At 37.3% G+C, this 288358-nt stretch overlaps 1 protein-coding gene across 1 annotated transcript; it reads left to right on the top strand.

Annotated features, from left to right (window-relative positions):
- Nucleotides 1–53773: 53773 nt before the first annotated feature.
- On the top strand, nt 53774–270852 carry TOX (thymocyte selection associated high mobility group box). Its single transcript, XM_041412794.1, has 9 exons — nt 53774–53875; nt 167593–167658; nt 183576–183818; nt 226996–227274; nt 234033–234263; nt 245726–245806; nt 258117–258503; nt 267435–267586; nt 269420–270852. The coding sequence occupies exons 1-9, from the start codon at nt 53774–53776 to the stop codon at nt 269454–269456; spliced, it is 1578 nt and encodes a 525-aa protein (XP_041268728.1). The 3' UTR covers nt 269457–270852.
- The last annotated feature ends 17506 nt before the right edge of the window (nt 270853–288358 follow it).

Genomic DNA, 288358 nt, shown 5'->3' with positions numbered 1-288358 from the left:
ACAAACCTTGAAAATGTACTTGCATTTTTTCTGTATGCATAACCATGAAAACAAAGTATGTAAAACAAGAAGTAGCATTCTAAGTTTAACTTCTTTTTTATTTGATTGTACATGAGAAATATCCTGAGAGAAATAGAGTGGTCATGTGGAGTTTTTTCCCAAAAGGTCAAGCAGTCTTTGAATGGAAACAGTGCAGCAACAGTCTCATATGACTTTCAAAAAGGTTTGGTAAGTAGTTTTTTTCCACTGTTGATCTAAACCAGGTATGGCACCAGCATATGGTATGTTTTTCCCAAGAAGCTTTCAATAGATTTTCATAGTAGGATTGTGCAGAACATGAAGTAAAACACTAGCGCTGCAAAAAGCCCTGTTAAATCTGTAAATTTTCTGCGATTTATTCTTCTCACAGAAAACCATTCACCATTTTTTGTACTGAAGTTTTCTTTCCTACTGTAGATTCAACTGCTTGCATCTACCTCTTCCATGAATATCTCTCACAATGTTTGCAACAGCTTGCTTTTTGTTTGAAATCAATGGTATAATTACTGTTACGCAAAAAAAAAAAAAAAAAATTAAAAAAAAAAAGTAACATCACTTTAATTAAATGTCCCCTCTGGATACTTTTTCATACTTTTTCACTTTTCTGCCTAACATTTGTAGATGATGCTTTGCTCACATCTGCTGAAGTAATTTTTTACCACTTTTTCAGCTCAGTTGCATTTTCCCACCATCTCTCATTCAAATATCATTGGCTGGTTTGCCTTCCACAGATAAAGTTTCCAACAGCTAAATTGCTATGTCACCAGCTGAGAAGCCTGCTGATTTGATTTTTCATGAACACATGGCACATACTCATTTGTATTGAGTGCAAATTAAATACATTCTTATACACACTGGTAAGACTTCAGTTTAAATTCAAAAAGACTGTCACTGCCATTGTAAGATTATAGCTTTGCATATAAATATGTCTCCTTAAAAACACAGGATTTGGCCTTACCTCTTCAACCAGTATATTAACAATGAACAATTATCCAAGTGTTGTCATGTCTTACCCAAATATGTCTTTTATTTTAAGCACTCCCAATTTAGACTTTGACATGTCAATTTCTTTTAAGAATTCATTTTTTTAAAAATTGCAAATCCAACAGAAAAAAAGTCAAGGGATATCAGCAATGTTACACTTAATGATAGTTACTAATCTTGATTTCCTAATTTTACTGAGCTTTCTCTAGTTTCACAACTGCTCTAGGAGGTGATTTTACAGCCCTTTTGCATATCTCACCTTAAAGTACAAGTGTCCAGCAGTAATTTAATCTCATTTTCTAAAGTACAGCAGCCCTACATTCCTCCTTAACTACTTCAAACCATTCACTCACCTAATAAATTACCTTAGCAAGCTTAGGTCTCCCTGTGCTGGTTTTGGCTGTAATGGAGCTAATTTTGTTCATAGTGTCTGGTGTGGGGCTGTGTTTTGGATTTGATTTGGAAACAGTGTTGATAATTCAGAGATGTTTTTGGTTTTGCTGAGCAGGGCTTACCCAGAGCTTAAACCTTTTCTACTTTTTGTACTGCTGTGCTGGTGAGGAGACTGGGAGTGCACAAGGAGTTGGGAGAGGGCCCAGCTGGGACAGCTGACCCCAACTGGACAAAGGGACATTCCACACCATATGGTATTTTTTCTTCCTTCACGAAGACATTTAAAACAGAGGTCTTCAAACATTCCCTTATTCTTCTGAAAAGCTTTGTGGAAAAGCATCTTGATGCCCACCCACTTCAGGATATCATCTATTATATTCTAGCTCAAAACATTTCTTTCTAAATATTTAGTGGGATATATGATGTGGAAATCTTAACATGAGGCAGACCATGTGTACATTACAATGTCACACAAATAAGAATGGCTAAGAATTACTCCTGATCCTCTTTAAAAAGGAAATAAGAGTAAGAATTCAGTATGTACCTTCACAGTTTCATATAGCTTTGCAGTCCTTGGTTTCACTTTCATTGGTTGAGAAGGGTGAGTTATTTTTATTTCTTGAGGCTTTCCGGCTTCTTACATAGGTGAGAATTTACTGCTGTACATCAACCAAAATGTTTTTCATTAGACATGTTAGACTGCTTATTCTAAAATAGAAGCTTTCATAATTTTCTTTTAAAAAATGGGTCTAAGGCTTCTACACAGGTCATCATTTGTTTTAGTCACACTTGCTAAGATTCAGTATTGTAGAATCATTTTTTAATCTTTCTTCCTGAGATTTCTTTATTGGCAAGTCACAACAAACTGTAAAATTTGCTACATTTACCATGAACAGCTTGTGAAACATGTCAACTTTCCCTATAATTTTCACAGGGCTTTAATTATGAATCAATGTGATGTTATGAATAGGGGTATTCATAGTTAATGCTTTCAACATGCAGTAAGCAATATTTCTATTAGTTAAACATTGCTCATATCCACAGGCACTACATTCTGGATTGCTTCTTTTGTGAATACCCAGGCATATGCATTTTACTCAGTCTGATGGTCAGGTTAAAAAGGAAATTATGCATTTTCCTTGGAATTTTACATTGCAAATAAGGATGAATTTTCTAACTGGAGAGTTGCAATTCCCTTGGGACAGTTTGTGACTGACATTATATTTTATCTGCACATTGAAACAACACACTTATCAAATGGAAAAGAAGAAGAAAAATTACAAGAGATTTGATCTTCTTTACAGCTTCTAATAGTAAAATACACTCTATGATTAATGAACCTGTCAACTGTAATGGGAAGAATATGTAACAAGTAACTGTGCATTACTTGTTTGCGATTTTTATCTTTTATAAATGCAGCCATGTGTAGGATGATAAGATTAACTCTTTGTGCTTTTAAGTGAATTATATGCAAGAATAATACAACCTCTGCTGTTTCTTGTCTTTCTGTCAGTTTTCAGTCTTTAGAACTGGAGCTTTCCCTAATTCCAAAATGACCATATTATTATTTCATTTGGCATGTCTACACATCTACTGCTGGATATATTATTCAGAAGGATGAAAGGCAAAAAAGCCCACACAGCCTACCTGTCTCTTTCCATTTAGCTTCTTATGCTCTGTACCCTGCGGCTTTTCTGTGTCAAACAAAAAGATTTTAACAATTACTTCAGGATTTCTATAGGGCCTACAAGGGGAGAGCCCTGGATGCACACTGCAACCTGCCTGGCATTGAGACAGCATGACATGAGGGATATATGTCCTACAGGTCTACATTATTTTTGAGATGCTTACTATGTAATTTTGTATCCTTATGTCTTATATGCCCAGGAATACCATCAAGAAAAAAACCATCTCTCATGTCCCACTAACTTAAAACTTGAGAAGTCCTAATATTGTTTAAATGTATTTCAGATTTACGGCCTTGAGATGGGAAAAAAATCAGGGATTTCTGGCAGTTTTCTCACCAGCTATCAGGAGGGAAAAGGAAGGGCAGGGTTTTTGCATCTAAGATGCAGAAACTTCATCAAATGATGGTAGTCAGATATCTCTAAGGAAGACATGAAAAAAGAAGTTTATGAAATTTTTGTGTTATCAGAACATCGTCATTTAATGTCCAGTGGCATTAATATAAGAGGAAGTTATTTATTGCCCTTCACTTCATATTTATTTTTTGACTTTCAACTATATCATTGTCTTTAATTGCCTTGGGTAACTTGTACCACTGAAAGTAATACACATACGTTCCAGATGTACAGAAATTCTGAAGTAGGAATATGGGAAGCGTTTGCAACTGTAATCAAATCTGAGTCTGTCACTTTGTTGTTCACAAAAGAAAAAAAAATACTTGGGCCGAAAAAAATAATTTAAATATGTTTTAATGCACTTTAAAGTGGGGACACAGTGTAAGAATATTTACAATTCAAGAAATATTTACATTCACAATTTAAGAAAATAATCTCTTTCATTATGCATTTGAGAATTTGAAGTTTTACGTCTCAAAAGAAAGTTCAGACCTGAAGTATATTTTGAAGCCAGACCTGGACATAGAGAAAAGCATTTCGTGTGGTGTGAAAATTGGGAAAAATACCTGTAATTTAGTTGAATATTATTATGAAAAGAATTTGTCACGATATACATTATTTATTGCAAGATATTATTTATTGTAATATCACCGCATCAACTTAGCCTACTAACATTAACAGTACAGTATGATCATATCAACTATATAAAAATCTTTAATATCAGTTCTTATTTTTGTGCTGTATTTACATTCATATTGGGAAAAAAAAAGTCCTATAAAATGAATTACATGTTCAAGATCCAATAATACTTGTAGAGAGGAAAGGTGAAAGTTGTCATCAGTACCGTGATATGTCCATTATACATCTTAAGGAAACCTTCTGCAGTACAACTAATTACACTAATTTTTTATAGCTATCCCATCTCTCTGAATTCAGGCAAAATGTTAAACAGAAGTGAATCATCAAATATGATTTCTCATGGATCTCCTTTCACACACTTTTTCATCTCCAATGAGATTTTAAAGTCCCTTAGAAGTCAAAGAAAAACACAGGCAAATCAGGTCCATTTATTAATGGAAAATTAATCCTATGAAGAAGTTCAGACTGTACTATCCAGTGCCATTTTGCCCAAAAAAGAGGTTAAATATGAAAAGATACTCAACAAAACTTCAACAAAAGAAAAGGTATCAGGACAGAAAATGAAAATAGTAGACTAAAACCAGAAAAGTTAAAGTTAAATAAAGTTAAATAAATAACACTGAAGTTCTATACTTAGAATACTAGAATTATAAAAAAACCAAAACCACTATTAGAGATGCAGAATGATTCCACTTGGGAGGAAATGTGCTTAGTAAAATAAAGTACTCAACTTGCAAAGGGAATGAAGCAGTTTTAGGGTGCTGCTCATGGGAAAAACTAGTGTCTACCATTGTTAGAACACATACAACAACCATTGTTGCTGCCATAATTCTTATACAATCCATCCAAAACTAAGTGTTGAAAGGATAAGTTGACAAGAAACACAGATTTTGAGGAAGTACCAGGTTAAGCCTGTATAATTTTCCTCTGTGAGAGAAAAATGGCTCTTTTTGTTAGTGGAAAGTAATAGATCTAAATTAGTTTGTTATTAGTAAAGCTTTTAAAACTGCCTAAACAATGCATTAATAAACACACAAGAGAAAAGATAACCCAGATGAAAAGACTATGAGACAGAAAGCAATAAAAATTGAACTAAACAAATTAAACTGCGAGGACAGACTGAGGATAATTCAGCAATCTCATCACCCATTAGAAAAGAAAATTAATAAGATATGAATCCAGCAACCAAGAATTGTAAAAGAAGTAGAAAGTATAACATAAAGAAAAGTTGAAAGAAAAATGATTACTTAGCTTGAAAAATGATATTTCTTTTAATAAATAGAAAGAAGACAGTGATCAACTTTCTATGTATCCAGTGAGAGTAGTAGAAATTATAATCTTTGTAACATGAGACATTTATGGCAACTCTTAGGAGATGAAAAAATTGTTCCACCTAGCCTTAAAATAGTTTACCAGCCTTTAGCAGTGAAACACAGTGATTTTAAGAGATCCTCTGTCCTTTAAAAACCAGTTTCAGTGAGCATCTGTTAACAATGGTCTGTGTGTGCATCCCCAGCCTAATAGTAGGAGAAGGAACAAGATCTCTTCAAGGTGACTTGCATGCACAGTGTTTTACATTCTCTCTAACTCCAGATTTATCAATACCAAGAGAGTGGGCATACACCCACTCTTGGTAATGTCTCTTATGAATTAGGACAGTCTTGGACAACCTTGAATAATGACTACCCTGTGGTACCTGTACGCCAGAGGGCAAAGGAACTTAATTCTTTCCAGAACAAAGAATGGCAATGGGAAATTGTAATTGACCTCTACCAGTCTACTTTTGTGCTCACTTCTTAATTCAGAGCAAATTTTGAAGGCCTCATCTAGTTTTTCATTTACGTGAAAAGGAAGTTTCATTTATAGGCCATTCCAAGCCTGTGCTGTGGCCTCTTACAGAATACCAGCTGTACCAGCAGCAAAGGTGTTATGTGTGACAGAATCACTCAAAAGCAGTCCCCACTGCCTAATATAAGATGCAAATATCTCAATCTGTGCCCCTTGGTCTGGGTCAACAGGCAGCAGCTCCACAGACCGATCTCAGCCTCCTCTTCTTTCAGCAGCACATACTGACACTGGTTGCCTTCACAGGATGTTAAACTTGACAAGATATCACTGACATGATTTGTCTGTTGCAAATGTCCTGTAGCCAAACTGTCCTCTTCTGTGTAAATGCTTACTGAAAGAAATGTCTTAAACTCTAAGTGCTGATGTAGCACTTCAGAGGCTCAGAAATCAGACATTTACCAAGTTGTCTGAGTTGGTAAGTAGCAGTTTATTTTTAGTGCCTTCAGAAGTGGCGTGAAATGCCTTCCCTAGTTAATATCCCTGCTCTTACTATACGAGCAGTCAGTTAATATGTTAACATATTACACTTGCCAAAATAAAACTCCTAAACCGCACCCACTGACATTAATGATAGGCTGTGGAAAGGTTATTAATAATCTGAGTTCAAGTTTTGCTACCAACTGTCACATAAAGTGTTATGCTACTGAATTCATAATACAACACTGGAGTGAGGGAATTCTCTACATTTAGAAGATTTATTATTGTAACTATATTAGTTTTCCATTGTGTATTTTATGTCAAACAGCAAAAAGTTCTATTCTCATTTGTACAATTATTTACTGTTCTATCTATTACCCCTGGCAGAAAAAACAAAAGGACTATGAACAACATCTAGCTAATCTTTTGGCTTTAACATGTCAATATGTAAGGAAATTTTTTCTCCCAGTGTCCTCAACTGACATGGCCATTTTTCAATCACTAGCATGTTTAGACATGTTTTTTCTTATGTATGTTCATAAAAAATCTGCCCCTTTACTCCCAAATAAAGCTGGCTGCAATTTGGGGTGGTGTTTTCTGTTTCTTTGTTTTGTTTTGTTTATGATGGCTATGGTGGTTTTTTTAATGAATGGGATCTAGCTGGAAAATGTGCTTTTATGCAAAAGAAGAATTAGTGGTGAAATGCACCGGTTACCAAACATTTAGTTGGGAAATTCTGCAATAGAATGCTTGGCTTCTTAGCTTGGTCACTCATACAAGAATTTGAATTTTCCATCTGTACCACGAGTCCTCAGATATTAGCTTGTTTTGAAGCTGATAGTTAATTCTTGTCCAGTACTCTTCCACTCTGGAGATCACTGACCAAAGTGATTGTCATTACAATTCAGGAGTCACTATGGGACTAAAAGTAGGACTTCACAGTTTGGTTTTCCACACACCAACTCTTCCATCTTTGGGATTGAGCACACAACCACTATTCTGTTTGGAACTGTTTATCCTTTTGACTGCCTGACAGTGTCAATAAATGGTTTTATTTCTAGTGAGTAAAAAGGATTAAGTATTCTTGTTATGATTTTCTGTACTCCTCTGGGAATAAAGCATGAGGTTTAGAGAAAGAACAGGCCATTTTTCAAGTTAGAGGAAGGGTACAGCAAGTATTTTAAGACTCTGTTGCATCAAAAACTTGCTTACTGTATTTTTTCTTGTTTTATAGAAGTTGCAGTTAATTAATTGAGTAAAGGCATCATCTTTGTTTTTCTCTGCAATTTACAGCTTTTGACTCTGAGAAAATCCTTTAAGGAAATGACAGTAGACCTTTGTTGCAACTCTAGATACTGAGGTTACTCCAAAACATTTTTCTTATAAATACTAATGGAAAATTCACCACTACCTGATTCCAACACTGTCTTGGGTTTGTTTCTTACACAAAACAAAACCAAGCTCCCTACGCCCTCTCCACAGCAACTGGGTGCCTGTCAGCTAAAAGAAGTCTGTGGAGATATTTTTAAATCAGAAAAAAATAACAGAATATTAGCTAGAACAAAGAGGATTAAAAATACTTCAATTTTACAAAATTTGTCAGTACTAAATCACTTTTAGTAGTGCAGGTCATGCAGGAGAAATTTCTGCAGGGAAATGTCAAAGTTGGAACTGCAGAGGATGATCATCATTTAAAAGTCTGCCACAGCATTCCTCACCTACTGCACTACAGACGTGGTTAGTACTTGTGGATATTGGCAATTGTTACATGCAATTACTCATATTACTTTATAAAGTGCTCTGTAACTGCACTGTAGTGATTCTGACAGTGTTTTTGTGTCCCTTGGCTGTTTCAGTGTCTTATTGTATAACCTCATGATGTTGTTTTTGGACCAAGCTGTATAACTGCAAAATGCAGCAATGTTCATATACTTAAGGTGACTCTGATGAGTTTGTTTAACTTTCAACACAACTCTTTGAATACAAAACTCAGATTTCAGTGCTGAATACTCATCCACAGCTGTAATAAATTTATTTAATCTCCTGATATTGGTCAAGACTGCAAATTAAAACATCAGAGAAAAAAGTTATTTAATAATTTTTAAGCTGTAACCCGTCATTGTCATCTTAGTTCAAGATTTATAAAAGTACACGATAGAGCATATGCAACTTTGTAACATTTGAGAGGAGAGCATTGGCATTAAAAGGCCAAAAATCACACTGTTGGTTATAAATAAACATATTGTTAATATAGAACAAGTATTGCTTTCACACCTTTGAAAGGTTATAAACATAAGATGTGGATTTAAACAAATGGGCAATAAAACACTTCTGAAAAAATGCATATATAGGCTACATTTATTGCATATGATGAAGAGATGAGAGCATTCTGGCGGATGAAAATGTCCAGGTGTTTCCTAATTCTCCAAGTGGGCATTTTCTGAGCTTAAGAATTTCACACTTGACAGATGCAACTTCCTGAACCTTCTGGTAACACTGTAGATATACTAGGGAACCCCAAGAGGCAACACTGGCTTTTTTTTTTTTTTTCTGCACTGCATGCAGGGTCTTTCAGGTCAGCTGCCTGCTAAGTGCCTCCTCCAGACAGCCTACCAGGTCTGATGCTGTGTACATACAAAATGCAAAAGCTATCTGGGGGTGGAAGACACTGTGTAAAATTGTAAAGGATTATTATAGTTTCGGAGACACCAACTATGAGCTCCAGGATTTTGGTACACAATACTGACTAGTTTCATGGCACTGACTGCTGACAATTGCTACCTAATTAAAACAGTATTACCATAATTTTTTGCTGTGCTATGAACAGGAACTTTTCTGGAGATTTGATGTTCCCCAAGAATGGGTCTCTTTGTAAACCTTATTAAGTGAAAATAAGGATCATCACCAATATACAGTCTACCTAGTAGAAGCTCTTGTAAGCTCTTCTTTACTCCACCAAGGCTGCTATTCTTTCCTCCTAATATAAATAGATCATTTACAGAAAAAAATGTCTAGTTTTTTTGGACTTCAGTTCTGCTGCTACAGCAATAAGACATACATCTTTACACTTAAATGAAGGCTTACTTTGCTCCCAAATTTGCCCCTCAGGGGCACAGACATTAAGAAATCAACAGGAGGGTAATTTTTCTGCACTCTCAGCTTAGAAAATATATGGTCCCTAATAAAACATGAGCAGAGCCTCTACTCTCCTACCATTGTCTGTGAAGACAAGATGACCATGCATTCCAGATTTGTCACTTTGGAACATCATTTCACCTATTTTTTCCCAACTTTTTCATCTTCTCCTTTGCTTGTATGGATCCATGTCCTCTCCTCTAGTCAGTCGTTTCCTTTGGTTGGTTTGTTTTTTTCTTGGGGGGTGTGTTGTGGGTCAGAATTAGCTTAGTTTTTTTAGTCATAAAGACGCAATGTTGCTAAATCTGTGCTTGTGGATATTAAAAATGCCCAGATTCTGTAGGAGATATAGCAAGCAGAGGGCAGCATTTTTGTGACTGTCACCCTCATTTCATCCTAGGAATAGCTCAAATCCAGAAAAACTGATGCCTGAGTACACCAAAAATAAAATTCCCTTATACTACTGCACACAGTTAATAATTTCAGTAGAAACAGTGGCAGAGTAATAAAACTTGACGCCACACCCTCTTCATGTCTGAAAGTTTCACACATGGCAGCTGCATTAGAAAATCAGGGAGTATGCAGTAAGGTATGTACCCTTTTTAATGTATATGTCTTCTTAATGAAAGGTGTGATTATATTCTGAATAGGTCATTGCATTGAATGAGCATAGAGCATTGAATGCTCTGCGCCTGGCATTTCTTCTCTTTTTCCTATGACCTTTTACTAAACAAGTGGGATATTTGCAATCTTTTTGGAACTGTCCATCCATTTGAGACAGTGAATACGAGAGGCACAGTTTGACTATATCAGAATTATTGCAGTGGGTTATTGCAAGGGCAGAAACCACCTACTGCGGGTGGAAATGTTTCTTCCATAACAGCATGTCTCCAATTCAGGTTTAACTTTACTTTGTCTTCTGTTTGTTCATCCACATTTCTAAAGATTTAAATAAATGTGCAGTCACATTTTTTCATGGAAAGTAACAAATGAATAAAACTGCACTGGACAGATTTGAGTTTCACAATGTATGCTGAAACAGATGTCTTCTTTTCAATGGCTCTGGAAAGAATTGTTAATATGGACCTTCCTTGGTTATGAAAGAGACAATTAGGAGCTTTAATCCAATCTCTAATAGTTCAAAAATGTTATTTTTTTATTAGATTTCAGCAGCAAAGAATACCATTTAGATAGATCACCAGAGTAATAAGCAACATGATGCTGGGTTCCACCCCATCTGTGATATTTTAAAAATACAGTCTACTGATGCCAAACTTCAGATTTCCCATGGGAACATTTATAAGAATACAAAGCTCAATAGGCAGCACTGATGCTGTATTAAGGATTTGTGTCGTTTCCACTACAGAATAAACATGTGGTATAAAAGGGCATGTAGGATTTTATTAGTAGAGAACTGAAGTTTGACTTACATGAAAGATTTGATTCTGTTCAATACAACACAGAGCTGTCACATTTTCAGAATTTTTTCTGCTGTACCAAGACAAAGGCTTGGGGAACATTTAAATCTTTTGTTAATGAACCCGATTTTAACCCATGGAGAAATAGTTTTAAATATGGTTTATAATCTGTTCAATGAATATGATAGCTTCAGCTTGGTCCCTACTGGATACTTTTCCATATTTCAAAACCTACTCTGCTTCCCAAATTTGGCACAGTAGCAATTTTTGGTGATACAAAGCCAAGAACTGAAATTCTAGGGTGTTGGAGATTGGGTTTACGGACTATTGGAGAAGCTGTGAAGAGGAGAATATACAAGGTCTGTCACAGCCATCTGTCCCCACCCAAACAATTTAAGGAGCAGAAATGCTAAATGATTTGCTCAAAATGAGCAGGCCTATTCAGGCTGCCATAGAGGGATTCCAGAACTAATCCTGATCTGAGAATGTGCACTTATGTAATCCAGTGTAGGACCACACTAAAGCATCATTGTTCCAGATAAACAAGGTTTAATGCTCATTCTTTCATCTATAGGGCCAAATGCTTAAACAGAGAGTTCTTCATTGACACGTATCAAAACCTACAGTTAAGCCAAGGTTAGGTAGAGTTGGGTAGAGTTAGATTGAAATTGTAATCCTCAAAGCCACAGATCTAACTGCCAGCAGAGTGAAACACTTCAATTTTGTGTCTCCTTTGGATCAACGAGTATTAAAATGTCTTACAGCTCGATCTGTGGTGAAGAGAGTGCCAAATACAATGTGGAGTGTGGACAAATCCTAAGAAATCTTAATTTCTAGAATAAGTGCTGCTCCTGATGGGAAATATCCCTTTGTAAGTTCTCTGGCACAAATGGCTTGCTCATGGGACTAGGATGCAATGACAAAGGTTTGACAGAGCAGAGATTACAGTCACTTGGTTGAATCACAGTGACAAAAATGGGCCTTAACTAAATTCTAGCTCTTAACAGCTAGCTGGCTCCAGCTCTCATCCTAGTTTTTTGCCTCCTGAATAAAAGGAAATAAATCTCTTGTTTTCCTGAAAGGTAAATCTAGCACAACTATAGACAGTGATCCACACATAACTCTCATTTGACCACAGGTCATGAGCAAGAGCCCCCTGTCAGTCAGGTTTCAAGCTCAGAATATCAGACACCAGTGACTTTGGTTGACTTGTGGATGGATGGTCTGAGACTGGGGCCATGTTTGGTTTTCAGAAGACCAGACATGAAAGATCTGGATCTGCCATTAGGTACCAAAAGCTTGAATGCAAACAAGAATCACTCGACAAAAAGGTTTATTGATGAGAGCTTTGATGATGTGGCTTTGTCCCGTTAAGTAGTTAAGTGATGGGTTTTGACAATTTGGATAGAAAAACTGACTTTATAGTATGACTCTTCTAATAGAACTACAAATATTTCTGATGAGGACTGAGGAAATTATATTCCTACAATACCTGCGGCAGGGAGGATTGTTGAGAGCAAAGTAGAATTTTATTAGGGCGCACAAAAAAATTGAAGTTCTTGGTTTTTCTGGGTTTTTCTAGGTCACTTGTTGACTAGGAAGAGGGTTGAGCTTAGTAAGGCTGAATAGAATCTAAAACAGAGCAAGTATCATGCAATATAAGTCTAGGAGTAGGCTGAGGGTCAGGCAGGTGCCAAATAGTTCTGAAATGTGTCACTGGATCTTGAAAAAACGCTATATTTAAGTTGCTCATTCTTAGCAGACAATGAAGATCATTAATTCTAAGAGGCACACAGATCACAGGGCCACACTTTTACATAGGACAACTTGATATCGGGGTGAGTGTTTAGGACACCATGTGAGAACTATATTGATAGAAATTGCTGTGAACTATGTAAAAATTCACTCAGAAGGAAATGCTTACAAAGAGGTATAAAATATAATTGTCCTAGATCACTGATAATGCACCTTTGTCTTTGGTATAACAAGTGGTCTAAACTTGCCACATTTGGTCAGAACTGCTCCTCTCCTTTGCTGCTTGTATTGATTGGTCAGTGCTACCTCCATATATGTAGACAAAGAAATTTGGCAGCACTTACAGTACTTTCTTGGAACAGAAATGAGAACATATTATACCATGGAACCTAGAAAAACATCCCCATGGGTTAGATTGGATCTGTTCTTCCCTCCTCAAATGATATTAGGTTATACCTTTCACCCTTAAAAGCTATACCTCATTAATGTTGAAATAAAATTATATAAGGTTAAGAAAAGTAATCTGCCACCATGCACCATTATGCAGATAAAAACTTCTCACATGTATCTGACCTGCTATATTAGACAAGATTCCATTGCCAAAAATCCCATATTTGCAAGCTTTTTTTCTCAAGGCACAGTAGAAAATTGGCTGTACGTGCTGGGCTCATAAAGCAATTTTCTGTGTACCTAGGACAACTGTATTTTAAGTCTGACTGCCTGTTGCTTCTCTTCTTGTTTCTATTTAGTCTACAGCCAGATTTACTGTTTTTCTTCACATGAAAATTACAGTGATTTCTGTGCACTGCAGAAAGTGTAATGTCCTACAGGTTGGCAGACACAGTAAAAGCATTTCCCTGGAACAGGTCTGACAAAACAGCTGGGGGTATTTGTAAAAGGAAGGGTTTAAATGGTGGGTTTGGCTCTCTGCAACTGTGCCTGTATCCCACACTGAACACAAAGGGAGCCACATTCTCATTCCTAAAGCCCATTTAAGTATTTTTGTAAAATATTAGACACAGGAGAAGTACTAGAGTTGGAAGGCCTCCAACTATGAATTTTTGTCAGGACTGATATATGGCAATGTTCTTCAGTCCTCCTCACCCTACCTTGCCAAAGCTCACAAATGCACTAGAGTCATGTGATGTATTTAAAATATCTCAAAAGTCAAGAGAGGAGAGGGAACTAGTACCAGACTCAGGCTGCCCTGTGCAGGGGAAAATTTTTCTGCACAGACACCTCTACACAGAGCGGTCTGCATCATGTGCACAATACACAATCCAAGTCTGGGAAGTGCACTTGGACTGGGCCACATGCACTTCACAAAAAGCAACCACAGCTACTAGGGCAGAACAGCATACAACAGTGCTTGCTAAGAAAAATAAAACTGGAGGTTAGATTGAAACTATTTCTCTTTTAAATCTCACTTTAGCAAGGGTCTGGCTCCCCTGAGCATGGTGAATTATGTGTGACTGTGTGCATTGATGAACAAAAAACACATTGAGAAACACACAGGAATCACTTGTAACTGCCAAGTCCCACTTAAAATTAAACACATGCAGTGTATCAGTAACATTAGATTAAGATTTTTCTCTGTCCTCCATTTCAAACTATACACACAGTATATGGCTTAGGAATACAGAGTATAAGCAGTTTCTTTTATGCATTTTGCAGGTACTAAATGGTTCCAAGAAGAAAATTGATTTATATTGGAATACTAGATGCAGCTTCTGATGAAGCTTATACCTAGTGAAATATTAATTTTAACTATATATATAAATAATATTAATTTATTTATATGTATATATATAAACCTTCTTGGTTTTCTTTGCAGAAGAGTACATTATACCCGACACTTTACACCAAATCTTTAATGTGAAGGCAAATCCATTACTTTCAAAAGTAAAGTAAGCCTCAAGTACATCTTTTCAACAGTTGAAAGTTGCTTCTTAAAAAATTCTAGACTATGTAACTAATTTGTCTCCTAATATCCGTTTACCCTTCACTGATTCTTGACTCAGAAGGGAGTCGTGAGTGTTTGGTGTTCCAGGAAAGAGCAACTAACAGGCTCTTGACTTCTGTAGCAAGAAAACAAAATTGAATGAACTATTTTGAAACACCTGAATGCTTTCAAAGTGTCAATCTGTACCAAAAAAACCCCATATATATTACAGAATGAATGTTGTGTTTATTTCAATACTATGCACACATTTTGGATGACCTTAATAATCTACCAGCAATGTAAGTTCTTAGGAGTGACCCTCTTTTTCAGAGTCAGGCTACTCAAACTTTTCAGAGTAGGCCCAGTAAAGCAAACAAAGCAGAAGAGCTATTAAAGAATATCCTTGAAACTTGCATTGAAGTGATTTCCTGAATAAAATGAACCTGGAGACAGGCTCGAGGTCTTTCTTGAAAAAGGGGTTACATCACACTGTGCAATCATGGAATCATAGTAAAAGGCTAGAGATACACAAAGAGAGACAGATAAATTTCTACATCATTTATATTAATGTAATAACCATATCAGTGCTTTAGAAGTATCGAACATCTCATCAATGAACAATCAAACATCTCAGACTTTCAGTCCATAAGTCTATAAGTTTCATTTCTAAGCATATTTCTTATTACATTTCTTTCTTAATGCCCATCACCTTATAAAAATTCCATGCCTCAATGAATTTAAAAAAAAAAAAGTAATGCACTGAAAGGAAGAAGAAATATGCTAAATTCCACACTGAACCTCATTGTATTTTCTACAATAAAATAAAAGCTTTATGATAAACTGAAAGGAAAAGAAAGTGAGTATAGTGGGGGTCATATAGGTGGTCCCAATGTGAAGAGTGGAGCGGGGCCAGGGATTATAGGTAGATCACTGGACAGATCCACAGGGATGAGGCAGGTCCAAAGTGGAGCCAGGAAGACACTGGCAGTAGATCCTGGGTTCAGAGGTCTGTGGCCAGGCAGAGACATGGCCACAGCCCAGCTCAGGTGAGTACCATGGGCGGGGGCCAGAGTTAAAACACAGTTAAATGGAGTTAAAATGCAGCTAAAATGTGTTCCTGAGCAAAGCAGAGGAGGGGCCTGAGGAGGTTTTTGAAGGCTGTTTCCCAGCAGGGTGATAACAGTCACAATTCCAGGAGTGCCAAGCCAGAACTCCTGCCTGCAGAAGTGGTTGCTGAGCTTGTGGGTACTCAAGTTTTTTCCTGGATAAATAAGGATGGTGCCAAGGGATGGGATTCACCTAATTACCCCAGATGCCTCATCTAATCAAAAGGAAATGCCAGTGACTGGATGAGTGAGCCTGAAATCTTGCAGAGTAGGCATCTCTCAGAAATTCTGAACTAAGCCTGGTGTATACAATTGAGACTCATAGCGTGCCCCACACCTTATTTTCCTGGAAGGACTTGCTTATGTAACTACATGGCATGGTGACAGTGGTGCAATCTCTCTGATATCAAATTCTGTAGCACATGCTGATATTTCTTACTTCATCTGCTTAAAATGTGCACTATATCCCAGTGATGTCTTTACTGCTGGTTTAGCAGCACATTCCCTCTGCAGTCTAACTGGATTCTTGGATCTTGAAATTCCTCAAGAAACTCATTCTTGGATCTTGAAATTCCTCAAGAAATTTTGGTTGAAAAGTCTTCCATTTGGACTGAAGAGCCATAGTAGACCATTTTTTCATCTCTACTGCCTTCCTGATGGCCTAGGAAATAGCATAAGATTTGAATTCCTGCAGGACAACTTTCCAAGGGAGGAGCAAGGATATATAAACTCTGCCATATCCCTCTCTAAAGCAACGACTGGAAGCAAAAAGCAGCAGAGCAAAAGGTAGTCACCACTGACCCAGTGGCTTCCCTTCGAGCACAAATCTGTTACACAACTTGTAGACTTTATTTCATTGTGAGAAGAGTTAAAAAGAAACCTCTTCATGTTACAAAAAATTCCTACGAAAAAAAGGCCACAAAAAATGTTTGGTAATTCATGATTCATGATGAAGCCAATCTAACAAATGTGTGAGTGCATGGAAAAGAATCTAGGACACTGACAGAAAGGCTTTGGTAGGCCACTTAAAATGAAAGACAGTGCCTTTCTGAAGGCAGGAGCTCACTGGAGACCATCCGAGATGGGCAAAACTACCGCTGTCAAAGAGCAGAACGAAAGGAGTCAGGCACAGCTGGTGGAAATACACAGTAAAATTTCTTGAGGATAATTTTTAATTATATTATGACGGTCACAAGAGAGAGGCTGAACTCCTGTCCTGATGGAAATTGATTACCCTCCACAAGGTGTCCCTAAGAGAGCCTCCAAACAGAGCCAATGTTTCAAAAGACAGTCTGGCTTCTAGTCATAGCAGGTTAGCAATGTCCTGTCCTTCTAGCAGTGTAAAAGCCAATCTAATCAGGTGTGAAGCATTTGATGTATGGAAAAATTAACCAGCATCTAGAGAGAGAACCTGGCACAAGATGAAGAAACCTGGCAGCTGAGACAATAGACCTGGCAAAATCTACAGGAGTTTCATTCCAGTTTTGTTGAAGTTAATTCTTTTCTGCTTTCTATTCTACATAGCTTTTCTTTCATTTTCATTCTAGGCTGTAAATCCACATAAGTAAGCAAGCTATTCTGCTTTGTGCCAAGACACCATTCAGCAGAAAAGCACAAAAAGAACTTTTCATTTATTTATCTCTAAACTCTTTGTTTCAAAACATGGCTCTAAAAAAAATTTTACAATCATCTTTTTATGGAATGCAAATAATATGAGTTAGAATATCTGAGGATATATTAATAACAAAGTAAAAGCAAAGTCTTACTAAATTAAGTAAATGTTCTCACAAGCCAATGGAAAATAGTGTTAATTTTTAATAAGCACTTAGCTAAAATCAGTATCTTGCATATTGGAGAATTGCTGAGGAAGTCAGACAGCTCTTTCATACAATTATTTGTCTACCCAAAGAATGTGTGCTATATTTTGTTTCAAACAAAACCAAAACCAAGTACCCACACTTCAGATTTATCTCACGTTTTACCCAAATATACACTCTAGCTCTTTTTGAGCTTTTCACCCCTTTCTGTATGTCCTTGGATTTATTCCACCTTCTTCCTTGACATGTCTGGGGGTTTTTTATTTTGTTGTGTTTTTTCCTCTATGCACAACACTCCAGAAAAAAGAAAAGAAATTACGCCCATATCACTCATCCCAAACTGTCCTCATACTTTTCACCTTCCTGAGTATGGCCAGAGTTTTGGGAAAGGCTTTGTATTGTGTTGTCTACTTCCCACTCCCCAAAAAAATGAATTTCATTTTTCCTGACTGACTAGTGGCTCTACCACAGCTTGGCCTTACTGGGATTTTCACATAAATCCTAGAATAAGAAGATACATTCGGAAAAAATAACCAGTTTTTAATTGCAAAGCTTACCTCAGCCAAGGTGCTCATTGATAAGTAGTTTAGTTTTATAAACACACAAATGAACATCCACACTGGAGACCAGCATGATTTGTATCCATGTATTTTCCTCCTAAAACAATGACCAATTAACACCTTTAGCAGGATGATTAGAGCATCATTTTTCACACCCTGCTCTAGAAGAAGCTGATGTCCTTTCTACAAAAGCAATAATATAAACTCCAAACATACTTTTCTCAGATACTGCTCTCACCAAAAGAGAATTGTGTTGTACTGTATTGATCCTACACTGGCAGTAATTATTGCAGCTGGCACAGCTGGTCCCACACATGGTAGATGTGCATCCATGTGTGCACCTCATCATCTTGTTACACAGGATGTGTGCTGCTGTATTTACTTACACGTATTGAGGAGACAGAGTGTCCCTGGGGGCGCATGTGTGCCACTGCCATTGGACACTTGTATAAGAATGCCACAGTGTGCATCCAAGGAACACAAGGGTGTGGGAGCAGATAAATATGTGGAAAATGCTGAGAAATCTGAGTATTGCAATCTCTGCATTTGTTCTATTCATACACTAGGAGAAAGTTGTGGCAGGACAATTAAAAGCATGATGATATCATAACATCATTTTGACCAATAAACAGTAATAAGAAATGCTTCCAAAGTTGCTGAGAGACAATTTTAATGAAGTTGTGTAAACAGCTGCCTCTGACCTTCTGCCATACTGAAACATGAATACTCAAGGATATGTCCACCTACTCACAAGCTAGGGACTGCTGATATCTGAAAGCAAGCTCTTCCAAATCACTACAAGGCAGCAGCTGACAAATTCTATACTGACAAGGAAACTGTCAATATTGCGATAACAGAAGGTGGAAGACAATTGTTGATGTGATTTATTTTGAATGTCGAATTTAGCTCACTTTCTCCAAGAAAAAAAAAAAAAAAAAAAAAAAAAAAAAAAAAAAAGAAAAGAAAAATAAAAAGAAAGCAACCATCCCATTTCTGATTCAAGCCTGAGGCCTCCCCACCATTGGTCAGGATAGGTTCAAGGCAGAAAATAAGAATTATGTACATTTTCTTTAATTATGTACATTTTCTTTAATGAATCCAGTCATAGTCATGGAGATGTATGATGTTACAATGGGGAAAAATAATGCTTTGCTGTGTTATCATTAGACTGTGTGTTTGAAATTATTTTCAGAAGAAGCTCTTTTAAACGTACAGATTTTCAATGACATCATGGAATCATAGACTGGTTTGGATAGATGATTTAATTTTAACCCCCCTGTTGTGGACAGGGAGACTTTTCACTAGACCCCCCCTGTTGTGGACAGGGAGACTTTTCACTAGACCAGGTTGCTCAAAGTCCCTTCCAATCTGACCCTGAAAACTTCAAAACATTTCTTCTTAATATCTAATCTAAACCTGCCCTCTGTGACTTTAAAGCCATTGTCCCTTGTCCTGTCATTACATGTGCTTGTAAAAAGTCCCTCTCCAGCTTTCCTGTAGCCTCTTTAGGTACTGGAATGTGCTCTAAGGTCTTCCTAGAGACTTCTCTTTCTAGGCTAAACAACCCAAATCCTCTCATCCTGTCTTCATAGGAGAAGTGTTCCATCTCTGTGTAGCCTCCTCTGGACTTTGTCCAGCAGATTCACGTCCTTCTTTTGTTGGAGAATCCCAGATGTGATTGCAGTACTCCAGCTGGTGTCCCAAGATGAAAAGAGAGGGGACAATCCTTTTCTTCTGCTTTTTCTGCTGCTGATTCTGGTACATAGATCTGTGGTGCAAACTTCATTCAAGTCACAGAATATTTTTGTGACTCTTTCATTTCTTTTTGTGTGGATTGCTATTGCTTTACATTACAGGCTGGGACAGAATGTCCTACCAAAGGTACAGTCATTTCTTCCACAGAAGAAAGAAAATTTCCTCCCTGACATCTTGACAAAGGCAGGCATTGATACTTGTATTCATTTTGTGTGCCTCTATTTCATCCCTGTACAACAACTTCTCAGATACCCTTACAAGTATGGTAGATGGAATTAATTTAAAAGAGGCTGGGACCTGCTGCATTTGGGGGCACTGGATACGAGGACAATGAGCCTCACTGTGTTCTACTGGTTATATTTTAGTTATTTCAGGCTTGAGATGCTCCTTGAAATGTTACATAAGCTGAAGAATCTTGGGCAGTTCAGGCAGCTGTTTCCAAGGCCTTCAATTATAAAGACACTCTGTGAATGAACAACTGGAAAAAGACAGCTATAGGAACAGTGGTAGGGAATCAGCAAGAATCTCTGAAATCTAGAATCCAACCTGTAGAAAAATCCTGAGATTTGACAGCCAGGAGAACAGACTGGTGAAAATAAATAGATTATCCAACCAGCACAGGGAAGTTGTGGATAATAATGCCTTCTCTGTTGCTTGGGCTCCATATCCTGGACAATGTCATGAAACACAATTATTGTGCTACCAACAGAAAGTGCCAAGAGGCCTTGAAGGGACTTTTTCACTTGATACTACCACTGGGATTTATAAGTCAAACCCTTATCCCACCTGCACAAGCAATCCCAAATTCCAGACACTGATAAATCCACTTTTAAAGAGCTTGTGGCTGACAGGTACAATCCAAGGAAAATTCCAAAAGAAGCATGAAAGTAAGTCATAACTGAACAAAACTTCCTTTCTTTCAAATTTCTACTTGCAATATACTTTTAAAACTTGTATTTTCCTTGCTTAACAGTTTCTCTGCTTGCATTGTCCTTTTTGCTCCTTCTTCTCCTAGGACTAGCTAGGAATCCAGAGCACAGCTCAAGAAAAGACAGTAAAATTAGACCATACTTAAGCTTGGTGTGAAAGTGTTTTAAAACTATGCACATCTACAAGAGTACTTAATTAAAATAAATTATACTTTATTGCTCGTTCCAATATCTATACAAAATTTAATAACAATAAGGTTGTGATATCTTCACAACCGCATTTATGTGAAGATTATTATTAGGTACACTACACACAGTGAAGCTTATCAACAAGGGAGAGAGATGTCAGTCAATACCTTTCATGTAAGAAGTAAAAAGAAGCAAATGCAAATATATAGGGTTATGTTTTGTTCTGTTCTACTTAAATTTTCTGGGAAGTCAGTTTCTGGGTGAAAACTGGAATTCAAAGCTTCACTTTCAGAACATTGGAAGTGTCATTGAGGTAAAATGAAATTTTACAGCTCCAACAAGGCCTAAATGTGTCAGTCTGTATAAAGTAAACTGAGCATTGCTATGTCCCTGATGGGGATGTGCTGAGTAGCACATCCACTCCCCACTGCACTGGGTGCTGCGTGCAGCTATGTGGGAGGGGCACAGAAAGAAGAAGGTGCTGTTCCCTTTTTTGCTTTTTCACCCGGATTGTTTAGATTTGAAGATGTCCTCTGAGCATATTACATGCTCAATCTTTTTTTCAGACAGACACAGTTCCTTCAGACACTTGCAGAGGCCCAGAATAGATCTGGATCGATTCAGAGCCCCCATATTTGCCACACTCCTGCAACAAGTGTACACCAGGGTGGGCCAAAGAGGGGCAAGCAGCCCCACAGAGCTCAGGAATTATGTGTGAGGAAGCCTGGGCTTACATTGGGTTTATGTTCTTCAGTCTCCTGCTGTGTGAGCTCCAGAGTGATTTTTTAAGGGCTGCTTCATGGGAATTGTGTTGTCATGGCTGGAGTCAAGGTATGCAGCACTCATCTGTTTGAAGAAACAATGAGGGAGAAATCTCTAGTAGATGAAGCCCTTGAAAGAGAGTTTCTTTTGACACTTCCTAGGCTTTTTAGAACTGAGAAATCAAACTTAATTGGAATTTAAAGATATGATATGGTAGGAATGACCGATGACACTTGATAGTTGAACCTGAATCAAATTTACAGAAAAAGTAATTTATAGGAAATATTTCAACACAGGGCACTTCAATATGTTTAAACATTTTCTCTTAACCCCTCAGCTCTTTAGATCATTATTGATAGTTCATAAATAATAGTCTAATGTCCACTAAAATACATATGACAAAATGTGCTTTTCCATGGGGTTGCAAAACATAATGTATTTTTACATCTAGGTATATTCCTGGAGTAAATTAAATGCTGCAAAATGCCATGTGATTTAATTGCATGTATAAACATACAATCAAAAGAGAAAACAACAGATTTTACTCATCATCTTTATCATGACAGCTGTGGGCAAAAAATCATACTAGTCTAAGGGCAGTCTTACTTTCTTCATCCTTACTAGTTTAATTTTCCATGTCGAAACTAGCTACAAAAAAAGCAACTTAGTAATAATAACTATACTCTTTTAAAAAATCTATTTTTGTTGCAAGCCAGCTAGTCAATTTCTGACAGGTAGTATAAACACAGAAAACTGTTCTGTAAACTGAGAAATAGCCACCCTAATAGCATACAGTCATCATCTACAACTTACATCAGACTACATCTGACAAAACTCACTTTCAAAAGACTTAAACAATCATTACAACCTTGATGAGGTACTGACAAAAAGGTAAATAAAAACACAAAAAAACATTTCCACTGTGGATTATTTTATAAATTCTGTCAGTCCACTATGTATTGTATGTTCTTCAAAGATTATGACTGATCCATGACATTTCTGAGACAGCCCATTGCAGTTGCAGTATTATGGCTTTAAATGTAATATCGGACATCACCATGAGAAAAGAATACCCCCAGGAGTCGAGGACAGAAGGTAATACAGTGGCTCTTTCAGTGGTGTGGGAGACATGGCAAACTGCTGCATAGCTGAACAGTTGCCCTTTGTTCTCTGTTCAGCTATGGATCCGATTTCTCTGAATTAGGCTTATTACAATAAATATAGATGCACAACATGATTATTTATGGGAAGAAAACAGACAAAAGAGGTTGAGTTGCTGGTACCTAAAACCTCATTTTCTGAGCTTCTCCCCTTGAGGCCCTTTTCATTTGTTGCACCATTGTATTCTCATTGTTGCTCAATGATACAAGCCTAAGCTGTTCATCAATTTACCCACTCCCCCAATCTCTTTCTCTCTCATGTGTGCTTCCTCTCTCTTCCCATGTTAATAGTTCCCCTGAAATCCTATCACTTTGCTGGAGGATTGATGTAAGTCTCCAGCAATTAACATAATTACAAGCCTGATTATCTTCTAATTGCATTATGAGTATTTGGTTATTCACTACACAAATTAGAGAAAATTAAAGAGGAGCAAGATCCTGTGGTGTGGGCGGTATGCTTTCTAAACTGTTATGATCATCTGAATGCTGTGAGATAACAAGAAGGTGAACATGTTTTTTATTCCTATTGGCTCACAGCTCTTCTTGTCATTGTGTAATTTCTTTTTCTTCTTTTAACTGTGTTTCCTGTCACTGAAAGATGCAGTCCTAATTCATTTGTTTGGGCGAGTTTACTGACAACTTACAGTAAACTACAGTAAATACCGTATTTTTCTATATAGATTTGGCAGAGGAAAATGATAGAAATTTGAATAAAAGATTCTCAGATGATAGGCTTCTCTACAACTGAGCAGCATCAATAATTCAAATACATAATTAAGGGATACTCTTTGTGGTGACAGGGGAATATAAAAATAAAACCCATCAAGAATTGCACATTCTTGCCTGTCTCTTCTTATGTTTTTGATATTATTGCATTATTAGTTAAAAAATCAGGGATAAATTCAAATAGTGAGTAATTGCTAGAGGGCAGTTTTAAGCCTGAATTAGACTTTGATGCAGCAAAACCAATGGACAAAAGTCCCTTTACAGTCAGCAAGGCCAGCAATGAAAAGGTGTTCTTGAAATGAACAGAATGGAATTTCATGGGGGGAAAATTAAGTAACTGCATATATTTTTACATTATATTTTAAAAAGAAAATAATTGGAGTTTGACCATAACATGGAGAGAAAAACTTATGACAGGGAAAGGGAGCAGACTTACAGAAAACATTGCCACATTTGCTTGTGGCATTGTTGTTTGGGTTGAAGATTGTGAATGCTTCTGGAAAAACAGCCATCTCATGCCTCATGCAGGACTAACCACCCTGTTACACACAAAAAACCAGTGTGGTAGGAGGTAAACCAGCTGAACTCCCCTGAGCAGTGCTTTGAGCATCATGTGCTGACTTCCACCTTAAGTAACTGCCAAATCTTGTGTTTTGGGATAACTCGGTACCTGTCTGGTTATGAGCCAAATCCTGCTAATGTTCTTCATCTTACAGATGTGTTGTCAATACAAATTAACTTGGCAATGCTCAAAATTTGTGTCCCTGAATGAATTTACAGGATAATTTACATATTAGTGATCTAATATGAGTGAATATTACTTTGTCTTCTGTACCAAGGGAGCTGTAGTACCCTCTTGGACATAACATTCCCAGATACAAATGGCACCCAGACACAAGGGAATAAATGGATGACATTTGCTGATTTCAAAAGTGTCAGCACACAGTCTTCAGTCAGAGATTTTGCCTTCTGACCTGGGAACTGCACAGTGTGGAATTCAAACATATGATCTAAGGCTTTGTAGCTGTGAAGTGTTCACTATGAAAACACATTTCTATTCACATAATTTCCTTGAACGTACCTGATGCACTCAACAGCATTCCCCTCTGGGTTTGGCTGGAGAATTAGGACCTAATGAACATAACTTTCTCAGCCAAGAAAAATGTAAACTGCAAAACTCACTGCTATTTGCATGCAAACGGGAAATTTCAGCTTTGATCTCTTCCCTGCATCTCCCTATATATCACCATGTGATTTGCTGTCCAGACTATTCCCAAAGACTTTCTATTAAAAAAAAAAATCACTAATAATACTCTCTGTCTGCAAACATCTCCTATTGCTTAGACAGAAGTTGCAAAACTAGAAGCATGGATCCTAAACAGGGCTGCAATCCTGCAAGCAGGTCTCACTGATTTGTTTGATCTGTCTTATTCTAACTTCTCTATTCATACCTCCTTAGGATGGGCAAGAAATAATGCCATTTTCCCACATACTTTAGGACATAAAAGTACATCTTCCTTTGTAGAGCTCCTAAAGTCCTTAACTTCTGGATATTTACTAATGAAAGAAACTGGCTGTTATTATAACATAAATCTAAGACAAACTTAAAGGAAAAAGAGAACAATCTTAATTATCTATCATTCTACGATGGTCATTAAAAAAATCTCACAACAACAGAAGAATTTTCTTATAAACAGATGTATGCATATTTTCATTTGATGCGGCCAAGTGTATATACAAAACTCTGGGAACCAATCACCATGTGTTTCATTTGATCCATCCAGACAGAAAATAAAGAGAGAAGCCACACACCATATGAATCCTTAACAGGATAATTTTAAAGTATTTTTCAAGTTTGTTTAAAATAGATTCAACATTAAACTGAATTTTTTCAAGTACATTAAATTTAATGTAACTTTTTAAATCTCTATAACTTTAATAGCTGTAGACAGTGGGCCAAATTCAGCTTTAATGTAAAACACCCTGAATTTAATGAAAAGCTTAATTGAATTTACTGGCAATTTGCCCAGTTGCCACAGAATTCAGTTTTGCACCGTCTTTCACATTCCTCCTACTGCTTCTCAAAGCTGTCATATGTATGTAGTCTAGAAGTTTTCAGAAGTCCAGGACTGGTAGTGAAAGTGGATTTAATAGTCTAATATCAAAGGGCCCATGGAGAAAAGCCACCCTGCAATTTTTCCACAGAAAGTAAACAACAGATCACCATTTTCACTGCTGCCTTTATAAAAGGCCATTTTTAAAATTCTACAAATACTTTGCTCTGAATGGCATCCCTGAAATTTAAACTGAAGCCTGGACTCCCAAATGAAACAATGAACTAGAAGGAAATAAATGAGGATTTTTTTTTCTTTTGCACTTGACACTCCCACTTTTACAAGAAATTCTGAGCATCTAATTATGGACAGAAGACACAAGCATTTCCTTGAAGAAATCCTGTGTAGTACATAATAAAATTTCCACAACAGAGTGAAACTGAGACCCAAATAAATTGTCCATATGTGTTCTTTACATGTTATGCAAGCAATTTCTAGGAAGCAATACTCATGACAGGATAGTCTAGAGCCATTTCAGATTTTTTTTAAACAGAAAGCAGGACTTGACTTAGAAGGCAGACAGTAATACCATGCCACAGCTATCCTCAAGTTTGAAGTGTTATCTTCCTCTTTGATATAAAACTCCTCCACCACAGTGAAAAGAAAACAAAATATTGTTTCCTTGCTTCATTACTTTAGTAAGAAGGATTGACGACATGCTTAGGTGACAGGAAAAAATAATTTATTTCACCGTCACCTTATTTGTTCACCTGCTGCAAGGTAAATAAAAGGTAAGTCACTTTTTATTTATTTAGCTTTTGCAAGACACTCATACTGAAATAGCTGGCATTATCTATTATATACAACCACTCTATTATACTGATCACAGAAAATGTGATCAGTATAATAGAAGAAATAGAAGAAAATAAAAACAGTGTGAAACCATCTACAACTCTTAACTTCACTCTTAATAATTAATACTTGGTGAATGCCTTGTTTTTTTCACTCACCACTTTTCCAATTTATAATGTGTTTTGAAAATAACACCAATTTAACTTATTTCATGCTCAAAATGTCCCAGGAAAGTAAACGGTCCAAACGTAGCACTTTCCAGTGTCTGGCTTTTACCTGCTATCACAGAACTATTACTACTAATTAGTAAAATCTCTTTGTCATAACACTACAAAAAAAAATTAAACCAATAAATATATTTGAAAATGCAGTTAGGAGCTGATTCCCATGTTAATTTCTCAGAGAAATTTTCTACTAGGGCGTGGCTGAAAGCAGAGAAAGTGAGTTGGGATTGTACAGAGATTACTATGCATTAGCGTAAATCATATCTTTTCCTGTGAAGTGAAGAATGGTATAAATTCCACATTCAAAATGAGAGTATAAATTTGACTCAAAAAAGCAGCTTGCTTGCAGGAACTTGCTTCACTCTCTCATTTCATAGCACAAATAAAATGCTTTTTTATCCTGCCTTTGGAAACAAAGTGAAACATTTTAAATAAAGTAAAATGTTCTATCAAGGGGACAAGCAAAGAAATTAAGTTTCAGGAGATTGCCTGATAGTGAAAAGAATGCAGGGTAAGAAGGTAATATGGCAAACTCATACAAGGCCACAGGAGTAAACATAGTGGCTTCATTTTTTTTCTCTTTCATGTTGTCTTCAGCCCGTGCAGCCCGGAACTCTTCATTGTCACTTTGGTGGATTAGCAATTGGCTTTGACATTCGGCTGCCTCCTGCATGGGCAGATCTGCCAGAGCTGGCATAGTGGGGTGTGCTTTCCCAGAAGTCTGTAGACAGTATTGAATTTGCGCTCTTCTTAGCCATAACAAGAAGTTGTCACTGCCTCCACAGATTACAAACATGGGCAACATTCTGGTATGCACTGTGACTTTACAGTAAATAACAAGGTTGCTTACTGTTGCAATGTTTACCTATAGAAATACTGCTGTTTCAAGAGTGCATTAGTATCTTTTAAATGTCTTTTTTTTTTTTTTTTTTTTTTTTTTTTTTTTTTTTTTTTTTTTTTTTTTTTGTACTTTCAAACACTTGTTACTTTCAAATTTGTCAGAACTCTGATTTTGGAAATATGCAAAAGTTTTCTGAGAACATGAACATCATTTCCTCCCTTTGAGTTCCCCTGTTGCTATGCTAGAACCAGTTTGAGGCTCCACCTTTCAAATGGTCACTTACATATTTAAAATGATGGGAGCACATTTGGTGGGGGAAACTGAAACTACCAGCAAGAGGGAGGGCATTCACCTAAGTGGAAAATCCAGGTTCAAGCCTCTTATGTAAAAAAGATAGAAGAACAAACTGACCTTTGCTCCCTCTTGGGTCACAGACATCCATTGGCTGGTTGTATGCATTAGGTTTTATTCAGGCTTAACCAGAAAATCCTTCTAGAAACTCAAGTTTTGCTGAAATTGCTATATTTCTGGTAAAAGAAAAAAGGCTTCTCATTTCAGCTAACCAACATTTTCACTGAGAGAGTCTGACACAGTTCTCATGGTAAAAAGGTATTTTTAAATTTTTATTATGATTCAGTAGCGCTATATTTATGTACAGTACATTACATTCTGTGTTTACTTAATCTCAGAAGATATAACAGTAATATATGCAACAGTTATGCACAGTGGGAAGACTTTATGTATACATTTGATATATTAACCTGCTATTGTTGTATGTTTATGGAACAACAGCCTAAAAATATAAAATATTATAACACTTGATCTCTGATGACATTATTATGCTAATAGATCACATTTTTTATCTTCTGAAGAGATTTTTCCTTTCCAATGTAAAAAATCACCACCTCCCATTACTTTTTCAACACTGTTTTATACGCATTTGCCAATAGCAAATTCTTCATTTTCCATAAAATTCTAGGGCCAAAAAGGCAAGATTTGTTCTGTGGTAGACTTGACATCATACTAGACCACACTTACGTGTGCACTGTGAAGAAATATGAGCATCCTCAGCTTTTACCAGCCACGTTTGAATGCTGGCTTTGCTGTATTTTGCAGCCCTGGACCAGCAGCCATGACTTTGGACTATGCTTTCAAGCTAAACCAAAAATGTAGAAAGCTTTCTCCAATGTTTCTGTTGGATAAGTATATAAGCTTGCTTTCAATATTTTTTAAGAAACACTGGATTTTATTATACCATAGTTCTGGACTTGCTGTGGTCTTTCAGGTTAACAGTAAAGGACAAAAATAGACAAATTAAAGAGGTAGTTGAAAATATTTTGGCAGGAAGTCCTTGCACAGGAGACCAGGCAAGAAGTGAGAATTTGATGTTTTCCTCACACTCATAATGTCTTTTCTTGTCAGGAGCTGAAAATCTGGTTAGCTGTCTCCAGAGCAGTTGTCTTGAAGAACATTTAGAGAAACCACCAATGAGCTAATAACAGCTGGGAAATAATATCCTGGCACCCACATTTTATCTGAGGACTGCAGCAGGTGGCAGTCACTGTTGTGCCATAATTTTCCTCTGTTTTCTAGAAAGGTTGTTTCTCCAGCAATCTTTGCAGAATTCAACTTTAGCATCAGTAGTTCTGAGCAGAAATTAATTTTTCTTTGTTCACTGCCATTACCAAGAAATTTCCTATAGACTCAAAAATGCGTCTTGCATTAATGTTCATTGTAAACCACTTCAGGCATATTATTTGTCCACATTTTCCTTATCTCCAGCATCTGGTTGAGATGCAAGAGAAAGCCTGGGCAAAGAACTAGGAACACCTCTATTTTTATTTTTTTTAAATTTTAGTAATTTTAACATAAAGGAAGGCTGCAACTTTTTTCACAAGTTTAATTTTTCTGCCTGCATTTGTTTTCGTGCTGTTTACAGCTTCTTTTTGGGTACTTTTGTTGATTTTTGCCATCCTTAGTTGAGGATTTTTAGAGCTGTTGAAACCCTGGAGGAAAGGCTTATGTAACTGTGGTTGACTCTTTACAGCTTGGTGAAGGAAGCATAAATATTTCTCACATGTGAGATTCTGTTTTTCCATTCTGCCACTTCAGTGGACAAACTTTCTTGCTGTGACACACTTGATAGATGTTGCAAGAGATTAGATGAGGTTCATGGAGGTTAGGGCTACGAGAAGCAACTGCAGAGCTTACATGGCCATATCAAATGAAAGACCATGCTGTACTCATACTGCTTGCTGCAATCTACTTCTAACCTCCATGGGTTATTTTCAGAGACAAAGGGGAAGTGTGTTCCAGTACAGGAATTCTTAAAAACTAAATTTAATATCTAGAAATTTCTTTTCTGTATTTTGAAATTAGCTAGCAAACTTTCCATCTTACTAACTAGGACAGTAGTTTTCTAAACGACATCAGTTTGCTTCACTTTCAAATTTACTTATGGAGAATTACCTAGTGCAACTGCTCCAGTACATTTAGGTGCCTGTTCACTATATTTTCTTTCAAGTTATTTTGATAAATGGACATGCTGACGTTTCCTAACCACAGTACATGATTTCACAGAAAACCTTTGAGGTACAGACCAACAATTTTCACATATGGTAAAGTTCGAGTGAAAAACACAGCATATAATTATTTTATCCTTTGGAGAACACAACTTGGTGGGACTCTGGGCTACAAAAATACAATGTATTTGAAAAACAAGTCACTAGCCCAACTTATACCTACCTCACTGTGGTAAAACACATCCTTTAACACAAAAAAAAAACCCTCATGCATTTAGGATTACTGACAAAAGCCAGTGATAATGACTTCCATGTATTCCTTTTTTTCCCCTCTAAATCTCAACACAATTGTAAAACAGTATTGCTGCTTTCTTCTAGGTACTGTAGTCCTAAGGGAAACTTCAATAATATAATTGAAAAAAAAATAGGAAGGTGAAAAATACCGTCCACCATCATACACTCATGTTTTTGTCTTTTCTCCTGCTTTAAGTCAATTTTCATCACACTGACTAAATTCACTTGAGTCCATATTTCACTCAGATATCTTTAGAGCATCTCTTTTTTCCTCTCCCCCAAAATTTAGATTTTCACTATGTTTGTTGCAAGTTTTTATTTTTAAACCCCACCATTTTGCCTCATTTACTATAGTAATATGCCTGAAAAGAATCACACTAATATTTTAATAAGCATTAATAAATTAATCATACAATCACTTCTGATCATCCACTTGAACTTGTCTGACAAAGAACTGCTGTAATGAAATAGTGACTAAGAACGAGGCTTTATGACATGGCATAGTCACTAATTTTTCTAGAAGAAATGGCATTGGAGGGTATCCTGTGTCTTTCTCATTTCATTTGAGATAACCATGGTGATTTTGTTAGCAAAAGACCTTAGAGTCCTTAAATGGCTACTGGTCCATTACATTTGGAAGCACTTCCCTAAATAGGGTATGAAATCATATATTCATTTTTTACAAAGACACTAATGGGGAGCAAACAATGACAGCTGAACTTAACACTACTCAGCATTTAAATTCAGCTGAGGAATTTCTGTCCTAAATTCAGAAAATATCTTAAAGATAAACACTGAAATATATTGAAGATGCATATTATACATGAACTATTTTATTATTAACCTTGTCTGACATCTAGTAAACACTTCAGAAAAGCTCTTTTGGTCTCTACTTCATTGATTTTAATGGAAACCAGAGACCTATTCTATAAAGTACATATAGAAGGCCATATACCACAATGCAAGTAATTTGGCATACATCCATAAGTCTTGAAAGGAGAGGCACTTAGAAGTGTGAATGTGAATTGCTTTGCAATCTGCAGTGTGGTAATATAGCTGTCAACCATATTTCATGTTGTACAGACTATGGATAGAAAGCATCTCTGAAAGACATGATTTTTAACTAGCAGAAACTCAATGACTGACATTGAAATCCTTTTTTTTTTTCCTACTGGGGTCTAAAAGCCCTGTGAAGAAGTACAGTAAAGAAGACTACCTTCACAGAATGTGAGGAACTTACCTATAATTGGTTGAAATATGAAAAAAATCCTTCTACAGAGTGTGCATACAGTATTAAAGAAAAAGAAGATCAGTGTACTTGCATACAGCCAGAAATGTGAAAGTTGGTGGTTTTGGAATGGAGGGTCTGTGACTCCCTGAAAGGTTTCAATTCCTTCTGAGTTTGCACCCTCATGTTTTACTTTGAGTTATGGGGTGAAAAAAATTATACTCAAAACAATACCTGTCAAGCTACAAAGATGCTCCTTTCTTCAAGATGAAATCACTAAAAACCACCAAGCCTTGGCACCATTTCTACCTGAAATTATCTGTTCTATAAGATTCTCTGGCTATTTAGCTTCACTGAAAAGTCTACCAACTTTGGCATATCTCATCTGAGTTCTAGTTTTTTACCAGATCATGAACACATGAAAATCTCTACTTGCTTCTGCTTTCATTATGAAAGTTTCCCGATTACTTTATACATGGGCATCTGAATCAGACAGTAGTGCTAAATTAATGCATTACAGTAATCTGTAATGTGTTAATTCATCTATAATGCACCTACATTCATCTAAAAAAAGGACAAATTTTACTTCTGTAGCAAAATAACATGATTTATGTTAAAACCTTTATTCTCTTGTACAACTGGTTATCTCACTTTCAACTACTCTTTGATGCATTATGTGTTCTGGCAAGCCATCAGATTTCTCTATGGTGCAGTTTCTTCCTATTCTGGAATATCAGGATAGCATTTACTTACCTCTGTAAAGATGCATAAACAATTTAGAACAAATGACTTAAATACAATTATTACATTGTACTCTAACCACTGTATAAGCCATATATAGGAAAAAGGGTACAGCATTCATAAAACTGGCATTTTAAAATGAGACAGGTTTTAAGCATTCAGATTCTGGAATAAGGGGAGGTTTTGAGTTATATACCTAGTAATATTGCACTGAATGCAATATTGCTGCGTAGATAGAAGTAATCTTTCAAAACCCTCTTCACCTCTAGAAGCCATAGAATTTAATAACCACTTCAAATTAGTCCAATTCAGGATGTAATCCAAATAACTTTCCTCAAGAAATGATAAAGAAAATACTCCTGCATGTTTGTAGCTTCTACCACACACTCAGTATATGTTTCATTTTATATCTCCCTGCTTTTCAGAACTCAATTATAATTTAAAAGAAAAAAAAAGTTTCAAATTGCTATGAAAGTACCCAATGCATTTGATAGTGGATAAAGCCAGGGTCAGTGTCTGATTTGCTGGCGCTTTCCCAGGCACGAGACATGTTTTCCCCTGGGGTCACCAGGTCCAGGCAAGCTGCATTCTTTCTGCCAGGCACTTTGTAATGTGCAATGAACAGTGTCATTTATTTTCATTTCCTCATACTTAATTGCATGCTTCTTGCTTCCAATATTAAGTCAGAAGGCAGGTGGTAGAAGCAGTAAACTAAACTACTACTAGCTGTCGGAGTTACGGACCATGCTACTCTCCTTTTGAAACAACCCGATTGTTTACAATTCAGCAGAAACTGCTGAACTGGAAAAACATTTGCTTCCATTGCACATTCAATAGAGATTTTTTCTTTTAGTCTGAAAAAAAGAAATCCAAAAAATGCTTAGCAAACACACGCTACTTAAATTTATCAACACTTTATCACAGTAGTAGGAAGAAATATATAAAGTTACCAGTTTTTGTAAATGTATCAAAAATACTTTTGAGGCATAGGTGGATGCCTGCTTTAGCCAAAAACGTGTCAGTAATGATACTTCTGGAATTAATTAATTCAGTAGTAAGCTAGTTAAAAATTTAATGATCATGCCTGAATATAGAAAGAAGACATTAATTAGTTACGCAGAATTTACTGTTATTGTATTTGGAATTAAATTATTTCATTCATTGCAGAAGCTAGCATTTATTTAATTTTCACCTCTTATTAATTAACAAAATAAAGTTTTATCGAAGACTTCACTACAGAACTTACTTAACTTCACCTTGATGATGCACCTGGACTTTATTTCTGATGCATTTTACAGATGGATATGTCACCTAGATTTAGGGTGATTTAGTTCAAGTCAGACTTATTGGCATATTTATGTCACTTATTTCATTCATAAGGAGCACTTTATAAGGTACAAGAACTTTTTCAAGTAGCAACTTTTGCAATAGATTTGTGTAATTGTTGAAATATTCTGCTGAAACAGATACTAAAATCACTCCATACTGCTGTTAAAAATGTCATAGGGGAAAAACTAGAGTAACAATAAATATATGTATAATCCTTAAAAAATTACTACTATTTTTATTTTTTATTGTTTATATTTATTTATTAATTACATTATTTATTATATTCAAAATCCTTTTAAAAATTTATCACTCCACTGACTACAAAAGTGTTTTTATAAGAGATGAGGTGCCAGCTATTCATTCTGAAATGATCTAATAATGATAAATCATAAATACAGGATTTCTACAAATATTTGCTTATTTGCATAATAATACAAGTGTTTGTAACATAACCAGCAAAAATGCATTATATCAGAACACGCTCTCCATTTTATTTTGTAAGTTTTTTTATGTACATGTCCTTCTATGCTAATTAATAACTCTAACAGTATACAATTTCATAAACATATCATAAACATAGTGCTGTTCACTTTCTGTAATACCCTACTAGAAGATTACTGGTGCTGTTATCACAGGATAGCATATTTCAGCTGCAAGAAATACAAATACAGCCAAGTTCAGGCTCAACCCTGCTAAATTTTTCATGCAAGGTTCTACATGGAAGACTTTACACCTTAGCATTCCACCCCCTTGAAATCAGTGGAGCTCTGAGCTAATGAAGGATTGCCTTGCTTGCCCATTAAAATGGAATTGTGGAGCTTCATATCACGAGGAATGAGACATCCCATTTAGAAATAGCAGCAACATCACAGCAGGAACACTTTATTAAAGCAAAATCCATTCCTAATCTCTTGTGTCTGAAAAAAAGATATAAGCAGGTGGGCAAAAATTAAGTTACATTTTTAACTTTTCCCACTACCATCTTTTTCTTCATAGAATCTTATCGTGTATCCAGACCATCCTAAACAAACTGAAGACCCTTACTAGGAAATGAATGGACAAAAGTTTAATATTTTGAAAGCTACTAAACTGTCTAAACCATCAAATTTTGATTCTTCTGTATGATGTACCTTTTAATATATTTAGTTTTATTTTTTATAAGTGAAACTCAGGTTTGCAGACATAGTTCCTCAAGGTACTCAGGAACCTCACTAAGTTCCAAAGCATTCATATAGTCCCATTGAAATCAATGGAATTTAAACGTCTTCGGAAAATCCCAATCAGTCTTTTTTTCTTTCCATTCTTTAGCATTAAAATGTCATAGGAAATATGATCTTTAAGGACAGAGTTTTAACCTTATTAAAATACCTATTTCCTAAGTGGCAAGCTAATTTGTTCTGCCTTACAATCAGTGGTGAAGGACCAAGAAAACTTGATGTGGGGTGAACAATTTGGAGTTGTCCACCACTTTCCATATCCAATTGGAAAAATTCAGGGTGACCCCCTTTTTGCCCCTTACCAGGGGCTCCTGAAACTAGGTGAAATGCATCAGACCTCACAGACTAAAAATAATTTCTTTTGGGTGCATCTTCAAAAAATGGAAGATCATTTCCCCATCACTCTGACCAATGTTTTTTGCTCCACCTCCCAGTTCCTCTCTTGTGGTCTGTACTTTATGACAAATTAAAGACAAACCCAAAAAAAAAAAAAAAAAAAAAAAAAAAAAAAAAAAAAAAAAAAAAAAAAAAAAAAGGGAATCCCAACTGAATATAAGGAAAGCTTTTAAATTCTGAAGAAAGGGTTTAAGATGTTTCTCTGCCCGCAGGATTCTCTATTGCCAAGTTCTTGGTAACAGTACTTTTCTATCATTTTGTATTACCAAAGTCCACCCACATAATGAAGAATGAGCATAAGTAGCAATTTCAGTCTTTTCCTACTCCAGTAATGCACTGTATAATAATAACTTTTAGAATATAAAAACATTCCTTTTTTTTTAGTGGGGCAGGGGGTGAGGGAGAGGGGAGGAGACAGGACAGGACAATTTACCACTTAATAGAATTCCTGACATCCAGCTTAGCTAGCAAAATTTCTTAACAAGTACTGGGGAGACCTAGGAATGGCACACACAACAGAAGCTACCTAGTCAAGTCAGTGCACTCAGAAGAAACTAGAAATATCAAAGGGAAGGGACTATTAAAAGTCCTTAGTCTACACATTTATGTTGCATTTAGCATGGATAGGAGAACAGACCTCCATCCACTGAAGAATCACAACATACAGTCTTATTATAAGCACTGTTTTCATAATCCAAAGGGGAATGAGTCTTTCCTCACACCTCACACTTCACACAGTCTTTCCTCCCAAGGACAGCCAGATGCAGAAGTATTTTCCAACTCTTGTCCTGCCAAAAATTTCTTTAAGAAGAGACTGAGAAAGTAAGATGGTAGCAAGGTAAATGACATGATGACAGCCTGCAGCAGGAGAGACCCAGGATCCATCACTTAATTAAAAAAATAAAACAGTAAACTTTTCAAAATTAAATGCCTTATACCCAAAAGACAACTAAGTCTCCCTTTCTGTAAGAGAAGGCCACAGTTACTAAGCTCTTATCCCTGCATACTCAGGAAACCATTAGTTGGGAAACTTTCTGAAGTGGGAATGCTGGAGGGCAAAATTTCCACACATATAATTGACAGATCACTAACAGCTACCAGTTAAGTTATATAGGTTAGCTGGGGAAAAGAATGCTTACTTTGAGAATTCCAATAGAGTTTGAATGTAAAAGACTATGCTGCTCTGCATGGTTAATGCATGGTTAATGCATTTGCATTTCTCCCAGCACTATCCAAAAATGACATGTCTCTGTATTGCAGACATTGATAACTCAGGATGAAAATGCTCCTGGCCTTATCCTGCAGCTGATCAGGGGTATTTTGAAATTAGGCAAGATAAGTACTCACAGTACTAAGCATAAAAGTCTGTCTGCAGAGTCCAGTCTGACATGTTTTTGGAAATTAAGGGTCTTTCCAAAAGGACTGCACTGTTGTATTTTTAAAGTCAATCAAAAGTGTTGATTTTTGCAGACTCAAGACCAAAGCCCTCATGAAAAAAATCATACCATTTAGAAAAAGATACATTTATCAGACTTCATCCAAGAAGTCAGCTGAACATGTTGGCCTGCCTGCAACACAGATTGCTTAGGGCTAATAGAACCAAACCATCAAAAAAAAGGAAAAAAAAAAAATCAAAAGTGCAAAATCCACTTCCTTATACCTTTGCGGACTCACTCAGTATTTTTTGACTGCCACTGTGATACTGCATGTGGAAGCATCCAGAAGTGTTTGAGGGCTGGCTGTAACTAAACATATCTTGAACTTTAAAAGAGACAACTAGCATTTATGCAAAGAAATGCATTTCATGTTTCCATTTAAAGAAGATCCAGTTTGTAATCTTACAGATCACTCATTCACAGGTCATGCCTATGTATCTACAAATTTCCAAACTGCAGTCTATCCAGATGGATACCCCAAAAAACACCACTTACCCTTTGACATGATAAATTACTCTGTGGGGATTTTATGGCTGATATGCAAAACTCTGGAGTCATGCAATCACGCAATCTAATTAGTCTTTTAGATGGTGAAACATCATTCAGTGGAGAGATACTTTACAAATAATATTATCAGGATTGTCTTTTCCCTACCTCTTCCCTAAATTGTCTCCATACAGATAGAGGTATACAAATACACTGCCATACACTATCCAAATGACTGTCCTGGATAAGATAATTTCTGCTTAGACAGACCATTATTTTTTGCTGAATTTCATTTAGAAGGGCTTTTGAGTTGTAGACAGAATCTTTACAGAGTACACATTGATGAGTACATGTTGAAAATGCAGAGAAAAATATTTTTAAGTTCATTCCCTATACTCCATTTCAATTTCATTTTTTATGAAGGAATTTGAAAGCAGTGGAGAATCTAGTTTGAACCTTTATTTTTATTTTAGTTTTCTCATGTCTAAATTATAAAAGGCAGAACCCAGTTCTTTGGGTACTGCAATTTAATTTACCTCCAAAGATGCATTTTTTTTCTACTTTTTGCTTTAGAGTTGCTCACAGCTGAAATTGTTCAGTCATAATGAAAACACACTTACTGCATTCCAAATGCTTACACAAGTATGCATTTGGGAAATAGTTTCCTTTTATTTAAAGTTATCTGTGAGAAAAAATATTGGTAAAATATACCATTCTTGAGAGAGTTTTCAGAAAAAGTTAAGCGGAGTTAAAAAAATATATTTCAGGTGACTATTCCATTGAGCTTAAATTTGAGTAACTCTAATGCAATACTGATGTCTAATTTTGCTATCATTTCTGCTCAGGATTTTCCCCTCCCCTCTTATGGAAGATTACAAGAGTACCATGCAGTTTCATAAGAGGGATGGATATGTTAACTCATCCCTAAATTTCTTACCCTTGCCCCTAGCAAAAGGATTGCAAATTAGATAAAGTAACTACTTTTTTCAGACTGCGATACAGAACACGTTTCAAGCCATTCACTCATTAGAAAAGAGTATGACTTTCTTGAGCTGCATTATCAGAGCCAAATGTTTCATAAACTACAAAATGACATGTTTATTCTGTTTGGGTACTTAATTCTTAAATTTGTCCATTCATTCATGCCTAACAGAAAAACTAGGTCAGTCAGAAAAACTGCTCAGTCAGAAGCAACAATTGAAAAAATAATTACACTGTAGCAAAGGCATAAAATTCTTAAACCATGATGCACCTTCAAAAAATTACCACGAATTTCTCAATTTTCATTTTTCTTTATTCCCCCTCAATCCTTTTCTCAGTATTGCAAGTTCATTTACCAGGAAAATATGTGTGCTGAATGGAAGCAACCACTTATTCTTTATTAACACCTTTGCAGCTAAATTATACTGAGGGTAAGTATACTTATGAAAACACATCTATTGAACAAAATTTGGTTTAAGTACTTTTGTATAATCTTTAAAGTTATATAACTACAAAAGATAATGTTAGTAAATGAAATATATACTTGGCTAATTAATGCAGCAATTAAAAGTACATAATTGTCTTTTCATTCCCATTTAGGTCTCTATTCAAAAAAGCACTTAAGAATATCCTGCTCTTTAATGTGCCTACTGTACTCCATTAGGCATATGACCAACCAAATATTTAAGGATGCACTTGGGCATGTGTTTAAGAGGACTGCTGAAACCAGATGTTAGTGTAGAAGAGCATGCAAAAGAGAGCACTCATCTCCCTTGGATTGAAGAACCTATTAAAAATGCTTCTGAATCAAAAAGAAGCACAGTAAAACAGAGTAAATGTTCATCCCAACTTAAAGGAAAAGCAGGAAATGCTCTCAGAGATTGACAAAATCTGCTGTTTCTATCACCGAGTCCAAAGAAGTAAATCAAAGTAACGAGTAAATACAGAAATTTACAGCACTTGCTGCACAACCCTCTTCAGTTTCTTGAAATCAGTGTTTAAGATCTTCCTAAGTGAAGAGGACAGAAAAAGCTGTCATTACACTAGCTGGTATCACAACTAAGCTCTACATAATTAAAGCCTTTTTTCATATTCACTTTGTTACTTAGAAGACTGTCTGCTTAGTAAACTCATAATGTAGCATAGACTGTTTGTTCATAGTTTTGATTTTTTCACTACCACAACACCATAGCAACCCAAACACCAAATATTTATTTTCTTTCTCAAACACTCCAAGTTATTTTATGAAAAATTGTATGCAAATTGGGCAATATGTTGACTCATTCTGTTTGTCTCTCTTGCATGTATCTCTAAGGCACCTATCACCATGGTGCCTAAATGCTGTGGCACCATAGTTATTTGCCAGCTTTCTTGTATCATAAGTGGTATCATCATTTTTGTCCACTTTTATATAGCCTTTTTATATAAACTCTAAGAAAGCATCAGCTAGGACAGAACAGTCATGGATTAAATGCAAAGAGATGCTTTCTGTAGCAATAAACATTAATCAGTAGCAAAATTAATCATCCAGTTTCCTTCAATCTTCATTTACTCTGAAAATACAGTGGCTATTAGTAAAAGCTGCTCTTTTGATGAAAGCTTCTCTGATTTCAAAAATCCTAGACTCTACTTAAAATTACTTGCATTCCACCTCCAAACCAGCTCTCATAACCCACAGCTGCCCACAGAACACTACACTGTCCTAACAATTTTTGTAGTACATAATTCAACTTTTTTCCCTCCTTAGAACTCATTCAGAGTGCATCATCCCCTAAAACATACTGCAATAATTTTAGCTCCAGACCAATGTCATCCTACAAACAAGTTATGTTATTGTGAGACCCAGGCTGTGTAAACAATCCTGCAGAGCTTCCATGCTACTACAAAACAGATGAGGGACAAGAAACAGTGACATTTGTAAAGATACACCTTCTGCTGATAGTAAAAGTTAAGATATTTTTCCCCCTCCTCCTCCTTTAATAGCAGTCAAATGGAGAGCATAAGAAACTGCAAATAAACTTTATATTTGAAAATAAAAAACAACAACCTAACACAGGCCAAAACATTGTGATGGTGTATTTGGCTCAACTTAAAATAGAATGATTTTTCTCCCAAAATATTAAATGGAAAAAGTATAACAAGAAAAAGAAATGGAAAATTGCTAAAGCTGAAGAACATTACGCACGAAAAAAAGCAGCATCTTTTCTAACAGCTCTGAGATTACATGAGAAAGAGAGAAAGGATGTGGAGGAGGGGAAAAGGCATGGAGAGGTAAGACAAGGGAACATGAAGCAGACTAAAAACAGAATAGAAATAATTGTTATGGAAACAGTAAAGAAATTAAGAGAGAGCACAAAATCAACAGAGGCAATTCATGACTTTAAGTATTCTGTAGAATAGGTTTTCCATAAAAATCTGAAATGTAATTGGACTGTTCATCATTTATAAAACTGGATTTTTTGTAGTTCATCTTGCCACAAGCCAGACTGCTTCCACTTCTCTTACCTACAGCATGTTTTACTCTGTGGAGTTTATTTTCTCTCTGCAATTCTACATCAAAAGATATCATAAGATATAATTTTGAGCCAATGTTTTAATTTAAAACCTTTTTTTAAACCATTGATAAGATAGGATTATTACTGGAAGGCAAGCGCCGCCAAACAGAAAAATGTTTCACTTTTTAGTCGTTCTCAAGGATGGCAACAAAGTTTGACAGCTGAAATTTCAGGAAGCAAAAAAGAGCTTGAAATACTACATTAATAAAGCATATTTTGTCTTTCTTAATGGAACACATACAGGGACATTGTAAAAAATAAAATACTCTCCTCTAACTTTAATATTCAGATTCTTCATTGATCATGATGCTTTATCACCACTGAAATGTACTGCATTTTTAGCACATCCAAACTCATATGAAAGTGATGATTTATATATATATATACAGCACCTCACATCTTCAAAGAGTATGTAAATAGCAACATCTTCATTCTCATCCTATTTCACTAATGCAAAATGTAAGACTTGACATCAGAAATATGTAAAACAAGAAAATTTAGATTTTTCAAAGTACAACTGATATTAGAGAGGTCTAAAATTTCCACTGATATATGAGAAACTCTGCCTAGATAAAAACTAGGTCTCTGTGAATTTCCACTCTGTGGAGGTGGGCACAGGCATGAAACCTCTTCCTTTGCAGAAAATAAATTAACATCACCATTTCTTTTCAGTATTACAATTTTTTTTTTGTTGACTGAACATTCACAGCCTCTGCATTCCAAGGCATCAAATAATATCAATGATCAGATATAAATCAATCAGTCAAACCTGTTCAGCTCATAACCAACCCTTTTTCTGTGTTCTAGAAAAGAGTGGTTGTATTTACGTATAGCCCATGGCTACACATACAAGCATAATGCTAAGGCAATGCTTAAAATCCTGCCACATCATACAGTTTTATATGACTGCATATGCTATATTTCAATACATTTTTGAAATTACTTAACTTGATGTATCTTCTTGCAGCTGGCCTACTGAATTTCAAGATTGCTTGCACAGCCAGTTGCTATGAGAGTTCAACCCTTTTGTACAAGTGACTGATAACTCTGTGACTGCTGTTAAATTCCTGGACAGATTAAATGAAGCTCACCTCCCCCTAGATCTGAAATCTCTTCAAGCTGCTTTTTTAAAGCCACATAACAAGTGTTTTGTCCTTACATTACCATTCCACTTTTTCTTCCTTGTCTTAAAGGAATTTTCGTTCTTCTAGCTCTCATGGGAAATTGTGTTAAAATTCAGGAACCTGACCTTAGGTTGCATTGAATATTCCCATTGACTTCAGGCCATAAAAAAGGAAAACTGTGAAAAAGAGTTATATTCTGTCAGGAAGAATATGGCTCCAAATGCTGGAATCATCCTGACAGCTCTATTTCAGAAGTTACCCAAGGAGAAAGAAAGGGCCAGATCTCTTGAAAATTACATACACATACCTCACACACATGTATACACATACAAAGCATAATGGAGAATAGAAAAGAGAACCTGGAAAGAAGAAACCCTGCCAATTTATCAAGTGGCAGGTGAATTATCCCCAAGACTTTCATAGAAGCAGCAGCCACCCCATTTTAAGGTGAAACTTTATTTCAATCTCAGCTGCAGCATAATCTCAGATCCATCCATGCACATTTCACCCACTCTCCCCCTCCTTTCCCCTCACAGTCCCTCTGTTACCTTCCCAACTCACATGTTGAGTAACTTTCAGGCACCACTTCCTCTCCGGTACCACAGGTTTCATGGGCCTGTTCAGGTAGGAATTGCAGGAAGAAGGATTGGATTGCTTAAAAAAACCAGGTTAGTAAAAAAATTATTTCAGTAAGATTTCATCCCAGTTGAAGCTTATGAATTGTGCATACCTTTTTGATAATTTTTGGTGTGTTTCAGAGTATTTTCAACATTCTCCCACCAAAGAACACTTTAGGGAAAACTAGTGGAGTTATATGGAAAAAAATTTGGAAATCTGGGTCTGTGTGAGGTGTCTAGCTCTTACTATTGTTCCACTCAATATCTACTATTTATTTTTCCTGCATGATGGCTCTGCTTCAAGCTCTCTGGAAATTACACTACACAGAAAGTTTAAAAAAAAAAAAAAAGCATTGGAATTTTCCAGTGTTTGGTCTTCCCTAATACCAGAAGCACATTTCACCTCTGAGTTTAGCAAGCAGACTCTTAGGTGCTGCTTCATTATTGGTTTAAGCTACCTTAAGTATGGAGTGTGCCAAGAGGCAGGCCCACTCACCACCTCCCTCCCCCTCCTCTCCTCAGCCCTAGGTAAACACTCTCATTTCATCATCAGTACTCATGCTGCCTCAGAGTCAGCCAGATCAAAAATACCAAAATGATCCACCTGAGATCTGAACCACACACTAATTTTCAGATGGTTCCTGACACAGCTGACCTTGAAGCCAGAAGTATGCTCATTCTCCCTAGGGAGACAGCAGAATATGCAGCTGGAGCAGGAAGGAAAAGAGAGCAGTACCACCATCTTCAGCAGCAGCACAGATTTAAATTTGCTGAAGCCTACTGCAAAACCACAGCTTTGTTATGTTAGGAACAACTCCCAAATGAACCAAACTGTACAAAAGAAAAAAGCAGACCTTGACCCTTGATTTTAGTGTCCAAGGAAGACAAGAAAACACAGAGATTCTCCTGAATCAGAAATGCCAGATGGCAGAGAGGCACACTTGAGTATATTTCCAAAGCAGAACCAGTAATAACACCCTACACCTGGATGCTGTGCCTGCACTAACTCCTGACTTACAAGCAGAGCTAGTAATTATGGGAGTATATCCCTTAAGCTGTGTGTCAAAACATGTGTACCTCAACAAATTTCTTTCCAATAGGTTAGGGGAGAGATTGTCTGGCCTTCTTGGGTGTGCATGGAGAGCACTTTGAGAAGCTGATGGAAGACACACAATAATACCCACGGGCTGTAGTCCCAGTTTTCAGCAGTAATGATCCCATGATACTGATTGTATTAACACTGCTGGTTTATGCCTTTTGATGCCCAGTCAGCTCAAGTTTATTGCATTCCAATGTTTGAACTGGAATGTTAGGAAACTGCATCTATTAACAATTTGAATAACCACCGCAGCACATTCAAATGTAAGAAATGCCTTTATACCAGCTAAGACAGGCAAAAATCTAGAGAAGCAGGGCAAACACAAGCCTGGTCCAGTCTGATTTGGTTCCCTTAAATTGTGCCAGTGGGCTGTTTTGCTTCTAGGGCAGGAGGAAAGCAGTTAACTGCCCTTGTGCAATTCAATGCCACAAGAATACCTTAGTTTGATGCACAACTATCCAGAGAACATGAAATGCTGCAGAAATACTTCCATTTTTAACAGCTGACAACAGCAACTCTAAGTATTCCATTTATATTTCTGCTATGATACTTCAGAAGATCTTATCCTGGAACACTTGTGTCGGGTGACTAATTACATAAGAATTGTTCATTTTGTCCTTTCTACTGCAGGAGTATGTTCACAAAGTTAGTCCATTATCTGTGGGGCACTTCTGAAAGAGAAAAACAAAAAAGACAGAGAAGCCTGCAGATTTGATTAGTTTCTTCCAAGATATTTAATTGCTATTACAGCCAGAAATATGTAATTCGCTATAATAAAATTTTCTTTTTGAGAGTAAAACTTGGGTTAAATACTAGCACAAATTCCACATGATAGCAAAGTAATCTCAGGAGTTTTAAAAAACAGAACATGGCAAGCTAGACTTCCACTGGTTATTTGTGGTTCGCTTTATAAATTTTGGGCACAGAATCAAACTTTAACATTCTACATAGAAAGCCAGAATCTTTCTATAAAATCTTTTACAAATCAGCAAGACTGGAAACAATTTGATAGAAGACTTACTGTGCATGCTCTTTCAGCCATTTCACTAGAAACTCATTTTAGCTTTCTCTGAGGTAGAGATAAACCACAGCTAAGAGACAGTTATTAAATCTTCTTTATACATTCTGTATGAAATGTATTAAACTACAAAAATACTATATTCAAATAAGGTTAAGGGTCTGACTTAAACCCACAAAGACATGGAAATTCAGAAATATTGTGTCTTCCTACCCTTTACTCTCTTCAGTGTGGCTATGCATTGTAGCAAAAATGACTTGTGCTCAGGTTCCTTAAACCTCTTCTTTATGTCACATTTCTCCTTAAAGGTACTTTCTATTTTAAGGTTATTTCAGTTTGCATTCTCTTTGTGGATTGAATTCTGCCCTGGACAGTCTGTGGGGTTTTATTGTTTGCTTGCTTTTTGTTGTTTTTTGTTGTTTTTTTTTATCATTTCATTTTTTAAAATTATTACAGAAACACAGATGTGAGAAAAATGAAGCAAAAGTATGTATGTATTAGTCTTGGCAACCAGATATTCTTTTATTTTTCAACACGTACCTAAAAAATCACGCTCATGAGAGACAGGCAGGCAGATGTAGGACATGCATGACTCTCAGCAAGTGCAAGCACATGCTTCAGCTCTCTCCCTGCCCCCCATGCAGTTCCACTTAAACATATGTAAATACGTATTACATATTTCTCCAGTGAACTAAATAGGAACCTTGCAGTTGACTCTGTGGGACTTTGTGCCACAAAATGCCTTGGGGCCTTCTTCCATGATGGACTTTTCCCCCTTTTCCTGAATACAACAACGACCAGTGGAGGTCACACTTTATTCAAAAGAAAGCAAGATGCTTGCAGATCCTCCTTCCAGGGGGCTGTCAGCCCTGAAACCACCTCCTACACTGTGGTACAGTAGTTTGGGCCTGCTGACCTCTTGGGCAAATTGCCAATTGTGTCTTCTCAAGACAACTTCAAAGCAAGGAAATTCCACTGCGAGGAGGAGAAGGGTATCTTAGGAGGATGGTGGGGTTTTTTCTCCTATATTCTACAACTGTAAACAGTCTGAGTTTCTTTTCCTTTTATTTCAAATTATTATTTGTTTTTACTTAATTATTGTCACTGTATTATGCAGCCAGGCAACTGTCTCCATGCAGCTATTATAAATCTATATGCATTCAAATTGTTAGAAACTTGATAATTTCAAATGTGGCCTGGGAGTTCCCCTCCACGTGTTTCATAGCATCTGATAAATATGTAAATTTAATTCTGTTATACTTACACATGCTACTGAAGAGTCCATTTTCAAAGACAAACAGCTAACACAGATGATTCATTCCCTTCAACTGATACTCCTGCCAACTGCTAAAGAGATAGGACAATGGCCATTCCAACAAGAAAACAGTGTTGATTGCACTCTGGTAGCCAGAGTAAAGGGAGATGATTTGGAGGATGTCCACAAACATTAATCTTTGCAATCTGACTGTGATAAAAGTAAACCATTCAAAATCCTCAAACAAATAATCCTCAACAAAATAGTGTAAGACTATAAAATAATACCAGTGATGTAGATTTATCTTAAGATACCATAGAATAAGACACAGGGGATTGAGAGAAATTCCTTAAACAGATAATACTTGACAGTAGTAGACAATCTCTGTTAAAGAGTAAGAGAAACAGAAAGCAGTAGCCTTGACCCAGAAAAGGTATTTCTGCCTTATACAGCATAAAAGACAGACATTCAAGAAAAGCTCATCCATGAGAAATGGTGATCTCCTATTGCTGCCAAGGTCAGTCAGACCTGTTGTGATATGTTCTGTAAATGCTGACTCTATCACTTACACTTTTCCAAGGACTTCCTTAACACCCAGAGCTTTTTATTTTTATTGTGGAACAAAGTTATAACACAAAACTGTCAAACTAGAAAGAGTTTTTATTAGACTTAAGAGTGACAGCTCCATTGAGGAAAAAAAAAAAAAAACAAACCAAAAAACCTCATGACAGTTATAAGGAAGGGGATCTGAAGTTCCTAGAGATCCACCAGAAAAATGCCAAAATCTCAGAAAGGAAGGAAATTTTGCTCACAAGTCAGCAGTCCCAACAGTTTACTATGCCCCTTAAAAGCTGACTGCAGATGAGAGGCAGATGGGCATATCTGTTTCAGCCTATCAAGTGTGAATGGGATGGGATTTATTTGCTACCACAGGAAGCTCTAATGGAAACCCCCAACATACTTCTACTATACCTCAGTCACAACCTTTTGCACTTGAAATGCCAACTGTGCCCATTGTGTGTGCTTTTCTGACAGCAATCATAAATCCCAAAGGGAGAAAAATAAATTCAAGTAAGTAAATATTTTTTCTCTGGTTAAAAAAATAAAATGAGATAAAAAAATAAAATGAGATAATGAGATAAACTGTAATACCATCTAGCCCTAAAAATATTTTTTTTTTTACTCTGTGAACTTCACTATACTATACTATTCAGAGAGAACAGAGTTTGGAGCTCTCTATTAACATCTATAATTCTGAGCTTGAAGTACTAATCAAACCCATGTAAAAGAATGCACTTAGAGTACTTTTTTATCCCACTGCTTTGGAGTGAGAGCCTCCTGTTGAAACACCTACCTTGCCTGGAGATTTAAGAAACATCCATCTCTTCACAGAAACCTTGTGAATAAAAATGAAAATGAAAATTTTCTCTAGCAGAAGACATCTGAAACAGAAAAGAAGAGGTTTTAAGCAAGCCTGTAATGATCCCCTCATGTAAGGGGAGCTCATGCAGGGGCAATTCAGCTCTGTTTGGGGGCTTATCAAGTAGGACAATGGTGACATCATTGTTCTGAATTGAAAACTGATTAATCACCTGCTTGGCATCTGTCTTGCAGATGAGAATTCCCTGTTGAATACAAAGGATAAACTGGTGATACAGACTCTTCCTCTGCTTGTGACCAGCCCTCTGTTCAGTCTATTCTTTCTCCTGACCATTCAGCTGACATATTCATATGTACATTGGTAAAATACCTGCAAATACAGGGTATTTTTAATGGTACCAACTATTAATACAGATTTGTTCTCAAGACATCTGTATATGATGCAGTCTCCAGATAACATGTATACAAATTATATGAAACCTCAGTTTTTGGAGGAGAAACCAAAATGCCTTTAGACAGCTTTTAAAACTGTAAAATAAATTGTTGAAAACATAACTTTCCTTCGAAAAAATCTAATTTTCTGAAGTCCCAGTCCAGGCCTCCAGTTCAGAAAAAAAACCAGCATGAAACCAAAAATTTCTGATTCCTTATACTTCTGGATGTTTCACGATTGATCTAACAAGATAAGTGCAAGAGTGGAAAATTGGCAACCTTAGCAGTTGAGTATATTTTGCAATTGAGAACTAGCATACATCACACTGTGATGTTTTTTTGAGCCTTCCTGCCTTCATACCATGTGGACAATGTAGCTCATATAAAAACCTTGATAAGATAGAAAATACAGGAAGATAAGGAACTTCATGTTTCCTTTTGTTTCTCTGACCATAAGAAATAATCTAAAGCCCAATAAAATATTTTCTTTTGGCCTACCTTCCCCATGTCTGCAAGGCCACATTTAATTTGGTAACTTGAATTGAACCAGCTGGCAGTGTCTTTGAGACATATGGGAATGGATCAAAGCTGCAAATATGCAAGGTTAATGTTACATTTTTATATTTCTTTCATGGTAATTTAAGTTCTTGATTCTCTGAGATATTTTGCGCTTAATTCCTACTGTGGGCAATGGCAGATGAGTTGTAAGAATCTTTTCTGAGATGCAAAACACAGTTCAGCTTCAACCCATGTGTCAATTCCTCCTCTAGTGTTAAATTGGCTGTGTATCATTTTTTGGACTAAGAAGACATGGCAATACTCAGGTTTTCTCTCTGCTTTGTAGCAAAGGGAAGTCAGGGGCTTTCTTTAACTTTTAGAAGTGATTTGTATTTCTTTATAGAGAACAATTTATTTTCATACAAGTATGATAATATGGGGCTAATCATTTTCACCACAAATTAAATAGGACAGGAGCAACAGCTAAAATAATAAAATAGCTAGCTCTTTCATTACACATTTGATAACACTTTGTTTGACACACTATCAGGTAGCCTTACAAACTGTTTAAATACTCTGAAACATACATTACACCTATTAAGTTTTTATACCGTATTGAAGATCTCTTTTTTCACATTGATTTATGCTCACTTATAAATGCACACACAGAATGTCAACACTTAAAATTAATCAGTTTCTTAAAGGATTTGAGTTCATTCTGATGAAACAACCAGATTAAATACATTGTTTAAAATATTCTGCAATCTTAATATATTATCGTTTGCATCTTCCCAGATCCAAATGTCATATCCAGTTTAAGAACATGAAACAGGACATCCAGACAAAAGAGACAGACCCTTTGTCCTATTATTATTTAATTAACTACTATCTAGAAATGGATGAGCATTGACCTTTGTTATGAAAGGTAAACAGTCCTGTGAGTTAGTCACAAATCAAAAATTTCAGCAGGAGGGATTTTCTTAGCAAAATCTCATTGGTTCCCTTTTAGCTTATCTTTTCCTCATGGCTACCAAAGTACAGCACACAAAGCAAGAAGCAAAATGATTTTCCAATCCAACTCTTTTTAAAAATATGCAGCAGAAAACTTTTCTTTAAAGAAGAGTCAACTTCATGAAGAGATTCTTGTGGTGCCTAGCCTTTGTATAAAAAATACTAAGCCATCATCACAGTCTCACATTTCCTTCTTTCTAGGAAGACCAGGAAGTCTGCTCTTTGTAATAGATGATCAGATATCTAGTGCTTCCAAATAAAACTGTGTATATATGTGTGAGATTTAAACAAAAAGTTGTTGGACTATTGTTTTTTAAACCAAATACTTTATTTCTCTTCAGCTGAGAACATTAGTTGTGTCTGCTGATGGCCCCCCAACACACTAGACCAACCAGCTGGGTCAGACAATAGAATACATAAGAAAATAACCTGTCATATCAGACACGTTTACTTGTTCCATTGAATTCTGTTCGCCTGACCACTGCAAAGACTGCGCGTTCTCAAATGAGAATGTGCCAATGGCTGGACTGGTTCAGACTCAGGGTGTGCCCTACCAGTACTCTGCCTCCAATGATGGCTCTAGACGTGACAACCCGAACTGAGGGCAAATATCGCCATTACCTACTTCCATGTCCTCTACCTCCAGCTATTTTCAGGCCAGAGGAGTTACTGATCCATTTATGGTTTGTCTATCTAATGACCTTCTTAGATCTCCAGTCTGCTGTGTAAACCTCTTGCATCCACCATGCTGTTTGGCAAGGGTGCCACACGAGTTCTCCGTTGCATGGAGAGTATTTACACTGCACAGTCTAACTCCAGCAGACAGCATTTAAAAGAATAAATTTTTTAGTATTGGCAGATAAAGATTATGTTCCTCAAGGCATTTGTTCCTATTTATACGAGAAAGGCAATAACACTCTTCTCCTATGCTGGTACAGCAACCTTTTTCAAGCCTATTTTGGAGACATTCACTTGAATTTTGAATGGCTTTAAAAACTCAGTGCCCTTCTGAACAAATGTTCCTTCCTTCTGAGCTTCTAAAAATTGATTCATTCTTTTAAATCTGTTTCAAATTTTTTTTTCTTTTTCTAGAAAATGCACTTCCATGAGCTAAAGTGGACAAGTTTGATATACCATTGAATTATCCTGCAAAGGCCCTTGCTTTCTCAGTCCATAGAGGCAAAACCTACAATATTATTAACAATTTCAATTCTGATCTCCACAAATGCATTATTCTAAAAACCCTAGAGAACTTGTTCCCTACAAAACAAAAGAATGTTTTAACAGATTAACATATATAGCTCTTTAATTTTTACCAACTGTACAGATAACTGCCACAAATCTCAGGTGTTTTACTATCTTGATGATTAAATCATCTCTGTAAGTAGCAGCAAAAATTTTATAACTCTCAGGACCTGCATCATTAAGTACTGAAAATAACTTGAAGTGCTGTGCAAAGCAAACAGTACAGTTGTAAACTCCTACAGACTCCGAGGAACCCAAAGCCCTTCCTAAGGCAGTAGTCAGTAATATTTCACAAAAATAAAAAGCCAATTCTCTACTTTTTATTATCAGACATTCTAGTCATTCTGGCATTGACATCTCCAGCTCTGCATTAGCATTTCTGTACCTGCGTGCACTTGTATGCACCTGCATGCACTGGTTGCCTAGAACAGCTCATCTTGAATTGCTGTATCTCTACCACCTCTCACCACAACAGGCTGAAAACTAATCCACTGTCCATGAATAACAAGTTTCTCAACAGCAGCTTTTCAATACGGAGCTTGCAATCTGTCTCCCATTCACTTTGTCAAATTATGGTCCACATATCAGCCATTTGCAGCAGTGATATATCTGTCAGGCGTCAAGTACATCTCTTGCAAAGGAAAATCTTTTTTAGGATTTTTTAACTTTCAAAATGTCTAATCCCAAACATGTAAAATAATGAGTCAGATGCCAAAATAACAAGTGGGTTTGGGATTTTTTGTGTTTTTTTTTTTTTTTTTTTTTTTTTTGTTTTTTTTTGTTTTTTTTTTTTTTTTAATATGTTAATGTCTTTTCCTTTGCTTTCTGGAGCTTTTTCTAGGTCATGTTTTCAAGCTTTTCTCCAAGGCCAGGAGGGTTTCAAACATTATTAAAAAGAAAGCTACTGAGATCCTTTTGTAATTGCATGTTTAAGAAAAACATTTATTGCCATCAAACTTAAATTCTGTTGAAATGACAACCAAGTATCTTCAGAGATGTTTTTGATCAAATAATCCTGAAATAGGAATATTGGTTCAAAACTGTTTTCTCTAGAGTTTCATTTGCATTACTTACATATTTTTTCCAGATAATTAAGCTTTAATGAAAGCAGGTTGTTAGACATAGAAGAAAGTCATGACTTAACACAATCTTGAAGGACTCTACAATATCAAAATATCTGAGGTTCAGATTATATATCTTTGTGTATACATATGTATATCCTCACACAAACAGATTTTTTCACCTGAAATTTGTGATTTGCTCCCCCACAATACTGAGATGCCTTGAAATCTTTACAGTGGGATTTTTTTTTCAGTGATGAGAAGACAGTTTTGTGCGGCAACATGCATTACAAGGCTTCTTAGATCCTAACTGGTTTGTGACGGAAATGTTCTTGAGTATTGATAAATGTAACCATTCTTGTTAATCATCATCATTTCAGCTTGCTTGTGTGGCACTCAGTAATTCGTTTTCATTTAAAGAAGGAAAGGCATTCCTTTCTTTTCATAACACAATTCCTCTGTTGGGCATTATCTAAGCTCAGCATAGTGTCCTTCCTGTATTCTTTCTCTTCCATCCTTTCTGCCCTGATTAAGACTACTGAAGACTCAGCAGGAAACACAGTGGGATTGCTCATGGTGTCTTGAAGTCACCTTTTCTTTCATTGTTTTTGCCTGTTAAACCTTGTTATGCTCATCAATCCCTCTCCTGCATCCCAGTGGATTCTGAACTTTTCTTTGTCAGCACCCTTGTTTGCTCCTAATTGAGCTCCTCTTAATTTTCCTACCCCATTCGCCTGTCGTTCCTTCCTCCCCACACAGTTAGGCCATCTCCTCAAATGTCCCTCCTTCATCCTGTGCCTGGTGTCACCCTGTGCGGCCAGGCCTCAGCACCGCGATTAATGGGGCAGACCCCAGATGCCGAGGTATTTTACGGGCGCGCTTTACTTTCAACTTGTTTCCTGTTTTCTGGGACACATCCATGGATCACAGAGTATGTGTGCCACCACAAACTCTGGGCGATAGCTTCCACTCTGGCGGGACTGGAGACGACGGGCTCTGCTGACAGCTCGACCCACACCAGCCTCAGAGGGCTGCCAGGGCAGAGGGGTCGCCCGACCCCAACTTTGCCAAAGGTCCGCGGAAATGGGTCCGAGGGTCGCACAGAGGCAAAACAAGGGACCTGCCCGCGGCCATACCGGCAGTCTGAGCCCGACCCACCCCAGGCAGCACACCGAGCACCTCTTCCTGCCGCCCCTACCCCCTCCCGCTGCCGCCCGCCCGGGCCCGGCGGCGCGGAGGGGGTGCCATAGTAACGGGCGGGGGCCGGGCGGCGCCGGGGGCCGGGCGGAGGGCGCTGCGCGAGGGCGGGGACGGCGGCGGGATGGCGGGCGCGGGAGCGCCCTCTTTCCGCGGCTCCCGGCCCCGGCGGCCGCAAATGGCTCTTCCGTCGCCGGTCCCTTTGTGTGAGGCGCACTCGGAGCGGCGGCTCCGCGGCGGAGCGCGGTGCGTCCCCTGCCGCCGCCAACCCAACCCAGCCCGGCCGGGCCGGGCCGGGCCGAGCCGAGCCGAGCAGAGCCGAGGCGAGAGAGCCGAGCGGCTCGGGGCGGCCATTGCAGCGCCTGGGCGCCCCGCTCCCCCCGGGGGTGCGCGGGGGGCCCGGCTGCTGTCGCCACCTCCCCCTCAGCCCCCCAAGGCCCTCGGTGTGGTGGGCGACCAAAATACAACTCCACCAAACCAAAGCAAATAAATAATAACAATATTAATTAAAAAAAAAAAAAAGAAAGGAAAGAAAGAAAGAACGGGAAAAGAACAGAGGGAGCGAGCGAGAGGGAGGGAGGGAGAAGCGAACCAACTCCGAGACTCCCATAAAGAGCGGCACGCACGGAGCGAGCGCCCCGGTGCCGATGCGTGGGGGAAACAATAACTACTCGAAGTTACCTGCCCTGCCGTAGAAGAAGGAGGGTTCGTGGGTTCTCTTGCAGACATCTGCAGACCGGTGCTTTTTTGGAAGAGATTTTTTTTTTCCTCTCCTCTCTCTCTCTTTACAAACCACAAACGGATGTGAGGCAGGGAAGGTGTTTGACTACTGAAGTCAGGCACCTCTTTTTTTATTCTTCTCAGTCTTGTGTGTCCCCCCCCTTCCCTCTCTCTCTCTCTCACACACACACACACCCACATACACACACACACACACACACACACACACACTCACACCCCCCTTTTTTGCACCTACATTAACGACCAAAAGAAAAGGAAAGGAGTTTGCTTGATGTTTTAGTGAAATGGACGTAAGATTTTATTCACCACCTCCTCAGCCTGCAGCCGCTCCTGATACGCCTTGTTTGGGACCTTCCCCCTGCTTGGACCCCTACTATTGCAACAAGGTGACTCGTGTTTTTTGTCGTCCGAGGTGTTTTATCTGTGCTGTCGGTGTGTGCTGTTGTCGCGGCGCGTTGCATGAGCGGGCGCTGCGCTCTGGCGAGCCGCGCACCAAGTTCCCCGGCGAGGCGGAGGGAGGGCAGCGGCACTTGCCGGGGTTTGGGGAGCGCAGTGCCGCCCGCCGCGGAGCGCTGCCGCCGGGACACACACCGGATCCCCCTCAGGCACCCCAAATTAAACCCCCGGAGTAGTCTGGGGGCGGGCGGCTGGAGCGGCGGGGGGGTGGGTGGGGGAGGCATTTTCCATAACATCTTTTCGGAGAAACGGCGTGGACGGGGATGTTGGTGCGGGGGACTTGAATTTCCAGGGGGCTTGTTAATGAGGAAGATCGCGTCCGCCACAAACCGGCAGAAACTCTGCCCCGCAGTTTATGTGTTAAAGAGCCGAAAAGCACGTTTGTGTGTGTGTGTGTGTGTGATATATGTATGTGTATACACACACACACACGCATACACATCTCTCTATGTGCATAATAAGTGTGCATAGTGTTTACAAGTCGGTTCAGAACATCGGCTCCACTTTGTCCCGGCTGTGCTACTGCCTTACCAATTTCTCTGTAACTTGATTAAACCTCTGCAAATAGGGTCAGTACCTGAGGAGAGCTAAGTTTTAGGTTCCCCAGCCCTGGGGAAGGAGGAATCGCAGAGGATACACGCGCTAGCCCAAATCCTGAGTCCGGTTCCGAGAGTTTGGCGCTGCGATCCCGGAGCACTTTGCGTGACTTTTGCTGCCGAGGAAGGGGGCTGTGTTTCCTGCATTGTTACTGCCGCTGTAGCCTGAGCCAGCTGGTGCTTTATGTATGAGCTGCACTTTCTCTGCTGTTACGGAATGGGCTTTGCACGTGAATAAAACGCTGGCCGTAGGAAATGATCGGAAAATGCGAGTTACCCAGAGCACAGCCCGGCCAAGGGGAGCAAGCCGGGAGAGAGCGATGTGTTCAAACCTGCGCGCTCGGGCTCTTGCTCAGGAGCCCGCCGTGGCGGCCCGTGGCGGGCTGCAGCAGCAGATGGCTTTTCGCAGCGCAAACCCCGCCGTGCGCAGGCTCCGCGGGGCCGGCCGCGGCTGCGGAGGGCGGCGGCGGGGCGCGGTGGCCGGCGGGGCTCTGCCGCGGAGGAGCAGCCCCTGGCCCGGCCCGGTCCCGCGCCCGGCTATTGTCGAGACGGTCTCACGTGTCAGAAAGACGTTCCGAGCCGTCCCTTTCATCCCGGGCAGCTGCCTCGATTCAGAGATAAACAGAAAAATAGAGTGTGCTTGTGCTGAGGCGCGGAGGCTGCGGCGCCCCGGTGAAGCCCTCTCAGTTTTCAGGAAAGGTTTCCCACATGGTCGCATCTACCAATCACAACAGAAAGGACCAAATTCATCCTGGCTGCATTTCACATATACTCAATGGAGTTATAGAATCCAGGGATAAATCGGGCCCTTTGTGGTGGATGCCCCAGGATATTTCAAGAGAGATCCCAGAGGTATGACTGTTAGCGTTGTTTTAAGTAACTATTTTGCAGCATCTGGCAAATGTGCGCTGTATTTTGGAAGTTTGTGCCAGGAATGAACTTGGTTCAGCAGGAAGAGTTCAAATGCAAAGAAGCATTTAAGTGTTCATTAATTTTCTGTTAGTGCTCTGAGTAATCATGAGGCTATTGCTACTTTTCATCTGTGGTTTGCCGTTATTTTCTCTATTGTCAGTTTTGTAAATTGTAACAGTGAAATGTTGCCACGTGAAAAGCTTGGGCTGATATTAATGCCATAAGAACCAAAGTGTTTGAAGACCTGTTTGGCAGTGAAACTGGACAAACGTTATTAAACCTATCAATGATTTAAAGCTTCAGAAGGAAGGTAATGACTTGAATACACATTTCACTCATCATTCTTGAGATAGTGGCCAGATTTAATTTAAAAGTTAAATGCTTTGGAAAATCAGGAATTACTTTAATATATTAAATCATTTTCCAATTAAGTTCCTTAAATAATTTTTGGTGTGCTGCACTTCACATCCAATAAATTAATTTAGAAAGTCGTTTTCAGAATTTCTTTACTAGCTGGTTAAAGCTTCTTTCAAGTCATGCCATGTATGAGGGAGCAAACTGTTCTTTTCAAATGCAAATGAGACACTCATTCTGTAGACAAGTTGCAACTCTTCTATTTCACTTTGCCTGAACTGATAATGTGCTTAAAAGTGCACAGTCATAAGACATATGTTTTATGCTTGGAAAAGACTTACCAGGAATGTTTCAATATAAGATATTGAGTACAGAACAATTGTCTTTCTCAGATGTCTTTACCACTGACCATTGATAACATTAAATGGACAGTAGATTTGCCAGGCCCCTTGGAGGCATACATTTAGTGAGCATTTCATTTCTCACCCCTTCACTCTCTCCCTTTGCCCAACATGATTAACATTGCTGTGAAAACTTATCTGACTTGTTCTAAGCATGTCATCATGTTACAGTATTGCTCTGTCACTCATTTTCAGGCTGTGTGTATTTAGGGAGTTTGAAGGGTGGGAGGCCTGTAGAATTCTGTTCAGTATGTTTGGTTGAGTGTTTGCTTTTAAACTCTCCCAGGAAAGGAGATGATGGCTGGAGTGTGATAGATCCTTGTTCTGGGCCAGAATGGTTGTCTTCATTAGGCATCTACCTGCAAAACTCATTCAGAACTCATTCAAGATCCTCTGGGTTCTTGTTTCTTGTACAGTTAGTTAAAACTTGCTTTGGGCGCTTACTAGTGGATTTGGCCCTATTTTTCATATCTAGGTTTTGTAGTGTTTTTCCTTTCACAAATTTGCCAGACTTTGATTCTTTACATTTGAAGTCTGCTTAAGTGCTGGTAATTTAGAATGTATTCCACAAATACTTAAGCTTTAAAGTTTTCGAACTGTTCTGTTAGCACGAGTTGTTTTCCATGATCAGATGGTTGTTTGTAGCATACAAGTTCCCAGGCACACGCATGGGAGGTATTGACTGTGCATTTTTCTGTAGCCAGAGGAAAATAATGTAGATTCAGACAATCACCTCTTATCTTACAATTTTCAGTTGGCAGGCTTTGTTTCAGAAGACTGCTTAGATCTTTATTTTATAAACCTAAAATAGCATTCTAAGCATCTTAGCCTAATATTTCTCTATCTGCTGTGAAAGCTCATTATGCTTTGCATATATTGTTATGCAGGCTTTTCCTTGTTTCTCTTGCATTACCCATGGAGAGAGAAAAGTGAAGGAACAATGCAAACAATGTTGGTTATGACAACTGTGAGAGGTATCTCTTAAACAAACAGACAGAATGGACGGTATGCTTTGGTATATGGGTCAGCCTTTGAAATAACATAGTGGAGCTCTTATGCTGGGCAGATTTAGGGTTGGGGTTGTACTGTTCACCCCTTGAAACTTGAAACATAATTGCAATTCAGATATGTTCAGGCTATTGTGAGTAGTCTGTTCAGTTGAAGTTTATTTTAGGAAATGTCACGTTCTGTAATTGAGTTGAATGATATAAAAGAAATAACTTTGATAATCCAAGTGTCTTAATTTGATAGAATATGGCCAGTGATTTCAAGCTGCTTGAAGAAGTCGGATGATAAGTTTAAATGTTTAAGTACAGAGAAGCAAATAACAGCCTCGTGGCTTTCCCTCTTGAAGTGTCACCTGCAAAGACCACTTTGATCAGTACTGTAAGAAGGATAGGTGTATTTTAATTTTCATATTTGCAACTTCACAGTGTTTTCAGATATCTGCTCACTTATAGTGCAGTTATGTAATTGTAGTTTGACACAGCTAATGACAGTGATGCTGACCTCTGCCATCAGTAGGCAGAAAAATAATGGTCTTTACTGCTCCCAATGGTTAGCCTTGCAGAATTATGCGCTGGTTTCTTCTGTGATTTGCTATCTTGTTAAAAAATACAGAAACCTGCAACTCATCTTTCTTGTATTCACTGGTAGTTGTCAGTGCAGTGGAAAAATACAGCCAGGCAGCAGAGGTAAAATGATAGACTGTAGTTGTTTTTGAAAAGAGGAATAAAAAGGAGAAAGGAGGGAGAGGGAAGCATAACCTTTCAAATGAAAAAAGCAAAGTGATGTTGGGTAGAAGTGGATAAGGAGATATAATACAATGCTTTGTAAGCAGGTAACAATCCCGCTTGTAATCAGAATTCCATGGAGCAAAAGTGCATTTATTTATACTCAGCATTTAGAGTAATTTATTGTGTAAACTTAACCCTACCATACAGACTACTCTAAATAAAATGTTCCGTGGCTGTTTGCAAAGTGTACATTATTTCCAGGGGCTTGCTTCCATCCAGTCTCTATCTCAAACTCAGAGTTGTGGCAAGCAGGCTCTCTGAAGGACAGCTCTAAAGCTAAAATACTATGTTACTGTTTTGACAGCGTTTTAGATTATGCTCATGTTGTTTATCCTGAACATATTCCCCCCCCACCCCTTAAAAAAATATCATGTCCTCTGTTGTCTTAGAGTCATACTTGAAATTTGTTACTGTTTCATAAAGGAAAGATTAAACAGTTGCATTAGGGCTGACTTAATTTTCAAGTGTTAAGTCTCTTAGTTTCAAAAATACCACATATGACGAACGGAAATGGTCTTTTCTTTCATATCTTAGTAGGTAGTCTCAGAATTGTGAGCAAGTCTCAAGTGTGCCTCCTTAAATTCCAGTGCTTCAGAAAAGAAGTGGTCCCAATTTTAGTGGAACATAGAAAAGGATTTATGTATGTGCATTTGAGAAATCTTTCTCAAAGATTTCTGTAAACCAAACATTTGCAGAAATTTATTTTTTTCTTTCTGCCAAATATCAGTACCCTGAGAGGAATTATGTTTTATTCTTATACCAGAACGATGTGTTTCATCTCTAGAGCTTTACCCTCAATCAGCCTGTCATGAGGCCTTATGAAAGAGAAGTGAAACCAGTAAATTATTAAGAATGCTGAATTAACTAAACACTACAGCACATGCAGTACCTTTGGTGTTTACATTAAACCAAAGAGGAGCTGGAGCTGATTTTGAGAAGATGATGCTGTGAAAGACTGGGCAGTTCCAGTTTCTGTTGAGTTCGGGATGTGTTGGGGATGATCACACTTTACCATGAAGAACTGAGCACCCTCTGGCCCTCATATTCCTACATTAGCAGGACTTTCTTGTCTTGCTAAAAACATACAGAAACATTTGAAAAATGGACTATGTGTAAAACACAATTTATATTTAAGCAGAAAATTGTCCCAATCGTGGTAGGATTTAGATTAAAATTCTTGGATATTTAAATCCTGTATTGATGGTCGATATAAAAAAAGCTTAGATGTTGGAAGTAAAAAGCTTTCTTTGACTTCACTCTCAGCACTGCTCAAGAGTGACCTGAAAACACCACTTTGCGTGGTGAGAGGGTAGTCCCTAGATCACTGCAGACCTTGGCTTCTGGAACTGACAGCAGAGGCAATTAGTGGCAGCTTTGTTTATCTTTTTGAAGAGGACACATGCTTTTTAAATGTCTAGCATGGACTTCATACAATAAAATACTTACTTTAAATGTAACCTAAATTTAAATGCTTTGTTGTTGCAGTTGGACTGTGTGATTGTTGTAGATCCCTTCCAACTGAGATAGTCTATTCTGCTGTTTTAGCTATGCAACTACATACCCATTTTCTGCCCAAAGAATGATTTCTCATTAAAAACGTTGAGTTATAACTGCTTCAAAACATGGTTTGTAGCAGATTCGCCAAATGACTCTTAATTATAGCAATGCTTCCAAAATACTTTCAGGAATGGAATTCACATCAGCCCAAATGAGATTTTCTTCATCATAATGCTTTTTCCTACAGTGTTCAGTTGGAAAATGGCAGCGTTGCCTTATTCTATGGTTAGGCACAGATTATGTAGCTGTAGCAGCAGCAACAAACTCTGCCCCTCCAAAGTGGTGAGTGCATGTAAGGAACTTGTGTCCCCTCTTCTAATGGAGTATCTGCCATTTATGTTCATTGGTAACAATCAGTTTTCAGTTAGTAAGTTATCAAATAAAACGTTTAGCTCTTGATTTAGACCTTTGAACTTAAAATTGTTTTTCAGCAGGCATCTTGGTGCTACCCATATTTGTAATGTCTGTGGTTTTGTTTTGCTTCTTATGTTTGCAGCAATTTATTTTTAGCATTTGAATTTCATATGGCTCTAATAATATTTATATCTTATCTTTCAGTTGCACATATGCTAACACTGTTCTTGAACTGTTCATTTAGTATTTCTCACTGGGCTGCTATTTGATTTGCTACAGACCCTTGTTGAATGGTTTCCTCCCAAGGAACACGCTGCTTTCTAAGTTTCAAAACATACTTGAATTACATGAGCATCTGACAAATCCAGGTTAGTGGAAATGTCAGAATGTTTTAGCATTCACATTCTTGACTGTTAAACCACTCTCTACCAATCAAAAGTGGCACGAGTGGGTTTTTTCAAAGGTACTGCTGGCTAAGCATGGAAATTGAGCTGCTGTGGTAGTACTTTTGTCTCCTGCTGTTGTTGTTGATGATTATATGGTCTTAAAGGTTAAATAGAAGTTACTGTAGCTGGTATGTATTTTTGTTATATTAAGATAATCTGCAGTGAGCTCCAATTCTTATTCTATATGCAAGAATTCAGAACTCTGAAATCAGGCAGTGATAACCTGTACTTAGGGAAATGGGTCAGTAAAGGAAGTATGAAGCCTGCAATGTGAAGTAAAAGACTTATCTAGACAGTTCCTGCTAGAAGAGAAGATTATGTAAACATATTAATTTCTGTTATATCTATGCTACTCTGTATATATATATACACATGTCGATTTCTGCTTCATTACATATATTGCTGACTTTGAAAGAAGTGAACTTACTCTGAGAACACATAATTTTTATCCTGTACTATAAGTAATTGGCTTTGAAGTCATATTCTGGTCACAGTTGCCAAAAGCGGGTAGGTTTCTGTTCATGAATAAGAGAAAACATTTGTTTCTCCTATGATCATTGTGTTTGCATCGATTTGAAATAATAATAAATAGTAAAAGGAAAAGTAATGGTGAAAAGGGATGATAACCTTTCAAAAACATATAATTGATCATTTGGCAAAGTTGTGAACATTAGTCATAGAAACCTGCAGATAGTAGAGGCTTAATATCAAAGCTAATGATTTATTTTATGTTAATGACTTTCTGCTAGGGCATAAAAGACTGCTCATAATGGACTCTCAGTGCTGTGTTCAGTTGCGAAGGCTAATGGGATAATCTTTCCCAAAACTAAGCTTTTTGAAGTAAATCATGGTGTTATTTTTTTCAAGTTAACTCTTGAAAATGTATTGTCAACTGATTCTTTTAGAACTGCTTGTAGTCTTTATAGAAAAATGTAAGGCGAGTTCTTTTTTCTTCACCAGCAGCTTTCTTAATTGTATTGGAAATGTCTGTGATTTTTTTACGGTTCTGAAAACTAATATTCAAGATATGGAAGTCATTGAGTCACTTCAGTGTTTTTCTCATAGGGAAGTAATTTTTTGTGAGGCACAGTTGTTTTTGCATGTTGAACAAAGGAAAAGAATTATTTTTTTTAGTGGCTTAGCCACTTATTACCTAAATGGCAGTAAAACTCTTAGTTCTGCATTGAGAAGTTTTTTAAATCATGTTTACAATTAGTTATAACCAGCATTATATTTCAATAAGAGATAATTTGCCTACTAAAGTTCACATAATGTGCTAATCATGTGTAGTGGTTAATAAAGGCCTCCTATCTCACTCCCCTGATGGCTATAAAAGGCTATTATGTTCATGGCAGCAGTTCAGGTACAGCTGCTGTGTGTTAATAATGCATCATTGTCCCACTAATAAACACAGCAAAGGTCAGCAACCCTGAGCACCTAAAACACCCATTCTCTTTCCAAAATATTTATTAACACCTTAATGGTGTATCTATTCATTTTGGTTAGGATTATATCAGTTAATGACCCTCACAGAATACTGTGTGCTCAGGTTTTGCAACCTACATGCTGTTGTGGGCTGCTGCACTTATCTTTCCTCCTAAACACTTTTCATCACAACTATGTGTTGTTTTTTGAAGACTAGCATGGAGACTAACACGTCATGGTCACCTTATGATTAACTTGCTTTGTTACGTAGTTTGGCAGTTTTCTTTTTTTTTCCTCAGCTAATTTAAGATTCTGTCTAGAGGCTGAATTTTCATGACTTAAGACACTTTGTAGAAATTCTGTGTGCTAAAAAACTATGTGACTGTGTAATAGACATTGATGCATGCACAGAAACATGCGTGTATAGATTTGTGTACATGAGCACTACTTTCTCTAGGTTCCATGCATAATTTTTATACTAGTTAGTTATGTTTTCCTTTTTAGCATAGATTGCTGTATTCATAAAGGTTTTTTAAAATGCGTTTTCTACAGACAAAGAACATACTCACATGGGATTTCCATTTTGCCAGGGAAACATGCAAATCAATAGGCCAGCACTTATCTACATTAAAATTAGGTACACTGTAATTTATGGGTGTAGTGATATTGTATTTGTCTTGCATAGCCTCAGATATCCTTTAACGTAGCCTGCTTCTGTGTCTGTAGAGAAAAGCAAAAGTGTTAATTGAACAAAATCTCATTTTCTCATCTTGTAGTATTGTCTTTTATTATCTGTTACTCATTTTGAAAACCTGATTTTCTTTTTCTTGTGCTGTGTGATTTACAAACAAATGTTTAGAGGGCAGAAAAATACTACTACATTTCCATCAAGAGCAATGAAAAAACTTAAGTAGCTGAAGGGTTTCTTTTTGGTGTAGCACATAGCTTCAATGACACATTTGTCATGCTTTAAATATATAATACATACAATAAAATATGTACAGGCACAGTTGTGATATATGTGGTGTTTGGCTCCATTGCTATTGTTTGTAGTCTCTACGGTTGTCATACATTGTTCTTTGCACATCATACCATTACAGCAGAATTTGACACAATTTCTAGCTTTCAGTCCTGCACCATTTTCATTGCACAATATACATGAGTTTGACAGGGTGTGTTGAGGACAACTCTGGCAAGCAATTGATATTTTGAAGTGGCAAGCGTTTCAGCAGCTGCCTGCTTGTGAAAAAGGAATGATAAGGTATACTGTATCGTTAGTTTCAGGCAAAGCATTAAGGTTTAAGCTCTGTAAAAATGTACACATTATTCGTCAGTGGTGAAGCAAGCCTTTTATGTTTTTTAGAGCTTAGCTCTCTGGCTGATGTGAACTAGAATGACATTGGTTTAATGGTCAGTAAATGAATAGGAGTACTTTGAATTTGAACCACTGCCAATTTTGCACCAACAAAGAGACTGACAAAAGAAAGATTTTATGTGAAAGCAAAGCACAAGCAATGTTTGGGGAGGTGGGGAGAGGGGCAGAGGAACCCAACAGAAATATTCTCTAACGCAGCCTTGTAATGATTCTAAAATTGTTAAAACACATCCATTTTGCATGGCTCATCGGCTACGAACCTAAGCTGTTTCATCTAATGTTCTTTAAAACCTGTTGTATACACATAGTCTTTTAGAATATATTCATATGGAATTTACAGTGTGTTTTTCTAAATACCACACTGTGCCCTGAAGGCCTGCTGGCAGAACATCAGAGTTGTCCACTGCTGGAGTTCCCAAGTCTCTCTCTATCTGGTAGTGGGAAATTGTAGTTTAATCAGTTGTGGCACTTTCAGTGTGTAACATTCATTAGTAAGGCAATTTGTCATGACTGTTAATAGTCAGGATGCATCTGCTCTCTCTTCAGTTATGGAGTGTGATAAGCAAGAGGGCAAATATAAAATATTAGCAGGTTTGAAAACTGTAATTCAAAGTTAGTGCTCAAAACACAAACATCAGATTATTGACAATCAATGTATTTTTACTGGTTTTACCTTTACAGAGTGGATTGGAAAGTACCCTAATGCTCTTACAACTTCTGTGTTACGTGACTGTGTATTAGAAAGTAAATGTTAACATCTTCAATGTTTGTCAAAGACTTTTCCTCTGTTTTCTTCTGTAAATTAAATGGTAGGATATTTTCACGGAGTTGCAAATACCTATAATTATTTTCCAGTGTATCAGTAATAAATTGTTCACAGTATCATTTTTGGCAGTAGCAGACCTTTTTTCAGTGTTAGTTTTGTGTCTGGGCAGCTTATAATGTCATGTTATAAAAGATATTCGATGCCTACCAGATAGACAACATGCAATTAGAATAATGTTCTCTTCTCACTAAAAAACAGCTTGTAATCATTGTTCATTGTTCTAAATATGAAAGGATAAATTGTTTCCTACAGCCAAGAAAGGTTAGAGAGGTTTTTTTTTTCACATATATCTGATAACCCTTATGTATTACATAATACGATAGCTTCACACACAATAGCTTTGTGACACATTTTAATTTTTAATGAAAAGCCCCCAAAATTTTAACATAATTATTTCTTTGGAAACAGAGCCCAATCTTGGTAAAATCCGTTCTTGCTAGTAACAAAAGCTGTTACTGTTTAAGTTCCTGTTCAGCAGTTAGTTGGTACGCTTCACTGGATGTTGTCAAAAAGGCTTTTCTCTTGATTGACAACCCTGTAGGAATGTGAATGGAGATTTTAATTGCATATCATGTGTGCATATCAGAGTGAGTGGATTCACTGACTCTGCTTAGCTCTGTATCTCTACAGGTCAGCCATGCCAAAATGCTTCTTTTTTTCATAAGCAATTGATATATTTTCCAATGAGAGAGAAAAAGGGCATGCAAGTGAAGAAGGCACTGTAAAGCAAAAGGTTCCTGTGAATTTTGGAAGAAAAATATGTGCAATAAATTTTTAACACAGTTAAGAGGTGTTTTGATGATGTAAATTCATATGAAGTCCACACTGACCAAAGACTGCTAGAAGTTTATCTTTTTCTCTTTTTAAAAAAAATTAAAGTGAGTGGAAAAATTTACTGAGGCTGGCTGCCCTTGAGTCTTGTCCCCTTATAGAGACAAGGGGAAATTATGGGAGTTTTCCTTTATATTGAGAGCTAGTAGGGTTTCTTATTCATACTGTATTTGATACACACTTTTTGGGCAACACTGGTTATTTAGGGGGAGATATATCTCAATAAGAACTTCATTTTAAGTCTGATACTATAACCAAGTTCTGATACCGACTGTAATGCAACTTTAATATTTTTTTTCCTTAAGAACAGTAAGATATATCACTACAAAATAAGATCTGCTAAACAGGCCTCATTATTTTCCATAACCAAGAATGTGAAAGTAGCAAAGCCAAATATTCATTATTATGAATAATAATTATATGTCGATATCTTAAATTAGAGTTCAGGTTTCATCGTGCATCAAAAGCCACAGTATTGGCTGTATTCTTTTTAAAGCTCATAAAGCATCAGCCACTGAAAGCACAGCTACAAGACAGTTGTGAGGAACTTTTAGCTGAGTTAGTGTTTTGTTCCAGTACAGGGACATTAAAATCTAAAGGAGGATGACAGTTGTATTTTTCTGTGAGGACCCCTGGGAAGGAATTGTTACTTAGTAACAAAGTTTCTTTCCTCTTTTCTCCTGGTTTGTTTTGAATGAAAAGCAAATTTTGCTCTTTCACCCTTTGTGTAAGACCAACTGTGACTTTCAGGTTATATTTGCGTAAAAAGTGTAGGAAGAAAGGATGCTCACGACTTGTTGGAGGCATATCAAATGGTCTGACAACACGCTGGCACCTTTATGGAGCCTGTTTGCTACTGTGTTGGATTAAAGTGTATCTCACCCAACTGCATCTTGAACATCAGTAAACCTGCAAGAGTGCTTAAAGTAAGTGAACATCTTAAGAAGAAAACCAATGAGATTTTCTAATGAAGCAGATCATTTCTGACTTAATATATGAAATTGATATATGGTTGGATCTACTAGAATCTGACACTGCTATGTGTTGACAAGATTTGTGAGTAGAAAATAGAGCACCAGGTCCACAAGGCTCAAGGGAAAATTCCAGATTTTGAAACTTTAAACCTGTATGAAATGAAGAATTTTAATTTTTTAATCAATGTTGAGGAAAGAATCTACTTACATTTTGCAACATTTAATACCAGAGCCATTTTAGTAAATCACCATAGTAGCTCTTGAAATAAAGTTTAAAAATTGCAACATTGATGTCATGAGGACTTCATTTTTCAGGACTTTGTTAGGTTACAAAGTCAGACACTTTAATGCTGGGAGTGGCAGATTTAAGGATGCCTTGATTTTGCTCTTTAGTATGTCGTCATTGGCAGGAATTTGAGCAAAACAGAGGATGTGGAACGAATGATCATGCCATTGCAGCTTTATCATTAATGCAGTTGCAAATTGTACCAGAGTAAAACTTTTGGGCAGCCTCAAATTTGCATTTTTTTACATTTTGATCACTCTCTAACCCAAATAATATTGTTTCAAAAGAATTTCTTTGTGTGTTTTGCTGATTCATTTGGTCATATCCATGTCATTCATTGCTATTGTGTCTTAGGAATGTCTGAGTCTTTTCAGCATTGCTGCACAGATTTTTCTGCTGCAGAGGTAACTCCTTTTTATTAGCAGAGAGAATTTTGTCATGGTGAGTGAAGTGAGGACCAAGTCTTGGTGTGGCTAGGAAGATCTTGGGCTCTCTCTTACCAGTCCTTTCTTTCTGATACTTTGGTGCAGGCTGTCATGATTCATGCATTACATTCCACGGGTTTTGGATTGAACATGAGAATACCTGTGTTATTATTTTGTCACAATGCCCCCATTTTGGGCTGAGGAACTCAAGCATAAGTTAAAATCTTAGTATTTTCTAAACTTTATCTTTGAAGAAGAGGCACTTCTCTATCTCAGTGTCTTTTTTTCTCCTGAATTCGAAAGATGTCCTGCAGATAATGGAGCTGGTTGAATTTCCTTAAGGCTAAAAATTCTCCAACTCTAAATACAGATATTTTGACCAAAATTGCAGTCACATGTACTATAGTTAAACCTACAATTGTAAGTAAGAGAAAGTCTATTGTGTATGTATTTATTATCATATATAGAGTTACTATGCCTATGGAAATAATTAAAGAGGTATCTGTTAAATATATGCTTATACTAAACTTTCTAAATTTGTATAAATTATTTCAATTCTGGTAAAACCAGGGGATTTAGTTTAAAAATCCTTAGGGCTCATCCTATAACATTCTTCTTTGGAGCTAGAGGAGCCCGTGTATATAATAATAAAAGCTCAGAGAAAAAGTAATTTTGACTTTACTTTTTAAAAGGAAAAATATGTTACTCAGCAGAATCCATTGCCCTTTTAAGAATGCTTTCTCAGAGGACTTTCTCAAACAGAACACTACAGTGGAAATACTGAAGTAATATTCTCAAACTTGGCTGTGGTTTTATTAACTCTTTTCAGAAATTCAAAATTTAAATGTTAATATTTGCTGCAGAGTAAAATAGTTCTGAATTTAGGAGGAGTTTAGAAGGCTTTGGCTGGAGCAGATGACTGCAGACTTTGTAGGAACAAGTTTGTTACAACAGAGCCCTCAACCTGCTGCTTCCTACATGGTTGTCTGGGATTCTAGCAATGCTGGAAGGTCTTTGCTAGAGGTGTAAGCATATTCTGAAGCAATGGGGCACACCGATGTACCAGCCCTTGAAGATAATTTTCTACCATTTTCCACTCGTCAGAATCTTTCCTTATTATTACTACTTAGCTTGTACAAAGCTTAGTAGTTAAAAAACAAACAAACAAACAAACACAAACAAAAAAAATATAAATCACAGAATATTCTGAATTGGTGAGTGTCATAATCTTCAGGTCCTACTATCCTGGGTAAGGATGAAATGTTTTGAGGAAACATGAGCTTTTCACACACACTGGTAGTGAGTGTTCAGTCAAGTGTGGGAGAAGAAATCAGGGAAGGGGAGCACTGAGTGATTAAGGAACTCATCTAAGCAGAAGAGCTGGGTCTGTGATGCTTCATGCTGCTTCAAGAATGTGTTTTGATTTCACCATTTCTGAACACCTGGCAGTTTCTGTTCTGCCAGGACCCTCCTTTCTCCTTTTATGTTTTGAGTATTCACCCTACACAGAGGCTGAACTCTGAAAAGACAGGTGAATTGCAATCTCAGCATATCTGTCACTTGGAGATTTAGGAATTTATACCAGAATAGAAGAAAATATGGAGATATTCTGTAAAAATAAGATTTTCTGTCTGGTCTTGGCTAAAGCTGGATACCATTTCCACCAGTAGGGAGACCTAAACTATCTCCAGGGACAAGCTGACCAGCTGACTCCTAGATGAGCAGGGACATCACCGCAGGGTCCTGATGTACCTGTACTGACAGTGGAGAAGGGGTGTGTGAAGTCTGCCCAGACAGACTGATTTTCACCCTGAGTTCTTTGGGGTGAATCAAAAGTCTCAGGTTGACAGACCTAGTGGGGCAACATCTGCTTTAAGGAAAACAGCCAAATTCAGATTTAAATGACAGCAGCACTATTAGGATCAGGACAGATCAACTGAAGTAGTACTGGGTAATGTTAAAGGTCATGTGAATGTGGGTTTGCGGAAGTCTTTGTGGTACAGATATTGCTTTTTCTGTGAACTTGCATGACTCTAGGCAATATTTGCTGGCTCATGGGATAAACCCCCCATGCTGCAGGGGTTTATTTGTGAAGTGCTTTTTGTCTTAGTCCATGAAATGTCATATTAGCTATTCCACTGCTGCATTCATCTGCTACTTTCCTCACTCATGTTCTGTAGAAAGTCCTGACCTCCTTCAACAGAGACTGATTTACCATTTTCTACCAGGAACTTTCCTTTAAGAAGGTAAAATCCAAAAAATCAGGATATCTTTTTTTTTTTTTGACCATTATATAGAAGAGATCTCGTAAGAGAAATGGGGAAAAGTAGTATAACCAAAAATAGATCATGGTGAGAGAAAGAGCAGTCTCCAAAAATGGATGTAGAGATTCTTCAACACAAATATAATTGTGGAGCAGAGCTAGAGAAACACTGTAAGATGCTATGTCATATCCTGTCCCATTCCCCGCACCTCTTCCTCTTCCATTTCTGAAAAAAATCACTCTTCTCCACATCACAATTTGCTATCTCATAACTTGGATGAGAACCTTGTTCTTCCTCAACAACAGATCTTATTTCAGTCCTTATCTGGTGGTTCAATAACTTATGCCTCTAGCCCTTAAAAAAAAAAAAATTCTGATGAGTTTGAAGTAGAAGGAGCAGACTGCTCAGATATGTGAATTCTTGTTCCTTCAGGGTCACTCCACAGTACTCCATAAAGATAATTACACTATTTGGATTTTGGTTTTCCCTCTTCTTGGGGTTGACTGTTTATCTGAGAAACTGTCAAAAAAATTCCGCTACACAGCAATAGTTAAAAAGCATTAGCCTAAGATTATTAATCACACAAGTGCTGAAGAACTTGAAAGGACTTGTTTATACCCATAAAAGTAGGGAAGAGAAAGGTAAGAATTAGAGCTGGAATTCCATATTTAGTTTGAAATTTCTAGTGATGGCAAAATATTTTGTATATAGGATAATTACTTTTTGGCAAGCCCTGCTATATCTAAACACTTTCGGGTGGGCTAAGGATGAAGTTTCATTTTAACTCTTAACTTAAAGAATTTCCTTGCTTTGTGGTTTTATGCTTTAGATTATATTAACATTTCATGAGCATCAATTTTTATGGTAGAGTTCCTTTGTAGAAGATACTGTTTTTACACAGAAGTAGTGCTAAGTCTGTTGCATTAGATTTGATAAGGTAAACTTCATTATATTTATCCTGACAAAGATTTGTATCATCTAGGATACAGAACTGTGACAAGATGTTTGTGAAAGAATTAAAGAAATCTTGTATTTCCTTACCATTTTTTCCCGTTATCCTAGGAAGTAATACCACCATGTGAAAAACTTTACCGTCTTGGTGCTTTATTATATGGGCTGAAATACACTCATGAATATCTCATTACATTCTGTGTGCACCACTTGTATAGGACTGCCAGCGTCTGTCACCAGTCCTGCCCTTAATACAGTTCCCTATTCTTAGTATCTTGTGTTTAGACTCAGTGCAGCACAAGTACAAAGCTGCTGCCTTTTTAGTGTTGAATTTTTAATGTTTTTCATCCTTTTCAATGATTTTGTTACTGAGCAGAATTGGACTTTATTTTTGCAGATACCACTGTATTTGAAAAAGTCCCCATTCTTTCCTCCCTTGAAGTGTTTATAGTACATCGTGTACTTCTCTATGTATCCAAGTCTCCAGATTAGTTCTCAGTATATCTGAGTCTCCAAATTAGTTTGCATCACCTCTGTTATAAAACTCCTTTTCTTCCACCACTACTCTGAAATTGCCTTTCATACTCAGTGTAACCTATGAATTGGTCCTGCAAGTGAGTCATTCCAAGGTTGTTATTCTTCCCTTATAACTATATTTAATAGAAAATACTGTGCTCTGTTTTATGTCCATCTTGTTCAGATAGAACAGTGTCTGCTGAGATGGAAAGGCAGAATGCAATATCAGAATACATTTAAATGTAATAACATCTCTGGAAAATTTCTTTTTATGGTACAGAAATAACAGCTCTTCTGCCATTATCACTGCTTTGGCTTTTAGAGCCTTGTGGTATCAGAGTATTTCAGTGACTGGCTTGGCCTTGCAGCTTTTACCCTAGGAAGAATGCTACTGATGTCCAGAGGCGTTTTGCATACTTCAAGGACTGTGATTTGGCCTCTGGTGGGCTATAAAGCCCTGTCTTAGGAACCCTTTTTCCCTGCATAAAACATTACATAAAATTTAGTGGTTTATCTATCCTGCACATTTCTTCTATTAACAAAATGATACACCTGGGGTTAATTTTCAAGATTATTGCATTTTATACTTACTGACCCTAAAGAAATCTTACTGAGAACATAAAATTCATTTCTACTGAGTGTTGTTTTTCCTATAAGTACATTAACCCAGTATTAGTTATCACACTTACAACATCACTTTTTATCTGGCCCTCCTGCAGTTGCAAAACTGTGACTGAAGTTCATTTGAGTTACTCTTTCCTCAAAAAACAATCAGTTAGTTTTATTTTTCCTGTGTAGTGGGTCAATTCAAAGGGAATTTCATTAGTAAGACAGAGGCCCACACAAGCTGTGCATCTGCGGTAAGAAACAAATGTACAAACCCACAAACCTGCTGCCTCTGCAATAGTCCCTGTAGGACCCCCTCCAGGTCCTTTTCCTGTTAAATAGGATAGAGTCTTGGTAGTTCTAAGGGAACTTGCACTTAACTTCAGTAGATGAGGAAAACTCATGCTAGAAATCTTGTTTTTGTTGTAAAATAATTACACATCTTTCCATCCACATGTTCTCACCGGATCTTTCAGAAACATGTGACTCACACTTAGCTGTGATGCTCTCACAGTGTGATTCAGGCTGCTGCCTGCCTGGGACATCTCGAAGACCAACTGTTACTACTTGTAAAAATTTGCTTTTAATGTTTCCTTTAAATCCCCGTTTCAGAATTCAAAATTCTTGCATAAGTAGATACATGTAATTGAAGAATCAGTGTATTTTCTTGATACAGGGAATTTGTTCACTGTTCCTTTGATCTCTTTCTTGACCTTGTTCTACAAGGTTGTTACAGTTTTGTTGCTGTGATCTACAGCAGACTGTGGGTGTGGTTGAGTGCTGGGTAATGTGAATTTATGCTACTCTGCCTGTTGTAGAGTAGCATTCCATACAGATAGTTCCATGCCCACACAGGATGCCTTATGGAACTATACTCTGCTTCGAAAGCAAATGGACATTACAGCTTTCTAGTCTTACTTACTAAGTTCTTGTTGTAACTGGTGGTCTGCTCTGGTTTGTCATGTGTCTGCAGGGCAAGTACCAAGCAAAGAGGGGACAGAATTCACATTTAGTTACAATTTTACATGGATTTTAGCCAGTTCTGAGGCTGCACCCTAAAGTTACATGGGAATTTTTCAAAACAGAGGATGTGCTTCAAATTCATATGGGTGCTAATGTGTTTCTGTGTGCAAATCCCATGTATATGTGTACCTTAGGCATATTTTGAAAATAACCTATATATGCACTATTAGTGCAGATAATTCAAGAATGAAATATCCTAAAATTCACCAGTGGATGTTATTCCAGTGACTAGCAGTTCTACTTAGAAAGTGAGATTGAATATGGTTCAGCGTTGGCAGGCTTGGCTAACTGGAGTGTATAGCAACCGTTCTAGTTTGCAGTAGTTCTAAGTCTGGCTTTAAAAGTGTTTCAGGAATCATTTTGAAGTAGAAATCTGAGAATATGAGATACACAGAAGGAAATGTTTCTGTCTGTCATGAAAAATCTGTATCTAGCTAGAGGCTGCAATGATTGTGAAGAATGATAGTATCTCAGATATGCAGTATGCATTTTTGACTGTCAAAATTTGCATATATTTAATGCATTGAACTGTTTTAAAAACACTATTCTTAGAATACTTGTCAAAATATTTTCTATAATGGATGAATTTAAATCTAATTAACATATTCATGTTTTAAACTTATTGGCATTCTTTTGTCCAAAGAAGTGCATAATTTATACTCATATATAAATATCTTATACATACTATATTCAGAGGTAGTATATAGCTCAGGTTTAAATTGAACTTGGATGATGTTCAGTCATAATACATCTTACTCATCAATACAATTTTCTGTAGTTGTTCATCAGTATTCTCTGAAAGAAGAGGGTAAATGTTTTATACTTTCAACCTATCTCTTGTAGTTGGAATAAAACCTATATCTTTTAGTGGTGGAATAAAAAATTTGAGGTAAAGCTGCCTCAGATACTTGTTTTGTGCAAAACTTGTTCTGTGTGTGCAAACACTTAGAGGTGCAGGAGCAAATAGTTTAGATGTCAGGTAAGATGACATCTGTGTAAGCTCTCTGCTGAGTTCTGAGTAATCTTTTGTTAGTTCCCCCAATAACTCAGTCTAATCTAATACAGGGATGTAAGTGATATCATGTAATAGGTTTTTGGAATCAATAAATATGCCAAGGTTTTGAATTACTAGCAGTGTAGATGTGGCTGATAAGCTCAATTGTTGGAAAACGGATCCCATAAAAGTGAAAAGTGAGATCTTTAAAAGAAAAAAAATCAGATGAAAGCCAAATCTTTTATGAAACAGAAATAAAATGTGGCCAAGTTTATGTTGCACAAATTTGGACAAATAAGTAATGATATGTTAGAAAGAAATATGCAAGTTTAGCAGTGATATTGTTTAGGATCCAGGTTGTTAACAATGGATAAAAGAATTCTGGGTTAAAGAAATGAGATATCAGTTTTCTCAATCTTCAAAACATCTTCAAAATACTGCCTTGGTGTTAATATTTAAATTAGAGACTTTGATGTGATTGTGCCAAAGGTCTGTTTTCTAAAGCTTAAATACAGGCAAAGCTTTGGGGCAGGAATCCTCCATAGAACTGGCATGGATGGTTTAGCAGTAGAGATAGGTAACATATGTTTCCTCAAAGTATCCTTTTCTTTGTTCATCTGGCTTGCCAGTGTGCCTTAGTTTGTGACTGCCAAGCATCTAAAATTAATGTAACTTCTTATTAAAAAGATGGTGAAGTTTATGCATGATATGCTAAGCTTGTGCATAACCACTGGTACATAAATTCCATATTGAAGGCATCTATGTCTAGCAAAGATTTTTCTAATGTTAAACACCTGGGATTGCTGGTGTGTGCTACTGGTCTTCCTTGTCTGAGGTTCCTTGTTGTAACATCCCATTCTTTACTGGATATGGATTGAACTTTGGGGCTTTTGCCCCACAGTTTACCAATGAGTTCACCATCTGTTCCATGGGTGCTGATATTTCTGTGTTGGTGATTTTATTTGTACCAGTGAATGATGTGGAGGCTGACTGAGAGGGGAGCTGTTGGGATTGAGTGTGTTGTCAGTGCATTTGTTGTGGAGAATGGATAACAGTTCCTCCATGGTATATATTTTACTGGAAACTCAGTGCATAGTGGGCTTTGTAGCACTGAGGCATATTTAATGAAGATAATATATTTTGTAACTTTGACCATTTTGGTTTGGTACTCATCATTTATTTATATGTTGGTAGCATCCATATTTAGTGCTGTATAAATTAATAACACTATATTTAGTAAATATGAACTATAATCATTGCGCTATTTAATTTGGGTCTAATAAGTACTTGCCAGACTAATGTGTAGTCATGTAGTTGGGCAGATGTACAAAAATGTCATTAACTTGTTTTGATTTGCGGACAGTGATGTATGTGGCAATGTCTGTGAATACTCCTGCTTTTCTTACACCACAGCTACCTCATTTGCCAAATATGGCTATGATCCTTTGTCCATGTTAATTGAGAATGGCATCCTTATTCATCATGTGCAGGGTTTTTTTCAGCCATTAAAATGCTGTCCAAAGACTACTCAACTGAGGAAAACTACAGAATAATACAGAGTGCTTGTTTATCTGTTGTTGTAAGCCGTCTGTTTTATCCCATTGTAATGAATGGGAAAAGGAACTCTCACATGTGAATGTAATGGTGTTGCTAAAGAGCACAAATTCCTTTTGGAACATCAGCATTAATAATTGGACTGGGACTTGCTTGAAATATTTTCATCAGCCATGTCTCTGTTCAGTGTTTCTTCTTCTTTTCTTTGACCTTCTGAAAAATAAGTGAAAATGGATTAAGATAATTTACATTAGTTGTCAAAAACTGTGTTTATTTCTTTGATAATAAAGGTTTCCATTCCTTGATTAAATTTATGTTTATATTTGACATTTTCCAGGGATGCATAAATTCATATGACAGTTAAAGTCTACATACTCCCAGTACCTAGTGCCAGGTTGAGTTGAATTTGGACACTTCACATAAATAAAAGTGGTTTTATGTTTCACCTTCATCTGGTAGGTGAGCACTCCACCTTTTCTTGTGAAACATAATCGGTTTTGACATGGCAAAATTAGATCCTGGCTATTTATTATCTGCTGAAATCAAAAACCATAACTGGGAAAGCATGTGGTAAGTCCATTGGAACAGCTTGCATGCAGAGAAGAAAAAAGGAGGCATTCCAGTTTTATAAGCTCAAGGTGATTTTCTCTAACACCTAAACCGTTTTAATTAATTACCCTGAAAGATTGAGTAAATTATTATTTGAATACTTTATGGCATTACATGTTAACATTTCAAGGACAAAGTGCTGTACTTAGCTTTTCAACAATGCTTCATCTGTCAGAATATATCTTCTGAATTTATGTAGTATGCTGCAGTGTAAAGGGTAGTCAGAATTTGAGTACTATGAAACATTACAAGGAACTGAAATGGGAATCCTAATATTTATGGAGACCTGATAGGGACCTACAAATTAAGAAAATCAATAATTAAGATTTAAAAAAATATTTTCCCTACATTTTTTAAAATGTGAAAGTAATAATGGAATGCTATTAAAATGTTGATAGTATTGCGGGCATAGGCTTTGCTGCTAACGGCATGCCCATGGAGTACAGCCCTGCATATTTGCAGGGTGAGATGCTTACACAATATGCAGAGCATCTATGTTTTCTCTTCCTTTATGACTTCCACTTTTGACACTTTTGCTTTAGAAAGAAGGTTTATGATATGAAACCGGTTCCTTCGTGGTGGATATACCTACATGTTTGATATAACCTTTTTGAATCAGTGGAGTATGTGAAATGTGATAGGTTGTTTAAATGGTGTTTGTAACCAAAACATCAGCTGTGCTCCACAAATATAATCCTTCCTCCACTGGAAGATCATACAGCCTTTTAGTAACTTCAGCCTAGCATCAGTAGATTAGATCAAATCCCCATTTACTGCATTATATTAATATTTTCAATGGCACACTAATCCAAGAAATAAATGTGTCAGTTTCTATGGCTACGCTGTAATGGCCATGGCCATAAGACTGTGCCTTAAGGCCACATAAAAGACTTAATGTACAGATTGAATAGAAGCACATTATTTATTACTAAGCTATCAAGCTGAGAAAATTTAGTGATCTCATTTTTTAGATTTGCTCATTTGACCTGGGCCAATTTGCTTGGATGATAATACTGAGTATTTAAAACCACAATGTTTTCTCAGTTTTAAGGATAAAGTGATTCACACTAATCTTTCAGAACAATTTTGTGGAATTAATGATTTTTATGTTCCTATGATACTTACTGATGGATCTTTGCATTTTTTCTGGTTTGAAAATTAGGCAAAACTCTTTCAGACTTTGAATGAATGCATTGGAATTCAAGCGTACTTGAATTATAAGAAGTAAAAAGTAAGGGAGATGTTTCTCTTCTCACATCTGCCCCCAGCCCCATGATATGTTGAGACATTTGAGCTGTCAATGACTTGAAGATGGGGTGACCAGCAAGAATCACAGGGCTTCCCCTGATCCTAGAGAGTCTTTGCTTCTTCAAAGATGGAGCACTGGGACTGCAATATGCAGTATATTTCCCTACTTGGGGACCCACACATGCAGCTTAGCTCCCTGAGATGTCTGATGCAAATCTCTTCCCCCTCTACCTGGGATGACTTTAATACATTGCTCATATGGCTAAAAAACCAGTCACCTTTGGTGCACATTAATCCCCACCACAGCTTGGCTTCCAGAAGCAGGGACCGTGCATGCAAGTAGAGGGAGAAGGCGCAATCCAGGGCATTTCTGTGCTCATTCATATTAGGAGCATCAGAGTCCTTAGAGATGGATTACAGGACTAAAACACTCAGGAGACTCTTTGGCTGCAAACGAACATAAAATGACTGGAGGGGCTGTTATTAGAGAAGGTCTGGGGTCAGAGCCCTCTTACCTGGCAGATGGGAGATGGTGAGAGAAAGGAGGCAGCGTGTTGTGAGGATGGTTTCCTTCTCAGAGTTTTACTCTCCCTAGCAATACTTTGAGAAGTGGTAATTGTATCAACTTGAATGCAGACTATTGAGTCACCAAATAATATAACTTTTCTAAAAAATTGTTTCTTAAATATGATTTGAGGAATGTACAGTTTATTTTCTTTCCTGTGCAGAATTTGTGGTTATCACATCATTTCCAAAAGGTTTGTTGAAAGACAAAATTGTTCTTATAAAATACTCCTTTACACTTCCTAAGAGAACTACTAATAACACTTTTAGACTGTGACACTTGCCAAGAGCTGACATTTTCAGAATTTCAAATGTCAATAAAACTGCTTAAAACCTTGTAAGGAGGCTGAGTGAAGACAAGAGAGACTTAGCAGAACATATTAGTGGTTTTAACACGTGTCTGCTTAAGCCTTAAAATTTATGTTCTGAAAAGGCCCATTTCTACTAAGTTACAATAACCTTCACGACAAGTTTTATCAACATAAATGCTAAAGATGAGTGACAGATATGTATAGCATATAGCTTACATGGAATGTAAATAAAAGCTTTAACCCATTGCAGAAAAAAAAAAAAAATGTGTTCATGAAGTAATATAGACCTAGGAAAACAGAAGGTAACATTTTTGTCACCTCATAATGACTAGCATTTACACGGGATTTTTGGTGCATGTTTGCCATTACAAACACTACATTTGCTCTTAAGTATGTTTGTCCATTCAGGCACACCTAGCATAACTAACAAATGGTTATTACAAAGTCTCACTTGAGGTTAGAATATCTGATAGGAAAATATCTGGAACTATTTACAGTGTAAATGTTAGAGGAGAGAGGAGACTTCTGGGCCTATATGTGTTGAGCAAAAAACCTAGTAATGTAGGTAGTTTGTGTTATGAACCAGCCCCTGCACTGTGTGAGATGTACTGTTTCCAAACACTAAATTACTAGAGACAAATGTTTTGTCCCTCCCATGCAACACCTTTATGCAATGTGTTCTCTACATGGAAAGCACCTGGTGTGCTGAGTAGGTCATTATGTTAGGGACAAAGGCTTATGCAGCAGTGCAGTTTGAACTGCTATAGCTTCTCAAATTTTGTTTCTTGCCTCAAGAGAAAAAATATTCAAGATTTCATCAGCTGCCTGTAAAGAACTAGCCTTTACATTCAGTCCAGTAAAGTGCTATTATCAGGGCAGCCTTTCTGAAAGAGTTCAGGGTACAGTACGAATTTACGGTCGCAGCCATTTTGGCAGTGCTTTTCACAATTAGTTCAGATGCTGTCTTTTACTTTCTAGTTTAGCAGTGTTGGTAGAGAAATGAATGGCAAAGAAAACAATCTCAGTTAAGGCCTTCTCTTTGAAAAAAATGTAATGCTGCTAGGAACAAAATTATTTACCATGTGGACTAAGTCATCTTGTTGTATTAGTGTATTCTGTAAAATACTGTGTATAGCATTATTATAAGCAAATGAGACTTTCCAAGTAACAAGTGCCCTCTGTTTAAACAAACAATTTTCTATGCAAAGGTTAAACACTGAGATATTTTTCTTGTTCGAGTCATCCTCATGACTTTGGAAAGTCACCAAGCAAGTATGCTTAAAAAAGAAAATGTGAATGGAAAATTCTGAAGCATTTTGCCCTTTTGGTTTCTAAGAGTGAGCTATCGTTTCTCTCCACTGTGGTCATTAATAATGACAGATGTATGTGGTGCAGAGTTCACCTACATTATTGTCAGTAACAGGGATAGAGAGGGAATATTTATTACACAGAAGGAGGGAGGGGAAAGACATGATGTTGAACCAGAACACGAGCAGAGTTCAGTGTTTCTCGTTTGGGTGGGGAGGAGGGTTAGCAGAGAGCATGCGCAAAGCTTTCTTAGAGACTGACACAGCTCTCAGTGAAATCAGCTGAAATACTGCTACAGGCTGCTGTGAGAGGTGGATTGATTGAATCTTTAATCTATTGTGCTTTACAGTACTTCAGTAACACAGATTTATTTCACCTCAGCAAAAGCGGTTATCTCTTTGGGTTTGCAAACAAGTATGGTAGCAACATATTATTTATTTATTTACTTACGGTAAACTGGTCAGGCATTAAATTGTGATCATAAACTGTAAAATAAAAGGACACACAGCTTGACACCTGTTAATTCTGAAAATATAAGGAAGTACAATTTTGGGTTGTGCACCTGTTTTGTAGCACAACTTACTTTTTTTTAATTGTATTTTTGTTTTTTTATTATATTACCCCTTAAAGAAAAGAAAAGAAAAAAAAAAAAAGAGTTTCTCTCTTTTTTTGCTACATGAAAAACAAACATGTCATCCCCCAGATTGGTGGGGAGACTCATGACCTGACAGTATGTGGGCATCATGCCCACATGACCTACATTTCATGCAACCCATCTTTTGTCATTTAACTGTGTCTTCAAGAATACTTGAAAGTCAAGGAAGAGAGGTTGGATATCCAAAGTAGCCATTTAAATATTAGGAGCTTGAGTTGGTGACTGAACTTGGCCTGCAGGTTGGCATACAATTTAAAAATGTATTGAGGAGATGGGCAATTTGGTAGCGAATGATGTCTGGATAGAAAGTTTGAGAATATGAAAGCATGGCGTAATTTATTTATCACATGAAAAATTATGTTCTACTTAAATTATTCACAGATTAACTTAATGTAGCATGAAAGACAAATAGATGAAACTGGGATGTCTGACTTCTTGCAGAAGATTGGACCATTGTATCTCACCCTTTAAGGGATTTATAAATTGCCCACTTTAAATACAGCCTTCAACTAGTGACTGTATCACAGAGTTTTTTTATAGCAAGTAACAATATTAAGTTACATCAAGTGTGGTCTTATTTTAATATGCAGACATAGAGTTTTGGACCTATGAAGGGGAAAAAACATCCTTGGGACCCATTTTCCTGATGGTAAGCTGTTACTCAATGTGTGAAACTTTGAAGAGACCCACAGGGATGATGGAAGTCCAACTCCTGGCCCTGCATGGGACTACTCCAAGAATCATACCGTGTACATGAGAGCATTGTCCAAGCACTTCCTGAACTCTGGCGGGATGGTTCTGTGACCACTTTCCTGGGGGTCCTTCTGAATGAAAAATATTTAACAAATACTGAATCTAGATCTTCCTGACACAGCTTCATGCCATTCACTCAGGTCCTGTCAATGGTCACCAGAGAGATGAGATCAGTGCCTGCCACTCCTTTTCCTCTTGTGAGGAATATGTAGACTGCAGTGAGGTCTCCCCTCAGTGTCTTCTTCTCTAAGCTGAACAAACTGAGGGATCTCAGCCACTTTTCATATGGCTTCCTGTCTATGCCCTTCACCCTCTTCAAATCCCTCCTTTGGATGTTTTCTAACAGCTTTACATCCTTTTTGTATTGTGGCACCCAAAACTGCACACAGGACTCGAGGGGAGGCCACACCAGTGCAGAGTAAAGGAGGACAATCACCTTCCTCAACCAGTAGGCAGTGCAGTGCCTCAAGCACCCCAAGACATGTCTGGCCTCTTCATAAACAACTTGGATGCAGGACTGGAAGGGATACTAAGCAAGTTTGCAGATCATACAAACCTGTGAGGAACTGTTGACTCCCTCAAATGCAAGAAAACCCACAGAGAGACCTCAACAAATTAGAGGGCTGGGCATTCACCAGCTGTATGAAATTTAGCAAGGGCAAGTGTCAGAGACTGCACTGGAAATGGGACAACCCTTGATCTATGGACAGACTGGGAATGAGAGGCTGGAGAGCGGCACTGAGGGATGGGACCTAAGGGTCCTGGTTGATGGCAAGTTGAATGTGAGTCAGCAGTGCCCTGGCAGCAAGGAGGCCAACTATTTAAACTATAACTTTTCAATCTTTTAAACAGGAGTCTGAGACCTGCTTCAGACTACTTTTTCACTTTCTCTAGGAAAATTACTTATATCCAAATGGTGCTTTCTAATGTGAGACTGTTGGCTGAGGTGAATTCTATGAATCAGTTCTCATTAGTACAAGTACTTCACTTTGAGTATTTTTCAAACTATAGTAATACATAATTTCTGACAAAATGAATGAGTTTTGAATTTTCTAGTGACTATTTAACGGAGAATAACATAAGGAAAGAAAATTATAGTGCTTCATCTTTTATTAATGACAGTGTAAACAATATTATAAATGAAAACAACATTCAGAATAAATACTAGAAAGGGGCTGCATGAAAAAAATAAGTAGATCTGTTACATAAGAATTCTCTGAAAGAATTTTGAACAATTGTAAAATATTTCTTATATTTCATGCATTTGAAAGAACTGTGAGTAGTTCTAGAAATTGAAGAGCAAGAATTGAGACACACTTCAAAGATTGAATTGTACTCTGGTTTGTAAGGAAGCAGTAAGAGTAGATCTTGCCTATAGTACAGATGACAATAGTTGGAGATCTTGAAATCCCCAGGGTAGATAGTTGAAAACATCCTAAAACCTGTCACTGACACTGCTATAGACCTTCTCAGTTTGAATATTCTTACTAAAAACAAGGCTGGTGAGTGTGCGGGCTGTGTGATGGATTTGTCTTTTCATACCTTAACAGGGCCCCCATCAGGTCTGTGTAGTAAATGCGGCTCTATATGTAGTAATGTGTAGTAAAAATAGCTCAAGAAGGGACTTCTGCATTCAGTTCTCAACTTGGTGCCATATCAGCTCTATTTTCACGTACCAGGGCAGCAATGGATTTCTGTCTCCTTTTGTACCTTTTATCTTGTGTGGTTGAGCCCACTTATTTTCATTTATCTTAGTCATGTTTTACAATTCAAAATGTTTGCTTTTCTTTGCTGCTTCTTGACAATCAAAGATTATTTCCTAAGTTGAGTGAATAATGAAATAATGAATTGAGAGTTATGGTGATGATACAAGAAAAGTTAACAGAAGATCTACAGTCATTACAGAATCAGCTTTGATATAATAAGCTTTGTCATTTACACAGTTCTGATAAATCTGGAAACGTGTTAATTGTAATTTCTTTTAATTTTGGAGAAAGATCTAATGTAAAGATGTTATCTTCTTTCTATTAAAGAGGAAATACAGAGGTAAAGTAATTCTTCATCTCCATGAAGTGCATACATGTTCTCATATTTTACTGAAGTAAAAAGGCATTATTTTCTTTCACTGTTAAGTGAAAACCTGCTATAAGGTGTCTTGCCAAGCTGTACTAGCTTTGTTAGTAGTTCTAAAAGCCTATCATCACAAGGTTTTGCCAAGAGTAGGCATAGTATGCATAGGGCAGATCCAAATGAGTAAGCAGATCTTGTTTTCAGGAACTTAAAAGATCAGAATAGATACAGAAGAGAAGGGAAGAGTTATCTGACCTTCTCTATGTTTTTTTTGGTTAAATTTGTGTACTGACATATATTTACACTGCATTCAATAGGAAGAATCTCCAAAGTAATTTAATATACAGAAACCCATATAAACTGTAACCAAACATTGTGTTACATTATATCTACAAGGGAAAGGTAGCGAGTTCCAATTCTGGAGGAGTCACCTTCTATTAGGGTTTCTTTCTATTCTTATTCTGTATGTCAGATGGATCGCTACATTTAATTAAGCAGTAACAATTGAGGTGCAGATTATTTCCTGGGGATTAATGACCAGCTGGACAGAGTTGATAGCCCAAGGTATTGGATAGATTATGCTGCATAGCCTCATGGATTAAGTATGAGCTCTATATTGTAGATGTAGTAGCTTTGAATAGTGTAGGAGAAAGCATCACATTGAAGATAAAGTCTATATTTTTTAACTTTTATTCTTTCAGCACCAAATACATCAGTACATATCCAGTTCTTGATCATGCCTTTTTTTCTGAAATAACCTGTGTTTAAAATGACTCTTTTTTCAGCAATACAAACTACTGATTTAGTTTCACATTGTCCTGTTGTGGCTAGAAGTGACTAAGGAAGTGACCTAGAAGCTTGCAGAGAGATTCTATCCTTTTTTGAAACATCCCACAAGCTTTTTGGTGCAGAAGTGATTTTCCAAGTTTATTCCAGTTTGCTGGTGGCTTAGGAATAATTTTGTCCTTGTTTTGCACTACAGAATAAATTTAAATTAAGTTTTGTACTTTTTCCTGTACATTTTGATGTAGCTGTTATTTTCATAAGAATGTTGCATCTTGACTGTAACTATACACATCTAGATGCCTTTTACTGGCCACCAGCGTTTGAGGGAGAAAACTTATACTGAGTCCTTCCATTTTTGTTCACATTTTTAGTTTGCCTGGAGTTTGGGATGGGGGTCATTCAGAACATATAAGCTGGAGATCCAGTGGCAAAATCACTACATGCTGTTTTGTGCCTCCACATGCTAAAGAAGAGAGAGCATATCTAAGGATGGCCCAAAGACCTGGTTCATATTTTAGGGACCTGATGGAAGATCCACTCCCCTCTTTTCTGTAGATTTCCCTACAGGTTCATTCCATGAGCTGGGAATTGGTGACACTCATCTGTCTTTCCACCTTGAAGCCAGGACACGTTTGAAGGCCTGCACTGAGATGCACAGTGGAGCACACTTTCTTTTGTATTTTGTTGTACCCAGCAAAAATTGGCCTTCTGCTATTTGCAGTTGTACCCCAGATTAAATTGATCAGACCTGGGAGTTCCTTCTGGACTGTTTGCTCTCCATGATGGGCTCACTCATCATCACTTCTCCTGAACCATACTTTCTTAGTTATATCCATAGTTAGATATTTATTGCTGCTGAAAAGAGGTAGTTGAGTTCTCAGAGTCACACATACCATAGTGCATGTAATTTTCTGTCTGTGTCCTTGGAAGAATTAACAGAAATGGGGGATATAACAAAATGTCAGAATGTTGATAAAAACAATTTTTCCATGAATACTTCCCTCTCATTCCTTTCATATTGCAGTTGTACTGTCAGCATGATGTCTAGGCTCAAAATGCAATATGTAAGAGAAGCACATCAGTTGCTGTCTGTAAATTAATGATTTTCTTCACTTATTCCTTGATAGAAAATAAAAAATTAATAATGTCCTAAATATGTCATAAAATATTCGCAGCACTTTTTCCGACTTGAAAAAAGGAATATAGTATGTAGTAGTTCTTGTCAGCTGGTGTCTGTCCTGTTCTCATTTATGTTATAGTGGTAGCAATGGTGTAGAGGCCTTAGATGGTCTGAGGCAGGATCAGCTGTGACTCCAGCTCTTCCTCTTGCAATATGCCTGGGACACTTCTCATCCAGGGTACTCTGGAGACACTGCTGTGGCCCTCTGCCAGCACATTGCCATGGAACAGGGAGTGCCTCATGCCCCATGACTTTCAGTCTCTCAGTGCCCAAGAGCAGTTGAGACTACGCATTCTCAGGGCATAAGGCCATTTATCTTTTATTGTGCTTTCTGTAAAAAAGCACACTTGAGCCTATGTTACATATGAGTAATTGGCTGTAAAGTGCAGGCTTCTGAATTGTGCAAACGTGAGAGCCTCCATATTGCCAAGCAGTAGGGATTGAATTGCAGACTGCCAGAGCTGAAAACAAAATACTGCTGGAGTGAATCAGTCAGGATCTGATACCACATACTGGCCAATGTTCAGAAGAAAATTTCATTAAAGAAAACACTGAAAAAATGAAAGGAAAAGGCTTTGTGTGCCTTAATGATTTTTCCCTGTGCTGGGTTTTTGTTTTTTGTTTTTTTTTTTTTTTTTCACATACAGTATATAAGCCACTTTTTTTTTCCTTATTTAATACATGGTAACTTAATTAACCAAAGTCTTAATTTTAGTTTGCTAAGTGCATACCTGTTGGGGAAAACCACATTTTTAAAATTTCTGGTTTCTATATGAAATAAACATTGGACATTGCATTATTTACTTTAATATAGTGATAATTCAAATAAATAAATGAAGTGACTGAGTGCATTATTTCTCTGCATAGAAATTGAAGTCAACTTGCTGTACAGAGAATATGTAAGTATGCTCATTCAGGCATTAAGAGACCTTATGTAATCATATTTCATTCTCTATGTGAATTTGTTTAAATTGACTTTCATTGTAGTTTATACGATACATTTCAAAATCCAAAACACATCAGACAAATATCAGATGGATGCATTGGCTAATTAAAACATTCCTCTGTCTGAACATTTGAATATTCAGGCATGCTTTAGTTTAGCAGTGAATAAATTAAACACAGCATTCTGAAAAGTAAGGTCCAAAGCAATGAAGACTCCTAATTGTAAAACCTGTGCAACAAAAGAGATGAGGAATGAAAGTCCATGCCCGTGTGCATGGTAGTTCAGATGAGGATGTGAAGGTGTGATGAAAAAAAAGGGAGATATTTAAGCTGCATGAGCATCTACAGATCTGCACTTGTCTAATGGGCAAAAGTATCTGGAGGGACCAGATTTTCTGGTTGCAAAGAATGACCCCCTAGCAAAGCAGAGGAAGAACTCTTATAATGGGGAAGAAATAAAACTAAGATAGGGACTTGGTGTACTGGAAATAAAAAAGAGAAATGAACAGTCAAAAGATAGCTGCTCTGCAGCAATTTTTTGATATACTATCTCTAGAAAGCAAGACTGAGATAATAGAGGGGCTGGGAGCCAGAAACAGCTAGAAATTGCACAAGATAGGAGACTGTAAGCTACAGACTGCTAGATGATCTCCACCAGCATCTGAGAAAGGCATGACATGCAGTTGGATGTTCCTTCTTGAAAAGAATCAATGCATTTGGCACCAAAGGAGCTAAAAACAATCTACAGACTAGAGTTCATTTTGAGACAGGTAATTCTGTCGTCTGCCATAAATCCCTGCCATGGTCTAGGGAAAAAACTCAGAGAAGACAACATTTCAGTAGAACAGCAGTATTGACTGGATGGTCATTGGTAGAGTCAAATTTAATTGAGAGATCAGAGAAAGAAGAGGGTTTTTTTCCTTAAAGAAACTTAGAAAAACCCAATGAACCAGTGAAATTTTGCTGCAGAGTGAGATTAAACTACAAAGTCTATAAATATATGTATATATAGCCTATAAATAGCCTATATTTGTGTACAAGTAGTAGTCTGTATGTACACATACTCATACACCTAATGTACCTCTGTACACTTATTTTCAAGTCTTATTCCTGAATTTATTTTTTCCAATTTGGAAATAGGAAGATTGATAAGAAAAGAAATCAAACCATGGTTAAAGAACAATTGCAGCCAGAAGCAATAAGGAAAATCCAGAAAAGCAGAAAGCAAAGCAGTATGTTGAGCAGTTATAAGCTGGTAAATTGGATTGCTTGGCTTTTTTTCTAAAGAAAGAAATACTGTGTTGTTACAAGGATTTATTTGAATAAGAGAAGTATGTGGAGACAGGAGTTCTCGCTTCCCATTTTGATAGGAGAAAGAATGTTTTGTAGTATCTTTGAAACACATCTCAAAATAAAGACCTGTGAATTGAAAAATTAAATGAAACAGAAACTGGGACATTTTTGCAGTCAAAGATGTAGACATTGAGCTTTATTTCTAAAGCAGAAGCTTTAAAAAAAGAGGTTTTAAGTTCTGAGAACTCTGGGCCTGACAGAGAAATCATAGACTCATACAATACCCTGAGTTGGAAGGCACCCACAAGGATCGTCATCCCCGAGTCACACCATGTGCCTGAGAGCACTGTCCAAATGCTTCTGGAACTCTGTCACGCTTGGTTGTGACCACTTCCCTGGGGAGCCTGTTCCAGTGCCCAGCCACCTTCTTGATAAAGAACCTTTTCTTGATATCCAGCCTAAACCTTCCCTGACACAATTTCAGGCCCTTCCCTCGCACCCTGTCACTGATCATCACAGAGAAGAGATCACTGTCTGCCTCTCCTCTTCCCCTCGCGAGGAAGCTGTAGACTGCTACGAGTTCTTGCCTCAGTCTTCTCCAGGCTGAACAGAACAGGTGACCTCAGCCACTCCTTTTATGGCTTCCACTCTAGGCCCTTCCCAAATCATTCCAAGAAGACTGATGCCACAAGGAGAAGTAATAAGAATTGAAGTCTTGTTAGGGGGGAGAAAATGGTTAAAAAATAAAACATGTTAGACTTTGCAAATGATATGATGATCAAGAGTCAAGGTTTTTCAACTTTATAAATAAAAAAAGAACTAGGAAAGAAGTATAGCAGCTGTGCAGTACAGATAGGTAGAGAGTAGAAATTGTTTATAAGCATCTCAACACTTGAACAGAACATGTTATATTCAGTCAAGAAAAATAATGTTGAGTAGTTGGGTAGAGGAGTATGGAAATACACAGCTGTGCAAAATAATCTTAAGAGAGGTTAGGGGATCGCAATCAAGTCAATAGGATTCTGAAAGGACTGGTGAAAGAAATCACAGGACCTGTTGAATTGATTTTGAGATCTTATTTAATGTTTTCTCATTGAATGCTATGATGAGTCATACAAATAAGAGTGCCTTAATTTTGCTGATAACCAAAAATGGAGAGACAGTGTTGTTACAAAAACTCACAGCATATCAAGAAGAGGTGTGCAGCACTAAAGGTTGGAGTGTCAGGGGTGCTGTGAAAGGGTGGGTCCATGGAGTTGCTTGCACCCAGCTGAGCAGCAGAGCTGGCTGAAGGGAGCAGGGAGAAGAGCGGGCCATCTGCTGAAGGATAAAAACTGCCAACATGAGCCATGACAATAATTGCAGCAAACGTACACAGATTTGCCTGGGGAAAATTTCAGGTGAAGATGGATAAGGTGTTATGTGAGACACTGGTGTAATCACTTGTATCTGATCACCTGGATTCAAGTGAGATAAGGTTTGAATGAAACAAGTATAGGGATGAACTGTTAGGATGATCATGGGAAGGAACAGGGAGCAAAAATTGTCTATTTTTATGTTGACAGCTGTGTCTAACAAGGGTGCTTTGATCCAATCCCCAAGAGCAGGGGACATGTTGTGGTTCCTGAGCAAGGCAGTGTACGCTGCACAGAAAGTGGCTGAGGTGCTACCACATCTGGACTGAACCTGACACGAGCTCATGGGGCATGCAGGAAACATCTCTGTGTAGTCTGCCAAAAAAGAAGGATGAGGGAGGAGATTGTTTCACTCATAACTGTATGAGGGAGGAAAAACTCTAGAGAGGGGAAAAGAGAAATTTAAGTGAAAGGACAATATTGACATAAGGGCAAATGGTTATCAACTGCTGGTGAATAAATTTCCAGTCATCAGAACAACAATGCCTTACCAGCTGGAGTAATGGTGAGCAAATTAGCGAGGCCTTTACAGATAGAACTGAAGACACTGGCTTCTGTGCCTCTGTTTCCTGAAGTTTTGCCATGCCTTCTCTTCCTTTCTACAAGCAGTGAACTAGTTAAATTGCTGAGTAACTCTAGAAACAGTACAAACAAGCAGCAGCTGCACTATTGTTTCCAAATAAATATATTTGAATGACCTGGTGAAGGATGAGATTGAAATGATAAAGCAGTTGGATGGTGAACATGTAAAATAGAAAGTGTTACTGTAGACTGTGTAATTTTTTCCATTCCAAAGGTTTCTTAATAAGTATTAAAACTAATCAATGACACATGCCTAAAACTGATCTGATATATTTTATCCCCATGATGAGGACCTCAGGAATGTAGGCATAGGTTTTAAACTAAGGTAGCTTGCCAGCACCTGGATTGAATGATCATGACCATTTCATGGAAGGATAATTAGCTTTTTGTTCTGTTCTGTTTTTAGCTGCTTCTGTTATTTTAAATGTATGTCGTCACCCTCGTGTTGACAGTGAAACCACTTCCCTGTCTCTGACCTCATTGCTGCACAAAGTGCTGAGAGAAAACCTTCACAGCCAGTCTTTGATTGCTGTGATGTAGTGGCCAGTGACAAGGGTCTTACAAGAAAGTGTCTTTCTCTTCTTTCTCTTTACACTTTCAAGAGCAGAATGAAATAAATTAAATCTTCTTTTCTAAAGTACAGTCCAGCACTTTTGTTGATAGGTGGACATAAAGAAAAAACATGTGTGATGGGAGCAAGAAATTTTATTTAGAAGGAAAAAAAATGTATCCAGTACAACAACAGTTGTAAACTGTGTACGGGTTTCAATGATTTCCAAACAGAAGTTAATTTCTTTGAGTTACTGTGACTGCATTGCATAGGCTTGCCCAGCATAAAAACCAGACTATCGGCTTTTCCTGACTCATGTCCCATGTTAGTCAGACAGATTTATTCACACAATTACATGTTTTCTCCATATATTTTATCTTGCTGTGCTTTTTGTAGGTCTTTAAAATGAATTGGTTATTTTTTCTTAATTATGAAAATGTTATTGCACTAAATGCAATTTAATTAAATAAGAATTTCTGCCAAAGCATTTAAATAAATACAGTATTCTTTTACAAGTATGAAAGGAGTTACTATTTGCTGTTTCATTTCCTCACTAATATGCTGGCATGTTTGGTTTGAACCTGAGCTTGTGGAAGTTTATTCTTAACCAAAGCAGTTCCTTTTTCATGTAAGTAGGTTAAATGTGAGTTGTAGAGCCCTAGGGCTCTTTTTGTTCAGTTTTAAAGCCGCCTCAAGTGGGCCTCTTTTAGAAACCTGGAATCATATGTTTGTAAGGTTGATCCAAATTACCATTAGAATAGCTCTTTTCAACTTTTTATTTATACAAAGAATCGTAAAAAATGCACCAAACTGACAAGGTATTAAATCAAGCTGAATGAAGACAGTTAATTTTCTTTTTGCTCAACAATTTTTTTTTTTTTGTCTTTTAATGGAAACTCTCAAATTGAAAAAATTGTCTGTACAGTATGTTAAGGTGCCATGCAGTATAATAAATTGCTATTACTGTCAAAGAGGTACATGATAAAGTGCATTTGCACAAAAGGCACATATTAATGTCAATCATTTTTGCGTGATTTATATACTATCTGCAATGTTTTAAGAAGATCAATATTCTTTGTTTTGACAACATTTCAGAGCTTTGTACTTTCCTGACAGTATTAATATTTCTACCATAGTATGCTATAATAATTTTAGTAGTTAGTGAGTGGTCAGCTTTGTGAAAAGGTACATCGTAAGACTGCATTTTAATATAGCCAGGCAAAAAGCATAATGCATTTTTCAGTAAGAAAAACATGGTAATAATTCTAATTTTTGTTGGAATATAATGTCATATAATTAGTAAAACTTCCTAAAGTGGTGATATTTTTCCATCCCCTTAGATGCATCTTCTGTGTATGTATAATAATTACTCCCATTGCAATATTATCAGTATCCCCTAAGACATAATAATCGACAGAATTACAGTAGTTTGACATGTAATTTTCTGATCTAGTTCTCAGAAGGGCTCAGAAATACTTTTAACTTTTTTGCTTTATTTTCTTTCCTTTCCTCATTTTCAACTTCTATGTTTTTTTCTTTTTGTGTTTGTTTAACTGTTTTGTTTGTCATCCGTCTTTTCCTTAAAGTTCTTTTTTTTTCTTCTTCTTTTTTTTTTTTTTTAAAGTACTAGAGTGGCTAAGCAAAAAAAAAATATGCTCTTTCTTATCTTCTCTTGTGAAGAATTATTAGCTTTCCTCTCTGCTTGTAAAAACCCATCACTCATTCTTACTTGTTTAAGAAGTTCCACAGCTCCTGGAGAGCTCTCAGAAAGTTACCTCCACAAAAGAAGAAATCCTGAAGGTATTTTTAGAGATTTCTGAAGAGGTACTGAAGAATTGTGCTTTTACTACAATCTGCTTTCACCATTGCTTACCTGTAAGGGCCTGGTTCAGCTGTCTTTCACATCATATACTTCTAATTTATGCAGGATGCTCAGTGTCTGTACCACTAAGGCGCTAGCTTCAAAAATTGATAGCAGTAATTTTCAAGACTTTTCTTGACTTTTAGTCCTAGTCTATTTTAAAAATAACTTGAGACACCATTTGGTAAGCATCTCCAGTACTACAGTTATTTTCTTATCTAAATAACTGAAGTAGAAGTGCAGCGGAAAACTGCTGTCCAGTGATTTGGTCTTCATGATAACAGCTGTAACAGCTTTGGAAAAGCCAGGTCTATGTTCTATATTGCATAACCTAACATTCACTCTTAACATTGTGGATATTTTGTAAATTTTTAGTAATAATACTAAAAATATTTCTAATAATAAAACTCATTGTAAACTACAGCAAAGGCTGTGGAGTTAATTACAGCAAGCAATGATGTGCTTCTCCCTTGAACATTTCCTCCCATTACAAATAATTGCAAATTAGATATTATAAATAACAAAATTTACATACACAGGCTTTCATCACAGCCTTGATGGCCAGGCTTAGATTGCCTACCCTATGTGTCCTGATTCCTGAAGGACAAACTCTTTTGTAGTTTGCAGTTTTATGGCAGCACATTAACAGGCAGACTGACAGCTGCATTTTAGGGCTTATCTTCAGCATGCAAGTTCCCCTTAGGCTGGGTCAGAGTGGGTCTCAGTGCCTGGGCTGCAGCAGCTCAGCCACAGTGCAGAATAGAGGGAGAGGAACCAGAGAGAGCAAAGGGTGTCTGTGCATTTGGGGAAGAAATGATCCTCTGTGTGCACAACAGAAGTTCATGCTCAACAGCAAATTGTGTATTTCATTAGTGACTTGTGAAAGCAACTTCTGCCTGTGGTGGAAACTTCATAGGTGGAGAATTCATAGAGAAGAGTAACCACTTGTGACATATTAAAGATGAGCAAGGTTGCCTTTTCAGCCCTGAGAACATAGCAGAGCTTTTGTGAAGTGTGATGAATATTGTAGGGTTCTATGAAGAGCCACTGTGTTAGGATGGGGACAACACAGGCAGCAGAGTTTGTCTGGAGCATGATGCTGCATAGGATTTCCCATGGGTTGTGCAATTTGTACCTTGTGGTTCTGCTTAAAAGCCTGATCTCACTCTACCATGTTTTATTATTTCCTAAGGTTTTATTTCTCATCTTGGAGCAAGGAAAGTTGAAGGATAATCTCTTCGTTTTTCATAGTGAGTTGTATAGTACTCTATGCGATATGCTGAACTGGTGATGTGATTCAGGCTTTTAAAATGATTGGGAAAAAAAAGAAAACACAAATACTTTCAACTGGCAGCTAATGCCCTATCTCAAATAATTGGCTTTTATGTTACAAAACTGGAAAAATATCATGAACAATTAAATGACTACATGCCTTTATAATTTTCCTTAAAATTCAGCTCATCAGCTTTCATATGCCTGTGAACAAATGAAAGTTGATGAGGGTATAAAACTAAGTATACTGGATAATATTCTTTTTAAACATTTTATCTGATAAGCAAAAATTCACTACATGGTAAAAGTCAATCACTGTAAATATGTCTTGTTAGAGTTAAAATCTCTATCTTACATTTAGTTCATTTATTTAGCTAAAGAAGATTAAAGGTTAAGTTTTAGACATTTTTATGACTGCATTCATGGAAGTTTTTCTTCTTTCTGTTTGAATTCTGGCAAACAGAGCACTTCAACAGCACTTTTCACAACCATGCACCTGTTCATTTGTATGGTTAGGGGAAAAAAGCTTAAACTAACACCAAACTCCTTGGGAGGGTGTTTTCTTTCTAATTTAAGATTGGTGTCCTACATATAGCAGTCATATCACTTAAATTTTCATATCAGTTATTGCTGGTAAATTATTTTTCAAGGTTATCTGCTACTGTCTAGTACTGCTTATACCAGCCTATTCAGTAATTCCAGAAAAGGCTGTGATTTTATTGTATTCTGTAAAAAAAGCTTCCTGGTCTCATTAGGATTGCTGGGAGCTAGAACACATCCCTACTTTTCTAGTTAGGCTTGTGTCTTCTGTGCTTCAGAAGTTCTATTTAAGTCCTTTGCTGGAAATGGACTTTTTTTTTTTTTTTTTTTTTTTTTTCTTCTAATAGAAGTATAGCTACAGTATTATCTATCTATCATCTATCTATCTATCTAGCTATCTATCTATCTATCTATCTATCATCTTTTTATTTGGGTTGCAAGTCTTGACTCCTTTCCTGTAAGGTTGATCATGATTTTTTTCTGCAGTAAAGCCATTGCTGATTGCTTGGTTAACCAATTGCTTGGTTAGCTGGTCTTGGCTGATAAGATCAGCTGAATTGAAGACAAAAGTCACATGTTCTAGGTATAATACAGTCTAAAAGAACATTTTAAGTTCAGGCTTATTATGTGAGAAACAAAACAGTTCTGGAAATTACCTGTTGGAATCATTGCACTACCACGGAAGTGTAGTCGCATTTTGTATGATGTTGGTACTGTATAATAATCTCACCTAAGACACAAATGCAGTCATGTGCATTTAAAGCTAACAGTTTTCAGTACCAAAGCTGAAATTTGTCTGCAGTAGTATGGACTGCTTGCTTTACTAAAATTATTCACATGAAGGAATCTGATTTAGCCCTTGGATTATGAGCTTTGTTAAATCATACTTTGACAGTATCAGTTTAACAGAGATGTTTCAGTGGTTTTCTTTGTTGAGCAAAAAATCATATCACAATGTCCTGGTGAATTTAGAAAAGTGTATTCTGTATTTCTAAAATAAAAAATATTTCTTCAAGTGCAGATGAAATTCTTTTTCATATTCATATTTATGAAATTCATATTAATATGAAAATTCATATGCATTCACATAGTTCAAGCTTGACAAACACATAGAAGTCCAAGGATCTGCTGTAAGGCTTGAAAAGCAGCTTCCCCAGATAACATCAAGCCCCCGACTTCATCTTATCTGCAGTTTACTTCATTTGCAGAAACACTAGTTAGAACAATATTTGAAACATGCTTGCAGAAGAGGTTGCAAGACTGAGGCCCCAAACAAATCACCTTCAGCTGTTAAAACTTATCACCAGCTCAAGCAGCAGAGCCTTCATAATCCACTATCCTGCCATCAGGGCAACCATCAATAAAGGACAATGCCGTGAACACAAATGAAAACTTGTCACCCTGTGAATCGTTATTTCATGGAGCTCTGGCATTTTCCAGATTTTGCAAATTACAAAGGCCTGATTAGTCTGTATCATTTGGAAGTTAATGTTGGAAAGGGTAAATGTACTTAGATTGGTTTCAAAATTACTTGTTCATACTAGACTTTTTTTTAGAGTAAACTTTATCAGGAACTAGCTGCCTGAAGAGATATGCAGGCACAGAAGAAATAAGTCATCAAAGACAAATGCCAATCTGAGGCTGACCAGACCCAAGTCTCCATTATCAGGTTTAAAAGAGGCAGCAGACAATTGGAGAAAAAGTCCTTTGAAATGGAGCCCAGGTTTAGCCCGTCTAGGACCACATTTAGATTTCCTGCATTTTCTTAAGCACTCTAATTTGACATACACTTAGAGATGACATGAGGGCATGATTATGTGTAATTCAGCTTCTGTTTTCTTCCTCTGCTTAAGTTTCTAAAAATTTCTCACTAATTTAATTCTATGTATCCTAACTAGTTCCTCATGTATTTAGGTAATTAGTGAGTAGTTCTTATGTTTAATTTAATTTGAGGTGTTCTGTTTACATTTGTTGTTTTTTTGCCTACTTTTTTTGTTTACGTGATACTTCACTTCGGGATAGTTTACAGAGTGAAGTAGGATGTTTTTTGCTTGGGAGCAAATTGGGTTTGCTGACAAGAAGAAAGAAATGCAGTGTATTTCCTCCCCTTTCTTGGCATGAGTGTTTATCCATTGCGCAAGGTTGCATGTGAAAGCCATTGAAGTTTGTGAAAGCAAGCTTCCAGGAGCCATTGTTTTTCCCCATCCTGTTGGAAGGAACCAGGACTGCCCCATTGTGGGGATGGAGGGCATAAAAAGTTCCAAGTCTGCCTCTCACTGATTTCTATCCCTCTCTTACACTGTGGGAGAGGCAGAAAGGAGCTGCAGTTCTTGAGTAAGCATTTATTTGCAGCTATGCACTGCGCTTCACATGCAGAAAGGGGCTGAGTTAATTTCTAGCCTTAATTTGAATTCAGTAATCATAAATAGCAGCAAATGTTAAATTCATAAAACATACTCAGGGAACTTGAAGAAAAATAATAACTCTGGTGTGTATTATTCACATTTTGTAATGAACAGGGGTGTGTAATGTCTGTAGGTCTATTAATTCCTCTTGCTACAATAATTATAGATTTTTTAAAAGACACTCTTTTTTTTTCTCCATTAAATATGTGCCAATTCCTTAAGGTGCTAGATCTCTTACGTATGGAATCACGAATTCTGGAATCTGGAGAAGACAATTATGTAGGTGAAGTATCATCAGTGCTTTGAAGTCAATGTAAAGACTCCTGACAAGTTCAGAATCCTATGCTTGGATTTTATAAGAGCACCTCTCCAACCTTCTGTGCAGGCAAGCTGACTGCCGCCAGTGCATAGAGATGGGTTAGTTGTTTTTTTAGATACCACAGCTGGTAACAGTAAAATTTTCATGCTTATACTTAATATATTATATTGTACGTAACTCTTGTCATAGAAAGCAATGTCATGGATGTTATTGGGTTTTGAAATTTAAAGCCATTTATAGTGTTCAATACTAACAGACTGAAAACATGAATTCCATATGTTTTAGAACAAAATACAGTGTGAGTGAGCAGTTTTCATAATGCCTTTCATTTGCTGTGCACTGTCCGATATTGCTCTTTTTCTTGTGCTACCATTTTTTAAAAACTATTTTTGGTGTTGTGATCACGGTGTTTCTACCACTTTTAACTTGCTTCTTATACTTCCTTTTTAAACTTCTTTGTTTCTTAGACTTCCGTCCCTCTCCTGAAAATATTACTGAGGTCTTTTACTGAAACAATAAGTCTTGTGGTGTCCTCCACTTAGCATAAAGGAGTTAATTAACTTCAGTTTTAGGCAATAAAACTTTGTAATAAATATGTTGATCTTATACTTGCCTGAGTTGCACTATGTAAACCAGAGAAACTTTGAAGTCGACAGAAATATTATCTGAGAAAATTGTAGCTGGGCTTTTGGAGATAATTTGAGACTGAAAATAGCTCACAGTATATCAAAGCAGGAATTATATGAGCTATAATGATAAGATTGCTAGTTGGGAAGACTAAGTGAAATAGAAGGAATATCCTGATATCATTGTATTGGCTTTCATGAATTCTGGATGATATTGTGCATTTTGGTTTCAGCAGTTAAAAGTCTCGTTTGAGTGTATTTATAGAGCAAAACTTGTAGTGGTTTTTATATGCTAATGAATTTCAATCTTTTATATGTTTATAAGAAATGTTTATAATTGAGTTAATTACATCTGAAATAATTTATTGCTATTATAATGCAGCTATTGAATAATTATTAAAATGAGCTTTTTTAATAGTCACTTAAAAATAATACTGGCATATCTCTGGAAGTCTGTATTTTTGTCTACTTTTTTCAATACTGTGATCTGTAATCATGATATTACAAATATTCTAATAACCCAATGGATCTGGAAGTAGAGTTATCATTTTGTATAGTCCCATTTCAAAGGAAGATAAAGAAATAACATTTAAAGTAGGAGATATAATATTTTAAATATTGGACTTGTCCTTTCAGGGTCCTCTGTGTAACTCTCATTAATTCTTCTCTAAAGCAGTGGTTGTTGGCTTATAGCAGTTCTTATATCTCAGCCCCAAAACATTTATTACTCCATCTTTGTAAATACCTGGAAGTTCAGACTTGCAGAATTGCTTGTAGTGCATGTGAGAGTGGAAGGCTGTATGTTTGGGACCTACATCATGCCATTAGGGCTTGAGTTAGAGACAACTCAGAGCAAACTCGATTAGGTGACGTTGTATTGTTATAGATTTTATCTTTCATTTAAACCATCATGCTGGGATTTTCTTTCAGTTGGTGGTTGTTGAGTTCCATATCTGAAAACTCCAAAGGTTAATCCACAACTACAAACAATCATGTTCCTTCTCTTATTACTACCTACAGATTGATCCATGTGCTTCATATCATACTGCAGAAATGCTTGTTCGAACACAGTAATTCATTCTGTAAAGCTGTTTGAGATACATGACACCTAAAGAAAAATGGTCAAAAAATGCCAGTACAAACCAAACTATGTTATAAAGGCTGCATTGCCAGATATAAGAAAACTGAGTTATTGGTCAGTATAAAAGGAATGAAAACAACAGCTAAAATTATGGTTTATATTTTTTCTAGTCAGGACAGGACAATATATTTTCTTAGACAAACCTGCTGAAATTCTCCAGGCAGTGCAGTAAGGCTAGGAGAATGGTTATTTTAGAGTGCTTGCAAACCTATACCTAGTTCTTCAACATTTTTTTGTCCTTTTTGTTAGCCTAATGATGAGAACTTCCAGAAAAAAGATGCCTTGTTATCTTAATGAATCAAACATATTAAGAAATGAGGAGGAACAGGCAATTGTCCCAGTTTATACAGAGATTATGTGACTTAATATTATGGTGCCTATATTTCAGCAGAATTAAAGTTCCTCAGTGTCAGAGCATTATGTTTCTTAATTTAAACTGGATAAATCCTCTTCCGTCTACAAAGCATTTTTCTTCAAGGCTATTCTGGTTTGTTTTTTTTTGGGGTTTTTTTTTTTGTTTTTTTTTGTTTTTTTTGTTTTTTTTGTTTTTTTTTTTCTTGCTATCAATAACAGCTATGTGTATGCAGCAAGAGCAAAACTTGTAGTATTAAAGTCCTGTTTGGTCTTTATGCAGAAAAATACTGATATTTATATGGAAATACTATATTTGTGTATCCAAATAGATTTATACATGTTCCTTACATGTACATTTGTGCAGAAATATCTTACATAATACTCAGAGGAGGAAGCACTAGTAAAATATTCAGTACAGTTTATTGAAAAGGAAAATGTTGGTTTTCACAGAGTTGTGTTTTATATGTATTTATGGGATATATAACATAGAGTTCAGGTCATTTTGCAAAGATAGGTAAGAAACATTTTAAGTCCCAGAGTTTCTCTGAAACTTTTTCTAGAGCTGTCCTTTTCTGTCTAGTTCAAATTCCATATAATCATGTAAAACCAAAATTTGATTTTCTGTTATGATGAAATAAAAAGCCAACCACGATAGAATATCTGTTGTTATGAGCTATATAGCATTTCATTTTAGATTTAAAGAGCTGATATAGATTTTATTTTGAAAGGTTGACATCATTCTTGGAACAGATTATGGAATGTTCACATCATACAAAAAAATATATAACCTTCAGATTCAATGAGGACTCCTTTTTACCTATATAATATTTTTTGTTATGACTGTATCCACTGGAACTTGAGAAAGTTACAGTAAGTAACTTTCAAGTTATCACTGCAAGTATGGGAAATTTTGAATACCTCTGGATTCTGTAAATATTTTCACAATTTACTGGTGAAAGAGGGGAAATTATTGCAAAGCAAACCAATTGTAAAACATTTTTAAATAAGTGCAAGGTTTAGATTATGTAGCATAAGTTTCTTGATTTAATGAGCTACATCTCATTTTATAGTCAATTTAGTGCTCTTTTATGTGTGTGGTCTTGTGTGTGCATGTATGTGTAAAATTGAGGTAGTACAACACATTAATGATGTGTTCATGACTAGGCAGATCAGTTGAGAATTTATGACATGACATGAGAGTTTAAATAGGAATCATATTAGAAACTTTTTGGAAGTCTTTTTAAGACTTGTACATTACAGAAGTGTACATCAGAAGTGCTTCAATGTGATCTCTACAATACTGTATAGTTTAAAGACACTGATTAGTGGGTATGTTCCATTGCCTTGGTTTTTTTTCCCAGTTGGCACCAGAATTGCTTGAATTCCAATCTGCTTTGGTCACTTTAGTCAGATTTTATCTATGCTAGGGTATAATGCCTAATAGAGGGGTTTGTTTTTAAGTCTAAACTGTACACATTGTCAATGTCATGGAGTCCTCTACTCCATGTTAGAAAGGGAAAATACCTTTTTGAGCAGTTCACTGAAGAGAAAATAGTTTTCAGTGAAGAAAACTCACTCTCAATGAAGAGTTATTATCATGTTTGGTTTTCCAAATGGGCTGGCATTTTGGACCTTTGTACACATTGAAAAGGTGCTTACATTGATCAACTACTTAATTACTATTGATTCTCAGTGTGAGTACATAATCTCATGGCACAGCCTGAGTAACAATTGTTAACATTTGACTAATCAATTAATTATTTCAGTATTCATGAAGGCAACAGATAAGACTGATTCTCCATTGAAAGCTAGAGCTGCAGGAGAAATGCAAGTTTTCATAATTTAGTAGTAAGCATTTAATTTTCTTTAGCTGAAATACATGAAGACTTTTGGATTTTCTATGTTTGTATATAACCACATAAAATACTCCAATCCTCACGGGGAGTCTGTGGTTCAGAGGAAATGTTAAAGAGCACCATGTGCTTAGTGTCATCTTTCCACACATGTAATAACTTCATTGTAACTCCCCATGTTCAAATATTGCAAATGTTCAGCATTTCTGATGAGGTACATTTAGGACCTGTAGAAAATACTTGATTGACCGAAATGGAAATTTAGTCTCACTGCTTGGCTGCTAAATGCATGACCATGGGCAAACCTAGACAAGAACATAACACATTTCTTCCAGTGGTGTGTGTGGCTTAGGAGGAACTTTGCAGTAGGCCATAAATAATTTCCTTGGCCACTGCTCCTTGACATGCATTTAGAGCAGATGACAGATGCTGCTCAAGAGTGTTTTGGCCACTTTGGTGTCTGTCTCTGCACAGACCTTTTCTGGACATTTCACACATCTGTTTCTACCCAGTGGAATGGGGAAAAAGCCATGTTTGAGGTCTACCTTGAGATGCTACAGTGATCCTGCTGGGTGGTCTGGTGCCGCATTAACAGTGTGAGCAGAAGCACTGGCTTTGATATGAGACTCATGCTGGCCGGTGCTAATGGGGGCAAAAGCCTCTTACTCCCCTGCCAATTCAACGTGCAACTTCCATCTGTTAACCTTTCAGACCTGGAGATGGCCATGCCTGCCATTTCCTTCCAGGTTCTTTGTTCATTTAAGATTTTTTGTTAACAAGTTCTGTAATCATGCATTGTGAAAATGCTACAATAACATTGGCTGTCATGAAAGAGTTGCTGGGAAATAGGATTTCAGTGAATTATTGAAAAATATTTTTCTGTTTAACATAACAATGCCTTCACTTTGTAGTAAAGTGGAGATGCGGGGGAATTATCAGTGCATACAATTTTATCAGCTTACATACAGCTTGTTTTCCTGAATATGTTTTAAGAAGCTTTGCATTTCTGAAGTTAAAACTTCAACTGTTGTTTAGATTGCCTTGTATCCCCCAGTGTTACCTTTCTTTTAAACAGTTAACTTAAAAACAATCCAAACCGATATGCAACCAACAACACTTCTGGAGAGAATCAGAATTCAATTTTTTTTTCCTGAGCCGAATAAAATGTATTTTGTTGTTTTCACTGGCTAACGGTTCATTAGTTTTCTTGATAAATACTGCAAATAATGTGTTCATCTTCAGTTTAATATTTCAGTATGTTAAAGTTTATGATCACATATACATTTTCTTGTCAAATAGTGCCTGTGTGACTGAGGTCACTAAAACAAAGGTCCAGAGCTCCTTCACAGTTTTGTAAATCAGTGGAATTTTGTTCAAGTCAGTGGAATTAAAGTTGCATGAGATCACAGTGAAGTCCAAGGATACTAGTGATCATTACGCAGAATATAGGCTGCAGAACTGGATCCATCTGTGCACCAAAGAGCCATATGCTGAGACTAATACTTGGAAGTGATGGATGGATTCTGCAGACTTTAACATGTAATAACTAGTACGCACTGAGATGTCAGTGGATGTAGCAGAATATGAGCAGGAGTGGCAGGCATAGCCAGCTGTTCCATATCCATGCTATATTTGGCCCAGTAGATTTATAGTGCACTCTCGTTCACTGGCATGTCTTCATTCACCTTCATCAAGTATGAGACACTTTGTTCCTGCCTATACTCACCAGCTTCCTCTTCCTCTAGAAATGAAAAATTCCTGCAGATACTGAAATTCTTTCAAAGGTGATCTCATGGCAAAGAAATAGCTTGTGAGGCTTGATATCCAAGCAAATCTAAGAATTAGCAACAAGTTTTGCCCATCACAGTTTCTAATCCTAAACTAAATGATTTTAATAGTATTGGAAGTTTTGAAACGTAGCATCCACAATACATAGACTACGTTCCACCTTAAACAAGGATCTTTAATGTCATTAGGTAGTAATAAATTGAAACTTTTTTTGTCAGATGAAACCTATGATGAAGAACCCACAATGGAAAGAAATACCAGCTGTGGAAAAACACTACCAATAAAACATAAGGTTTACTTTTTTCCCCAATAATAGTAAATCTGATCTTGAACCACATTTTATTATAATTCAAAGATCAAGTTCCCAGAGATGTTGGAAAAAAAATGTTTGCTACTTTCTTTTTGTTCTCCTTGAAGTGGATTTATCATGAAAGCTTTTTTAACAAAGTATTCTTAGGCCTCTATTTTACATTTTATTTTCTGAAACTTTATAGCTGAAAATACTTCTAATGCATGATCTTGTAAATTTATTACTTTTTAATTGCATCACAAAAATAACTGGAATGCTTGTGTCAGGCAACATTTCTGAAAAATAACTCAGACAAATTCCTACAGTAGGAATACACTTTGCCATAATACATGATTTTTAATTTGCTTTAGAGCTCAACCTGTTGGCAATTCCTGAACTGGGCAACAAAAAGGTGTCATCTGTCAGATATTTGTGTTATTCATTCAAAGTATTGCTGCAAGCACTTATATTTATTTTCTCCATGCTGTCAAGCTGTGATTTCTTTTAGCAATGGCACTTTTATCTGTTTATTTTGGAATGTTCAGACTTGAAGTTACTAGTTTTTCAAAATCCTCAGTTCCACATTTTAAAATAATTTTTGTATCAATGCAGCTGCAGATGCAAAGTGAGTGGTTTTCTCATGCAGATTGTAAATCTGGGTCTCCAGCAATACTTTCTAGGCATTATTTTTGTTGTCCAGAAACAAAATGTTACAATATGTGTAAATATGAAGTAGAAAAAGTTTGCTATTTAGGGTGGTTCAGCCACTGTAAATAGAAACGAGAGTATGGTGAAAAAATAGAGAAGTACCTTTCATTTCTTCTCGTGTGGTGCATTTGGATGAGGAGTGGGACATGAATGCAAAATGCTGCAAATGGCTCCAGCCAGGAACTGTTCTCATCTCATTCCCAAGGATCTGATAATGGGTCTCTTGCTGCCAACTCTGTGCATCAGACTGGCAAATCCAGAACTGGGAAGCATATCCCGGGACTGAACAGGGCAGTGTCTTCAATCTCTATTCATTCCTACTGGAAGCTAAGCCTTTGTAGAACTCACCCCCATCCTTCTGGTAATGGAGTAAAGTTATTTTCAGTCTGCTTTTATCATTCTGCTTTTGGAGACAAAATAATTTGCTTTCTCATTTAATGTCTCTCTTCTGTAATTCAGGAATTAAGCTACAGGCTCATAATAATGGAATTTGGTAGTTACCTTCATGTTGTTCTCTGAGCTTTTGCCTTATATTTCAGAGATGGCACATGTTTCTTTCAAATGTTTTCAAATTGAGGCAATGCCTACTTGGCTACTCTTTGCATGGGTAGATTGATGAAGTATTGGTTAGTCTCCATTCACTGAGAAGCAGTGAGCTTCCAAATATTCAGTTAAGGAAATTGTCTGTTTTTCTTTCTCAAAAGGGAATGTTCTCATTTGTGGTCCAGATCCCCTCCAATGTGGTGACAGCAGTATCAATGTAATTAAAGGAAGGGAGATGGTATAATGAGCTCTCCTGGTTTTGGCTGAGACAGTTTTCTTCCTAGTAGCTGGTACAGTGCTGTATTTTTGGGTGTAGGGTGAGTATAATGTCAATAACATGCTGATGTTTTAGTTGTTGCTGAGCAGTGCTTACCCTGAGTCAAGGACTTTTCAGCTTCTCCTACTTCCACCAGCACGGAGGCCAGGGGGGCACAGGAAACTGGAAGGAAATGCAGCCAGGACAGCTGACCCCATTGAGCAGTGGCATTGTGTGTAAAATTTTTGAGATTCACAATTCTATTGTTCTCTTATTATTTTTTTTTCCACATCCACGTCTGTCATATAAAACTATCTTTATCTCAACCCATTTTATGCATTTTTCCCCCCAATTCTCTCCCCATCTCTCTGGGGCAGAGGAGCGAGCAGCTCTGTTGTGTGTAGCTAGCTGCCAGTTAGTCTTACAAAACTTTTGACAGGAATAGATATTGTCCTGCTTCTGATATGGATGCCTGACCTGCCCTTCATCCATGATATTAGCAGAGTTCAAAACTGCTTTTTCTGGCCAAAGTGGAACACTGAGTGAGGATGTAGTAGCCAGGTAACACATGCAACTGCCAAATATGTGGCTGCCACCTTTGCCAAATGTGTCTGATTGGCATAAGCTACTTATATTTTCAAATCTGTTAATTATTGACACTTCTGGCAGTGTTGATGGCTGCAGTCCATCTTTTTTGATGAGCCTTATGTAAAAAGAATGGATGTTTGCTTTTTGTACTCTAAGACTGTGCCATGATATTTTTAATACATTCAACTCACTATTTTTCATATAATCCCTTTGAAATTTGTACCAAAATCTGTTTTATTTTCCCAACATGCTACTTATATATTTCCTTATGGTACAAAAGAATTTTTGCTACTGCTGTGCTGTGAGCAATTGAGTCATAGACAATAGAAAAAAAAAAGAAAAACTCTTCCCTCTTGTAAGAGGCAGTATTTATTTACAAAATTTATGTGGACTCAGGAAACAAAGGAGGAAGAAGAAGTATAATACACCCCCAAAACAATGTAGTGTTGTGTAAACTATGGCTTACTCCAACAGGTGTTAGGTCCCATGTTTAGAACAAGAGAAAGGAGGTAGGAATACAGGAATAAGGACTGGAAATAACACATTGCTCTTCAAAAAGTCACACTATTTCCAGCATGGGCATTTTGGTAAATGTGTATTTTGGTAAAATGAGCACTCTTGAATTTTAAACTTGCTCTGGTAATTAAAATAATTGCATTTATTCCTGTTTCAGATTTTGTTCTAATGTTGCAGTGGGGTTTTTTCCTGTTTTTTTTTGGTTTTTTTTATATATTTATTTTTCCATTTTAAGTGTATTAGCATACATGTAAACCGCAGTTCATATTTGAAAATAGAAATATGTTTAAAATTAAGTCAAACATACTCCACTTTTTACTGGTCCTACTGTTTTGTTACAGGTGTTTTATTGAATCTAAAATAAATGCAGACCTCTTTCTGCACATACAGTTTTACTATTCCTTGAGATGTCTCAGCTAATAAGTGACTTGCAGGGGTCAGTTGTAGGAACTGGCTGGTAAAAAACTCTGTCCTATTACTGAACAAGTTCCAGATGGAGCTTGTGAGGCAGCCATTAAGTCTGGAACTGGAGATGCTATAGCCACCATAATAAAAGATTTTAAAATTATCTGGGCAATAATTCTGATAAATGGGCATATATACGCAAAGGATAGTAAGGTTTCCTCTTGAGTTGTCTCAGTCAGTTTTTCAGTCTTTCAGTTGAATGCATTCACTATAGCTATATCATTCAAGGGTGCAATTCATTGATCTGCTTTTATGCTTTCTTTACAAAGTGAGAATTTGCTCATTATTCCTTCTGAAATATAGATCTATGATGACGAAGTTTCATGGACCCAGCAAAATTCTTGAGTGTCCAGTGCTCGCAATAAATCTCACCCAAGCACAGACTCACCCCATGGACTATCTGATTAAGCACTACAGTCTTCATTCCTCTCAGCAGTGGCTGCCTGTCACCTCCTTTTTCTGAATGCCTCTATAGACAGGGATGACTTGTGCCAGATGAAGCATGAAGGCAGAAAACAGCCAACTGAATGACACAAGACACACTTGGATGTCAACTACCAGGAGCACAAGAAACTCTTTTATGAGTCTGTTACATCTTTGATGTAACCCAGAAATCCTTTACTCTTTACAAGAGAAGCCACAGAATAGTCAGTGATAATGTATCTTAAAAAGATTTATTCAGGATTAATTCCAAAGCAGAGAACTGGAATTATCTTAGCTGTAGGCTGCATCCAGGATAATTTTGATGCATTTTGACATTTTAGAACTCTTTTTTGACTAGTTCTGGTTAGACCATGGGAAAGGCACTAGCTATACAAAGTGGTGCCTTAGTCATGTTCGTTGAAGAGTTGATAGTCATTCTACCTAGGGAACTTTCAGCCCTGAGAGAAATACATTATTTATTGGCTGTCTACCACATGTGGTTGCTGTAGATTACAAATCAGCTTTACCATCTCCTTTCAGAGAGATCTGAAATTATGAGATTTTCACAACTACAAGTTATATTTCTACTGTCAGGTATTTTCTGATTCTTTAACAGTGATGAAAACAAACTGCAATGGTCCAGCATATCCAGTAATGTCTAGATAATGTGGTCTGCAAGAGTCTCTTACCCTTTTGGATCAGATGTCCTTCTTAAGGAGGTATTATTGATATTATTGAAGTATTAAAGTATCAGAATTTGCTGGGGTGTTTTTTTTTGGGTTTTTTTTTTTTTTTCCTTAGAAAATAGAAACTGATTTGAGAAACTTGCCAAAGTTCAACCAGATAAAGGCAGTGACGAATGAAAAGATAACTTTGAAGAATCTGAGTAATTCTTGATTACTGGGAAATGGTTCCCCCAAGCTTCCTTACATTGTCTGTAAAGTTAAATGCCTTGAAGTACTCAGATCCACACATCTAATTCAAGCAAATAGTGACCTGGATTACTCAAAGGTTGCTAAAATTAACCACCAAAGAGAGTACAGAATGGAAGTAAATGTCTCATTATTTTTGCAAATAAACAGCCTTCCTATGCTTGGACATAATGTTTATTTAGGTTTAGTCAACCTTCACATTCAGGCCAAGGTTATATTCGATATACTTCCATACTTCTACCTTTCTTTTTCATGAGTTCATAAAGAGTATCACTTCTATCAACAGCAGACCTTAGGTAGGCTTTAACACATCTGTGGCTGTTAAAAAAAATTATAGGAAGAAACAAATGTACCACAGAAAAATCTGTTCTGTAGTGTGATTATCAGGTAGTGAGCATAGGCGTATATGAAAGTTGCTTAAAATACCTTTGTTTCTGTGTATCCACATTGGAGAGTTATCTGGCTTAAGCCCAGTCCCCAGGGATGGCTACGGTTCAATTTGCATACAATACACGTTTGTTTTGGCTCAAAAGGGGCTCTAGAGATGACACTACTTAGAAAAAGATTGCTAGAAAGCTGACTATGCTCCTTTAGCTTGTATATAGGTCCTCCCACATGTCCCCACTAGCCTTGGGTGGGTAGAAAACCACCAGCAACAACAGTTTGTCCATGCTTCTTTTTTGGGCAGTTTTTAGCAATGCTGCTATAATTTATGGAGGCCCAGTGAGCAGAGCTGAGGTTTTGATCCATTCTGAATTATTCATGGCTTTTAAATTTTCAGGTTGCCTATCAGTGTAACAGTCTTTCCCAATGAGACTTAGTCTGTTCCAAGCATAATGAAATTTCAAAATCATCAATTACTATGAAGTTTTGTGAAAGTACGCAGTGCTTTTGTGAAGAGGTTTGTTGGTAGACCTGCAGTTACTAAAAAATGCACTGATGAAGGCACAAACATACTTTTAGGTGCCTGAGAATCCACACAGAGCTGAGCTGCCAGAAATCGTGTTTCAGAAGTTCAGAATTGCTGTGACTAAATTTTTTGGGTTTCTACCATGTTCTTTTATAGTAAATTGTTGACATTTACAGAGTGATGACATTTCCTTTTTCATAGTCACATATTCAGGAGAGTATATTTACACAAGAAAAGCAAAATGCCGAATCTTTAACGGGTCGCATGTACTAATATTTTTGACTTTAGAAAGAACAAGTTTTACAGCTCAGTCAATACTTAATCATGAACTTTTAAAATTTACAGGGGAGCAAAAATGAAGTAAGGGGTCTGATCTGTGTTTCACTGTTGTTTTTTCACACTAAGGACTTTTCTTTCATGATGAAGTCAGGATCTGATATCTCAGTCACATGGGTTTTGACTACAGGTTACCTAGGAACAGTAGAGCAATTCTAAACATAAGAAAGATGAACTTCGACCTTCTTTGTAGCAGATGGAACATTTTGTGAGCAACTGGTCATGTGTAAATGTTAACTTGTTTGCCTTTCTTAGTAACCAACAAATGAACAACATATGCCTTTATTTTGCAAAGGCTACAGCTTTTTTTTTTTTTTTTTTTTTCTAGGGGGGTGGTTTATTGTGTTTTGAGCAGAAAATATTATATTCCTTAGATCAGAATAAAATCTGACTGTTTGCTTCTGTTTCAAATGCACAGCTTGGAAAATTAACATTAACAAACATTACTTATATCTGAGTTCGTCAGCGTTTAATTAAGAGGGCCCTCTGCATTTTAGGAAGATATTGTTTGCATATATATTCTAAAAGGTTCACATTTAAATACTGTACAATTAGGTTTCCATAAAAAAATGACTTTTGCAGACCCCTACAATGGACAGTTTAAAGAAATAACTATTCTGTGTTTAAATTGTGCTCCTTAGTATTTTAAACAGATGGCAATGGCTTTCCTCTTGATTATAACTTTGAGGCATGCTTTACTAAATGGAATCAGCGGGGTTCATTAAGGTCCCATTTGATGTATCAGTATTATAAAAATACCATGTTAATTATCCTCAAACGTTGCAAGTTACCTCCATTTTCCTGCAATCAGAAGATGAGAGAAACCCTGTGAAGCAAATTAGTCCTAATTGAAAGAGGACTGATTAATATTTAAATAAGGCATTGTGTGAGGGATTCTGCCATGAGAAAAATAGGCTGAACATCTGAATTAATTGCATAGCAGGTTAAATTAAATTTCATATAATGGGTTGGAAGATGAGTTGGCACAGTGCTTTAGCAGGGAGCACAATGGCTGAAATACCAGTCTTTTCTTTCAGTCTTGGCTGGATTCCACTGAGGTCCTTGTAGCCCTTACCTCTTTGTTGTCTTTCTTTCAATACAAACAAAGGTACTAACAGAAAATTGCAACTACATTTCAAAAAATGTTAATCCTTTTTGGGAGACAGCACCTGTCTACATTTGCTCAATTTTTCTTCCACCTTGGCTGCAAAATTGGGAAACATTAGTATCTTTTTCCTTGCCAGATTTAATGAGAATTGATGTCATAAAATGCTAATGGCTGGAATATAGTTAGAACTGTGCTATTAGTGGGTTATCACTGTCTGACATTTTCACTGCACAGGAGCATACATGTGGAGCCTGTTTAAAGTGATTGGGTTACTTAAGGGTCCCTGTTAGGGATATTTAATCCAACATAAATTACTTATGCACTTTGTTAGTGTTCAAAGGAAGAGTGTCACGTTGTACATGTTGGCAGTTTTCCAGTCAAGAGCTGTTAATTACTGTACAGCTAGTGAATACATTTTGTGGCAGTGGAAGCCAAAGGGGGGAAAAAACTATATCTATATTCCATCTAACTGAAAATGAATAGATGGCAATGCAGGGGGAAAAGTAGACTGAAGTAATTTTCACCCTTAGGAGTTACAGTGCCATTTGTTTTCATTTTGAAAATAAAAACAAATGACAGTATGATTCCCTGAGGGGGAAGTACTTTAGCTATAAAGAATCTCTGCCAAAAACAAGCTATTATCTATTTGTATGCTGATAAGAAAAAAGCATGTTCTTCAAAGCTCTAATTCATCTACATCTCTGCAGAGTTCAAGGTTCACTAAGATACTCTTTGCTTATCATATTGAATGCACGTGATAACTAGGAGAATGGCTGATAACTATAGTACTCATTTCTTTTTGACATGCAGTTTAGTATAGTCAAATTACTTTATATTCCCTCTCTTATATTAACAACTGCTGTTCTTGCCAAGGCTGGTGGGGTTTTAGTGGTGGAGAGACACAGTAAATAACAAGTGTCTTTTGATATTATCATGTGGTTCAACTTTGGGAACTAGCCATAAGAAATAACTTTGAAGAGCTAAACGCATTTTTTATTTGGAAGCTTGTGGATCATGTAACTGTGCTAGAGGAAAAATGCATAGTTCAGTTAGTAAAGTTACTGTATGGTCTACAAATAAAGAGCCTGTTATACCCTTGATCTCTGCAAATGGAAGTGAGGTTTGAATATGGCCTAAAGTGCTATTTTTATTTCATTTTATTATCTAACTGCAGTGCTACTTATGAAGTTGTCCATATGAAGTTCATAACGAAGATAACTCCATTTTCTGTCTATACTATTGAAATTGCTAAAGGCACTATTATATATGCATGATTGTAGTTATGTAAACATTCCATTTCTCAAATACATCATTTATGAAGCTACAGGGGGAAATATCTTGTTTTTGCATAATAATGCATCCTACCAAACTTTTTTTTTTTTTTTAAAGCTAAACCCAAAAGTTTTACTTTCAAGTCTTCTGCTAACATTTTCAGTGTAGCCATTATGCATTTGACTAAAATTATGCATTTGACTAAACTTCTCTCTCCTCCTTGGACATCAGTAGATCTTCAGTTTGTGATCTCTATGTGTGTATGTATTTAAATATTCCAATAACCTTGACTCTTCATGTTTTCCAGGTGAGGGTTGATACTCAGAGATAGAGAGGTGGATCTGGAGACTGAAATGTGTTTTGGGTTTGAGAAAATGCTCAAACCTACAGATTGCTTTTTATATGATGGCTCTAAATGTCTTTGGGTTTGTTTGTGTTTGATGCAGATTGTTATCACAATAAATCCTAGATATGTACAAATAAGAACACATTATTATATATGCAGATAATTTATGTAATCAGTGGTTTGTCACTAGTGCCCTTTGCTCTCCCTCAACTCTTTTGATATTTTGCAACACCAATGCTTTGTAGTTGGTCTTCATAGACACTCCAAATCCTCAGGCTCAAGACTTTCTTCACTGTTTGCACCACACCTGTAATAACTGAACTGCTTTGGCTTACTGGTAGGGGTTAATAGAGTAAAAATGCTAGGTTATATGTTTTGTACCATGCTTATCCTACAGTCATGCAGAGACTTAAGTAACTACATTTTTCAGGAAGAATCCCTGAATTGTCACCCAGACACATTGCATCTTTAGCATCAGAAAATGCACAGGGAGATGCTCCAATTCTTGTCCTATTTGTAGTCATAAAAACAACTATTTCTTTGAAAAAATCACATTGTTCCAACTTAAGGTTGCTCAAGGTTTGCAAGCTAGGCATATTTTACCCATTAATTCAATTTTAAGGATAACAAACATATTCCTGGCTGAAGGGACAGAGTACAAGGCTCCCTCCTGGTTAGCAGCTGTAACCATTAGGAAACAGAACAGAAAGTTTTGCATTCAGAAAGATAATTTTGGGTGTCATATCCCATTTCACTTTGTACATCATGACTTCTGTTTTGGAAAGCTTTACTGTAGGGTATGATACAAAAAGCTGGCATAGGCACACCATTAATTTAAATATACTCGGTAGAAAAAAATGGGTGCCTGACCATAGGTGTGACTTCTAAACTGTAGAAAGGACTTTAAAAAAATTTAATTTCTGCTTAATCTATGAAAATGCTGTTTTTTTTCTGAATTTCATCCTCGCATTCCTGACTTTCATAATTTTAGGGACTAAATAGGCTACGCAGTTGAAACATGGGGTTTCACTGTGGGACCTTGTCCTGGGTTTGGTTGGGATGGAGTTAATTTTCTTCCTAGCAAAGTGCTGTGTTTCAGATTCAGTGTGTTAATCATATTGATAACACACTGATGTTTAGGTGTTGCTAAGCAGTGCTTACTCTAAGTCAAGGATTTTTCAGGTTCCCGTGCTCTGCCACTGAGCAGGTGCACAAGAAGGGAGGGAGCCAATCCAGGACAGCCAACCCAAACTGGCCAAAGAGATGTTCCATTCCAGTGTAATCCCCTGTATATAAACTGGGAGGTGTTGGTTGGAAGGGGCAGTGGGTTGGGCATCAGGCAGCAGGTGGTGAACAAGTGTATTGGGCACCGTTTGTTTTTCTTGAGTTTTATCTATCTCTTTTAATTATCTCTCTTTTCATTAAAATTATTGTTAGTAGTAGTAGTAACAGCATTATATTTTACTTTGTTTCAATTTTTTAACTGTTCTTATCTCAAACCACCAGTTCTATCATTTCCAACTCTCCTCCCCATTCTGTTGAGGGGGAAGAGGGAGTGAACAAGTAGCTGGGTTGCACTTAGGTGCCAGCTGGAGTTAAACTACAACAGACATGTATACCCATCTTTTTCAATACTCAGTTACATTTCCTAAGCATAAATTTGAGAAGATTAAAGCTTAAAATAGATGAATTTAAAAATGAATAATTAGATGATGCATTTTTATTAAAAGCAGATTTTTTTGTTATATAGTTACAATTTCCTTATTAAATTCAATCTTTGTAAACAAAATAAAATAATCTAATTAAATAAACATGACAATGTTCAATATCTCTACTAGTTAAAAAAACATATGAATCACTCTTCCAAATCATTGATACAGATTATTTTCCTGGCTGTGAAAATTGAATAATGTTTTATACTCATGCCATCAGTTAATTTGATTATCAAAATATTTCCCCAAACAAAGAACTGGAGCATTAGTCTTGCTTCTTTAAATACAAAATTAATAGTCATTGTTATTATCTCAAAATCAAATACTTATTTTACAGGATTTATTGATATTTTTCTCAAATCAATAGTTACATAGAAGCAAATTATGTATTTTGGATTTATAGTTCTTTCAAGTAATCTTTTATTTCCGTTGATTTTTGGTACAGTGAAATGCTTTAAGTGAATAGCAGTTTTTCCTTAAAGCCTGTCTTGCTGACAAATGCAGACCTGTGCCTAATAATTTTCAGTTTAAGGAATTGTGTTGAGGTGGGCTTCATATTTCAGTTTTGCTTTTCCAGGGCCTCTGTCTTATGTACATTTTCATGTGGCTCTCAGAGCTGTCCCTGGCAAGGAGGAAACACTAGGTATGGTGTAGTCAGGTTGCATTTGGACCTTGGGTGTGAATCAGTTTTTTGAAACTTTGGCAAGACCCAGCTGAACCTGCAGGGATGAAGGGCTCTGCAGCTTTCTTTCCCTAGTCTATTGTACATGCAACAGGTACATATAGATAGATCACGCTGAACCTGTGACCTCCAGGAAAGTGTTTTCCTCTTTAGGCTGCTTCTGTTCTTTCAGAATGTGAGAGCAAAAAATGAACTCCTTCTTGAGCTCAGATGACAAGGCAGGATGCTTTTAATTGCTGATTCTGTGTAAATGATGAATGTAGTAAGCTCAGATCTCTTGTCTAATAAAAAAGGCTATTAATGACTGTGTGCTACTAAACAAATAAGGAATGGCAGTTTAGCAGTGTATTTTTTTCTCATACAAAATAGTGTTTGGCTTAATCTCGGGAAAAAGTGAAGTGATGCAATGTGTTAAGCAGAGGGACTTATTGATTGTTGACTTTTTAGAACTACACATGAATTATCAAATAAGCTATTCTCTTTATGAAACTTAAGAGCCTCTGTTTGTATTCAAAGATGGAGTACTACATATCTGGGTATTATCAGAAAATAAATAGATACCTAAACTCTCATTGTTAGACATGAACTGAGTAGACTTTTTCTCAATTTCTCTGTTTTAAAACCTATGTAAGTATCATTTTAGATACTTGATTCAGTATGTTCCAGCTCTCTGAACTCTTTTTCTCAGATTTTTTTAAGCCGCAAAGTGGAGACCTAGTAAGGAAAATCTGAGAGGAAAGACCATACAATATCAAGATGAGGGTTGAGGGTCTACATGTGTATCAGTATCTAGAAATTAATAAATCATCATGTCTCAAAAGGGATCTTTAGAAAGAAGTGCAGCTTTGACTGGGAGCAGGTGGGCTAAGTTTCTGTAGAATTAAACAAGACTTTTTAAATTACCCCCAAATTTCAAGGTTAAATAAAGCTAAGAGTAAAAGCAAATGTTTTCTGCTGGACTTAAATGAACTGCATGATCCTTGACATGTTTTGCCTGCCAACAAAATAAACCCAAGGGGTATGTAGCACAGTCCTTAACTGTGATCAGGCTATTGATCCTCAAAATCTCATTTCTCACTATATTTTTTTCCCCACAGTTGACAATTACATCATTAAAATAGTATCTAAAGTTGATTTAAGGATAACATGTCAGTTAGACAATGCAATTTTAATATCTCATATTTTAAAAATACATATAGGACTCTTTTTTGCCAAGGATGCTTGGATCTCCTGATGGCATTCAATCTCATGGATGATAGCACATCAAATTATAAAAAAGTTTTATATCTGCATTTTTAATCCCTGAAAACAGGAAATCAGCTAAATATGTATGTTACACGAATCTTAAGGAGTATTTACATTGTTGTGATTAGTGCATTTTAGAAGTGTTACTATGCAGTTTAAAATAAATTAGCAATCTGCTCAAAAATTTTGGTATGTAGATCAGATGCTTCAATCTGTCATTCATATTGTATCTATACCCATATATACACACATTTATTTACATATAGGCTTACATACCTTCAGCAACTTTTTGCTTTCAGAATTTGGGCTATAATTTGTCAAACTGTTTCTACTTTTTTTTTTTAATTTCATAGTATCTTTTTATAGTGCTTTAATACTAGCACTCTCTTTACAAACTTCAGTTTTGAAGGCTCTTCTGCCAAATGTGTGAATCTCTCTCTCTGCAGGTTGTCCATGTTTGTTTCTGAGAAGCTCCAAATTGGTAGGAATCAACTTGAAAGTGTGTAGTAGCTGTCAAATAGTCAGAACAGGCTGCACATGATCTTATAACTGATTTAGCTTGCGCTGGAAGCCAAAGTAATACAACATAATTGGTTGTTCCACCAATTGGTTGTTCCATTCATGTCTGATGGCTTAGAACTTGATCCTCGAAGGCAGCAGCTCAGCTGAGAGAGTCTAAACACTTCTGACTCACAGAGCTGCTTAGAGTGTGCTGGGACTGGTCCCAGCTCCATCTCAGAGCAAGTCTGGGGAACTCAACCTTTTGTCTGGCTCACTGCAGTCTCACAGAAAGGGTCAGTGCACAGTCCAGCTAACTAAATGGCCCGAAAATTTGGTAAGCAAGGCAACAATCTGAGATGAGGTGGACATCTGGATTTCAGCTGCTGATTCTTGGCCTTGCCTAGCTTGCCCTAAATATGCATGAGGTGCATGAGCTCTCTAGGATTAAGATTCACCCCTTGACTGTGACACACAACCACTGTCCTTTTCCCCATCCTGGTTCAGCAAATGAGGGAGAGAAGGGCTACTCACAGAGATCACTGGGCTGCCCTGGAGAAGATCCCTGGAGAAGAGGTGGTTCCAGACATGTCACTGCACACTGCCTTAGTGAAGGAAAACTGAATCTGTCTCTTAATGAGCTCCATCTAGGCTGTATGGCATGTGACAGCCCTCCAGCCTAATTCTGGGCTAGCTCTGCTAAAACCAGTGAAGTTATAAGTGGAGGTTCAGGTTTCACCTACACTTTTCATGATGAATAGCCGTGTCCTGATTGTATTTGCTCTTGCAAACGTAGTGTTAAGTGGTAAAAAGAAACTAGGCAGTTCATAGAAAAATCAGGAAAACTTTACTAATTCTTGTCTGCTGTTGTGGTTTAACCCCAGCTATCAACCAAGTGCCACACAGCCACTTGCTCACTTCCCCACCAGCAAGACTGGAGAGAGAATCAGAATGGTAAAAGCTAGAAAACTTGTGGGTTGAGAAAAAGACAGTTTAATAGGGAAAGTATAGGCCATACATAAAAGCAAAGCAAAACAAGGAATTAACTCACTGCTTCCCATGATAAGGCAGGTGTTCAACCATCTCCGGGAGAGCAGGGCTCCATCAGTTACTTGGGAAAAATGCCATCAGTCCAAACATCCCCCTTCCTTCTTCCCCAGCTTTAAATCCTGAATATGATGCCTTACAGTGTGGAATACCCCTTTGGTCAGTTGGAGTCACCTGTCCCAGCTGTCTCCTCCCACCCTCCCATGCACCCCCAGCCTTCTAACCAGCGTGGCAGCAGGAGAAGCAGAAAAGGCCTTGGCTCTGAGTAAGCCCTGCTCAGCAACAACAAAAGCATCTCCATATTATCAACTCTGTGTTCAGCACAAATCCCAAACACAGCCCCACACTGTGGAGAAAATTAACTCTATTCCAGTCAAAACCAGTTGTCTGATAGTTTTGGGTGATGGATTATAAACTGTGATGGATTATAAACTGTGATAATTTTCTGAGGCATCAAAAAATCAAGCATTATCCATAATGAGTCTCAGCCTCTATTGAAACAAAGTAGTAATCTATAGCAATTTATTTTGGTTTCTGATGCATCTGTGGCTCTCCTATCTAAAGAGACGTGTGGTTTGGGTATGCAGGAGATGGTCTAACTGAAACTTAGTAAACTGTGGATGATTCATTGTGTGACAGTGACTATAGGCACATTGAGGCTTGCATCCTGCAAAGTGCAGGAAAACAAAAGGGTAAAGGGGGCCAAGGACCCAGCAGACTGTTCTTTGTGGTGTGTTGACAGGTGGATGGTGCAGCCTGCAGTAAGCAGCTGTGTCTGGAGAAGGAGTGTGTTATGGGAACCAGGTGTGAGTTCATGCCATGCTTCTGTGGAGCATACACCACCACTTTAAAATCCCTTTCCCTGGCAGGTGTTTGTCCCCATCAAGTTGGAACAGAACCTCCCTGACTAGAGTAAGCTAAGTCTTTATTAACATGTAAATATTTGCCTTGTTGTTAATGCATATCGGGAGACTGGACTGTCTTCCAAATAAAAACAGTGTAGTAGCAGAGCAGAAATTCTGCTACTCTTGTGCACCACAGAGAAATATCTAAAGCATTCAGCAAAGCATTTTCTTTGTTAAATCAAAGTGCACAGTGTTGACCCTTTGTAAGAACACTGTTATGCATTTTTAATGGGAATATTGTGAGGAGCTGAGAAGCTGCATAATGAATTTCATGCATTTCACTATGTGTTTGTTCTAGTTTGTGCCCTCACAGTCAAAAGAGGGGAATCACATACCTTGAAAATAATGTTCATAAGTAGTAAGAAGCTCCAGTGTGCATACTGTATTCTAATTATACCTTGTATATTAGCATTTAATTTCTGCTAAAAGGCTCACTCAGAATGAGCCATAGAATTTTATGGTGAGAACTTGTTCTGATCACTAACACAAATTTAAACACCTCTGCAGAGAACATTAAGATTTGCAAGATCACAATAAATAAAGAAAGGATAATTTTAAGTTGTCATGTAGCTAGGTTAAATATAATGTTCATTTCCCATTCAGCATTTTTGTATCTTCTCCAAATAAGTAACTTATGCTACTTTGGGGTTTTTTTTTTTGGTTTTTTTTTTTTTTCGGTTTTTTTTTGGCATTTCACAGTAAATAGCAAACCACTCTCCCTCTCTTTTTCCTGCCAAGATGTAATGTGATTTGGTTACCTCAGGTATTTTCCTACTGGGAGGGGCACTTTATACCATGCAGAAGCAAAGTATGAACTGGCAAAGACTGTTGTGTGCATACCTTCCTTGGAAAGCTGCTGCACAGCCAGTGCAGGGTGAAAGAGCCACAGTAGAATTGACAACCTAGCCAGCAATTGCATAAGGACAAGAGAAGTTGTTATGGCTCTGGTGGCTAACAAGTACAGTAGTTCCTGAAACAGCAGGATATGGGCTGCTAGAGTACTAACCTTGCTCATAATGATCTTAAAAAACAGTTTTTGTATAAAATAGTAGATGTTATTCTCTAGAAAACAGTAAGTGTTATCATTGAAATCTGCAATATATAGAGGTAGTTTAAATTATTTTTAAAGTACTTTCCATAATTTAAAAAATGCACCAAAGTCTAAATGCTTAAAAGTATTAAACCAAGCAGGCAGGACTTTGAAACTGGCATTTGGCATAGACATAAACCCCCATAAGGAATTGCAGCTTTACTTACTGTGCAGAGAAGCAATAAAAAAATCACTGGCATGTTTGTTATCTCAACCTGGTAGAATTAGGAGAGCCTAATGAAGCCATTCCCTTTGCAAACTTATGTCACAATTAAAATTTCTTTATTCCAGCTATGACAATAATGTGACATACTTCTTTCTCTCCAGGAAAAGTAAAGGGAATGGCAGCTGTCCTGAAAATATTTCTTTGTCTCCTTTTACGTATGAGATTGTTAGTATTTCCTCTCAACTGGAGGGAAAAGATGGGAATGGATACCGCTATGCATGAAATGTGGAAGATGTAAATAAAAGACTGTAGTGTTTCTGAAGTGTTTTTACAATTACATTATGCTGTGAAGTGTTCTGTCTAATTTAGCCTTTCCCTCACAACAGCATTTACTCTCCCTATCTGTTGGAAAGATATTTCTATTATAATGACATCTAGGAGTCTGAGTTCTGTAAACTGGGAGTTGCTTTCAATAGCCTTCAGTAGCAGCCCACAATGCGCAGTGTGGTTTGAGGCATAATTTACCTTTATCTCATTCACTTTCGTAAAAGACATTTTACAGATTTCCTTGTGAAGGTGAAAAAGGCTCACCATAGGTTTATGTCAAAGCATCGTTGAGGTTGTTTGATTAAAAAAAAAAAAAAAACCAAAAAAAAAAAACCCCAAAAAAACCCAAAAAAACCACCAAACAAACTAATTTTAGCCCATATAGGGGAAGACAGGAAAGGGGAAATAGCTAGTTTATTTTAGGGTTGCATAGTGTCTCGTTTTTCCTGGAAGAAAGGAAGCATGAGGAACGTGGCTTCCTGTTGTGTAGACCAAAATTTCATTGTGCATTTTGCAGCATGTGGCAAGTAATTTGTACAAAGCCTCCACACTCCCTCCATATTCAAGTACCCACAACAAGCTGTCTGAAGTTATCTGTACCCACAAAAGCTTAGTCTAATTCAGGTCTACACTGGTTGGGGTTGGAAAGGGTCTTTAAAAATCCTCTCATTCCAACTTCCCTGTCATTGGCAGAGTATCTTCTACTAGGCTATGTTGCTTAGAGCCCCATCCAACCTGGCCTTGCACACTGCCATGGATGGGGCATCAACAGCTTCTCTGGGCAACCTGCTCCAGTGCCTCTCTGCCCCCATAGTGAAGCATCACTTCTTTGTAACTAGTCCAAATCTACCCTTCCTCAGTTTAAAACTGTTGCCCCTTCTAGCACCCGAAGCCCTGGTAAAAACTCTCTCCATCTGTTTTATAAGCCCCTCTTATCACAGCATCACACAGAATCAATTAAGTTACAAAAGACCTCAAGGCCAACCTATGGCCCAACACTACCCTGTTCAACTAGACCACGGCACTGAGTGCCACACGTCCAGTCTTTCTTTAAACACCTCCAGGGATGGTGACTCCCCCAGCTCAGTGGATAACCCATTCCAAAGTCGCATCACTCTTTCTGGTAAGGAATGTGTCCTAATGTCCAACCTAAACCCCCCCTTCCACAGCTGAAGACTATGTCCTCTTGTCCTGTTGCTGGGTGCCTGGGGGAAGAAGCTGAACCCCACCTGGCTGCAGCTTCCTTTTAGGGAGTTGTAGAGAGTGATAACATTTTCCCTGAAACTCCTTTTCTCCAGGCTAACAACCCCAGCTCCCTCAGAAGACTTGAAAGGCTTGTGCTCCAGACCCTTCACCAGCGTCATTGCCCTTCTCTGAACTTGTGCCATCACCTAAAAGTCCTTCCTGAATTGTTGCACCCAGAACTGGACACAGGACTCGAGGTACAGCCTCAGCAGTGCCACGTACAGGAGGACAGTCACTGCCCTGGTCCTGCTGGCTGGCACTATTTCTGATCCAAGCCAGGATGGACTTCTTGACCACCTGGGCACACACTGGCTTCTGTCCATCTGTTGATCAGCACTCCCAGATTCTTTTCCACTCAGCCTGTTTCCAGGCACTCTGCCCTCAGCCTGTAGTGCTGCAGGAGTTATTGTTGCCAAAATGTATGACCCAGCACTTGGTCTTGTTAAACCTCATATAACTGGCCTTGGCCAATCTATCCCACCTGTCCAGATCCCTCTGCAGAGTCTTCCTACCCTCCAGCAGATTTGCACTCCAACCCAATTTGGTGTCTTCTGCTAATATGCTGATGGTAGCCTCATTCCCCTTATCTAGGTCATTAATAAAGATATTAAACAGTTTTAATTAAACAATATATTATTGTATTGAAAGGCTGAAAAATGTCTCCTCAGAGTCTGCTTGTCTCTAGCCTGAACAACCTCAGATTTGTCAGTCCATCCCAGGGTGGAGAAGTCTGCTTTCCAGTCTACAGCAGCATTGTCTTTATTGCTTTGGCTTGTGACAAAGTTCCTCTGCGCCATTAAGTTTTGTACTCAAAGCCAAATAAACTGTAAAGGAAATTCAAAAGTTGAGTTTGCTACAGGTTTGCCAGCTTGGGCATATACTTCTGCATGCTGTAGCTATCCAGATAGCTGATCTTTTGCTCTCAGTGTGATATTTGAATATATCTATGTGTTTTCATCTGGTTAAATTTTGTTAACTTTATTAATGTAGGTGTTAAATCTCTTATGAATATACTATGGACAAGATACAAAATGGTTAAATGGCAAGATTCTTCTGATTTTAGGTAGGTACTTTTCAAATAGATTTCTTATTGACATTTCTATGTTACGGAGTTTTTTTCAAAAAGTGCCAATTAGGCATAGAAATAAATGAAAAAATATTTACTTGTCAGGAATGTGAATTTTCATTTTAATTTTATTCCACAGATTCCTAAAATTTAGTAATATAAAAGAGATTTTGACTGTTTTTTGGTCAGTAATCATTTTTGTGTTGTCTTCTACTTCTGACAGTCGTTTGTATGCACTAAGTAAAAGGTAGGATGAATGGCCTATTTCTGTCTGTTTTCATTACTGTGCTCTTTCTGTGTGCTCCATCTTATTCTCTGTATATGCCTACTGGGACATTAAAGATTCTGTAATTATTTCAATAAGATCAGGGTTATAGATTTTTTGTTCCACTTAGTTTTGTTTCATTAGTTGTTTGCTAATAAACCTGCCTCAGTGCTGAAGGCTAACAAATTTCTTATTTAATACAGTACTTTTTTTTTTACATGATATATAAAAGAACATTTTAAAAGGTCAAGATTGTGCAATTTACTCTTTTCCCTTGCTGTTGTAACAGTCTCAAGGTAGCTCCTTAACTGAAAATTTCAAAGTCATCATCATCCTTTTGAAAACATAAATATTAAAGCTGTTTTGTTTCTTATTTCAGAATCTGAAGGAAATTGAAATACTTAGAGATATCACAGTGCTTAAACCCTAGAACGATTTTCGCTCTAGCAGGAAGTTTGTTTGTAGTCTCACAAATAAGAATATGCTAAGGGAGCAACAGAAACTGGATAAATTAGAGCAGTGCAATAGTACATCCTTCAGATAAGTGCACAGGGGTTTCCCTGCTATCAAGTTCTTTGACATCTGTGGTGTAAACCAACATCTTTTACCCTTTTCACCACATGGTTTCAGCCCAGAGTTGGATGGAGGTTTGCACAGGATGAGTGCTGCACATACTCTCCCCTTACACTGCAGACCCATGCCTGAAGCTGGGACCCAGCTTGACAGTGCTGCCATTTTCAAATTTTTCCACATACTCTGAAAAATTAGTTCTCTGATGCCTAAAGTGATCCTTATTCTTACATTCAGAAGGGCTCATTTTTTACTAGTTTGGAGTAAACCATCGTCTTTCTCAGGCCTACGTACCATGAAATCATTCTTGGAAGAGCACCTTTTCCTGGTGCCACTGGTATTTTGAAGAGGGATCTCAGGCATTGAGTCCAGAGGTGTTGATTTTCATGGTTTTTCTGTAGTTGTGCAGCGCCTGTGTTAGGAGGCAATTGAATACTATTTGCCAGCTCAGTCCGTGCAAGTCTGATTTTTTATTTATTTATTTATTGCCTGCACAAGCAAAACAATTAGCATTAAATCGGTCAGTTGTACAGGGCTAAACCCTTTGTTTCTCAGTGTCTCTAACTGGACATTTTCTCTGACATTTTTGCCTGTTCACAGTGACAGCATAGCAATTACCTTCTTAAAAGATTTTTATCCTGTGTACCTATGTAAAAACTGTTCCAGATATTGGCCTTATAATTGTCCTGAGTGTATTTTTTACTTAAAGTTTGAATGAACAGAGGACCTTGTGAACTGGCCTTGTCAAACCTTTGGGAGATTTGTGGTGAGTTTAGCATGTATCGTATGCTTTATAGTGTAAGCTGTTATTAGTTCTACTCAACAGCTGAAGCAATTTAGCCAACTGCTCTACAGATAAATTGCTTCTTTGCACTCTGGTCTTTTCTGAGACCAGACGGAATTCTGGGACTTGACCTTGAAAGGAATATTTTTACTACTTCTTGAGACCAAACTTCACATACCCTCAATCTTCAAATTATTAAGTGTCCAGTGCCAAGAGACTTCAGTAAATGTTAAGTTTCTTTTTGAGAATTCAAGACTCCACATTTCTGTAATTCTTTAGGTATTTCCCATCAAAAACTATACAACTGTAGTTAAAACTTCATACACATCTGGAGTATAGGGAAGGATGAAGACAAATTTGACACAGTCCAGGAAAAAAAGGCAAAAAGGATGAAAGATCTAGATTATTAACTTATGAAGATGAGAGTTAATAACAACTCTCAGCTTGTAAAAAGGATGAAGATACAATGCTGGAATAGGATACTTAGAAATATTGTGATAACTCCATCATTATAGGGCATTTTCTTTTAGAATAGGTTTGATGGTAATTAGTGGAAAGACGCGTACTTAGCTCTGCTTCAGTGGAAGAGGTTGGAGATCATTTGAGACATGGATTGCCATTATTTCTGAGCAAACAGTTAAAGTACTGAGGCATTGTCATTGGTGATATAATTATCTACCCTATGATGACATAGGTGTTTAAATCAGGCACTTAATAGACTCACTGAATTCTCCCCTACACATGTTACAGGGAAAAGGCAGATGTTAGAACTTTTTAAGATGACCCATTGCTAAATAATAGCAGGGCTTTTATGTGCAGTCTCAAAGGATACAAACTGCAACTTTTAACACTTGGCTTTCTAACCTTGGCTAAGGTTCTGTCTACCTGACAAAACTCTTGTCGTCTTGAATTTGTTACACTCAGCAGTACAGATGAGCTGCTACACATCACCCTGGATAATAGATCAGCTTTTGTTGGTAACTCTAATCTGTGGTTTAGGCATAGACTTTTAGAATTATAGGGTGCTGTTCTCATGCATAGGGCTGACCTCAAGCTCACACAGAGGCCAAGACAACAACCACAATGGGAAACTTCTGCATCAGAACTTCTGCTTTGTATGTATAGTCTGAATTTAGAGGTTCTATTTATGGAAAATATTTCACTTTCCTAGATAAGTTGCTTCTGTGAAGTGTTATTCTCAATCAAATATGTGTGTTTTCTCTTTGGCATGAATTACCTGTTCCAAACATTCAAGTGTTTGTCTTCCTCTGTTGATTGATAAAGAAATTGTCAGTAGCACAGATTTCTTGAGTTGATACTTGCAGTTTGTGTTGAATGCATTTCATAACCTTATTTCAAGGTAAATTATTGAAAATTAGATTCATATAGTCTGACACTGTTATTCTTTCAGCTCCCGATTGTTTCTTAATGCTTTTGGGTATTATTTGAAGCATAGATGTGTCAGGATTGGACATGGGATTCCAATACTGGTCTTACTGGAGACTGGTTGCAGAGCTGCTAACATTCTTTACTCCCTTTCTTACAGTAGACTATTTGCTTGCTCTTGACTGCTTGGCTCTTACCTAAATTACTCTGGCAGTTCATGTGCAGGTGACTTTACATGATAATCATTTTCCAATCTGCCATTGTTCATTTATGAATACAACATGTACAAAACTGTGTTCAAATGCAGTTCAAATGAGTGCACTGTTCTGATGGTTTTCTATGGCTCATCTTCCCCATTTGGTATCTGTGACTTCATCAGCTCTTTACATTTCCTCCAGATTTTACTGGGTGAGAGATAGAGATACTTCAGAGCATCAGGCTGAGAACTTCATGCCTTGAAGCATTTCTCACAATGATATTTCCACAACTGCAGTTATTTTTAGTGGTCTGTCAGTTAGCAGGGTTTTGCTGTATATTGTGGGTTATATTGAGTTTGTACGCCATTTAAAAAAAAAAAAAAAGTGGGCTGAAATATAAATGATAGAAGAAACACAACTACATTATGTTAGTTTGGTCCTTTCTAGTCAGGCTTGTGGTGTCATAAGAAATGGATTTTCTGGGAAGACCCTTTTTCTGTAAAATAAAATTCAATGCCATTGGTTCACTTGCCGTTTTACTATTTATTGTTGTATTGTTTAATAGGGTCTAATGATTCCAGATTCAGGCTAATATGCATTTTATCTTATTTATGCATCTGAAATGTTGATGTGTTATGGTTTTTGTCCTGAGTCCACTGAAACTTCTCCAGTGTTTCAATTTAGTCAAAAAATAAGTCAAGGGAGAGCTCAAGATCTCCTGAGCCAGTCCTTTCTAAACCCTTGGGTGTAAGCTCTCTGAACCACTGTCATTATATATTTTATTTCACTTTACTTTAGTGTTTAGTATCCTACATAGTTAGAAAGGAAATCACAATTGTTCAGTTTTCACTGCAAATGATGAATGTATCATTTTCTGAAATATGTGTTAGATTTACTTATTTTCTGTATCACAACAGTTAATCTCATTATCAACTTTTGGGACCAGAGCTGTGCTATTGCCCAGACTTCATTGGTTACTGACACTATTTGACCATACCAGAAATTGCTTTTCTTCTTCAGAGTTCTGGCTTCCATTATTGATATTCTATGTTTGTAAACTCATGATTTTAATTTATTTCTGTAAGATTCCACATTTTCACTTTTGCCATGTATGAAAGAAAAAAATTGCTCTTACTGCTTTTCCTCTCAGTTGAGATGAGTATTCACCAAAAAAAATTCCTACTTTCATGATGCTGAATTGCAAAGTTTTTATAGTTTGACTTGCAGATTTTTTTTGCATTATAATAGCTACTTTGTTCAGTTTTGTTTGTAAATTTCTTTTAAATTATTTGGGAATACTGAATTCTTTCAGAGAAAGACACCTATGTCACAATTCCTGTGTGTTGTAATTGAAATTAATTTGTGAATGTTCTAACACAGGCCAGTTAGAGGCAATGATCTTTTATCTGTCACACTGAGAACTAGCACAGAATGATTTTAAGCTGCCTCATTTGCTCTTTATGTTTGGAATAGATGTGTTATTTTTAGTTATTTCAAAAATGCTTTATCAGTAGCATCAAAATTATGTCTTCAGAAACCTGTGTGAATTTCTACATATTTACATGTACTTAGAAGTACTTTTTAGAGGCTTGCTCCTTCTATTTTGTCATCTGTGTTGGCAGCTAGAAACAACACGATATTTTTGACAATCACGTACAACTATCCTGAATTAGCCTGTAGTTTTTAAGCATATAAATAACACTTTTAATGTGGTGTCCAACATTCCTGCTTCTACTGGCTGCCTTTCCTGTTAGGTTTTACTGATAAATTTCTGTCATGTGAATTGTCATACCAGGTTTCAGTCCTACCAAAGCATGTCAAATTTTATTTCACAAACATTTAACTGTAGGTTCTAATTTCTCTTTGTTGCTCACAGAACAATTTATAGCTCCCCTTACTTTAATTTGTTTACAGTGATTTTCCATTAGGTCTCCACCTTATGGCTATGTATTAAGGGGCCCTTTAGCATGTATTTTAGATGGTAATTTTAAGTCCTTAAGTCTCTTGTTCTGAGGTGGAATTGCTTAGAAAAATTACAATTGTAGGAGTTCAATCATGAAAACAAAACTGTTTGATGGTCTTGGGCTTTTTTTTTTGTTTATGTAGCTTGTGGTTGTTATGTAATGAAGAATATATACAGGCTCTCTTTGCTGAAAACAGATCAAGGTAAACAGTTGAAGCAGAAGGAAACTAACTGTTTTTCCATTCATCTTATTATTGAGCTGTGGTTAAAAGAACTTCCTTTTTGTTACTATCAAAAAGATCTCAACTCTAGCTTCAGTTGAACATGGAGAAGAAATAGATGCTTTCAGGGATGGGAAAATGCATATACATAGAGGCACTTGCCTTTGCCTAATGAAGTCTGAAAACTAACATGTTAGTTGTGATTGGATAGTTTTTCTAAATTACATTTTGGCATGGAAGAAGACAGAAATATTTCTTTTTGTTCCTTAGCTTGATTTAGTGTTGAAACTTTGAGCATACAAAATATTTTACATCATTGCTTATCACAGTTTGCAATTTTAGCAATAGTAGTTTAAAATAGAAATACTAAAGGAACTGAAAACAGGGTATTTTAGAAACATGAAGTGTGAAGCTCTGCCCTGTTCTAGTTGAGAGCAAAATTTCTGCTTACTTTATGGAGGCCAAAATTTTGCACAAACTTTATAACAAAATAAGAAAGAGCAGCCAGCTGAGTATTTTTGGGTGGCTGTTACATGTTTCAGGAAGAATTACAAGACATGAAACTAAAGGAGCCATGAAATTAACCACCTGAGAAATGTAATAATCACCCAGGGGTGGGGGGAGGGGGAAAGCTGAGTTGAAATAAAACCCTTATTTTTTCACCCTAAAACAAATATCCGTTTACTGAAAAATGTGGAGAGAAAATAATATCACATAAATCCTAGATTTGTGCTGGTGCTTGGACTTCCTGGATTGTTCCAGAGTGCAGGAGACACTGAATAAAGTGAATAAAGAGATGGGAGACTGGGACCTGGGTTCCAATGAGATGCAGAGTTACCCTCTGGCAATTCATCTCTGGCCTTATTAGTCTTGGGGACTTTTTTTTTTTTTTTTTTTTTTAAACACAGCTTAAGCAGTGAGGGAGGAAAGTCCCTTGTCCTTTCTTCTCTTTTCCTCCCTCTGTCCCCCGGAGCTCAGTAACAATTTCAGATGTCAGCTGCAAAATATTTCATGCTATCAATCCTGCCTTTTTTCACGTGTTTATTCAGACAGTAAGGTTGGGAGCTGAGGTGTCCTGGTCCCCTTCTTGCTGGATAAAGACATACCATTTGTAGAGGAGCTGGGGTGGAGCCAGTAGTGCAAGGGAGGCCAGGTATCATAATGTTCGTTATGACAAAAATAGGCTTAAAACACCCACTTTCAATCTGACTGCAAAAGTTCGCTTGTATAGAGAGCTGCCAGTATCAACAGGCTTTGGTGTGTGTGGAGAGCACGCAGTTAATCCGAGTTGGAGCACCCAAATGTAGTCATGGTTGCGTAATTTTCTTGTCAGGTTCAAGTGTTACATTTGTAGAACATCTTCAGCAACCACTCACTTCATCATAAGGTTTTAAGAGCCATATTCTCCATTATACTTTAAAATGCGAATAATCCTTTCATTATTGAGGAAAAAAACCCCACATTGGTTCAGAAATAGGGGAAATAAGATGCTTAATTTTTGAGATGTGCTTGATTTAACATTACTCAGGAAAGTCTTACATAATATATGTAATATACAGTGGTTAATATCCATAAGTACTTTCTTAAATAGAGATGCTTACTTATTTCTTAACAATAACCACCTGCTTACACCTTTAGAAGTGTTTCATACATATATGCATATTTACTTGATTTTTGTTCTGTGAATACTTTTGGGGGGGACATAAAACTGTTTACAGGTTACAAATCAAGCACATGCCTATGGAATTTTAGGTTTAGGGTTTAATTTGAAACATATAAATTTAAGTCTAAATTAAATTAAAGAACTGTATTCACACCATCTTAAGTGATTGGTATTTCTTTGCTACTAAGAATGTGTCTGAAGCTGTAATTATAGTATTTTTTACAAGCTTTTATCAGCAATGATGCTAGAATGTTCATTTGCAACTTGGTATCCTCTGGTCAAAAAATGGTGCAAAAAAAATGACAAAAGTAAAATCTAATGCATGTTTTTAATATATTCTCTACAAAACTCTTTTGTACTAATAATTGTTAATATTATTTTATATTGGTTTGGGTTTTTGCATAGAAAGAAAACAGCTTTCCTGTTTAGCAAAGAATAGCCCAAGTCCTGCATGTTTGATTGCTATGGTTATACTGTGTAAACTAAAACTATTCATAGACCTGCCTCAGTATTTCCATACAGATACCCTCTGATTTCTGCTTTCCCTGTCATAGATAGTCATCTTGAGAAATTACCACTAACAAATCCCAAAATATGTTTGCCTGGAATATTTGAGAATGATGGCTTGTGAGTCCCAAGATGAAATGACAGAAATTTGTCAACAACTTCCACAAAACCCAGCATGACTACTATTTTATGGCTATGGATGTAATTAATTAGTAGGTCATCAAAATGAAATGATTTGGAAAAGACTATTGTCATTTTTTGTAAAAAGCTATCAGCAAGATGAGAAATTACAATTCTCAGCTGTAATCAGCATTTTCGGTATTGTCCTTAGCAGCAGCATTGAGAGTGTGGGGGCTGGTTAGAAGTTAAATGACTAAGCCCTTTAACCTCACCCTAGTTTTGGTCATGTTTCTGGTTTCTGGTAATTGTCTTTGATCATACATTTTTTGCTCAGGTTAGATTTTCAGATGATTTAATTTTAGGTGTCTCCCCAGTTTTTATGTTTCTACACATTCTCTACAATGTATTTTTATAATGTCTGTTTTTATTTAAGAGTTAGTTGCCTGTTTTCTTCATTAGTAAAGGGCAAGTGAAAGCTGTGGGTATAAAGCTGCCTTTCTTAAATCTATGTCTTTTGTTATCATTTTTTCTTTAGAGTAATACATTTACATTTCATAATCATAAACATGAAATTGAAGAGGAAATCAGTTCTCGAAAGATTAATTCAGTCCTGCTCGCAGCTGCGAAGACTGTGGAAATAAATATCATTTTGCAGTAACATATTCCTGACAAAGGGCATAACAAAAGACTGATTTCTATTCAGAGATAGTGGGTATATTTATTTTGCATGTTGGGGGGAGGGGCTGTGGTTGACTGCTTGCGACCCTGACCTAGTTTTGTAGCTGCTTATTATTCAGCTATATGTTTGAGAAATCTCTGTAATTTAATTTGGCAACCTCTTCTGCATGTCTGCACGTAGCAGTAGGTGCTGTTAATATTAGTCGTGCCCCATGCTGAATCATATTTATTTAGAAAAAGGAAAATCCTAATGCACTCATAACTCAGAAAGAAACTGTTAATTGTTAGCAGAGAACTGCCTGATTACAGACTGGATGTCTCGTCCAGGGCCCTGCCATAATTAGTAACCACTGTTGACATTTAGATTTAAATTGAATTTTCTTCTAATTAAACCCAGAGGGGGTTGATCCTCTCAGATGTACAGGTTAATAAAATTAGTCAGAAACTGTTAAACAGTAAACTGAATTCTCCAAGAGAGCTTTCCCAGTGTATTGTTAGGAATTCTGTAATTAATATTCAAAGGATTCATTAGATATGGAGTTGTCCTTTTTTGTTTTGGGTTGCATCTGGGTTTGTTGCAGTTATTTCTTTAATTAGGTCTGTTTGCTTTTGATATCTACAGTAATACTAATTCCATCATGTTTGTGCATGTGTAATTTTAAGTGCTGTAGCACCATTCATCCATACAGTGCAACTGTTACGTGTAATAACAAGCTGCTTTTTTCTGGGCATATTCAGTGAATAGTAAGCCCAAAAACTCAAAGCAATGTAGAATAAATTTTAAGAATATAGCCTAGATTAAATGGTGTCTATTTCTCATCATCATACAAATGTTATATCTGCCACAGGGTCATTTACTTCTTTATTCACCACTGGTTTTTGCTGATCCTTCCCAAGCTTTTTGTTTAAATAGGATTATTTTTCTGAAAAAAATTGAGATGTTTGTATTTTTCCTATTGCTTTTTCAAGTACCATCAGTTGGATTGAGATCTCAGCCTACTTGAAATTAATCCGTGGTTTTGCTTTCTTGTCCTGCTCAAAGAAGTTAAGAGTAGGAAAGCCATTAAATATATGTGCCAGGAAATCTCAAGAATATCTGTGATGTAAGAAAAAGTAGAGTCAGAAGTAACACAAGGAGATCTTTGAACATTAAACTTTGAGAATATCACAAATTTTGCAAAAGTGCTCTGTGGGAGTAAAGTTTCTCTAACAAATATTTCATAGCTGAACTCACTTGTTTTTTTTCATAGCTTATATACAGAGGAAATCCTGTAAAATATTGGTGTGCACTAAGAACAATTTAGTACCTGTACTAGAAACTTAGTATCAGTTTTACAAACAAGAGTGAAGAATGTATTTTACCATTTAATGAGCCTCATGAAAGTTATGGGTTTGGTTTAAATCAATTTCTGCCCCAATGTAACTTGAAAAAAGAGGGTTTAGAGAAACACAAAATGATAAATGAAAATGTGTAAGGAATGCTTTCCTGGAAGATACCTTGAAAGCACAGAATTTGTTCAATACTATTGAATTGAATTTACTCCCAAAAGGAATATCATTTCTATTCCTTTCTCCTTAATCATGTAAGCCAAACAAACACAAAAAATCTAGATGACTTCATTTTTCTTGCTTAGTCTGACTAAATAAATTGGATTAGGTAAAGAATGCTTCTTACTCAGAATTGGCTTCAGATGCTATAAAAACACTAAAAATGCATGGAACAATTCACTGCACTGGTGCACCAGTAAATTTCTCTCTCCTGCAGGTTTGTTTTGTAGAAATCACAAGACAGATCAAACCAGAAGTGGCTGAAATTGTCAGGTCAAGAGTAGGAAATTTTAACCCATTTAAAAGTGTTGTTGATCTAAATGAGTCTTTAATAGGAACATTTTGTATGGAAAACAGCTTCTGGATTCCGGTACAGTTCTCGAAGAACCATCTGAAAAAATCTGAGTAAGAACAGTGAAACGGAAAACAAACTTCTTTAGCCCACAGTCCGGACCTTACACTGAGAAGAGACTCAATATTGATATTGATTTTACACAAAAGATGTCTACTATGATGATGGGCAGCAGTTCTACTGAAATCAATAGGTAATTAAACCCCCAATGAGAACACAGTCTTAAACTGAATTAAACTAAACTTTTGCTGTGGCCAAATCACATTACCCTGAAAATATACCTCAAGTCTCAAAAATTATCTGTAATCCCATTAAGAGCCATAAACTCAATCCTAAATTTGGCAACATAGTAACCTTACTGCATGGAATCTGAACGTTCATGTATGGATGAGAATGTGCTGATGAATGATCCTTTTATGAGACTGGGAGTGTCTTTGAGAGCCCCTGGTAAGTGATCTTAGATTTTTCCTCAAAATCATGTACAAGACATCATATATCACTGACTGATAATGTAATATACATACGAAACTTAAAATTGTTTCTTGTATGATTTTTAGATTATGAGTTAGGAACAGCAAGTTTTTGATGTCTTGACAGCTAGGCAGAGCTGTTACAGCAAGTGAAAGCAGATGTGTTATCACCGTGCTTTTATTAAACTATATGCACCTCATTGGTGCCAGCAGGATGCCAATAGAGAAAGGAGAGAAAACAGCAGTTGCCAAAGAAGCCAACAGCGTGCCCATGTAGTTTGGCAAGAAATACTTCAGGTCAACCATCAGTAGTCAGGAAATGTAAAAATGCCCATGTTCCTTATTTTACAGATGGATGGAGCAAAATGTAGACTTGGTAAAGAGCAGAAGGTTTGGACTGTGTTAAAGACTTCTGCCACTGAGCAGGGAAGCTCTTTGCCCAGAAGCCTGGAACAGGCGTCCAGTTTGGGGCACGGCAACCTGGCCTAGCTCAATGTCTGACAGCCCTTTTAGAAACAGCTACAAGGAGAGCCAAGGGAAATGTAACTGGGCTGGATGATAAAAAAGCCTAGGTCTTTGCACACACATTCACAGAAAACAGCAGATTTCAAGGAGAAAAATATTCTGTTTGCGTGGCCATATGTGATTTCATGAGGAAATGTGGTGAGATGATGCCAAGGCTTTTTGGAGTAAAATGGGCTAGAAATTGCAAAGGACAAATAGCTGAGGTTCTTTCAGGAGAGTCTGTCACTAGAAACCATTATCTCTTATTGCTGCCTGTACATGTAAATTTTTGAGCCTGTTGCAGGCATATAGAAAACAAAGAAACACTTTACTTACTGTTAGTTGTTCTTAGTGTGTCACAATATAACTTTTTACATCTTTCATTTTTCCACATGGTTTTGACAGTGAATTAAGTAGTATTCAATGCTTAAACTTGTTTGGTGTAGGACGTATAATTTCTTTTTTCTTTGAGATATCATTTAAGACACTTAATTTCTGAAGGAAGAAGTATATTTCTGGAAAGCACACAACTACTGCCACATAAACATAAACTCCAAACCTTCTTCAGTTTATCTGTTTAAGTCAAAACTCAGAGTCCATTTGCCAAGTATTTTTATTGTGAAAAAATAACCAGTACTGACAGTTTCTGTATTATCCAAAAAAGGGGAAGTCACAGAAACCCATTTTAAAATTGTGAATAATATATTGATAATGTTTCTTTTTGTGCATAATGCCTATGTCAATGCATATGTTGTGAATGGAAAAAGAATAGCCATTATGGAAAAAAGAATAGCCATTATTTTGCATACGAACTCTTGTACTTTAGATGTGAGTTGTCTGTTCCCCAGATGCTCCCAGTCAGCTATTTCCTATGTTAGGTAAAATATTTCCTCAGCTGCAGATTTTTGCATACAAACTGAGGAATGCGTTCTGTACTTACTCTTTGTGTAAAGCTTTCATTTGTGTCAGTGGGAGTTCAGTGTGTAGCATTATGATTGTATATAACTCTAGGTACTTGTAAGAAATATCTCCCTTTATACACTAATAGATTTGTCACTAGTAATTTTTTTCCAGTTATATGCTAGTTCTACCAATTCAGCAACAAAATGAAAATAATGAAGATAACATGTAATGCTAGATAAATTACATTTGATATACCTTTTGGTTTTTATCCTCAATTTCCCATCACCTGTATGTGATGGCTCACTCTTCAGCCTTTCTTTTGTCATTGAACAAATTACCTGTGCAGGTAAACCCATTGGCCACAGTGAGACTGCTTGCATTGTTTAGTTTTCATGGATAGGAGAGGGTGCTGCCCTGTGGGCCTTTTGTCACAAGGTGCCAAGTTCTCCTAATGAAGGTGGTGGGGAGGTTTTCCTCAATAATTGGGCTCCAAGAGTTCATGCAGGAGAAAAAGTAGTGAGTCTGTTCATTCAGTATTTCTCTGACACGACTGTCCCCTTTCCTGCAAATAAGGTGAAACAAGCTACAAATAGAACAGCATATGGAAGAATTTCTCTTCCACTTTATGGGCAGAAGGATTTGCCACGGAACTGTTAGCAATGATGAGGGACTTGATAATGCAAAGTACCTTTGCCTTACTCTGTGAATACAGTAATTTTTAGAATAGAGATAATTTTTAGCATTGCACATTAGGAAGCAACTATGGAAGCCAGTGACGTTACAGGATTTATTTTTGTAGCCGAAGTAGGTGAATTCTTTGATGCTTTTGCATGTTCACAGATCCAGTGTTAGGTGGAGATTTCCAAAAATCACTGGGACGTCTAAGGATTGGTGTTTCTAAATTCATGCAGCCCCTATCAAAGATATATGCCAGCCTTTTACAGCTTGTAGCGACTAAATTTTGGTAAATCCTGGATATTTATGGCAATTGGTGAAGCCAGCGTATAAACTTTTTCAAAACTCATCCATGTAGGAAAGCTTCTTGGAACTACAGGATTGGAAAAACATAGATGTTTTACTTTGAAATGCCATTGGAACTGTCCCTCATGAGAGAGGGTTATTAATATGCATCACTGCCATCCAGTCAAATACAGAAATAAACATTCAAATATACAGTAATTTTTTCCAATGAAAGTAAAAGAAGTTTTACAATACTCCTCCTGGTTCTGATAATGTTAAAATTAGTATTTTCATGTTTTTAAATATCCAGTTACAAATTATAAGACGTCTTTATTCTTAGAATAGAGTCATGGTGTGTATGGGGGGATAATTTATGGTTTTGGAATGGATTACATAATTAGATTAGCTTTCAAAAAACAGACTATTCATCAGGTTAATAAATATTTTCAGGTGCAGACCTATCCTGTTCCACAACCATAAATTATACTGTTCTTCCTCTTCCATGTAGTTATATGTGTGTCTGTGCCTCAGGTATTTTGAAACTGTTGAGTATCCTCATAGTTTTATTGAATTTCAGTGAGAACTGAGAACACTTTTCATGTTGTCAAGTAACATTCAGCAGAGGAACAGTTGGAAAGAAAAGAGACATTTCAGTGGATAGAGATAAAATCTGCTAATCTGCTTTTATGTGCATGCGTGTGCACACACACGCGCCTTCATTTCCTCTACGTGTATGTGCGCACACACATGACAAATCAAGATTTTACGTGGAAATGTGTGAAAAAATGTTGCCTTTCTAATCTTGCTATGAGCTAGACCATATGACTGTGTTAGAGAGTTGGAAAGAACCGCTGGTGCAAATGTCTTAAATCTGATTTAGCTTTCTAGGCTTCTTGGCTGACAGCAGACTGTATTTTGGGAATGTGCAAGCAAGTATTTAGTGAGAAAAAACAGTAAATGGGATAAGTTCTGGACACCACTGCAGCCAAATCTCTGAAATCTGGTTTTGGAAGCTGGGATTTATAAACCAAAGTGCAATGGCTGTAGAATTTACAGACAGGTTAGGGAGACAAAGTCAGCAGACGGTGTGTATGTGCATGATAGCACATGCACGTAATAGTCTGTATGAATTTGCTATCAGGTTTCGATCACTAATGCAGCAGAATATACCTTATAGCCACCAGTATATGGTTTGAAGGATAGACAGTGCATTTAGCCAGAAAACACAGAGAGTTTCCCTGGGGTTAATTACAGGTTGAGTGAACAAAAGGGGATAGCCTCAACAACAAGTTGAGGCAGGCAGTGCTGCTCACGCTGTACTGGCTTTTGGGTGTTTTTTCAGGAGCACTCCTGAAGGAAACTGTTGAGGACTGTGGTTCTGGAAGTTCACAGATGTGGGTATCTGACTTGTAATTATTAAATTTGAAACTTGGGGATGGCTTCCCCACTTCATTCATGTACACCTGTGTGGTGAATTAAGAGAGAAGTTATGTTAACATCTAAAAAACAGCTTAAGGAATCAAAATTCAAGAAACAGTGCATTAAATAGAAAGGGAAGATGACAAAATTCTCATAGTCTTCATACCTAAACTCACAACACATTTAGACTTTCTAACAATTAGTTGTACTACCTGTCATTGGAAAACTGTTAACTTATTCACTAGTAAAACTATTTTTTGCATTACTGTTGTTGTTTGGGTGAAATTCTGTGTGGGAAGGATTCTTTGATACTTTGGGTGAGTGCATGCTTGTAGAAATAGATTTTGGTGTGACTGCCAGATAGTTTAAAGGTGAGATTCTGGACATTGGTCTTCCAAGGGTAAAGCTCATGTCCTTTACCCTTGGAAAGGGGTGTGCCCAGAAAACTAAGTCTGTAAGTAAAATAAAATAAAATTGAAAGGAATGTGATTTTGTCTTCATGTACGTTAGGAAGATTTTACAGCCTGGAAATGGAAAAAGCTATTTCTGGCTCATCCTGGACTTCGGCTCTTTAATGTGCTGCTCTGTTGCTTTCTGCTTGCTGGCAGTTACCCATGTGTGGTGTATTACAAGATCACTGTGTCACTTGTTGTGGTGAGGGGCCTATTCTTTACGTTTTCATTAGCCATATAAATGTTTTATTTCTACTGCAAACACTAAGACTAAATACGTGTGGTTAAAATATTTCACCTCCTTGGGCTTTTTCTTGTTCAAGAAATATTTGAATCCTAATGCATGTTGTGATCTCTTAGGTGCTAATAATAACAAAATATGCCACTTGCAATAGTCATGTTCTCACTTCATAATTAAATGAAGTAAATCACTGAAGGTTTGAAAAACTGTTTTAGTACTTTATGCAAATTGAATATTGGTTTGAATAATAATTAGGTTGACAAAGTAGCTATAGGAAGCAATTTAACATTTCTTTCAAGGAAGGATCAAGATACTTGATACTGCTTTCTTTGGTGAGGAATGGTGCATGTTAAAAGTACCTTATCCTGTGATCCCTGCTATTGGTGTTGAAAAATGCATACATACATTCTTCATTAGTGTGAACACAGATTGGTGTAACACAAAAAGGATTTTACAAGTATTTGGAAACCATTAAATATGTTATGCATTTTGCTTGTACTTTAACACTTTAAAATGACTAATTTAAGTCCTCAGAGTCTTCACAAAACACAACATGGAAAAGGGTGGGTTTGGGAGATCACTTAAAGTCAGTGCAGTGAGGGGTAAAAAAGATAAGGCTGGAGAAAATTGCTGTTGACTGGAATCAAAATACACTAGTTGCTTACAATTGATTGTGTGTTGTTCAACCAGAAAGATAAATCAGAACATAGAATACTGCAGTAGAAAAGTGGTTTAGATGTCATAGAGACAGTATGACTATTTTTATCTCAGTTGTAAACCATAGCTTACAGTGGCTGAAATGACATTGAACTGTTTTTCTCTTTGATGATTTACAGCCTGTGTAGTGAGTTTGTAGGAGCAGATGTCACGTTTTATGTATTTGAAAGTGTCAACACTGATGACTTATGTCTGAAGATTCTGTGCATGAATCAATAGAATGTAGTGATTTCCATTTCTTAAAAGAGTTTTTTCCTCCATAATAAAAAACACATAGTGAATTTTGGTCATAATGCTACTCTTGAACTCTCATTGCTTTTCCCTGTATTTTACACTACCAGGAGATCATTATTTTGCAAAATCCACTTTCTTTCCCACCCCATAAGCACAAAAATCTACAAGTCTTATTTTTACTTAACGTGGAAGGTGTACAATGCTCTTCATTTTCTTTTCAAAAATGAATGATAAAAAACTTGAATGAATTGATAAAAGAAAATGCACCAACATTATCTTACTAAAAATTATACCAAGCAAACCTAGACAGATCTCATACTGCCAACTTTCTCCCACATTTCAGAATGTTACTGAAAAATTTTGGAAAGAGTACTTATTCCATTGAAACCAAAAATCAAATTTACATTTAAATGGAAAATCCATCAATAATTTAGTATCTACAAACCTGGAATTTTTATTTTATTATTAAAAATTCCACATAGATTTTAGCTTGCATATTGGCAATACGTGTATATGTGAAGTGATTCCTTTATGTAGTCATGCAGTAAAAGAAGCATGTAGGAAAATATTAGCCTTATTTAACATTTTTAATTCTCTGTGTGGAATGTCTATCAGTATAAATAAGAATTGGTGCGTAAACAAAGGACAGAAAAATGCTTTTTAGAATTTTAACAATACTTCTGTATTAAAACAATCACACAGATTTGAAATGTGCAGGTGCTGTCCAATCAAAATTTTGATTGGACAATATACTTTTAAAATTACCTTTTTTACATCTTCCTAATTCCATATGTCCCATCTAGAAAAGCCTAAGATGAAGAGCAACAAAGCCTGAGATCTTAAAAGATCCTTGACTTTCTGCAGCAGAATTCTCATTTTGCAAATCATGTGCTTCCATCCGAGCAATGTATTCACACTGAGTGTAAGTTCCTTCATACATGTGAGAAGGGCTGTTATGGGCCTCAACTTTTGGCTTTGACTACATTTGCTCAGCCAGTCCACTCCACTGCCACATATGGGTTTGGAGAGCTCTAATGGATGATTCTGGAAAAGGCAGTATGCTTCTCCTCTTTGTATATACAGAACAAAAGTCTGAGTGTAAATGATGCATTTCATGCCTAGATCTCATCTGGGGACTCCTACCTATATTAGTCTATCAAAGAGTTGTCTTGCATGAGGGAGAAATGGAGCAGGGAATTGTGATTTCAGTTTGAACTGAAGGTGGTTAAATTGCTGGTGCTTTTAATTTTGGTAGCAAATGTGTTTGTTTTTCAGTCATAATAAGCATGGAAGCTAAGAGTTTTCCTGATGGGTGATTCCATGTGATGTTACATGTTAATTGTGTGAACACATTTTTTTCATTCTTGACAGCAGTGGGGCCATAGATTATTGGTGTCAAAAGTCCTGCTCTGCAGGAGTTCAGGAAAACTGATAGAGCATTTCCTCACATTCCCCAAACCTCTCTATTGAATTCAGTATAACATTATTATACTGACAGCCTTGCAGAAATAAGAAGATAAGGCTACTGAAACAGCTATGCCACAGTGTATTTAATAGCAATGGTAATTATTAGCTCAGAGCTCCTGTGTTGTGCTAAGTGTTTAACAGGCTCCTGCCCTGAGGAACTTGCAGCCTTCATGGTGCTCATGACAGACGGGCAAAAATGTGATTCAGCTTTACACAGAAAAGTGTCAAACCCCTACAAGCACAACATATAAATTGTTTCCTCTGCTATGCTAGGCATTCCGCAGTCTGCCTTAGGTGTCTGTCATTAGCTGGGGCTTGATCCTGGCCAAGCTGAGCTTACACAGCAGCAAGCCCTGAAATAAGACCTAGCTGAAAAATTGTTCTGATTCCAGACTCATGTTTGCCAGCCTTAGTGCCTGACCTGGTTTCAGCTGGGACAGAGTTAATTTTCTTCCTAACAGCTGATACACTGCTTTGTTTTCAATTTAGTAAGAGAATGGTGTTGATAACAGTCTGAGGTTTTAGTTGTTGCTCAGTTGTGCTTACTGTAAAGCAGTGAATTTTTGGTTTCCCATGCACTGCCAGTGAGCAGGTACGTAAGAAGCTTGGGAAGGTAGAGTAACATGGACAGGACGTGATCCAAACTAGGAAAAATCATATTCCAAACCATAGAACATCATGCCCAGTGTGTGAACTGGGGGGAGCTGGCCAGAAGGGGCTGATCACTGCTTGGGGATGGACTGGGCATTGGTCTTTGGGTGGTGAGCAAGTGTACTGGGCATCACTTATGTCTTGGGATTTGTTCCTCTCTTCTTTCCATTACAACAACAACAACAACAATAATAGCTATTATTAGAACATTTTATTTTGCTTCAATTGTTAAAGAGTTCTTATCTCAAACCACAAGGTTTAATTTTTCTTTTCCAATTCTTCCTACCCTGGAGGATGGGGGATGAGTGAGAAGCTGTGTGGTACTTAGCTGCCACCTGGGGTTAAACCATGACACTGCCATCACACAGAAGGTCTTTCATGGTTTTATATAAGCCTTTATGAACAGAGCTAACTATGTATTCACATAATTTTCTTTAGCAAAAGCTTGTCCTTTCTTATCAAAAATGTCTGCAAAATAACTGAATGTCTGGAAACCCTAATATGGTGCTCTAAGTATATCTAAAAGTTAAAATTAATGAACTTTGAATCCATCTTTTCATTTCAGCATTTATCTTAGAACTATGGAGTCCAGAGTTATCATCATACACTTTCTGTTATCACCAACCTTGGCTCATATTGGAAGATGTCTTTCAACTAAGATTGTCAGTTCTATACCAGAGTTGTGAAATAGTATCTCTGGCAATCACTGTAGTGATTTTTCCAGTTCACAAAATTTTTTTTTTTTTTTTTATCGTGGTTCAAGTTTTCTAAAGGGAGAGGTCATATGTTGGTCTGCACAACAGCAGGACTCTGGCAAAATTTGAGGTACACCTGCCTCAAATGGGGGAAGAAGTCTTTGCACAGGAGTTAGCAGGGCTCCTTGAGAGAGTTTTAAACTAAATTGGCAAGGGTGAAAGGGCTAAAACCTGTCTCACTAAAGCTGAGTCTGGGGGCAGCATGCCAGAGTTTGACAGACAGAGGGCTAGTGAGATCCTTTGGTCTGCTGTCTGGAGGTAGAGAATGGAAATCCACAGGGCAGCAAAGACGCAAGGATTACCTTATCACTCTCTAGAACTATCTGAAAGGATGATGTAGTTAGGTGAGGGTCGATCTCTTCTCCCAAGAAACACACAACAGGCCAAGAGGAAATGGTCCCAAGTGGCACCAGGGGAGGTTTAGATTGTATATTAGAATAAATTTCATCACTGTGTCAGTGTAGTCAAGCACTGGAACTGGATGCCCAGGGAAATGGTGGATTCACCATCCCTGGAGGTACTCCAAAGATGTCTTAATGGAGCACTTGCAGACACAGTTTAGTGGTGGACTTGTGTTTAGTGTTCAGTTAATGACTGGACTTGATTATTTCTGAGGTAAACAAGGTCTTCTCCAACCTAAACAAGTCTATGAGTCTATGATTCTATTACTACTAAAAAATAGGCATTTTGGACAATTAATTATTTTCCCTAAGTATTTCTGTGAAAAAATCTCAGATGGTTTCACACAATCCCCAGTAAAACCACTCAAAATATGATTAAAATATTTGAAAATAATTGTTTAATGGAGTGTTTTAGACTAAGTGGGACACAATTTACTCTGATCCTGAATATTTCTTTTTTACTGATCAGGCTCCATCCTTAGGAAGCTGTTCCATATGGCAATTAAGTTGAAAGGGTACCATTTAGTCACAGACCAGACTATGCCAGAACTATAGCTTCATAGCAAACTTTGCATGCTCTCTTCTTTTCCAAGGAGAAGGGAGACCTTCCAGTGACTCCTGCTAACAAAGCTGAGCATTTAATGAGGTTTATTATTACTGTAGAAAACAGAAAACTGTAATCTCAGCAGATGAGTGTATGAGATAATTCACTGTTTGTGCAAACTGATTTTTAGCAGAGCTGCAACTGCAATTCATCCACTTAAGCACAGAACAGTGACAAAGCTTTGATTAATGCGATCAAACTAAATTTAAGACTCACCATTTCCCACAAATTCTTGTCTTCATCATTTGGCAGATAGTCATATAAAGTATTAAAATTTATATTTCACTTCCCTTTACAGGTTGATCAGCATATAAATAAGAACTGTTAATTGTTGCAAGATAAAAGTTCTCTTGGCTTTACTGTGTTTTTCAAATCTCTGTTATGGTGAGAATGGTGGTTCTAGATTCAGACAAGGTTCTTTTACCATTAGAGCCTAAAGATGGCTATGAATAATTTCCTGTTCTTTGCCTTGTTTTGTTCATTAATGTATCATAACTAAGTAACTGAGTATTGTTTGTATGCCTTGCACAATGATGAGCTGTTCAATGAACTCAGCAAAAATGCTGAAGTTCATTAAATGATGGTAGTTCTGTATCTTCTCTCAGGATCTGCTAGAACATGCCCAACGTGTCCTAACAGGACTACAGACTACAAAAGGGGATCATCGTGGATATAATTTCCAGTACCATTTGTCTCCTTCTCAGAGCTTGTCAATGACATTATTCTCCTATAATTTAAACAAATATTGTGATGCCAGCTTTTAAACCAGCTGTAGCATGCTAATTAACATCACCAATATTTATTTCTTTTCCTCCTTGACAAAACTTTGGATCATTTTCTTGTTGTGAGTCTAAACCAATAAATAAATTGCTAGCAGTTACAAAGGCTGTTTAGAAGTGAGGATCAGACATTTGTATGGGTCACATTCAGAGCAGCTGTAGCAGCAAGCTTCTGCATTAAACTGGGGAATTGCATAGGTCTTTCTACTTGACTCTAACTAGAATGCAAATGTGTGGCACTGGCAAAAGTACAAAGATATTGCTGTATATGAGTTGATGATAGAATGAGCATGACTGTAATTTAGTCCTGACAGTCCATTTTGTTTAGCATCCAGTTTCCACTTGCAGTGAGAAGTTTCTTCATGGTAAGAAAATACTATCTTTTCAACACTGTACTTGTAGATTCTTGTCATTTCACACTCTATTTGTTAAAAAAACCCCAAAACATTTGACACTCTTCCAGAAAAATAGAGCTGCAAAATTAATATCTGTGTGTTTTATAGTACATAGTCAGTTAATTTCAATTTAAAAATGTATTAAAAGTGATGAAGGTAATTTTATGCCTTTCAAATTGAATAAATAGAATTTTTCTGTTCAAAAAAAGGGAACTGAAAATGTTATAGTAGTTAATGCAAATTTAGAAATCCATAAAATTTACGAAGAGTGTGCCCATAAGATGTTATCACTATGGAATTCCTATTTCATAGGAATAATTACATGAAAAGTTATAACTTTTTTTTTATTTGGGATTGAGGATACAGTGTCAAATCCAAGACTTATATTATTGAGTCCCAACATCTCAAATTCAGGAAATCTTTGGGATTTGTAATTAGCTGATTTATAGGGTTCTGTATTTTATCAAATTTTATGCGTACTACTCTGTATTTAGGAGTGACCAATTGTCTTATTGCTATTTCTAAAACTTAACAGGAAAGGCTGTATTTCCATCATACAAACCAAAAAAGAGGTGATATTTTGAAACAAATTTTAATATTTTCATTCCTAACAAGGCTGTATTTCAGAACAATTAAAGTGTCCATTTTCATTGCCCAAAATGCCATTTAACAAAGAATATTAAGTGGAAAGCAGGTTCAGGCTTTTTGACATCAGAAAATGTACTTCAAAAACTTAATTTTAAAACATGAATAATTTCATGAGATGCATATTTCCTGGGCATAATCTTGACCAGTTAGATGTTTTAAGGAAAAATCCATATTTCTGTGATAGCCTATGGCTTCAGAGTCATCAGAAGTGGCAAGAGAGTGCCTTAACTTTACTGGTCTTAGTCTAGAGTGGTAGATTAAGCTATTAGAGCTTTAAAAACCTCTTCAGCAGCAGGTTAACAGGTCTGTGGAATTAAACAGATGGTGCTCAGGACCAGGCATGGGCTTTGTACATTTTGTTGTTACATTTGTTTTTTGGAGATGTGTGACTTTGTATCAGCTCAAATTTGGCTGGTCCAAGGGATCTAACACTCATTAACAGTTGCAGTACATCTGGCAGTTTTGTTTCATCCAAGTGTAATCTGTTTGAGTACTTCTCAATACCTTTGTGCTGAGAAATTGCTATGAAAATACACTTCTCATCAGAGGTAAACAACAAAGTAAACAAATCCAGTGCCAGCTTGTGGAGAGGGCAATGAAGATGAAGTAGGAGCTAAAGAGAATGGCATAATTAATGTTCAGCTTCTTTCTTTGCACTAAAAAGGTTTGGGAGCAGTTCCTGATGCTTTTGGTGGAATTGCTGCAGATTGCCTTTGTAACCTGCTGCTTAACACCAAATCATGCCTCTGTGTTCCCATGTACAGCCATGTACAGCATGGAGGCTGTATTGATCAACTGTAAGACTTGCACTGTTGCATTTGCAAGGGAGATTTGTTGGAGAACTTTCTCCTGTTGAAAAGTAATTCTTCCACCTGTCATTTATTTCAATTGTTGCAGTGTGTTTGTGCTTAAGGGTTTGAGTTTTTTAAGAGAAAAACAGTAATACAAGTTTCGATTCAAGAGTTTTGTGATAATCCTCTTGGAACTATGTAAGCTTTCATCATTGAATTTCAAAATGAATATGTTATTGATTCTTAATGCTTCCTAGAACATCTCTGGCATTTGGTGGATACTTTTAGGAGCTTATACTGCAAATCTCAAGAGACGTTACAAGTGAGGTGTTGAGAAAAATTTAGCATGCCTAAAGTGGCAAAGAGTGACAGTAAGAAGAGCTTCTGTTATTGCAAGAACAATAAAAAAGAAAAAACAAAACAAACCCATGGAAAATAGTGGGGGGGGGGGGTGGGTGCTGCTGAATCCTGATTGTGAAAGTGAATAGTAACAGTGAAGGAGGATAAACCTGTGATCAATGCTACCTTTACCTGAGTGTCCACTGACAAAATCTCATTGTCCTTTGAGGCTAGAGGCAGGATTCAAGGAAAAGAGGATTTACCAGCGGTAGGAGAGGATCAAGTCAGGGATCTCTTGAGAAATGTTGACCCATAGAAGTCCATAGGATTGAATGGGGAGCAGCCAGGGCACAGTGGACTGGCTGAAAGCATTGCAAGGCTATTCTCCTTTGTTGTTGAGGGGCTAGAAGAGATTTCTAATGACTAGAGACAGGAAATGTTGCACCCATCTTCAAAAAGGACAAGAAAGATCACCTAAGGGACTACAGGCTGGTTAAAGCTGATTTGATTCCTGAGAGAATCATTGAGTGTGCCCTCTCAGAAGTTGTTTCTGCACACATGAAGGAGAATAAGGTACTTAGGAGTAGCAGCATGGATCTCCTAAGGACTAATCATGCCCAGTGACCTCTCTGCCATCTGTGGTGAAATGCCTCAATCTGGGGGTGAAAGGAGAATAGTGGATTTTTGATCTTGACTTCATGATCTCCCTTTGATCTTGACTTCATGATCTCTTTGACATGATCTCCCTCAGCATCCTTGTACTTGAGTTGGAACAGTACAGTTTAGAAGGGTGGAATGGTAGATGTGTGAGGAGCTGGATGGCTCATCAGACTCCACATGTAGCAGTTAATGGTCCACATACTGCCTTGAGTTTCATTAAACACAGAGGTCTTCACAGGTCTCTTCTGAGACCTAATGTGTTCAGCATCTTTTTCAAAGAGCTGGAAGAGTTCATTGACACAATCTTGTCAGGTATGGAAATGGCACAGAATTGAAAAGGCCAGTTGACATGCTTGGGGGCAGTGCCACCACCCAGAGGCACCTACACAGGTTGGAACAATTGTCCAACGAGAACCTCAGGAATTTAACAAAAGCAAAATGCAATGTCTTGCACTTGGGCTGAACCAACCTCTGGACTGGTACAGGCAAGGGACTCATCAGCAATGATCTAGTTGACTGGTATGCTGCTGAAAATGATCTGGGGGTCCTGATGGGGACAGTGGGTTGAACACTAGCCAGAAATGTGCTGTAGAAGTGAGAGAGGCTAACAGGTTACTGGGCTGTACCAACAAGTCTGTTGCCAGTAGATCAAAGTGTGTCATTATTCCTTTTTTCTTCATAATCATTAGAGCACAGAATAATTTAATAACTTGTCCAGGTTTGGGCTCATTAGTATTGAAACATTTTGTAAACTGGAACAATTTTAATAAAAAGCCACCAAGGTTGTCAGAGAGAGATCTAGAGACCAAGATTTTTTTAACCTAAATAAGAGGTAGATTTGAGGTACCTAAGAGTAGCTCCCCCCCAGAATCCACAAAGAATTTCTGAGAAGACACAGCCATGTTCTTACTGAGCTGCACAGTGGGTTGACAGGGTGTTTATAAATTGAAACATGAGGTGTTCCTATTGGATAGACAGAAAAGAAAATTCTCTGTGGGGATAATTAAGCCCATGCAACCAGTTACTTGAAGATACTGTGGAATCTTGGTTGCTGTAGGTTTTCAAGATTGAGCTGATCAAAGGTCTGAGCAACTTTATCTCAGTAGTGTTGACCCTACCTTAGGCAGGAGGCTGGACAAGTTCCCTGCTGAGGTCCCTTCCAACCTGAATGTGTCTGTGACTTGAACCTAGACAGGCCTGTACAGGTTCTGGGAGCTTGCCACTCATATTTTATATTGCCAGCACTTCATGAATCTTATGTTTTCTTCAGTGGTTTGTAATTAAATATAGTCATGAGAATTTCCAAGGACCAGTGTGGACGTTCTTGGGACTAGTGACGACAAAATACAGTGGATTTGGGTGTCTTCACAGATATATTGCTTCAGTCAACTAGTCAGTCAGTAGATTTTCTACTGAGTGTCATCTACAAATCCAGAAATCTCTTGCACACTTTTAAAAGTGTTCATTACTAAAAGAAGCTATTGCAGCCTTATTCAGTATATGACATGAGTAAATTGCTGATTAAATAATTGCTGTGAACATTCTTCAAATAAAACTTATGCCTGGATGAGTAATTTATTTAGTAACTTAATGCTGTTTAACTTAGGTTTTTAAGTATGGCTTTTTTATTTAAGTAATGTTTCATTTTACTATTCTTTCTTGAAATAACTTCCTGTTCTTTATAACTGTTAGAGCTGATTAGTGTGGGTACTTTTGCTAAAGCATTATATGAAATGGACATGTTTCAGGTATGCAGTTTGAGTCAAAAATGTTATGCAAAAGAGAATCTGACATGTCTGTCTTGGAGGTGGAAAATGGCCTGTTCAGGCAGCAAGCAGAGTCTCTGCTGCTAAGTAGTTCTTCATATGCCTGCTGTGCTTGCTACTGTTGTTGATGTGTGCACTGTGGAAGAAGGTGGTAGGATGGGAAGCAAAGCTCCTCTTACTTCAGGTGGACTTGAAGAGGAACTGCAGTGAAGTTAATGTAAACTCCGTAGTCTATTTGTATTGGTGCCAAATAGCATTTATTACTTACTACCCGTTGTTCTCGCAGGCGTAAGAAACCTAAGAAATGGCTTAGACTTTCAGCATTACACTTTCTTGTTTGTTTTGGTTCTCATTCTATTTTGAACATTGTTATTTCTCTATTGAAAAAGAAAATTATATAGAATGATTGTCATTAGCAGTGATGCAGGAAGACAAAAGACAGTTTTCTTTACACTGACTCTGTTAACCCTACAGGCTCGAAATTGTAGAGATGCTGTTTTGATTGGTAAATTGAGTAAATGTGACATGGGAGTCAGAACAGAAAACTGCATACAGCTTTTGCAGTGGCTATTTTTGTGTGCATGTAGTTTTATATATATACATACAAACTACAAATAATGTACGTATTAGCTCTTTGTGGACAATACTCCTAAAAGCCAAGCGTTTTTTGGTTTATGTCAAGTTGACTGATCAACAGAAACTCTGTAAGATTTTGACTGAGTTAATTGCACTCAAATCTGTGGCTGAAGTGAATGGTGGTAAAATCCTGTCTGAATTTGACAATGTTGAAATCTGTAATTTGAAGACAAATGTTATAAGCAGAACTCACCGGGCGAGTGAATTTGTATTGATTTCTTAGTTTTTATGAGTTACAAGCTAGCAAAACATTTTCCGTTTTTTGTATCCTTTGAATGATAATTTTCCAGTGAATTTACTTTCCCTGCTCTTCACTGCGTAACTATAAATTCTCACTTTTTAGTTTCTTATGCCATCCTTTTCATCTGAACAAATTCTTCAGAGTCCATTCTTTATAAGTATTAGTTTAATTTTGTTTCCCTGCAAATCTGGCTAGCCTCTTTAACATTCAAGACTTTATGTTAAGTCCATAGAAGTAAATGTGGGAGTCTTTCCAATCATTTAGCATATGCACAAGATGCAGAGATATTTTCTTCTCACTGCTGTAGCATTGAACAGATTCATGATCTAAGAGTACCCTGGTAGCATTTGGCAGCAGATTTGAACACTTCTTGCTAAAAAAAGGTTAAAATATTTTTGTAGATTGGGTGATCCAGATCTCAGGGGCCTTATCTGCAGTCATGCCAACAAAGTTAAGCTCGACAAAGTTGGAGATGACTATTCCTCGATTACATCAAGTGTTACATTTACAAGACGTAAAGGAGCACTTTCTAGCTATGATCTGTAGAATAAATTATTGGTAAGTGCAGACAAACAGAGAGGCTCAGGGGCCATTTTGGAATCTGTCAAAGGGCATGATGCCAACTACTTTTCAGGAACCATTATTATTCCTTTTTTCAGGAAACAATCCTTGATATTGTTAAGCCTCTCCAATCTTTATTCTGATCCTAATGTTCCCTTTTGTAGAGACTATAGTCTCTGCTGTGTTTAATTTTGGAACATTAGTCTTACAAAGCCAAAGTGAAGCTGGCCTTAATCTCAGTGTTGTGTGAGTGCATATGTGGGGTGATGGAGGCCTCTTCTGCTTCTCTTTTGAAAAATGCTCTTGGTATTTTATGTGTATTAGTCAACTACTGTCACAGCCCCTGGTTGTGCTACAGTCATGACTGGTCCTTGCTTGAGTGAATCCATTGCTTGTTTGCCTACTCTGTACCATAGAGGGAAGACACCCATTTGAGAAAAGGCCTGAGTTTCACCTTTTGAGTCACTCCCTATGAGGCTGATACTGTTTTTCTTTTTATATGTGTTGTAGTTCTACTGCTTTGTCTTTTAGAATACATGTTTCACTCTCTCAGTGAATGTTTTCTTCACCACTTAAAATTGAGTTTGTGCAGCTTTAATTAGCCAAGCTAGATCCCCAAACATTACCTCCAGTGCACTCACCTGTAATGCTTTACAGATGTTGCTAAATACTAGCAGAATAGATAAATACACCCATTTTAGACAGTGCTAGCACCAAAATAAAACTTGTAACAGGGTATTTTTTGGCATTTATTTGGCTTCTTTTCTGACAGCTTGGCACAGGAGACCAAAAAACTTTCAAAAGACATTTAAAAATACGTCTTCCACAAAGCACTCAAAATAGGGATTGATGCTGTATTTTTATATTATTTTGCTGACATTGGCATAAAGAAATATTTAACCTAAGTTCACACTGGGAAATCAAAAACAGGACCAAGAATGGAATTTCCAAATTTTTCACTGGCTGTCCAGTGGCAATATTTATCTCTTTAGAAAGAAGGAGCTGAGGTGCCTTTTAAAGCAACCAGAACCAGGTGTACAGCAGTGTAACTCAGGAGATCAACAGTGTTTCCACTTAAATATTTAGATTTCTGATATATGCCATCATTTTTCTGTAAAATATTTGACAGCTTGTAATTTATTCTTAAATTTAAAGTGCACTTACATTTATTGCAGAATATCTAAACTGCGTTAGAGATAATTTATGGCAGCGGTCCAAACCAAAATTGACCATATCAAACTATGGCTTTTATATAATCTCTCAGTGAAAAACAACAAAAAAAAATTTATTTCCTCATGATTTTATTCTAAAAGAGGTTTTTTATAGTTTTTGTTTCATATCACAACTTTGACATTTTTTTCAAATTCACACACCTAGATCAGAAAATGCTCATTATCTTCTGCTGTATTGTGAGCAATAAGAGCTTATTAAGAAATAATAAATAGACATTATATATACATTGTGCAAATGAGGGTTGTAGGGTCCATTTTGGGTTTTGAATCTGTCAAAGGTATGCATATGGATCATGTGTCTCATACTTGGATACTTTTTGGCTGTTATTTTTCCAGAAGTGTTTCAAAGGAAATGCAAAGCTAATGATCTCTTATTGTGGGGAACTCTCCTACTAAATTGGAAATCTGCTCTTACAAAATCAAGCATATGGTAACATTGCACCATATGTTGACTTTTATATTTAGTAAATGCATAAATATGATATAACCTTTATAAATTTCATTTTATTTTGACTGATAGGGCTTCATTTTCAAATGGAATTGAATGCACTCCTTCCCAAATGTGTCATATTGTTGTATTTGCTGAAAAAATCTATGAGAGGTATTAGTACAATTTGAAAAATATTTCCTGTAATTTGTGTGGGTACACATACCTCCTAAGCTTACACAGTGATGAATAGAGGGAGAAATGCATCAGATCTAAGAGCCACTGAAATGTGTACCCCTAGAATGTGTCTTTTTCTAGCAGCAGAATCTTAATGACTATAGCAAAGATTTACATGAGATGTGCGATAAGTGAAAGATCAGTTTGAATGTCTGGTCTCCTTTTTTTGCTGTATTTTTCTTAGTGAACTTCTGAACCCGTTACATTATATCATAAAAATAATTTGCCTTACTGTTACCCTTATTATTAACCTTCCACCCTACCCATAAGCTTTATTTGGACTTTTTTCTCATGTCTCTGTAGAACTTATGGAAATGCTTTGTCCATGTTTACTAGTTCATTTTCAGTGTTATGTTAAGACTTGAAGACCTAGATATAACTTAATGTGTATTCAGTTTTAAGTCCTTATCTGAATGTGTTCTTGTGGAAATTAGTTTCCCCAGAAAATGCAGAGGGTTACATGCCTTCCACTGAGGAATGAAGAATCAAGACAAATCAAGGAAAAATTTATTAAAAACAATGGTTTAGATGTGTCACGCAAAATAATTCTCGGTTCCCACCATAAAACCACACCATGATTCCTTGCTCATTTACTTTACTTAGGGTATGTAATGGTTCACACAAGGATGAAGGCTGTAGCAGATACCACAATTCCTATTGTGCAAATTCCAAACCTAAGTACTCCCTGTGGCTTTCTTCAGAAAATGTTAACCAGATTAGAAGAGGCAGAATTTCACCTCCTCTCTAACAAGCACTTATCCCATCATTCAGAATGTGTTGCTTAAAATCCTAAGATGTATACTATCTTTTTTAGTAACTATCTTTGTAACCATTTCTAAGTTATTTCCTACTTTGGAATTTATTCTACCTAAAGTGATCACAGTGCTTGATTTCTCTTTTTATCTGAATATTGGAACATGCAAAGGTTCTAATGGGGAATGAAATGACCAAACACACACATAAAACCTTCATGGCAGCCTTTAAATTTCGTTAAAGAGTAACAGATACACTGTGGAAGAGTTAAATATTAATGCAGTACTTCCTTATAGTTGGACTAAAATTTTTTAATCACATAGATTAGCATAATTCACTGACTTCAAGGTCATTAATAGGAGTTGCTATTTGTTCAATATGGAATAATGTAATTTCCAAGTGAACCTTTCTTATGAACAGTATCTTTCAACATCTTGTTACAACTTTTCACAACAATATTATTTTCTTACACAAGTAATTCTGCATTTTTGGACCAACAGGGAAAAAAAGTTCTCCAGCATCACATGACTTTCTAAAGATATACCTCTTCTGTTTGCATGGTTTTCCATGTGTTTTATGGGTTCATTATGTCAGCTGGCATAGGCATGTAGAAGTATGAATGATGCACTAACTTCAGGTAAGCTAGTCAGGCTGTGAATGTATATCTGCTTTACCTATATTGCACCTTGGGCAAGCAGTCGTTTGTGACTGCAGAAGTTATCCAGAAAACACAAACTGGACATGGACAGGTTTCATTTTTTTTCTGAGTAGAGATGGGAAATGGATGAGCTCTGTGAAATACTTAATTTTTTTAAATGCCATTTTCAAATCGGGGAACTCGGTCAGTCATTAGATACACCATGCTTGCTGTAGTAGTTCTCATCTATAGGTACTGAGTGATAGGAGGCAGGAACTTACCAATTGTCTGTAATCTCTATTTAATTGTAATGATCTGAGAGACTGAATTTTTTATTCTTAGGTTTCAGTAGCATAATTTTGAGGTAACACATACTTGTCAAATTCTGTTTTAATTCCATTTTCTTCTGTGAAAAAAACTATTTCTACATGTCTTTGGTGAGCTATATCCACTAGTTTGAGCATCAGAGATGGATAGCCTGAGGTTGTCCTACAAGTTTTAATTTTATTATTGCACAGGCACAGCATGGTATGCCAGGTACAACCAGTGTAAGAAGGACTCCAGCATCTCCATTATATGGTAAGCTCCTGTCAGCAAAAGATCTTCTGCAGTGATACACTGCTTACATTTGACAAAGAACATAGATTGTGTAAATCACACTGTTTTCATTTATTAGAGTCTGAGAGTGCATTAACCTTCCTTAAGGCTCCAGAAATCACTTTCATGAATGTGAACAGCACAAGAAAATGTTTAGTAAAGCTTTTCATGGATTAGCTCTTTGTTAAAGGACAAAGTATCTTTACACATACAGATATGAGAGTGATAGTTTTACATGTAAACTTTTTTTTTTGCCTCCACTGAACATTTGTTTACTATAACCCTGTGAAGGTTAATTTTCATTTACATTTTACAAGGATATAGGGACAAGAAACCTTGAAAGATATCTTGTGTTATGTATTAATTAAAGCAGTACTCTGACTAGGGTGAATTTTCTGTGTAGGAAAGAGAAGTCAAAGTTTAGAATTTGAAAGTGATTCCCACAATTACTTTAGGCTTATCACTGTTGGGGTCTAAATAAATATGTTTACAATTTAAGGGATTTTAGAAGTAGTTTTGTTCACTTTTAATGTGTATCTTCTGATTAGTTGGACTTCTGTGTTTTAACATTATTGTGAAAGTTTTTCCCCATGAAAAATGAGACTCCCTTTCTGCTTGAAGAAATATGTGATTTAGTTTGGTTTTAAGCTTCAGGGCCAGTGCCTAATTTTCTTTTTATCACATTCTTACTTCCATAGTAAGCAATTTCCTTTGGCTTCACTGAACTGAAATTCTTTGGATATTGTAATTATAAACTATACATTATGACTTCCTGCATTTATTTTTAAAGAGAGAGATTATAGCATGTCGTTTTAGACCGCTTTTATTTTATTGTCTGTGAGTTTATTAATGTTTGTGTATGTAGAGTCTTCAGCTGATAGACTATCAATTGAAAAAGAGCCAAACTTTATATATACTGGAATTCAAAGGCACAGCATAAAGTTGGCAAAATAGAATTGCTAGAACACCTTAATCACATTTTTATTGCCTCATACTTCACTCTAAGAAACATATTTTCAACCAAGTTTTATATGAAACAGATCAAAGCATCTCATAGCTCTGCAAAAACTCATAAATTGGGTGCAAATTATCCTGTAGCAATGCAGAAGTCCATTTTACTTCCAAGCATTGTGCTAAATTCTTTCTTCTTTCACTAACAGTCTGAACTAATAAATAACGGGTTGTGTTTGCAGGCAGGGTTGCAGTATTTTCATGCTGCAGTGCCAACGGCCTGTCCATAGATTCACTGCAACTACGAAAATTTTTCACTTCATGACTTCTTTTTCAAGTTTGAGTCTTCAGGTAGTGCTGCAAAAAATGCCACAATCCAACAATCCAACCCACTCTTTATTATTTCCTGCTCTTGGGAGAAGTGGCACATGCACAAAACTGTCACCCTCAGACAAGGGAATCCTTTAGTACAGCAGGCAAAACCATCCCATGGATTCTTCATAAACCCTAGCCCTGATCTCCAGAATAAGCAGAGAACTGGATTCTGATGTGGTTTCACAATGCCTCAGTGGTGCTATTTCAGCTCCTCAGGGATGGAGGGCACAGAGGACACCTGGTTCCAAAGGCAGTTAATGCACACTTCACACCATCCCATTCACTTTGTCGTGGGCACTGTTTGGGGCTTGGATCACAACTTTTACACAACTGAAGTTTGATACTTTTGCCCTAGAGTCCTTTTATACTTAGCAGAAGAAAAATATGCAAATCATATAGACAATTCAGCTGGTCTGTCATGGAAACCTTCTTCCAGAGATGGAAAATCAGCTCTATTACCTGTCTACCTTCTCTTTTCATCTTTTGTTTCATTCCCCGCAAAAGATGTGGCTTTTCCTACCCAGATGTGCATCCTCCTTTAGTCCAGCTTGCATACCAGTCTTTCTGCAGGTGCTGTGCTTGCATTAGCTGTCATCTACCTACTTTGGGGAGGCCCAGCATGAACACAGGAGGAGGTTCAGGATCCCATAGGGGTGATGTTCTGGGTCTGAGAAATATCTTACCCTGTAAGTAAGAGGGGAACATTATTCTTCAGGCTCTGCCTGTCTTTGTACAAACCACAAAAGTGCATTTTCAAAGGTAGTCAGATGCAAAATGGAACGACTCTTCACTCAAATGAGTCTAGAGCAAAATGACAGTGAGTATTGTTAAAACTGCCCATGTTGTTTTACTGAGGCACAATGGCCATGGAGTATAGTCACCACAGATTTCTTCAGTTCATCCACATTACTTTTCCATCTAGCAAGGATATTTATAAATTCCTGTATATATACTGCTCTAGAGGGTATTCTGGGTAATGTCCCCTTTTCGCTACAGAGGTGGCTGTGTTTCACTGATAATTTACATTTCCATTAGCAAAGCATGTTAGGCCTTATCTCATCTTTTCTGTATACCCCTGAAAATGGCTACTGGAGTCAAGGGGCGCTGCACACAGAAAAAAAAGGCAGAATTTAGTCAATATTTGCAAAGCACTTTGGAGTACTTGAGCATGAAAAACATCATATTGGATAAATATTTGTTTCATTCTGAGTTAAATCCTGAAATCTGTACTTCAAATGTTCATGATTTCTGAGCCGAGGCAGATATGTGCATATGGAAAGATTTTATTTGGACTAAGTTTGCTTGCTTACTTGTTGATCCTAAATGAAAAAGAGACTTTTTTTTTGTTTGTTTTGCTTGGCTGAGGGGGGAAAAAGCAACAGTCCTTCCTACCTCTGGGTTTCTTGTTTTCTGTCTGAAAAGTACAGGGCAGCACAGAAAAGAAAATCTAATTTGAGTTTGTTGATAGTAAAGAAGGACCAAATGTCCTATATTTTGATATTTAACACCATGGATTTGCCTTTTAAGACCTGTTGGTGTTGTTGTGTAAACCAGTTGTAAGCCTGACTGCTTTCATCTACCCTTTTCTAGGAACTGATGCATCTAAGTAATAGGACTGTATCATAGCAATGCTCAGTGGTGATATTACACACTGGGGATGACTGTATTTATGTAATTTTTATTATGTAAAACTTGCAGATTAAGTTGAAGTTGAGGCATAGTAACCATCACTGGGAAAGTGATATATATTTTTCCTTAGACCACTGATTAAAGAGCAAAGGAATATATTTGTGTTTAGCTATCAGAAAAAACCCAAGTGATTCCTGGTAGTGAAGTGTTGTTGAACCACCTTTTTCTAGACATCATAGCTCTCAGCTCAAAGGGAGAGTTGGAGAGAATCATCAAGTCCACAAACACACTGAGGAGTACAGTACCTTCCTCTCTCTTTTCAGGTCTTTCCTATATTTACATATCTCCCCTTTTTACACTGTCTGCAGTGAGTGTATCATTTATCTGTTAATAAGTTGTCTGACAAGATAGCCACTTTGTACCTAATTGTTCAGTTTATTTATGTATTATTGATGAGCCTAGACTTGAACTCTGCTTTCCTTAGAGACTACTTGATAAATCTGTTGGCTAATCCTATCTAAGGAACTGAATTACCTGCTGTAGCATAATACATGACATTGCTTTTGCTGTGTATCCTTAAAAAGGAGCTGGCTATATATTTCCAATAAGCTGTGTTTAACAGTATGAAATAAAATCACATACATAATTCACACTGCTGTCTGTGTTAGCAAAAGATCTTCAGTGATGCTCTGTAATACTTAAAATACTTCCCCAGCTTTTAAATCAATGTTCTGACTATTTTAGCTTGTATGGTTCTGGCTCATGTAGCTAAAAGAATTTCTGAAGTGCAAAATCTTGATTATGAGTACAACTATCAGGCATGTCAAAACACTTCTGTATTGCTAATATGATCTGAAAATATTGGAAATTATTCACCTTATACTTTTCAAGGCAGTAGTTACTATTTCAAACAAATGAATAAAACACCAAATTAATTTTCTATCAAAACAGAAATCTAATGATGGCACATATCTGTACTCTGTTATTATTTCTGAACTTTTGACTTGTAGGCACTGACATAAGGAAAATTGGGGAGTATTAAATGATCTCTAAAGCACAGAAAGAAGCAGTGATACAGTATGGCTAGCAATTTATGAATACAGCTGTTAAGACTCAGGAGCCTCTGCATAATCCTGGAGTCTCTTCATACTTCTCCTAGAAGAACATCACAAAACAGATTGTTGCTGACAGCAGAAGAGGCTGTGTGCTGAATGTATGAGCCCATGTAATGGCTTTCCTAAAAATGAGAAAAGAAGAAAACTGTACCTCAATAAGAGTTAAATTTTCTGAGACTGATCACTTTCAGTCTTGAAAGCAATTGGATTATACCAATATAGACCCAGACCAGTGTCCTGGTACTGCCACCATCTGTGAAAAGGTGTTTAATTCTGAATTACATTAAAATCAAGAACATTTTGCTCCACCAGGAAATACATGATTATTTCAACTGGTGCTGTGTTTGCCTTTTAATGTGGGAGGGAAGGAGCCAAATATGGGTTTGGAAATATTTATGCAGCTGTTGTGTTTCTGCTGGAGTTGTATATCTGCAAATCTGAGTACAATTTGCCCACTTGATTTTCTTTCTTCCATCGTTACTGGTTTGGCTTGGAGGATTTTTTACCTAATAAACACAGAATTAAGTTTTTCTAGATTGGGAAAGTTTAGTTTGGAAATAAGTTTGACTGTGTCAAGAAAGCTTATTCTGTGTATTCTTATACAGCAGAGACATAATTTTAGGCATTACCATTGAAGCTGTAATTTTTAGTAGGTTCCTCCATAAATTTAAAATTATTGACATGCATTTCAGTCTTCCAAACAAAAAGAACACATTTAAACAAAAATTATTGAAGCCATTTATTTCAAGTTTAATGTGCGCTAATTTAATGGTCTTTAGGCATAAAACATTATGATAATTTTCACCACATATTTTATCAAATACTGAGGACAGTGTATTAATATTTCAGTAGCTTGTAGAGAAAGGTGAGAGTATATAATATGGAACACTAAAATGATAAGGCATGTTTTCCATGGCATTACTGTTATAGAGTATTTTTGATGATCAATCAAATGGCTAAAGTCTGACTAGGCTATGAGTTTGCTGAATTTAAACAATAGTTATTGCACAATTGGGTAAAACAAAAGCAGATATTGTGATGCTGTGGGGAAAATGAAACATCAAAAGCTAATAAGAATCCATTTTTATATCATAAAAGCATAAGAACAGCTCCATCAAGCTTTAATCACATTGTTATAATACACACTTTAAAAAAAATTATGTTAGCTCATTAGCAAGGGTTAGAATATAGATTGTTATAATTAGAGTAGGATTAACAAATACCGAGTTCTGCTTCTATTTCAGTGCACTGAAGCACAGGCTGCACTGTGTGAATCATAGGATTATCTGTATTTCAAGAGGTTTGTTTTTACATTGGTGTGATGGTCCAGTTCAAAACTGCTGGCACGCACTTTGCAAGGCCTGGCTAGTTTAATTTCAACCAAAATGAGGGAAGCCTGTGTCCACCTTGTCCATAACTCCTCTTCTAGCTATGGGGTTTGGAGTACCGGTGTCTCTCTGGGCACCTGCAGGTGGAGAATCACTGCCAGTGAATCAGAGCCCTGGCTAGCCAGCAGCAAGCCCAGCCTGGTGCTCCCTTCATGGTAAGTGGTAAAAATGAAGCACTTGCCTCGTGTCTCTGCATGGCCAGTGTAGCAGAATTTAGCTTGTTTCACTGCATTCAGGGACTTCTGAAGTAAATCCTGCTGCAAATGTTGAAGTGACAGAGTCTTGTCAATATTAATTTGACAAGATGATAATTGCCAATTTTTTTTTTTTCTGTTCTTAAGAGGAATTTCTTAAGAAATTCCTTAAGGTCCTGAAATTATTTCTGCTCAAAGCTAGAAAGACTGATACCAGTAAATAATGTCCTGTGAGTGAGACCACTGCATTAGATGTGAGAGAGATGAATTCAAGTTTTCATCAACAGATATTTTTAGGAAGCTGACAGCCACATAAGTGATATGGGAAGACCCAGCCTATGGCCTTGATGTGCAGGTGATGTGTGAGGGAGTGGCAGAATAGGACTGAAACAAGGTTTCCCACAGTGCTACTGTGTGTTTGAACTCCCACATTCTTCTGGTGAAAGTGTCTTTTTAATTTATCATATAAATGTTTAAAAGTCATCTTCATCATAAGATTCATCTTGAAAATGCTTTATTTGAAAAATCCAAAGAGCTCTGACTTAGGCCAAAATCCATGGAGCTTAGTTCTTCATCATTTGTCATAGATCATGCTCTGTACCCTAATTATCTGGCAACTTTCCATACTACTGTATAAATCAGGATAAGCTTTCAGAGATTTTGTTTATTAAGGGCTGGCAAAAATCAAAGCATTTTCTAAATAATAGCACGTACAGGAAGAAAGAAGTTGATGAATACCCAGGGTCTTGTTGAACCATAGGAATAAAGAACCTGTTCAGAGTTATCCATGTCTAACTGGAGAACTACATTCATTTTGGACAGCACATGAGATGGTGGACATCAGTAAAGGGAAGCACTTAAGCAATTACAAATGAAGAAATGCTTGGAAAAAAACCTGTTGCCAGAGAAGGTTAAAGGAATTTAAATTGGTTTTCTGGAGAGGAGGACAGAGTATCTGTCTTTGTGTTCACAAGGGTTAGTAAAAGGTAGAAGTCATTAGTCTCAGCAGACTGGAGGGATGGAAAAAGGCCTTGAGATAGAGCAGCAAAATGGCTGAAGAGTTTGAACCAAAAGAGGAAAATGTATGAAAGTGCCCTTGCTGGAGTTGTAAGGCAGGAATTGACAATAAGTTTTTGTGGATGTTCTGTGAAACTTGTTCTGCTGTTTATTCAGGGGATGGCTTTGCCTGCTTGAAGGGCTTCCTCCCAGCAGTAATGTCATTATCTCATGCTGATTTGCACAGCTTCTTAGAAAGACAACATCCATGGTGCTGGTAATGCCAGGTTTGAGTAACTTTCTGATTTGCTATGAGGAGTGTTCAACACTAATAGATTCATAGAATATTGATAGCAAATGCAGCAGCCAGTGCTGAGCATGGCACCTGTTCTTCAAACAGTAGGGAGGAGGAGGTGGGACATTTTTTGTCTTTAGAGTGTTTTGATAAGAGAGTGGCAGGTACAACTGTAGCTTTATATTTTAGCTCTTTACCTTCAAAACTTAGAAAAGATTGGAATACATTTCCATGGACTTGTCTTCTTTTCTGTTAAAAAAAATATACATCAATTGTATAAAGGAAACACTGCTGCAGACTCTTTTAAAAAGCTATTATGAGTGCAACTTCGTAAAATACAAAGAAGAGATGAAAAGAGTCACGGAATAATTTAGTCATAAAGTGAACTTGAAGGTCAAGTTTTATCTTAAAAGGTGTAGAGAACACTTAGAATTTTTGAGAACAGATAAGTAATCTCACATCAAGGACATGTCTTCACTGAAGTTGGTAAGAAAAAAAAGTAAAACAACTTTTCCTCTTCTGCTTTTGAGTAATATTTTGAACATTTCTAACCACATCTACTTCCAAATGACCTATTTTAGGATAGAATACTGCTAAGTTCTCTACATTGCTCTGCCAGGGTATCTCAGTTTGATCTGTAGACAATCTTAGCAAAGGAGTAAGTCAAGCTACAAGTCTTGTCAAGGTTCTGAATCTGTTGCAACTGTAAGTGTAAAAATCCATATTGGTTCAGATTCTTTTTATGAATATTCATGGGGCTCCCTCTTCTTATTTGATGCAGACAGAGAAAGAAATATGTGTGACATTCTTAATGAAAATAATCCTGTTGAAATTAATGAAGTACCAAAGTAACTGTGGATGGAAGTAGGATTGTCCACATGGCTGCCACAGTAGCTGTTTTGGTAAACTATGATTGTATATCAGCCCTACAACACTCTTGTCATTTAACAGATGTCCATGTTTTCCTAAGTCCTTGCAATTAGTCATTTCTGTTATCACTCTCTCCAGGTCTGAATTAGTTCTATCTAATGAGATCCCATCAGACTGTGCTAAATAATTTGGTCTACCAGAATTTAAGCTGATTTTTTCCATCTGAGTTTGGTACATACCTAAATATTTTATTCCTGTCTCTGTAAATGTCTGAGTTCTTGGGTCCTATTTTATTGCATATTTGAATGGGTGCTTGATTTCAAATATTTTCATACTGTCATTCCTTTCAACAGGATAATTTTAATACATGTTAAACATGTGATCCAAATGGCCTGCTGCATTAGTTTAGAGCACTTAAGTTCTTAGGTGATACTATTTAAAACTGGATTTTTAAATATGGCATAGGTAAAAAAAAATATTTCTACATTTATCATGTGTTGTTTCCCACTTACTCTTTCAAATATGAGTCATTCAGACAAGATTGTTTATTTATCTGAAAATTGTCACCTTTATTTGCTTCTCAAGATCCTCTTTCATAGGATTTTCAGAGTAGTAGTAGAATTTTGCTTGTGCTTTTTTGGTTGATATTGTTCTGTCCTTTTTTATTTCTAAGATTCTGTGCAGAAGGAGATGTGTTTACCCATAGGAACTATATGTATCCCATTCACTATAAATAGCACAGTAGATAGAACTCTGTCCATGGATCCCTACGAGATTCCAGCTGTACTCATGCAAGGTAATGGTTATGTCCTAGTTGTGCAAAACTCGTTGACTATGGTCCATAGAATCTCTCTTTTGCTATACTCCAGCACAGGGGTTCTCTACGTGGATATAAAAAAATACTTTTTAGTCATCTCTTTGCCCTCTGTAGATCCTTTTTATTAAGCTTCCCCGTGTTTCATTACATAATCTACCACTTTACACTATGAGGCAGAGATGAGCATTGACAGAAATTACTTTGAAACTCAAAGATCCCTATTCTCTTACCAGTCTACTGGTTCCTCCTGCAGTTCCTGTCCAACTGGCAATGGCACAATTCCCTTCACCTTCCATGATGCAGGATCAGACCTTGTAATGAAATTGACCAGGTCTGTTGCTGTTGGAAAATGTTACCAGCCTACCAGGTTAAACAAATTTCTTCAGCTTCTGTGGGCAGAAGAAGAAGGGTCTTATCTTAGTTGCTCAAACCTTTCCACCTTATCACCCAATTTTCCCAGTGGGTGTCTACATCTATAATTTAGTGTGAATTGAGTAAAATAATAACAAAAGCACTTGCTACTTTGATCTCAGTATGTTTATTTAATGAGTGTTCAATATGCAAAAAATAGCTGAGCATAGGAGTCCAGACCCCAGTGCGCTGGGTTTATTTTATTTTACCATATTTCTTTTTAGTTTTTTATTATTATTTTATTATATTTTATTTTATTTACAGAGCCAAGGTTAAAAGGAGCAGCAGCCCAGCTGAGAGAGTTCAGAGTTCATCTCTGCATGTTCACTGTCTTCCATTTAAATGTACACAAAGGACTAATACAGTACCCGCTCTCCCCTGGGCTGTCTTTGATACACTCGGCTGTTCCTGGACTCTGCCACTCCTCCTATCAGTCTGATCCTACTTCTTTTAGCCCGCTGTGCTCAGCACTGTAACCTCATTCAGCTAGTGCTCTGCATGCAGGCTAACAACTTCAAGGCTCTGTCAGGCATTGACACATGCAGGCTCCAAGCGGGAAGCTAAACACTCCCCTTCACCTTTCCTGCAGTTTCACATTAACCTCTATTAAGTGCAGGAAAAACACAAATGCTGTAGTGCCATTATTCAGGTTTTAACTACCAGTATATATTTAGATATTCAGCCAGCTCTCCACCTATGAGGACATAACTCAGCAAACATTCTGTCTCCTCCCTTTCTCCCAGTGAGAGAAGTAAATACTGAGTAAGCTTGAGGAATGCAATAGTGGATTGGGCATTTATGACACAGGCATGAAAATCTGAGAGAAAACTTTGACAGCACTGTCTGTACTTTTCTGAGGCAATAAGCAGGTGTTATAAATGAAAAATGAGAAAAAAAATTGTCGCATTTGAGGAGAATCAAGCAGTGTATTTACAAAACATTTTGTCTTTGAAAGCCAGGTGGTAGAAAAGGCAGTGCTAGTCTGTAAGCCCTATCACACTTGGATCCAAGCACCAAATGGATCCAAGTCTGTTGGATGTTCTGGGCAAAGAGAGTTTTGTGGTTGTTTCTAGCTTTTTCTAAGATAGGAAGTGTCTGACAGCATTTCCTTGTGAAGCAGCACCCTTGCTTCCTGCTCTGAGGCTGCTGCCAGTGCTCTCACACACCTTGTGGGTGCCCTTAAGACCAGGGCAGATTCCTTCCCAACTCTGGTCTGCCCAGTCCACACGTCACTGTACTCAGACCACACAAAGACAACATACACCATAGTCCTGGTTCAGAATCTTCAGCAACCTGGAAAAAGATTAAAGGACCGGAGACATAAAGGATTTTTTCTGATACTTTGCTCCTGAAAACTAGTAGCAGAATTAAAATTAATAATAGTAATAATAATAGTCTTGAGACATGCAGTCTCTAGTCTATGGCTTGACTCATCAAACTTTCTGTGTACTGGAGGGCTCCTAGTGTTCCAGATGGGACAGGACTCCTCCAGGTCCTGCCAGTCTGCGCTAATCACCTCCCTTTGGCCACAGAGAGTCAACCAGCTCTGCAAAGAATTTGACTTCTTTTTGCCATTCAGGCATTTTCACCCAATCTTGTGCTTTTTCAGTATGCTCCTCTGCTGATAAACAAGGTTTATGTAAGGACGGAGGGAAGACAGCAGAGCAATCAAAGCAGATAGTACTAGATTGTTTTTTGACAATTTTCCTGTGATAGTCCTTCAGTGAGGTGTCAAGCCTCTTTCCTGGGAAGGGTGCCTGTCTGGAATGGATTACTGTAACCTGTCTTGGGCAAATTTAAACTCGTTCAAGTACAGCATACAAAATGGAGTTCAGGAGACAAAATGGAGTTTCAATTTAATACAAATGTACCGCTTTACCAAATTGTGTCAAGAAAGGGATTTTCCACTGCATATAATGTTTACAGAGCATCTCTGGTTTTATCTTTAATGGTTGCCATAACAAGATCAACTGTTTCTTTAGCATAGCAATTTGATGATTTATGTTGTATCCTATTATTATTTTAGTGTCATTTCAGCAGCTCTGAGTAAAACAAAATATCATTCTTTGTCATCAAGCAACATGAGACAATATCCACTCTTGGCATTTGGTTTAAAATAAACAGAATTACCTAGCTTTAAAGATTTTTCAGGATTAGTGGCTTTTAGATAATGTAAGTTACAAATGATATATAGAACCGGTAAGCAGTGAAATCACTAAATCACTAGAAATAATCATTTTACACAATGCTATTGCAACTTCTTAAAATAAGACATAACAAATTGTGCTGGGGCACCATCAGAGTAAGGTAAACTATGGTTTAATGATATAACTAAAGTTTATATTTAAACCTAAATCTATCTTCCAGTTCAAATCTAAAATGGGAGAAATTTGTATTTAGATTATGTGATTAATAACACATGCTTTGAAGATCTTTAAGATGCTTTGAAGAAATCAGAATGTCAAGTCCAGAAGATGAACTTATTAAACATAGCACCTTTCACCAATATCATCATCTCTCCCCTTGCTTCTCCTTCTTTAGTCTTGACATTTAAGATATCACTTTTGGGATATATTTGTGCACAGAACATTGTCCAAAGCTGCTCCCCCTCCACACCCCTGTCCCAAGCATGTTTTGGCATCAAAAGCCATTTGGGCTCATGTTCCTTGTGCTTCCCTGCCCACACTGCAGCTGGATGAGATGCAGTACTGGCACATGGTGCTCCTCTTCAGTATGAATGGGAAGAAGCTCAAACATTCATGTGCTTGATTTTTTCTTTCCCATAGCTCATATAACTGTGCCTGAAGAACTTAGGGCACACATTATATATATGCATAGAAAGAGAGAGCAATTATACAATACCCTCAGAAGTCAAAAACTGGATGAAAAAGGAGCAAAATAAACCCTTCATTTCACAACAACAGCAAAGAAATGTTACAAAGAAAGAAGAGAGAGTTAGAGGGAAGAAATGTCATTCTCCCTGTAATCCAGATAGCACATGTGATCCTGGCAATGAAAACAGAGTGACTTGGTATAGAGGAAGGTAGTTTAAGTAGAAGGGAGAATCTGAAGCTAGGCTGAAAGCTTGTTTAACATATGTGTCTATGTGGTAGCTGTCATCTAAACAAGATACATGAAGCTAATGCAGATATTCATCTGCATTTATAATAACTGTGCGTGCACATAGGGTTACCAGTATATAAATATATTTTATTTCCTGTTTTCCTCTTTGGTTCTCAAGCCCTTCTAGCTTTTTCTGCTGTCTTGCGCCCTCCTTGTTATATTCCAAAGCTTTCTGTCTAGTTAGGTGATCAAATAAACATTCTCTTCATTAGTGTTACCATGAGAAATTTTTTTGTCCGTTGAACCTGTTTATAGTATCTTTGTGACATGCAGGGTGATTTAATTTAAAGCACATTAAGAATGAATAAAAAAATACTATTCTTGCAAGCTTTGCTGCTTCATAATCACTGCTATAAATGCTGATAAAGTTTGCCACAATTTAAATGGGAAGATGAAAACAGGTTCTTGGCCATACATTGTGTGACTCTGGTACGATGCCATGTTAGTGGAAGGCAGAAGCCAGCCATGGATCTTTTAAAACACCTTTACCACTCTGGGCATTTTCTGAACTCTGTCATACCTCTTGCATCAGTTACAGTCAGCCAGTGTTTATGTAATTACATCCCTAACTTCTATGAGTAAATTGTATTTAGTAACAGCAGTTGGGTATTTTGTGCATATTGGTTGCTGAACATTACAACTTGTCTTACAAAGGGTCATTCTGAGGGGGCTTCTAACTGGCCATGCCATAGTGTTGCCTGTATGTTTTATTTATAATAATTTAAATAAAGAATATTATGCAATCCTGAATTTGTGTTAGAACTAGTTCCCAGTTATATTTCTTTTCATATTACAATACAGTCATATTCTTCGTTTGCTCTCACCCAAACTTCTCATGCAGTTACACTTTAATGTGAAAAGAAATGTTGTCAAGAGTAGTTATTATCACACACCAGAATATTGTATTAGCATTCACATTTAATAGATTAAAATGAAAGATTTTGAAATCTGGTCTTAATGATACTGAGGGATCTTGGAGACACATTGGGAAAGCTTTATATGAAATGTCATATGATATATATACATCATACATAGGTTCATAAAAGACAGTTCATTTAACTGCCTGCCTTTGTTTTCTTCTGTTCTGTTGGGATGAATCACCCATGGGTTAAGTGATGCTTGTGCAGTTTCTTTGCTTGAAATCAAGCACAGTGAAGTGGCAGGAAAGCTTAGGGAATACAAGCTGAGATTGCCAACCTGAGAATGATGAGTACAATAAGACAATTTTGGAGGCATAGACTACAACCTGGAAGGACACTCTGGTAGCTGAAGATATATTTGAGCCATATCTGGCCATCACTGATCCAGATAGGTTGCTTGAACTGTTGTTGTATACATCACCTTACTTGTAAAGCTGAATTCCAGGTGGATATAGCATGAATTAAAGGGTCCAGGTGGAGACTTCTTGAAAAGTGCCGTGCTGGGGAGCCTGCACATTACAAAGCAGTCTATTAAAGGTGAAATGATTCAATATTCATTTCTGGGGTTTAGGGTCACATTTTGGAAGCTTCTAAAAAGATGGGGAAAAATATAAATAGAACTTTCCAGTTGATCCAGTTGTTGGCATTTTTTCCTCAGTTTATTGTTTTGATGTGGGATCGTCACGTTTGGGCAAGGTGAGCATTGTATCTCTGCTGCATTAGTTTTTCTGCTTTTTGTTATTGAAAGCTTGTGTACCCTTGTTTTGGCTGGGGTGGGATGTACAGGTCATCTCTATTTCACACTGCTTTGGTAGTTGGGAAAGGGGATGATGAATAAACAAATCAGCATTGCAGTAAATATTTTGTTTTATTCTGGTATACAAAGATCATATTTTCACTTTTTTATAAACATTTTAGTAAACATTGAGAACATGAAGGAGGTATCTCCTGGCAATACCTGATGTACAAAATGCATGTGTATATGCCTCATCCATTGAGTTTCTGGGTGTTTTTCAGGCTCATATCCAAAGTCTTACGAACTGCCAAGTAGTCATGCACCACACTGCACTGGACTGAGGGCAGATAATAATTTAAAGAGCAGTAAATGTAGTACAAACACTAACATGGTAAGAGTGTTATTGTCAGTTGATGCATAACAGTCCACAATCTGCATATATAAACACTATAAAAAATGCACATCCCATCAAATCTTCCTGACCTATATAACCTATTACACAACATCTTGCACATACTTCTGACAAGCAGATGCTAAACATTGCAGTGACTAAATTCCATGCTTGAATATTGAAGAAATTAAGTAACAAATCAGACAGCTGCTTGGTATTTTTAGATGTTAACAGGTCACTCCGATTTTACAAACAATATGCATCGATTTATTTTTCTGAAAATTTACCCTAACAAATTAATCCAAAATGTTGGAGAAGGTCATTTCTCATGTAAGCATCAATCCCCTTACATTTCTCGTGTGAGGTCAAAAGGCCATGAAGTTTAAATTTACACATATTTTTTCTGTTTTGGTTTTTCTGAAACATGCTCACATAAAGCTCACAGATCATGGCAGAAATAAAAAATATTTCAGAGCTAAATAGAGGGCCACAAACAACAAACAGGAGAGGCTGAGATCCAATATCCTATCATGCCAGGGGGACCACTAATAGCAAGTCACTGATTAGGTAGGCAGATAATGCAAGAACAACACAGAATTCTAAAAATTTCAGTATTCATGGAATACTGAACCTTAGGGAAATTATTCAAAGAATGCAGATTTGGTGATTGTAAGCTTGGGAGCAAGGACAGACGACCAAACATTCAAAAGAGGGAATTATATGAAAGACAAGTTTACTTCATAAAGATTCTTAAATCATAGTCTCATGCATCATGGAAGGCAAAATAAATTGAAATAATCCGTAACTATATCTAGCTAGTAGGCAGAAAAGAAAAGAAATTTCTTCATATTCACTGCAACTAAACACATGCAACGCAGTATTTGAATTATAGCAAAGCTTGCAATGTATCACAACAAATGTATGAAGATAACGAGGGAAATTCAAAGGAGGAGACTCAAGGAATGATGGCTTCCAAGGCAGATAGAACTCCCATAACCAGCAAGTGTAACTATCCTGTCCATGGGAAATGTGATATGGATTGCGTCTGTTCCAAAAAAGATATCAAACCTCATTCTAAAATGTCTAAGAAATGATGAGTTTGCTGTTGACATAATGCTTAATTACCTCCTAAAGTAGGAACTTGTATCTTATTTCAGGGCTGAATTTCTGTAACTTCCATTTCTCAACACTAGATCTCATTATACCACTGTCAGGAAGGCTGACATCTTGCTATCAGACATCTTTCCAGGGTGTAAGTACCAATCACAGTGATCAAGGCACCTTTCAGCCTTTCGTCTGACAAGCTGAATAAGTTGAGCTCCTGTAGGCCTTGCACTGGAGTGCTTGCTTTCCCACTACTGGCTCTGAAATCTCTCTTCAGAATTTCACCTGCTCATCTGAGTAGAATGAATTTTTTTCCAATCCAGATACTGAAATCTTTTCTCCAGAACTCTACTTTGAGTGCTTGAGAAAGCCAAAAGAAATGGTACATGTCAACAAGAAACAAAAAAGGAACAAGCATCAATCTCTATATTATGATCTAATCTAACTATCTCTATTCTGTCAAAATTTGGAAATACTCTATTCCCTATGGCAGATCTGCGTCTGCGGCATAATCCTTTCCCTCCCTTGAAACTAAGACTTCTGACAGATAGTCTGTGACTATTAAATAGCTCTGGCCAGGAAGGGCAGACCATCAGCTGCTGTGCCAGGAGCTGGCACTTGTTCGTGTTACTGCTGCTGTTACAAGCCTTGTAGCCTCTGGCAGAGAAAGAGGATGAACAGCTAGAAGCAGAAACCTTTTCAGCCACCTCAGCAAAAATTGGTAGAGCTATCTGCCAAAGACACAGTTTAACTTTGCCACCTCAGGCTAGAAGAATATACTGCACCTTGCAGGTAGAATATACCCAGAAGCTCAACACTGATCAAGAAATATCCATGGGATATTTAACAGGCACCTTCTGTGGGAGCAGAGCAATCTCAGTAGTAGGGACTTCTTTAAAAAGGTGCTCTGTCATGCAAAACAATGGCGAATGCCCAAAATATGTCACTCTAAGCATTCACACAAGGGGTCATGTGCAAGTTATTTCAAACAGACCTTGTAACAGCTGGAAATTTGTGGTTCATGACTGGAGATAGGAATTCCTGCTGTTGTTAATTTCTGCTTAAAAGGTTTGAAAAGATTTTCCCTAGCTCCTGAGCAGACACTGGGGCGATTGTCGCCCTGTTGGTACTGCCAGTTGAGTGGGTGTGACGAGAGTTCTATGGGGATATTTTCCAGACTATGTAAGGAATCAGTAGTTTTACACTTCTTTGTGCTGGTACAGGATGAGGCTTCAGATCTGACAGTTTTTCTCCATCTAAACCTTCAGATTTTAATCAGCTCCTTTCTATGACATTTCCGTTACTTCTTAACTGCAGTTGAGAGGAGGAAAAAAAACCTGAAATAAAAAGGAAAGAAGAAAAGGAAGTGAGCTTTTTATATATTGTATATATTTCCAGGAATGGTATTTATCATTTACAGATGGTTATTTTTGCAGTTCTGATTATGAATGTTTACTTTATTCACACATCAAGCAAACTATCCTCTTACACCATACGGATGGGAGGTATATTCTTTCATACATTCAGATGTCTGAAAGCTGTCTGGAAATGTATTTCCTATTTTCTGGCATGGGAACATTTCATTTGGAGGGGGTTTAATTTGTTTTGAAATTTCAATTCTTGTTCTACTCAGAAGCTAAAGTTGGAATCCATTAAGATGCATTTTAGTGCAGATTCTATTCTCATCTTTCTTTTCTCAGTAAGTGTGCAATTCACTTAGTACTTCATTGCAACCAACAGCAATATGTATACATGGTGCACAAAATGAGGCATTTTGTTTTAAAACAGATTGCAGATGAAAGGAAACCATTCATTTCTTCCTTGCTAGCTGTAATTACTAGAGCACTAATTACTCCAAATCACTGACATCCAGGGTCAATAAGGATGACAACAGGAACATCAAAGACAAGATGCACACATGCAATTACAAGTCTTTAAAACCAGGCTGTAATATTATTTTATAGCAACTGTTTTTTTCAGTCAATGCTAAAAAATCGAGTTTGCTGAATGTTTACTATTATTTCCTTTGCAGTTTGACGGTGAGAACATGTATATGAGTATGACAGAACCAAGCCAGGACTATGTGCCAGCCAGCCAGGTGGGTTAATTAATCTTCTCTGCCTTGTTTCAAATTGTAATTAAAAAAATTCAAAGAGTTGCATTGCAAATGAGTGGCACTATCAGTAACTGCTGCAATCAGGAATAATCATAATTTATAAACAAAGCATTTAAGCCTTGTTTCCAGTTAATGAGATAGAGCTGATAAAACACCAGAGTTGGCGTTTGTTGAAAGATACTACCTTGTTTCCTCTCCAGAATGCAAGCAGCTGTTTTGCCAGCATGATCTTTCCTAAACAGTTGTTTTACCTTCAGGAAATAAAGTCTTTACAGGTGCAGGTTATTTGTTTATCTGACTGCAGACAAGTTAATCATTATAAGCTATACATGTCACAAATATCTTTAATTATCATGCATAGAACAGTTGAAGAATTGCATTTTTAGCACCAATCCTGTGTCTGAGAAATGTTGCTATTATTACACAATTAGCAGTGGGGTTAAGGCAGTGACTTAGCCTTCTGTAGCCTACAGGCCAAAAGGCTTAATGTGATGTGCATTCTTTAAAGGTATTTTTGAGCTCTTTTCCTTTTGGGGAACCATACACACTAAATTTTGATACTGGATGTAAGTTAAAAAATCTTCCACCTTTCCACTTGACCTCAAAGATCCTATAGATTTCTAAGAATTACAATTGTAATTACTCCTTAAAAAGCAAAAATAGTTTTGAAAGTTTTGGGTTGTCTACCTGTTGCTAGGTCTATATGTAGGGGGGAATTTTTCATTTAGTTTGCATGTTTCAGTTTAACTTTGCTCCAGTAAGTGGTGGGAATGGTGCTGCAGATCAGTTAGATTGTGTCAGAAATTGCCATGAATAACCAGACTTGTAGTCCATGTCATGCAATATTTCAGGCCAGTGGTGTCTGGCCTGACAGAACCAGGAGGCTTATGCATAAAACTCTCATTAGGTGGGAAATAAGTTTGAATGAATAGTAATTATGTCCAGATAACATAACTTGAGATAATTATAGATCAGATAACTGGATGTAACTTAGGAATCAACGGCTTTGGAAAGTGTGCATTCAAAACTAAATATCTTCATGAAGTAGTGTTCTTCAGGTACACAGGTTCCTTGGGGGCAGAAAAACAGGAGGTTGTGTGAGATGAGTACATGGTTCAATCAAAAAGACCATTTTTAAAGCGTTCCACCATGTTGCTTCCCTGCTTTCTGTTGAAGTCACTCTAAAATACCTTTAGAGACCAATAGTACTTTGCATTTAGGAGTTGTGCATGATTGAACTTATTCAGCTAAGAACCCACCAAGATCCAGAGGTAGTTTAGAATAGAACTGTTTGATTAAAAAATGAAAAATTGTATTATTAATTTTTCTCTAACCATTAATCCAAAAACTGTACTGACAAGTTTTAGTATTACTATTAGATTAAAGCAGCCTAGTATCATCTCATTCTTGCCTTAAGGGTTTTGAAGTGCAAGGGCTAATTGAATTTGTTTGAAACAGTAGAAATACAAACTCTGTGAATGATTGCTGTTATCAGGCAGCTGCTACCTTTCAGAGGATCATTATGTCTGTCTTAAATAGTTTTGAATAAAGAATTGCAAATCCACATTATACATCAGAATTATTTTTCTTCTGTTGATATTTTTGTACTGTGTATGCAGTCCTGTATGCATGTAGTTTAAATAATTTAAATGGCGTATTGAAAAATTAAGAGTATAAGTTTTAATCTTTTATGTGGTTTCTACATGTGCTAACAAGGCCCAGATTCTCAAAGATATTTATGCATCTAACACTCTGGTTGAAGTGAAAGTAAGGTTCTTAAAGTACTTTTAAAGAGCCAGGCCTAGGTATTTTAAATGCAAATTACTTTGTCTTCAAGGAAAAAAAAATCTATCAAATGTGACATTTCCAAATTCAAAGATGTCAGAAAACCCTGAATTCTTACTAAGGGCTGGAATCAAGAAAACGCTTGCAGACTTAAAATCTGACCATAGCAAAACGGAACTCTGCGGTGTCTGGCTCCCAAAACCCAAAGGCAACCTCTGTCTTTTGCTGGGGGATCCATGTGGCAAGAAACAGCTCAATTGCCAGGCAGAATGTTTTAAGTTGTTACCAAGTGTGCACCAGTCAACCAGCCTTCTGTGCCTGGTTGAGAGTAGCTGTCAGCCTTGGGCTGTCACAACCTCCTTTCCCTTGCTTGGATTTTCTCCTGGTGCTTACTCTGTTGTGGTGGTTTTAAGTGAATACACAGATTCATAGAATGGACTGGGTTGGAATGGACCTTAAAGATCGTCTAGTTCCTACCCCCACGTCATGTGCGGGGAGCCTTCCAGTAGCCCTGGTTACAGAGCCCCACCAGCCTAGCCTTGTAAACTTCCAGTTATGGGAAGTTATGGGCAACCTGTGCCAGTGCCTCCTACCCGTACAGCAAAAAGCTTCTTTCTCCTGTTTAATCTAAACCTATCCTCCTGCAGCTTGAGGCCATTCCTCCTTGACCTATCACTGCAGGCTGTGGTAAAAAGTCTCTCTCCAGCTTTCTTGTTGGCTCCCCTTAGGTACTGGAAGGCTGCTCTAAGATCTCCCTGGAGCTTTATATTTTCCAAGCTGAACAGCCCCAGCATTTTCAGCCTGCCTTCTTGCCTTCGCAGAAGAGGTATTCCAGCTCTGTGTGGGCTGGAGCATATGTGAAAGCCTGTAATAATAACAGTATTTGAAAAAAAAAAAAAAGAAAAAAGAAAAAAAGAGAGAAAAAGAGACAAAACAACTCCACTGAGGACAGGAATATGGGGTGTGATGGAAACCTGTCTCTCATGTTTCACCAAGAACCTGTGACTGTGAGAGGAGCCTTCCCAAACCTGTTCCTGACACAGACAGCTGCTAGGCATTCCTCAAAGGAACTAAACAACTCTTCACTGGCAGTATCTGTGAAGTCTTCACTGACTGTAATGGGGTGGTGTTCCTTTCTTGGGTATAAGCATTTGGTGGTCAGCCAAAACTGGTGAACTGATTACCATTTCAAAGTCCAGTCTGGTGGTTAAAACTGGAAAAAAACACTGTATTTCCTGCTCTGAAAACAAAACACAAAAGATTGTGTAACTTACAGGGATAAGGAGAGGAACAGTAAAGGATGCAATTATATTTTCTGACCACAGTTTTAGGACTGTTTGTTCATTTTCCTGTCACTGTTACTGGATGTAAAACGCATAATGCCATAAAAAGAGAGGAGGAAATGTTCTCTGTCAGAAGACAGCATAGTTACTCTAATCATAATTTTGTTCTATGTCTATTTTGCACCTGTGTTCATGAGTCTTGCCATTACATGACCTCAGTGCAAGGAATTCAGGCTCCTTCCCACTCTTAATAACTTGGCTGTTCCCTCACAAGATCAGAGATAGGGGTTGAATCCTTCGGAATGAGAAGTGAGTTAATTATTCTGCTTTTCTTGATGCATTCACGTCTGTTAACTAAAATATGAATCCCACATGTAAGGAGATACATAGTCCTATCAGAAACTTTTATTGAAGATCTGGTCATGCTGACTGAGTCAGACATGAGCATAATTTTTTAATTTCAGAGTCTGACATAGCTTATTTGGGAAGTGGGCTGGCAGACTGAGTCATGGTATATAACACCAAGGACCAAGGGATTTCCACTTGGCTGTCTTCAGGATTAGGTGACCATAGAGGCAGGATTGCTGGGGTCCTGATACATGCTGACAAGCACCTCAGTTCTTCTGTTTACTCCAAAGTGTTCCTAGCGAGAAAAACATCACCTTGTATTATTTTACAGGTTTTAATCAATTTATCCCCCTTAGGCTAACATAAATAAAAGCTCAGCCATTAGACAGGAAAAAATATAGTTTTGTTCCTTTTGCTGTATAACATCAAACATCTGCATAGTTTGGTAATCCAAGACAAGTTGCCTCACAGCATCCCTCAACAATAATTATCATTTCTGTTCAATTTTCAAATCAGTACATGCTTTGGGACTTACAGACCAAGTTGCTAAGTAGCAACATATGGCTCACTACTGTTCCTGTGATGTTGCTGCAAGCAAATAGCATAATTCTATACTTGAAATGATTTTTACAGAAAGCCAGTGCTGGAACTGAGCCAGAAGAGTAAGTATACAGTAAAAATTAATGATATTCTTTTAGAGCGTCCCAAAAGGCTGTTTGGCAATGTTGTCTCTGTGTACATTTTATATATATGTGTAAGTACTGCATTTTTGGTTACAATATATGTAGTACAGGACTCTACACTGAAGGCATCTCCTAATTTAGTTATGCCAGCCATATTAACAAACATACACAGTAAAACTGTGACATTTTCACTACTAATTGCACTTGGATCTGAAAGTATTTATCATTTTAAAATAAAACTATGCCAACAGATCTGCATTTGAGATTCCCACCAATTATTGTTTTCTCCCCATACCTATAATTGAAACCTTGGACATGAATTACTCTTTATGTTATTCCTCCTCCTGTAATTTGTAGCCCCCAAAGAGCACAGTGTAAAATTATATTGCTTACTTCGCATTTCTTCCTAGTCACAATATGGAATGTAATTCAGGACTGTTGCATGAAGCATGATAAATGTTAAGGTTAATGAGTGCAGCTGCCAAATTCCCTTAAAGGTCCAAAGGCAAGGGGTGAGAACAGGCCTGGAGCTGATGGTTTGGGGCAGTACCTCTATTGTCCCACTGGGAAGAAAAGATCTGAGACAGAGGAAAGAATACTGATTGCTCTCAGATGGTATTTTCCTGCTTCCCAGAGCTATGCCAGGGAGATCTATCTAAAATATATCTTCATGCTCTTTGATGGAGGGGGCACCACATGGGTATTATACATTTTTACATTTTTTATACCATAATGTCTTAGATTATTAATGATATAACTATTGCTCATGTGAAGTAGGGATGGATAAATGCTACCTAATAGCTTCCCTCTCTTGCTCTGTATTGGTCCTTTCCTGTAGGTAGTCTAGAATTCCAGGGTACTGCCAGAAGACACAGCTCTTCAATCTTGCCTGCAGCAGTCTCCATCGGCAGAGTAGGGCAGGAGTTGGCTGCCTTGGAAAGAATTGAGAAAAAGCAGCATTCTCAGATGGAGAATTATTACATGGTCCTCTGTAGTCCCATGGGTATACACTACCCTGACTTGAAGTCTAGCACAATCCTGCCCAAAAGTTAGAAAACTTTTGCTCATTATTTGAGAAGCTGCTCCACAGTGAGAAGGCAATGCCACCTGGGCAGTCTGCTGGCTGGCTGCAGTCCAGGGCTGTTTTGGACCATGTTCCACCTCCCTCTTCCTGTTCCACTATCTTTTAATTTCAAAAATGGGTTATCAGCAGAAGGGAGTCTACTTCTTGATCCTCCATTTCTCTATTAAAAAAAAAAAAAAAAAAAAAAAAAAAAAAAAAAAAAAAAAAGACATAGGTTAAAATGGCCTCAGGGAAAGAAAAATACCAGGTGGGCCTTTCAGATCCTGAATGAGCAGCTACAGGTAGATGTAATAATTTTACCCTGCCTTTCACTTCTGAATAAAACATAGTCTTTTAATATTATCTTGACATCAGGCAGAGTCTAGAAAGAACAGAGTTCCCGATAAAAATACACCAACAGTTGCATTAACAAGGCTATGTATTTATAGATATATGTCTTTAGAATCATGGAATGGTTTGAATTGGAAGGCATCTTTGAAGATCATCTAGTCCAGTTCACTGCCATGAGCAGTTCATCTTTCACTAAATCAGATTGCTCCAAGCCTCATCCCACATGACCTTCAAACCTTCCAGTGATGTGGCACACACAAATTCTCTGCACAATCTCTTCCAGTGTCTCATCCCCCTCACAATAAAGAATTTTTTCCTGTGTCCAGTCTAAATCTGTCCCCTCTGTTTAAAACTGTTGCTGCTTGTCCTGGCACTACAGGCCTTGATAAAAGGTCTTTCTCCATCTTTTTTGTAAGCCCCATTATATACTGAAAGGTGTTATAAGGTCTCCTTAGAATGTCCTCCAGGCTGAACAACCCCAGCTCAGCCTTTCATCATAGGAAAGGTTCCTCAGCCCTTGGACCTCTGTGGTCTTCTCCAAACCCAAACTGACAAGTTCATATTTGCCTGTGCTGCAGACCCGAGCTGGATGCAGTACTCCAGATGGGCTCTCCCAAAAGTAGAGAAGACAGGCAGAATCCCCTCCCTCATCCTGCTGGCCATGCTGCTTTTGATGCAACCCAGAACAAGGCTGGCTTTCTGGGCTGCAAGCACATTGCCAGCTTATGTCCAACTTGTCATCCATCAGTGTCCCCAAGCCCTTTTCCACAGAGATGTGTTATATAAGTATGTATGAATGTCTCTAGCTTTAATGCAAAGTGTATGAACATGTACTGTGTATTTATTCAAGGATTTTTTTTTTTTTTGTAATCAAATGCCTCAACTTTTGTAAAAATAGAAGTGAGAATTAGGGCCTGTTGGCTGGAATTTAAGAGCTTTTACAAATCTCACTTTAAAGATGTAACTCAGGTGAAATACATTTACCCTTTTTTACTCAAATTCGTTTTAGTCAGTTATGTTCAGTAGGTGTGGAACTTGTACTCTGATCAGAAGAAGAAATGTATACGACCTACTTCTCCCTGAAAAATGAGTTACTCAAACATGCCTTAACTTAATGTCTCTTTCATTTAATGCCTATTCTATAGCGCATTCTATAAAAACACTAAAGAGGGCAAAATCTAGTCCCTAAGGATCCTAAGCAAACATCCCCATAATTACAGCTGTATAAACAAAAATGTCCCTCTCCAGCCTTCAAAAATCATTAGCTTGGATCTGTAAAATTGAGATCATATCAGAAACCTCAGCAAGTATAACAAATTTTTCAGCATTCTATTTGTCTTCTGGCTGTGAAATCTTGCACTTACACTTTCTTTGCAGCCATGTTGGCAGAAAACTTTTTAATGAAATAGGTTTGGAGGGTAATTGCCTAGCTACAGAATTTTGGGCTTTAGAAGTAAACGTCAGATACTTCTAGACTAATGCTGAAATAGTGAACTTGTCCTTGTTGAACACACAGTGATTCTGTGCATCAATTAAAAGTATTTTTCCTAAGAGTTGCTGATGAGAGGGAAGTAAAGTAAACACTTTTGTCTTAGCTGTGGCATCAGGATGACAGCAACTTCAGTGATAGGCCTGCAATAAATCAATAAAGTAAAAACAACAAAAGCTATTATTTTACCATGAAAAAGGTAAACAGAAAATCAATCATCAAATGATGAATTCTCTGTCCAAAAGCCAGAGGTATTTTTTCACATATCACAAGAGAAAAGGCACTGCCTTTTGCTGTGCATGTCATGAGACAACTTTCTGTTTAATGAGCAGCCAGCATAAAATATCCTTCAAAATGTTTCCCCCTGCTCCTTCATGTACAACTTTTTTAGCATGTGAAAACAGATTACAGACATCATATATTTTAGTTATGTAGTTTCCTTTCCAGGAAATGCTACAGGTCAGCAGCGTGGATGAATTATGGGATGTAACCATGGGAAATGTTAAAGGCAGTATTTTTCATCTGAGCTTCACATAAAATGAACCTTTTTCGGTCCATAAAATGTCTGGAAGAATTACGTGAATTTGAACTACAAATTAGACCAATTACTATTATACTGTCCCTTTTGGCAAAGGCTGCCACAGTAGAGTCAGTTTGACCTGCTGACCCCTGACCGAATAAACCGATAAGATGCCAGTCTTTGACTAATCTAGTTAGTTTTACAAAATCTGGCATCTCAACAAGCCCAAACTAGTTACTCAAACCAGTCTTCAATGTAACATTCAAATGATCACTCCGTGGAGTCCCAGAGGTATTCATTACAGACAAAATTGCTCTTGTTGCCTCACATACAAGCTGAGTTTTCAATGGGAAATGAAAGGCTGCCTGGAAAAATAGGCCACCTAATTAAGTTAAACTACTCTAGCATTTGGCTTGACATCTTCATTACTCAAAATTAAAAAGATGCTTCACTTGAGCACGCAAGTTACTATTGTTTATGTTGTTTTCCTCTTAAATTGGCTTCTTACATAGAAGTCTGTTTTTCAGAATTATGTCTTGTAATAGCTTGCATATTTCTTGCAGTTTATAAAAATGTCTTAATAGGTACTACACTGCTGATTGTTTGTATGACATCAGTACAATTGAACTTATTACTGAGGTCCCAGCAGTCCCAAGCTTACATGGCACTTTAATAAGAGAGGGGGCCAGATCCTGCCACTTTTGCTTGCTCAAATAATCTGTACTTGTTCATATACTGAGCACTTCCTTGGCCTTTTTACTGTAAAGTGCTGGGTCCGAAATTTAGGTGTTAAAGCCAGGGGGACCACTGGTAGGAATTGAGAGCTTTGATCTGCCTCAGCTTTCAGCTTTTCCTGTGATTGGCACGGGACTAAACAAAAGTTACATCATAATTGCAAAGAATAGCCATGCCTCTGTTTTGATCCTCCTTTTCTCAAGTGGTGACATTTTACATTAAATCTGATTTTTTTCTGGTGATTTCATCAGTCATTCCGGAGAAGGGTAGCACAGGTAGGACCCACTCTCTTTTTGAATAGTGAGAAGCCATCCATTGTTTCTGAGCTTTTCTAAGGAAAGAAAAGAGAAAGAAGGAGAAAAAAATTCCCGAACAAAAAATAAAAGGATCCTATGTCCTTCCTCATTGTGTGCCCTAAGTACAATACTGTTTCATCTTTTGGTGCCTTTCCCAGAAGGGATATAGAAATTTAGACATAATATTTGTCCCCTAAACAGATATACTTAAATGTAAATATATAGTACTGCTATTTTAAGAGCATTTAAAAATGTAAACATGTGAAGAGCACACTGTCTTGATTGCTGGTTTAGAGTCTATGCTATGATGCTAATGAGGCTTCTGACAGGTTAAATGTGGTGTATCATCTATATTTTCAAGCAGCAGGATTTATGAAGATGTGACTTCTATTTTTTTTTTCAGATCAATTCTGCTTATTAAATATGTATATTGCTATTTTTATTACCCAGCGCTTTGTACTGAGCATAATTTGGGTATGTTTTGCAGAGAGGATCTCTAAAAAGTTTTTTATTTCTAATATGCTTTTTATCTAGTTGAGAAAGAATATTTAGCACACATAGTAACTGATTTATGGAAGTATGTCTCATAGTGCTGAGTTTAAGATTATAGCATACGTGATGCTGCCTGCATTATAGTACAGACCAAAGCCTGTCAAATGGGACCCTGAGTTACCTTATTAATTTTAGCTTTCATTAAAATGTAGTAGTAGAAGTAGCAGCAGCAGCAGTAATATAGTAGAAATATAGTACTAATAGTAGTATTAATAAGAACAAAAATAATGAGAAGAATAATAATTATAGTAGTAGTAGCAGTAGTAGCAGTAGTAGACATTGTGGCAGAGAAAATACCTTTCTTTTCAGGAGAGAAGCATGACAAGGGCATTGGACAATGACCACACTTGGATCCCCACTGGGGACATGCTAAGGAAGGTGAAAGATTGTCACAGGTTAGAGGGACAAGACTCCACTTTGGGGGCTAAGGATGCTCCATTTGTGCCTAAAGCTCTTGTATATTCCTAAAGAACTGCTTTGGCCATTTGGTCAGTAATTCATAAAAGATTTGCACTTCTTTTTTAAGTTTATTCAAATGTTCTAAATAGGAAAAGTGTGCAGCTGTATTTTTGTCTGAAGGGAAGTTTAACTGCTTCAATAATGGTATCAGTGTTTGCAGGCCCCAGATCCTTTAGCCTCTTATAATATTTGTGTTCCTATGTATTGTCATCTTTAAACGGTGTTTCAATTTAAAGCCTCCATTGAAAACACATTTCCCAGCAAACAGCTACACTATATGCATAAAATTAAAGGAATTAATGAAAAGACTCTCAAGAGTGAAATCTTAAAAAGAGTCTGTTGTTTTACATAGTTCTGTACACTTTGAAAATTATGATTGTTTAAAATTAATAATATAATTGTCAGCACATTCTCTTTCTTGAAAATAGAATTCATCTGGTAGAGGAAAATTAATGTTTTGCTTGGGGCTTTGGCCTTTAACTAATGCAAATTAGAGAAATTGATTAACACAATACAAAAAAGTTATACCTTCCCCTGTAATACATTTTTGATAGCTGTGGCTTGATAAATTAGTATATTGTGTGTTTTTAAATGAATATGATTTATTGCTGTTGTCTACCATATGAAGAAACACAAAAAAATTGTTTTCAGGATCATTGACTTCAACATATCAATGGCACTGTTGGACAATTCTTGCTGAGTGTTAAGATGATTTATGTAACAGACCGAAGGTTTCCACAGTAATGCATTATAGTCTCAAGTTATCAAGCCTTGTTCATGCAGAGACAAAAGCAGCTAAAAACACTTGCTTCTGAAGGTCTTTCATTTAGAAATTAGAGATAAGGTTGATCCTATTAAAACTCCTGGAAATATCCACTGACAAATATATTATCCTAACTTTCAAATTTGTATGAGGTACGTGGCTGTTTTTCCCCTTCTAATGAGCTCATTGTTTGTACATTACTCTCGATTCATAAGAATTTCAGTTATGTAACAACGTGTTCAATAATAGAAGAGGAGACAGCCTGAAGCATCTATCTTTTAAAAACTGGCATCTTTCCACAGTTCAGACGCAGAAGCCTTGGTGCAAATGAAAAATTAAGACATGCTCTACATAGTTGGCAGAACCATTCATATCATTTAAATTCAATATCTATAGGCAAATTCCCAATTTTAAGGAACTGTTGCTAATATGAGATTCTGTTGAGTAAATGCATGATGACTGATGCAACCACTGAGGACACGAATCAGACTTAGTTAGTGAATGCTGTCTTCTGGGCTGTCATATATGAACAATTCTGCTCTTTCCAAGGGATTTACACTGGGTGTTTGAAAGCTTACTGCCTCCTGTGGTCAGTCTGTTTGAGCCTCCTCCTTTGATTTGCCTTCTTTTATAACTTTTTAAAGTTCTATTAAAATTATTTTGAAACATAAGTAAGTTTTGCTGGCCAGTATGCAGTTATTACTGTAGAGTACTTAAGGAAAGAGGCTGTATTTGTATCTCCCACCAGCATTTCCCTTATTTTTCTGATGAGTAACCTCAAAAGTAAATACTAGATTTTTTTTTCTGTATTTGTGTTATCAGCACAGTTGGATGCATAACTGTAAATTGAGTTATGTCTTGCCAAAGTAAAGAACTGATTCCTGACATACACTTCCTCTCAGTGTCCCAGTTTTGCCCCTCCTTCTACAGCTTGTTGATGGATTTGACCAGCCTAAAAAGTAAATTGAACAGGACCAATGGGGTCTTCTTCAGAAACAAAATCTTGGATTTGGGTTGGACAGCGAGTCAGGGTTCAGTGTTTATATCATTTTATTCTGGCAAGCTTTTCTCATAAAATGGTATGCCAAGGTAACATACAGATAAGCCTCCTGATCTCAGAGTGGGCATATCAATCATCTGTTTTATGGAGTTTACATAATTTCAAGCAGAAATGTCACAAATATTTAGCCAGAAACATAAAATATAGTCCTCTAAATTTGGGAAGACATTCTTAATTCAAAAATCTCCTATAACATTTTGTCTGTAGGTAGCTCAAATGTAAGGATAATCCCTTCTGAGGTTCCCACTGTGTAGATTCCATCTGAACTAGACGGAAATCTGTTTATACACAGGTGTAATGTATCTGTTTATAACACAGGTGTAACGAAAATGCTCTTTAAAATAAAGAAAAGTTTAAGCCTGTGTCTGTTCAGTGCTGTGCAGTTGGTTTAATGGTGTTAATTTGCAGAGGGCTTTCTTTCTGGAATGTAATAAAGGCCTAGGAAACTCCCTTAAACTGAAGAGCTGATTAACACCTCTTTCACTCCTATAGTCATGAGTTGAAAGTGAAATCACTGGCAAAGTTCCTAGTATCTCTGCGGTAAAGAAAATAAAGCATTTCTGCTAGTTGTGTTTGTTTGCTTGTTTGGGGGTTTTGTTTTTGGTTTTGTTTTTGTTTTGTTATTCAAAAGTGAAAAGGTGAGCTTGCTGAGGTTTCTGTGACCAGTAGAATAAAAAGGAGGTATTCCATGTCTTTCTGAATAGAGCAAATCCTGCTGATAGGAAAATCAGTTATGAAGGAAAAACCCTTGGAGTGGAGGGGAAAGATCCTAACCTTTCCCATCCCCAAGAAAAACCTAACAGAGCTGAAACTATGGGCCACCATTTATTACGAATACATATGAGCTATACTTATGACTTGTAGTTGGATACAGGGAGTACAGCCTTCCCTGATCCTCTGGATGCTAGATAACTGCTTTAATTAGAAATTCCAGATAAACAGCTTGTGTTGGAAGAAGTGGTGCTCTAAGGAAGTCCAGAGACTGGGACAGGATGATGGCTGGTCTGGGAGTTGGGTTCTTGCTGCAGGGTTAAGCTCGAGACTGCTTTTTTGGTAAATTTTCCTAAAATTTCTCTTTACAGAAGAAGGTGACAATACAACATTCCAGGAGAGCCCATTGCCAGCAGTGGATCAGTTGCATCAAGGGGACCCCAGATGGTTACTAAAATAGGTTTTCCAATGGCAAGGAGAGAGGTGGCAGGAAAGTAGGAGTGGGTGTTTGAAGCTTGTAGCTGCTATTCACAGGACAAGCACATGTCCCATTCCTCGTGCCTTTCCTCCAGGCACAGTTGCAACAGACTTGTTCATGGGATATGTTGGGTTTGCTGCAGATATATCTAGGAATTTTGGATTTGATATGCCAGTGTGTTAAGTCATTACAAGCATCTGAACCAAGCTCCTGGACGAGACAAATGAATACCAGCAAATCACTGTTGAAGTAACTTCCCTGAGGAAATTAAGTCTCTATGTGTTACATGCACACAATACTGAGCTTGGAAATATCAAATTGGCTGAAAATGTAAGGTGAATAGGGTGCTCTGCAGATGCTTTTGAATATCTGTCCATACCATTAGCATATAACTTGGATTCTGCCCAGCTTTACTGAAGTAGTAAATAGTTTATGTCTTAAGAAACAAATTGAAAACAGAGAAACATAGGAGGTACTATAATTTGAGTTATATGTTATTTGGTGTGTCATTACAGCTTTTGCTATTCTAATCCTACTTTTAAGTGTTGTGAACAGTGATATTGTAGGTGATGTGGGATCAAATACACTCTTAAATGGTTCACAAGCAACAACCATTGTGTGGTTTGTTTTGTTTTGTTTTTTTTTTTTTTTTTTTAATTTTTTAATTAATCAGAGAACAGGCATTTATTTAAAATTCTTAACCCATATAATATGTATAACATTATTATATACCTACACATGACACATCTTGGATTGTGGAGCTGCTAGTGCGTCCTTCTTAAGTGAAGCTAGTATGCTACTGGCAGTTAATTGATTCCACCATTTTTGAAGTATTACTAGTTAAAGACACATTTCAAACACAAAGAATCAAAAGTAAAGCCTGGTCCATCCATATAACATGCAAAAAGAGGTGTACAAATATGCTAAGTGCCTCCAATATCCTGTCAATATTTGATTTAGGAATATTTGCTTTTACTAGCAAACTTGAGTCTCACAGGACAGTGCAGGAGAGAGAGAGAGAAAATAGATGTTAATACTTTCTACCTGCAAAATCCAGGGAGAGAAAACTCTTTTGAGGCCATAAGTCTTTTGGGACTTTTGAAAAGACAATGTTGAACATAAAGTCATCTTTTCACAGCTAATGAATCCCTCCTGGAAGCCGTAGGCTACATGGATCCAAGCTCACCAAGATTATGGTTACCAAATCTAAGTGTACCTGCAGGGATAGCACTGGTCAAGGAGAGCATTATGGATGTCATCCCTTCCTTCATTTCTCTTCTCTGTTGCTGTTTAGTTACTGTGGTATTAGATCTTAAACTCATTTTAGACACCTTTTCCTTCGTCATGGATTTTATATAATAGTAATTAGCAACTAGCTAGTGTATGCATTGTCCCTAATACTTTTATTTGGTTTTGCAAAATTTATACATTGTTATTGAGTAAATGTGATGTTCTCTTTGCCATGCTTAAGCCTTCTCTCCATTTAGTGAGGGTCCATTTTACTGTATTTCCCCTTGGAAAAATGGCTGCATCATGGCTTGTAAAAGTGGGGGAAAATGCAACTTACAGAGGTCAGTAGACTCACACCAGCTTGCCATTAAGAAGAAAGCAGAGGCAGAGGGAGAGCAAACTCCTATGCTGAGGGTGAGAAACACAGCTGGAATGCATGGGCAAAATCAAAGTCCTCACACATAACAGTGATGTCAAACACTGTCAAACCCTGTTCTGTTGTTTTCATTTTTGGGGATTTTACTTTGGCCTTTCCAGTCTAGACTTCCTATTCTATTTCATACTAAGATATTTGGTAAAGAGATTAAAATCTTTCTGGGGAAAAAAAAAAAAAAAAAAAAACCACAAAAACAAAGCAACAAAGCAGTCAAAACCATGGCTGCTTTACCATCCAGTGTAAATTATGTCCATAAGGGGAGGTTTTTCTGTAAGCTTTTTCACCAGCTCACTGAAAACCTGTAATACTGTTTGGTTTGTCTGATTTAAGTTCATATATACATGCTCGTACAGAGGAGAGTAACCTCAGGCATCAGGATAACGTTATTACTATGATGACTAATGAAAAATCCCTTTGTTTATAATTGGCCATTGATTGTCCCCATGTCCTTCTGCATTAATTCATACACTGTGTTATCCTCCACTGGGAAACTCATATTGGGGAAAACATTTTCTTCCTATAGCTGCTCTTTGAAATTATGCCCTCCTACTCAACCTTTCTGGAGATACTTTTCAGGAGCAGAATGTATTTCAATCCTTGCATTTCCAGAATTAACAAAAGCAGCACTCAGAGCAGGACTGCTGTGCTGAAGAGGGGCAGGAAGGGTGGGAGTAGTCACTGTGCTATAAATCTACTGACTGTGGGCATGGGATGTGCAAAGACTGATCACTTTGCAAAGGAGTTGGCTGTTCTCAGAAAAGCAGAGCAGGCTTTCAGGCTGAGCCATTGCAAGTCATCTCTTTAACCCTTTATTATGTTCACCTTTTCCTTTTTAGAAATACACACGTACCCACCCTATCCTACAAATGAGCCTACCTGCTGTACAAAAACTGTAGATAAATAATAGCAATTATCCACGTTGGTGCATTACTCTGACTTTGCCTGTGGCTTTTCCTTGGATCAGATTGAGTTGGATGACTTAATGGCAGCAGACAACAAAAGACTAACAGTTGTTTGGTGGAGTTACTAATTCAGATAACTGACAAAATGTAGGTAAAATTCAGTTTGTAGATTAAGAAAGGAAAAAAATTTATTTTTAAAAAAACTTCAAATGCATTTTTATAAATACAAAGTATACTCATACTGACTACATACTGTTTCTTTTTCTTTCTAGCTGAGTAAATGCATGGCACTCCCATAAGCATAAAAGCGGTATCTTTCCTCACTATGTAATTCTTGGTCTGAATAGCAGGAAGAAAAATGAACCATTTTGTGCCAATATTAATTTTATAAATTGCATTCCCTTTTCCACAATTCCCTTGAAAAAGGTATTCAGCTAGATGAACACTCTCGAAAAATTTTAATAGGACCCTTGAAATCTGTTTGACTTCACCTTCTCTTAAAAAAATATTTCTAAGGGAAAAGTATCACAGATTCTTATGCCTTAGAGGCGTTTTTTCCTCCATACATAACGGTGAGACTTCACTTGTATAATATATGGGTCTTGAAAATATTTTTTATTAAATTGTAGATCGTGCTTAGAAGTGTAAGTTTGCTCTTTTTGTTTGTTTTGTATGATTTTTATTGTTATTATTGACCAGTGCTCATATGATTTTCATAGCAATTTCTGTTTGTTGGTTTGTTTGGTTTTTTCCAGTCTTTTCCTGGCCCAAGTCTCGAAAGTGAAGATTTTAACATACCTCCTATAACTCCTCCATCATTGCCTGACCACTCCCTGGTGCACTTGAATGAGATAGAGTCTGGGTACCACTCTCTGTGTCATCCCATGAACCACAATGGCCTCCTTCCCTTCCATCCTCAAAACATGGATCTACCTGAAATTACAGTTTCCAACATGCTTGGCCAAGACGGGACACTGCTTTCCAATTCCCTCTCTGTGGTAAGCACTTTTAGTCTTTCCCTTCTGTTCTGTTTTAAGTGCAAAGTAATGGAAATACAGACCTGTTTGAAATCCTTCAAGGGGACCAAGACCTGCCCCACTGAAATTTTGGAGTGCCCTGGCCTGACTCTGAGAGTTACGTTGCATTCTCTGTGTCAGATCTTCACCCTGGTGGAGGTGAGGGGGAATTTTCAGCTGAGTTCCTCAAATCCAGAGTGTTACCTTCCTCCACCTTGGGTAGAAGGTTATCCTTTACAGGGATGTAAATAATGACAGAAAGAGGCTCAAGGCTCTGACTTCTACTGGAGCAGAGTTTGGATCCAGATGGCTGTTGTTCTGTGTTTGTCTGATGAGGCTCTTTCCATTCTCATTTGCATGTGCTGAGAGATGTACAAAAATTTAATATCTCCTTTCTTGTTTACCGCACGTTTGGAAAACAGCAAATGTTATTTCTGATTCTAGGCCAAATCTTTCAGCCTTTTTACAGTTCCCAGTCCTTAGCCAGCCAGAATGCAACTGAAATGACTGGACAACTTGCTTATAAAGTCTGTCAGATAGTCATTATGGTCATAATCGTGTGAAGCCTGATATTATAAATCACTTATTTGAATGTTAAATTGCTTGCAACAACTGCAGGCTACTTTACACATTACATTTTCAAGTGGGCTCTACAATTAATTAGTATACTTCTTGCATAGAAGCTCCAGAAAAGATTATTTCACATTGATGTACAATTCTAACTCAAAGAGTTAAAAATCCCATGAAAGAGGATGGAGCCTAACATTTTCTATATCCCATAGCATATCAAACATTGGGTGGGCTAGATGGGCTGCCCAGGAGCTGCAGATCCCAACAGCCAAAGATAGGAATCTATTGTTCCTAGAGATAAAGGGTCTGGGCTTCTCACCAAAAGTTCTGCACTTAGTGACTGAGGCTGTTTAAGCTTCCCAGCTTGCTAGCTCCTCACCACATTATCTAAAAAACATAAATCAGTCCTGGGAACCTGAGAGCTGACGAAACACAGGGAGGTTTGTGTAGTGAGGGATCTAGGTTCAGTTCCCATCAGCCCCTCAGACTAACAGCCCCAGAGTCAGGGACCATGGTGGCTGGAAAAGACATAGTTTACAACAAAAATCTGCTTTGTCATATAGCTTCATTGCAACTTAATTAAAATAAAGCTACCTTGATTTTGAGGAGCTCTGCATTCCCTCCGAGGATGTCCAAAAAAGCAGAGGGCACAAGTATTGGCTTCTTATATGTTGCACAGTTGTTATTGATTTACGAGGATGTGGCACACTTTGTGTTTGAGGTCAGAATCTGACCCCAGGGTTATGTTCAATAATGGGAGGAGTGGAGGAGAGGCAGATTTATATAGAGAAATATAAATATGCTCTATGGAAAGAGCCCGTATTTTCCTTGCTTTTCTGCAAAGCTGATGGCATGCATTAAAGAGCTTGAGTGAAATCTTGTGTGGGGTTCTGAGAATCAGAGCTATGAAAGAACTTGAAAAAGTAAAAGAAATGCTTGACACTCTAGTCAAGACAGGCAGTATTTCATTGAATTGACCTCTTTTGAGCCATGGTTGTGGCTCAGAACTATGCATTCTTTTAAGCTGTGATGTTTCACATTAACCTTTTGCAACAAGCTCTGAACAAAGGGCCTTGAGAGTGTGTAGATCATCGCAGTGAATAATCGCATTGAGGGAAAATACAAAAAAGTTGAATAATATAGCTAGGCAATATTGCTGTTAGAACTTAGTGAAGATCAGAAGAGATGAAAAAGAGATGTCAAGAAAATATGTGCTGAATTTTGGCAATAATTTCTGAGGATTTGTTCAATAAATAAAGCATGATCCTTGAAGTGTCATGTGCTAAGTCAACTGTTATCCCTAACTTGCATGCCCTTTTTGCACAAAAGCAGCTCTCACCTAGCAATAGTTTGAACTCAAGCTGGCTTGTCTGTGCAGGGGATGAAGCTACAGCTCATGTTAATACAACTGGTATGATGTTAACACCTCGATTTCATACAGTTCAAACACTGTTTGTCAGTATAGCTCCTCTGATTCGAATTTGATAACTGGAGAGAAATTAACTTGAGGGAAATAATTCAGTGAATTCAGTGACTTCTTCAGTTAATAGAATGACCTCATTGTTCTTTTGGCTTTGCACTGATGAAGAAAAACAGGGGATTTTGTAGAGTTAACATTCTTTACTTAGTTTTGAATCTCTAAAATCCAGAACATTTAACCTTTTTTTTCAATATGACTCTTTTCTTGTAGTATTACTCATCTCCAAGTTTCCTTTTTACTATCTCATCAAACTCTGATCCATTTAACATGTTCTTGTCTAAATCACTCCTATATTGCCTCATGCAGAACACAATTTATAAATTTCTCCAATCTATCTAAACCCTTGGTTCCATATAATTTCTAGTATATCAAGTACCATTTAGTGTACTTGGAAAACATGTGTCTCACTTCATTTTTCAGGGCACTAATGGGTATTTTTAGAAAAAATATTCTTAGAAGCAAATCTGTTGGCTGTTCTCTATCTCTAATTAATTTCATATCTTCAGCAAATTTTACTTACACTGGGACAAATTCAGCTGCATTGCAATGTGCCTCTAATAGAATTTGGTTATTTTTTTCTTTATTTTAAACATCCTTCTTTTTAGCTAGTTTTTAACCCATTTTGGTATTTTAGAAATAATACCTTCTATTTTATCTGTGTTAGAACTAGTGAGTGTTTTTCAGTTTGTGTTCTTATAGACAAAACATTACTTAATACTAGCCAAATGTAAGAATGGAATATCAGTGAGCTCAGAAACAGTTAGGAAATAGTTCATACTCTAAGTATAGTGTTTTTCTTCCATCTCAACTACCAGGTGTTTTCAGATGAGCATTTCTGTGATTTTGGACAGATTGAAAATTGAGGATGTACCCTTTCTAAAACCCCTTCAAATCTCCTCCCATCAGAAGTCCCTGTTTCATGCTGTGCAGTACTCCCTCCAAGCTGCAGATAAAATCCCTTTCAGTAAGGATGGCAGGATTTACCCCAATCTCTCTAAGAATTCTCCTCTGCAGAAGTGCTTAAATACACACAATAAGAGCCCACTACCAGCTCAGTGAATTCATACTAGGGATTGGCTTCTTACAGATTCTTACACTGTGGGAATTCTTTCTAAAAAAATTTTGTAGTGCTGGGAGATGAAAATTTCTCATTGCCATTGACAGTGTCTTAAATTTGGAATTAACCTTCTTTGAAGTTTTTTTGATTGATCGGACTTTCATACTGCATGCAGACTACTTAAAAAAAATATCGAACAACAAAACCACTAAAACTTTCCCTTCTCATTATTCTTCTGTCAGTTCACATATTTACTTATATGTTTGTATATTTCTGTATTCTTAGTTGACATACAGAACATACACGTGCACATGTAGGTTAATTTTTATCATGCTGTCACATACATGTTTCTTTAGGCACTCGTTATATCTGGATATCAGGGCTTCAGAAATCTACAAAATTTGTGCAGAATGGGAATCATGGTGGTATTAGCCCACAGTCCAGCCCCATCATGGGAGCCCTTAAAATCCTCCTTCAAAACGGATATGACTTCTATTCCTGCTTCTTAATTGGATGCAATTTGATATAGATAGAAGTATTTGTTTAATGAAAATGTACTTATGGTCCTGTAAACATCTTTGCTTCTATATAATGGAACAGGGATCCCTTCCTGCTTTTCTACCAGATGAAGACTGTATGGGTTTAGTTAGATCTCAGCTGGGGCTTGACCTGCCAGCCTTTTTCTGTTGATGTGCATTTTCCTGAAATAGCCCAAATATTTTCAAGGACCACAAGAATTACCCTTCTAATATTTGCAAAAAATGCATGTTGTATGAGAATGTGTATTTATCTATAAAAATGCATTTGAATGTGTTCTATAAAGTTTTTTCTATGTATCAATAAAATTATAGACATTCTATCTTCTTTAGTGTATCCTACAGATAGTTGGTTTTTTTCTACAAGAAACCAGGGTTAAAAATCACAGTGCTGTTTTTACATAGTTGGAAAAAAACCCCAACCTATTTTTGGAATGCTTTCATTTGTAATCTTGTGCTGATCTTTTTGAAAATGTGGCTCATGATGGTATACCATAGAAAATTTGCAAGAAGATTTCATTTTCTTGAAATGCTTCAAATTTCTGGTCTTTAAGCTTAAAATGGAAAAGAAGTTAAAAGACAACAAAATCAGGTGTTTGATTTCCTAAATGCTCTACTTGTACTAGCAACAAAAGCCAGCATAATGTATATACTTAGGTTTATTGTCATTTTTAGTATACAGTCAAGGCACACTTTGAATTCAAAGGCTACTGTACACTGTTTTGACAATCACCACATCAGTAGGAAATGTGCAGGACATATGAAACTGAAGCAAAAATGTTTCTTTAGGTCTATAGGGAGTGCAGTACATCAAGGAATTCAGATATATTAGAGCAGCATGAATTTCTAATATGTTGCTCTTATGGAAAAGACCACTGGCATATTGAATAATGCTGCTTTCAAAGCAGAGCAGAAAATGTGATTACAGACAATTTCAATGCTGTTTTTAAAATAAATATTTTTGAAATCTTGAGGTGTTTTATTTCATGTAATGCATAAAATATGTAGCAGTGTGCTAGAGCTAAAGATCTTCTAGGTCACGGAAGAGTAGATGATGTCAGCTATAATTATTCAAATGTGGAATAATAGAAGCATTAGTTTAAAGTAAAATGGACGTCACAAAGGCCCATGTCCTTATATAAAAAAAAAGCAATAAAAAGCTGCTTTTTTTTTTTGCACACTTAGACAGAAGAATAAAGGCAATGAATAATTATTTAACATTATGCCCCAATTCATCAAAGCCCGAAGAATTACATTATACTTTCTCATGAATTATATTTTTAGATATGCAACCCGTGAGAGATTAATATCTTAAACAAAATGTGGCATTGTATAACAGAGAAGAAAGCAGACAGCTACTTTTTTTCTTTTTCCCATTTTTAATCTCAGGTGGAATGACGTTAGTGTTTCTTATTCACAGTATAGTTGCTAATAAATGCAATAAAGGAGACTTGTTGTACCTGGGATGCATTTAAGAGATTTTGTTTTACCGGTTTCATGCATGTTAGTTTAAATTCAGTATTCCTGACTCATCTTGAGGCTGACTTATACAGCTGATTCTTTTTTCTTGCACCTTAAGTGTTAGTGGAAACTACTGAGTCAAAGAGAAATTCATTATTTCTGATAAACAAGATGAATGACTTTCATAACAAAAAAAAAAAAAAAATTGTGTCTCTTAACCTAAATGTTGAGATTTGAATCATGTTTGGATACTTTTTTCTAGCTTGTATTGCATGCCAGTGGTAGCAGATACCTTTTGTCCCTGGTGAATACTTCCCATTTGTGCCTCATTACCAGTCTCTGGTCTTCAGTTTACATCAAAATTTACTGTTATGCTACACAGACCTGCTGATACCCCAAATTTTATTGCAGTGAGTTATTGCCATCAGAACCATCAAATCATAAAGCTAAGGTCATGAAACATCTTGTGTTAAAGTTGTTTGGGTTTTTTTCTTTTATTAAGAAACTTCGTATTCTTCTTTTCCCAAAAAAAAAACAAACAAAAACAAAAACAAAACAAAACAAACAAACAAAAAAAAAAAACAAAGTAAAAATAAAAAAAAAAAAACCAAAAAACCAAAAAACAAAAAAAAACCCAGGAAAAAAGAAACAACACCATGTTTTCCAAGCAGGTTTGTTTTGGGGTTTTTTTTGGTCACTGAAGTAAGCCTTGCATGGAAAAAGGTTACAATAGTTAATGTATGTTTTGTCAAACACCCTGACCAGCTCATGTCTGTCAGGATAACCTTATTGTCTCTGGTAGAATTATGTTTACTTATTCCATCAAGGACTCAGAGACATTATTTTTAACTTTCCTTTCTTCTGATGTCTGCTCTACTCTTTTGTCATCAGAAAGACATCAGAAAGGATATGTAGCTGATTAAGATGTTATTTGATCAAGGTTTCATAAATACCTGAATATTGCATATCTGCTACTAGAAGGATTTTTACTGTGCTACAAGAAACTTATGATGTCAAAAATTACAGCTGTATAAAATCAGAGTGGAAACAAAGCATGCATTTTTAGCAGTGATAGAGATATGTCATTTAGCTATATTGTACTGTGGCAGGTGGTTGATTCTCTGTGCCTCAGGATTAAGTTCAAATGGGATATCTCTCAAAAAATATGTGCTCTGTCTGGAACTGGACTTAGAGGCCCCACATTACAGCGGCAGGACCAGAACCTCCCTATGGGTCACCTTGTCCCTGGGGCCTTCTCAGCAGAAACTATCAGTCCATGCATTCATGGAAGGTGCAGCGTTGCTGGTACCACCTCGGCTGGCAGCACCTCTTCAGCTTTTCCCTGCCAGAGAACATCAGCAGAGTAAAAGAAAGCACTCTGTGCATGCAGGCTACTGATGGACCCCACCTTCTTCAGGTCAACTTGGAAAAGAATTCCTGTGAAAGTACTTGTGGAGCATTTTTTTCTGGTCCTTCGGTAGTACCTGGGAAAGTTATACTCTGAGTCTCTAAATACTAAGAGCTTGCCTTAAAGATAGATCAAGTAAATATTTGCACGTAACTGTAGGAAAATATTTGTACACCAATGACCAGGACTCTTTTTAGAATAATTCCAGGTCTCATTTTTGAAACTGAAAATGAAGCTGTTGATTTACTGTCAGTTGGGAAACATAGCATCCTGCTTATTTGAGTGTGGTTTTTGAGAGTCTATGTGGCTCACATATTTCACAAATTCAGTCAGAAAACAACTTCAGTATAATTTAATAATAAAAGAAGAAATAACAAGGTGCCATGTATCTTGTTTTTGAAAACAGCCTTCTATAGAAAATACTTTGGTGACCTTTTTCACAGTGGTTACCCCTTGTCTGATAGGAATTTATTTGCTACATATAAAAAGTAAGGAAAAGAAATAAGTTTAGTTGTATTAATTTTTTTCTTGGACTTTAACCAGATAGACACAGGTTAAGACAAGATGAATGTGGTGCAGAGAGAAAGACTTCAGTTGTGGGTGGTAGATTATACAACACCTCACATGTGAAGCACTCACAGGAGTGATTAATGCATAAGCAGCATCATAGCTGCAAGTGTCAAACAAAACAGATAATAGAGTATGCAAATAGAGGAAACATAACTCTCAGAAAATGTCAGAAATTCAGGGGCTTCAGCAGCAGAGATTGTTGACTTTAATCTGCTGCTTTTAACATTGCATGTAGTTGTCGAGAACAGCATGATAATGAAATGTTTCTGAAGACTCACACTTTGGCAAAAAAAAAAAATCTTAGTGATCTTAAATCCTCTATATGGAATAGAAGTGAAATGTCTTTCTCAAAAACTGTGAACATACTTCTATGAAGACAAAAAGGAAGGAGAAGCCCACAGTGCAGATGAAAGGGAGGGCTTTGTGCATCAGGTGGAGTAGCCTCTATTTCCACCTGTTTCATCATTTAAGTGCATGAATTCGCATTCCTTGAAACTCAAAAGCAGCTGAGAAGACTGCACATTCCTCATAGATTTGAACTGCATCACCATAATTTGTTCAGTACCAGAAAGGTGTGTGGACAAAAGCAGCCCCATTACAGAAGGTTCTGTCTTAACTCTAGGTGCCAAGTGCGCGCTGGAAATTCAGCTGTGTCACCTGCTAGAGTGTGAATTCTCCTCCTTAAATCTTGTACATATAGAGTCATGGATGTTTGGCAATTTTTTTTCTTCATTTTGAGGGAAAAACCACATTCTTGGCTTTCCAAGTTGAAGGAATTTAAATCGCCCCATTAATAATCTCAGGGGCTTTTTATCTCTTTTAGTGGTTTTTACAGAGTTTTAAGTATTGTTGTTTGAGTTTACCACTGACTTTTTATATGAGGAAAGGGAGAAAAATATTCTACATGTTTGTGTTTTGAGATCTGAAGAAATAATCAGAAGTAAAAAATAATTAATTTGTTATTTTTATCCCTTTTTCTTTCACAAGACAATTAAGAAGTGCTAAAAGTGTAAGGATGTCTACTCTTCCCTAATCCTTTTAATAACATAAAGATTGATTTTAGATTGATATTTGCCCCTCTGTTCCCCCTTCCACCTCATCTTCATTTGTACAAAACCTTTTCTATGTAAATGCCACGTTGGGATTGCCTGTGGGCAGCGTGTGAAGTCTTTAACCTCCACTGCTCCTATGATGCTGTACTTCAGGCACGTGCATGTGACCCAGGATCCTCACTCACACACCTTTGAACTGCACTTTTGGCACATTGTACATGCTGTTGCCTCTATATTTGTATGCTAAAGATATGAAAATGAATTTCCTTAATTCATTTTCTGTGCATATCATGGATAGATGCAGTCAGAAAAAAAAGACTTAAGGTATAGAGTGGCAGCAAGAAGCCTTATGGAGTGAGGAACACTTCTAAGGCATGCTTGTGCATATTTTTCAGCTACAAAAATCCCCACAATGATACTTTTCATCTAAAGTGAACAAAGAAATTTCACTTTGTCTTACATATTATGAGGATATATCCAAAATTCCTCTTTCAAACAACATGCAGGGACATAAAAGAGTGGAAGGAGTTGTTATAGGTGGTGATGGGCACTCTGTGTGCTTGCCCTGACCCAGAGCTGAAGTGGACTGCAATGCTCAGAGTACATACACCTCTATACCTGGATACACATATATACATATATATGTTTGTGTATGTATATATAAGTGCGTACCACACTGTTAATCACTGAAGCCCTCTGCTGGAATGGGAGTGTGACAGACTGGATGTAGTATCTGCAACATCCCCCTTCTCCTCAGATTGTGGATCCATGTTGTTGCTAAACAGACTGAACTAGAGCCAAATTATTGAACTAAATTCAATGGATTTAATTAATGTACTGCACATGGCCGTATTGTAATTTTTTTTTACCAAATCCCTGAGTTATAAGTGAGGTTACAGTGCCTGAAAGTAACTTTGATAATGGGTACATTTGCTAATTGAGTTAATGAAGGAAGTGGCCTATTTGCTAAAGTGAGACATGGCATACCTAATGGGTAACAAAACGAAACAAGATGAAACAACTTCATATCACATCTTCAAAATTCTGCTTCCAGACAGCAATGATGTTGGGTTATAAGTATCTTCACTTCATCCTTACAAAAATGATCTAAACTGGAAAAATCCTTTAAACTAGATATTCTGGTCCCTTAACTAAAAAAAGGCCTGCTCGTGGAGTATTTACAGGATCAGGCCCTTGATGAGAATGCAATGCTTTTTTATTTGGAGATACAACTTCCTTCTAATACATTTTAAGATTACCTTCATTCACACATAAAGAATTTCAGAGATTAACTCAGTAACTAAGCTTTGATTTCCTAGACATGCCTTAATACTCAAGTGTGGGATCTCATTTTAATGAGTTTTATGATACTCCCCTTTCTTATGTGGGAGCATAAAAACTGTTTAGTGAAATAGGCTTAGTCCTTATCTGGTTATTAAGTGCAGCTTAAGTTACCTGACAGAAAGTATACAGTGTAAAATAACCACTGGCAAAACTTCTAAAAGTTATTTTTTGTACACAAAGCAACTGACAGCATTTGAAAAATAATGCCATTGGCACTCTGTTCTTATGAAGCACCTTTCTTGTGCCTTGAAGTGCTTTTCAGTAATTAGCTGAGAAGGTAGTTCACTCGTAACAGTGCAAGTAGATGTTCACAATCAGTCCCTCCTATCTGTCAAGTACTATACTGTAGGAGAGAAAACCACTTACTTTATTAAAAAGCTAGCAAAATTTAATTCACAATACACAAAGACAAATTAATCCCAAGTTGAAAAAGAAAGATCTTAAAGGAGGAGGATGAAAATGACTACGTAGGGGGACCCATAATAATGAAAGTGTTACCAGGAGTTAATTTCTTGTTTGATGCTCAGTAACACAAAGGTGGTTAGCAGTGTGGTGAGAGTCAGCTTTCAGTATTAGAACTAGCAGATATCCTCACATGAAATAAAAACAGGACTTAACTGCCATGTGCTAAACATCTAATATAAAGTTTTTACAGTGATTGCATATTATGGTAGCTGAGAATTTTAAGCTCTCAAGCAACCTGGAAGTGATACAGCAACCTTATTTAAGAGACATGAAAAAGATGTAGGCATTGCTTTGCTTGTCCTTGAAATGCAGTCAGCTCTGGGGAGAAGTGCAGTATCTGTTTAACCACAGAGTGTGATGTTCCACTGCCCCAAATTTCCAGTCCAAGCCCTTACAGGCTGGTTCCATAGCACATGTGTTTCTTCTCACTTGTCATCAGCTTGTGTGAATGCAGGCAGAGGAAAACTCAAAACAGGGAAGTTCTCTGCCCAGGGCCTGGCCTATGTAATTTTAATTGTGGCTGGCATTGTTGCACTGATTTCATCATTTCGGGCCTCTGCCTCTGAAGTACATTTTAGGAGCTCTGTGACTGACTGAAAACCTCAGTGGGATTTTCAGAAATATTCTGGCTTAATGTTGATGCTGTCCTACTCTAGCTATCCCAGAGTTTCAAAATAAGTAGAACTAGCTCTATAACAGATGCTTTAATTTCGTTATAAATTGTGAGAATTTAGATTTTACACTATATAAGAAGGTGTGTCAACAAAATTGTTTGTCAATAATGATCCACACTCATAATGGCTTCATAATTCTGAAGTTATTTTCTTGTAAGATTTGAAAAATCAGTGCAAGGTGCAACAAGACTGAAGAGAAAAATCATAATCTAATGTCCTGTATGGAAATAATTTTTATTGTTTTGATTATTATATCATTAAAGACAATGTAGGAAAGCTGTGCAACAGAAAAAAGTCACATGAGTAACCTGACCTCTTAGGTCCTAGCTCAGTGCAGCCATAATGTTGTGTTACTTACCAAATCACTGAAATTGGTCCAGAGGGAACTGTAATGTCCCTCATTTAATGTAGTCGAAGATAGGATTTTAAAAGGTCATCTCACTGAAAGCAGGATACTCCATAGCTTTGTCATTTCTGACAGATCTAACTTATTTTGTAGAGAATTCGTCTAGACTCATCATGCAAGTTCTGGATAGAGGTTCTCACCCTTAAAAAATCACAACACATAACATCCAGCAGGTGGTGGAGGTTAATGAAGATCATTTAATATTTTCAATATTCTGTTATTTATTTTTAAGGTGTGTTTATAGATGTAGATATTTATGTTTATATATTTATATTTATTTTTCTATTTATATTTATTAAGGGTATATTGATCTAAGAATGTATGATAAGTAATAGATGTTGATGGAACAGCTAGGAAATAAATAATCAAGAAGAGGTATATTAACTCAGACTGTTTTGGTTCATAGCTGACTTGACCATTTAAGAAACAGTAGAAAAATAATCAGCTTTCCCCAAATCTTATTAGCGTATAATCATGATCCAGACTGTATTAGCCCATGAACTACACTGAGCAAAATAACTCTTCTTGAAGGTTCAGCTATAGTGTTATTTTATGAAATTGATTATGTGCACATTTTAAATATTTATTTATCATCATCCATTACTTAGAAAGTTAGGCTGAAGGAATGGATGTTTATGATACCTAAGGAATGTCACTGCAAGTAATGGGGTAAAAATAAGGAATGGGTGAAGGTTGGGAAAAAACCCTTTTAATGACATTAGAATAGTCTTCCAGGTAGTGTTAAAGCACTGGAACATGTACATATGGGAAAATCCTGCACTGGCTGAGAGATGGGTTGGATGATTTAAGAGACTTTTCTTTGAGATATAATTTCTGTAACTGGTTGATACATACACTAGTGTTCAGATATTTGGGCTTGTTTCTTGTTTGTCTGGCAAATTGTTTCTTGTGAAAGGTTATAAATTACAATAAATAGACTTTGCAGAAGATGAGCTACATGATATTCTTGGAAAGAGTTTTTCAGCTGATATCCAGACATTAATGCCAAAGCAGAAAAAACCAAATAGAGTCCTAATCCCATGGCTTTGCTTGAGCACAGTGCTAGGACAGTGCACTGCCATAAATAATATTTACATTGACTAGAGTTTTCTGAATTCTAACAGCAATTTAGGATAGAAAGGATAAAACAGAGAAACAAGGGTTATTTGCTTAGAAGAATTTTTTCCTTCTGATTTTCTGACAAAGAATTCACTGCTAGAAATGGAGGGAAAGACAGGGAAAGAATGGAAAGCAAGCATGTATAAAAATGTTGATGTAGTTATAATTAGATCCATTTTAGAACCAAAAGTTTTATGCAGAAACTGACAGAAGGATACACAATAATTATAGTTTGCTGACAAGCTGAATAGAGTTTCCTTTTTTTATCTTGTGGTTTTAGGAAACCAAACTGTAAATAAATATGCAGTTTGACAGATTGTAATTGCAATCAGCAAGGCGTCTTTTCATTTAATCAGATAGTGTTATTAAAATGGGGTTACAATTAAACATTTTATAGTGTGACGTAGAACTCTATTAAAATTCTCCAGCAAACAGTAATTATCATTTGATGCTTCTGCAACCGATTTCCATTTGCAGAAAAGTTATTGGTTGTGACCTTCTAGTGGTTAGGTCTCAGCTTGCTGTTCTCTTCCTACTTTGATACATGATATTAAGTATTCTCTTTTTTTACCTCACTGTGAAGCTTAAAACATTAATTTTCTATTATTTTATTATATTGTTTTATACCATTGTTAAAACTGCATGATACTGCCAAAGAAAGTTTGCACCAGAAGAAATGTGACCTAAGCATGAATGTTCTTAACTTGAGGAATCATAATTTTAATCAACTCTAACTGTGTGGAAAACTGCCATTTGTTCCTATAGTTTTGATAAACTACATAGAAAAATCTGAACTCATAAGTTGTTCAGCTTCTTAAGACTTTTTCAGGCTGTAACTTCTCTCTGATATCAGTGCCTTCTATTTAGTAGAAAAGAGCAAGAAGAATCATTAGGAGACACAATTTTTGGGACATTCTTCAGGTGCATGTAACCCCACTAATGAAACTCCACACAGAAAATATTTGGAGTGAAGTAAAGGAGTGACTTGCATTAGCAAAGAGTGAAAGTGAAAATGAGTCAGCAAAGCTACTGCTCCTTTTACTCTGAGGTACATTTTTGGAGGAAACATCAGTGGTTTAAGGAAAGTCAACATTTTCCTTACTGAAAGATAATCAGGCAGTGGTATAAAATATATAGTCTTGGTTCTTTTCACTAGTAGTTGACAAAGATAAAATAAGAAGGGGAAAGATAAGAAAAAAGAGTAAGAAAAGTCAAGTATTTTCTATAAATCCATTTCTCACAAAGTATGCTTTCTTTTTGGTGAAAAGAGACTTCTTTTGAGTACTTGAGAATACTTGAGTAAAGGAGAAAAGGAAAGAAATAATCTGTTCTGACAAATACTATGCATTTGTTTTAACTTTGCGTTATCTTTGACTTGAAATGTCTTTACTCTGTATTACATTTCCTGTTACGACTGTGTGTTGGTTTCCTCTTGTGCTTTTCAACAAGTACAATCACTGCAGAGTAGGCTGATGCAGAGTCTCCGACTCCTTACTTCATGCCCAACAATTCTCCTCTCTTCATTTGTGTGCCTATATGCTTTTTCCTCCAGATAATTTTCCTGAGGAACAACTTTCAAAAGGTTTGTCAGAGACAGAGGTCTTCCACCTTCACCCCGTGTGGTTAAAGAATTGTATTGCCAAAACACTCAGAAATTCAGTGTTCACATAAAAATGCAACAGATTAACAAAGAAATTTTAAATTGCACCTCAACCACTTCTGATAGAGTAAGCAAAAGAGTTGACTTTGCTCTTCCTTTCCAACATCAAAACAAACAGGGCTATGAGGGTTCCCTGACTGGTCCTCTCTGGACAACACAGGATTACTGCCTGTGCAGCTACAACATGAGTTTGAGGTCACCATCCTCTGCTAGGTGGTAAATGATCAAGAAAGAGAACTTAAAATAGTGCTTGTCACTGAGCTTTTCCAGTGACAAGTCCACATATGTAAATGGGGAAGTGACATTAAAAAGTGCATACAAAAAAAAGTAACCAGATTCTCCCCAAGTCTGATTGTGTTTTTTTTCTAACATACAGGAAACATATATCTGAGTCTGATGTTCAAAACAAAGAAAAAAATAATCCACATCTGACCTGCATATAGTGGCTTTTTTAAGAGCACATCACATGGTGTGTATAGGCGTGAAGGAGAAGATAACCAGGATAAGAAATGCAGGTTGAACCCAAAGAAACAGATCCATCTCAGGGTTTTGTGGTGCTGTACATCATTGGCACTATCTGAGCGCTCTATCTTGCCTTTTAATGTCTTCACTATGTATTTGAAAAATACAGCTCTAATTGTGAAATCGTGCTCATACAAGGACCCCCTTTGGTTGGTATAAAGAAGTATTCCCCAGGAGGAGGAAAGGCCCGAAAAAACAAGGTGGCAAATGTACATAATATTGGACATTTCCATTTGGCTGAAACCTGAGGTTTGCTTTAATAATGCAGAGAGAGATGCCTGGTCTAGCACACGTGTCTTTGAATGTCATGTGTTTTAAAAATATGGAAGTTGCACAGGATATATGGTTTCTTCATCGTGTTTTTTGCATTTCCAGTTGTGTACTATATATTCACATACCACTCTGTTACAATCAAGCCTGTTTGATTACTTTCAATTTTTGCCATAAGATTTTGTCACTCTTGCTGAAAATTTTAAGACATTTTCCTCCAGACTCATTCTTTTTTTTGCCCCCTCAGATTTATTTACTACCTTTAGAAGTAGAAAAGTCCAATTTCAATCATGTTGGAAATAGCTCATTTTAGACAAGTACGTGCTGCTCTGCTTACAAAACATATATGAGTGGAATATGCAATTACCACAACTCAGTTTCCTGCCACAGAAACATTTCAGCATTATAGCATTACAGAAATAGAATGACATGCATAATGAAAGATTTCAAGATTCACCCAAGGCATTTATTCTCTTCACCTTAATGTTCTCAGCAGTAGCAGAGTATCCATTAAAAGGTACGATGAATTATGGTTGCTTAGCAACCACGGGGAGCTTGTAACAGCACCAAAGAATGAAATGGCTGGTTGATAAAATGAATTTTCTCTGAGCATTAGCCTGTTGAAACTGCCTTTTCTTGTGGAACATAAAGTGCATTTATTTGTCTCATGCATTTTTTATTAGAAAATTATTTGAGTTCCAGAGACTTGAATCGTTTTGCTACAGGAGATATTTGATTTTAATGTGTTGTACTAAAATAAGTAATAAAAGACATTTTCTTCAAAGTAAAGACACCAAGGAAACCTAGGTAGCTCCTTTTGAAGTTGGGAATAAAATCTTATATAAGGTATGTCATTACTCATTTCTAATTAAGAATTATATTAGCTAAGACTTAAACTTCAATTTTTTCTTTGAGGGAAAGTTTGAGACAGTTGGCCAATATGCAGTGACAAAAAGGAGAGGTTTGAAATTGATTTCATGGATTCATCATGAGTGAAGTAAGTTTTCTTCTCTCTTCCCAGACAGTATGGTAGTCATGTCTCAGAGAAGGTCAGAAGCGCTTGCACATTCATATCTAGCATTCATTACTTATTTTTGTGCTAAAAATGTGCTCACCATAGGCTTCCATCCAACAGTGAAGAGATGCTCCACTTTCCCCTGAGATTCTCTGGGCATTCAACAGCAGTCAGAGTTGGATGAGCATTTTTGGCAGAAAAGGGTTTTGTTGGAAAATGCCGGAACAGTGAAACCAGAGTTGAGGCAAGGGGAAAGTATCAGTTGCATTTAATCTTTTACTGCTAATATTTTCTGAGAATCAAGTCTGCATGGTCAGGACATGAGACAAGGGAGATCAAAAGAGAGTGAGACCTGCCCATTCTAAAATACCCAGAACATCTGACTGGATATATGAGACCAAATCTTCAGTGTCTATACAGTATTATTTAGACAAAGAGCTTAACCTTTTGATTTTGTACTCCATAAAATTGCCCAAATGATTAGTATTATCAGTTAATAGTTTAGTCTTTCCTGTGAGATGCAAGACAATGTCATAATTGCTCTTACACAATTTAATGAAGGTTTTTCAAAAGGCTTCAGACTTATTTTACTGTTGAAAATAGTTCTGTTGAACACCTGAGTAAGAAGAGACCATAGCCCTGTGTCTCCGTCTCTCTGGGTGCCTCCCAGTGAACCCCGGCCAGCCCCGGGTCGGCAAACAGCGGGGGGGCAGCCCCGAAGTGACCGACAGCGGGGGGACACTCTCTGGTGCCCCGAGGGTACTGAGGGCAGCTAGGCTAGTCACCTTTGCAGCAGAAGAGACGCTGGAGACATCAGTGGAGGGTAAAAGGCCGACTCTGAACAGGGGGCCAGTCCAAGGTTTATTCGGAGCTCCCCAGGGAGCCCCTCTCCTCAGGGTGCGCCATGCTCAGAGCCAAAGTATAAAAGCACGCTGCAACAGCCCTACTCCTGCAGGGTGAATCAGTAGATTGTGGCCCGTTGAGTGTTCTGAGCTCTCTGTGAGTCTTTGTTGCAAGCTGGACTCGCTGTTGACTTTTCTGGCAATGCAAACAAGGTTGTGTGGGTGCAGATTGCATGGTGAGTCCAGGTGGCAGATGAGAGGAATATCTGGGAAGCTGGGCTGTGGAGAAGGCCTTCTTGTCTTAGAAGTGTACCTCTAAATTCTGGATTGAGGCTAGAGTAACAAAGCAAATCTAAAAATCAAGATGAGATGACTCATTTATATGTCTTACCTACCTGTCAGGAAAGAATCAGTGTGAGACAGCATTGAAAAAACTGAAGAGACTTGCAGTGAGCTGCCTTGTCATGGAAATTTTCGACCTGTATTTCTGTCTCCATATGGATCCTGGTGATGCTGCTGAGAGCACTGCTATCAACTGCTCTTGGGAGGACGGAACTATTGCAGTTAACATGATAGCAAATGTTGGCAGCCTTACAAAAAACAGATTTTAGTTATGTTGACAACATAGCAACATTTTTTTACAGAGCGTTTTTTGCTGCAAATTAAATGCCCTGGGAGATGCATAACTATAGACAGTGATAACCTTTTTGGACTAAAATATAATCCCACTCAAGTGAAAATGAAAGGAAACTGATATTAAGCAGTAAGATCTTGCCTCTTTAAAGTATGTGCTAATAATCAAACATTAAAAGTGAAACTCCGGTCATCTACAAAGGTGCAAATTAAAATTCCAGAGAGAGAGCTTGACTGATTTGTTTAACAAAGAGTTTAATACAGCAGAATCCCACTTGAACATAAAACTATTACACTCACAATAATCCCGTCTAGCTATTGGGAGATCCAAATTAAAACTCTCACTGATATTTGCTTAAATCTCATAAATTGCACAGAAATAGAGCATATTGAAGTTGTGTATTTACTGTGATCTTACTGTCTAATAGGTTTATAACAATTTAAAATGATGACTGAAAATAAGTATTTTTCCCTCAGATGATTCAAGTAGTGTATATTTTATTCCTGTATTCTAATTTAATACCCACTTGTTTATTAACTTACTAGTGTCAACATGACAAGACTGTATTGAATGCAGACTAAATGTTCCATTTAAACAGATAATTTATTTTCTTATTAGTATTAAGGTGTTATGAGGAGATTATTCAGTTGAAGTTGGTGGATTAATACTACTTCTCAAGGAGATATTTTCATGCTCATTTACTCTCTTCCATTGTTTCCATTCATATGTATAGAAGAACAGATGTTTGCTTCTTTTCCACTTGTGATTCCAGTGATTTAGTAGCAATATTACTTACTGTGTTCTGTTCCACTCCTCAGTACCCTCTGGAGGATTTAATTTATGGATTTTGGGGTTTTTTTGTATGAACATCTCAAAATTGTATGAACACATGAAATTCATAGCAGTCTGGGAAAGGAATTGCAGTCCTATTGAACATCTCAAATGACTGGCAAGTATTACAAAATTGGAATTGGTGACCTCTTTTCTCCAGCCCAGCTGCAGAGACATATTCAAGTCTTTTAAGCCAGGTGGGCAAGTAGAGGTTTTAAATTTGTTCCTGTCAGTAAGGTTCCCCACATTTTAGATAGGACACATTGCAGATATTTACTTAGGGAAAAAAAAAGAGAATAAATCGGGAGTGATAAAGGTGAAATGTGATAAATTAGTAGCCTCAGATAGCCACTGCTTTTTCCAGGTTTTGATAGTATGGTAAAAATAATCTTGGCATTCACAGTGCAGTCCTTTTGTGAGACTGATCTAATAAAACAGGAATGTGCTCACACCCACCTAAGAAGTAATCATTATTCATGCTTTGTGGAAAAAGGTAGAGTTCCAGGTCTGCAGTTCTTGCTCACAGCTACATTATATAAGGAATTATATTAGTGTAATTTATGAAAATGTACAGTTGTGCCAGCTGGAGAGCATAGAATCAATCCTGTCTGATGTTGCACATCAGCAAGAATTATTGAACAAGGAACTAACCACTGTTGCGGTACAGCAGTGAGCAAAGTTAAAGGAGTAGAGAAGGCTTATTTTATGAAATGCCCAGACATAAACAGTACCAAAATAGGACTCGAGGTATATATTCATGTGTGAATATAGCTGTAACCACAAAACTGTTGCCATGCTTTTGGCTGTGGCCCTCTTCCAATAGAACTTGTTGTATCAGAGCAACATGCCTAATGAATTTTTTTGCATGAATATAATAAAATCAGGATGTGATTTGGCCAAATGCACTGATATAACCATTGCATACATTTATGTGAATCCATCAAATGTGAAGCATGTTGCGTAAGAGCACTCTATTTCTTACAGCTCCCTGAATAAATAATGTACATAAGCCTCCTCAGAAACAAAGTCAATAACGAGCTGTCTGGTTACATGTACTTTTACTTTTGTATGACTTCTGGTTAACTCAAAAACCCCAAATATGAGATACAGAGCTCTGGAATATGGTGTGAGTTTGAGATGCTCTCTGGGGAACCTTTGTCTTCAAATAGGGTCTTTTTTAGTATGTGACAGTTTTATATCAAGGATAATGATCTTTATATAATAAGTAATCTAAATACAGTCAAACACATCATGAGTGAACATGGTTTATTTGGTAGAACTGTTTCATAGATCAAATTTTAGATATCTTTTTAGTGGCTACATTAAAAGGGATATTTTTGCTGGTTTCTGGCATGTAATGTATCTGTCGCTTAAAGTGGAAGGCATGTCACTCTGGTTTTTCTGTTGACACATGCTGCAGTCTGTTGGGAGTGTCATAGCCAAGAAAACCACCTTGTGATATTCTTCTCACTTTGCACAGACATGCCAAGAAATGCTGCCTTGCTGCATTACCAACCAGAAAACATTGGCAAATTCTGGGCAGTGACCAGAGAGGCAGTTAATACATTCTTACTGTTCTCACTAGTAAACAAAGAATCCTTAGAAATTTCTATTCAGTGTAATTCTTGAAAACATATATGCTGATTCAGGTCTTATTGCCTCCGGTTTTAATAAAAGACAACTTTCTCCTATCACCTCTACAGTTTCTATTTAGGTTTATGCTAAGTCCTTTAAAATATTGGCTAAAAAGACTAGCCTGTTTAGCCCTCAGAAGGAGACATACGGTAAAACAAAATCTCAAGCTTGGTTCAGAGTATGCGTCAAAAACTGACATAATGGCCAGCAGCAACGTGGGGTGGGGCAGGGGGGGAAGGCAAAGGAAGTGCCCATGTCAGATTTTGAAAAGCAGCTATTCCAAAACACAGAAAGTAGTTGTGCGTGGCATAATGTCTATTTACCTAAGTAGATATTTCATTTCCTTTTACAATTGGACTGTATTTTCATTTTTCAACTTAGTATCCATCTGTGTATGTTGTGTGCACACAGTAGCAATTTTTCTGCATGTTTCTTAGATGCCCTAATGGTTAAATGTGACATTTTGGGTAGTTCAATGGACATCTAGCTACTAGGAAATGTAAATCATAGTGTTCATCAGTACTTATTCATGTACATGCAGAGTAGGAGAATATCACAGTCAAATATGAATTTACAAGTTTAATGATTGATTTAAATTCTGCCTTCATACAGACATTACAGTCAACGATAATGTGTGTACATATCTGAAAGGAGAGAAGATTCTTTGGGTGTTAGTATAGAAGATCAAGTAAAAATCTGTCAGTTACAGTTAAAGATGGAAAAATAATGAAGTGTTAATATGAAAGAAGGAATGAGGTCTTTCATGCCTGAATTCCCAGCCCTGAGCCTTCAGGTTTCCAAGCATATGCAATTGGAAAGCGACCTTTATCTGAAAAATCATGTTAAGATCTTTTCAGAATAGGTAGTTTATCTCCATCTTTAGCTTTACTGTCTACTGCACTAAGTACAGAATGGAGATGTGATGTCTCTGGTGAGCTGCTGAAGGATCCTTCAGAGGAGTTCTCATGCCTCCATTGCATTTCTTGATGACTTGTGAAGGCTGACCTAGAACAGAGGCTAGATGGAGCTAAAGAATAAAGTAGGTATTTATTAAAAGGCCTCAGTGGATACACCTTGGGCAGTACAAGAGCCCAGACAGGGCTACACCCAAGATGAACCCAAAGTGGTCACAAAATGAATGACGACTTTTATAAGTTGTCTATTAGCATATTGGAATTAATTGTCCAATTTAGGTTATTAAACTTTAGGTTATGAAGTCCCATCCTTCTTGTTTTTCTCTCTTCATTCCACCTTTGATTATGCTCCTGGGCCTGAGATTTGGATTGGTTGTCCTTGGTCCCCAGCTAGAGAAGGAATTGTTTTCTCTACCTACTATGTGAAGAGAGCCTGCTATCCCCTGATATGAAGCTCAGAACCACACACTAAAGCAGTACAGAATGTGAAAAATATTAAAGCTAAAACCTGAGGCATCATTCTCTGCAATTCACATAGTTCCTCTGACAGGATCACAGTCCAAACTACAGACAGGTTAAAGTGGATGAAGGAAGAAGAGATCAGATTGAGGACTTAATGACTGACAGAGAAGACTACTCCTGTGTCTTCTGGGTCATGATTCAAATCCCATAAAAATATTTGGAAAGGCTTGCAATGCTTCTGATGGACTTAGAGTTAAACCTTTGTTATGCATAGAAGTGCTCTTATCTTGGTTTTTACTTTTGCTTGAGAAATTTCTGTCTGTACCTCTGTTTCTCTGTCTGAAATGGGGGAAAATATGTTTATCTAGATCACCAGCACCTAGTGTTTGGAGGGTGCAGTAAAATAGAGTGGGGGCATTCAAAATGTTATATGTAAAAAGTCTTTTGTACTTAAAAATCCTGTCTTATGGATCCCCTGTACAAATAAATTATCTGCTTTACCTTTCTCATTGTGAAGTTAATGCATTTTTTTAATCCTATACATGTTTGTTTTGTTAGAGAAAGCAGAAGTTATTCTGCTTCTGTATTCTTCCTCAATGCAGAATTTGAGTTGAAGGATTACATTTATTGTATCTGAGTACAGGAAAAAACCCACACCACCAAACAATACAGATATTATAAAAAACCTCATAAATTTGTGTCAGTCTCTGCTTCCCAGTCTTAATCGAGGATTTCTCATCTTCATTCATTGTCAGTTTTTCCAGAGCAGATTGAGATAAATGTCTTTTATCACCCAACAATTGCAGGTGCACATTCCACTTGGAGGAGATGGTGGTAAGTGTCTGTATTAGATAGAGTATAAAGGGCCAAAATTTTCCCCTGTGGAGAGAATGGACTATAAAAGCAAGCAAGAATTTATGCTGTGTCTGTGTATCTGTGCAATGTTGTGTCCTGATGTGTGCCTGTGCACTTCTGCTCATGGGTCATCCCTCCTTAGGATGAGTGTGATATCCAGAGGATCCTCCTCAAGAGGTATGCTGGCTTAGGGCAGCATAAACAAAATCCTCCTGGTTATTGGCATGGTTCAAAAAGTGGGGCTACAGGTATACGGTAGCAGCAGTAAGGAGCACATGGGGGTTAAAAAATGCCTGGGAAGTGTGGAGATCCTTCAAACTGCTCCATGAAGGAGAAGTATGGTGATGGCCTGCAGGGGGGCACTGAGCAGCTGGAGGGCTGTCCAAAATCTACCCTGTAATGCTCAGACTCATTCCTGATGCCAGGAGATGATGTCTTGTATTATCTTTTCACTTAGCTCTTCAAACATATGTTTGCTGGAGGAAGTAAACCATACTCTCAGGAAATCATTTGCATTTCATTAGTTCTAGAGTCCTTAATTTTAGATTTTGTCCTGATGGTAGCATTTCACTGGACCCCAAAAATCTGCAGTAAGTAGCATACCTTGGATGTTTTCCTCCTTTGATTTAGCTTTATTAAAATCATGATAACACAGTTTTACATGGATGAGAATGGAAAGGCATCTAATGTCTTTGCTTCCTTTTAGTTTAACTGAAGAGTTTTCAGTCCATAGCAGAACTTTTACATTGACATGAGAATCATTTATTTATTGTCTTGGTTTTTGGAAGGCATTTGTGCAGAGAGCCAGATTGTTGTGTATTTTGCCACTGGGATTTTTCCTGGCATGAATAAAGATGCTTCTGTGAAGATTTTATAACTCACATGGTGAGACCTGTACCTGTTCTTCAGTCCCTGTATGTTTTTATAAGCTCACTAAACCATCCACTCCTGGCTGGAGGAGCAGTCCAGTAGCAGAAATTGAGAACAGCCACAGACTCATTTGCAAAGACTGGACATAAGCAGAGTGCCAAGAGGAAAGTTTGTTTTGGTAGAATTGTATCTGGATGTAGAAGCAGCATAGACTTAGGCAAATTTTGGCTAGAGTTCCTGCCAGATAGAGACTGGTGTGATTTGCACTACTTTAATGATTCTCAAGGAAACCTGGCCAGCAAGTTATGTGCCATGTCTTGAATGGGTGAAAATTCTCATTATGTGCTATTAAGCTTGTGTTGGCCACTAGTAGTTGTTCTCTTCTATGCCAAGTTATGCTTATCAAGTATTAAAGTACTGCCTTGTCTTGGGATATTTCAAGGAGTCTTTGTGAGATGTAATTTCATAACCATGGAAAAGACTTGGGGTTTGTTCCAAAACATACACATCAATTGAATCCAACTAGAACCAGCTAAACATTTTCTACTGGCATTTCTAATAGAGATACTCTCCATTTTAGAAGTTTTTAAGGATATTTTCATTACTTTTTAAGACTTCTGTGCTGGTTACTTAGTTGGTGATTTCTTTGTTAGCATGTGCAAGTGTTCATTTATACTTTTGGCATCCTTATTTTACCATTTGCCTCTGTGGAGGAAAAGCTTTTTAAAATACACCAGTGAAATGTTAACTAAGAGTAAAATGATCATAATTTAAGGTTATATTTTCTGGTTCTCACCGAGTGCTTACTTGGGATGTAGTTGTCAGTGGATGTTTTAATTCTACCCATCCCTGTTGGCTGGTCTGAGAGCTCCATTTTGTGCTAAATGGCACTTTTAATTTGCAATTAAAAAATCCCCCAACCTTCTGTAAGTTTGACTACATGCCCACCCCTCTCTTTCTGCATTCAGAGGAACCTGTCATCCTCCTGCACAGGATTTCTTACAAATTAGAGAAAGGAGAATTGGCCTGTAGAGATTCCACTGTAAATACAGGAAGAAAAATTATAACATTAGTGCTGTTAACTATACTACTCAAAGCTATTCAGATCACCTTGTTCTTTTCTTTGTAGGCATTCTTATTTCCAAAGTACTTCGACCCCTAATGATACCTTAAGAGAGCCAGATTAGTTAGATAGAAGCACAACTCCTACGACTTCAGACTGCAAACACAAAATTGAGCTTGTAAACATACAGACTTGGCCTTTTGAATATCTGGTCCTAAATGTTTCATGGCCCTTATGCAATGCACCCTTATAACTGAATTGCAGAGAGAGGATAACATGTTATTGTGTTGTCTTCTGTAGGGTTGGTAATAATTCTTATCATGTATTTCCAGAAGACGTTATTTTATTTGATTCTTGGCATTACGGACAAGCCTGTAATGTATTTATCCTGGAAGGGCTCCTTGTGTAAGAGCCCCTTGCTCAAGCAAGGACTGTTCACAAGGGTAAAGACAAATCACTTTGGGTCTCATTTCTGACACTTAGGCACAATACAGTGCAAGAAGAAGAAAATGAAATGGAAATAGGTTTTCATGGAAAGTCAGAGCCATGGTGGCATTTGTGTCTGTCCAAGTGCTGTCTTTACTCACCAGCACCTGGGTTAAAGAATGACCACCTGTCATCCCAACCCGTGCTGTCTCTCCAACCCATCTTTGTCATCCTGGGCATGGTCCCAGAGGGAAAGAGAGCAATGCCTTTGCCTCTCCAAATGATGGGACTGTGATCCTGTCTGGTCCTGTGTGGTAGTGGGTCTACCCACACCTCCCACGCTGTGTGGCCGTGTAATGTTCACAGCAGGCAGCAATGAGAAAGGGCACGAGGTGCCCGGTCTGCACAGCCCCTATAAATGAGACAGTGGGTGGTAGCCAAGGAGGGAACTGGTCACAGACCCTGTTTAACACAGGGAGCCTTTAGCATGGCTGCAGTAATGTTGCAGAGGAATCTGTGAGACTGAGTGTTGGACTTAATGTGGATTTTGCTGAATAACTTGTTCAGTGTTCAATACATATTAATTAAAAGCATGTGTGAAAGTAAAAAAATTTGGAGTTGCATATTGATAGGTCTGAGCTGTAGTTAAGCTACTTAAGAAGCAACTAGAAGTAGTGTATGTGATATAGTAAAAGATTTGCATAACATAAACATTGTGATTATCAAGTTGTGGCCCATATACTTCCTGTGATATTATCATTGCTAATCTTATGGCTTAGAGCTGCATGCCTGACAAGCTACTTATACATTATAATAAACTGTTATTACACAGGCACCCATGCAGAGTAACCATAGTTACACACACAGTACCTTTCTTTTGGTTAAAGTAAACACAAATATAATCATTGGGCTAAGTACTGGAGCTTTGTAGGTTAAGAGTTTGCTGCCAGCAGTGAATAAAAGGAATGTATCCAGCAGTTCAAAGTAAAATTCACTCACCCTATTATGAAGATTGAAACATGCTATTAAAGTAAATCATTACAGTGATTTGTTTTATTTTTGTCTTTGTGATATGATTACTTTGAGTCATCACCATTTTTGTTAGAGAACCTGAAAAAAATCTTCAGTACCAACCTCATCATCTCAGTGGAGTAGCTTGACAGTCCATTCTAATGCATTTTAACCAACTTATAAATCATTTTCTGGAGGCTAATGATTTATTACTGCTGTAATGAACTTCAGAGGCATCAATACATTAGTATCCACTGTGAAAAAAAGCCATTGTCAAGTCCTATTGGAATGATGATCAGTTTACTATTGTTATTAATGACCCTGATCAACTCTTTGAATCTATGGATAACCCTGTTAGATGACAGAGGTCTTCCATTTGGGCAAAAATCAATGCATATGTAAAATAAAATTATGTGGTTTTCTGGTCCTTTTATCGGTGCCTATGTTCCCATTGTCTGCACAGATTCAGAACTACTTGTAATTTCACCAAAGCTGGGGTGGTTCCGGAATAGGAATCCCTGGAAATACTTTATATTCAAAGTTAGGTAATGTCACAGTTCTAGGAGAGACTGCTTGTTGCTTTTTTCCCCTAAACACTTTCCAGGTGTGGTTATGCGCTGGCTACTTAATAGACATGTGATGTCCCAAATGGGATTCTCATTGCTGTATCCTGTATTTTATTCCTGTCATGGAAGGAGTCTGTAATACAGGGAAGTTAAATGTTACAGACTGTTTGTACCAAGTGCTGTTCTCAAGTTTCTGAAGTATAGTGCTTTTTGCCTTTCTTTTTAAAATACAAAATAGACCTCAGTGGCTTGCCCAAAATAGTAATTACCATGTTAGAGGTTTTTTTCAGTGTTCAGAGATGTCAGAAATTTGACCTTTGAGGCTTTTAAATCTGACCTTGTTGCTTCTTTCCATTCATTAAGCTACAACCTTTGCTCTCTTGTCATAAAAGATAAATGAAGATTCACACAACCTTTATTTAAGAGAAGATTTATTGTTTACATTAATGTAGATTAAGTAGGAGCTAACCAATTATTTATTGTGCCAATCATGTCTTCTTGAACTTTAAGTTAGTTATCACAGTTCTATAATTACCATTTCCAAATGTTCATTGCAAACTGAAAGCACTGATAGATTTTGTAAATGTCTTTGAAGATGTTATTTTGTATGAATAAGTGGAAAATTACATCTAACCTCTCGTGTAATGATCTAGATAAAGAAATTAAATTTCAAAATTCAATGGACAACATGTGGTCTTCATACACATTACATTGTCTTAAAATTATTATTTTGCTCAGTATCTCCTGCTCTGGAAGCAAAAAATATAATTTTTTGTTGCCAAAGTACATTTGTTGACAAGTTAAAAGCTAGGGAAATGTTATCAACTTAGGTGTTGTTCAAATTCATCTCTTTTTCTTATACAGCTTTTGATTAAGAAATGGATAGGCAAGACCATACTGGTGAGAATTTGTACACTGAGGTAGAAACCTGGGTTTTGTTACTGGGTTTGGTTTCATTTTCAGTTTTGTGAATGTATCCATCTGAAAGGAATTTGTTTGAAACTGCACATTGAATGCTACGTTGTAACACTATGGATTCACAAAGTGACAGGAAGAAAAGAGGCAAGAATAACCTCCAGCATGTGTGCACCACATCCCCTGAGGTCCGGTAATCCAGCGTAAAGGTTTCTTTAGACATCTCAAGGGAGGTATATATTGCACCCCCAGGAGTGATCACCTCCCTCCTTGCTTCAGGCATGACAGTGCCAGAGGCAGACATGGTACCTCTGGAAATATGGGAAGAATCTTGCTCTTGCACCATTCATGTGCACCATGACCTGTAGCTGCTCACTTTCACTACAAAGCTCGGTGGTAATCAGACGATAGTTTCACTTCTAGAATCTCATGTGTGCTGTGATGTGTGACATGTATGTGAAACACAGTCTTCCAAAGAGGCAGGAACATCAGCTTTGGGGGGGGGGAAAAAAAAAAAAAAAAAAAAAAAAAGTCATCTTTATAAAAGATGGTGAGAATAGTGCTGCTTTTAAACAGAATTCTGGAGATGGGCACCAGTGGCAGCAGCTTGGAGTTCAAAACACAGGGGTTCATTTTTCAGAATATTTTAGACTATTATTAAAGCTAAACAAAACTATATACAACAGTGAAATCTGTGTGTACATTTAAATGTGAGTTATGTTGGGGGATCATCCTGATATGTTGTAACATAGCAGTTCATACATTTCTGATCCTGACTTTTTGAGGCCTTGGGAGCCAAAGTGTAGCTTAGCTCCTTGATTCGTATGCAGTTCAGTGAGGCTTTGCTTCTTAAGCATGTCAGATGAGATCAAGCTTTGCAAATGCTCACAAGTTAAATAGCCAGACCTGCCATCTCAGAGCTACATTGGAAAATATCCCAAAGCCATGTGTCATGTATCCACACCTCTGAGCAGGACACATGGATAGATTGTTCAGGTCAGCCTACACACTGCAGTTTGGGAGGAACAAATTAGGTAACAGTGGGATAGCAATTAGGAATAGCTGCTTCATTCAGCAGTTTTTAGAAGACTAAGTAGCATGGCACTCATTTCAGTGAACATCTGCTACATAAATTAAATAGTTTCCAGGAGTTATCGCAGAAATTGAAAGCTGCCTTCTAATTCCACCTACTGTATTTTACTGTTATTCCTAGTTTGAGTGGGAGCTTAACTGTACAAAATTCTCTCTTTAAAATGTACACCTATATCATACTTTCTGAATTCTTTGTTAAAGTGAAGGTTTAATTTAATTGTTAAACATTTCATTAAACATTTTCCCCTTACATTTAGAATGGGATGCAGTTAAATCATCTCTCATCTTGCTATCAGTATATATTATTCTATACATAACTTTTTAAAAATACTCTTCAATATTGATGATCTCCCTAATTTAATTACATTAAGTGCTGAAACATATTTATTTCTCCCATGAGAAAACACTGTAACTTTATTTTTACAAGAACTGAATTCAGAGAATGTAGATTTACAGTACTTGTTCTGCTTCTTTAAAAAAATTCATTTCTTTCTCTGTGTGGGAGAGTGCTTTGCATTTCACCAATATGTTTAGGGAAACAAGATGTCCACAAGAGAGTGTGCAAATAACTCATTAAGGCTGGTATTTCTAAATATATAAGAAACTATAACCCTGGTTTATATCCCATCAGTGTCAAAAGAAATAATAAAATACTGGGTTTTTTTCTGTCCCTGAATCAGAATGTCCATGATAGAAACCAACACAGACTACTCTAAAGAACCATTCTCAGATGTGGGTCTACCTGATTTCATCTTTTTTTTTGCAAATTCTGTAAGTTCCTTCCAGGAAAAGGAAATAATTTCCTGTTGTACTTTCTACAATATTAATTACAGCATCTGGATTTGCTAGAGGCAGTAACAGAAAGATGTGTCTTGTTAAATAGTTGACAGTAAAACTGAACATTTTCTTTTAAGTCAGTAAAGATTTTCACAGTAGTTGCCAGCTACAGTGGTCCAGTCAGAATTAAAGATTATCACAAGTGACAACCACTGAGTAAGTGTAGAAATTGCATATAACTCTGCAATAAAGGGATGCTCTGATGATTCAGAATTTTAACCTACATATTCTAAAATTTCAGTCTTAGAATGCTGCCATAATATCAATGTTAGTAAATAGCATGGAATGAGGTGTAAGGGAAAAAAAGCATTAAAGCAAAATAATTAGAAAATGAGATAAAGCTGAAAAGCATGGCTTGTATGTGGGCACAACTACTCACCTATAATTCAGCTGGGGAAATGAAAATTATCCAATGAATTTTAACACCTTTGAGCCTGTTTATTTTTGCTAGTCCTGAAATTACAAAATTAATTTCAAGCTGAAAAATCTGAGCATCACATTGATATCATTCAAAAGTACTTCTAGTGTGTTCAGTCTACCAACATTGTTTGCAAACATATCAAGATTAATCGGTCACAAATCTGCTATCTTTTCTAAAATTAAGGAAAGCCTTTTGGATGCAAGGACAGCTTGCCAGACTCCAGACTGCAACAGATACAGAGGATGTTAGGCCTCAGTGTAAAAAGATGAAGACACTACTTCTTTGTTTCTTTTCATAATGTTGGGGTTTTTTTCTTTTTGTTGTACTTCCTAACTAGCAGTGGCAGTTACTTACATGCAAAATATTTTTCATTCAAACATAAGATTTAGCATCTGTTATGTTAAACACTGCAAAGTGTAGTTATTTTTCAGAATAATATAATACCACTGATGCAGTATGATATAAAGCAATGCTTATCATTTTTCAGTTCTTTAAAAACTAAGTTATTTTAGCAATACTTTGAAGAGACAGAGGTATTATTTGTTTATGAACAGATTTGACTGTTTGTTTGTTTTCTTGTATATGTCAGCCTTTATCTCTTTTTTGTGCTGCAATGGGATTGATTTAGGTAGCAGAAAAATTTAAGAATTCAGTTTATCATTTCTTAGCAAAATAGAGTCCCACTTACTATCCTATGCTTTTGTTGGCTCTACAATGCTGGCAGGAGTAAAATTTAATAAGCTACAAAGATTAATTGGAGTTATCAAGGGGCGCAAGTATTCTACATATGACCATATCTGAACAATCTCTCTTAAAAACCCACACTTCTTGTGGCAGATGTTGTTTTCTCAACTTTGAGAATAAAAGTGATCTTTTCAGGAGCCATAAATTCCAACCATAAAACGTTCATGTGCACTGTGTAAAAGCAGTTCAGAATTTTCAAAATAAATCTCTACATTCTCTACATTTAAATATAATTTTTGAAAGCCTTCAAGATTTTTTCCTAAATATTGTAGACATAGGAATGAAAATTCTTAAAAATTTGCTTTATGGAAGATTAGGAGTAATTAAATGCATGGACTTGATTTTAAGGTTTCCATAATGGGATGCAGTTTTTACAGTGTTACAGAAGGCACTTTAGGGTCCATACTTTTCTCTAACATGCATGTTTTATATTTACTTTGGTACAGCTCTCCTTAAAATCTTAGAATGTAAACGTAATGCCAATGCATTACCTACATAACTCTTTTATAGTTAATGATCAAGGCTAACAGAAGCATCTAGGTACGATCTTCTTTTATTTGCTTATCTTCCTAAAAAGCAAAACAAACAAGCCAAGATTTTCATTATTAATATGGTTTTAAGTGTAGCAACAGATATATAATTTGTTGAAATGCCTCTCAGTCGAATGCAGTATATTTCCTTTATTCTTCAGAGAAGGAGGACACTTGTAAACTCATTCAATTGCTTTATCTGTAAACACCACTGGGACCCTGTTTTGGCCTTACATTCATAGAGAGCACATCTGCTTTTCTCAGATGAAGAGTTAGACACTTAAAATGACAATTTCACTTACTGTAAATTACAGTACATATGTAGCTTGTCTCTCTGAAAATCATTTGGCTTCTTGACTACCAGAAAGGGTATGTTGCATATTGAAAATAGGAGAAGAAAGGATAATTGAAGGAACTTGACCTCTCTAGTTGCATTACTCATATTCTCCTCTTTCAAAATAAAATGTACAAAAAGGCAAATGTATATGCTGAAGTTGAATTTCTTCCATTTGTTTTTTTTTCCATATGCTTCTAATGTATTCCACTAGTTGCTCATGCATCCTTCATCATTCCTTCGTTAGTTATTAGTTATTAGTATTCATTAGTCCCGAGATCTGTGTACTAAACCTGGGAAGGTAATTATGAAAATTGCCCATGCAAATTGGGTAAAGGCACACATAAATTACCAGTTAGAGACTTAGCTAGTAGTCTGCTTGCATATTTACCCGAATTGCATTCATAATTGCAGCAATTATGTGAACAGTCATGGATGCAGTTTTGCACAGACGGCAATTACGCTTTAAAATTTCTTCATGAAGTGACTAAAATCATTACTTTACTGAGAAAACCATGAGAAGATAAGGTAGTTACAAAACATGGTTACTAGCAGAGGATGACCCTAGTCTAGGTTACTAATAAAACTTAAAAGAGCTGTACTAACACCACTGATTGAGTGGTGTGAGTAGCTCAGCTAGTATGAAGGCACCCAGTGGCATGAGAACAAGACAAAAGGCTGCAGATATGCCTTTGTGTTACTTGGGATGTTCCTCCGTCATGTCATTTTAAGATTATGTGAATTCTAAGCTTTCAAATTGCTAACTATTCTCTTCCATGGCATGTGAGTACTTGCCTGGTCAGAGAGGCTTCCAGGGTTACCCTCTGGTAGCATAAAGTTTGGCATGTAGATCCCATCTCATATTTGGGTTCATTTTATCCAATTACACTATTCTGGATTGGACCTGTTAACGCTTTGAAAATTAGAACCAAGGCCTCTGTTAACAAATCTGATTTACGGGCAGCAGAAGAATTTGGGGATTTCATAGCAAGCTTGGTGTGCTCACAAGCCTGGGAAATGTAAGAATCTCTGTTTTGTGCTGTATGAATGTTGTCAACTATTATCATGTTTCATTCCAGATAACTGTAGGTTAGATGGTCCAAAGAGAAGTTGGAATTATAATATGAGTATAGACCATCATCCAAGAAGAAAAGGAAAAATGAAATGCATCCTAGAGATCTTCAGATTTTCTATAAAATTACAAAATTATTAATTTTTAATTAATCAAAAAAAAAAAAAAGACACAGTTATTAATCCAGACTAAAACATTTCAACACTTTGATGAGCTTGTGAGGCTATACTGAGAAAACTCCAGGGCCATTTCTTTGAAATGTTGTCATCTCTGTGGACAACACCACTATGAACACACAGTGGTTACAGTCTTCTCTAGATTGAGGAATTCTTTCTAAAGACCAGCTTTGTAGGATCTAGGTAATCTGTCATGTTATCATTGTATCCATCACTTTCTTCACCATGAAGTCGTCATTTCCATGGCTTGAAAGTTCTTGTATTTCGGGATGGCTTTTTTTTTTTTTTTTTTAATGTCCTGAGCTCCTGTTCTGTAAATTTCTTTATTCACTATTTTCTCCCTTGCAGACAGCAATTGATTCCTCCCTATTTTCACTATGAAACCTTTCTGTATTGTAGTGGGTTTCATACAAAACAGGTGATTTTCTTTGATTTTTTCTATTATCTGTGTTAGGATATGCAGAACAAGTATTATATCACAATACATTCTTACAAAACACTCCACTATGCTTCCTTGGCATTCAGGGATGGAGTTAAATCACTGTATATATAATCATCAAATATTGGTTTCCCAGGTGTTTGTGGCTGCTCAGCAACCAGTTGAAAGTACAAATTTGTAAGATGAATGAAAAAAGGGAGTTTTCTCAGCCAAACCAAGGTTGCTGCTTTATTCTAAAGAACAATGGGACAATAAGAGCTTCATAATCAAAAAGAATAGACTGAATAATGAGTTTAAAAAGAAATAAGAAGTTGTGATTGCCCGAAGTATTTATTTTCAAGAAGTTATGGGTTTTGCTGTTTTCTCTAAAGTTGTTTTGGTAAGATGATCAGGCTTTATTAAGTAAGATATCCACATTTAGAAGTATCAAACCAGCAAAATAAAGATATATTCTTAATTAAAAATATGGTTCCCTGGATTATCTTCAGTCACATGCCAATATAATGGACATTAAGCAAAATAAATTTAATAATTTTCAGCTTTTGAGACTGCTGGATATCTGTTCATCTTCTACGTAGTTGAAAATAAAATAATTGAGATTTTTCCTGTTTCAGAATTATAATATTGGACTTGGCAAGATGCAGATGGATAATTATACTGGAGATGTTAAATAGGTTTTAGAGACAAAATTGTAAATAATACAATACAGAAGAATGATGGACTTATTAACATATCATTAAATTGCTTTTTCCCTGAGAGCCAAGCATATTTTTCATAGCTTAGAAAAAGTGTCTTGCCCAGCAGTAACACATGTGCTTAACATTTGCAAAACCCACAATATTTGACAATGGCATTAAGGTTATATTGCAGAGGAAATTATAACCATACAATTACAAATATCAGTAAGTTTATCACTTGATAACAAGATCATATGTATGAAAAGCAATCTTTTCTGAGTTAAACATTTTGCAGTCCTTTTGTTTCAACTTCCATTAGTTCTATCACTCATGCTGAGAATTTACAGGGCTGCAATGTAGCAGCAGAAATATTTGTTAAAAGATTCTTTCACTAATGTAATTTAAACCATTCAACTCATTTTTATTAGTCTAAATTACTTTTTTTAAAGATTTTGTACTCAATGAAAAGTAGATTCTTGTGGGATATGGTGTGGTTTTTCAGAGCCATTGGTATCACCCAGAAAAATATCTTTCTCAAGGAAAATTAACTTAGTCCAGAAACTCACTAAATGCACAAACAAAACCTGGATGACTGTGGATTTCAGGTGAATGTTGAATTATGTGCACTCATAATTCTGTGCATCTTAGTACCAGGGTGGCAGGGAGTTACAGGAGGGTTCCTCTGGTTTCATGCAACTGCTGCATATGGGAATGTAAGAGCAAGCACAGCACCACAGATCCTACCCAGGGCTGAAATGGCAGGCAGAATGGTTTGCTTAGACAGAGGTGGAATTTATCAATGGGCCTTCAGGGCACTGACCTGATTCTTCCTTTAGCCAGCCATGCCTAAAGTTACTCACGTTCAGACTTTGCTTAATGATTAATGGCGTAGGAGGTTCTGTTGCAGTCACAATGCCTTTTGTAAGTCACAACCCCAGACAGGACCCTACAGCTCCAGGAAATAATTTCAAGATGCTCCCCATCACAGTGCCCAAGAGGAAGAATATAGAAAATGGCATACTAGATCTGCCCATGTGATTTTGGGTTCAAAAATCCAGCTTCATATCCCATTGGAGTGGAAACAAGATCCATGAAATGTTTGTGCAGAATGGCAGGAATTCTCATAAACTTAATGATGGGAGTAGCGAGAGGACTAGAGCACGCAGAAGACTCTGGTTTTAGTCCTTTGTCTGCCTTCTGTGTGACAGAAATTTTCATTTTTTGAAATTGAAATTTCAAAATTGAGGTTCCTCTGAGGTTCCTTCTGCCTTCAATTTCAAAATTGAGGTTCCTTTGAGGTTCCATCTGCCCTGTATTTCTGTTCCATGCCTAAAGAGGTGGATGACACTGAAAAGACAGCCACTCCTCTCTTGCAGGGTATGTTTGTGTGTTAAAGCAGATACAGCAAACAATGTGTGACAGGTAATAGTCACTCACTGCGCAAGAGTTTGTCACTGCTGTGCTGAACACCATAGAAAAAAAACCCAGAACAGAACAGAACAGAACAGAATAGAATGGGACACAATAGAGCAGAAGCCAATGAAGGTTACAGCAGCCTCACACTGGTGACTCTGTTGTTGTCGGTCAGTCACAGGAGCAAAGCCTTGCAAAGGCAACAGTAGCTGCCTGCATCCCCTTTGCTCTCCTGCCCTACACCAAGCACACTGTTAATATTATTTCCAAAGATCTAGTTTGTATTCCTAGAATTAATAATTTCATGTCCCCTGGATGCCTCTATTTTTATTGTATAAAAGAAGGGGAGACAATATTGTGTCTCTCAGGCATCTTTCTGACTTCATTTCTTTTGATGAAAGGCTATTGATTCAGGTGTGTTTGAGTGAATCTGTGAATATACTGCTTACTCAGGAGTTCTTTAGCATCACTGAAATAAATGTGAAATGCATGATTGTTTTCCTTATGCAAATAACTGCTGAAATAGAAAAATTGTTCTTTTGCCATTAAAAAAAAAAAAAAAAAAAAACCACCAAAAAACCAACCAAACAAACAAAACCGCATTGGTGATAATACTGTTATCAGGAGTTGTGTGGTAGAATATTTGCCTTGTACCTCCTAGATTCCATTTGTCTGCTGTCAACCTATACCTGCTGTTAAGCATTAGGCACTTTAAAAAAGAGGAAAAGATAACACAAATTATTCACCATTAATTCTTTAAAATGAGTCACTATTAAAAGCTTAATTGTTTGCTGAGAGGGTCCAAATTAGTGGACTTTGCAAGATCAAACAAAATTGAAGATATTTGTCCAAATTAAAATGGAAACATGCGTCCACAATATACCAAATGAACATGGATGCTCCTGTAATAATAATTTTATTATCTTCAGCTTCCAGGCCAGACTTTTAATTATGACCCTTTATATCAGTGAAAACCATGTACTCAGGATTAAAAACCTATTTCTTTAACTAGTCTAGTTAAAGACTGTGGTTTGATATATTCTATGCTACAACTTTTATAAAAACCAGAGAACACTTCTAATAACACTTTTCTAATTTCATGGTTCAGTGCACAGTCAGTAAAGATTTAAATAATTCAGAAAGAAAGCCTATTCTGTTTCTTTATTAGAAGTTTGAGTCAGGCAAATTCTTTGACATTTAATAGGTTTTTAACCCTTTTAATAACTTCTTATAATGAAATTTATTGGAAGTTGTTTTAAATAAAGGGTTATTATATTAGAGTGAATAGCAGTCGGTAGTTTTTTATGATTAGTTTTGAGACCTTGGCCCTGTGTGGCTCAAAGGATATTAAAACATAAAGTAGAAAAGAATGTTAATAGTCACCAAATTAACTGTGTACCAAGAAATATAGAAACTGTATATGACTGCATTTTTGTCATTATGTGATCATACTATAAAATTTTGCAGTCAAATTTTGAGTATATAATAGCTTTAAAGGGGCTTAAGATCAGTTACAGATCCAGTACTATATAAAACAACCTGAAGTGGTTTAATTTTTAACAGAATGATTTTGAAAAGATTAGTGTAGTAGATTTAATGGGAGTGGGGGGTTTTATTGTTTTTTGTTTAGGGTTCTCTTTACATGTGAGGTTTCTGCTGTTTAATTTTAAGACTGTTTTCCTAATCAACAGAAATTTTGAATGATCCTTTCAATTTATTCTAAAAATGCAGTGGATGTAGTATATAAAATACTCCTGTGTATAGCACTAGAATATTCCCCAAATACCCACTTACTTTAATACTTAGTCTTTCATTATACAGTTAACTGATACAGAAGAGAATTATAAAAATGAGATTATGAAAACACACCTCCTCTCCCTCTTTTAGGAGGTGCTTTGAGTTATTCCTTTTAATGTGTTTTGAATGGTTCTCTGTGGTCATTTCACAGTAACCTTGACTCTCATAAAAAATCTTTCTTTAGCACTTGTTCATTTATAGGTGTGCTCAAACAAGACTTGGTTGTAAACATGACTTCTCTTTTGACTTAATGGAAACAAAGACCTGATGAATTGTGAATCTTTGGGCTTGATCACTCTATGTTCATGACAGGACATACATACCAAGTACCAGTTTTAGTCACTCTAATCAGAAAACTCAAACTTCCTGTCAGATTTCAGACCTCCAAATATTTGGGTCACTTTTTTGTTTTTCTCTGGTGTATAAATACAGAAGTTCAAGTTATCTCAAGTTTTAAGGTCTCTCATGAAAGAGCATTACCACAGTGGAAAACAACTGATAAAACTGCATGATTTGATTTGATTCTCTTGCCATTATTCTGGGATCCTGACCTTTAATGTGCATTGAACAGCCATGAGGTACCACTGCTTGATCACCTGTATGAACTGAACGAAAGGTGTCTAAAACTGACATTTCTGTGGTTTTAGACACTCTTTTAACTTGGAATGTATGGTTGTACAGAACTATAGAATATCCTGTGTTGAAAAGGACCCACAAGGATGATCCAAGTCCTTGTTCTGAATGAAACATCTCCAAGAGTCACACCATGTGCCTGAGAGCATTGTCCAAACAATTTTTGAACTCTGTCAGGCTTGGTGCTGTGACCACTTGCCTGGCAAGCCTATTCGTCTTTTGTATGATGACTATTGCTTGCATTTTGTAGCAACTAAAAAAAAATTTAAAAATAAAAAAAAAAATTAGGTTTATTTGATTTATCAATTGTCTTGATCCTAAATTGTATCATTTTCCAAACACAATCCCTTCTCAGTATGCCTATTCTCACAAACTTAGATGGCAACTTTAATGTTATCTTTTCTTCTCTTTTGAAGCTTTCACTTACAGAATCAAGTGATTATGTAGAAATTACTTTTTTTCTCTCTCTTTTTTAATGAGTATCTCTGTGTCACTAGAAAACATCTTGCAAATGTGCATTGGCTTATGGTAGTAGATAATTAAAACACCTGAAATAAAATCAGTAACATTTCTAAGCAAAATTCACAGCTTTTCAGGGGGTCGGCACAACCAGGGCTAATACTGCATTTAATGTAGTGTTATTTAGGAACTGAGAAACATTCAGATTTAATACAGCACAGGTAGTGGCACAAGTTTCCTGGGAGTATAAATGAGAATACTACTATTAACAGAGACCCCCTCTGCCTACCAAAGAATGTCCAAGTCACCTGATGACTGAGGTGTGTCATGCCAGTGAAGAAAGGACACTGTGGTTGTCTTATAGATAGCACGTAAGATCCCCTGGGGTTTTCTCCTATTTTTTTTAAATTGATTGATTGAACCATAGCTTCATATAGTCCGAAAAATTGTTACTCTCTAACTTGCCTTGACCACTCAGACGAGAAGCAAAGGACTGTCAGGCCCTTCTGCAGTGTCCATCAAAAATATTCACAAGAGCATTCAACTTGTAGAAAACTATGCAAAAATCTTTTCAAGAACTGATGATGGTAACAGTAATAATGTCTGTCATTCTTTGATATGAATTTTCTCAGAGTAGTGAGATATGTGAACTTTACTTGCTTCAGTGAGTAAGCCCTGTGTATTTCTCCTTATGTTTTAATGTTTTCATCTCTAGTGAATTATCCCTAGTGTTTCTTGCATGTACATAGACCTGTTGCATCCACTTTGATCTCTTAAGGCAACCTGTCTTTCTTCTTTCATTTAGTGATAACATTTATTATAAATGAATCTAAATAGGGAGGGACATTTGGGACTTCTGCAGCTTTTCAGAGAGATGTTGCCTCATGGTTATTAATTATACTAGAAAAATAACGTGAATTATTTTGCTAACAGCACATTCCCTTTGAAACTGCCTGTCTGATGATTCTCAGAAGAAAATTATTTGCTTCCTAAAGCTACATTCTGGGACATTAGTTAAGAGTCCTGCAATTTGACTCTTTGTGCATCTTGCATGTGTTAACCAGCTTGTATCAAAAAGGCTGATAATTCATTTTGGAGTTTTTACTGCTATGTGCTACCTTCTGTGAGAGATGAAGGATTCTATCTGAATGCTGTGTCAGATGAAAATATCTGTATTTTGTGGGCTTCAGAGCACAGTCTTTCAAGAAATATGAAGGTTATTGGATATAGTCCAGAGGATAGCAGAAAGAATGATAAGAGGTGTAGAAAACACAACATATGAACAAAGTCTTTCAATCTTCAAGTTTAGTTGTTTAGTCTAAAGGAGAAAAATCTGAAAGGAAATTCATAATAGCCTTCTAGTGTGTACAACTTTTCTGTAAAGAAGGAGAAAAACATTCCTCATGTCCACTGGGAGCAAAGCAAAAACTAGTAGGTTTAAATTACAACACAGGAGATTTAGGTGAGACATTATGAAAAAAAGCCCTTTCCACTGTAAGGATAGTTAAGCACAAGAATTGCCTAGGGAGGTTATGAAGAGGTTAGACAAACATATGTCAGAAATGATTTAGGTATAGCTAAACCTGCTGTGAGATAATGTTGGACTAAATAACCTTTTGAGGTCCCTTCTAGCACTATTTTCTGTGATTCTGTGATTAGGATACTGTACTCGCATTGTCCTGCCTTGAGATGTTTCATTACAGGGATGATATCAGTGTATTCTGCACTGTATGCTTTGCTTTGTTTTTACTGTAAGCTGATGGGATGAACAACAGTCTGATGTTTAAAGCTCTTTAGCCTTATTCTTAGTACCTCAGGAGCAGGGCATTAGGAGCTCATCTTCAACCAGACAGCTCTGTTCTGGTTTTGCACTACCCCTGTGTCAATAAGGGGCTTTGGTACACACCTTGGATTTAGGGACTTTTACTGGCTTTTAACTTGCAATCTAACAATTAATTGGCTAAATGCTCCGTTTCTGCTTATGCAGAATAAGCAAAATGCAAACAGAAAATAAAAATATTAAAAAATCATGAAAAGAAATGCATCATAACTTCCCCATTAGTAAAACCAAAATAAAACCAGGCATGTTCTAAAGCTGAATATAACTCAAGTTGTGAAACATCCTGGAACTGACAGATGGAGAATGATAATAAAGTGTCAGATATTATCATTATTACCTCATCACAGAGACCATTGAAGACATCAGTTTAAGACTGCCCTTATCCTCTGTAACACTCAAAACTCTCTAACTTTGTTCTTCTATTTGGCATTCTGCCATCCGTCAGGATTTCGGTTCAGCTTTGCATTCGGCAGGAGTGTGTTCACAGTATTGCCTCTGCATACTGAATATGGCTTCAGCACAGCCACACAGCAGTGGGCTTTGTAAAACTCCATCTGGAGGAGCAAGGAATGTGAGGTTTCAGATTTTGAAGTAGTTTAGAAGAAATTGGTCATACATTTTTACAGAGTGTGTGTCTGATTAGTGTTACTATTCTGCAGAGATGAGGTTCTCACAGCATCTGTGACAGGGACACACCATTATGCCACAGCAGTGACCCAAGTGTGTAGTTTTCATGGCTGAGTGTGTTCTTGAACCTACAGAGGAGATGGGACAGTTCTTGGTTTAGTTGATCCTTTAGGAACATGAAAGTTCGTGTTTTACATGGTGTGATCTCACAACTTTTTACATTTATGTGATTAGTTGCCCATTCTTACTGAAGGAATGAGCAGTTTCCATTTTCTTAGACAATCCCACTTTTGCACCAGGTAGAGACAGGATGGGAGAAAGCAGGCTCTGCAGTGCATGGTAAAGAGGTGAGCCCAGAAGCCTCATCAGCAGATGTGAATCACGTCTGTGGATCCTGAGTGCCACAGCTCTGTGAGATGGACTTAGACTGGCTTGTTCTCTGCCGGCAGGTCCCTTAGGTGGGGGTTTCTGGCTTAGCATCTGAAAGAGAAAATGTACTGTTAAACAAGCTTATTTGCTGTTTACATCTGGTTTTCTGAAGGCAGCCTGGTATTCATCTGATTTAAAAATTCAGGAGGGAAGCTGAATTCATGTGAAAAGAAAAATACTGGGTTTTTACTCCACCACTTCATTTGCAGTCCTCAGAATTTCCCTGGTGAAGGGTTCTCTTGCAAATATATATGCACATCTATTTTGTATGGGGATACATTCAGTACTGTTCAGTTGTTATATTATCTGAAAACACAGCCCATGTTCAGTACTGGAGCTAAAATTGTATCGCAGACTGTTTAAAAATATATATTGTTTAAAGAAGACAAATACAAAATGTTCTGTATTATCTATCTGATATTTGAAGCTCTTAAAGGAGAGACCTTTATGAATAACAGCAGAATCAGAGAATCACAGAATGTGTCAGGTTGGAAGGGACCACAGTGGGTCATCTGGCCCAGGCTTCCTGCTAAGGCAGGGTCATCCCAGAGTACATGGCACAGGATTGCATCCAGATGGTTCTTGAGTATCTCCAGTGAGGGAGACTCCACAACCTCTCTGGGCAATCTGTTCCAGTGCACAGTCACCCACTCACTCTCACAATAAAGTTCTTCCACATATTCAGGTAGAACTTCCTGTGCATCAGTTAAAACAATTGTATCATATTTTATTTGAGGGAAAGTAATTAAAATGGTAGCCCTTGCTCTGCTTTTAGAGATAGATAGGAGTTTCATATAGTGGTTGTTGCATTTCTAGAATTCATAAAATTATTAGGATGCCTACCCTTCCTAAAAAGCAGTCAAGCCTTTCCAGCCTTTTCTGAAAGGGTTTATTCTGCACCATGAGATGCTGCCCCATGAACACCCGAGGGCTCAGCCCCTGCAGGGTGAAGGGTGCCTGGGGAGGGCACACATCCACACTGAGTGTGGCAGACAGGGTGAAGGGAGGGCTTTGGGGAGGGTTTTGCCTCCCTGTGCCCAGCACATGAGGGACTGTGTGAGTTCCCATCCCATTACTGTTTGCCCCATGCTGGCCAAGAGGACCTGGAGACCCCCCCAATGCTGCTCCTCTTTCCTCAGCTGCTGCCCAGCTCAACAGCTGGATCCAGAGGAAAGTGTCTGAGCAGCAGTTACAGCTTCATGGGCACAACTGTCTTGATACAGATTGTCTGCTGGAGGCAGAGATAATGATAATAACTTTCAAGGCTAATATGCTTGGCTGATACTGGAGGGAAGGGACCAAGAAATCAGTAGTAATTTAAAAATATAAATGTCTACCAGGATTCAAATTTCAGCCTTCAATTGATTTCATCCACTGTGCTCTCTGTGCTCGTCTCCTCCGGTGCTTTAGTAGTCATTAAATGAACTTGGAAAACAAGTTTGTATCGATAACTCTTTTTAACCAAAAACTATTAATTTCTAAAATAACATAAATACAGGCATAATTGTGATGTCACATTGTCAGAAGCCAATTCTCTTTCAGAGACACAAGTACATGTAAAGTGGTAAGTATGCCATAACTAATGGTATTATTAGCTTGATTTACTGCCTACCTACCAATCACCTCTATGAAAATCAATCCCCAAGCTCATAAAATAACTCCCAAAAATTGATACATTTTTATACTGTCAATAATAAGAGAAAAGATGCAGTTATGGGTTTATCTTTACTTTTTCCTATGTGTTACTGGTTGAAAGGTATCTTACAGATTGCTGTGATGTGTGGGAGTGTGTATATGAGCAAGAGATAGGTTATAGAAGTCATGAGCTATAAAAAGATTTTTAAAAAAAAAAAATCTGAGTGGTCTTTAGACAATTCAGATGACATGTCTAACAAATACTGTCAATAGAATAAATGTGACTATGTTAATATATTGAACCACTAACACATGTCCTTATCATAATGGAACTTACACAATGGTAGCTTCTGTCAGATTCTACTTTATACATACACACATGTTTGTCTGATGCACAGAAAGACAACCATATCTATTTCATTTCAGCTCTGAATTGATACTTTCATTTTAAATCACCCACAGAACATCTTCGTTTAAATCTGAGCTTCTCTCTGATACTCTTTGCTATTTGTCGTGTTTCTGTATAAGTATACTGAAAAGAGGTTACAGGCAATCTGCTGAGGTCTGTGCGTATGGTGCATTTGACCTCTGGACAAGAAAGGAGCTTCATCCTCCAGTGCTTTTAATTCTTATCCTTGCAGAGGCTGAATCTGTTGCTTGCATTCAAATAGTATGTCTCGTTAATGCTAAGAAGCAGTGACCCACATAGCACAATGGATTCATTTGTCAATCCTGCAATTTCTGAGCTTTCCATTCATATGTGTCTTAGCAGTAAATCGACTCAGAAATCATTTAATCAGTCTATCAATGTATCCTTCTTGTCAATGGTCTGAATCCTGAAAAGTCCAGTTTCTCATTGGGCAGCACCAGGTAAAATAGATTTGGATCTAATACTAGATATTCAGACTCTGAAAATTCCCTGCAGTTCCCAAATCTCAACTTAAAACCACCAAAATCCTATGTTAAAAAAGCAGGATCTGGAAGTTACCTTGAATTTTGAGGACGTTATTGTTCTGGTCTAGGTCTGAACTTCAGAGTGCAAAGCTGTCCCTGTTTGTTAGCATTTCAGAAATACTCTACACATAGTTACAGCAAGCAGTGCCCTTTTGTTCCCCCATGAAAAAAACTGAGCTTTCATTGCTTTTATTTTGCTATTTCCAAGGGCTGAGGCTAGAGCCTGAATTCTTTATAACAGTCAGTGTTTTGCAAATGTCAATCATATCCTTATATGTTTATTTGCAGTATTTATGTGTTTATTTAAGTACTTGCCATTTCCTTTAAGCCTTACATAGCCAATCAGGCCAACCGAGGTCTAAAGGAACAGAACACTTTATTAGTGATATGCTTAATACAGTTTTTTTCCTCTTATAGATGCAAGATTTACGGAATACAGAAGGAGCCCAGTATAGTTCCCATCCTCAGATGGCAACCATGAGGCCAAGGGTTCAACCTGCAGATATTAGGCAGCCAGGAATGATGCAGCACGGGCAGCTGACTACTATTAACCAGTCCCAGCTCAGTGCACAGCTTGGTTTGAATATGGGTGGAAACAGTGTTCCTCACAACTCGCCCTCTCCACCTGGAAGCAAATCTGCAACTCCTTCACCATCCAGTTCAGTCCATGAAGATGAAGGAGAAGATAGCTCTAAGGTAGGCTTAGATGCTAGGATTACTATGTAAATGGTGGATATTTTTAGGACCTGCTAAATGAATGATATGGCCACAGTTATTAAGGTGATACTTTATACATGATTGGTGGTTCACTGAAGTGAATAAAGGGTTATGAATACAGAACTTACAATATCCAGACAATTCTTCAGGGAGCTTGAGTAAATTGCATCATTCCTCTTTGTGGGAGCAAACTGGAATACTGTTGAACACTGAAAGGATAGTCATTCCTTTAGGACTTTAATATAAGGGTTGAGTTTTCTCGCTTGCGTAGCAGGGATGTTTGTTCCCAGTTAAAGATCAAGTTACTGCTATAAAAAGTATGAACAGTCTGTGCAATATGCTAGTCTTTGCTACTTGGTCACAGGATGAGTAAACAGAACATCATAGCAACCAGAACAGAAAGATCCTATGAACTTTAAAAACCTTACCTTGAAAATCTGGAAGACCCTGTATGCGTTCATACTTTTGAGAGGTGCTGACACTTCATCATGACATGTTTAAGCTTCATTTTCATGTCAGTGCAGGAATGAAGTGATAAGAGAAATTTCCATAATAAATTTCTTTAAAGGATAAATGTCAATCTATATAGCAGGTTTTGCATACAAAAATCTCCCAAATCTCCCAAAATCCTGAAAACCTCCAAGAAATACACAAGTCTATTATCTTAATTTTGCAGACAGAAAAGCTGAGACATGGGAAGACTGGGACTTTGTACCAAGTCATCCCTTAAACCAGGAATATAGTATGTTGAAAGTGGGGACCTCCTTAGCTCTGTTTTGTGGTCACTAGAAAAAGGCAGTCCTGTTAGAGCACTCCTGCAGTGCAGTTTGTGCCACATGCAGTGCAGTGTGTACCACAGACGTGTCTGGTGGGGAAAAGTTGCAGACTTCCAGGGAATGAGAAGAAAACATATTGTGAGTCACTGAGGAGGTATAATCCAGTCAAGAAATGTGAGTCTGATTTGTTTTAACATTATATTGTTTTTCATGCCTCGAGCTATAAAATAATCATGTAATTGGAGACATATGTTTTACTACATTTTTAATAAATTCTGATTCAAAAGTTTTATTTCAGGACATTCCTCTTATTTCAAAAACTTTAGGTTTTAAAAATTACTGAATAATTCATACATTTTAAATGAGCACTTCCTTACTGAGGGAGACTTTAGACTACAGCTATGTAAAAATAATTTTCAGAATAAATTATTCTGAAAAAGTAAAGGCAGCCTTTACTTTTTCAGAATAATTTATTTGCTACTCCTCTTGCATTGCTAATATTTTTACATTTCTGGGAGTGTGCAAGATGCTCTAAATTTCTGAAGAAAATATCCATTCAAGTAGTTTGGATTTCCTTTCTACTTCTATCAAGTATTTCAGTTATTTAATCTGTATTTTTCACATACCTTTTCACTGTAGCACTTTGTGCTAACAAAAGTGTAGGGCTGTGGTTTAAAGCAAGTAGTAGTTATCTGAAGCTAATGTTTTTAATAGAGAAATACAAAGCCCTGCAGACTAAGTAAAATTGGTATTTTCTTTGTGAAAACCAGTGTATATAGCATTCAACTTTTAATAAGGATGTTGCTCTCTTTAAAATTCTCTCATGCTTAGTCTAAGCAGAAAAAGATGACAAATGGCACAATGCATGACACAAAATTAAATCCAGTGTGCTAAAGTAGATACATTGCCTTAAAATTATATTTATAATTTCACTGCTAAAAGAAAAGTTTAAAAGGATATTACATTTGGTTAATATTGACAGAGGCTTAAAGTCTTCTCCATCGAGTATGGTTTAAACAGCAAGCTTGATAGGGAGCAGATAATGCTATACATGTTTTCTGTAGGATTTCTTAGGGCTTTATGAAAACACCTGAGGCTGGCCACCAACGGAGACAGGCCATGGGCTGGCACACCTGATCCCATGCAATGGTTCTGTAGTTCCTTCTGTAAAATACAAGAGGGGCTGAATAATTAGCCTGAGGAGTTAAGTGTCTTTTTGTACTTCAAGATTTAAAGCTCTCCACTGTGTATCTTTTTGTCACATTGCTCTTCCTGGAAGCTGCCAGTGAGTGGATAAGAATACTCAGAATAACCAGTTTGCTGTGGAGATCTTTCTCCCCAGATACAACAGTACTACATTTTATCAGAGTTGCTTTGGAGGGGCCTGTGAAAGTTCTCACTCCAGAAATCCTCTTCCAAGTGAAAGAAGGCACTGGATGGGGACAGGAACAGATAGACTGACTGTTCTGTCTCTTGTGAGAACATCTGACTTTTAATTGAATGTAACTTTGCGAAATTTGGATGTTTCTCTTTGATTTATAAACTATCATGCAGATGTGTGGTATTATTTCATAGATCAGGGCCAGAGCTCATTAGTCAGTCCTTTGGTAGGAATGCACATGCTGCAGTCATGGGGTCGCTGTTGGAGTTCACTTTGTGCAGTCAGAGAGGTTTCTGCCATGAGCACTGCGTAAAAACAGCTCCCCTTGAACTCATCTTGTCATTAATAGAAATAGTGACATTCTCTCTATTTAGCCAGTGGAACAAGATGTTTGACTGTGTACCCACATTGATCAAAAAGACAAAGTACATTCCCAAATGGAAAATCACCTCAGTATCAGATGACACCTCTCTAGTTTATACCAGCTGAAATGTGTGAAAGAGAAGCTACTGGTCTTTTCGTAGCATATTTGGTAGTGAGGTCCCTAAAAACTATACCTACTTCTATCTAGAAAAAAAAATACAGAGATCTCAATATCCTGTTAATATTTGTATGAATTTATAGAAAGATCATGATGGAAGATGTAAAAAATACATACTTTGTGTACACATTTGGACTAAAAGTATAATTGTTGCCCTATGAACCACTGATTTCCGTGAATGAAGGAAATGACCATTTCAATTCAATATATATATTCCAAATTCCAGTATTAAGCTTTACAAACTGATGTACAGAGCTTCGTGGATGTTCATTCCATGATAAATATTCAAATTGTTGGGAGCCTTATCCAACATACACAGAACTAATGGCAGCAGCTGCTAAATGTTATTTGGCAATACTCATTCTCATAAAGACTATTTCATATAGGCTGTTCAGACTTCAACTGTCCTATATTCCCTTGAAAGGGAAAGGAGCTGCTTTATAGAGGGCTCAGTTTCCTTTCATGCTATGGCTCTAAAAGCAGGACAGCTGAGGTTGCTTGACCATGAGATCAGTGACAACTGTAGCATAGCTGTAAGGTTGGATATACATTCAGGGAGCTGCTAAGACCATGGAACTGTGAAATGTAGCCTCAGACTAAGGGTATTGTCTCTGCAAAGGGTGCACATCACTAAGGCTCCTTAATACTTACAAATCTCGTATGTGGGGCTATCGTTAGAAGCAGAAAAAAAGGGAGAACTTAAAAATCAGTAGTTGTAACAACAAAAACACTCTAATCAAAGTAGCCACTTAACACATGCCTTATTCTGACCACCTCAACATTGGAATATTATATTTATGTAATTCCTGCCATAATTCACACTGTTGAATCGTTAAACTTGTACTTTGTTATTGCCAAGCATAATTGTGAGCTGCTGGAAGCATTACTGGTTTGTAAATAAGTATTTCTTCATAGATGGATAACAGGGTCTTCTTCCATGTTAATTTGCATATCACTTATGAGATAAATTCAAATAATGTATTTTAGAGGAAAGATAGCAAGAGGATTGCAAGTAGCAAGAATTAAATAACAGAAATACAATTACTAAAGAACTGCTGCAGCATATTCTCCTTATGTGGCAGAGGTTTTGCAATATTTACTTTATATGATAGGAGTTATAAGTGGAATTCTGTGTTGTCTGTTCAGCCTATTATGCAGATGGTGCTTGATTAAAATCTATTTTAAACTACAGCGATTACTGCAAGATAGTGTGCATAAAACAGCTCTCCTAGCTCCATTAAAGGCTTTGGTACTATAGCAGTTTATTTTAAATATGCTTATAGACATTTTCCAGGTTCTCAAGGGACATTTAGATATCAACGATGTGCCTTACTTGATAGTTTTAAATCCTACACTAGATATTCTTGTGATCTATTAGGTGTGCAACATGGTTAATGTACACTTTTTTAAAGTGAAATATTATTGCTTTCTTATGATAAATAAGTTAAATACATCACCATAATTAAGCAATAAGCCATGACAGGAGGTGGATTACCATGAGCTAACTACACCTCCAGGGACTTTGAGGCACAAGTCTATGCCTAGCAGAATATATATGGTTTTTATTTTATTTTCCATCTGTCTCTGCTTTGGTGGTTAGAAGTGGAGTCTATGAAGCTGATAGACTGATGGGAGCATAAGGTAGACCATCATCTCAGCCATTTGCAAGGTTATTAGTACTGGAATTCTGGTATTCTTTTTATTTTGTTATTTTCATATAAGACAAACAGAATTTCCCCTGTGAGTACTCTGTTTTTAACAGTGGGTTTTTGAAGTATCTTGATCGTTAAGGTTGGAGAGTAAGTTTTTAGAGCTGTTCACAGAACAGCTTACCAGAAGGCACTTACACAAGTTTCTCTAGTATATCACCTCGTTTAAGGGTGGTTGAAGTAACGTGGTATCCTAACATACAGAGAACTTTTAAATCACATTGGTTCAAAAAATAAAATGAAAGGAGAAAAATGTTAGAGAATCACATGGGTAAAATTTTAACTATAGAACTAATTATTTCAAAGTCTTCTTGCTCATGAAGTTCCAGTTGCACTGGTCTTCTGAAAAGTTTTGACTAATGTTCTCAAATTAGAGCTCTAATTAATTATACTTTAACTGCTAGTTTTATGTATCCTGTAGAATTAAAAAAATAGCAAGAGACAAAAATCTGGATGATTTAATAAAAGGTAGGACAATTTTGCTTTTCCATATTTTCCAAATGCTGACAATAGGCTGCATGTCTTTTAACTTTGTATTAAAGTTTCAGCTGTTGTAACATAATGCTCAAAAAACAAGCAACTTCATTTTCAAGTTCTGGTCATCACTTTGTTGCTGTTTTTAGTAGTCCACAGAGATTCAGATTGTTTACTGTAGTCACTTGGGTTCTATTAGACACCGTATATCAAGGCATATAGGAAAATTTAAAAGTTACTTTTCTCAAAATGAGGATTTCCAGCCACTTTCCTCATGCAGTTCCAATGATTTGAACACCTGTATCCTCCTGTGCCGCTTGATATGCATTATTAAAAAATAATAATAGAAGGAAGTGAAAGAAGTCATGCCTAGTAGATCCTTAGCCAGAGCATACCATTTATGCTCTTGATCTTCTCTTCTCTTAAAGATGCTTATGATGCACAGTGCTTTGGTCATGCCAACAAAAGAAAAAAGCCTTTGAACCCACTTGGGAGATCACACACCATTTCTACAGTTACAGTAAATTAAATGATCATATCAAGAAAAGCTACTTTGCCATGGAGTTCCAAAGTGTTGAAGAATCAAGTTATTGTCCCTTTATGTGCTTGTAAGGCATAGAATCCTAGAATAATTTAGGCTGGAAAAGACCTTTAAGATCATGAAGTCGAATTGTTAACCTCCCACTTCCAAGCTCACTACGAAACCATGTGCCCAGGAGCCCACATCTAGACATCTTTTAAATGCCTTCAGGGAAAGTGACTCCACCACTTCTCTGGGCAGCCATTCCAATGCTTGACAATCTTTTTGGTGAAGAATTTTTTCCTAATAAAATTCCCCAGGGGCAACTTGAGGCCATTTCTTCTCATTCTATGCCTTGTAACTTGGGTCAAGAGACCAACACTCACCTTGCTACAACCTTCTTTCAAGCAGCTATAGAGAGTGATAAGGTCTCTCCTAAGCCTTCCTTTCTCCAGTCTTAACAACCTGTTTCCTCAGCTGCTCCTCAAAAGGGTTGAGCTCCAGACCCTTCACCAGCTTTACTAGGAAAATAGGGTGCTTTGGCATTTGCACAAATGCTCATGTGCAGGGTTTTTTTCAGGTGCTGAATAAATAAGGCACATGAGCTTTCCTCCATACACCATTTCTCTTTCACTCCTTTCTTCAAACCATTTGCTTTTACGTGAGCAGATAGAAAAACTACTCAGCCAAATCCAGATAGGTCAAAACTGATCCTTTAAAGGTCTCTGAACTGTCTATACTGGTAAAAGTTTGTTTCTTCAGACTTTATTTAGAAAATGTGTTAGGGGAATGTCTGTAACTTGAATTGCTTGGTTCACAACCAGATTTTCTTCAAAGTGCCTGGAAGATATACCACCAGCTGCAGAAGAAATTGATTTGAACAGTAGTCTGGGGTCATTCTGGGAAAGGGCAAGAATAAGCAAATGTAGAAATGAGAGTGTTCCTGCTGTCTGCAGATGGTTCATGTTGTTGAACTGATACTCAGGCTATAGAGAAACTAATTTCATTTGAATTTTCTCATTATTTTCTTGTTATAGCCACTAGCAATGAAACTTAGAAAAGGTCAAAAGATGACCAGACAGACATTATTGCAATTATATGAAAGAGAAATATGAAGTGTTTAAGGGAAAAAATAGCATTATCCAAAATACTTATAGTGAATTTTATACATGCAACTCATGCAGATAGTGTCAACATTTGGATTGTCAAACATAACAACAAAAATTCCATTTCTGCATGCAAAATCCAATGTTTTTGCACCGTAGAGGCTGTACCAGTGGTCCAAGTGAATTAAACTGGCTTTTTTTAATAGTACTTTCCTAATATTATGTTACAGGTCAACGGTGGCGAGAAGAGACCTGCTTCAGATATAGGAAAGAAACCCAAAACTCCCAAAAAGAAGAAGAAGAAGGACCCAAATGAGCCACAGAAGCCTGTGTCTGCCTATGCATTATTCTTTCGAGACACTCAAGCAGCCATCAAGGGCCAAAACCCCAATGCTACTTTTGGTGAAGTCTCTAAAATTGTAGCTTCAATGTGGGACGGCTTAGGAGAAGAACAAAAACAGGTACAATGTGTGCTGTAGCTCAGAGGCTTTGTTTCAGGAAAGTGTTATCAGGGTCATCTGAGCACTGTAGGCAGCTTCTTTTGTTAGCCAGGATGAAACTTGAATATGTGCCATCTCAGGAATATGATTTAAAGAGACCGAGATAAGGAGAGTACTGTTTTATTTTATCTGTATGAAACCACTAAAAGAATTTACCTTGTTTTGGGATGTGGCACAAGTTTTATAAAGGATTATATTTAGGAATGTTTTATGCTGAAATCTGTGGGCCTAGGATTTGACAATGTCATTGCCCTGGACGTGAAACTGCTGTGTAAGGGGACCTTGCTGCCAAAGCTTAGATCTGCACAGTGGGAGGTGACATATATGTGAGCTCCCACTTGCAGATCTTTCCCTTCCCCATGATCCCATGATGCCAGGGGTGAAGCTGGGCTCACATTTGCTCCCAAACCACCTTTTATGAAAGAAGTTAGTGATGTGTTGACCCAAAGAGACCTAGGGTGGATGGTGACAAAGGGCATCCTCTAGCATGTATGTAGGCTGTGGAAATCACTTCCCAAGGTTACTTCTGTCTTCCGTGGAAAGCCTTGGCTCTGCAATGAGACCAGTAGAGCTGGACCTGAAACGTTGCAGAAATAACTCCAAGTCAGTCAAAGCTGTGTAAAAGCGGGCAACTCTGGAAGCTCATCACATTGAAGTGGTGGCAGCTGGCAAATACCACGGATCCTCACTGTAGCATACCATTGCTCTTCTGTTGTTATTGGCTGCATTTTTACTAACTGCCAGCAGAATGGATTGGATTGATAAAGGAATGGGAACTTTATGAAGGCAACAGATATAGAAGGAAATGATGGGTGAGAGTTATGTTGGCTAAAGGAGACCTGAACTGGGGTTGATGTTAGCACAGAGTGGAAAAGTACTGGGAATTAACTGAATCTCCTTCATTCATACACTGTTATTACAAAATTAGAGTTAAAAACTAAGAATTAATGAAAACTTCTTAATGATTTATTGGAACGCAAAGCTATTTGGTCTTGGAAAAGAAAAAAAAAAAAAAGAAGGGTTACTTTGCTAATAACTGGGTGGTGTATGTATATCTAGATCCTTGCTAAATATACCAGTGTGAAAGGAATTGAGATTTGGCACTCATTGAGTAAATAAATTAAATTTAAAAAAAAAACAAAAAAAAAACAAAAACCCAAACCTGTTGTTATCTAGTATCCACCAATTAATAAGGCCAGTGGTTGGAAGGTTTAGCTGGAAGAGAGGTAACTTTCTGAACACAAGGAACAGAAAAGTCACTTTGACTGGCACATTAGCATTATTTTCTTGTGTTGTGTTGTGTCTTTCTTTTCCCTTTTTTAATATGCCCAGCAAAGGCCAAAGATTGTAAAATGCACATTTCCTTCAAGCTTGTCATGTGAGTACTACCACCAAAGTATTAAAGCTCTTCCATAGAAATGTGTAAGAAAAGTTCATGAAACCCTAAATTTCCAGCTTAACTTCAATTTCCTATTCATGGTCGAGAGCAAAATTTGAATAAGTCCTATGCTGTAAGGACAGAACAAAATTTATTTTCCTTGTCTCTGTTGTTAATTTAAGTTGAAACACAGATGAATGATGCATTGTGGAATCCATATGACACATGCATGTAAAAATGGCTGCAACTATGTTTTTAAGCCAATTATTTAAAGAGTTGGGTTAGCATGTCTTCGTTGCTTTTTGACTCATTTTGCCTATTCATTATCATCTATTAAGCACATTTTTAAAATTCCAGGCCCAAGCCCTTTCTAATCTAGCACTGTACAAAAATAATAAAAGATAGTCTCCATTTAAAAAAAATAAAATTGGCAATCCTATTTTCTACAATAAATTTAAAGTAATGTATTTTTCCATTAGGGATCTAATAGTACAAAGCAATGATTACAAGACATCTTAACTGACTAGATAGTCTGTATTTTAAAGGTCTAATTTTTCAGATCCAGAGCATTAGTAACTGTTATGAAATCTATGTATCTGGTAGGAAAATTGGACTCTAAAAATACAAATTATTAATGTAGCATTTGGTATTTGGCATTGAAGAAGCTTCAGAAATTCAAAAATAGTTAAATAAAGAAACAATAACATCATTAGAGGACAACTTTATTGATGAATTATACTTGCTGAAAAGGATTCAATTATCATAAAGCTTCTGGCTTATGTTTTGGAAGCTAATGCTTATTCTGGAATTTAACTAGAAATATATTTCCAAATTATGTTTCCTGAATTGGAACTCCTTTTCCTATTTAAATAGTAAATATAAATGAATCAGAAAGTAGAACATAATGCAGCTATTGAAAAAGAAGAATAGCCTCATGTTTTCATGCTAAAATGAAATCTTCTTTGTTGCTGTGATCTGAGCCATTTTTTTCTGAAATGCAAAGAATTCTTCTTGTTTATTCCTGAAGATTGACCACAGAATAAATGAAAGTATAGAAACTCAGTACAAAAATGACTTAAGGGCAATGTATGTATGCCCAAGACTTTGCAACAAAATTTTGATAACCTGGCATATTGAAAAGCTTTGTGCAATAACCACATATGTTTTTCAAACTGTGAAGAACTAGGAAAGTGTTTTTGATAAAATAGGATTTGAATGAAAAAAAGGAAATGGGGTTATGAACTAACTGATGGTGGGTGCCTTACTGAAGTTAGGGGAGGGTTATGCTTAAAATGGATTGCACTCTGACATTCTTACAATGAGAATAATGCAATTCATTAGACTAAAGCAGATACCAGTGTACTTTCCTCTCATTTTAGCATATGAAGATATTTGAATTTTTGAATCATATGTTCCCATTCATTTCTGTGTGTAAAAAACCCATTTGCAAACAATGCTGGTGTGTGCCTGTATTCTGTTTGTCCAAATCTATCTACACAGAATCTAGAAGTTACAGGGAATTTAATGGTCATGGTGGACTTTGTCGTGGACTTCTCAAATTCTGGATAGAGTACAATAATTATACATGATCAGAAGCAGGCACTGTACATTTTCCTTCATTTTTCACTGTAAATGCTTCCTAAAATTGTTCAGATTAATAAATCTGTGAACAGTAGGCAGCTGTAGCAGTAGTGTGTTGATACATTCTCCTCAATGCTATAGTGATAGCACTGGGATATTTTTTTTTCAGAGACTTTTCCAGTTCCTCTCTTATGTTTTCTCTTTAGTACTATACTTCTATGCATCCCATTTCTATAGCTTATCTATGTACATCTTTGCCTTTTGCACACTTTTTTACTGCAAAGGGGAGATAAACAGCCCCTAGTTAAAAGGGATCAGCATGCTAAATGGTTGAGTCATTGCCTTTCAGACAGAACACTGGTTTAAACTGGGTAAAAAGGCTATTTAGGTCATTTTCTGTCCTTAGATGAAAAAGGAAAGTAATTTTAAATCAGTACCAGATGTGCATGTACTAAATGAACCTTAAGTTTCTAATTGGAGTCCTAGTAAAGCTGTAATAGATGTGGCAAATTACAAACAAAATGTTCTTGTTTACATTAGTGTAACTTTAAAACTTCAGCCAAAGACCTTAATAAATGTTCTGTTATTCTAAAAATGGAATTGAATGTCTATTCAACATTCAACAAAATTAATCTCTGGTGTTACTTCAGTGACTTAACTGGAATTCTAGTAGGAATTAATTTGGCCTCCTATGAACAGCTCAGTGTGCATACTTGTGTGTGTGTATGTGTTCCTGTGTGTTTGCTTCAACTGTGCACTGGTCCTACAGCTGGGAGAAGGAGGGATTCACCTCAGGCACCCAAAACTTAGCAATCAGAAGAAGCAGGTGAAGTGACTGTTTGAGTGCTCTGACAGATGCTTTCTTTCAGGCTGCATAATTCATAGACAGTAATATTAGCTGCAACAGTTCAGCTCAATAGCAACACCTCATTATTTTATCCCTGTGTATTTATTCCTATGGTTGACGCCTCATGAAATTACTGTTAATGTGTTTATATAAGGGCAGATCTGACACAAGTGGGAAGAATTTAATTTCCCACTCATTCTTTCCTGCTGATATGTCCTCTTCCCCTGGTAGAGGTGGCAAGTGTAAATAGTTAATTTGCTTCAATTATGAGCCTGTCCTGCTAAATTAGAAGCAGCAGGAATATGAAGAGCCAGAATTATACATATGAGGCAGCTGACAAATCCTCCGAGCTCACAAAATCAAATCATTTACTCCTCATTGGTGCTCAAAGACCCACTAGATAAAAGCTGCAGTTTATTCTTTAATATCTGGTGGAACTTGGATTGTATGTTACCAATACTTATGTAAAACTAAGTCCCTGTGCATTAGTGTCAATGTTTGTAATGCTGTTACCTTTTTCCCTATAACCTCCAAGCTTTCAGGGGTTTCTATTTTGTCTATAAAAGAACCCAGACTGATTTGAGCATGAAAAAAAACAAAGCATATTTTATAAGTTTTTCTTTTGACCACAGGGATGTTTTAGACTTAGCCACACATTATCTGCTGCTGGGATGAACCAGGTAGATCAGTAGGGGATTTACAAGCAATGCTGGCCAGCACCTCATATCACCACAGCTTCTCTCATGATGTGAGACACAAGTCAGATCAAAGTGGATCCAAGATCAGTGTTTCAAGAGGTCTTGACTCCACCAGTCTTTTGGGAGCACCCAACCTAGATCCTCCCTCCCAGGGTGCGATGGCATCCCATCCCTTGACATGACAAATGAGATCATCTGCCCCATGGCTGGAAGAGCCCTCGTGCCCCCATTGCATTGCCATGCATGTGGGGTGCCCGGTGTCAGGATGTCAGACAGTTCAGGGGACTGGCTGCTGAAACAGCTTCAGAAGATGTGCAGACCATGAGGTCAAAGTAATCAGTAGAATTTTTAAAACAAATTTTCAATTTCTTTCCTTGTACGTGCTGATGTACTCACACAGACATTTGTTTATCTATCTCTTATTCTCCCTTTAGAAACCCTTCCTTGCTCCTTGCTAATGAAGCAATCTCCAAGGAATAACTAACACAATTGTAAGAGGATGAGAATGTACCTCCAGTTTAGTAGATAAACAACCACACAAGATTTAGCTTTGTTTTATTTTTGTAAATGAGACTAGGAAGAGAAGGCACATCTGTGTGTGCACACTGCCAAAGTGAATTATAAGCAAAATGAATTCTGGAATAGGCACAACAGAGAGCAACTTTACATCTGTCCTCCCAGATACTTGCACCTATGTGCTTTCACCAGTGTTCCATCTTAGAAGTGTTTGGGAGATGCATTGTTTTTTTTACAAATTTCTGTCTTGAAATTGCATCCTACCCTTTGAAGATCTAGACTGGGGCATCAAGATTTCAAAACAACTGATCCTCATCCTGGTGTATTCTCCTTCTCCCTTCCTCTGAAAGCACCTGGATTAATCTTCCTCTGAAAACAATCTGCATTAATGAGCTGGAACGAAAATGGGCCAATAATAGGCACATACTATGTGCAGATACGACTCACGTCTATTTACATATAAGTAAATTTATATCTTCAGATTTTTCTATAGCCCTGGCTTCTACATGGCCAGTCTTTGAAGCCCTTAACTTCCATTGACTTCAGAGGGGACAAGTATCAAGCTCTCTGTGAAGTCACTGGGAACATCAGACACCCGTTGCTTGGGGTGGATTTCTAATATCCATTTGCAGCACACAATAAACTTGGCTCCTAGAGAAATATTGCACAAGGCTCCTGAATTATGAAATGTTGACTTTAACTCCACTTTCTTATTGTACTTGGAAGCAGCTGGGCCAAAAGGACCCTGGGTTTCAAATACTGTTGTATCAATGTGCATAAATAATAGCCTTAATTTTCAACTTCTTCTTCTTCCCCAGCTTTTAGCCATACATTTGACTTCAACAGGAACATAATTTTTATGTTGCTTGCATACAAAACTGGATTTAGGCCCAATTATTATACCTCCATTCAGGCTCACATCCTTTTTTTTTAAATAAAAAGAGTACCAGCAGGTGGAAATAATCACCAGATAAATCATGTGTTTAATGTCACTTGTTTTGTACTCAACTTTCATCCAACATGCTTCTGATAAAGTGAGCAGTCCTGCTCCTGCAAGCTGAAAGCATCAAAACTATAAGGTCAAATTTAGGCCTGGCACAAATGGCTGCAATTTCCAGTGTTCTCCAGGAGCCTCATTGTTTGTGCTAGAGCTGAATTTGGCCTGTGATCTTTCCCCCACAAGCCAGAAAGACAGAATTCTTCCCCTTAAGCCTCTAATATGTCATCAGTGTCTTTTCCATGCTCTACAGTCAAAGAGACTACTGAGCCATATAGCTAGCCCTGGGCCTCTTTGTTACTGTATGTACTTAGATTAAAAATCAAATGGTAATATATTTCAATGTCCATTAAGCAATTCTGAGGAATTTTTTTTTTTTTTCTGACTGCTGTGGGAATATCTTCGTCCATATTTTAGATGAGTGTGTGCAGCTCTAGGTGCCTTTGCTGCAAAATCAAGAGATTAAAACTAGAGGTATGTCTCCCTCTTGGAAAAAAATACAAGCTTTCTCTATGAGCCGACATATTTAGGGCCAGGAATGACAATCTGAATGTGGAATTTAATTCTGGATTGGAGCCTACTGTATTTTATCAGATGACATTCCTGTAACTGTAGTCCGTGAAAATGACACTCCCATGGGATATAACACTGCGGAGACCAAGAATACAGAATCAGTCGTGTTGCTTTTTAATTTACTATTTTTGCATATACTGTTTTGTGGGCTTTCTGGAACACTTCCACCAAAACAAATGTGGGCACTTTTACATCATTTTAAAAAGACAAATATAAGTTGCTTGCAAGTCCCAGCTCTAAGGAGATATCCACAAGATAAACAGAAAATTTCCCTTCCTTTGTCATCCTCATACCATCTATTTAGGCAAAGCCAGGGAAGCAGCATGGTTCTTTGTAATTTGCTTTGTCATCTAGGAGACACAGAGCTTTTGCAGACTTCCATAAAACACAGTTTCTGAAGGTCTCTTTTTCTCCTAAAATTATGAGTCACTTTAGTTCACTGTCTCCAAGTCTAGTATCATCTCTAGTATCAAAGGGGACTCTAGTCCCAAGCAATAATTTTCCATTATCATCTGATAGTAAAAACTGAGGATGTGGTTGCAGACATTTGAGTGCCTGTTTGGGCTCTTGTGATGACTGGGGGAAGGGAGATCTGTTCCACTCAGGCAATAAGGGTGCAAGCCACAAGTGACACGGTAGTAATCCCGTTGCTTACTGTGTTGTGACGTGTTGATAATCCTCCACAAGCAGGTTGGGAGGAAGTTCATTGTGAAAAAATGGCTAGCCAGAACAAAATCCTGGCTTAAGACAAGATATATAATATATATAATGTTATATATATCATAATATAATATAATATAATATAATATAATATATTTTTATTTCTATTTTTATTTTTATTTCTATTTTTATTTCTATTTTTATTTCTATTTTTATTTCTATTTGTATTTCTATTTGTATTTCTGTTTCTACTTACATTTATATTTATATATAATATAAATATACTTATATGCACAAAGTAACAAAAGTTTTGTGCTCGCTCCTTTTTACATGCTTTGCTGTACAGTGTAAGGGAACTTGAAGCTACCTTGGAAGTGCAATTAAATGAGCACCTGTGTATTATGCTGTCTGCATTTGCATGTGTGAAGCACAGTCAGAAAATAACGCCAGCAAGCTCCATTTATAGATAAATGTATGCAGTCCTGGTGTTTTGGGGTTTCTATAACATGCTGAAGAGGAAAAGAATAAATTAAACTGGCCTACCCTGCATATACAAAATTATGTCTTTTTCTGCCAACATTCATTTTTTTCCTCAACTGGGACAATATAGAAAATAAAATACTGTGTAAGGACACAAATATGCAGCTGAATCAGAATTTGCCTTTGCCGCCTGAGTGACAATCAGTTGACGTTCAATTATCATGTTAATTGAATTAAAGCAAAATGGAAATGACTTAATTCCATAACTATATGTTCCTGTCAAGTTACTTATTTAATAATTGTTGCTTGCTTGACAGAGGACAAGAAAATGACCTTATAGGAGATTTCTAAGATGCTATAAATACAATTAAATACTCCCACTATACCGTATAGATAAGTAACAGAACAGAACCCTGCTTTATGATGCAGGAAAAATGTTAGTTGTATTATTGGATATGATGTGTTTGATAATTTGGCACTGTCTTAAGCATGAAGCTCAAAAGACCTTCAGCTGTTTTCTAGAGCACACTTGAATGATGACACAAGTCTTTCCTCCCCAAAAGTGCTGCAAGGATACAAGTCTTATACTTACAGCAACACAAAACTATTTAAGCCTGAGGGCTAAAAAATTCCCACAGCTGCAGGAAAAAAATTTAGAAAGAGTTTGAGAGAAGCAGCTGACTTGTTCATACCTGTTTGAGATACTGCTGCTGAAGACATTCCCCACTTGCCTTGCCTCCATAAGCTCCCAGTGCAAGTCCAGTCCAGCACAGAGCCAGTGAATTGGTACCACTGCTGGGGCCACATTCATTTGCCTTCAGAGAAAAATATTGATGGCCAGACCAGACTTTGTTGCTATTTATGTTACCAAGTTACCCAGACAGGCAGAATTTACTATAATTTTTAGCCTAGGCCATGGCAAATCAATTTCCAAAACCAGCATGAGGATCATCAGCCTACTTGTATGCTAAGCTAAGCAGTGGGCACCTTGGGAAGGGCATAGTGAGGGCTCAACCTGTTGTCCTCAGAGGACACACCAATGCTTTTCCAGGCACAAAGTGGGGTGAGCTGACTACCTTCCAGGCAAGCCATTCTTGCCAATGCAAAAATCAAAGCAGGCTGGTGTCATCTAAAACTTTTTCCCACCCAGTATATTTGCTATATTTACTATAATGACCTCCTGTTAAATCAGTAAATTTTATTGTGCTAGGGAAGACATGATGTTCATGTGATTATTATTCATTCACCAAAAGATTCAAGAGATGAGGGTAAGGCAGTGTGAACACAGAACATGGTAGAGGCATAGGTAGGACATAATTAAATAACAACGGTGTGATGATGTTTCTGTGAAGTAGTGATGTTTTAGAAGGAGATTTGCAGAATTGTTTTAGCTTCATATTATTGAGTTAACCTTGTGCAATATGACTATTTGCGGGAAAAGTCAAGTCCCAGAGGACTCTTTCAATTATACTGTGACTGTAAGAGCACAGCAGGAGTGTCTACTTTTTATATTTGTGTAATGCAAAATAAAACCCAATGTGGAAGCAGTAGATACACGATCTTTTGAGGAACATTGTTCTGTGTAAAATTCGTTGTTCAGCTCTGTTTTTTAAGTTGGCTATCAGGGTGACACAGAGGCATGGCAATATACAAAGCAGTATAGCTTAGTCTTTGTTCTGTAGGTCAAGCTGAATTAATTTTAGCAGCGAGGAACAGACTGCTGACTAATTTCTTATTTTTTTTCAAAACAAATAGTAATTCCCCTAATAATCACAAATGATAACAACTTAAGAAGCAAATTGCTACCTTTTTTTTTTATTTGCAGAACAATAGGAGATCAACAAACACTACGTATTTATCTTAATCTGGAGAAATTACAAGGGTGCAAAGATACAGTTGCACAGCTAAAACCAATCCTTTTCGCGCTCTGTCTTTATATTTACAATTTTAGAAGCCTAAGACTTCTCTGTTTCCATTGTGATCTTTTGCTTCCCTGGGAAGCAAAATCTTTAATCCTTTTAGGCAGCCTCTGAGTTTTGCCAGCCTGTATCTGAGGTTTGTTCTGTGTCTGAAAGTAAAGCGCTAGTGAAACAAAAAATTGTTTCACGAGTACATTCTTTATAAAAATGGTTTTGTACTGGATCCTTCCAGCCTGACATTACCACTCTCCCTTTGTTGTCTGCAACTGTATTGTCCTCTGTGTACACTCTGTGCTGCCAGGTCCTCTCCATTACAGGACTGCTGGTTTTACTGAAGCATTGGAAGATCAAAAGAGAACACTTTAAAGTTCTATAAAGTTTCTCTTTCTGGGGAGGAGATGTTGCTTTGTGCTTTTAGCTGTGGAATTCAGAAGAACACCCCAAACTTGTCCTCCTGGCTTTGCCTGTCTTTTAGCTTTGAATCAACAGCCCAGTTAACCAGGCAGTGAGGAATGGGAGGGGGAAAATGGACAGTCTTTACTTTTCTTGTGGAGGCTTTCCGCAGGTGCCCAGGTTGTGCATTTGGCTGGAGAAGTGGACAACAGATACACAAAGCTGTAGTTTCATTTTGTGCAATATTATGAACCCCAAAAGTTCGTCCACATGTGGATTAATCTTTGGCACTTGACTTAAAAATCATTAAATATAACAACAATAAAAAAGTAAATTTTCTTTCCCTTTATTTTTCTCCCTCACTTTTAAACCTTTGGATGTTTTCTAAACTTCTCCTTTCAACAAGGAAGATGAGCAGACAGTCCTGCTTAGTCACATGAAGCCCAGATGTATGCATGACTCCTGAATCTACCCTTTCAGGAAAAAGCCCAAACCATGAAGTAATGAGAAACTCACGGCAATATTTGCAAACAGAAATGTTGAGTTGTTCCTAAATCTGTCACTGACATGTCTAACAGCAAGTCATTAGCTAGGTTCCATGGGTCAGAACCTGCTTCTCCTCCTGAGAGCTTTCAACCCTAAATATCTACACACGCTTTTGTAACGTCATGTAGTGCTATGAGGTCCTGCTTAACCCTGCAGATAGTCTTTGGTCTTGAAATCTGGGCAAAATGGAAGTGATTCTCCAAGGTCTTTAATCTATTATGACATTGTGCACATGCCACATTTAAAATAATTTGGTGAGTTGAGAGAAATGTACAGAAATAGATCCATGCTTCTGAGAAGTTAATTAGACCGATATGGGATCAAGACTGGAATAATGACTAACATTTATTATCCTTAGCAGCTCTGTGGGTTTCTTTGACTGCCCCCATCAGTTCACCCAGAGAAGAGAGGAATTCTTTTGGCTAATCTGTGGTGCTGTCAATCTCCTCCTTCATTTAGCTCAAATGTCTTTCTGCAAATCCTCGTCTTCCCCAGAGGATTTTAACTGGTCTCACAGGTGGAAGCCAGTGGAGGGGGTGACACCTACCTTCCCCCATCCCAAAAGGTCCCATTTGAAAGTACGCCCCACACTTCATTTTGAGCAATTAAACCTGAGGTGCTATGAGGGATATTGTTTTTTTCAGTACTGCTGGTTAGTTAAATGGCGTTTCACAGTTGGAACAATATTTTCTTTAAAATATTTGATGTTTATTGTTTCACTCTTTAAGCAATATGGGGAGGAAAGGCTGTTTATTTAGAAAGACATAGAGACACGCCAGTGATATATAAAAACAAAACCAGATTAATTTACCAATGTGCCACTCTTTGTTTTTAGGTATACAAAAAGAAAACCGAAGCTGCCAAGAAGGAGTATCTGAAGCAGTTAGCTGCCTACAGAGCAAGCCTTGTATCCAAGGTAACACACGATGTATATACATACACACATCTATATAGTGACATATTGCAAACCATTTTCAGCTGAGCACCGCAGTATTTAGTGCAAATAGCCTTGTTTATTACCACCTTAAACTTGCGTTTAAGTTGCAAATGCTCAATAAACACAGTCATCTGTCCACATAAAGACATCCTTTCCCTCCTGGTCATCAAGACAGCACTCCAGTTTGGGAGTAACATGCCAGTTCAACAGGGGAAGGAGGTAGTGGTAAATAGACCTCCATTTAACAAACATGCCAGGCAGCCGCTCTGCTACCTATAAGGGAAAATATATATATCATGCACATGTGTTTGGTTTTGTGGGGTTTTTTTAGTACTGCTTTTTACCTTGCAATCACATGACAGAAATGGTCAAGCTCAGATGATATTGCAGATTTTCGTAAGAAATGTGAATTTCCATTTTATGTCCAGCAAGCCAATGTGAGCATGGCGTAGGTCACCACTAAAGCAATGGTGGAACATTCTTTACTGAAACACACCAAATATACAGCCAGTAGCAATTTTTTAAATAGATTTATTCAAACATTCTCTGTGCCCATGATTTTGCAGTAGACTCTTTAGAATTTGTAATAGGCTTTTAAATATGCAGAAGAATGTGAAATTACTATACTGTGTCAATGTGAAAAACCCATTGAGCTACTTCAGAATCATGCCAGTTAGAACCATTTGTTTTGGGTCTATCCAAACAAATTTAGATAAATTTTGTTCTTACTTAAATAAAATCCATTTTAGAGGTAAAGAGCACAGAATGAAGGACTGGCATATAGGACATGAGAAAAACTTCTTGGTTAGTTTCAAAATATTTTTGTGGCCCTGAACGCAATACTACTATATATACTATATTAATTTTTCAGGGGGTTTGCTGTATATATGATTAGCTGTGCAAGGACTTTTCATGCATGTTTCTGCACTATCCTTCTATTTGGTCAGTGTTTCTTCTGAATTTAAAAGTCTGAAATAAGACTGCCACCTAATTCATTTTTGGGGGTTGTGTCCTATAACTTTCCATTTTTAGCTGCCATTATAAATACTCCTGCATTTAGTTAAAGTAATTTACAGTATACCTTTCATTTCTGTATTAGGACTTTTTGGTGCCAGTAATAATCTTTGCCTTCAGAAAGAGTACCCTCTGAACACAAGCAAATCTTCTTGAAGTAACTTGCTTATTGGCAAAAGATAGGTCTAAAAAGCTCAAAATATTCCAAGTTTTAACCCAGCTTTTCACTTGAGAAGATAACTTGGCTATCATTATTCCATATCATCATGGACTATTTACATGACACACTATGTGGCTTAATTTTGAAATGCACAATATTAAAAATGTGATTTTTTTTTTGTTTTTTAACAATAAAAGAGTATATTATGGCATTTTCTGAAATTTGTTTTTTAGAAAAATTTGGAAGACTGTTGATCAGTTCAGTGCATGAATCCATTAGTGCAAATATTCAAATTTGTTGTTAGTCAGAAAAGCACTGAAGCATTTTCTTAACTTTTAAGCAATTATTTAAATTCTGCCCATAATGTAATGTTTTCCTCTAGTGTGGAAAGTGTAAAAATATAAACTTAATGAAGCTGAGTACTGATTGCTTATTCCCATGAACACACTCAAAGAATCTAAAAGAGCTGGCATGTAACTAAAGCAAGTCCATTTTGGTATAAGGATGTAAAATAACCCTTTGTAATATAATATCAGTATATTCTACATTATCATTATTAAATATTTATATGGCACCAGAAGAGTTGTAGTTTTTTAGACAAGCCTGTAAGCATGAGAAAGTATATATAATACATAATTAAGTCTATTTGGAGTCAATGTGGTCTTTTATGTCCATGTTGTTACATTACCATCCATAAAAACTACTTTTAGATGGTATTATCAAGATTCCAAGACCTCATTATCAAAAGCTGAGACATGCCAAAAGTAACACAATTTTTCCAAAAATTCTTTTTTAGCATATTAATGATTTGCTCACAGATATATTTTGTGCTTTCTACCTCATTCTGTGGTACTTCACATTTATAATCAGGTGTTCACCCTGGATCCTCCTGAGTTATATGTACTGCATGTTGTTTAACCTTGCTGCTTTACAGAATTTTCTGTACTGCTAGTTCCAACAGTGCTTTGGTGTAAAGAAATTCTCACTAATACCTGGGAGCAGGAAGTTTATACAGTCCATATTTTCAAACACAAATAATTGTGAAATCAGGTTCTCATCAATTTTGTGTATTCTCCTTAGAACATCTTTTCTTCAAAGTATTTGAGCAATATTAAGCCCTTCATGTTAATAGCAGAGCTCCAATGACTTTGGGGTGGCAGCTATGAGATACTCAGTTATGCTTCCTATCCCATCAGGATATGCTTTGGCTATCCAGATGTTATCCAGTTATCAAACTTTCTTTCATATCCCCTCCTAGAGGTCTCTGTATGCAGGAAGAGGCAGGCACAAGGGGGCAATGGTTCTGCTCAGGTCCCCTCTGTCCAGCTCAGCAGGTGCCTTACACCTCCCAGAGCAGCTGCTTTTCCTGTTTCTTTTCTTTTTGACACTGATTCTGCTGCCTTTTTCATTAGGTATTACTGGTTTTTGAACTAGTGAGCATATGAGAGTCTGTGCTTGTTTTTTTCTGCATTTATTTACAAGTCTTCTCTTTTCTGAAAAGCAAGGACTGGACAAATGCCATGTTCTACCTCAGTGGTCCAGACTTGGAGCAGAATTCATGGCACCCATCTTGGCCATTTGAGACTCCAGAATAGTCAAAGTAGAAGATTACAGAGGAACAGGGTGGAGTCCTCCTACTGCCAGGACACTTTCTAGCCTCTGCCTGACAGCAGAATAATGAAATTCAGACACACTGGTGTTCATACCAAGCTCTGGGGTGGATGTGGAGCATCAGGCGGAGAGAGTGGCCTTCTCCATGACACTCAGCTCCTTGCCCCTTTACTCTGATTTTGTTCTCCACTCCCCTCCCCGTTCACTGTTTAGAAAGCTGAGCAGTTCTGTTTGGAGTTTGGCACACACACACAGAGGTCACACACCCCCATAGTTTGTATCATATCAGACTGTGTTTTTAGACAAAATCATAGCTGAAAAGAGTGGAAGTGTCACCAGCAACTCTGGTGATAGGATTGCCAGCCCATTTCTAGTACACTTTTAAATGCTTTCATGATGTCTTTGTAGGACATGTATGGCTACCACCCAGTGAATATGGTAAACATAAGATTCCATAAATATGTCAGTGTGCATTAATTCCTATTAATTTATAAGTATATTTCCTATATTTTCTCTTTTTTTATACTGGTTGAAATTAATGGGTGTGTTGTTGAGTTTGTTCACGTGTGTAGGAATTGAGAGGTAAAGCAAAAACACATAACAAAGCATTATATATTCTGCTATGCAGATTGCCATATTGCTTATAGTACTGACTAAGCCTTTGCATTGTAAACAAGTGTCTTTATATTTGCCCTTAGTTGCAACTTTTAGTACTATTCAGGTCCAGAAATGCAGTCTCTGGTATCTGGTAATTTGTACAGCATTACATAAAATGCTGTGAATTGCAATTTTACTTTTTTTCATAAAACAAGCACTTTTTCTAGCTTAACCAGCCTTTTTTTGGCTGACATTAGAGTTTTTGCTGCATCTTTCAAATATATATATTTAATACAAATGTATATGGGTAAATGTTAAATACTTTCATATATTACATAGGTTCATCTATGAATATTTATTAAAAAATATATACATGTTATGTGTTCAACATGCATATTTATGTGCATATAAGTGTTACATATATGTGTGTTAATTATAACAGAACAACTGTACCTGCTTCAGTAGTACAAAAAAGATTTCTCATCCCTTTTTATTCTTTTTGACTAGATGAATCTTTAATTTTCTCTGTGTAGTGACACAATTTCAAGTTTTATGAAGTGACTATGGCTGAAGCTAAAACCTCTCAGCAAGGGGAATATTATACAAATTCAAAATACTCAGGCATATTTCAAAACTCATGCTGTATCTAAGTCAAAGTGGTGTCCTCATTTGACTTTGAAGTGAGCACATTGGACATTTTTCAGTTTTGTGGACAGTGCAAATCCTTTGGACATGTAAAATTGCTCCTTGAAACCTATGGCAGACTTAGCTTTTCCTAGTCCATCATCTTGCAATTGTGGTTCCTAAGAAAACTAAAGGTCATATCTGTAAGGCTGACATTGCCTTAATGCCATTAGCCCAGCAATTTGTAACCAGAGAGTTCCAGGGACCCAAAGTATCTGTTACATTGCCTGTGTTGTAATAAAAATGATCAGCCTGAGCAATTCAAGTCTCTTAAAAACGCAGTGGACGTAAATGAAAACATTTGACCTTCTTGTAAAAAGCAATATGGAGACCGTGATAAAGAAAAAATTAATACAAAAATCAGTAAAACACGCAAACAAGCAAACAAAAAACCCAAAAATAACCCAAAATTAAAATTATAAAATTTGTATTACTTTCCAATTTCATATATGTATGTGTGAGACCATTTGCCTAACATATAAAAAAGCAAAAAGATATCTTAGGTCTTCCTGATCATTCATTTTCCAACTCCTAAATAAATGTGTGCCCTCTCCACAATTTGTTTTCTGTAACTGCATAGCTTCACAGTGGCCAAGCTTCAGATGTAGGGGAGCACTATATCCTGGCTCACTCCTCCCTGAAATAAGCAGCTGCTGGGGTTTAGTACATTTATTTTGGGAATAAAATTCGTAATATCTTTTGACAAGAGTTAGTGACTGAACTGTCTTGTCTCCTGGTCAGTGCTTTAACAATTTGGCTATTGCATGCAAAGAGAGCAGCATCCCTTCTGCTGCTGGCAAAGAGGTACCTGCTTCTGAGAATAGCTTTTCTTACATTATATCTAGCCCTAGACCATGTAGATGTTTTTGGAATTTCATGAACCAGTTAGGCTGTTCTCGGTGAAAGCATAAGAGAAAGAATAATAAAAAATACAGTTGTGTTTGATGCGTGATTTTTTTTTTTGGTAGCTACAAGTGCTACAAGGCATATGACAATATTTCTCTTAAAGCAAAAACAAAACAGCCCCAGAGTGATGACATACACATACAAGTTTTACCTTTTTCCATTAGAATTGCTAGATAGGAAAAATCTAATTAAAAGCTTCCAAAGCAGGTAATTCATGCTTCTGTGATACCTCATTCTTTCATTTCTGGAATTATTATGGTGTACTCAGAAATTTTCAAAGAATCATAAATTAAATCCTTTATGTGCAAATATGTGATGTATCAGAGTATCTGCTAAGTAAATGTGTGTTTATAAAACAATTGTCTAATCTCATCATAAGTCCAAACATTTTTTTTTGTCTAGCAAGGAAACCAATGATCTACTGCAGCTGAAAACAAAGAGCAAACTGTATTTAAGTTAGTGACAAGAATTCGAATTGATGCTAAATCATGTGATGCTTTGCATTCAGCAGTGCAAAAACTGAGACGCTCTCACGTAATTTCTGCCAAAAATTGGCAGAAATGTCTTGATCTTGATAGAAGCCAAATTTTGATTTGAAGAGGAACTGTGTTTGTTTTTGAAGTGAGTTAATAAAACTAGATTTCACTATTAGCCTAGTGCTTCCATTTGGGGAATTAAAACACTTGTATCAAATTAAAGTTGCATATCCTTTATCACATGTACCCAGGTTACATTCATAAAACATCCATTTTTACTTACATATCCTAAATGAATCCATGACAATCCCCTGTAGATGATGACAAAATGTATATTTAGATTTGAAGATGTTCTTCTGAGCCACCTTGACTAATTATAAATGACAACCCATAGCTTACTCCTTTGTTTCTGAAACATCAGGAATGTGTCAAAAAGCTTTCTGAACTCTCTGGGGTCCCAGATGTTGTTATTGCAATAGGTGACTGGAATTAACAAAATAGGAAATGTCATTTGATAAGATCCTCTTGTGAGTTAGGTAGGAAGGCAGCTGCGCTGCAAATATGCATATGAGTTATCCACTGGAGTGGATAGAGTTAAATCAAAGGGGTCTCTGTAGGAGTTAAAGAGCTAAGCAGGAAGAGAAAGCAGTGCTGGAGAGAAGTCATTCTCTCATAAACATCTTCACAGGGGTATTAATAAAATGGCTGAGTCCATGCAGGCTAGAAAAAAGGATTCTTCTCAAGGACGGGCTTGGGGTTGGAAGTCACCTAAAATGTCAAAAACATTACAAACAGACAGGATTATGTGAACACAGAAAAGCTGAGAGAAGGAATAAACAATTCAAGATGCTCTTTCCACCAAAGAGACAGCAAAGACAGCAGATGCAAACTTAAGCTTAGGTAAGCTTTGCAGGAGCTGCATAAATATGCAGCCAATTTCCTTCTATCTGCCTCTGTAATGTCACAGTACTGAAGATAACTCATTTTTAAGCTGAGTCAGGGCTGCCTAAGTTTGATCACAGCCTGCACAGCCTGGACCATCCCGGTACCAGCTGACATAATCACTGCTGTTTCCTGAATGCAACCTTCATTCTGGTCACAGAGGCTGAAGGTTGTTGAATTCCTCAGCATGGCTCAAGGACAGACATCAGTCACCAGGCGTGAGCATGGCACCATCATGGAAAGGGATGGTGTGGCAGCCACAAAGGTTTATGATACATATTCATGTAAAACCTGAACTAGGTTTAGCTCTTTTCCAGGCTTTGAAATCCTCACATTGTTCAGGTTCTGGTCTGTAGAGAGGGAAGGCCAGACCTCCATTTCTTATTTAAAGAGAAACACCTGTTTCTCATTTAAAATAGAACTATGTCACACCATTATGGCTTTGTAAAAAAAAATAAATAATAATTCTGAATTTGGAATATATTGTGTTTGCCTACAAGTAAAGCTGCTTACACTTTCTGTACACTGTTTGCGTATTGACCATGAGGCTCACTTTGCCCTTGAGGAGGTTTCTCAGCATATATTTTAAGGACACATAAGCATCCAGTGGTACCAAGAACATTTACTGAGTATTTTACTGCAAAGGAGAACTTAATTGGTGTTATTAATAAAGAAAAATTTTGATAATATCTCATCTGTAAACAACTGAAGTTATATTGCTCCAACTGAAAGGCTTTGATCATTAATTTTCTGAAATCAATAGAACAAGAAAAAAACCCTTTTTTTTCTCTGCAAATAGAACATCTCTGGTTTCTTTGGGACAACACTGAATTTTTAGTTTTACATTGCAAGAAGAAATATTAGTTGAGCACACTCTGCATACTAGAGTGAAATTATTGTAAAAATCTATTTAATTCCCACATATTATTATATGGTAGAAAAGAATTCTGAATATGAAGCATGTATAAATTATGTAAGTTGAAGATATCCATATACATCATCTGTGAATACATCTATGTAGTTCTACTTGTTGGCAATATTTCTAACAAAAACTGCATTTACATGTTAACAATGGAAATAAGTAACTTGCAGCAGATTCTAGGCATGCTTCTGATCCACGCATGGATCAGAGGTCAAAAGTAGTGATCATCAACTGGGAATGATTCTCAGCCTCTGTTACTCAGATCCTATCTGGTTTTCATGAAAAATAAAATGGACATCTGGACATTAATACTTAAGTAACAGTAACAGTGTTGGGCTGTGATCCAAATTCTGTTTGAATTAATAATAGATTTTCCCTTAAATTCAGTAGTCTAAGGATCAGGCCCTTAGAGTACTGCCTTGTTAAAACATGTCCTTGCTTTACTTTCAACCACATGGATGTTTATGTTCCAACAGAAATGGGATTGCAATCTCCAACAGCAGCCAGAAGGCAGGCACAATTTAGAAAGAGAATCAAGACTCATGTGTAGGTTTCAAGAGCTGTTTGGTTACACAGATACATAGGTGAGAGCTTAAAGTGTGAGGTTTCAAAGTGTTTCAAAGTTTTCAAATTATATCCCAAAGATATGGAGATGCCAAAATGACATCATCTAGGCTTTTTTTTTTCTATAACACAGCTAAATTGAGCACGATGTCTTTACCAAAAATAATTTCTCAACCACAGGAGTGAGTTGAATGGGGTGGCAGAAATCCCAATGTCACTTTCCTCTAAGGAACAGACACACTCCCTGTGCCTGAATGCAGTGTGATAAGAATGACCACTAGTCCCAGAGAAATTCCCTTCAGAAAAGAATAGTACAACTAAGTGAGCAGTTATTAACCCCTTATTCCTAATTTAATTCTTTAATTTGGCATAGTAAAGCATAGGGAGTTTTGGCACACAGTAAGGGAATAGAGGTGCGTGGGAAAGCTCTCTTTGCACTAAAATTAGAAGGGAAGTCATGAGTTTGATGAAAATCATGGGAAGAACTTGATTCAGCACTTTCCAAACTTTGCGCAAAATTATCCACTCTGAATGCTTTCTGTTAAGAACAGCACTCATCTGCATCATCACACACTTCCTTAAAAATATTATATAAATAAAATAACTTTGCGAACCAAGGGTCATGAACCACCAGTAATTTTAGTTAATACTTAGTTAAATAACTTTAGTTAATTGTACTTGTGTACCATCAGAATTACAGCAGTACTTATTTTGTTCCTTCCATTTTCCTATATCTCTTCCACTTTCTTTATCTTTCTGTTGGGATTTCAAAATGTTCTTTCCTTTTTTCTTCATGCTTCAGTAAAACAACAGATTCTTTTGGGGGGAGGGGATGGGAAGGGGATTTGTGTTGTGCCTAAAGGGCTGTCATAATTTCTCTGTACCACTCCCTTGCCTTGGCCTACCTACCTTGTCTTCACCTTCTGAGTTTTTATTTTTTTATTTATTTAGACAAGAGTATTAGGTGATGATGTTTGAAGGAGAGACAGGTCCACAGGAAATCTTTTTCCTAGACAATGAAGAATGTTAAGATTTGAAGAAAGGCTTCAACTTGTTCTCCAGAATAAGTATGAGCCGCTCAAAGAGCATAAATGACTGTTATGGAAAACTAATTAGTCACCCCCGTGTATGTTCACTAATGTATGTGTAAAATACCACCACCTGCCATTAACGAAATGTAATATTCTGTCACCCTCTAGTGGTGGGTCTACACCACCATTCTCCAGCTAGTTGTGATGGAAAATGTTCTCACTACATGTCTTTTTAGGATTTAGGATTTACTGGGCCCCAGTGTTTGGTGGCCTGTGTGCATGGATTTGTAATTTTGGTCTCCACTGCATATATCTGAATTTTGTCCTAGAACTTCATCCTATAAATTAGTGATGTAAATTGTCTGTGTTGGTTTGGGGCAGATTAATTAGAGGTTTGGGAGAGCTTTTTAAGTTGTGTGCTCTTATCCTTGGATAAGTCAAGAGAATATTGGCTGAAATCCAACCTGCAAAGTAGGGAATGTAACTGTGCATTTGAAATCCTTATTGGACAGTCAAATCCATTATTTCTTAATTCCAATTTTTACACATAATAAAAGTCCATGTCTAAGACTGTCTGATACTGCACTGGACCAGTGCAATGCCCATTCTAGTCTGTGAAAGCAGCATTTGAGCCCAAAATCATAGAGTGACCTATGTGTCATACATGCTTCTTGTTTTATTTCACAGCAAAGTGATATCACAAAGCTGAAAAACTTGACATCACCTATTTTATTAGGTCCAGCAATACTTACAAAATATGTGTTTCTGACCTACCTGCAGAAAAAAGCTGAAAGTGCAGGATGCTGGAGAATGGCATTTAATGGGATAATTTATCAAGATTCCAGTAACTGATAATATTGATGAGTTTTACACTGATATTGGACAATTTGGTTTCAGATCACATATGACTTAAAGCATCCTAAGTTACAGCAAAATATTTCATCTTAAATTGAAGTGTTGTGTTTTTTACTGGATCAAGAGGTGGTGAAACATATAGAAAGCTGATTCATAGCTTGGGACAACTAAAACGGTCCCTTTTGATCACTTTGCAGGGCTCTTCTCAGAGGTGTAATAAGTGTTATTCATCTCTGACCAGAGACTCTGCAATTCCTCTTAACATAATTCAGTATTTAAAGTATCAAATTATACTATCTATATGTCTGTAATTTTATCAGTGTGGGCCATGCATCCACCACTTACGTGTGAACTCAGAATTGTCCAGTAATTAGATTAGTTCCCTGTTTCTTTGTTAAAGGGGTATATGGCAGCATCTTTGTATTAACAAATTAAATAGAAGTGTATATCAGTATGTCAGCAAAGGCTTTTTGCAGCACTCACCTCACCAGGAGGATTAGTTTAGCCAATCTGCCCTTAGACACTTCAGGAGCAATTATCCCTGCTTGGACCACAGAGACCCTGCCAGCTACATCATGGAAAGACAAACTGTTTCCATGAGGGGACTGTGCTCTCAGTAAAACTTCCAAGTCTCTCAAGAAAGAACACAGCCTGCACCTCCTGTAATGTGTAATAAGCATGGGACACCCAAGAGGAGTCTCCTGACCATGCTGCTAATTAACAAACTTCTGAATTGCTGAAATTTCAGCAAATCTGCCAGTCATTGCTTCTACACTCAGGAGTGTTCTAAAAATACAACTGGAAAGCGGGGAGGAGGGGGGGGAATTCTTCCCATATTTTCATGAACATTAATTCAGTGTTTAAAAAATAATATCCAAATAATGGCAGATTTTTCAGCTACTTTCAGGCTTTTATGTCTGCATCTGAATCCTGGAAACATGAACATAATATATACTGCACACGTGTACACCCACACGTCAGCAGAGCTAGGCAGATCCACAGAGACAGAGATTTACATTAATTTTTTCATATTCATTTAATTTTCCTTCATTTACCGAAGCAAACAGGGGGTTTTTGACTAATGGAACTGCAGTTACACAGAGGGAAAAGGAAGTTATCATTCTCATCTTCATCATCGCATATAATGAAGCAATTTCAGTAACGCTCATGTCAACGGATTGTTGGTGATGGTGCATTCTTCAGAAGGAATACAAATAGACTTCACTGACCCTGGGGTGCTGAGAGTAATATGAAACTTACTCTGACTTGTAAACTGAGCAAACATGACACAGAGATCACAGAATAAGGGTGTGTATTCCTCTTTCAGCCTTGTTTTGACAAAGTGACTTTTTCCAGAGGGACATTTCTGCCTTTTTTTTTTTCCAGCATGTTTCACCTTTCACTGACTATTAATCCCAGTATGACTTAACTTCAAATTATGATTCCCACCTATAAGCATATGTGAGTTAATTCTTAATGTTTTTTCTCATTTATTTGAGCACACAGTTGGCACTCCAGATATCTAAGAAAATAAATGTATGAAAACAACTGAGTAAATTGAGTTTAACCAAATGTAGCAAGTCATAAATATTAGAACAAAAAGTATTATTAAAATTCACATTCATTAATGAAGAAGTTTTACTATTAGTAACTTTAAGAAATCAGGGCAGACCACAATATTTCTGAAAACTGCAGTTTCTCACAGTCTATGTAGTATTCTTCTAGCTTTAGACTAAAGATAACTTTCCTATATCTGGTGCAGGTTAACATTTATACAGCTATAAGTTTTAAACAGAATTCTCAGAGCCTTATGAATTGGATTAATAAAGCATGTTTTGCTAAAAGAGAAATTATTCAAAGTATTCCTATTTCTCTTAAAGCGCGGTCTATGTAATATGTTTGATGACATGGATAGTACTCCAACACAAAATATTTCAAAATAAAGGCATTGGCACAGCAACTAGTGTATTTGTTCCATGCAACAGAACAGCTGAGGATGGGGTTTAGCCTCTTCATCATGTTGACTAATTGATAAATAGCTTTTAGCAATACCAATGTATATGGTAAAAGACCTTAAAAATCTTATCCATAGTTTGCAGGTGGAGAAAGAAGGCATGTCAAAAATCACTACAGAATATTGCTATAACCCACCCTCCTAATTCTCCTTTCAACTAGGCCATGAAATCTGAGGACAATAATAGTGGCTGCTTATATGAAAAAATGTGTCAGGCTTGGTTGCCTTGGTTGTATGAGATATTAGATCAGTGATGGCAGTTCCAAGTTTGGATAAAGAAAATGCCAGGCTAGACCAGGAAACGAAGGACCTAAATTACTTGGGTTTTTTACAATGTTGAAGGCAAAAGTGCAATTATTTTTCTAGAGTAATAAGCAAACTCTAATTCAAGGAAAATTTGATGGTCCAGATAAATGTTTGCCTATGGTGTGGCTCTTAAACAGACTTCAGGGGGGTAGAACAGCCATATTTGCTGACTTCTAAGCATTTTCTGATTTTTGTTTTTCCCAACAGAGCTACAGCGAACCTGTTGATGTTAAAGCCACCCCACAACCTCAGATGATGAATTCAAAGCAGTCAGTGTTTCATGGGCCTGCCCAGGCTCACTCTGCACTGTACCTCAGTTCCCACTACCACCAACAACCAGGAATGAATCCTCACATCACCGCCATGCATGCCAACATCCCCAGGAACATAGCGCCCAAGCCCAACAACCAAATGCCAGTGACTGTTTCCATAGCAAACATGGCTGTGTCCCCTCCTCCACCGCTTCAGATTAGCCCCCCTCTGCACCAGCATCTCAACATCCAGCAGCACCAGCCGATCCCAATGCAGCAGTCCATCGGAAACCAGCTACCAATGCAGGTCCAGTCTGCTTTACACTCACCTACAATGCAGCAAGTAAGTTGGGGCTTTTCAGTTCTCTTGGGAATTATTTTATTTCTGGGAAGGGCGTGGGGAGGGGAGTCATCCAGAAGTTGGCATAGTGAGAGAGATTTAGATTAGTTTTAATTTTGCAGGTTCCAAAACCATGGTAGTATAGGCTCAGTCTTTCAGGGGCAAGAACAAATGAAGGAGTTTAACTAGATGATGGAAAACTGTAGTAGAAGTGTTTGTGCTAGGGACCATGTCCATCACTGCCCATAGATCCGTCTGCAAAGCTGTGACTTCCCTGAAATAGTGAAATGCAAAGCCTTCAGGAGTCACACTTTGCAAACAAAAGGCAGGCATGTCTAGAAAAAATATGATTGTAGCTTATGCTGTTCTCCTTGTGCTGACTGCAATGTGGGACTGTCAGAGGAAACATAAAGAAACCTAGGTTGCACTGAATATACTAGTTTAAGTGAAAATTAGTGTTTTACATTACTCCACATTCACAGCTTCATTTTGCTAAATAGATATACCTTCTTTTTACTGGAAATAAATGGGCTATGTCCACCATCCCAATATGGGGCTTTTTTGTTTGTTTTTTTTTTCCCTACTCTGAATGTTTTTGAGAGTTTATTCTGAATATATTTCCTATGAGTTCTGAGTTAATGCAGACCATCCATGCTATTGTGCCTTCCAGGCTTACAGAGGAGCATAAAGAGAGCAGATAAACTGTTGATTGCATGAGAGAAAAATTCTTTTTGTATTGTATGAGATCTGACTATCAATAATAATATCTTGCTTTGCAAAGAGGCATTAAAATGAAAATTTTTGAATGGAATTGCAAGAATCTACAAAATTTGTATACACAAAACTTGTCAATACCGGCTGATAATACATAGTCATGAACTTGCTCCGTGTTTTATATTTCTCTAAAAATTCACCTTTGCTAACAAGGCATTTGCCTTTGCTTTCCAAGCCAGAAACATTTAATCTCAAGACTGGTCTTTAGAGTTGGAAATACTTGAACACAAACCATAGCTTCTTGCTGGGAGAACACTTTAACAGGGGAAAAAATTTTCCAAAGAAAAAAAACCCCAAAAGTGTTGAAAGCAATTTGTACTGATAAACTTAGTTGTTCAGGAGATAAATCAAGATATGCTCAGGATGATTTAGATTTAGTCAGAGACTTTGATCTTAGTCTCAGGAGTGATTTGGTGTAATCAGAAAGGAAAACTTCTGAAATGTTCCCAACTTTTTCCTAGTTCAGTCAATTTTTCACTCTCAGAGAAAACAGACTCAACAGACTTATGACCACACATATGTGGAGTCACGTATTCATGGAGATTTTCCTGCAGCTAGTGTGAGTGTTCCAGAAGAGCCCTGCTCAAGTCTCAGAGAAACTCAGAAGCTGACTCCATGCCTGGGCAACTGGAATTAGCTGGATGAAGTCCTAGGTGGGTGAGCCAGGAGGGTCTGTCTGGAGATCCTGAGCCCAGAGGAACCCTGGTTGAACTGCAGTCTCAGAGCAGTGAGAGACAAAGCAATACTCTGGTTCATTTACCAAACATGAGAAATTACATCTGTGATGGCCACCTGTTGAGATCCTATAGCTATATTTCAATGAGTTTTTATTGCACAGTCACTCAGTCTTCCAAGTTCAGATTGTTTGCCAGCTTCAGTGTCACTAGTGTATTAGCTGTCCAATGCAGAACTCCTTATGTCTTTTCCAGAATTGTTAGGCATCATTTACTGAATAGATTTGAAAATCTGTCTCTATTTAGTGAATTAATAGTGGAGTTGGGGCTAGCAAAAGATGCCATGCAGATGTTAGATAATTACATATTTATACCTGAACTATCATTTTTGTATGAATAAACACTTAGGCATTACTCTAAACTCTGTACTAAAGAAAAGGTAATGTAGTATGAATCTGCTGTTTTATTTTGCCAAGTTGCAAGCTTGTAGCATAAGGTGTGTGCATCCATGGTTTGAAAGTACTTTCAGTCATCTGTGGGATATATGGCACACAGTTGACTTGTTTTTAGCTTAAGAAAAAATACAGGACCCTTGGTTGTAGAAAACAGGTCTCTAGAAGTCAGAATGTAGACCTTTATCACAATGAATCTTTTTTTAACTAGGGATAATTACAGTTAAGTAAAAATGCTGTACCTCTGTGTTCCTGTTAAACTCACAATATTTTAGGTCAAATGCTTTTTACCAACTCATATTCCTTAGTCAGAAAGGCTGATGCTTTTAATGAAGATACCGTGGTGAGATATTTCTGTTTCACTCAAGGTGCTTGTTACTTGTTGAAATGCTTCACTGCCATGCTTCACCTACATGTCTCTTTAATCACTGTAATATCTACAAGCCAATTTATATTTCTTACACTCCTGCTTTTGCTTTACGGTCATGCAGGTTTTGAGCTCTGGAAAGTCTATGTAATTTCACTTTGGAATATTTGTTTGGTTTTTGGGTTTTTTTTAACATACAACAGCTTATAGAGTTTGTGAATTGAATTTAAATGTAGCAAAATATATATTACATTATAGGGCTAGAGGTGTACTAACAATAGCATGATTTGCCATGACAGAACAGAACAGAACAGAACAGAACAGAGCAGAACAGTGGTATCCTGCTCAGTTTCTTAGGTATGACCCTTTTTAGACAAGAAATGGTAGAAAACAAAAAGCCAGGATTTCATACTGTGTTAGAACATAGAAGACAGGTGGTCACCAGGAGACAAATAGCAAAAAGTCAAGAGATTACAACCTAAAAGTAAGGACCTTTCTGACTCAATTGTCAAAGGACTCTGCTCTCCCTCCTGCTTGAAACAGAGCAAACACTCTGGTGATCACAGAGCTTGTTAAAGAGGAAAAGATGTAATGGGAGAAACATTGAGCTCTCCCAGCAGCTCAGAGTCAACAGCAGTAAGGAGAAAGAGGAGGCACCACACTGTCTGTCTGGCCTATGGTGAGGAGGAAAGGGGAGGTCTGGATGTGATGTTCAGTCCCAAACAACGCTGTGTAGAGCACTCTCCTGAATAAAAAGCCAAGAAGAATGGAAGAATGTGAATTCTGAGAAAGCAGAGCAATAGTTGTTTTTAAAGCAACATTTTTTCACTTCCTTTTCTCTCAAGTTGTTTTATTTCCTCCATGCTTAGGTATGGCCACCATAAGCCTTTCCAAAGACTCTATGAAGGCAGCAAAAACAGAAACTAGTTAACAGACCACTCCCCAGGGAGTGAGTACAACAGGAGTCATTTTCCTCTTTGGAAGCCTCAGCACTATTCATACCAAATATACTAATACACTAAAATAAAAAAATAAAAAAAAAAGAGGCAAATTTCATCATGTCACACTGCAGCATCTGCAGCATGGAGCTTAATAGGCAAGAGAAGAGTAAGTCTGCCAACTTATTCTTCTCAGAGCAGTTTTCTACTGCATGTGTTGGCTCACCTGGCTGAGCATCTTCATTGCAAACTGTGCTGGAGACATGTTAGAAGTAGAAATCATCAGTTGTGGGTTTTCTTTTTTTTCTTTTTTTTTTTTTCTTTTTGTTTTCTTTTTTTTTCTCCTTTTTTTCCCAAATATCCCTCTTTGAAATAGTTCCTGTCTCACCAGTGTGACACTCAACAGTAGCAGGCTCTGCAAATCCCTGCTCTCACCATATCCCCTGCTTGAACTCTGGCTCTGTGACATTTGGTCAGACATTTTCTCCATGAAAAGGGGGATAGTTTCATATCAAAGGCCATCTTGTATAATATCTGAAGGACTGCCAACTCCAAGAAAAACCACAAAGAGATTTCAGTCCTGGCAGGAAGGAACACAGTTCTCCAGAAAACATTGTGCATGAAATTCACAAACTCTTCTATGCAAACTTTGAGGAGGGTCTGCTAACAAGTGCTGACCTGAGGAGACAGTTCTGTTCCCACTGCTTCCAGGACAATGAGCTGGTCTTCATCAGCTCTGCAGGGAACAGCATGTCCTTCTCCATATCCAGCACTCCTTGCCTGCACGTGTGCAGCTGCCAAATCAAGAGTGACTGCCAGCTGGAGATCTCCTTTGAGGATCCACAAAAACGACAGAACATCAAAAAAATCAAAAATGTTGGTAGCCAAAAGTCCTCAGTGGCTGCACAATTTCTGTTATTTTTAAAATCAATTAACTCTGTGGAGTATGCAGCTGATGCAATGCATGCAAATTGTTCTGAAATGCAATGTAAAATTTTGGTATTAGCATTTTAGTCATATGCCTAGCATTAGTAATTATTTTTTAATTTCTTTTAAACAATCTTCTCTATTTTGAGTTAACTAAATTGTAACTTCTCAGAAGTTGATTTTGTCTTTTTTCTCTTCTGTTCCAACAGTTAATGAATAAATTTTAAAAGGGTCACTACTGTAGACCTTTGGGGTTCTTGTTTACAGTGATAATCCTTTAAACTATAAAAAAATGACAATTATCTCTATTCTCATACTTAGTTTAAAATTAGATCCTGATTTTTATTTTCTTTAACTTCTAATTCTGAAATTCATTATATTTTTCTTAAATGTCATTAACAGGAACTGTGTTAAAGTTTTACTTTTCAAAGTCAAAGTCCACTTTGCTGTAGTTTTTCTTTTATCCACCTTTGACACATAGGTAGACTCACTGTAGATTTGAAGAGTGTGATTTTTCTTTCATTAAATGCTCATATGAGCATCTTATCACTGTATAATTTTTTGACTGATACAGAGTTGTCTCTCTCCAGTCTGTTTCTTAGGTTTGACATGATGTTTAATTTTTACTCAGTTGGCCTTAGATGATTTGATTATTAACCCTTGTCATTCAAATCAGCACAATTTCTCCAAAGTTCAGGCTGAAACAGCAGCTGGAGCTGCAGCCTGTTTTCACTTGCAAGGTCATTCTTTCCTTTCTCTACTCACATGGATATTTGTGCCTCTTTCTGAGCATACACCTCTACCCAGCCTGTTCAATGTGCTCTTTGGTGTGAAGAGTGATGAGACTGAGGATTCACTCCCTCCTTAATGCACCCAGATCTTGTTAAAGAACCCTTTTAAGTAGCCTGACTGGAAGCATCACCTTCCCTGCTGAAAATCCTTCACCCAACCCTTGCATGGGATGGTCAGTCCCATGTCCAACTCTGTCCCACTTCAGTTCACAGGCAGAGGAAGCAAAACTAGATTCTTAATGTCTAGTAGCCGTGGCTGCAAGTACCTATGCATGACAAAGCACCAGAAGATTAATGTATGCCACTTTTTTTTTTTTTTTGATAATAACTCATTTCAGAATACTTTTAGGTTTTTTTTTCTTTAGAAAACAAATGTATACAGCAAGATGATTGCACAGCCTGCCAAAAATAATAACCTCATTTTTTCTGCCATATATTTTATATACAGCAAACTCAGGAACCTGCTTTATTTGTCCAGATTTCTTCTTCTTTTTTTTTTAAGCTTTGTCTTCGAATGAGGTCAAGAGAAAAAAAAAAATCATTAATATCTGTCAACTTCCTTTATAACCTTAAGGAAAAATCTTTGTATGATATCACACAGACAGATTTTCAATTTCCTTGTGTAATAAACAGATGCTTTAGGATTTGGATGTAATTTAAAGGTTTAAAATATCACATTGAGATTGATGAATAAATCAGTTGTGAAGACAAAAACATTGATGCCTGTTGAAAATACCTCTCCAGACAGGCAGGAAATGAAATTAGTTCCTAGTAAAGTGTGGAGATGAGGATCACTCTTTAGTTCTGCTGCAGGCTTTTTACGACTTGCTACAGTGGCACAACGAAACTGCTAGGGCTACAGAAATCTAATTAAAGAGCAAATGTCCCTCCTGACATCAAATTAATCTTTATCAAGTTCCCTATTTTTATTTCAATCTGGGACAAGAAAATGAAATTTAAAATTCTAGGCATGTTGCAAAACAGTTGGTGATTTTCTCTTGAGCATTACAATGCAAAAACATTCACCATTGTTTAATTAGACCTCGAAGCACTCATTTTCTGAGCACTTTTTATTTCATCATTGTTTGTTAAAGGCTTACATAAATAATACCCAAATATTTACCACAAACCTGGTACAAGGCTGTTTCCCTCTGTTGTACAGATCTATATTTTCAAAGCTTTTTCTGTTGATGAAAAAGCTGAAGTAATTTTTGTTTGCATCTTAAACTGTACCGTACTTTATCAGTCCTTCATACTGAGTTGAGGTTGCTTAAATGATTTGACTTTAACAAGCATGCTTTCCATCGCCCACAGTGCAGGTATTCTGGTAGCCCTCAACCCTCCAGAGGCACCACTGAGACCCTTCTAGAACTGGAGCCTGGCTCAGATACCCCTGCACCATGTCAGCATTTATCACCTGAGTGTGCCCTAAGAAACAGAGCCCTATCCCAGGCAGCCTTGTGAGGTACTTAGACTTGTGAGGTAAATAGACTTGTGAGGTACAAGATGAAAGCATTGTTACACCTTATTTTGCAGGTAGAAGAATTAAATTTGCTCTGCAGCCCCAACCTTAACATGAGAGGTACCAATTCAGTCCAAGCACCCATGCACATGTGCTTTGCTGGAGAGACTCAAAGCACTTTGGCTGTGCTCACACAGAAAACTTGAAAAAATATGAGAATGCATGCGCACCCAGTTCCTGGGTTAAGACCCAGGACCATTCTCTGACACCTAAGCTATTTATTTATCCTAATTCCAGAAGAAATGGAATGGATATTGTACTGGTGGTTTCTTCCTTGGATTTGGAGGAAGTGTCTCCTTACTTCATGAGTTCTGTCCAGGGAGTTTGTGGATGCTCCCTCTCCCTGGAAGTGTTCAAGGCCAGGCTGGACGGACCTATGAGCAACCTGGTTTAGTGGAAGGCATCCCTGCCCACCAGATGATCTTTAAGATTCCTTCCAACCCAAACCATTCCATGATTTAGGGGTACTTGAGTCTCTGTGCCTGCTCACTTGCATGCTTTGCTGCTAGCTACTGTCTCTGTATAGTGTTTTTCTTGTATATACAATAGATCGGGGTATTTGCTACCAAAGGTAAATCTGAGTGCCTGGGGGTAGGATGTGTTTCTGTGGTTGGTGTCCTCTTACTGCTAAACTAAAAAGGCTTTATGGTTGATGTTTTGTATAAAAATGATGAAGATGGTATGCAAACCCAAATTTTCTGCCTTCTAATTACACAAAACTCCAATTAAAGTCATTGGGAAATCTGCTCAATTACTCTTTCCTTTGGATCTGTTGCAGGTACAGGGGTTGTCTCTGCAGCTCGCTGCACAGGTTTAGAGCCTGGTGAAAGGGCAGTGCATGAGCATAGGGGTTAGAGTCCCCATGGGTGTAACACCCACCATGGGAAGGCTTTATTTAATCTCATTAACAGGGCAGTATATAAATAACATGGCAACTAGATGTAGAATTCAGCTGTGAACTTGCTCACTACTAATGGTCTGTTTCTTGGAGTCAACAGGGACAAAGTGAGGTTTCCAAGAGTGTTTAAGGTACTGTAGTGTTACTCAGGGTATTCTCCATATGGAAAAGATTAAGAAATAAAGTTGCAGTCATTTATGGTCTAGACTAAAACCCGTGATAAGGATGAGTGGAGCAAGGTGGCCATGCACATGAGAGGTGGGGCAAAACACCTGCAGAACCTCAGGGAATAACCAAGGAAGAGAGATGAAAAGAAGGAAGTGATGTTCTATTTGAAGGAAGGTAATTTCTGTGGATGAAGGGGGACATGGGTGATTTGAAAACTGAGAATATTCATTTCTCTTGACAAAGGGTAGTGTGGCCTTCTTAAACCTGCAGAAAAAAACATCTGTCCACAAAACTGAAGGCTAATGAAGGCTACATAAGAAAAGCAATCACACAAAATGCACTAACACTGAATTAACAAAAAGCTGTGAGAGTTAATTCTATCTATTTTGTATGTGGGCTTTGGCTGGAAGGAGTGAGTTTCCAAACTAGGTATCTTGGTGCAAGTTCCATTTCGGATTTAGTAGCTATGCATCCAGTTAACTTCAGTGAGAATTGTATGCCCTTGCCTCAGTAAGGATTTTGGTCTGGATTTTTTCAGTAGACATCGATTGCTTTAATACAACATTCCTATGATTTTACCCAGTACAGCTCTTCCTACTTTACAGGAACATGATGTACAGGGTGAACCAGATACACTAGCCTTGAAATTTCAATTGTTCTCCTGGGTTTTAAACACAATATTTAAATATCAGAATATATCAAATGGCTAAAAATGATTATGACTTTTCATATGACAGAAAATTCAGGGAGCAGGTTAGATGTCTCTTTGTAACTTCCACTTTTTTTTCTCATCTCCTTGGTTTCAAAAGCAAGTTATTCTGTGCTACTTTCACTACATTAGTCCAACAACTGTTAAAAAGCTTTGGTTGAATTTCCGTTTAGTTGAGAGAGAAGTGCAAATAAAAGAAGCAGCAGATGGTCCCTTTGTGACTGAATGAAGAAAAAGGGTTTTGAGAACAATACGTGAATAGGTGTAGTCTAATAAAACAGTCAGCCACCTGCTGCCTGCATCCTTCAAAAAGATTCTGTTGCATATTCTGGGAATTAGTGACTAGTGTGTATGCTTACATTTAATCTAAATGGAAGCTCTAAGGAGCAAACAGACCTTTTTGTCCCAGTGCTGATTGAGTTGTTCTCTTGGTTTTGAATTGTTTCTGCTCTGTCTCCTTTAGTTCTGTCCTGTGACTGTGTAACAGCAAACAATGCTTTGGCAGCATTTAATTTCTGAAACTGAAGAAAGATTTTAAAACTTAGAAAGCACCTACACATCTTGGCCTATTTTAGGTTATAACCAAAATCACACCTGGAAAAGAAGTATTCTCTTATAGCATTGCACAGTACAGTCTGCATTTTTACTTTTTTTAATGCACCCAACCTGTTACTCTTTTTCCATACTTTGTAATGTACTTGTTTTCTCCTCTAGGGATTTACTCTTCAGCCTGATTATCAGAATATCATCAATCCAACATCAACAGCTGCACAAGTTGTGACCCAAGCAATGGAGTATGTTCGTTCAGGGTGCAGAAATCCTCCAGCACAGACTGTGGACTGGAATAATGACTACTGCAGTAATGGGTAAGCAGCCAGTGAATGCCACCTTGTGTTGAGCAACATTAATGACACGAGTATATGATAGAGAATTTGGGAACAGCATTGTTGCCCGTTTCCCCACAGTGTTTCTGAAGTGTATCTGTGATGGCCCTGTATTTATTCAGCAGTTAGTCTATAGTGGGAGAGCAATTGTTCAATACATACATTTATTAGACATTGTTGTCACCTTATCACAGCACATACACTTTCTAGGTCTCAGAGAACTTGCATTCCATAGAAGATCGGAACTGAAATCTTAGGGATTTCAGGAGTAAGAAAGAAGTTTTAAGATAACTATGTCTCAGTGAGAGGCAAATGACGTGAACAATTTTCTAGTCTGGGTCATGAAAAACCACGTCAGTGGGAAGCAGGGCTGATACATGGCATACAAGATACATGGAAGAAAATGGCATGAAGAACAGTTGACTGTAACCAGAAACAAAACACCATATCTGTAGGGGCCCTGTGTCCTCAATATATAAGGTTGGTAACCCCTTCAAACCTTCAACTTCTGGCAGCATGGTTTTTGTGGAGCCATGTTACTGTGCCAGGAACTGCCTGGAAACATTTAAGACTGAACAGAAGGTATCTTTTCAGTTTTAAATTATAGATGTTGTGCCTTTTGAACATGCCCACCAGCCTGACTTCCCCTTGATTAGCCTGAATCCCCAAGGCAATGGCAGATAAAAGCTCTTGGGTGCTCCCAAAGTGCCAAATCTAGCCAAGACAAATGAACAGAAAGTAGAACTAAAGAACAGTTTCATCTATTACATTTACTTAAACCAAAAATTTCACTTGCCCTATTGTTTTAAAGTGTTTCTGGAACTCAAATTAGAATGGAATAAAAATAATTTTCTGGCTACTAGTTCAGAATAACACCTTTGCTACAACCTGCTAACACTGAGGTGGACTCTAGCTAGTCTGAACAGCAGCATCATTCTTTCCCATGCCTATCACTGTTGCTTCATGACTTGGCCACTTGTTCAGCAGAACAGTTTCCCTTCTGTGCTCTACCACCATGTCAATATATGTGCTGCAGGCCCTTGTTGAAGTCTATTCAGCCCACAGACTTTTACAACCACTTACACTGAGCTCTGAATAGACTGTCCTCTGTAAAATGAGCCACAGCCACCTGTGGATTTGATTCCTGGTCTCTTCTGGAGCAAAGCAATGTGTCATTGTTCCCAGAAGTGCTCTCCAGATGTGCAGTGGGTGTAACTTCCCAAACCCAGCAGGTATGCCTGTAGATAGCCCACTCTGTGTAGATAAACCTTTGTAAATCCATATGAACTTAAACTACCTTTGCTAAGCTTCTGCTGTCCCCTTGCAAATGCTTACCTGAACCTGCCAGGACAGCACATTTTGGCTATATCCATACTGGTGAATCAAATGTGCCAGAGGCTCAGTAAGTGGCTGAAACCCATGTTCATGCAATGAAGCTCTCCTGCCTCTAACGAAACTGGCTGCTTCTTATGGAACATCATTCCAAGATCTGTGATAAACCCAGAGCTCCAAGCAGTTTTTGATAGTCAGTGCCACCAGCCCACTAGTGCAGGGTACCCTAAACCAGTGCTCAAACCCATGTTCCAGTCCAGTGCAATTTTAAACACAGATGTGGCCTCCAGGTTGCTATAAGTTACTATGACTTTTTCTTATTATTGCCATGGCAATGCAGCTGTACTTCCATGATATGCTTGGAGTTAATGACATGCAGTGGGGTTGTGGGGCTGATCTTTTTTTTTTTTCTTGAAGAATAGAACTAAAAATTTTTCAAATATTAAAAAAAAAGTCACATTTGTTCTTTTTCTTTTTGAACAGGGGCATGCAGAGGGACAAAGCACTCTACCTTACCTGAAAATCTGAAACACCTCTCCTTTCCTTTCACTGAGGAATGCAGGGAAGTCTTTTCATCATGGATTGCTTTATGCAGTCAGGGCAGTTCTGCATTTTATTAGAAAATACAAGTTGCTAAGCACTTAGGACTATTTGAGCTTGTGGGTCACCCACTCTGGAAAAAATAGTCTTGCTTCTTTCCTTTTCTTTGTTTTTTTTTTTTCCCCATTTTTTCTCTTTCTTTCTCCTTTCCACCCCTTCCCTGAGATCCTATAACGGACATTGCTTTTCTTCTTCCCTGAAGGAAACTTGGACCATTCAGATTTTATGTTGGTTTTTGCTGTGAAGTGCTGCGGTAGTAACTGCCTTAGCAACTGTAGATGTCTCGGATAAAAGTCCTGGATTTTCCATTGGTTTTTCATAATGGGTGTTTATATGAAACTACTAAAGACTTTTTAAATGGCTTGATGTAGCAGTCATAGCAAGTTTGTAAATAGCATCTATGTTACACTCTCCTAGAGTATAAAATGTGAATGTTTTTGTAGCTAATTGTAATTGAAACTGGCTCATTCCAGTTTATTGATTTCACAATAAGGGTAAAATTGGCAAACATTCATATTTTTACTTCATTTTTAAACAATGACTGATAGTCTATATTTTCAAAGTATTTGGAGAAAAAAAGTAAAGTAGTCCCAAATTATATTAATTAAAAATATTGGCTTTGTCTCGTGAAATAAATACAAAAAACTTAGGAGAAAAAACTAATGTTGATAAAGAGCAAACACATTTATTTTGTACTGCCTAAAAAAATGCTTTTTTTTTAAAGAAAATCACTTTCTGTGTACTGGTTAGTAAACGTCATTTAAGTCCTTTTATGTATAAAACTGCCAAATGCTTACCTGATATTTTATTAGATGCAGAAACAGATTGGAGACAGCTAAATTATAACCTCTACATATGGCTATGTATTATTGTTTCTTCATACTGTGTCTGTATTTAATCTTTTTTATGGAACCTGTTGCGCCTATTTATGAAATAATAAATATAGGTGTTTGTAAGTAAATTTGTTAGCATTTTAAAGAGGTTTCTTTGACGCTTTAACTTTTGCTGGCACAAATTGTTCACAACTGATGATGTGAATACTTTATTTAGTTTTTACAGTGACAAATATAACAACAAACCTGCTTTAATGGCAGAAAATGAAGGTAACCAAGAACTATTTCTCTATTTCTTTGGTTGTTATGGAAAATAAAAAAACATATTTTAAGTAATTCCCTTTTTAAATCATTGTAGGAGGAAGTTCCCCAAAACTAAGACTTGAACAAACAAAACTAACTGAATAGAACTGCATAACACTGCTTCTTAAAACTTCATCATGTTTTGTTAATTTGTCAAGTGGAATAAACATATTACCAAAAGAAATGTTACCAAATATGCTTCAGCCATTTTATTATATATGCAAAAGTCCTGCAGAATTTTAGGAAGTATATCAGAAATATATCCTAAAATATAAGGTAAGTTCAACAGCCACAGAGAAAAGGATAAAAACATCAAAAAGAAGGTATTTTGTCAATGTTTGGGATTAGGGATATCTCTGAAAATATATTTCTGGATGATTTTGTCCCAGATGCCTGTCCCATCAATGGACACCACCACTGATTTGTATTTTCTGTGTGAAATAAAGTAAGCAATTCGTATAGAATAAGCATTTGGCAATGCCATTGGTTTTTCTTTATAAAACAAAACAGAAACAAAGGCATGCTTGCTTCTGAATGATTTCAGGCAATGTACAATCAGAATCATTTGGCATGTAATAACTAATAAATAATGCAGATCAGATGTGATTACTCAAATAACTGTAGCTGAGAGCTCTAATTTTCCTGTCTTGAAACTGTATGAGAACTTGTGATTAAATTCACAGTTTATTGTTTGTCTGTTTAGTACATTAGAAATATACCAGCACTACTAATTACCCAATGTCTTCTATTTATTATATTACAGTAAACTACATTTTCCACTCATATTAATTCTAAAGAGAAAAGATAATTACTGAAAATGAGAAAAATCAACTTTGATTTTGACAGGCAGTTTTCCTTTTTCTTTTATGGAAAAGAACTGTGTTATCTTCATTTCTTTTAGAGCAGGTGTGCAGTCACATAAAGTTGTTAATTTCGGTATCCAAGCAGAGTTCGAAATACAAGAAAACTTTAATGTAAATAAAAAAATACATCATGAATAAAATACTTATTCTGTATGAACCTCTGGCTAGTTGGTGTCTCTCAGTCTGTCATCATGGGAACCTGTGGAGTGTTTGCTGTGCAGCACTTTACCCATCCAGTGCTCTGAGTGTTATTCTGTGTCCAGTCTCTGCTCAGATTAAACAACTGTGCTGGAAGAACAGCAGGTTTTGGCCATGGGTATACTGAAACCATTTTTTCCCCCAAAAGAAAGATTCAATCCATAGACGTCAATTCTTCATGTCTGACCTCAGAAAAACAAATGGTTGCCAGCCATGGGCATTCTGCTGTTTGATTTTGGCTGTGTATTGTCAGATATAACTTGCCAATAAATGGTTGAGATCCTTCTGTAAGCAGGTGAAACTCCACTGGAATTGGTGAAGATGTGCCCCATCCTTCACTGCAGCACTGTGCCTTGGGTACCCCAGCAACACAGACACCCCAGTCACTGCATGTAAGTCACCATCTGGCCTAACCACAATAATGAGAAAGCACACAGGAATTAAACAACCTGCACATGGAAGCAACACAGTAACAGCAAGAAAATATAATAAAAATATCTGACAGTGATAGAAACCAAAGGACATGGTCTGCCATTCATTGAAAATAATATACTTTTAAATTATTTTTTAAACATGGTGGACAGAATGCAAGGTTGGCAACATATACACTCTGCAGGTTGTAAGTTCCATCTGCTTGCACAAGGTAAGCAGAGGTTTTAAAAAGGAAAAGCTCTTTGATTTTACTGCTGCTCTCAGTTTACCATGTTCTGGTGACAGGAGATATCCTGGTCTCTCTATCCCCAGACTCACATGTGTTCCAAGCAGAAATCTCATCCAGCTGCTGCCTCTGACCAAAGAAGCCAAATTCTAATTCAAATGGGCCTGCCATAGGGTTTTCCCCTCACACTCATCCACAGGCAGTAAGTAAGTAATGTATTCATAGAGGGCCCCAGCCATTCACAGGGAAATGTAATGTATTCATGCCCACTTCTCTCTCTCTCACCAAATACCAGCTCCTGATTCCAGTGGTGTCTGCCAAATATTCCCTGTGAGGCTCCTCTGTAAACAGGCAACCCAACAAAAAAAGGGCTCATTACTGGAAGGTAAAACACGCTCTTACCACCTTCTTTAGCCTTTTGAGACATCACCCCACCCTGAACTACCATCTCCAAGCCTCTTTCTTCCCCAGTCCTGTAAACATGGCAGATCCACAGAGATATCTTTCTGTGCTCTGGGAAAACGGAGTAGGTAAATATCCATATTTTGCACATACTGTGAGAATTAGCTAAAGAGATGTTATGTAGCCCATACAGGAGTTACTCCCCTGGACTCCCATTGATAGGTAGATATAGAGGTACAGATACAGTGAAAAAGACTTGATAGATAGGCAGGGAGGCAGACAGATAAACAACCATTATCCTGTTAATTATTTTTTCTGGTGTTTTCAAGCCCTTTTGCATTGAAATAAAATATTATTTTGTGGGTATAGCAGCATGCTGGCAGTGGTGCAGGAGGTGCTTTGTGTCAGGTCTCACAGACACCATTTGCTTTCCTTTGCAAACCCGTGTATTTTATTATTACCCAGCAGCACATTAAATCACATCTCAAATGTAGCTCTTACTTCACCAACAAGAGGACAAGTGAGAACAATGACTTGTAACATTTCAGAGTCTGTCACAGTTACTGCCTAATTAGAGAAACCCACTAGCAAATGTGCATCTGCATGGATCCTGTGACTGTCATCATTTCACATTCTATTAAGGACTTGCTGTGATAGACACTTTACAAAGAAATTTTGTTCAGGCTAATACCAAGCTGGCAATCATATAACCGGACTGAAAATAAAATGAAAGAGGGAGGAAAAAGGAAAACTAAAAAGAGAGAGGAAGAGGAAAAGAAAAGGAAGCCTACCTATTTGGAAAACAGTCTGTGTGCAAAAATCAGTACACTGCAGAGAAGATCCTTACCCTCTGACAATTGTGTGTTTACAACGAGTCTGAGTATAATTGCTCTGATGGGCTGTCAAGGAAAAGATTAATTTGGCAAAGATTAGTATTGACTTGCTGTTTATTAAGGCTTTTAAACAGCTGTATCTGGCAACATTCCTATAAGTGCTTGTCATGTCTGAAAATCAGGCTCACACCCGGGTGCTTGCCAGCTGTTGCTAAACAGTCTTACCACTTAGAGTATCTTTCTCCAGGCCAAACAGCAAGAGCAAAGTATTGCCAAACCAGACTCTTTCATCCTGTCACTTTTCAGGGGATCTGAGAGCTCAGCTATCAGTTGATGGCTGAACGGCTGAGCTGATAGCAGCTGCCAGGAGAAGCAGGGTTGTTGGAGAGGTGTTACACCATGCCTAGGGGAGGGCTGCTGCTCTTAGTCACCTCACTGACATGCAAAAGCATAGCTTGCAACTGGTGTTATGCAAAGGGGCTCTAAATCCCTTAATGTCTGGGATCCAAACTAGGTAAGAGGCAGAACTCCAGAGCATGTGGTTCATCCTCTCAGGCTTTAATGTATAAAGCCAACAGAATAGGAGGGTAGAGTAGCCACTGTTAATCTTTATAAAATGAACCAACATTTTCTTCTATGACTTTTTTACCCAGACTGCTGATAAACAAAAGTCATAAAAGCCATGCACACAAAATACCCTGGGTCAGTGAAAACCTGTAAAAGGAAAGATGTCAGCTGTTATTTTTGTTACATTACTTAAAACATTTCAGCTGGCATTGTAGGCTTTAGTAGCAAGCTCAGAAACAAATAATACCAGTGGAAAGGAGGATAAACGGCTGCAGCTAAATGCCAATACAAATAGCCATGTGTTACAATTAAAGTTGATTTGGCCTTTCAAATAGAAGTCTGATTTTCTGGGATTAATCTCGACCTTTTCAAGTTGCATCAGGCTGAAATAAGTTGTCAGAACAGATGTGAATTTTGTTTGCAGAGAACAATTGTAATCCAGTAACCCTTGGAACATCAGCATTTTCCAGACTGCCGGCCAGCTGAGCAGCGAGGATGCGGACGGCGGACGGCAGACACCGAGAACACACAGCAGGCTGAACCAGAGAACTCAGAGCCATGTCCAGAGGCTGGATGTTTCGTTCAAACTCAAACCAAAATACTTTTCCTTTTAACTCTGAATTTGCCAAACAGCAGGGTGTATACAAAACTACCTGGGGAAAAAAAATTAATGTCAGATGAAGGATGGATATCTTTGTTATCTTTATAAACCGTGTTCTTTAGCTAAATCAAAACATCCAAGTAGGTGATTCCATGCACCACTTTTTCACAGAAGGCTGGGCACACTTTTGCAGAAGTCTCTGAAGGCTCCAAGAATCACACATTTCAGATGCTGCTCTAAACTTCTTTCTAAGAAGTCCTGCCTTACAATTTGCCTGGCTTCCGTACCTTTAAAAAAATAAAATAGAAAGGAAGACAAAGAAAACCTCCACTGAATATTCAAGTTTCTCATACTTTGATACATGGAGTCAAAAATTTCCCAGCTTTATGCACAGCATATATGGTGACCTTGGTGCTCCCATAGTGCCAGGTTTCAGTGGAAAGTAAAAAAAAGTCCAAAACCTTTGCAATATGGGCTGGGGGTGGGGGCACACAGGGTGCTAGCACAATACCTGTGGCAGCATAAGCCCCCTGCAGACAGAAAGCCTGTAAGCTGCTTTTGTAATTGCAACTTTCTTCAGTGAAACACCTGGATCCTTGTTTGTGCCATCAGTACAGTCATTTTTAAATACTGAAGATGCAAGAAAGATTTTTTCCTGCTGTCTATGTAGCACTGCTTAGATAGCAACATGAAGACCTAAAGTTCATTCAAAAACATGTCACCACTTGAATAAATAAAGCTGATGCCCTAATTAGCAGAGGAAGCCTTCATGTTTTTCTTAGAGTTCAAAATAATGAGCAGTCTCTCCTCTCCTCTGGCATACAAACATGTGCTGCATGATTTTGTTAAAGAAATGAAAATGAAAGGACGTAAGTGATGTGCCCAAGGACACAGAGTAATTTAGAGGAAAGGTAGCTGACATCTGAGAGTTTTGAAAAACAACCTTCTGCTTTAGTCATAACTAAAGTTCAAAATCTGTGAAGTGGTGCTCAGATCCATGGGCACAGCTTTAACTTAAGTGAGATTTAACAAATAATAAATAGGGGAAAGTTGCCAGCTTTCATTTGTCATCAGCAGTTTTCCACTTTTAAATCATATGTGGACTGCTGAGTGCTATTTTCAAACTTAACTCCTGTAAATTATTTTTAAAAAGTAAAATAAAAAGAGAGAGACATTGAAGTAAGCTCTGGTTCCAGGTTCCTGGAACCTTTGATTAAAATATCAAAGCTTGTGAGACTGGAATTTTGACTATATCATTCATATCCCTGATTTTTTTTTTTTTTTTTCAGAATTTCTGCCTAGAAGTCAATGAAGCTTTTTACCTACCTTTCTACATCAGACCTAACAGAGCACCATACACAAACATGTATCTGCCACCCAGAAAACTGATGAGACTCACCAGGAGAGAGCCATGGCAGCTCAGTGGGACTGTCCTGCATCTGAGCCTGCAGCAGAAGCTGCTCTCTGCCAGCAGGCTGGAAGCAGCCAGAGTGTGAGCTCCTGGCAGGAAGGTCCTGCCTCTGCAGCACATGGCTGATAGATTTTCAAGGCTGAGTATTTCTAATCTCCCAAGGGAGCATTTTTTTAGGACAATTTGAACAGAAGTCAGAAATAGGTTCTCCTATCTTGTATTGTCACCTTCAGACTAAGGAACATGACTCTACAAGTGGGAACCTTTCCAGAAGTGACCCCAGTACAAGGAAAACATTGACATACTGGAGTGAAGCCAGAGGAGGCTACCATGACGGTCAGGAACTGGAAGACAGGGCTGAGGTGGATGGCTGAGAATGCTGAACCTGGTTAGTCTCAAGGAGAGGAACTCCTTCTGCAGTCTGTGACTGCACAGTAGATCTTCACAGAGAAGACAAAGCCCAAATCTTTCTGGAGGCATACATGAAGGGCAAGAGACAACGGACACAAGCTGAAATAAGGGAAGTCCTCACTGCACATTATGGTAAAAATAACCACTAGGGGAATGTTGAAAACACTGAAACAGGAGTCCAAAGAGGCTGTGGGATTTCCATACTTTAAAATATTCAAAAGTCAACAGGATAGCCCTGAAGAGCCCTTTCTAAGTTATATCAGCTTTGTCTCTGGGTGTAGGATAGACCAGAAAAGCTGCAGAGATCCCTTCCAGTTCTGGTCTGTGATTCAGTTTCACACCAAATCCCCTACACACGGGATAGAAACCCAGCAGAACACAGTTGTTTGGCCTCAAATTGTGGAAGGGAGTGAGAGTTGGTTGCTTCCTGTTACACATCTCATGCTACAGTAAATTGTGCTATTTTAAACTGAAGTTTCACAGTCTGGTTTTACGTGTTGAGAAAAAACAAAAGTGAATGTCATTTGTATCTGAGTTTCCTGTAGAGGTTTATTTAAGGGGGAAAAAAAGCCACTCAAGCAAATCATAAATGCCAATCCACTAATCACTTTTCTGAAATGAATTTAGATTGCATTATTGGGAGCACAACTTTTCAGCAAAGACCAGAAGGAGTGTATTGGTTTTGCCTAAGCAAAACTAACTGGTAAAAGCTTGGACTCTGCAGAGCAAGGCCTCAGATAAATGAAGGAAAAGATACAGTTTTTCTTTTTTTATATTTTTTGAACATATAACATTCAGAATAAATCTCTGTGGGCTTCAACATGTGACTTTATATTTTAATGCTTTTCCTCCACCAGATGGTTTAGATAAAAACCTATTCATTTCATTTGTGTGAATAGTTTCATACAAGAAATATCTATTTTTAACATTTTTACTTCAAGGCTTAGATATAACTTTTTTTTTTTAGAAGTGGAGATGTTTTCACTGGTGCCTAATATTTTAATCATCATCATTACATAAGATTCATATCAGAAAGTGGTTGATGAGTCCTCTAAAAGAATTTATGTCTAAAAAATTCCATTAAAATTACTTCACAATCTAATTTATGCATCTGTTCATACAACCTTTATGTGTTTGCAATTGTCCATGAGTTTAGTTATGATTATTTCAATCTCTGAAAAAGTAGTGTATATGTTCTGTCAAACATAATGATGCAAATTCTTAATTTTCCTTTCTTTTTTTTTTTTTTTTTTTTTTTTTCTCTTTTGTGTCTTGGTGTCATTACTTTGGAGAATACATTCACTGTGTTAGTACCAGAGGGATTTCACCACTGGAAACTCTGATTGCCATTACACACAAAATCCTCTCTAGTTTCTGGGGATAGGAAATTACCCCAGCATTGAAATTAATGTGGCTTTACTTTACACTTGCTGTAAGGAGGTTAGGAGGGCAAACCTGAGCAATTTTAAGTGTGTGAGGTCTTCCTATATCACTCAAAGAAATCTTTTGTGACTGAATGAAGCAGAACATGGGAAACACCAGAATCTCTTCATGGTCATCATGGCTGGTCCACATGAGACATTCCTTGCTGTTTTCTTTCATTTCAGCAGGGCTCTCCAGGTGCTCAGGGTGTCCAGCACCCAGCCCATTGGTCCTGCAGAACAAAACCTAACAGTAACACCTAATGGATGAACACTCTTAGGAACCTGGCTTCCTTTTGCAGCCTGACAAGGACCACTACCTCCATGGGCCATATTATGTAGGGAAAAAAAACCTCTCTCCTTTGCCTAATTCTCTAAAACACATGGAGATCTTAAATACCTATGTCTACACAGGGAAATAATTCTGCTGAGTAGGAGTTGATCAGCTGGTTGGAGAAATGTAGGAGACCAAAGCTCTCACAGCTCCTCTGCATGAAGCCCAGGCATTTCACATGGGATTAAATTTGCTGTCTTCCCCTGCACTGCACCTCATCACCTGTAACTCAGCAATCCACACACCAGCAACAAGGTGAATGAACTCACATTTAGACCCTCACAGGTATTTACCTGACAGGTATTTAAATATTTAGCAAGATAAATGCTTTAATTGTTGACACAGAGTTTTAAAACAAACAAATAAACCTTCTGTGTGTTTTCCTGGATTGGGCACTTCAGGTACTGTGCTAGAAAAAATGTTGACAAGTAGCTGTGGGAAGATGAAGGTAAGGGAGTCAAAAGCAATAAAAAATGGGGTGAAAAAAAGGAAATAAAATCCTCATCTGTCTTCAAGGTGTGGGTTGGTGAAGTATCACATTCTGTTGGACATTCAGAGAACCTGGCCTTATGTAAATAGAAACCACTCAGAAGAACAAAACTCTCCATGCAATAAAGGGATTTCCAGCCATGAGTATATTGCTTGCAGGGTTTACACCACAGGGGCAATGCATTGACAGGCCATGATTTCATATATACATCACTGTATTATTACAGCTCTCTGGATTTTCAGGAGGTTGTAATTAGTGAACACCAGGGTGTGCAAGTCCCCTGCATGGTGTTGCCAAGGTTAATCCATGTCAGTGCCTACAGGCAATAGCAGAAAATAAAACATTTCGATTAACAGCACCAGGAAAATCTAAGCCAGGCCAAGACAGCCACAAGCCCCTGTGATATGAAACAAAAGCAAATTAAATAATCCATGTGTCAGAAATAGCTGGTGATCCAAGACTTATTTTATGGTGTGCCTCCTGAATCAAGATAAAAAGTTAGATAGGAAAATGGCAAATGGGAATGCTGTGGTGTTTATTTCCTCACGAAATAATCCAAACAGATATAAGCTCATCTCTTATATATGAGGTCTGGATGAGACACCTCCACCCCACAGAGATTTTTACACCAGGAATAGGTTACTGTCCCATCTAATGCTCCTCAATGGACTGTGGGATGTGGATCCATTTGCCAAGGTTAAAACTTAGTGAATTCCTTTTGTCATTGATGATCCTCAGCTTTCCATTTGACAGCAGGTAAAGGTTTCAAGATTTATTTTCTTTTGGGTCAGTCTCTCCCTTCCTTGGCATCCCTGCTCCGCCATAATGCCTTGGCCACACTGCCTGCCCTCCCAGATGCCAGCCCCAGGAGTACAGCAGACACTTAGACCTTAGGAGATATCTCTCACAGGCTGGTAAGGAGTCTAATAAGTGCATTTTGGCGGATTTCCATGCCTAAAATGCTGCATCAGCACACCAACGCAGCGGCAGGTGGATGGGCAAAGTGACTGAATTGCATCTTCATTTATCATTCTCATCCAGCATTTTTCTGATCTTATCTCCACTCCTCTCCCTGGGCTTTGAAATTGGGTCATCAGCCATTGCCAACTCTTTCAGTCACACCTGAAAAAATAACTATTATCTGCCATGTAAATCTGAGGTGGACTAAGAACTATCCCCATGGGTGCTGGTACTTTATGGAATTGCATTCCAATTATACGGAAAATTTTCAGCATATTCCTTTGGGTGAGCAGAACTTCCTCCCTGTGTTCTAAGAGAACTCTCATCACAGCAGCAAATAATCATTACAGTGAATCTGTGATGATGAATGTTTATACCAGGGAAACAGATTCCAAAAAATAATGTGCATCCAGTCAGAGAAAATGGACCTAAACCATGACCTGTGCGCCCTCAAAAGAGCTATGAGTTGAATTACAATGAACCATTCAGGAGCGGGCTGCATATCCAGAAACAGCCATCTCACCTCTTTAAACGCCAGGCTCATGGTACATATTTGCAAACAGAAAAACCATGTAACTCATCTTAAGAACAATCTGTTGCGACTGATTTGCCTGCTTTGGCTACCTTCCAAATGGTTCCTCTTACCTTGTTTGGAAAAGAAACTGATCTTGAGATTTTCATGCCCTTTCCAAAATAAAACAAAAGGTGTCCTCTTGAGAGACACATGCAAGTGAAGAAGCCTAAGAAGGTGTTCCTCAAGTAAGACCTCATTCTCTAGCATCAAAATTAAAGGGACTTTTGCCATTGTTTTGAATACAACTGAATAAAAAAGTAGAAAACCAATATAGCCTGCAGAAATATATGAGTGAAACCAAGTTCTGAATGATGTTGAATTAATGCCTTAATTCCATGGTATGCTGTTTTTCAAAGGGGAAGCAGATAAAATAGGTAAAGGCACAGAAGCAAATGCTTAAAATGAATGAAACTCTGTTTCAAGAGAGAGACAAAATTCCCTATTGTCCTCAAAATAGAGTCTTCCTTCCTTGCCCTCAGACAAACCAGAGATTTAATTTGCCTCACACAAAGGAAGAGCTCCCAAAGGAATAAGCATCCAATTTGCAATATGACATATGAATGCTTCACCTGCTTTGGGCCATGCAGAGAACCTTCCTTCTTCCAGAGGACACTGCTGCAGCAAGATCTCCACGGGGATTTAAAAATTTACAGCCTGTGAAGATTTCTGGATATGAGCAAGTTTGTCCTGAACACTGATTTAAAAAAAAAAAAAAAACCACCACAAGTAAAAAAAAAAATCTGTATTACACTTCACCACATCTTTGGGATTTAAAAGGTATAGCAGCACTGCCAAATAACTTATTTCACCAGTTCCATCTTGGACCCTAATATCTGTGTTTCTTAAGTGGTTAAGTTTCTCCTTAACTTTCTCACTTGAGGGTTATTTCTTGGAATCATAGAATCTCTAAATAGCTTGCATTTTAAATGTCATCTAGTCTAACTCCACTGCAGTGGGCAGGGACAAGTTTTCAGGACCCATCCTGACCTAATCCCTTCTCAGGGCCCGATCAAGCCTGACCTTGAATGTTTTCAGGAATGAGATGTCCAACAAATTCATCATCCATCAAACAGTCCATCCATCAAATCCACATCTCTCCAATTTAGGAAGAAGGAGGTTGTGGTGGGCTTTGTCAAAGGCCTTAGAGAAGTCCAGGTAGACAACATCATCTGTAGGCCTTCCCTTGTCCACTGCTGTAGTCACTCCATTATAAGAAAGCCACAAGGCTGGTCAGGTGGGACATGTCCTTCATGAAGTCCAGAAGTTTCTCTTCACTCCAGGCTTGGTGTGGTTTTAAGCCCATTTCCCTACAGAAACCCCTTGGTTTTGTCATTGAGAATGAGCAATACTGCACCAACCCCAGCATATCTGCACAATGACCATCACCACCAAGGAGCCTGTTCCCATTCCCACACACAGCCTATCTTTCCTGCTGCATCTTCCAATAAGCTACAAAATCCTCATGTCTTCATGTAAACTGATCTGTGTGTTGTGGCACTGGGATAGGATGGAGCACTGGAGACCCTGGCACTAGGGCTGTGAGGAGCCAGGCTGCCTGAAGGTAGTGGGACGGGGCTGGACTGGGTGGGAAGGGGCTGGACCTCACCAAACACAGGTGGTTCCTTGTGCTGTATGCCTTTACCCACAGCACAGGTAAACAGACATATCCATCCCTTACACCATTCCTGTGCCCCGCTCACTGGGACTAAATGGCCCAGCAAAAACACTGGCCAGCACCATGAGCAAGGCATCAGCCTCACAGCAGTGCTGGGCTTTGCACACCATGCAGCAAAGAGACTGCTAAAATTATTCTTTCTCACCCAGCCATGCTTAGGTCCCTACCTTTTTCGGAGCTGTATGCAGACATAAGGGCAAAGGAGTTTTAGTTTCAATTTTGAGTTTGCAATCTATGTCTCTGAGAGTAAAAATAATTTTGTAAATGCAATATCGTTTTTTTTAATGTAGGTTGTGACAAACATAGCATGCAAACTGAAGGAAACTCCAGATGAAATAAAATAAAACAGCTAATGGGAGAACATAATATACAATAGCAAGGGTAAGTATTTGGTAGCTTCTCTCTACTAAGTATTATTACCAGTAGCACTATATTCAGCCATGGGAATTATTAGCCTGAGTCATGCTTCATCTTATAATATGAAAAAGGCCATGTCTGAGAACTCTGATCAACATAAATTATGCAGTTTATAAGTAATTTCAAATTTATGTTTTGTTTCATTTTGTGATTCATGGCTGTAGTGATACCTCAATCCCAAAGCACTGAAGAGTCTGCTATGTGCCAACCAGAAATGCACCAATTCTGCAAGCAGCAAGTGGAGTGAGCTGGGCAGGGTGCATAGGCAGATCTGCAGCTGACTGGGAGGTGAAGAGATTTTGCTACTACGTGAGATTCCTGTCATTATCATGTTTGAATAAAAGCAGGAGAGTTCTTTGGAGAAAGTTATCTGCTTAGGTAGGCATGGACAGAATGGTCTGAGAAGAGGATCACTTGTGAGCAGTGACTGTTGCTCACTTTGGGGGTAAACCTGGAGGCAAGGGGTGTAGTTGTTGCTTGCAGTTGAGTACCATAGGACATACAATCCTGAATGATACTCTCCAGATGGTGGGGCTCTTTTCAGCCTCTATACCTGGGTCAGGTGACATTACCACAGGCCTTTTCTATCTCCAAGCCATGGAGTTTTAGCCCAAAGCCTACGAGCAGTCTTTTCCAATACCGAATGAGACAGAGAAGCAGCTGCACAGATTGTCCCACTGTCACAGAGCAACACATTACCATAATAGCAGCCAGATGGCCAGGCTTTGCCTTTATTATTGGAATTACCATTCATATCACAGGAGTGCTGAGATTTCCCAGCCAAAATTGGCACTTGAGAGACACATGATAAAATGCATCCTTCACCTACAGAGGTTCCCATCTAAAACATCAGGACAGAAAAAAAGGAATAAAGAAGCAGGTGCACAGAGAAGTTAATGGCTGACCAGGGGTTCTAAGCAGAGCCGTGGCAGACCCCCAGAGCTGGCGGGTGCTGTGCTGCCCTCCTGGCCACACTGACCACCCCACACCTGCAGGGGTTCACAGCTTCCCAGCCTGCTTGAGACCTGCACAAGCCCCAGTGCAAAAGCTCCCAATCACTTCCTAGGCATGAGCTGGGATTACTCCTGCTGTGCCACAGTGAATACTAGTGTGGCAATACCAGAGGGCAAAGTGAAGTTTCAACATGTTAAAGACAGATTGCTCCTGGAAACCATCCTGTCCTGGCCACTCCTGGATTAAAAATGATGCCAAATAAGTTTTTCCAGCATCTCCTTGCTATGTTAATGATAAAAATGGGTAGATTTTGTCTTTGTCCACTCCCATTAGGGGAAAAATACCTCAAGAGTGGTTAGTAAGAGTGCAGAGGAAGATCCACCATCATCTAGTACATCTGCACTGGCTTTGTTTATTGCAAACCCACAAGGAATCACATGCCTTTTTGTTTTTAATTTTGCTGAGATCAGAAAAATCAGTTTAACAGAAGCAATAAAAACTTACCCAGAAAGGTAAAAAAGCCCTGGGGCGAAAGATAACCATATGGGGGATTATCGAGGTAGGTCACATTTTTCTCTCAAGTTGAGTGAACACCTCATACTGATAAAATCTTACAGCCACACTTCATTTGATATGAGAAAACATCTGTGGGAGGGAAACATCTGTTCATTATCACTCATGGGTTTAATTGCAGGGTTCTTATCACCCAGTGGTGTTTTCATACTTACCACAGGCACTACTGTATGTCCAACTTCAACGAAAGAGAACATTGCAGTGATGGGTGCTTTGTTTCAAAATGGAAGATAGTTCCAAATAACCTGTTTTTTCTTATGAGAAAAGGGAAAGGAGCAAAATTTGGGCAGTGGTGTCTCCTATAGCAGTTAAACTGATACCTTGGAGAGTAACAGACTGTTTTGAAAGACCATTCAGCTCCAATGAGTTAGCTGTTACTCTGCCTAGCAGTCACTGGAGCTAGTGTAATTCCATTAACCCCAGGGTGGAAGACTCACCCTTTCCCCTAACTTTAGAATAAATAAGTGAACCAAAACAATTTTCTATTTTTTTGGAAAAAGCAACTTGGAGCTCGGAAATAAAAAGGAATTCAGGGTAAGGCAAAAAGTGGTAGGAATACAGAAAAGAAATATGAAAGGGGAAAAAATTGATATGAGGGGTGATGTTATTAGAGAGATTTCGTCCCTGTTTTCTTGCAGTGATGGCCCTCAATGTTTGTCACCTCTCCTCTCATGCTCTACTCCCAGACTCTGTGCTTCCAGTTCTAGCTTCCACTCAAAGCCTCCAACATCAGAAAATGAAAAAAAGGGTCACAAAATTCTTTTCAAATCTCATTTCCTACTTTCCCATGAAAAAAGATGTAATCATTGCGGGGCTGAAATAGTCATCTCAGTGTGAGTTTAATTAATTGAAGCAAGATAGTCCCCAGGAACTGAGTCATAATGCCCATCAAAAACACTGTAGTAAGTAACCCCATAGCTATAGATGAGGGATTTTTTTCATTACTGTTTGAATCTCAACCCTTCAGAAATCCTTTTTGTATTTCAGCCATGACTCAGCTGATTTAAGTACTTTAATTCCTCCTTTCTTCCTTCTTGCTTTCCATGCTGTTCAGTACTCTCTAACAATACGAATTTGAAATTCACACTGTGAAAGATGAGAGGTAATCTCTGATAGCTACTTGAAAGCTCAAGTTCAAAGTAATCTTGTGACACAAAGGGCTGCCTTTCCTTGCTCTGTAGATTTATACTCAATACTGGTCACATGCCAAGGAGTTTACCAATATGTTTATTTTCCCACATATGGCCATCTCAGCATGCCAGCCTATTGAACTACATTCAAGAGTAGCCATACACTGCAATTACATAACATATTATATTAAAAATTTAAAAAAAGCAAACACATTATGGTGAAATCTGAGGATTTCTTCTCCCTAATGCTCTAAGCTAAAGTTCTCAAAACTGTTTATTCAAAATCTTGTTATCACAAACACTGAGATTTAGGTGGTTCAAGCTCACTTTTTTTCCCCTTTCATTTTTTTTTCCTTTGTTTTTTCCTTTCCTTTTGGAAATCCCTAGATTTGTCTGTGGTCAAGGCAGTAAAGCAGAGAGTTTTGAATGTTCAGCCTCTTTTGGCTTGCCCCTCCTCTGGTGCCTTTGCTGTGCTCAGTGTCCTGTTGCTCCTACCTGGTCCCAGGGTGCTTTTTTTGCTGCCCTGCGGGAAGGAATTGCCTCTGGCTCCCCACCCGCCTGTCAGCCCCTGCCACAGGCAGCGAGCTGGGCACAGTGCACTCAAGCTGCTCTTGGGCACTTTTTCTCCTCTTTCCTTTCCAGGATCAATCCACACCCAAGCTTGCTCTGTTGATCACTTTTTAAGCTGCCTTTTAGAATTTCAACCCAAGGAAGAAATTCTCTAAAATCTGCTGAGCATCCACAGTACTTATCACTTTCTTGTTGAGGTACTGCCTTTCTTTTTCTCTTTGCTCTGTCCTTTAAGTAAAGCAGCATTAAGTGTCCTGCATATGCTGACACTGGCTGCACCACAGAGCCCCATGACTGCAGCTGTGTCCCCTCCCCTCCCAAGCCGCGCTGCTGCCAACCAAAATTACTTGCTGCTGGAACTAGCAGAGTTAAGTATCCTTTAGGATAGAGCAAACCTTTCATTCAGCTGGTGGCCCTGACCCCAGTAGCACTTCTGAGCTCACAGTTAATCTAAGTTCCCCAAATTAGGGTTTTCAGATCTTGTCCTCCCCAACTACTTTACATTTCCTTTGTCTGTAAACTAGATCAGCACCACTCAGAGGGCTTTGTCACAATTCATCTGATTCTGTGTCATTTCAGATCTTTATTAAATCCAAGCAGTTTTAGTAATATTGTGCTAGCTTTCCACCATTCATATTCAAATATAATTGCATTATGTTTCCTATAGCTGTTGACCACACAAAAACAGTACAGCATATCAAGATACCACTGGAAAAAGAGCACACAGAAGAGTTTGTATATGTCTTCTGCAGCCAAGGCATTGCTTCTGTAAGAAATGCAATTTTCACACCTTTCAAGTTTTTTAAGTTTTTTCTATGCAGATATTTTTAGGTTTGTATTTTATTTCCTGGTTTGGGTTGGATTTTTTAAAATTAAAAAAAAAAAAAGTGAAGCAATTTGATTTGAGAAAATTATTGATTCTTTGGACATGAGCTCCTATGTTAATGGGCATTTTTATGGTGCGCATACTTTCCTTACCTCATTAAAACACTGCCCCTGAAAAATAGAAAGCACTTTCTTCCAAGTTTTTTTTTTTATGTGTGGCCTGACATTTTCAGTCATAAACTCAGAATTTAAACTTAGAATGCATTTTTCAGAGTGCTTTTTCTTCCTTCTGCTTTTCCTTGAACAGTGACTAATGTGGTCCCTTGCTTACAGTTCTCAGTTGCCAAAGAAAGAGGGCAAAAATTATGCTTGGGAAACTTTTCCTGTACTTCCCTTCAAAGGGCAAATTCCTATTATCACCAGCTGCTGGTCAGCTAAATGATGGATGTCATTTATACAAGGGACTGTGCACTCTGGTGGGCAGTGCCTTCACTGCCTCTGAAAACTTCTCTGACATTTAAAGCCACTTTCAGCACTAGGAAAGCACAGCAGGGATTTAGCTATTTACACCACTGTTACACAGTCAAGGTACCAATGCCCCCTCTCCTAAGATATTAATAATTATATTACTCTGTATTAAAATAATAGAAAGAATTATCAAAACAAATCATAAAGGTAAATATGGAGCTAATCAGAAAGGAGATTTAGGAGTTATAGTATAATTCCCCCAAAGCCCCCAACCTAATTAATGAAGAAGATAAACTGGTTGACAGATTGCACAATGAGAAAAAACATAAAGCAAAGAAGGTTATAATATTTGTTATTACTGTATAAGACAGTGATTAGACCCCCAATGTATGTACAGATCTAATCACCATCCTCTGGAAAGGATAATAGCAGCCCTGTGAGTCTAGTTTGACAAATTAATCCAAGGCTGATCCAAATAAAGAGATTTGTAGTTTTCAATGAAAAATTAACTCCCTGGCTGTGCGGTGGGAACATTACCACATGCACTAATGGCTTTGTTACCGAGAGTCAGTGCTGCACCATGTCTGTTCAAGGGTCTGTCACACAGCACATGGCTTGGTGCTGCAGCAAGGGTAAAGAATGAATGTAAAAAATTGTGTGTTTGTGAATCATTAGTCATCATAGAACATAAAACCTAATCTTTGGAGGCAGACAGCAGTCTAGAAAGTGTGGGCTGACAAAGCTGGTCATTATCTATTCCACGGCCTTCTTGAAGGACATCTATATGGTCCTGAAAGGTTGCAGTAAGGTAATTTCTCACATAAAGTAGCCCACCCACAGTGTAGAAAAAAATATCACACAAAACAGATTTCATTACGTATTTGTACTATGATGTGGAAATTTGATAGCAACATGAGAAAGAAGAAATGTGTATAGTAGGTGAGATGTCATGTGGACACCTATGTTTTGTCCATAAAAAGGAAGAGAGCATGGAGATTGAAGAACTTAGGAAGCTTCAGAAAACTGCTGGAACAAAAAAGCAGAACTGGAGCAAAGAATCTACCCAGCTGAAAAACAGGGGAAAGGGAAGGCCTGAATTTTTTTCCGTGTAGTGAAGTAGGTTTGTTGGTTTGTGTTCTACAAGAGCTCTAAGGATTTCACACCCTTCCATATATTTGAGGAAATGACATGGCCATTTATTTTACTGCTGTGGTCATTCCCTTGCAGAATATGAACAAATGTTGTCCAGATTATAGGCTTTACTTTATTCACCTGAACAGTACAAAAACTACATGCTGATATATCAAGCAAGCACAATTTCTGCTACAGTGCTTTTAATGAGATGAAGAGG

The sequence above is a fragment of the Onychostruthus taczanowskii genome, unplaced genomic scaffold, assembly GCF_017590055.1.
Source record: "Onychostruthus taczanowskii isolate IOZ18803 unplaced genomic scaffold, ASM1759005v1 scaffold4, whole genome shotgun sequence".
NCBI classification, from domain to species: domain Eukaryota; kingdom Metazoa; phylum Chordata; class Aves; order Passeriformes; family Passeridae; genus Onychostruthus; species Onychostruthus taczanowskii.
This window is presented reverse-complemented; position numbering and strand designations above follow the sequence as displayed.

What these genes read in the sequence shown, in the direction of transcription:
- TOX (XM_041412794.1), top strand. Translation starts at nt 53,774, where the DNA reads ATGGACGTAAGATTTTATTCACCACCTCCTCAGCCTGCAGCCGCTCCT. An exon ending in ACCCCTACTATTGCAACAAG is followed by an intron (nt 53,876 to 167,592) that starts GTGACTCGTGTT and finishes TTTCCTTTGCAG; the next exon opens with TTTGACGGTGAGAACATGTA. An exon ending in GAGCAAGCCTTGTATCCAAG is followed by an intron (nt 245,807 to 258,116) that starts GTAACACACGAT and finishes TTTTCCCAACAG; the next exon opens with AGCTACAGCGAACCTGTTGA.